Here is a 281,910-nt window from a genome sequence, read left to right as displayed (position 1 = left end):
CTGGTCAGGCGATTTTACTTATTCTTAAAGAAGATCCTTTAACAGTTCTTGTGATACTGGTTTGGTGGTGATGAATTTCTTTAGTGTTTTCTTGTCTAGGAAGCTCTTTATCTGATCTTTTTTTTTTTTTTTCTGAAGCTGGAAACGGGGAGGCAGTCAGACAGACTCCCACATGCACCCGACGAGGATCCACCCGGCACACCCACCAGGGGGCGATGCTCTGCCCATCTGGGGCGTCACTCTGTTGCGACCAGAGCCACTCTAGTGCCTGGGGCAGAGGCCATGGAGCCATCCCCAGCGCCCGGGCCATCTTTTGCTCCAATGGAGCCTTGGCTGCGGGAGGGGAAGAGACAGACAGAGAGGAAGGAGGGGGGGGGTGGAGAAGCAGATGGGCGCTTCTCCTGTGTGCCCTGGCCGGGAATCGAACCCGGGACTTCCGCACGCCAGGCTGACGCTCTACCGCTGAGCCAACTGGCCAGGGTCTTTATCTGATCTTTTGTTTCTATATGATAGCTTTGCTGGTTAGAGTAGTTTTAGCTGTAGGTCCTTCTTTTTATCACTTCGAATATTTCTTGCCACTCCTTTCTGGCCTGAAAAGTTTCTGTTGAGAAATCAGCTGACAGTCTTATGGGACCTCCCTTGTAGGTAACTAACTGCTTTTCTCTTGCAGCTTTTAAGATTCTTTCTTTGTCTTTAGTGTTTAGTATTTTAATTGAATTGTGTGTCTGGGTTCGTCTTGTTTGAGATTCTCTTCAAGGAAGTAAATTTTTTTTTTTTTTGTGGCAGAGACAGAGAGAGTCAGAGAGAGGGACAGACAGACAGGAAGGGAGAGAGATGAGAAACATCAATTCTTCGTTGCGATTCCTTGGTTGTTCATTGATTGATTTCTCATATGTGCTTTGACCGGGGGGCTCCAGCAGACCGAGTGACCCCTTGCTCGAGCCAGCAACCTTGGGCTCAAGCTGGTGAGCCTTGTTCAAACCAGATGAGCCCACGCTCAAGCTGGCTACCTCGGGGTCTCGAACCTGGGTCCTCCACATCCCAGCCCGATGTTCTATCCACTGCACCATTGCCCGATCAGGCAAGGAAGTGATTTTTTTTTAAATTTATTCATTTTAGATAGGAGAGAGAGTGAGAGAGAGAGACAAAGAGAGAGAAGGGGGGAGGAGCAGGAAGCATTAACTCCCATATGTGCCTAGACCAGACAAGTGCAGGGTTTGAACCGGCGACCTCAGTGTTCCAGGTCGATGCTTTATCCACTGCGCCACCACAGATCAGGCAAAGAAGTGATTTTTTGCCTGACCTGTGGTGGTGCAGTGGATAAAGCGTCAACCTGGAAATGCTGAGGTCGCCGGTTTGAAACCCTGGGCTTGCCTGGTCAAGGCACATATGGGAGTTGATGCTTCCAGCTCCTCCTCCCTTCTCTCTCTCTCTCTCTCTCTCCTCTCTAAAATGAATAAATAAATTTAAAAAAAAATTAAAAAAAAAAAAAAAAGAAGTGATTTTTTAAAGTGACTTTTTCTACCTCTAAACACTAAAGTTTGGCTCTAAATATTCTTGATTTTGAGTCTGGAGGAAATCCTAATCAGACTTTTCTGTTTGAGCCAAACTCACCACAGGTCTCCTTCAGCTTAATCAAGGCTGGCCTCCATGATTGCGGCCCTTTGCTAATAGGCCCACGGTCTTGTGGGGATGGGAATGGGGGTTGTGGTGATTCTGGGCCTGGCTCCCAGAAAGGGACAGGGAGCTACCAAGGACATGGTACCTGGTATTAGGGTTAAACAGTACTTGCTGGATCTTGGTCCTGGCAATTTCTGGGCTTGAAGTCATTACTCTCATGGCCCCTCACTGGCAGCCTTGGCCATATGCTACATTTTCCCCTCTAGGGTTGGTCATATCCCTTCTGAAGGACTCCTTTGTCTATCTGGCCTTGTCCTTCACCTATAGCTTTCTCCATTCTCAGCCCCACTGTGCCTAGCCTCCCTGAGACAGAAGACTTTATTCCCCCGTGCAACAAGAGCCTCCAGAGTGCCCATCCTTGGTGGGGTTGCCATGTCTGAAGAGGTCTGGCCTAGTGGGGCGAGGTCATGGGCCCCATGGAAGGTTCAGACAAGGATGTTGATATGAAATAGCCTGTGGCTGTCTCTTCCCAGGCTGCTGCCCAAGCTTGCAGGAAGAAAACAGGCCTCCTCCTGGCCATCATCTTGAGCTCAGATGTTGACTGCAGCCCAACTCAAGTCCCAATTGTTACAGACTGGATTAGAACAGGGTCACAATGAGATAACGTGGAGTACCAGGGCCCAGCCCTGTGCAGTGAGAAGCACGGTCTCCTGTAATGGGATAGGACTGGACACCTACTGGGCCTGGGTCGTGGCACGTGCTCCCTGCAGGGAGGCCTAAATAGGGCTGTATCTGTGTGTGGTCATCACATGGATCAGAGAACCTAAAGGTCAGCTCAGCACAATGCCCGGCAGCGTGTCCCAAATTTGTGTGTGGACCTCAGCCAGGCTGTAGGCCTATATCTGGTCCCCACCCTCCCTCCACCCCATCTCTTTTCTTTCCTTACCCTCTCCCGACCCTCCCCATTTCTCCATCTTCTCCTCCTCCCCTTGGGCACTGTAGTGGGTTGAATGGTATCCTCCAAAATTCATGTCCTAGAAACTCCAAATGTGGTCTTATTTAGACATAGGGTCTCTACAGATGTAATTAGTTAAGATTAGGTCACTGTGGATTAGGATGAGCTCTAAATACAATGACTGGTGTCCTTATAAGAGGAGAAAAGGAAAACATAAGAGACTTCAGGGTGCAACCCCTCCTCCCCCACCAAGGGTGACCCGGAGCCTTGGCCACTGGAGAAGGCACAGCACAGAAGGGTCTTCCCTCAGAGTTCAGGGAGCCAGCCCTGCCCACATCTTGATCTGGTCCTCTGGCCTCCAGACTGGGAGAGACTGGGCTTCTGTTCTGAGGCACCCAGGACCCTCCCAGGAGCTCAGGCCTCAGGAGCAAGGATGTGTCCCTGGCCTCTCTGCCTGACCCAGTAATGAGCAGGCACTGCACACAGAGGCCCTTACTGTCCGCCATCCTGGGGCCTGGACCCAGAAGCCCTCTTAGGTGGCATTTTTTACAAATCATGGTGTTTGCTGTATCACCTCCTAGTCACATCCTGGAGTCAGAGACCCAGTGAGAGAGGGGGACTTGCCCTGGACCTGCCAAGAGCAGGAGTCCTCACTGCCCCTGTCCCCTGCCCATGGGTCAGTTCATTTGGGACACTGAAGCACTTGTACAGCCACTGTGCTCTAAGAAGTGCTTCCCTCATTTAGGTCAGCAGCTTCCTGCATCACCAACTGCCTTCCAGTACACAGACCCCCAGTGCCTTTTGAGGGACCACTCCCTGCTCACAGCCAGTCCCTGCCCTGGGACCCTCCCCTTCCACTGCTCCCAGCAGCTCTAGCACCTGCCCACGCAGACTCAGGGTCAAAGGGCAGGGATTCGTGGAGCTGAGTCAGTGTCCCAGGGGAGGGGCAGAGCCCTGTGCTGACCGCAGGAGGTGAGGGGGTGGGACAGGAAGGACTTGGAGGAAGAAGGCAGTGGAAGAAGGGCAGTGAGGAGAGAGGTAAGTGGGGGAGGGAGGACATTAGGGAGGAAGGGGGTAAAGAAGGGCAGATGGAAAGACCTTGGTTAGTTCTTGGCTCAGATACTCCCCATTCCCGTCAAGGCCCTGATCAGGGTCCTCAGGAGCCTTTGATTCTGGTGACACCCAAGTCTTGACACAAGTTTGCTGGTCAGGAATCTGCACAGCTCCTGACATTGGAGCTTTTCAGTGTTAGTGTTGCAGGGACCAGCGGTCCTCTCCAGGAAGCCTGGGCTCTCTTATCCCAACAGGGGACTGTGGCAGAAGCCCCCTCCCCAGAGCTCAGGCCATACCCCTACCCCAGACAAGCAGGTAGACAGGAGACCTCTGGATTCTTGACATTAAAGACCCATTGGCTCCTTAGACAGGGGTCCAGCCCACATATTTAGGAGCTACCTGACCCACCCTTCTCACAGAAGTTCCCCAGATTGTTGCCTCTCCCTGATTAAGCAGAACCAATATGGATTTGAGGAAAAGTGTCAACTACCTACCAGTCACTAAGGAGACTCTCCAGGTGAGAATCTAGGACGGGGTCCCCAAACTTTTTACACAGGGGGCCAGTTCACTGTCCCTCAGACTGTTGGAGGGCCGGACTATAAAAAAAAACTATGAACAAATCCCTATGCACACTGCACATATCTTATTTTAAAGTAAAAAAACAAAACGGGAACAAATACAATATTTAAATAAAGAACAAGTAAATTTAAATCAACAAATTGACCAGTATTTCAATGGGAACTATGCTCCTCTCACTGACCACCAATGAAAGAGGTGCCCCTTCCGGAAGTGTGGTGGGGGCCGGATAAATGGCCTCAGGGGGCCGCATGCAGCCCATGGGCTGTAGTTTGGGGACCCCTGATCTAGGATATAGACCAAGGGGCAGGCTGTCCTGTGTTAGATTCAGGGAGTACTGATATGCTGGGGCTGCCAAGAGTGTAACTATTGAAGGAACAGGGAGTGCTGATATGGCCCCTGCGAAGCTGAGAACAAAGAAGGTCAATGAACCTTATCAGAAGTTTATGTTTGAAATTCACCATTAAGCTAAAACCGGCCCCTGTTGCTATGCTGCGTGCGACCTCCCTAGCCAATAGCTAAACTGCCACATCTGCTTCTGTATTATGCTTGCTCACTTAGGATATATAAGGACCTGGCTGTAAGCGCCAGGTGCGGCTTCTGTTTGCAGCTCCTTGTGAGTACGGTGTCTCCGGACATCTTGGGAGTTCGCCCCTGTGCAGGTTAAACTGGCCAATAAAGTAACATCTTAACTCCTGAAAGTCTCTGACGTTTGTTCTGGTACCCGGTGGATGCTACATCCTGGTCAGGATGCAGCAGAGGGCCTAGTGCAGACGGGGGTGGGGACAAAGATAGGGTGGGCAATGACCATTGTGGGTCAGGAAGACCACAGGGGGAGGGAGAAGACCATCCCTCTTCAGCTCCTGATGAGCCTTTGGGCTGGGTGTGGGCTGGTCAGTCACCAAGGACAGAATTATCCCAGGCCAGATGACAACACTGCCTTCTTCATGGAGGCCTCCTCTGCATAGCTGGGCTTCAGGGGAACAAAGCTGACACACTGCCTGGGGCCATGGACGGGTACAGCAGGGCACCTTGCTCTTGAGGTGCCCAGGCGTGGAGGATGTTCTAAAGCCACAGTTGCTCACCCTACAGTGGGACAAAATGAACTAGCCATGGTGGCCAAGGTCATAGGGACCATCTGAGCAGCAGGGGCCAGTAGGCAGATCTGGTTCCAGACGCCTCCCCGTACAGGAGGGGAACCAGAGGCACGGGAACAGTGACAGGCTCTGGTCATGCAGGCAGCTGCTTTCTGCCTGTCCCCCTGCCCAATCACTAATCTAGGCTCCACCTCAGGGGGTGCTTACTGCTCACCGACCATGTGAGGGGCAGGCAGTGCAAGAGCCGTAGGCATCCAGAGACCAGGATTCCAACAGCACTGCCAGGTGCCCGGGGTTCTTGTGCCCCACCTGGCTGGTTCTGAGTGTGGTGAGAGGGGCAGATTCCAGCCTCTGTGAAGTGTCCATCTAGGGGCTGTGCTGGGAGGTAGGAGGCTGATGGCCCTGACCTAGGACGCTCACAGGACTGACCCTGTTAACCATAATGTCCTTCCGAGACCCAGTGTGGATGGGGGGTGAGAAGCAGGGGTTCCACTTGCCCTGTCCACCCTGCGAAAGTGGCTTCAGAGGGCAGGGATTCACCCTGCACTAACCTTCGGGGGACACTTCTCTGCGGTGGGCCATCTGTGTGTTTTCGGGCTTGGAGCTGCGTCCCCACCTACTACACACCAGAGGCCAGTAGGGGCTCCCCAATAAGACAACTAAAATGTCTCCAAATCTAGCCTAGTGTTACCTGAGGGACAGAACTCAGCTCCCCCAGGGTGAGAACCGATGGGGCGAGGCAGGGACCCCAGACTGCAGTAAGGAGAAACTGAGCTGAACAAAGCCACTGACATAGCTTATATCTTATATTCTCTTCAACTGGGTTTGTGGGACCAGGTGTCAAACACGGACACTCAGTGGTGTACAGCACAGGCAGTAAATGATGGTGGGTGAGGAGCCGGAGCCAGCCTAGGGGACACGGAAGTGCGCTGTGTCCTACTGGCCAGTCCGTCTTCCCTGGCCACGGGAGGGGACCAGCAGCGAGGTGAGCATGGAAGCGTGGCTTCGGCTGTCCAGGAGCCCCAGGTCCAGGTCAGCACAGTGCATGGAGAAAGCATGAGGGGCAGCCTCTCCGGGCCCAGGGGCAGTGGGGCAGAAGCAGGGAAGGACAGGCACCACACGCAGTGCTTCTTTGCTCCAAAGGCATTAGTGGCCCTTTTGTCCTTCTTTAGGGTGACACATAATGCTTTTATGTTAAAAGTCTGGATAGGTCCCTCATCCCACTAATTTAAAAGCTATGTGAGGGCTTTTTGTTACAAAAACAAACTAAGGATTTCTTGTGATAAATGCTGCGCTCGGCTTTACCACGGAGCCTGGTCCTTACTTCTGCCCCAAGTCCGGGTCTGGGGCGCATCAGTGCTGAGTAGCCACAGGCAGAACCACAGGTCCCATTCTCCTGTGTGCATACCTGGGTTAGCTGGCAACCCTCTTTGCAGAACCTTCTGGAAACATCAAACTCAAAATTCATTCCAGGCAACAACCTGTACCGCTGCCCGTCCCCCATCACCTGGGGGGCCTGTGGGCTCCGAGGAACCCAGCGTTTGAGGGGAGGTCTCCATCAGACCATGCAAGTTTTCAGGGGAGGTCGGGCAAGAGGCCATGGGCGACAGTGTGGGCAGTGACAAGGAGCTGCCCAGCCCCTACTTTGAGGATACGACTGTGTGTGCTGAAAGGCTGCCACACTGCCGGGACTGCCCTCTCCATCCACGTCATGGTTCCACTTTGAAAGACTTTGGTAGTCACATGTCCAAGCCCGTGTCTGTTGGAAACACATGATCTTGAGTCAACCCTCCTGCTGCAGAGCCCAAGTACGTGGGTGCCAGCAGCAACCTTCTTCACATGAAATTCCATTGTGCTTTTATAGGACGGAAACCTAGCTTTCCCCCAGAACAACCGAGGTTGAGTTTTCTTCCCAGTGAGTATCCCAGAGGCAAGCGAGTCTTTCAGTGTTGACTGTTTCCTGCATGTGGGACACATACACCGGCAGTCACTGGAGTCCTATGGGCACCCTCCATCAACCTCCACCCAGCAGAGGCTGTCCTGGAAGAGAGTGGATACCTTCACTTTTCTTCTACACAAACATCTCCTGTCGCTCTCAGAACCCCTCGCCCCACAGTGTGCATCTGGGACAGAGAGGAGCTCTGAGGACTCTGGGGCTGGTGGTAGGAAGGAGCCATCTCGAGGTCCCTTTCTGCTGTGTTTGGCAGCGAAGGTGCAGCACCCGCTCACGTAGGGTCACACAATGTGTCCCAGAGCTGCCGGCCCTTTTGAAAGGGCCTCCCTCAAGGACAGGGCAGTACCCAGCACATTTTCTCTGGGGTCAAGTACATTCTTTCCAGGGGAAGCCCCTGCACGTCCCCTCCAAGGCAAGGGAGGCTATGTGTCCATGAAGCTCCTTGTTAATGGCGCAGGTGGTGCTGATAGTCCCCCTTTGCCACCAGCCTGATGGAGTCAATTCTCAAGCTGCCATCTGACATGCCTCTTGGTGGCATCTTACAGAAGAAGCCTTGTCCATGTCCTAGATGGGGAGTTCTTGTCAAACGTGGTCTTGGAAGGAAAGAGAAGAGAGAGGAATGTGAAATGCTGTGCCTGCTCACTTTCACTTTAGAGGCAAAGAGATTTTCTCAGGACTCAGGAGGATGAAACCAAGGGGTTCTAAACAGCAGCCTGCAAACAGTGTGCTTCCCTGGACTCTAATCGGCAGGCCCCAAGTTTTTAGTAAGCTGTGTTTCAGAGTTCTCTGAAATTGCCTTGCATGGGCCCCAGGACAGCCAACGTGACCAGGCCCACATGGGTGACAGGTGGGCCCACCCTCCCGTAGGAGGAGAAATGGGGCTCAGACAGGAGCAGGTGTTTGCCTAAGGTGTCGAGTGAAGGCTGGCTGACTGCAAAGCTACTCACAGCCCAAGGCACCTGCTGGTGGGAAACTGGAGACTGTCGGTGAATATTTTTCCCAGGTTGGGATGTGAGTTGCATTGACCTTTGCTCCTGGGACTGTGGGGTGCTCAGCTCCCCCACAAAACACCACTGTTCTGTTAGGAAGGGCTCAGTGTCTGAACTCACTCGAGACCCTTGTAGGGATGGGGCAGGAGGGTGGGGCGTGTGCACGGAGGCAGTGAGGTTGGAGAATGGCAGTGTGGTGGAGGTGCCAGGGGTCCTACTTAATCTCCTTGCCCCAAGTACTTTTGGAAAATTTCATAACCCAATGTCAGCAAGTGGCGATGTGGACAGGACTGTGTTCCGAAGGGGGCTAGTGGAAAATGCCTTCACTGGGGGTTTCAGTATCTCTGAAAATGGAAGCACCTATGTCCTAGTCACCAAATATTGCTTCTGCCAAGTGGCAAACTTGAGAAAGCGGCTATCAAGCTGCCTAGGCCCAGGGAACCTGCATGTTTTCTTCCTGAGCCTCCACCCCCTTGGCAAACTCACCAGTGAGCTCCAGCTCTGATCTTGAAGCCTGGGCACCTGTTGGAACAAACCAGAAATGCTCAGCAAAGGATGGGGAGAGGCCAACCTAAAACCCCCAGCAGCCCAAGGGCTTGGGCCAGGACCAGACTCACAGGGCAGGGCTCTGCAGGCCACAGTACTTTCAGGGCAGGTGCTTTGTAAGAGGTAAGTTAGAAAGATGCTTTTTGCCCCAGACTCAGGGAGTCCTCAGTGGCCTGGTCAATGTGCAGCTCAGCTTCCACAGAGATGAATGCCATCCTGACCTCTAGGTTCAGTGTCCATCCGTCCCAACCCACACCTGGGAGATGGTGTCAGGAACGTGGAGTGGAGCCTCAGACCTCGGGCTTCCACAGGCAGAGCTCTGGTGGAGCTATGTATGGTCAAGGTGTTAGTGCCATTAAAACTGCTCTTAAAATGCAACCAATTCCTTGCAGAGCTTCTAAACATCTTGAAAAGGCAAAAACTCTGACTTCCTCCAAATAAATACCAAGCATGTACACATGCACCCCAGCTGGTACCTGCATAGCTCCAGTGGGGACACTGGCCCCTGCACGCCCAGCCCACAGCTATTGCCACAGCCACAATCAGCACAGCGAGCACGGCCACCACGACCCGGTTTCTCAGCGCATACGTGTCACCACCTGGGATATCTGGGTTGCTGCCTTCATCTTCCTTCAGTGCTCCTACAAGAAAAGGTAAAGTAACCCAAGAGTTATAGGGTAAGGACTAGGGTCTTTTCTCATCTTTAAGAAGCATTAATTCCAAAGAACTCCCCTGATATCATGTTGTGATTTTTAAAATACAAAGCTGAGGGAGAGAAGGGCTTTCTCCTGCAGTGTCACTCCTGCCCACCTGCCCAGGTCCAGCGGCCCAGCCCTTTCTAAAGGCCCACACCTGGGGAGGGCATAGGTTCTTCCTGGCTTTTTACATTGAATTTAATCTTTTTCTAGCTTTATTGCTGACATTTAAAAAAAAGTGAAATTTATATAATGTGAAATTAACCATTTTATGTATTTTTAAAAAAGATTTTTATTGCTTTTAGAAAGAGGAGAGAGAAAGCGAAAGGCAGGGGGAGAGGGAAAGGAGCAGGAAGTATCAACTCGTAGTAGTTGCTTCTCATATGTGCCTTGACCAGGCAAGCCTGGGGTTTTGAATGGGCAACCTCAGTGTTCCAGGTTGACACTCTATCCACTGCGCCACCACAGGTCAGACTGAAATGAACCATTTTAAAGTGAACAATTCAGTGGCATTTAATATACATTCACAATGCAGTACAGTCTCAACCATTACCCAAAATGGGACTTTTTCATCACCCAAAAGAAAACCCATACCCATCAGCAGTCACTCCTTACCTCCTACCCAAGGCCCTGACAATCTCTAATTTACTTTCTGCTTCTAAGGATTTGCCCATTCTGCACATTTCATGTGAAAGAAACCATACAATGTGTGGCCTTTTGTGACTGGTTTCTTTCACTGAGCATGTTTTCCTGCTTCACTCATACTGTAGGTCGGGGCCAGCTTCACACTGTGTGACCTGTGCAGGCTCACGGGGCCCAGGCTCAGAAGGGCCTGTGCTTGGTGTGATGCTCTGCTGCCACCATCTTGGATTCTTCTAAGTCTTGAACAGGGAGCACTGTACTCTTTCCCACTGTGCACTGAGCCCCATAGGTCATGGGATGCAGCAGGCATAGCCCACAGATGCACCTCCACCTTCTACCTCTCATCTCAACATTGGTGACATGAATACAGATTGAGAGCCCATGGCCTTTTACTAAGGAGTCACCTATATGTGGCCATTCCATGGGGAGGCCTCAGGCCAGCAGCTGGGTCCAGTTGGACCCCATAGCACCAGGGGGCCAGTCTTCTTAGGGGGCAGGTGCCCAAAGGCAAAGAGCTTTGGTGGGGGCTGTGACGGTATGGGCTTCAATCCTGATACTGTCGCATCCTAGTTCTGAACTTCTGAAATGTTATATAGCCTTTCAGACCCTCAGTTCCTCATCTGTGAAATGGGTCACCAAATTGACCTCATGAATGAAGATTAAGTCAAGCAGTGTGCATTGAGCACCTAGTCCTTGTGCCTGTCCCCACAGATGTGCTGGATCCATCACTGAATACCTGACATTTCCCTCCTCTCCTTTCTAATCACCTTTCTGATGCTGCTACTGGGTCACCTTCTAGGGGAGCTCTGTCTTCTTCCTGAGAGGATCTACCATCCCCCCAGGGCCACAACCTGGGGTTGGGTTGGTGTGCAGACCCTGGGAAGACCTTACCTGTCTGGCTGCTGACAGTCAGGTTCTGGTGCAGAAGCACGTTCTCGATGCAGCAGCCAACATTCACGTTTGGGGTCCACCGGATCCTCAGAACGCTGACGACGTCATACAACCCCCGCGCGTTTAGGGTGGCTGTGCTGTTCTGCAGGGCCTCATCCAGCAGGCTGTTGTCTGTCCTGTTAATCCAGTACACGTTTGGCCTGGGGTAGCCATCCTTAGACATGCATGTGAAGGTGAGCTCTTCATCCTGGGAGGCATTGCTGGGAGCAATGACCACAGGCATGCTGTAGTTTGCTGCAGGGAAACGGAATGGGTGGTGAGGCATGCCAGGTTCTGAAAGTCAGAAGTGGATAGGTACACAGTGCCCATGGCCAGGTTAGAGGATAGGTGGCCCATTGTGCCCCTGACCCTGGTAGAGAGGCACCTGCAGTCAAGGCAGATGGTCCTGGCCTTGTTCTGCCCCAGAGTCGCCCCTCTCCACCCCAATAGGGGAGTTACTGAACCCGAGGGCTGTGACTGGCACCTACTCCCTGTTCCAAAGAGACTGGTGCATCTAGTGACATGAAAAGCTTGCCATCATCTGAAATGAACACAGCCTATATCTGAACTAAACTGTGCCCTAAGCATCTTGTTTTTAATTTTCTTCTTAAATTCTGATCTCAAAACTGCCTTATAGTACTCCTTCCTAATTTTGTTTTAAAACTCTAGTTTGAGATGAGTTGGTGAGTTCAAGGCAAAGACTCCAAGATTAGGAATATTTCTATGAAATAAGGGAGCTTCAGGTTATGAAAAACTTTCTTAAGAGTTGAATGATGTTTCAACCAATGCAGCTTCATGCACAGTAAAGCAGAAGGCTGCTAACTGAGACTGGGATTTTCTTCATGGGAAGAAACAGGTGAATGAGCCAGAAAATGGGTCTCATTAATGCCAACTCCAGGCCATAGGCTGGGATGAAGTCAGCTGTCAGTGTCGATGCTCTTACCTGCCACGTGCAGCATGACCACAACATGCCAAATCTTCGTTAAGTTCCGAAACACCAGGCAGTTAAATTCCTGTTCGTCTTGAGGGGTGATGTTGTATAGATGTAGAGAGAAATCGCCCTGCTTCATGCTGTCTAGTGACATCTGGGCCCGGTCCTTGTACTCGTCATGGCCCACAGAGCTGTTCCCGGACAGGTAGTAAGCTACACTTTTTGGTTCACCATTAATGTCAATTTGCCAATAAACAAAAAGTTCATTTAATTTGAAACTGTTTTCTTCAGGGTAAATGCAGCTGAGGTCAACGGTGCTGCCCACCATTGCTCTGACTTCAATTTTTTTATTATCTGCAATGATTCAAAAAGTCCAACATTTATTTTCTGAGGTTGACTCCTTGCCTGCAAGGGCAGGGGGTATTCAGGAGACCCTTGCAAACACCAATTCTGACTCATTTCAGTAAATAAAGAAATGTACTCATAACATACTGTAAGAATGCAATATTTTAAACATTCAGAATTTGCAGTAAGCTCCTGCGACGCATTGACTAATATCGATTTCCTGTCGGGATGTGAGAGGCTAGCGCTGGGAGAAGGGGGTGGGCACCGAGACCAAACCGCACTCTTTTTGATACTTCCTGAGAGCTTATAATTAATTAAAATTAAAAAGTTTTTGTAAAAATTTAGACATTTAAAAGAATACATCAGTTTCTCAACAACAGCCTTATAATGCTGCTTGAATTATGTCAAGAAAGACCCACGGGACATGTTCAGTCTGGCTTTACCATCTGTACAAACACTTGGGTGACTGCTGGAAAAGTGGCCGTGTCCCCTGCCCTGCCACTCTCTGAGCTGGAAGGCTCAGCAAGGCCTTAGTCTCCGCTGCCCTTCTGGAAGCCTCCCAGGGCTGAGTAGGGTGAAGAGGCCTGGAAGAAAAGGAAGCTTCCGCTCATCTGGAAAACAGAGGACTGAAACTCATGGAAGGAGGTGCATTCCACCTACATCTAACACATGAGAAAACAGACCAGAGGGTCTGGACATGCGTTCCCTTTGTCGCCTTCAATCCCATGCATGACCCAGGCATGAGGCCTAGCTTCCTCACAGGGGCCCCTGGAAAAGCAAGAAGGGTTGTGTCTAGGCCCTGCTGACAGATACACCCCGTGACCTGAAGGGCTGAAGTCTCCGCACTGAAGGGCTTGGTACTGGCTTCAGGAGGGCGCAGGCTGTCAGACTTACCAGCTCGCAGGCCGCTGAGCAGCAGGAGGAGCAGGCCAGCACTGGAAAGCAACCAGAAAGGCAGGTGAGTCCCACTTCTTCCAGAGGGTGGAGGCTGCTTCTCATGAGCAGGAGAGGGTAACACCCATCACAGAAAAGTGAACAAGTCCACTGACAGCTAGCCCACGGGCGAGGACCCTGCGGCGGATTCATCTACCTCCCTGCCCAGCACAGCACAGCAAGTCCCTGCAACCATCCAGATGCCATGTTAACAACTGCCCCCTGCCCCCCCAATAAAAATGAGTGTGATAAAGGGTAGTGAAAGACACTCCTAAGGCCATGGTCTGTGGATCCCTGGTGCCCTAGCCATGCAGGGATGGATTCCAAGAAATTGTATGAAATAAAGGGCGGAAAAAACACTTTCAGAGTATTTCTAGAGAGCTGCATTTAATTTTTGGGAGCCAGAGAAGCTCTAAGATGCCCAAGTGGCCGTTGGTGAGCTCCAGGACACCCTCTGTAGAAGGCACTCATTCTGAAACCCAATTGGGAGGTTCCTCCCACCAGTGGGCAGCTGGCTGCCAGGATGTCAGGGGTAAAAACTTCCAGAAGGCCTTTGAGGCTTCTGGCACCTCCAACTGGGAGCCTTGGCATCCTTTAGTCTAGCTACCCCCTCCTCTGGCCTCCCAGGATGCCATGTGCCCTGAGCTCTGGACAGAGACCCCTGCTCTACCCCTGACAGCTGTCATCTGACTCTGCACAGAGACATATCCCTTGATACCAGGGGCTCCCCCATGCCCTAACAGAGGCCACAGTGTACAGGTGGGCCTGTCTTCTCTCACTGTCCCTGTTGGGGCCACCATTCCTATTTTGGGGGACAGCTGTGATAACCTCAACCTCCAGTCTTGACCCCTCCAGCCATCTTCCCCTGAGCCAAAGCAACCTTCTGAAATATAGAGCTATGAACACTTCTCTGTGGCCATTTCTCTCCCATGCCCACCCAAGGGCACTCACAAAGCCAGCCCTGTCTGTGCTCAGACTCCAGAGTATGTGCATGTGCCTGTTAGAGCCTTTTCAGGGCACCTGGGCATATGCTCTGGGCTCCTACAGGGGATACAGTATGCCCTGTTCCTGGGTGCTGCCACCTGTAGGCCTCTCTGTACCTTCCCCCTGGACAGTCCTCTGACCTTGTGAGTAGTCAAGCCCTACGCACCCTCCCCTCCCAGGCCCACCATTCCTGCCTGCACCCTGTCACCGCCCTGCCTCCTGCCCCAGCAAACATCCCTTGGGTCAGCTAGAAGAAGGCACAGGGTCATGGTTCCCAGGTGAGGGTGGCAGTGGCTGTGACATTCTAGGGCTTTTTTTTTTTTTTTTTTAGGAAACAGTCTAAACCTACCTACATTTTGAGGACCTGAACAGACACTTCTCCCAAGAAGACATACCAATGGTCCACAGATATATGAAAAGATGCTCATCTTGGCTAGCTATTAGGGATACGCAAATCAAAACTGCAATGAGATACCACTTCACACCTGTTAGAATGGCTATTATTAAAAGACAAGTAATAACAGGTGTTGGAGAGGCTGTGGAGAAAAAGGAACCTCATTCACTGCAGGTGTGAATGGAAACTGGTACAGGTATTATGGAAGACAGTATGGAGGTTCCTCAAAAACTTAAGAATAGAGTTACCATATGACCCAGCAATCCTTCTTTTGAGTATCAACTCCCAAAATTTGAAAACATTTATTTGCAAAGATACATGCACTCCTGTGTTCACTGCAGCATATTCATGGTGGCCAACACATGAAAACAACCAATATGTCCTTCAATAGATGACTGGATAAAGAAAATGTGGTACATATATACAATGGAATACTACTCAGCCATAAGAAATGATGAAATATTGCTGTTTGTGACAACATGGATGGACTTTGAGAATATCATGCTAAGCAAAATAAATCAGTCAGAAAAAGTTAAGAATCATATGATTTCACTCATATGTGGGATAGAAAACTGAAAGTAACAAACAAAAACAATAGAAGGGTGATTATCAGAGGGAACGGGATGTAGGATGTCAAGTAGATGGTGATAGAAGATGATTTGACTTTGGTGGTTGGCACACAATGCAATACACAGATCAGGTGTCATAGAAGTGCACACTTGAAACCTATATAATCCTCTTAACCAATGTCACCCCAATAAATTTAATTTTAGCCTGACCAGGCAGTGACGCAGTGGATAGAGCATCAGACCGGGTTGTGGAGGACTCAGGTTTGAGACCCCGAGGTCGCCAGCTTGAGTGCGGGCTCATCTGGTTTGGGCAAGGCTCACCAGCTTGAGCCCAAGGTCGCTGGCTCAAGCAAGGGGTCACTTGGTCTGCTGGAGCCCCCCGGTCAAGGCACATATGAGAAATCAACCAATGAACAACTAAGGAGCCGCAACGAAGAATTGATGTGTCTCATCTCTCTCTCTCCCTTCCTGTCTGTCTGTCCCTATCTGTCCCTCTCTCTGACTCTCCCTGTCTCTGCCAAATAAATAAATAAATAAATAAATAAATTTAATTAAAAAAAATCAAATAAAACTACTTACATTTCTAACTGGGGAGACTAGGCTATGGGACCCAGATATAGGCAAGCTTTGGGGCTGTGTGTGTAAAACCTGAGGACCAGGTGCCTCACCAGTTTATCAAGAAAGTCACAGGCTGTTCACCCTACGTGCCCTGAGGGTCGTTTTTTGGCAAAAAGCTAGGAACAAAGCTGTCCATCCTTAGGTTGGCAGGAGACCAGGAGTGAGGGCTGGACCTAGGTAACTCCACCTTCCCCAGTTTGGCTCTGTTAATGGGAGAGGGGGAAACCCTTGGTGTGTGGGATGGGAGGCATGCCAACAAACGGCGGGCACCAGCTGACTTTGGGAGTATCACATTCTTCAGTCTAGGCAATCCTCTGGGGGGCGGAGGAGGGAAGTGGGATTGAGTCGAGGAGAGGCAGTAAGCGTTTTCCCTTCCCTTCCCAGGGACGCCGCCCCCTAGCACACCCAAGCACTGCCGTTTGTCCCCAGCGCCGCCTCTGGCCGGATGCCACCGGTCAGCAGGTAACCGCACTCGCAGGCTTTGCCCTATGCCACCCCGCTCCCTGCCGCCAGCCCTCCGCGCTAATCGAATCGCAGCGCCACCAGGTGAGCGGGTCTCCGGACGCGGGTCACCAGGGCACACTGGGTCCCTCCTGGGCACCCAGCTCCCTACTGTGGTGCCTCCTCTCCGACTCCCGCAGGGCCTGACCGATGGCTTCTCACCTTATTATCTTCATGGTGGAAGCGGAGACCTCAGGGCACAGGAGCGTTCGGGCCGCAGAAGAACTCGGAGTCCAGGACTGGTTGCGTGGCTGTAGCCTAGCTCTAACTGCGCGCCCTCAGTGCCACCCAGAGTTCTGAGAAAGAGGACAGTCGCCTGCTGGTGGGACCTTGGTCCCGCCCTCGCCTCCCTCGGCCCTCGGCCCGCCCTCGGCCCCACCCCTACCCCCCACCGCCCGACAGGCGGGCGGGGCGCAGCAGAAAGGAAGTTCTGCCACTGGTTCCAGAAACTTAATCCCTTTTTTTTTTTTTTTAATTTTTTTATTTTATTTTATTTATTCATTTTGGAGAGGAGAGAGAGGGTGGGAGAGAGACAGAGAGAGAGAGACAAGGGGGAGGAGCTGGAAGCATCAACTCCTATATGTGCCTTGACCATGCAAGCCCAGGGTTTTGAACCGGCGACCTCAGCATTTCCAGGTTGACGCTTTATCCACTGCGCCACCACAGGTCAGGCAACTTAATCCCTTTTTAGGTGCTAGTTCAGCACCGATGGGCAGGATGCCACAGGCAGGAGTGCTGTAGAAGCCTGGGAAGTTGGGGGAAGCATGGTACCAAGGAGGAGAACGGCCAGGGGCGCTGTGAAAGGGCTTGCCCCGATGGAGGCCTTGGAAGGCTAAGTGCTGCCCCCCAGTGTCGCGCAGAACGTCCGTGTTCCCAAGCTCCCCGCTCTGCCCGTTCGGCCCAAGAGTCCTAGTCCTAGGCTCCCTCCTGCAGTACCTCCAGCTCTGTGGTGAAGTGAGAGCTGTTCAGGAACGAACGAATGAATGGAAGACAGGAGCGAAGGCAGACAGGCATGATCTACAGTTCAGTCCAGCCCTAGGCTTTTCCCCTTGTGCCCCCCAACTTTGCTCTCCGATCCTGTGTGGGTCCTGGGCCATACGCCGCATCATGTTTGCATATTCCCGCCGCGTGGAAACCATCTTTGCTCCTCCAAGTTGACTCTCTTGTTTTCTGGTCTCGGAAGGGCCGCGCAGAGCTGCAGAGCGCGATTAAACGCGGCGTTTGCTCCTTTCCCACACCCCGCCCAGCCCTCTGGGTGTCTTCCCTGCGTGACTCCGCTGAGTCAGTGCTCCCCACTTCCTGTCCGCACCAGCCAGGTAAGTGCCAATGAGGTGAGGGAGGTGGGGCCACTAGGTAATTGGGTGTCCTCCCTTCAGCGGCCGCCGGGAAGGGCCTGGGGTCCTAGGCACCCAGTTCGGGTCTGGAGGCCCTTGTCCCCTGTGGAGCAAGCAGGAGGGGTCTGTTCCGACGCCCAGGCTGATTCAGAGAGAGAGGCCAGCCTTTGGGGAGCAGGACCCTGGGATAGGTGTAAGGTGAGGGGGGGCTCCAAGGCGGGCTCCCCAGACCCAGCCACCTTCCGCAGGCTGTCATTCATTCAACAAAGGTGTAGTGCACTACTGCTGGCCAGATGCTCCGTGGATCCTACAAAAAAAGCTTTCGGAAAGGCAGAATCTCTTCCCAGTGCAAGTTAACATTCCTCTGGGGACAAGACCAAACACGGCGAGGGAGCAAAAGGGATGGACTGGAATATGGGGCACATGCTGCAGAAGAGGTCAGGCCGAGCAGCGAGCTCTGACTTCCAGGAGGGTGGTGAACTTGCTGTCCCAAGCCCGGGGCTCTACTCCTCCGGGTCAGGCTGGGACCTTTGGTGTGGAGGATTTAAAGAGAACTGAGGAGACCACCTTCCCTTTTAGCCGCGGAGAGCAGGGCCCGGGAGGAAAGATAAGAGCAGGGCGGACATAAATCAAAGCGGGGCTGGAGGGTGTCGCAGGACTCAACCATTCCCAGAGCCAGAATACCAATTCTGTCAGTGCCGCACTTAGAACAGACAGAGCCGGCTACACTTTTTTTTTTTTTTTTTTGGGGGGGGGGAGGCACCTTATCAGGCCCAGTGGGGCAGGAGAGGGCATGATTTCGGTGACCTTGGTTCTTCTCCCCTTGGGTTGGCAGCAGCTGGCAGAGCAAAATTGAGTTTGGAGAAGGTCAGCCTCAAGATCACCCGCAGTTGAGGCGGGAATGCGGGGCTGGGTACGCCCCACCTCCCCCACCTGGCGTCCAGCCGGGCCCTCAAATCACGGGATTCTTTCTGACCGGACAAGCTGCACTGATTGGCTGACGCTTTACTCCCTGGCTCTTAAGGGAATCCCTACTCTGCTTTTGGGGTTGCTGAGTGGAGAAAGGTGGGACCCCACACACAGTAGGCGCTGTTGGAGAGGTGGAGAAACCACCTCGCGGAGCTAGGAACGGAAGGTTCCCGGGTACAGCCCCAGGCAGGTGGGAGGGAAGGGAGAGGGCGGAACTGGCAGGAGCTGAGGCCAGTGAAGGAGGGGCCAAGCTCTGCTTCCTGGGCAGTCCCCCTCGCCCCAGACGCAGAGGACCGAATACTGTTGCTGCCAGGTTCACTCAAGAGGGGACTCTGGGAGGAGGAAACATATTGCTCATTGAGCAGTCAGTGAACTGGCAGGGAGAGCAGCTGGGCTGGAAGAGGACATCAAGGCAGACTAGGGCCATGGGCAGAGGCAGATTTAACTGCGGGCGCACCTGGTGCGCGCCCTAGACCCTGACTTCTGAAGGGCCCCGCAAAACCCCAACTTTACACTTTTTTCTAATGACATCAAATTTGGTTTCATATGTGCAATTTTAACATAAATAGTACATAATATTTTTTATTTGTTTAAAAAAGTGGTTAACATGTATTTTTATTTTCCCTCTCTCTTTTTTAAGGGGCCTAATATTTTCTTCTGAGTGTGGGGCCTCAACTGACCTTAATCCACCTCTGGCCATGGGAGTGGGTGCACCACCTTGAGTGGGACCAAGACCAGCCCCAGGAACGTCAGACTGAGAAGGTGTGCTGGCTTCCAACCCCAGCGCTGCACTTCCGGAGCTGTGTGACCTCCAGCAAGGTCCATGACCCCTCTGTGCCTGCATTTTCCCATTTATGATGTGGGAGAGGTAAAGTTCCTCATAGAGCAGCTGAGTTAATGAATAGGTTACAGAGACTCTTAGATGAAAAAGGCAGACCAGAGTGGGGGTGTGGAGAGAGAAACCCTCCTGCAGGACTATCTGAGTCGACCTGGGGACCAAGTAGGGGCTATATTCATGCCAGGGACTTGAAGTAGTGGGTGCAGATGGGAGAGCAGGCTGCACCTTGATGCTGGAGACCCAGGCTCCCCCCAGCTGACGCCACAGCAGTTCCCTTGGGGTCCTCACAACCAGGGGCCTGTGACATCACAGATGTCAGTCAATGCTCGGAGCTTGACGAATCCCTTGTCTCAGGATGCTCATCTTTTCTCTTAAGGTACCTATCTGTGGGTGCTGTGAGTAATGGTCCCAAACTTGGTGGCTTAAAGCAACAGAAAGACATTCTCTCAAAGTTCTGGAGGCTAGAAGTCTGGAATCAGTACTCCTCCATCTCTGCCTCCACGTCATGGCCCCTACTTCTGTTTGAGGTTGCCTCCCTCTGCCCCCGATAAGAACCCTAGTGATCACATTATAGCCACCTGGATAGTCCAGGACAATCTCCCCATCTTGATTCTATCACATCAGCCAAGTTCTTTTTTGTTGGGAACCAAAAAGCCAACAGGGTTTTTGCAGTTTAGATTTTGGGGGGACAGAGGTGCAGGGAACTGGCTGTAAGCTGACAGTCTGCCCATCCCCCCCAACTCACTTGCCTGATTAGGTTGTAAAAGGCTATTAAGCTGTGGTGCTGGATTGTTTACACTACCCCCCATGTTCCCCAGAAAGACTGGAGGCAAGTTTCTGCTATCCTTTGTTTAGTGAGGTTAGGATGTTATGTATGGTGGGGGTTTTCTGCACTTGGTAAAATTCTTGGATTGCCTTGGAAATAAGATTAGAGATCTCATTGATTTGCTAATGGCCCACTTTGCCCTATAAATAAAGCAAGAAGCAGTCGTGGAGTGCACTCTGTTTTTGCCAGCAGCATTGCAGAGCCCTTCTGAACCCATCTTTTTATTCTTTAAGCATATTTTCTTAATTCTGCGCTGTTCCCACTCAGGACCTGGAATTACTAGTCACACTGGTTCATGACACTTTTTTGCCATGTAAAGTGACATTCAGAGGTTCCAGGAATTAGGGCAGGGATATATTTTTTAGGTCATTGTTCTGCCAGCCACAGGGAGTCCCAGAAAGGAGCCCTGTGTGTGGGATTTATATATTTAGTAGGGGCATGTCCAGGTATTTGGGAGAAAACTGAATGTGTAAATCTGTTCTGAGTGGCTCTGGGCCCACTTGGGAGCAGTCTGATGGAAAGTGGACACTAATTAGAATGGGCCCTGCATCGCCAGTAACCTGGAGTGGAAGCAGCCTGGAGTCAGCCTTCCAGTACACAGGCATCACCATGACCTGGTCCCTTAGTTGGTGTCACAAACACATGTCTTTGAAGTCAGCTTGGATCCAGAAGTTGGTTGCTTGTCTCTGCATCCCCTCTGTGCTCTGGGGCTGCCATGGCCCTGGTTTCATTACAGATGAGATCTTGCTAACATAGCCCCTAGATATAGGACATGCAACGTCAGAGGCCAGTACTGTCCTCCCATCCACCACTGAGAGAAGGTTCACATTAACCCTTTGAGTAGTGAGGTTTTTTTCATGCATGCTGACCCCCAGGAGTGAGTCATTTTTTTTCAAAAAATGAAATTAGTTCCAGTTACAGTTTTGTTAACTTAAAATCATGTTTGTTTGATAATTAATTTATGGAAACAAGAAGAACATACATTTGCCTTTTTTTAATGTTGCCTTACACATGTATGATTGTACTTTGTTTTTTTTTTTGTTTTTTTTGTTTTTTTTTTTCATTTTTCTGAAGCTGGAAACAGGGAGAGACAGTCAGACAGACTCCCGCATGCTGCGCCCGACCGGGATCCACCCGGCACACCCACCAGGGGCGGTGCTCTGCCCCCCAGGGGGCGATGCTCTGCCCATCCTGGGCGTCGCCATATTGCGACCAGAGCCACTCTAGCGCCTGAGGCAGAGGCCACAGAGCCATGCCCAGCGCCCGGGCCATCTTTGCTCCAATGGAGCCTTGGCTGCGGGAGGGGAAGAGAGAGACAGAGAGGAAAGCGCGGCGGAGGGGTGGAGAAGCAAATGGGCGCTTCTCCTATGTGCCCTGGCCGGGAATCGAACCCGGGTCCTCCGCACGCTAGGCCGACGCTCTACCGCTGAGCCAACCGGCCAGGGCTGATTGTACTTTGGATGGTTAGGAGCCACGAGGACGTACATGAATGTTTTTGTACTACTCAAAGGGTTAATTCAGTGAAGACATCTGTACCTGTCAGGGCTTTTCAGAGAAACAAAACCAACAGGACTTATATATATAGAAAGAAGATTTATTTCAAGGAAGTGGCTCATGTGGTTATGGAGGCATGATAAACCCCAAATCTGTAGGGTGAGTGGCTGGCCAGAGACCCAAGAAGAGTTGTCATTAGAGGCCACAGGTGGTGTGCTGGGGCGTTGCAGTGCGGAGGTCAGCCTTCACTCAGTCAGGCTTTCCGTGGCTTGTAAGAGGCCCACGGTCTCGGTCCCACCAGGCTGCTCTAACGGGATACCACTCACGGGGTGGCTTATAGACAACAAAATTGTATTTCTCACAGCTCTAGCATCTGGGAGTGGGAGATCAGGGTGCCAGCACAGGCAGGTAGGGGCCCTCTTTTGCTAGCATACTTTTCTTGTGTCCTCGCATGGTGGAAGGGGCAGGAAGCTTGCTGGCTCCTCTTTGATTCAGGCACTAATCTCATTTCGGTGTCATCTCCCAAAGGCCCCACCCCCTAACACTTTCACCTTGAAAGTTAGGATCTCAACATATGAATTTGGGGGTGTGGGGGGGGGACACAGACATTTAGACCACAGCACCCACCCACATTGTGGAGGGCAGTCTACTTAAAAGTCCACTGATTTGAATGTTACTCTCATCCAAAAAACACCTTCACAGAAACATCCTGAATAATGTTTGAACAAATGTCTGCGCACCCTGACCCAGCCAAGTTGACATAGAAAATTGACCATTATACATCTAATCTACTTAACAATATATATATTTTTAATCTTCTAAAGATCCAATTTTAAAACAACCTTTCTTCCACAAATCATCTTATATCCCATAACAGCACTAGCGCTGGTCTGAGGGTCCCTAAGTCCCGGCCATCATGCCCAGGACAAGCTGAGTGTTAATGATCTCAGTCCCTTTGTGTGTGTGTGTGTGTGGGGGGGGGAGGGTTCTGGCTAATCTGGAGTGATGCCTTTGGGATTCACTATATGTGATTTGAATCCAGCTCGAGTCAACACTCTTCAAGGGTTTGCCCTCACAGGAGCCCAGCAGGGACAGGAAGGCTACACATGTCACAGGTGTGTGTGTTTGGCCTCCGCCTCTATGCTGTGCTTGGTCCCTTCTCCCTTTGCTCACCAAGCTGAAAACTGTACAGTTTACAAAGGTTTGGGATGTTCTGTGTGGCCGTCATCAGGGTGAGTGGTTCACATGGCAGCATCACTCCGTCACATGCAGAGCATGTGCAACAGGCACTTATATAATGTGTCCTCTTGGTCTTTCTCACCTACATGTCCCACAGAGCAAAGGCTGTGCTTATCCATCAAAACACCCAAAATGACCAATAACTTGCATAATAAATGTATTTTTAACTTCTCAAACGGCACACAGAAACGTTTTTGGCAGCACACCATGAATTTGGATATCAGGATGTTGTCCCTGGTTAGATGCCAGGTGCTTCACCCCCCTCCCTCCAATAGATGTGATGGGGTGGGGAGGGGGAGCAGGCTGCATGTCCAGATCCAAAGGGCAGATGGGTCTAAGGTGACCATGGAAATTCAAAGTCAAGGAAATAAAATAATTTAAAGAGGAAAAAAGAGAATATCAGGAAAGTTATCTTTGTTCTAAGAAAAGTCTTTTTTTTTTTTCTTTCTTCACGGTATAGTGACTCATTTATAAAGAGGAAGTGAGTTCTGTTGAAAAATACTTGAAATATTCTCTCAGGGGGAGGAAACAATTCTTCACCAGCTTGGCTGGCCCTGGGGTGGGGGGCTTTGCTCTCTGTCTGTCTTGAGCCAGCAGAGATACTTCCTCCTGGGGAACCAGGGCCGAATGCCTGCTGTGGGGGAGAGAGGAGGCTCATCACCAATGGAGCAGCACATGGCCCCCAGGCCAGGGAGGACGGTGAGGGGGAGGAGAAGGCTGGCTGGTTCCAGTCTCTCCAGGTTATTCAGAGGTCTCTCAAATAAACACCCCATCCAGCTTGAATGTCCTAAGTAGAGGATGAGATGGACCCCACGCCTCCCACCTTCCCCAGGGAGGAGCAGGCAGGGTGGTGGAGGGCAGAAAGTCCCCAAAGACTGATATTGGCCAAGCGGGACAGGTCTCCCTTTCAGTGAGAAGAAGCCATCAGGGAGAGGCTTCACAGAGAAGAAGGGGCAGCTTGTGGGGCAAAGGTTAGTCCAACCAAATTGTATGTCATTCCCAAGGAATGCTGATATACCCAAGACAGAGAGGTCTGAACACGTTCCCAGGGGTCCTGTGGCAGCCTGTGCCACAGACCCTGTGTATGAGGAGAACACGGAACCTCAACTTGTAATTTGATGCAACTCATGGGACTTAAGGCTTCCCGGACATGGCACCCAGCACTTCTGTTGCATGCTACCAGGCACCCCCCTGCAGTCAGGGACCTTGCTTTGGTTTACTTTGAAAGGCCAGAAAGGAGGTGCCAGAAATATTCAAGGCCCCTCCTGGCAACCTCCCACCCTGCATACCACCCTGACCAGCAGAGGGTGGCCATCCTCAGCCTTGAGTGTGGGTCTCTCTCCCCACTGTTAAGACGGCAGCAGTCTGAAGGGAAACTGCCCTTCAAAGAAACTGCTTCCAGTTTGTTTCTGGGAAACACGTGGGGGGAGGGAGCAAGTTGGTGGGCAGGGCAGGGCAGGGAAGGGGAAATGGCACATGTAAGCAGCAGCCCACACAATGACCATCCAGGCTTTGGAGGAGAAAACATTCTAGAAAGCTGCCTCACTGTAGCTGCACCTAAAACAAATCCTGGGTATGGGCATGGAGGGGGAGACACTGATCCAGGTTGGGTGGGAAAGGCCCCAGAAACCCTTGTGGGGAGGAGACAGAACCCAGCTGTCCCTGGAACTGCATCAGCATGGTTCACACAGGACTGCGCTGGTGCGGATGTGGGCTGAGGAGCCCACCATCCTCCCTTAAGGGCAGGGGGACAGGGTGTGATGGGACAGAGCCAGGACAGGTGTCTTGTGAGTAGAAAGGCTGCTGAGGAGCAGGGTTGATGGACAGGGGGCTGGGATATGGGTGTGTGTGGGAGGAGGCTGTGAGTGGAGTGAATGTTCACAAGTAGGAGCAGGCAAGAAAATGTCCAGTGACCAAGAAGGGGTGTGCGTAAAGGCCCAAGGCTTGGTGTTCCGGTGACACCAAGTTCTGTACAGCCAGAGTGCATAGTGGGTGTGTGAGTGTGAGAGTATGGGTGTGAGAGTGTGCATGAGCTTGTGAGTATGTGGTTGTGTGTCAGTGTGAGTGACTGTGAATGGGTGTGTGAGGGTATGAGTGTTTGTACGGTAGGCTGTGCTCCAAAAGGCTGGGGTAGGGCACCAGGTTGAGGGCGTAACTGGCCTTGTGGCAGATGGCCAGGGGTTTGGACTTTCTTCTCTGGATGCAGGAAAGCCCTGCAAAGTCCTAAGATGAGAACCTCATAAGCATTAGTGCAACAGGTGGGGGGGAAGTCCCAGAGTGGAAGGGCCGTTCCTGACCTTGAGCATGCCCAGAATTTTGGGGTTGCCTCGAAGGCCCACAAGACACCCCCGACCTGGCTGGGCATGGCTGGGCTCCCCGTCGCCTCGGACTTCTGTTCCCTTGAAAGCCGGTGACCCTCCTTACTTCCAAAGGATCCCGTGCACAGGCAATACCTCCTGACGGCCGGGATGTTGCTCCACACGTGTACGGCATTGCGGATAGCTCTTCCACAGACGTCCTGGATGGTCACAGGTTCTGTCTGAGGGGGGAAACATCAGCTGTGGATCAGGGTGACCTGGACAATAACCTCTGTCCCCTGTGGTGCCCACCAGCCTCGGGCACCGTGAAAACCATGTGTGGCCCTAAGAGTATGGTCAACAGCCTTCTTGGACTGACACTATCACCCGGTCCACACTGCTTCACAACATGTATTTTTTTTTATTTTAATTTTTAAAATAAATCCCTTATGAGAAAAAAGCAAGATATTATTTTAAAACTTTTAACTACTTGATACTTTGTTCTACAGGTCACATGGCGCAACGACTCCCCACCTGCTCAGGCACTGGATGGACTCCCGTGCAGTTAAAGAAGTCTGCTGTCTTTGAGCAGAGGGGTTTTTGTCTCAGGGACATGACTGCTGTGCCGGCAGAGAGGAGGATGTTGTAAAGTACCTTTGCTTCACGGCACTTGTCAGGGGCAGAGTGACCACCTGGTCTTGGGGTCACCGTCTCTCTAAAAGGCAGTGCAAGGGCAAGGGAGGAGACAGTGGAAGGCAGAGCAGACCTTCCACTACTGGGAGGGGAACCTCCAAAGGGAGAGGGCATGGGGGAGAAACTGAGGCAAGAGGCCACCCAGCCCCTGACACACAACAAAAGGTGGCTGCCAGAGAGGCCCCTGCGGACCGTCCCCAAGCACCACTGCCCAGACACACCTCCTTGCCATGTTTAGCTCTTCCCAGCCATTGGCAGGAACTAGGTTCCACAGCAAGATTGAAGCAGTTATAAGAAATATGGGAAGTTCCCTTTTTTCCTATTTCTAATTTGGGACCAATCTGGATCAACCAAATCTATGCAAAAAAAAAAAAAAAAAAAAAAAAAAAAATCAAAATTTTTGCTGTCTTCCAAGTTTGCCAGGAACTGGTGCCCAGGCTGGAAACTGCTCTTTTTGGCTGGACCCACGATTACTTATTAATAGATTTTTTTTGATAAACAAACCTGATCCTGACTGCTGTTACATGGCAACATGCCAGTATTTTTAAAATCTCAGACTTCTTAAGGAGAAGTAAGCTCAGACACAGAAGGATGTACAAGAGCCATGAAGCTACTTTGCTCAACTCTATGAAAATGCTTTTTAAAACTATGATGAAATGGATTATATTCTAGGAAACTTACAAAATTAAGCTCCAAAAAGATAGAAAATCCTTATAGATTTCTGTTTCCACAGAAGAACTAGTTCCCATTTAAAAATAATGACAACAACAACCAATCCAGTCCACCTCATAGGAGAATTCTGTCTTTTTTCAACTATTTTTATGAATCAAGCTTAATGCTGATACCCAAACCCAACAAAAATGGCATAAAACAAAAAACCACGTACTTCCCTCCAGCAAAAAAACCCCAAATTCAGCACTACGTTATGTTAGCAGAATATACACCACGTACCACTAAGTGGGTTTTCCAGGAATGCAAAGATGTTTCATCATTAGGAAATCTATTCATATATTTTATCTTATTGATAGCTGGAAAGAGGAAAATTGTCTTTATTTCCACAGACATTAAAAAGAATATTTGACAGAATCCAAAAGCTATCTTGATAAAATTACTCAAAAACTAGAAATCAATGGAAACTTTTCTTAACATAGTGAAATCTACCAACCTCAGAGCCAGTATCAACTTAGAGAAACACTGGAACTATTTCCATGGAAGTCAAGGACAAGATAGTAATGTCCTGTCATTGCTGTGATTAAGGTTATCCCAGAGATAACAGAGGGAGACAAGAGAAAGCTACCCAAAGTATAAAATTTGAAGGAAAAAAAAACCTGTCTCGAGTTGCAGATGATCTGCTCAAATACCTGGAAAGTCTAACAGAAGCTATTGAAAACTACTGCAAGTTGTAAGTTCATTCAGCGAGGCAGAAGAAACAAAATGCAGGAACAGAAATCAATAGTTTCCTGTATACGATTCAAAATCATCTCTCCTCCCCTACCTAAAATTAATAAAAATTAAAGGAAAAAAAACAGATGATAAGACAGAAGATCCCAATGTCTGTGGGTACTTGGGGACATATGTAACAAGAACTGCACAAGAGAGCTGGTGACACTCTGGGAGAGGCCCAGGAAAGTGGAGCTGGTGGGAAAATGAGCCCGGACGACCCTTATCCCTACTGCGAGCCTCTGGGCACACCTGAGAAAATGGTGAACATTTCCAGACATGTTCCTTCACCGTGGCAGCATTTGGGAGAGCAGAGGATTAGACATCACCCAATTATCCATCAATAAGGAGCAGGTTAATTCATGTATTATGTAATATGAAGTCAAACGGAAGAAAAAAAGCAAACACACAAACAAAAACAAGGGCCAAGCAGGTCCTCTGTAGCAGGCAGATCTGGCTAAGTGGACAACCATCAGATGCAGAAGAGCAGCACAGGCAGATTTGCTGTATTTGCACAAAGAACCCTGGAGGTGACCGAGACACCGAAGACGAGGTGATAGGGACAGATGGGGGCCTGGGAGGCTAGAAAATGGTTGGCTATGAGTTTGAATGTGGGGAAGTGTCCTGTGAGGAGTGGACACCAGGCTCACCAAGGGACTGTCCTGTGTTGTGGGGTGGGGTAGGGGTCGGGGGGTGTTGGAAGGGACTCAGGTCAGCCCTGGACAGAGTTGTCACTGAGTTTCTGGCTGCCCTGAGGGTCCAGATTCAGATACATGGAGAGAAAAAACAGGGTGTTGGTGCACCAGAGGGAGTGTGTGTGTGAGTACATGTGATTACATGCATGTATGTCAGTCATCTGTGCACTGTGAAGAGTGCTGTGTGTAGTGTGTGCATGCATGTGCATGTGCACAGATGGAGAGCCCCGTGGTGGTATATCCTGAGCAGAGTGTAAAGCGGACACCTTCCAAGGCCACCCCACCATGAAGGGTTCATGCCCTAGAGGCACAAAGTGACCCTCACAGTCACTCTGAAAACCGAGGCCTCAGGGGTCAGAATCTAAACTGCCACCCCCCGGCAAAGCCCGAGTATTCCCGGAAGGCCCAGCCTGGCTGGCATCCTGAGCTCGCACCCCGCATGTACCTCCAGGAAGCGTGTGGCTACGGCGCGGTCATCCTTGGTCAGCACCAGGTTGTCCACAAACATCCAGAAGAAGGGCTGCGGGCTGCTGGGCTGGGGCCTTGCGTACTGCAAGATGCGGTGGAACTGGAACAGGAACCACCCTGGGGGGACCACCCAGGTACATCTGGCTCTGCCCGGTGCCAGGACGTAGGTCACGAGGGCAGGGCTGAGGGCTCTGGTCAGGGGGACACTGGAAGAACTAGGCTTCGTCTGGCCAACCTGGGCCTCTGGCACCTGCTAATCCTCCAGCAGCAGCTGAGCCTTAGAACCCAGAGCTCACTGTCCCCTGGCATGCAGACCCCTGCCTCACCCAGTGCCCCAGTGCGAAGGGGCAGAGGCGGTTAAAGGAAAGCTGAGTATGCAGGTGGAAGGGGGCAGTATAGGGTCAGAGGGTGCCAGGGGCTTGGGTGATGGATAAGTTCACTCTCTGGGTTGTGGCAATGGCTTCCCAGGGACGTATGTCAGAACACACCACATTATACTTGCTGAACAAGAACAGTTTATGGTTATCAGTGACCCCTAAATAAAGCTGTTTTATTAAAATGCAGACAATAGGCCATTGTGGGCGGGGGGACAAGAGGACCCAGATATTGGGCAGAGGGTGCTCTCTTACCTGGTGGGCGGTCACAGGCCTGGCCGAGGGGAGGCATGCAGCCGTACACAAGGTCGAACGGGCCCCACTCTTCCACCTGCAGGACACAGGACACTGGAGGACACATGTAGCATGTGGGTGGGCCTGTCCCAGCAGCGGGCTCCTATGTGCCAAGTGGCCACACCTCATGTGTCTAACCACTGATTCAGGACAAGGCCTGAGGGGAAGTGAAGCCATGGGGTCAGACCCACCAATGTCCTCAGTTACCGTCAACCTCGGGAACACTCAGAGCTGGCTTCATTGTTTGAGGAGAGGGTGGCCCTCCGCAGGGTGCTGGGAACCCGAGTGATTCCTTGTGGCAGATGTTGCCCCACAGATCCGCTCCTGGGAAGGTCAGAGCACTGACCCCAGGATTCACATGGTTTTTGTGTGTGGCAGGAAAAGTACAAGATGGTTCCCTGACAGGACAGTCAGTGGCTCCTGGCTGGACAGATGCTAACAGTGAGGCTGTGTCCTTCCCTGTAGAGTCCACACGGCAGCCAGTCAGCTGGCCACCCCATGACCGAATTGGAAGACAACAAGACATGACCAATCCCAGTCACACCTGAGACAAGAAAGGGTGCTCCCCAACCACAGAGGTGGCCAGTGCCCTTCTCCCAGGCGATGGACATGAGTATTCCAGTTAATGACCATTTTAGCCCGTGTCATTCTTCTTAAAAAGAAATTAACAAGATACCCAAATACAATACTGGTTTCCTGCTGTTCTGACAGAACCCCTCCAGAACAGACCCCTGTCCTCCCAGACCCCCTTAAAGCACTGCATAAGAACCTACAGCCTAGGTTAAGCGACCTCTAGCATGTTCTACGTGTACCAGCAGCTTTTCCTGTGGCATCTGAGCACCAGTTCTATCTCAGTCTATTTACTGGAGCAAAGGGATGGTGGAAGGGTCTGGACAGAGAAGAGGAGAAAGGGAGCTTGCCAAGGTCAGTGTGGGCTGGTGGTCCAGGACCAGCACCCCCACAAATCTAATGCAGGTGGCTGCTGCAGTCACTAATACACCCCACCCAGTAAACCTGGGTGCGAAGCAGCTGCCGGAGAGGAAACCAGGGGCTTAGAACACCCAGTTCCCCCTGAGCTGACTGCTTGCCAGGCCAGCACAGGGACTGCTGGAGCTTACTTTAAACTCCTGAAACCCACAGCCAGGTTTGGCCCAGAGATGTGGGGGAGCAGTGTGGGAACCGCCCATCTCATTTCCAGAATGGGGTTGTGGAACAATGAAGCCAATTGCACAGGCCTCATGAAAAAGAAGTGAGGTCGGGGTGCTTGGGAACTGAGTGTTGACTCCACACATCCAAACATTGTCACTTTTCATAACAGAAGGGCTCCATACTGGGGGTGAGGGCAGCCTTAGCTAATGTGCTTGGGGAAGTCCCTCTGAGTCTGGTCGGTTCTTACATGTCCTCATCATGTCCCATCTTAAACGTCCTACCCTGTGGGGGGAGGACTTGGCTCTGGGGGAGCTGGGGATGAGTGTGCAGACAGGGCAGATTCTAGAAATGCTCCATGGTGGGGCATCTAAAGGGGGCAGGGGGTCTTGGGTGAGGCTCATGGTAATGAAGTTCAGGGTATGGGCTTCAGGCTGAGGGCAGAGTGAAGTCTGCCCTCCCCACAAAGAGTCCTGTCCTGGACTCAGGGCAGGAGAGACCATGGTGGGATGACAAAGCGGGGCTTCTCCAGTGCGGTCAGAGAAGACACTGGGCCCTTGGACATGGGCTCCTGGCCAGATGGGCAGCAGAGCTGTGAGGCCCTGGCTGACACCTGGCTGGGCAGAGTGCACCCTCCATGTCTGCCCTTTCCTTGTTCCCCCTACAAGGGCCGGTGCTCCCGGCCCCCAGACGCTCTGCTAAGAGTACACAAGTCTCAACCTCGCAGGACCATGGACTTTAATCCTATCTCCTCACAGGAGAGGCTGTGTCCCAGCATTGGGACAAGCAAGAGACCAGAGTCCTCCTGCCCCGAGCCGATGGGAAAAGGCTTCCTGCCTTCTCTCCATCTGCTGTGAAGAGCTCAAGGCTAAGCTGGGTGCTGATGAGTCATTTTTAAGCACTTCCTCCAAGGCCACTGTCCAGGATGGAAGGAAATAGCCTTCAAGGGAGCAGGACATTTCATCATCAGCGTGTTCAGAAGATGGTCTCAATCAGCCATTGTCTATTTTAGAGAGAGGGGTGGGGGTTGACGCCCTCTCTGAGCAACACCATCATGGGTGGTGGGATTGGCCGCTTGGATTTCAATAAGTTGAACAGAAAGTTTGGCTGATCACTCTGCTCTGGGCTGTGGGCAGTATGGGGGCGATAAAAATGCCCCTCTCGCCTGACCTGTGGTGGCGCGGTGGATAAAGCGTCAACCTGGAAACACTGAGGTGGCCGGTTCAAAACCCTGGGCTTGCCTGGTCAAGGCGCATATGGGAGTTGATGCTTCCTGCTCCTCCCCCCTTCTCTCTCTCTCTCCCCTCTCTATAATGAATAAATAAAATCTAAAAAAAAAAAAAAAAAAAAAAAAAAAATGCCCCTTTCTCTCCCACTGCAGGGTGAATCACCAGCAACTATAGAGCAGGTGCGAATTCCTGCAAGACCCCCCACTTCGGCCCTGGCTAGGGATAGAGCTGTCTAGCATCGGGCTGTCCCTCACCCCCACAGCACCCCCCAGCACCCCCAGGGACCTCCTGCACACTTGCTTCCATCTTGGTGCCTGGACAGACATGCTGTACTTACGTCCTTCCTCACTATGTTGGTAACATCATCCAGATACCTCAGTCTTTCTGAGCCAGAAATGTTTTCCAAAAAGCCCAGACTCATCAGTTCTGAATGGGGGAAAAAATAAGGACACAGAAGGACATGTTGACTTTGAGTCCAACTGCCATCAAAAGGCCAAGAACTGAACCAGAAGACATGTCTGTCACTGAGGAGTAAACTATCTTTTCAATGACATGACAGGGTACTAAAGATGAAGGTATGTGTTGTTACATTATAAGCTAAGCAAGCAAACTCCTCTAAGTAATGACTTGAGAAAGTCAAGCAGTTTGTGCTGAAACTAGCCTTTTCGGGCTGTGATGTTATGCTCTGGTTACGGAAATCCACTGGGTGGTGGAATCCACACTGATGTCACCAGGCCAGGCTGTGTGACACAGTATGTTGGCTGCTAGAGCCCTGTTATGGCTCCTCAGGGTCTGTAGCCTGGGAACAGGAAGACAAGCTCAGAAATGACCTTACAAACAGGACTCAGGGATGCGTCCTTGTCCTCTGGTGGGAGGTGAAGGCAGGGCAGCCTCTGCCTGAATCCTGGGTCCCTTCAGTTGTAAGTTGTGACTGCTTTGTGTGAGACTCAGGCCCTTTGTCTGTGACATGGTCCTTGAGGCCGCTGTGACCCTCGCACAGGGCACAAGACATATGCTGGAAGTGGGACGGGTCCCTGATTCCATTGGGTCCGAGACTAAGGGGTATTTTCATGGATTCTCCTCGTGTCTGCAGGGCCCAGAAGAATCCATGATTTCTAAAGGCACCAGCAGGTGGGAATCAGCTTAGGGTCCAGAGAGACAGGACACTCAGGCAAGGCTGGAGGGCAGCATGTGAGCGCAGCATGTGAGCGGCCAGGGCTCAGGAGGCATAAGGGTACCGGGAGCGCTAAGACGGGTGGGGGTGTGGTGGTATTTGAAGGGGACTTTGGTGTGTAGTGGCCGTGGGTAGAGAGCCTGGCCACACGGCCCTCATTAACGGCATTTACACAGGCCGTCCTGCTTTCTGCACTTTATTTCTAAGGCGTGTCTTCTGAAGGAGTGAGCTCCAGGGCTCCTGCCCCCTCCACCCCCCCCCCCCAAATCACCCTTGGCCCCAGATGCCTGGAGCTGCCTCACGTGCTCAGCAAGTGTGACACTGGGGACATTCTAAACCCCCCACACACCCAGGTTTGGGCAGGCACATCTTTCAGTGTGAGTCCTCTAGACATCTCCACACTCACCTTTCCTGATGTCTCCAAAAAGGGACAGCACCCGGACTGGCTCTCTCTTCCACACAGGCACAGTTTTATACATCTCAAGAGGACACTCCTATTTATTTAAAAAAAAAAAAAAAAGACAATGTTCTGGGATGACTTGGTTACAGAGCCTATGAATGACACAGACTCCTTACTGCCAGTAGAGGCATTTCCCCTGATGAACAGAGGACACCTGGGATATTCCTGCCAAGGCGCTGGCCCTGCCTCCACTACACTGCCCCTCAGACCCGCGGGAAGACCTCGCTCAGCCCTGGGCCAGGTCTCCTGCCCTGAACTTTCCCCAGGCCATCTCGAGCATAGGAAAGGTAGGCGGCAGGGTGGGGTGGGGACACTTTGCCTAAATCTGAAGGGAGACAATTCATTCCTGGGGGTGGGGAATGCTCCCTTTGTATTTCTTGGGGAGAGTCTCACATTTAGAGCATCCTGAATCCATGCAGCAGTGGCTTCATCCCATTCCTTTCCTTCTTTGTGTGGGCTCTGAGTGTGGCCCCCACCACCTAGCAGCCCTGAAAGTTACCAGCAGGAGGCCCTTCCCAGGATGAGGACCAAGAATTACTGTGTGGCGAGCCTGTGCCTGTGCTCAGCCACAAAGAAGCCATGCTGGGGACAACAGAACAGGAAAGAAGCCGTGCTGGGGACAACAGAACAGGAAAGAAGCCGTGCTGGGGACAGAGGAACAGGAAAGAAGCCGTGCTGGGGACAACAGAACAGGAAAGAAGCCGTGCTGGGGACAACAGAACAGGAAAGAAGCCATGCTGGGGACAGAGGAACAGGAAAGAAGCCGTGCTGGAGATGATGCCTGCCTGACCTTCCAAGACACTCAGGGACAGACTGTTGACCCATTGGGAAAACAAGCCCCACAAAGTCCTCTGCATCCAGGCACTTGGGGGAAGCCTGGCCTCCTGCAAACAAGGCATCAAGTGGCCCACTGACAGAGATCAGGCCTGAGCAAGGAGTCTGCCTGTGTGGGAGGCTTGCAGGGGACCCCAAGCCACATGGGGAAGGGTCTGTCTGGGGCTCAAGCAGATGGGACAGCACCAACACAGGCAGTGAGTGAATAAGCAGGTGAGTCTGAGGCAGGGCCGGTGCAGCCCTGGCTGCCCTGAGGAGGTGAAGTAGGAGAGGAGGGCAAGGCCACGCCAGCACGGGCCAGCTCTGATGGACTCTGTGGGGTGCACATCCTTGTCCCTCGCTGCAGGTGCAGGGGCAGAGCTGCTTCCCTCTGTGCCTGGCACTGGGCTAGCGTTAACGATATTTCTGAATATCAACTTCATTTTCTTTCAAAGTGAAACAGGGATATGGACAATTTCTGCCACTAAATGGCTCTGGAAGAAGGTTCTACAAGGAGTGCACGTGCCTGTTCTCCAAACAGCAGCATAAAGACACCTGTAAGGTTGTTGTAAGTGTGTATGTGCTCCCAGCCTCCCAGCTTGCGTCAGCATGTGGTGTGTGAGTCCCCTGAACCAGTTCTGGCCATGAGTCCATGCTGCCCACTGCTTCCTTGTCAAGCATCCTCACCCTTCTGTCTTGGTTTCCCAGGGCAACCACAACAAATGGAAATAAACTATGTGGCCATGAATTTATTCAGAAGGCTGGAAACTTCAAGTTATTAATGTGTCAGCAGTCCTGGATTCCTCTGGGGACTTCGAGGAAGACTCTGTCCCAGGCCTCTCACCAGGTTTTGAAGGTCGCCTTCAGTCCTTGGGTCCTTGTATGATACCAGTTACCACACTTCAGACCCACCAGAATTCAGAAGGGCCACATCTCAAGAACCAGAACTCAGTTACATTTGCAAAGATCTTATTTCCAAAACAGGTCATGTTCACAGGTACCAGGGATCAGACTGGGACATGATTTTTTTTGGGGGGGGACACAGTTCATTCCACTGTGATGAGCCCATAGCTCCTGCCTGGCTCCTGGCCTCACCCGTAAGAGGCTCCGCATCTGTGCTGGCTGCCCAGGCATTTTCTTGCATTTGCTGGGCTGAGAGGCGCACCTCCAAGAGCTCCTCTCCTACTTGCTACATCTGCCTCCATTCCCCAGGCTCCAAACAAACAAAATCGGCCTGCTACAGTAATTAAAAGCCAGCCCACCCAGTGGAACCTGCTGTCAAAGAAAAAAGCACATTTGCTTCAAAGGCTTTAATTTCATTGTGTACAGGAGCAGGTGGGCATTTTGCAACTAGTGACCAGAGAAAACCAGCCAAGTTGGGTCCCACTGGCACTGGTCTCTCCTTTGAGTGGCTCCTTACCGACTGCTGATCATAGAAGGCCTTCAGCTGCCCCCGCCACTTCCTCCTGCGCTGCAGCAACCCACTGCGGGGGAAGGGCAGGCACAGGAAGCACACCCAGTAACTCATGGCCTGAACTTTCCCCGAGGTCCCAGGGCCCACCAGGGTGTCCACGCACTCGAAACAGTAGCACCTCGAGTCAAACAGAAAACCACAGGGACTGAGATGACATTGCTTTGGCCACCAAGTGCAACCACGGGCTGTCTACAGGTAGAAGACTGTCCCTTGCTTTAGAGTGAGCTATCAAAGCCACTCTGGGCTCAAATGAGAAGACAAAATTGACCCTGTTCATCTGCACCCTGCATGGTGGGAAGGTGGGACTGTGGAACAGGGAGGAAGACCAGTTTCTCTTAGGGACCTAGAGAGACAGGAACCAAGTCATCCGCAGACGACAGCCACAGAGTGTTTATGGGCAATGACAAATTTCTAAGAACCCCCTAAGCCAACTGTCTTCCCTGAACTCTGGAGCCTGTGGAAACAGTTAAGGTCACCCAGCACCAGATGGCGGGGGTGTAAATAGGGGAGGGAATGTAAATGCAAAGATGGCCCAGGAGGACTTTAGGGGAGGGGACGTGAGTGGAGCTCACACTGGCATGTAATGAGGAATGAACATGCCCCTGCCTGTCTCCCCCTCCCCTCGGCTGTGACCAGCAGACCCCAGTGCAGGGTTTCCAGCGCTGCTCTACGTAGTGATTGGGGAAGCAGCTACGTCTTGGCGATAACAATAATAAAAATTTTAAAAATTGAGCCTGACCAGGCGGTGGCGCAGTGGATAAGAGCATCGAACTGGGACGCAGAAGACCCAGGTTCGAGACCCCAAGGTCACCGGCTTGAGCGTGGGCTCATCTGGTTTGAGCAAGGCTCACCAGCTTGACCCCAAGGTTGCTGACTTGAGCAAGGGGTGACTCGGTCTGCTGTAGCCCCCTGGTCAGGGCACATATGAGAAAGCAATCAATGAACAACTAAGGTGCCACAACGAAGAATTGATGCTTCTCATCTCTTTCTCTTCCTGTCTGTCTGTCCCTCTCTGTCTCGGTCATAAATAAATAAATAGATAGATTGGAAATAAGTCTTTTGACATCCACCTCCCATAGGTCAAAGCTCTACATCAAACAAAATATACTGCTCACAAAAATTAGAGGATATTTTGTAGCTCCATATTCATTTGGAAATATCCCCTAATTTTTGTGAGCAGTATGTTTGAGGTGGAAATTAAAAGCTTCAGAGAAAATCATCCTTTTGGAAGAAATGCCCCCCACTCTGGGATGTGTGGATGAGAAGAATGGAGATTTCCTAGGCTCCTTGGCCCTCACCCCAGCCCCCCGGGACACCCCTCGCCTCACCGAGTGCAGTCAGGGTTTTCGCAGATGAGCAGCGTCTCTCCTGCGCAGCAGATAGAGCAGTAAGACTGGTACCCGTCATCGTCGTACAGGAAGAGGCAGTCCAGGAACTTGTCCTTGGAGAGAGGCAACCAGGCAGTGCCTCCTCTGCTCCAACAGGGGCCTCCCCGAAGCCACCCCTCACCTTCCTGCTCACCTTGCACGGAGCGCACATCCCCCCCTCAAACAGGGGGTGCTGTGTATGCACCTGGAAACTTCCACAACAGATGCACATGTCTATGGAGGACAGGTAAAGTGCAACATGTATCATGACACCATCGACAGAGCAATAGACTTGGGAATAAATTTAACAAAAGAAGTACAAGACGTGTACACTGAAAACCACTAAACATTGCTGAAAGAAAGATCTAAATAAATAGGAAACCGTCCCAACTTCATGGATCAGAGACTGACTATTGTTAAAACGGTGCACCTTCCCAAACTGGTCCAGATGTTTCTTTCAAAATCCCAGCTGGCACGCATACACACGTGTGTGTGTACAGGAATTGACAAGCCAATCCTAAAATGCATATAGAAATGCAAGGAATCCAGTACAGGAAAACCCATAGAGAAAACAAGTAGATTTGTGGTTGCCTAATGTTAAAAGAGGGAGGGGGTGATAAAGAATGGGACATGAGATGGGAATTTTGGGGGGAGGGTGGTAGAATGTCCTAAAATTAGATAGTGGTGCTGTTTACACAATTCTGTGAATGTCCTAAAAATCCCTGTACACCTTCAGTGAAGCCAGAGAGTCCTGGGGGGTGGCCAGGGCTGGTGGAAGGAGAAGAGCAGCAGGACACCAGCTGCATCTGCTGCCTCCTTCCTGGATGGGCGCCTGTGGGAGGCAGCTCACATGTCTCTTTACCAGAGAGTGGGCAAGTTTGTGACCGCTCACCTTCTATGGCTCGCTGGTTAACCTGGACTTCATATGCAATCAGGTCTGGAAAAGAAAGTTAAGAAGTGAACATTTCCTTCTCTGCCCATCTCTAATTTAAACACAGCCAAGAAATGAGTGTCACAAGTTGATCTTCTGAAGTCACGGGAGCCAGAGGACCCCTGCCATTTCCGGCTCTCCACCTTTATTGGAATGTTCAATATACAAGCTTGGGTATGAGGGGAACCTCTGGATGGGCGGGCCCTCCTGCCTCTGCCCAGGCATCTGAATTATATGACTATTCCAGAAGCCTGAAACTGTTAATGTTGCCCAAGCTGAGGGCTAGCATCTTAAGTGATGAGTCCTGTACCCAGATGAGCCCTCACCTCTGTGGGGCTCTGGAGAAGGAGAGGATGACAGCTCACTGGAGTCTACCAGGATGATGTCCATGCTGCACTCTGCCTCTGGGTCCAGGAGGGGGGGAGCTGCCAGGTGGACACCGCCCAGGAGATAGGACACACACAAGTAGAGGAAGAAAATGGCCATCCAACCTCTGCCATGGTGTCCTTGGCCCCCAGCATAAGGGACAAGCTGACCACCCAGCTCAGCCCCATCTATATTCTACAGTGACACTCACGCCTCCCAACCTGAAAGGAAGCGCCAACCTTGAGGAGCTTGGTGTGGCCCCTTTGTCATGTCCTCACTGAGGCCCCCGCCACAGCATAAGGTAAGGTGGTCTTCTTCCCACAAAGGGGAGGGAAGGGGGTCTCATGAGAGGCCTCCAAGGGATTGAGAGGTCGAGGAGCTGAGGTTCACCACAGCCCTGCCTCTATGTGCATCCACCAGCCCCTATGGGGCCATCAGCCACCCTCATGCTACTCCCTCCCACAGTGTCCCGGACTCCTGCTGGACCCTCAAGGCAAGAGGCCGGGGAGGAGAAAGGGCCTCACGGATTTCACAGGACGGCTGCCACAGCTCCTCTTCCAGCTGCCCAGCTGGTTCAGGGTCAGAGCTGTCTAGGGTCTCCAGGCTTAGGGGCCCAGGGGAGGAGTGGGCCATGGAACCAGGAGAAAGAGCCTTCCAGAAATCAGCAAGAAAAGGGTCCGGTGGGAGAACTGGGGGCCACTGAGTGTGGGCGGCTGAAGAGCACTGGGGGAGGAGGCCGCAGGGTCACACCCCTCCACACATGTGCGGGGGCGGAGTAGCAAATTCCTGTGTGGAGAGGTGTTGAGTGGAAGGGTGAGGAGCTCATGCAGGCAGCTCAACTTTGTAGGAATAAAGTTAAGGGAGACCCTGGCTGGGTAGCTCAGTTGGTTAGAGCAGTGTGTTTCAACCGTTGGTCAGCAGCATTAACTCTCATGCTGACGGGCACAGAATTTCTGGCGGAGGGGCCATACAACATCAGGGACGTTCACTCTTTCATGGAGGGGCACAGAATTTCTGGCGGAGGGGCACTGGCGGTTGACAACCACTGACTTCCAGCGTCTTCCTGACGTGCCTAGGTTGCACATGTAAGAATCAAGTAATGCCAACGTGAATATGTGGACCAACAAGTCAATGTTTCTCTCTCTCTCCCTTCCTCTCTAAAAATGAATTTTTTAAAAAAACATTTTTTTTTTAAAAGTTCAGGAAGGGGTCCTTTCTCTCTATCTCTATTCCCCTCCTGCAGCCAAGGCTCCATTGGGGCAAAGTAGGCCCGGGTGCTGAGGATGGCTCCATGGCGCATGCAGAGTCTGTCTGCCTCCCTGCTTCGAACTTAAGAAAAGAAAAAAGTTCCGGAAGGGGTGAGCGGAGGAAAAGTAGGGTGGGGTTAAGAGCTCAGTAGGAGGGAGGGTGTTGAGAGGCCGGGTAAGGGGGCTCAGTAAAGGAGTGTTGAGTGATGGATGGAGTTGGGGGTGGAGGCTGGGGCAGAAGAAGCTCAGTGGGGAAGGGGAGGTGCACTTGGGGCGGAGCTTAAGGGGCTCAGGACTGTGGGTGTGGCTGGGATAGAGTTCCAGGAGGAGGAGAAGGGAGGGGAGGAGGGGCAGGGTGAAGGAGTTCCTGGGGGTTTAGGGAGCTGAGTCAAGTCCACAGTGTGGGTGGGGTGGAGGGAAAGGTGAGGCAAAAGGAGCAAGGAGGCGTCCACTGTGGTGGGATGCACTAAAGGGCACACCAGTTTGGTGGTGGAGGGAGGGGTTGGGGGACTCAGGGCAGGGGCTGGGAGCAGCAAGCAGAGGACCATTTGGCAGGGGCTATACCACTGGGAGACCCTGGGGGCAATGGTGAGATTCAGCTGGTTTGCATTGGTTCAGCAAAACTGATACCTAATTTATTGTTGAGTTCAGCGAACCAGTTAAAATGGCACTTGTAATCAGAGTTCTCTCTAAGGTGGGCGCCTGGGCAGCCGCCCAATGTGGAAATCACAAATTTACATTTCTTACTCTTTTTTAACATGCATCTGTGCAACAGCATATATCTAAGCGCTGGTAGCAATGTTCATTCTGGTTGTAGGTGAAAAAAATTGCAAGTGAGGACGCCAATCAAGAAGCAATATTGAGCCCTGGCCGGTTGGCTCAGCGATAGAGCTTCGGCCTGGTGTGCGGGGGACCCGGGTTCAATTCCCGGCCAGGGCACATAAGAGAAGCGCCCATTTGCTTCTCCACCTCCCCTTCCTCTCTGTCTCTCTCTTCCCCTCCCGCAGCCAAGGCTCATTGGAGCAAAGATGGCCCGGGCACTGGGGATGGCTCCTTGGCCTCTGCCCCAGGCGCTAGAGTGGCTCTGGTTGTGGCAGAGTGACGCCCCGGAGGGGCAGAGCATCGCCCCTGGTGGGCGTGCCGGGTGGATCCCAGTCGGGCGCATGCGGGAGTCTGTCTGACTGTCTCTCCCCGTTTCCAGCTTCAGAAAAATACAAAAAAAAAAAAAAAAGAAGCAATATAGAAACACCTTAAATAACAGTTTTACTGGGTTTTTGGTCAGGTATTTAATAATTTTTTGTTAATATTTTAAAACTCTTATAATCTAGTTTTGTGTATGTTGGTCAAATAAGTTTGTGAAATGTGATTTTTATGTTTGCTCGCTTACAGTTTGCATTAGGGGCCAGGCAGTGCCTGGTATATGTGGTCTGTGAAATTGCAAATTACCTTCCCTGCTTGGGAAGGGCCATTGTTTTGCTAATGTTTGCTGGAGGAGAGATTCTCGCACCAGAAAGTTTTGAAAAGAGAAGGAGGAGAATTGAGCTGAAGAGGGAAAAAGAAGCCATGTTTGCAGAGTGCGAGCAGAGAGAATGCAGGGTGCTGAGGAAGAAGCCATGTTGGCAGGGAAAGAGAAGGTGTGCAGATGGGGAACCAGAGGTGAGGGGCTTTGCGAGCTCCGCTGAGACTGGTGGGGCCTTTGATTCTAGGAGGAACCAGAGAAGATTCTCCTGGTTGTGGAACCGGAGAATGCATCAATGGCTTTGGGAGCCCTAGTGAAAGGGAAGTGTTTTTCCCTGTGTGTGTTGCTCGTCAGCTGGTGCAAGATTTTAATTAAGGTGACCAATCGTCCTCCTTTAGGGAGGATAGTCCTTCTTTTGTAAGTTCCGTCCTCCCTCAAAAAGTGGCCACTTCCCTGTCTTATTCCTATTCTCTCTCTCTCTCTCTCTCTATCTCTCTCTCTGAAGCCCAACGAATTCATAAACATGGAATCAGTGGTTTCACACAAACCGGGTGTCTTCACTATTGCCTTCCATTAGTCCACTCACTCTCCTATTTATTTTTCTAACTTTAAAACTCTGCCTTTTACAGCCCTGGCCAGTTGGCTCAGCGGTAGAGCGTCGGCCTAGCGTGCGGGGGACCCGGATTCGATTCCCGGCCAGGGCACACAGGAGAAGCGCCCATTTGCTTCTCCACCCCCACCCCCTCCTTCCTCTCTGTCTCTCTCTTCCCCTCCCGCAGCCGAGGCTCCATTGGAGCAAGGATGGCCCGGGCGCTGGGGATGGCTCCTTGGCCTCCGCCTCAGGCGCTAGAGTGGCTCTGGTCGCAGCAGAGCGACGCCCCCGGAGGGGCAGAGTATCGCCCCCTGGTGGGCAGAGCTTCGCCCTGGGTGGGCGTGCCAAGTGGATCCTGGTCAGGCGCATGTGGGAGTCTGTCTGACTGTCTCTCCCCGTTTCCAGCTTCAGAAAAATACAAAAAAAAAACAAAACTCTGCCTTTTACATTTATTCACTAGTTTCTTACAGAACTGCATGCAGACCTTTGCCAATCAGAAAATTGGAAAAATCTACCTAACCTATACACCAACCCTAAAACCTGCGAAACAGAAAAATCTGAAACCCTATATCAGCAAACCTCCTAAATCCTATCTTTCAACCCCTACAGGTCCCCCAACACTAAAGCTCTCCCGTATCCCTGAAGAACTAGGAGAATGAATAGCATTCACCTCTTAATGCTTCTCAGTCTTTTTATCCTTCACATAGTAAGAGGACAAGACCACTGGGTCTTCTTGGCTGAAGAAGAGCCTACAAATGGACATGAAACATTTCTTTTAGCTCAAATTAACTGCTCTTTCCAGGGCTGTCAGGAAAGAATATCTCTAACTTTACCATGGAAGAACTTTCACCCCCGCTATACAACCCTCCTTTTCTCTGCATTCATAATCTACAAATACTTGCCTCTTTTTTTTTTTTTTTTTATCAAATTCCTACAGGCCCGGATGAGAGTAATCTCCAGGATTACCTACAATCAAATGCTTTTGCAACCCCTACTCCAACTGCCCCAGGGAGAGGTCCACGAAGGAGGCCCCAGTAGGGATAACAGCAGGAAGTAGCTCCAGAAGATGGCTGATCCCAGACAAACCTCCTTCCTGGTCCTCATACCCCCTTATTTTTCTTTTTTTTGTTTCTTCCTCTCACCTCTTTTTCTTTTATCATACCACAGAGTTGAGAAATGATGGATACATGAATTTACCAAAAATTCCAAACTGCCCTTTTGCTGTTCCACTTGTCTATCTGACCCCACCCTTACTCACTGGACTATCACCCCTGAAACAGAAAAGTTCTAGGAAGCTGGTCAGCTGCCCCGAGGAGAAGCGTTCCAGGAAGCCGAAATCGTAGGACTTGAGAAGGGAGCATACCAGAATTGCTGACTCAACGTACACTTGCTCAAAGCTCTCCCCACCTTAATAAATGTTTGCCTCAGAGTCTGTTTGGGTGTACTTCTCCTGGAGGAGTGCCCCAGCAGGTCTTTCTCCTCTAATAAAGCCTGCACACCTGGTGTTCGAGTGCCGTCTCATTCTTACACCTACATGTCCTCCTTTTTGATATTGGAAGACTAATCTGTAAATGTCCGTATTCAATCGATGCAGAGTCGATCCATTGTGTGTGATGTGACGTATTTGTATCTAAATAAGTACTGTTTTCTTACAATTATTATTAAAAATTAATAGGCATGTCGCCTGACCAGGTGGTGGCACAGTGGATGGAGCATCGAACTGGGATGTGGAAGACTCAGGTTCGAGATCCTGAGGTCGCCAGCTTGAGCAAAAGCTCACCAGCTTGAGCCCAAGGTTGCTGGCTCAAGCAGGGGGTTACTCAGTCTGCTGAAGGCCCGCAGTCAAAGCACATATGAGAGAGCAATCAATGAACAACTAAGGTGTTGCAGCGTGCAACGAAAAACTAATGATTGATGCTTCTCATCTCTCTGTTCCTGTCTGTCTATCCCTGTCTATCCCTCTCTCTGACTCTCTCTCTCTCTCTGTCTCTGTAAAAAAAAAAAGAAAAAGAAAAAAAATTAATAGGCATTTAAGCATAATTACAATATAAAATATTATAAATGTTTTTATTATGCATTATCATATTATATTATTGATGCAGTGAATAAAATGTTTCTTTTGTTTATGATATTGTTTTCTTCAATTTATTTTTGTCCTCCTTTTCATTGTAAAAAAGTTAGTCACCTTATTTTAATAAAGGAATGGCCCAACAGTTTTTTGCTCCACTGTTTCTTTGCCGTCTGCCCAAATCCAATGAGAACCTGCATGTGAATGGCCACGACTGCCGCAACTACTGGCAATACAGTGTACCTCCCTATTGTTCTTATTTGAGTATTAAATGCATGAAATAATAAACTACCTTTCAGTATACTGTTTTTTAATGTGTAAAACAGTCATTAGGGCAGAGAGAGACCCAGTTGTTAAATTATTTGAATCCCACCACTGCCTGGAGGCATGACTCCCTCTGTCCCCACTTGGGTGTGGGTTGGGCCTGGTGACTTCCCCCATGAAAAATGCAGTGTGAGGTAGGGGAATAACTCTTCAGTGAGACACCTGACTGTTGGGTAAACAAATGTTTTTTAAGTTTGCTTTCTTGTATTGGGGCAGCTCCACATGTGTATAGTCTATGGAAGGCTGCCCAGTGCTTGCACTCATGGTGGCAGATTGCAAATTGCAGATTGCCTTCCTGCTTGGGAGGGGCCATTGTTTACTGGAGAAAGGGTTTCTCTTTCCCACTGGTTTTGGCCAGTGAGTGCAGAGAGATGCAAAGGAGTGCTGAGGGGAGTCCGGAGGGTGAGTCCGGAGGGTGAGTCCAGAGGGTGAGTCCAGGTTGTGGAACCAGAGACCGAGTTGGGGCTTGGGAGCCCTGATTTCTGCCTGACCTGTTTGGCTGGGGACTGCTGAGACTGGTGGGGACCTGAGATGGGAGAAAGGGAGGTGGTCTTCCCTGCCTGTGTGTTCGTCCATTGTTAGGAGACTCTAGTAAACAAAATAGCCCACAATTTTCTGGCCCCACAGTTTTGCCCAAATCTAATGAGAACCTGCATGTACATGAAAGTGGCCACTGGACTTACACTGCCAAGCACCTCCACCAGATGGTCAAGGTCACCATCAGCAGTGACAAACCGGATTGACAGTAGGCACCCTGGATACTTGTTGTAAGGTACCAAAAAGCTGAGAAATTAATATTGATATTCTAGAAGGAAAAGGGCAGGCTTTCCTGTCCTTTCTTTGGAAAATGGAGAAAAAGGAATGTAGAAATCTCCTGACTTACAAGGACGACTAGGGTCATTTGGTTTTAAATTCTCTGAAAGGATTAAGGTTATCTGAAGAACTCCCTTTCCCTTTTAATAAGAGACAAAATTTACATACCACCCTGCACTGATCTTAGCTCTCCCTCCCTTCCTGGAATCTGAGATTAACGTGTACCTCTAGACAAAGGAGGAGAGATAGATATTAAAAGGATTTGTGAATGTTTTGATTGCATTACCTTGAAAGTATTAATGTCCTTTGTAAATCCCCTAGATTAATCTTGTTAATGTAATGTAAATCTTGTTAAATGTTAATCTTGTTAATGATTGTGTCATGCTATCATGCCCCCCCAACCTGTATGTAGTCAAAGGGTATATTATATAACCAGCCTCTGAAATGTACTCGGCTTCATGTAAACCCAATGAAGTGAGATACAGTGTGTAAGGTATTAATATTTTTCCTCACCAAGAAAGAAGGAAGGGGTCGTAGCCACAAAGTATGGAATAGTAAAGGTTTTATTGAGTACCGCGCTGCCCCGACGATGTCCTCTGGTCCCAGGGGTCAGGGGTCAGAGAAGTCGCAAGGGGTGACCTGCATGAGAGATATTTATCCCTAGGGTGGTCGAGCTAATATGACATGGTGAAATCTCACTGGCTGATGGACAGTCGCATTTTTCAAAGGACTCCTGGGAAGTTTCTTTTGGCACACTTGGTTGTGGGTGGTCCTAGCCAAAGATCCCGGACCTGAGTTCCTATGTGACCTTCCCTTATTGCCCACCACCCAACACAGTACCTTTCAGAATCTGGGGTACGGTACTTTATAACATTTGGGGGCTCGTCCGGGATCCGGTGTTTTGTGTCACCAGGTAGAGACAGCCCAAATCGGCTGGTTTCTCTGGAGAGCTGCCTGGCCCTGCTTGAATCTCGTTTAGAGCCATGCCACCTTAGACTTTTCATTTCTCCCAGTCTTCCTCTGGGCTCCAAACTGTTCTTTGGTAGACGCCTCCTGGTTCCCAAATTCAACAGTTTGGACGATTCAGGGCAGAAAAATCAAGGAGGTATACCGGTAAAGCAACTCTTTTGCTTTACTGAATTCTTGATTTGCTTTTGCTTTTCTGTTTGGGACTGGTACTGGTCAAATTTGTTTGGGACTAGGTTGTAAGTAGGGTGATTTGAGGCTTTGCTGATTTGTAACTCTGGAGATGTGGAACTCTGGTGGAGTAGGTAGGGCCTTCAAAACTACTTTGCTGTTTGGAACTAGTCTGTCTGTCTGGATCTGCTGTATGAGGATTAGACGCAATCTTACTCATGCGGCAGTCTCTCCAAGACCGGGATGTCTTTGGAGAGTTTCTAGGTTCTGCCTTGGGTTTTGCTGGGGGACAATTGGTTATACTCTGGAAGGATTGATTCCTGCTTCAGGCTCTTGGGGATATCAGTTTCTCTAAGAGAGGTATTAGTGGGGATTTTATCCTATCCGAAACTTCCAGAGGTGTCTAGTTTTGCTCTCAGTACAATGTCAGGAGTGAGGACAATTGTTTCTAAATCTAGAAAGGCATAGTGGAGATTGGGTCCATCCAGGATTAGTCAGTCTCACATTGCACTGAATCAGTAGAGACTGCACTAACTTGGATTGATTAATCTTGCCCCAGACTTCCAGAGACTTCTCTGTGTTAGTCGAGATCTCAGTCTTTGTTTTTAACGTGTCTCCTTACAAACCCCTCCTTTAAAGGAATCTCTGGTGCTGCAGCCAGCATGAACCTGAGAGGCCATGAGGGGGAGCCCTTTCCTCATCAGTGGGGTACAGTACCTTTAAGAATCTGGGGTGCAGTACTTCCACTGGGGGGAAACCCTTCCTCATCTATCGAATTTTGTCCTTGTTTATCAGAAAAATATCTGGTAGAATTTTATTTGAAAAAGCATGCTCATTACTTGTTTATGTAAATTCTTTGTTTAATGTGTAACTGTATCTGTTTCTAAGGCCTGAATTGAACTTTTTAATGCAAAATTGGAAATTTCTGGGCAAAAATAAAGGAAAATTTGTAAAACAAGCCCCCAAAATATAAAATCTCTTTTCTTGGATCCAAAGACCTCTAGCTGCAGGGCACTCTACCTGACTTCTCCCCTGAATAAATTATTCTCTTCTGTTGGTTCCTACTTCTTGTCTGTGTCCTCTATAATCAAACACTCTTTATTCTGGGTGCTAGTTATTGTATGTCTTTTTTTTATTTTTTATGAATAATTGTTTGAGAGTTTTTTTTTTTTAATTTTATTTATTCATTTTAGAAAGGAGAGAGAGAGAGAGAGAGAGAGAGAGAGGAGAGAGAGAGAGAGAAGGGGGGAGGAGCAGGAAGCATCAACTCCCATATGTGCCTTGACCAGGCAAGCCCAGGGTTTTGAACCGGCGACCTCAGCATTTCCAGGTCGACGCTTTATCCACTGTGCCACCACAGGTCAGGCTAGTTATTGTATGTCTTATCTTTCTTGCTTTTATTAGTGTGCTAATTCCTGGATTTTCCAGGACAAGTTTCATTTTTGTAAATCAGCACCCCAAAACATCAAATATGGGAAGAGAAGGCTGAGGAATATGCTCCAGGAAGTGTTTCTCCAGCCTCTGGGGGCAAAGGGCTGGCAAATAAGCAGTTTAGGTGAGAAAAGAGTGGAAAGCAGGGCTAGGATGTGCTGTGTGCGGAGCAGTGAGGGAAGGGCGCTAGAGTAAATTGGCAGGGACAAGTAAGGGTGAAGTGACTAGAGAAAGAATAGAATAGAAACTAGTTTCAGATATTCACCTGCTGACCAAAAGAAGTTTCACCCATTTGGAAAACACAGGGTAGGAATAGTATTAAAATTGGAACTTTGCTCTAGAAAAAGAAAAAGAACAAGGCCAGGTAAAAGGATTTAGAAATTAACAAACCACGGGTGTGGACCTTGCTGATTATCAGTTCTTTGAAATGAATTGCAATTCCAGAATAAGTGATAGAATCGTAAGTGATAGGATTATAAAAATGGAATTATCGGGACAGTCCAGAATGAGTGATGAGATCATGAAAAATAGGATTATAGGAGAGAGAATTATCAGGACATTCCAGAAGGAGTACTGGGATCATGAATAACAGGATAATAGGAAATGGGATTATCAGAGACAGGCCCTCCAGCTACCTCTACCCTTCCCCTCCCTAGGACATAGGGGTTGGTCGCATGGACCCTCCATGGGATTAATGGCTTATTGCCCTCCACTGGTGTATAGAAAATTATAGAAGGGAAAATAAGTGTAAAATGAACAAAACTAGCACTGGGAGAAGGGTTCCGACTCTCTCCCACAGGGCCGAAGTGGGTGTTGGGTCCCCTTCAAGTTTCTCCTCTCCTTCCCCAGTTTCTTCATGTGGCATGGTGTAAAGCCAGGAGCCACGGCCAGGGCTACCATCGCAGCAGCCACCTGGCCCATGCAGGTTCGCATTGGATTCGGACAGTCAGTAAAGAAACAATGGAGCCAAAAACTGATGGGCCTTCATCTTTAATCCTAGCTTGCCCCCGGCAGGCAAGTAAAAATACACACTGGGCTCCAAAACCCAGTCACATTCAGTGCTCACAAAGCCACTGACTTATCCGAGTTTCCTAGAATCAAAGGTTTCTAGCTCACCAGACTTATTCACCTCTGTTCCCCATCTCCTTCCTTATCCCAGATACAAACTCTACACAAACTGGCATCTCACTCAGCACTCCGCCATCTTGGCTGCTTCTCCAGGCCTCCTCCACGTGGCCTTTCTCTGCTCTCCTCTGCTCTCTCTTCTAATGATAATCTCAGGAACCAAGAGCGGCAAGCCGCCCCATTCTGCCCCTATTTTATAGTGTAGAAATCCAAACCTTTAATCCAATATACAAAATAGGGAAGTCTCTAATACAAAGTCACTTCTCTGAGGCATGATTGGATTGTACCGCCCCACATCAAAAAGGGTGGGAAAGGCTTAATCCCAAAACCAAGCCCCAGGCTACAAGGATTCTCAACACACATTAATATCACCTGGGCGACGGCCTCACGTGGGCAGCGTTAACTTTAACAAAGTGAGCATAATACATTTTATCCGCCCAACACATGGTTATTATCTGATGTGGGAGGCATGGAATTCATGGGGAAGACTCACTGTTTTAGCCATAATAGTAAAAATTATAAAAAGAATCTTCAGGGAATTGAGGGGAAATTAGAAACCTCATATAGGCTAAAGCAACTCACTGTTAGGAAGGTAAATTTGTAAAATTTATATATATATTTTTTAAATTTTTAAAAAATTTATTCATTTTTTAGAGAGGAGAGAGAGAGTGAGCGAGAGAGAGAGAGAGAGAGAGAGAGAGAAAGGGGGGAGGAGCAGGAAGCTTCAACTCCCATATGTGCCTTAGACCAGGCAAGTGCAGGGTATTGAACTGGGGACTTCAGCATTCCAGGTCGATGCTTTATCCACTGCGCCACCACAGGTCAGGCCTGTAAAATTTATATTTTTTAATATGCTGCTTTTGTTGTAAGAAGTACAACTGCTGCTAAACAGCTGCTGGGGGGGGGGGGGTGAAAGTTGGCTTAGTTCTTGAAATGCCAGGTTGTGCAAGAAGGGACAGGCCAGTTTTCCTTAAAACTGCCAAGGTCACCCAAAGCTGGATGCCTCTGCCTCTTCCCCCTTTCCTAAGAACCCTAGTTAACAAACTGCCGCTCACAAACAGTTTGTGGACCACATGGGGCCTTTTTGGGTGTAGCTCCTCAACAAAGTGCCATATATGGGCGCTGCCTTGGTAGGAAGTGTGCCTACCTATATAGTTTAGGTTTAGAATTTGGCTCTCAAAAGAAATTTCAGTTATTGTACTGTTAATAATTGGCTATATTGACTAATAAGTTTTCTGACCACTGGGTTAGGAGTAGTGACTTATTGTCCCCACTGATGTGTAAAAAAAAATTTTTCCATGTTAAAAATGTATATGTTATTTCAAAGGTCTTTTGTTAATTCTTTTTATTTGCTGTTTCATGGCCATATAATATGAAATCTTGGTTTAGATATTAGGAAATATGTAATAATTGTTAATAATGTCTTTTTATGTAATATTTAGTTTATTGTCATTCTGAAACAAAATTGTTCAATGCTAAGTAATATAAGAAAATGAGTCATATCTTGGAACTCCTAATCTATCTTTTTCATGCTCTTTGTTTAAAATTTCTTTTGAATACTAATATACTGAGTTATTCTGCAACAGAGAGATTCTGGAATCCTAAGGAAACACCAAACCTGTTTTTCTTGATTTGATGCAGCTAATAATGCTGTTTTTGTCTTTTTTCCAAGAGAAAAAAGGACCCTCAAGCCCCTCAGCAAGATATTTTGAGCATGGCTTTTAAGGTCTATAATGAACAAGATAGTAACAGAAAAGGCAAATAGAGCCCAAAAAAGATCAGGAAAATACCAGTTCTTGGCATATTACCCGTAAAGGCTCCAGGGCCCCAAAGGGGCTTCATAGGATTCCATCAGGGCCCTGCTTCAAGAGTGGAAAGAAAGGTCATTGAGCTAAAGCCTGCCAGGCTTCTTGGCCCCCATCAGGAGACATGCCTCTGCTGTGGGAAAAAGGGACATGAGAAGGTTAGGTGCCCCCTTGCTCTGTGGAGGGAGGGTTCAGTTTCTTCCAACCCTAATCCAGCTACCTGTGGCCTGACCTTGCCCAGCATGCTGGGACTTGACAATGAAGGATAAAAAGGTGCCCAGGACCATTGGCCCCATCTCACATCACTGTGGATGAGCCTAGGGAATTTCTTCCAAGTAGCAGATAAACTGATCTCATTTCTTGTGAACACAAGGGTCATTTACTATGCCTTGCCTGAATATTTGAGTTTTATTTATCCCTCAAAGATCTCTATGTAGGTATTGACAGTCTTATTTTTGTTGCTTTATTTAATGTATAGTGTCTCTTTTATTCCTCTTGTCTCAATGCCCCCATGACTATTTTAGGCTGGGACCTGCTCCTAATTCCAGTTAGAAACATTAGTCATTAGGACTTGGACTCTAGCTACAGAGTGTGGAATGTAACCACAACTCCAGTGCCTTGTGGACTTTTCCTGAATATGTGTGACTCCTGTTTTTTGGGACATTTCTCAAACTGAATACTTGCAGGGTTGCAGGATACTCAACAAACTCTTCAAAAGACTGCCAGAGAGGTGCTTCCAACATTGCCAGGAGATCCAATACATCACCTAAGGACTGACTTCCACGTAGATGGGTCCACACACCGTGATCCTGACAACTCCCATTGCTGCCAAGGTAGAAGGATAGCATGCCCTACTCCACCCACAAACCAGAAGCTACTTGGTCTACATACAGCTAAAGAATGATGAAACTCACTAAGGACTCCTTTTTAATCAGACTTTGGGGAAAAGGGAAACTAGGGTAAAACAAAAACCAGTTAATTTTATAAAAGTTGCAAAAGGTTTATGCAGTTTATAAGAAATTAATCAATAACATTTGTTTCTTTAGTAAACTGTATTGCTATTAATGCTGTCTGTTAAATACCTGTTGCATGTTATCTTTATTATATGCGGCTTAAGTGTCTGTTTGTCACCGATAGCTTATTGGTTGCTTGCGTAACTGTACTAGCCAATGGGGTGAAGTTGCCACGGCATTCAAATAGTCCCGCCTTCTGGCATGCCACCTCACAAATTGAGGTTAAAGTTTGGAGCAATTATTATGCTGTTAAGAAATCTTAACACCAGAAGGGGTCTTTGCAATGGTACAAGACTAGAGGTTCTCCAATTGAAAAATAATGTCATAATAGCTAAGTCTTTGACTGGCTCCTCTAAAGGTGAAATACATGTCATTCCAAGAATTGATTTGGCTCCATCTCAAACAGGGTTGCTGTTTCAATTGAGACGTAGACAATTTCCTGTAAAACTTGCCTTTGCTGTGACCATCAATAAGTCTCAGGGCCAAACGCTTAAGCGTGTTGGCATTTTTTTTTACCTGAGCCTGCATTTGGACACGGTCAACTTTATGTTGCCTTCAAGAGTTCGTGAAAGAACGGATGTAAAATTAAAAATAATTGATGGTCTTCTGCAAGGCGAGCTTACAAATGATGGAAAGATCTACACAAGAAATGTTGTGTACAAAGAGATCTTTGACATGTGAATTAACATTTTATTATTTAAATCACCTTTATTTATTGAGCTAGCGGTGGCTCTTAAGAAATGTACCGCCAGTGGTTTCCTTCATTGCACTCTACTTTAAGCAATTAAGCAAGTAGAAGGGGGAAACCCCGTGGGGTAGTAAGCAAAGGGGCGTCCTCGCCGCCTGCCCTGGGTAATTCAGTTTGAATTAGCAGACACCTGTGCACAAATCATTTTAATTACAATTTATAATATCTAGAACAGCAGTCATTTCGTATGACTGCTGGGCTTTCTAGTAAGTTAATATCCTTACACAACAGCTCATGTTTTTCAGTAAATTAAGTCAAAGATTTGACTAAGGACATAAAACCAGTGGGGAATGTTGTAAGGTACCAAAAAGCTGAAAAATTAATATTGATATTCTAGAAGGAAAAGGGCAGGCTTTCCTGTCCTTTCTTTGGAAAATGGAGAAAAAGGAATGTAGAAATCTCCTGACTTACAAGGATGACTGGGGTCATTTGTGTTTTTTTTGTTTGTTTTTTTTCTTTTTTTCTTTATTCATTTTTTTAGAGAGGAGAGAGAGAGACAGAGAGAGAGAAGGGGGAGGAGCTGGAAGCATCAACTCCCATATGTGCCTTGACCAGGCAAGCCCAGGGTTTTGAACCAGCGACCTCAGCATTTCCAGGTCGATGAGTTATCCACTGCGCCACCACAGGTCAGGCTGGGGTCATTTGGTTTTAAGTTCTCTGAAAGGATTAAAGTTATCTGAAGAACTCCCTTTCCCTTTCAATAAGAGACAAAATTTTCAAACCACCCTGCACTGATCTTAGTTCTCCCTCCCTTCCTGGAATCTGAGATTAACGTGTACCTCTAGACAAAGGAGGAGAGATAGATATTAAAAGGATTTGTGAATGTCTTTGATTGTATTACCTTGAAAGTATTAACGTTCTTTGTAAATCCCCTAGACAAATGTTAATCTTGTTAATGTAATGTAAATCTTGTTAATGTAATGTTAATCTTGTTAATGATTGTGTCATGCTATCATGCCCCCCCAACCTGTATGTAGTCAAAGGGTATATAACCAGCCTCTGAAATGTACTCGGTGCACACAATTTGGGTCTGCTATGCCCCGTGTCAGCCATAAGTGGCCAGCATATTTAACAAATCTTTTTCAATAAAACTCTTCAAACTTCATCTGGACTTGGTGTCTCTATGTAAACTCGATGAAGAGAGGTACAGTGCCTTTCAGAATCTGGGGTACGGTACTTTATAACATATAACAGAGTGTTTGATGAACAGAGGTGCATTTTACCTCTGTAGTCTTTCTACCTCTACACATGAAAAAGGCACCAGAAAATTCCTGTAGAGCAGTGGTTACCCCGGGGTCGTGACCCACAGGTTGAGAACCGCTGCTATAGAGGGACATCCTGCAAAATACTTGCCAGTATTCCTTAAAACTGCCAAGGTCAGCCCTGGCCGGTTGGCTCAGCGGTCGGCCTAGCGTGCGGAGGACCCGGGTTCGATTCCCGGCCAGGGCACACAGGAGAAGCGCCCATTTGCTTCTCCACCCCTCCGCCGCGCTTTCCTCTCTGTCTCTCTCTTCCCCTCCCGCAGCCAAGGCTCCATTGGAGCAAAGATGGCCCGATGGCCCGGGCGCTGGGGATGGCTCTGTGGCCTCTGCCCCAGGCGCTAGAGTGGCTCTGGTCGCAACATGGCGACGCCCAGGATGGGCAGAGCATCGCCCCCTGGTGGGCAGAGCTTCGCCCCTGGTGGGCGTGCCGGGTGGATCCCGGTCGGGCGCATGCGGGAGTCTGTCTGACTGTCTCTCCCCGTTTCCAGCTTCAGAAAAAAAAAAAACAAAAAAAACTGCCAAGGTCACCCAAAGCGAAGGGAGTCTGACAAACTGTCACAGCCAAGAGAAGTCTAAGGAAACATGACAGCTAATTGTCCAGTGGGGTCCTGGGGCAGGAAAAGGCCCTGTGAGGGCAGTTCTAAAACCTCTAAAGTGTACCCCTGCCTTCCCATGGCCAGCACATCCTTGGGGTACAAACCCCCACCCCCTCAGAGCATCAGTGGGCATGTGATTAAGTCCCACCTATCCTGGTAGTCACCCTCAGATGGCTGGCATGATGGGGTGACCCACAGCTTGATCCTGGCTGGGTTCAGAAGCTGGTAGGAACCCAGCTAGGGCTGGACGTGACCATGTACAGCCAGGGTGGCCTTCCAGGGTTATGCCTGTGTATTTGCAGTGGTGAGAAACACCCCACCTCACCGCAGCCCGCATTCTGTTCTCTGTGTCCTGAGGAGCAGGAGGGTCTCTGGGCCACACACCAGATGTTGGAGAGGATTTTCCAGCCAGTGAAGCAGTGGGGGAGCCTGGCAGCTGATGCTGCAAAGTGCCTCAGCCAGAGCACATGTTAGCCTGGGGGACAATAGGGACCCATGTCCCGAAAAGGCATTTGGGAAATGACAGGGCTAGGTAGGTTGCAGCAACAAGCAACCAGGGCTCAGGGGTCCTGGGGGCCCTGTGGGACAGACTGACTGATGGGACAGTGCCCTCCTTCATCTGGAATGTGAAGCCATGGCAAGGGAAGGGAACATGGTGACCCACTCATATTTCAATGTCCAAACCAAGTCACATGACCACCTAGCAGTAAGGGATGGGGAGTGGTGATGTTTTGTGATGTTCCCTAGATTTGTTGACCCCCAAATAAAGGTAAACTAAGGCAAGCTTAATAAGATAAGTTTACTCAAGAAGAGCAGAGGAGCCTGACCAGGCGGTGGCACAGTGGATAGAGCGTTGGACTGGGATGCCGAGGACCCAGGTTCGAGACACCGAGATCGCCAGCTTGAGCATGGGCTCATCTGGCTTGAGCAAAATAAAAAAATGCTCACCAGCTTAGAGCCAAGGTCACTGGCTCAAGCAAGAGGTTACTCAGTCTGCTGAAGGCCCACGGTCAAGGCACATATGAGAAAGCAATCAATGAACAACTAAGGTGTTGCAACGAAAAACTGATGATTGATGCTTCTCATCTCTCTCCGTTCCTGTCTATCTGTCCCTATCTATCCCTCTCTCTCTTTCTGTCCCTGTAAAGAAAAAAAAAAAAAAACTTAAAAAAAAAAAAAAGAAGAGCAGAGGAAAGACCAAGCTGTAGGTGAGGCTACTGAGGGTTTGAGGTGTGCTGTATTCATGGGCAGAGGATGTAAACAGGGGAGAATTCATTAGAGTTGGTTAAAATAAAAGAAAACAGAGATCAGCCTTGAAAACTTCCCGGCAGACAAAATCAATCCAGTTACTGAAAAAAACTCAACTTAGCCCACTTTCCAAGATCAGCCCAACTCGGGTTATCTCCCACTCTCACCTCTGGCAAAACTTCTCAAGGTTGATGTCAGGCGCCTGTTATCAAGCCCCAGCATCCAAGAAAATTCCAGCACTATGAGTTGTCTATAAATCAGGCATTTATGGCAAGTCAGTCTTTTTAGTCCTTCAGTTTTGCCTTCCCGAGATTCTCTATTTATATCCTCTGGTTCTATTTCAGATTGAAATTCTTTCATAGGTGAATGAATGAATGAACGAACATTCATTCTTCTCCTGTAGACAAAGTTATGGGAGTGAAAGAGAAACTAAAGTCCATGCATTTGGCCTGACCTAGAGAGCACAGAGTGACCCGCTGCTCACTCAGCCCCCCCCCCCCCAGGTCTTTCTGCCTGCAGCCTCTCCCCACCCTACATGTAAAGCCAGTAGCGACCGCCACCATTACAGCTGCCCGGCCCATGCAGGTTCGCATTAGATTCAGACAGTCAGTAAAGAAACAATAGAGCCAAGAACTGATGGGCCATCATCTTTAATCCTAGCTTGCACCCGGTGGGCAAGTAAAAACACACACTGGGCTCCAAAACCCACTCACATTCAGTGCTAACAAAGCTACTGACTTATCTGAGTTTCCTAGAATCAAAGGTTTCTAGCTCACCAGACTTATTCACCTCTGTTCCCCATCTCCTTCCTTCTTCCTGCACAAACTCTGCACTAACTGGCTTTTCCTTCAGCACTCTGCCATCTTGGCTGCTTCTCCAGGCCTCCTCCACGTGGCCTTTCTCTGCTCTCCTCTCTGCTCTCTCCTCTAATGATAATCTCAGGAACCAAAAAAGCAAGCTCCCATTATGCCCCCATTTTATAGTGTAGAAATCAAAACCTTTAATCCAATATACAAAATAGGGAAGTCTCTAATACAAAGTCACTTATCTGAGGCATGATGAGATTGTACCACCCCACATCAAAAAGGGTGGGAAAGGCTTAGTCCTAAAACCAAGCCCCAAGGATCCTGCCTGCCCACAGCCTGCCCCTAACACACATTAATATCACCTGGGCGACAGGCTTCCATATGGGCAGCGCCATCTTTAACAAAGTGAGCATAATATATTTTATCTGCCCAACACCACACCTAGCCTGCATCTCTTTTGTTAATGAAATTGATGCTTTAAACATGAAGAGAGGGGGCGGCCTCTGACATCTGGGGGGGTGTTTGTGCTCCTGGGGAATGGCAGCAACCTTACAGAGCTGGCTTCAATCAAGGCTCCTCTGTGACAACGTGAGTGGAAAACAACAAGACCCTTCCATGACTTGTGAGCATAAACACAAGGGGAGGTGCCACCACAGAAATGACCGGACATCCCCCTCTCCTGGCCAAAACGGGTGCCTGCCACGGCGTCCTTGCTGCTGGAGGAGATTCTTGAAGACACCACCCCAGAACCACACACCCCTTCTCAACAGCCCGCAAGCCAGAGCTAATGCTGGGCAGCCTTGGGGACAGGGCTACTGGTTCGACTGTCCAGACACATGTGTTCAAAATGGCATGTTGGCTTTAAGGTCTGCGAGAACACCGATGACATTTCTGCTTACTGTGTTTAATGTGCAGTCCCCCAAGCTCACTTACACAGATACTTCCTCTATGGAGCGCTTATAAACATTCATTGTGACACTGTGCTTCTGAAAGACCAGTTTTATTATCTGTGCACAGGTTATACATTTTATAGTTCAGTATTCAAAAGTTGCAAAGTCAACAGTGGCATGGTGCTAGGTCCCAGTCCCTGAAACTGTGGGGTTGTTGAGTAGAACTTTTATGAAAATCAAGTCTCTCTTCTCTGTTTCTCTTTAAACTCTTGAGTATTTGTCTTTTTATTATTGATTCAAAAATTCTCTTTATGTAGTAAAGATGGTAACACTTACATACTCTGTCGGGAGCCGATCCACAACTGCTGGCTGACAAGGTCACAGCAGAAGAAGACCCACAACTGCTGGCTGACAAGGTCACAGCAGAAGAAGACCAAAAACTGCTGATTGACAAAGTCACAGCAGAGAAGACCAATGGCTGCGGGGTGACAAAGTCACCACAAAGGATAGGCACAACGATACTCCCCCCTTTGACTTTTTGAATTAATCTGGCCTTGTATCCCCCCTTTTCTGGGTGTGTGCTATTATTTGTGGCACAGGGATAATAGTACCGTGCTTTCCCTGTAGATTCGTAGTGATTTCTTTGGAAATGAGACAGAGGGTGTGAGTTCCACAGAAAAGCCTGTAAGCCCCTTGAACTGGGCTCATAGACATAAGAGGCTGGCTATGATATCCCTCGTAAGGGTTAAGTCTGTAGAAGAATTCCTTCTTAATCATGTTAAAAAGAATAGATTGTGACTTGTGAATGGGTAGGAAGCAGTGGCTGTGCACAGAGCACCCTTAGGCCTTCACTTAACATTTATCTTCCCTAGCCTTTTCATGTGATAAGTAGAGAAACATTCCTTTCTTCTTTGATCTGCAAATAGTGGTATATTCTGAGAAGAATAGAGTCAGAACTTAACTAGTGTTTAAATATAATAAATAAATAATATTTGATTAGACAATAGTATCTTAGGTAAGGTATAGTAGGATGGCCCATTGTGTGGCCTAGGATGAGAGCGTAGTCAGCAAGAAAAGAATGTTTTACTAAGAGAATTGTCTTTTGACTAAAGGCAATTGCTAGGTTTTCTCAATGAAATGTTCTCATGAGATTTAAAAATGTAGGGAAATCCATGGAATGTCTTGTGTTGCTACTGGGCTATCTTGCAAGTCCACTCTGCATATCTTTGGGTGAAAGCTATTCTTAATGTTATGTTAATTTCTTTAGAGGCAAGCCTTTTAGAACTAATACTCTAAAAGCTTTTACTGATGTTGTTATCGCTATTCAAGTTATTTTGTATTTTGAATGATTTGCTACCTGACTTGTGACTAATAGATGTAAATGAACTGTTATCCGGAACCATGAAAACATAGTGAAACAAAAGTAATAATTAACACCATGTGATTGTAACTCGGTGTGCGTGTATAAAAAGGGAGCTATACTAGCATTTGGTAGAGATGCCTGGCAGTAAATGCTAACCGGAGAATAAAGAGAAAGAAAAGAATTCGGCTCTCTCACTCCATTTTCGCCGACGCCGTCTCCTCCTGTGGGACCCCTGGATCTCCCCCGCCGGGGCTGGACCCCGGCAATACTCCTCATGTATATGTCACAATTATGGTCCTCAGCTTGTTATAGCCATTTTAGTGTTTTGTGATATCTTTATATACAAATGTCTTGAATTATTAAGTCAAATCTGTTCATCTTTTCTTTATGGTTTCCATTTTTTTTTTTTTTTTTTTTACAGGGACAGAGAGAGTCAGAGAGAGGGATAGACAGGGACAGACAGACAGGAACGGAGAGAGATGAGAAGCATCAATCATCAGTTTTTCATTGCGACACCTTAGTTCATTGATTGCTTTCTCATATGTGCCTTGACCGTGGGCCTTCAGCAGACCGAGTGACCCCTTGCTCGAGCCAGCGACCTTGGGTCCAAGCTGGTGAGCTTTTTGCTCAAGCCAGATAAGCCCACACTCAAGCTGGCGATCTCGGTGTCTCAAACCTGGGTCCTCGGCATCCCAGTACGACGCTCTATCCACTGCACCACCACCTTGTCAGGCTCCACTTTTTTTTAAGCCATGCTTAAAAAGTTCCTCTCAATCCCAACATGATACAAACATTCATCTTTCTTTTAGCATTTCATTTCATTTTTTCAACAAATACCATTACTGTAGCTGAAATATCTTTTGGTGTTTGGCATGATTTTTGCAAATGATTGGCCAGTTGTCTCAAGGCCATTTACTGACATTCCCAGCCACTTCTTGTGCATTCAAAATGATGCATTTACTACATATAGTCCTCAGGTGTGCCTGGCCTTGCTCTGAGCCTTGTCTTTCCCGTGATCTGAGTCTCTCTATGCCAACTCCCCACCATTCTCACTGTAGCTCTAATACATGTAAATATCTTCAAGTGTCCTTGTTTGGTCACCTTCAAAAGAACATTAGAATCAAGTCCTAAAACCCCTTTAATAATGTGGTTGGAATTATATTAGCTTTATAAATCAATTAAGAAAGAACTGACTTTTCAAAATACAATTAAGAAATTAAATCCAGAAACATGGAATATCTTTTTAGTTCTTTCCTCTTTTTTAAAAAATTAATATTTCTTCTTATCTTTATTCCCAATTCTTTGATATTTGATTGGCATCGTAAATATTTTCCATTATATTTTATTTCCTATTTTAATTTAATAGATATGCCTGTTATTAAGATTCACATTCAAATCATATTTGAGGGAGGGAGCAGACTAACCCAGGAAAACCCCCACTTCACCACCTGCCTGCTGCCCAGACTCACACTTGTTATGTATCCTTGCTGATGGAGAGGTTTCTTTTTCTCTCTCTTTTTTTTTTCCTTCACAATAATTGAACTTTCAGCATATAAGACACACTGTACAGTTCCCTGAACACAGTCTGTCCCTCGGTGGCCCATCTGTCACCCCTGGAAAGGAACATCTGGTCTGTAGCTTGCCTCTGTTGGGGGATATTTGGGGGGTTTCCGTTCCTCCCCCCTCACACATAGTCTGCAGGGATGCCCTTGAACCCTGGAGTGGGTCACATTTCTCCCCCATTCTCTGCACACTGCAGGACAAGAGCAGGTAGGAACATTCTGGAAAGCATGTCCCCAGGGGACCCTGGTCTCAGTACAGGCTTTCAGCCCCCAGAGAGCTAGCAGGGCCAGTGAGTAGCCAGGGTCTGCCTGTTGGCTCAGGGCCATGGGAAGGGGAAAGGGGAGTTTGAGGACCTATTACAGGATTGCCCACAACAAGCCCTTTGACCCGGAAAGTCCCTACATGTTTTCTGCTCTTATACTGTCCAGAGTCCTGTCCTAGTCCCTGTCCTCAAGGATCTCGCTTTCCCCAGAACTAGGCCATCAGTACACCCCAGGTTGGACTCCTTGTCCCTGGCCCAGCAGGAGGCTCATCCTCTCATCCACTTTATGAGCATGTATGTTTTGACCTTGCTCCAGGATGGGCCCTGGGGAAGGCTGGGCAGGGCTACAGCCCACGGCCCAGGTTCTTCAGGGCCTGAGGCTGGGAAGCCCTGGGAGCAGGTGGCCTGCCAGCCAGTGTGGGTGGCACTTTTCCCCGAGCTGCTCCTGCTGGTTCCCTTGACCCCAGTGCAGGTTGTCAAGGCCTTCAACCTCCACAGCTCAGGCACCAATGTCCAGCCCTAGAGTCCACACATCACATCTTCCTGCCCTTCTCCTTCACCGTCCCCTCGCTGAGTCAGGCACTGGTGGGCTCTGTGGGAAGCCCCAGTGGACCCCAGCTGCCCTGTGATTCTGTTCCTTGTTTGGTACCCTGCGTCTCTCCTTCTGGGCTTTTCCAAGGTTCTGATTGTTTGTGGCTCGCTTTTGTTTTTAACCCCCTTGGTAGTGGGAGCTCCTGCTATGATCCTGGTGCTGACTGGGTCACATTTTAGGGGGCAGGTGGCTGTCCTCCTGGTGCCCTGCTGGCCAACCCCTTGGTTCTGGGTGAAGGGCCTGGCCATGGAGAGGCCATGGAGGGCTGAGGCCGACCCGGAGACTCCATGCTGGATGCTGGCTTGGCAAAGGGAGGCTGTGCAGGGGACTCTGCCCTATGAAGTCCATAGAGACCTCCCACAAGCATCTTGGGCTCACTCTGGGGGTGAGCAGAGACAAAGTGGGAAGCCTGTAAGGGTAGCAGTCCTCCAACCTGCCTGCCCCCTTCCCGTGGTATGTTTGGCAGAGGCCCAACCTGACTTTGACCTCAACCTGGGTCCTGGATGCAGGAGGAGGAGTTGCTGTAGGCCAGTGAGGGTGGAGGGGATGGCGGGCTCTGAGTGTGGAGCTATGTGGAGGCCCATGAAGGGCCCAGGTTGGCCCAGGGCACTGGTACAGAAGTCAATTGGGTGATTCCATCTTCCCATGGATGTGCAGAAGCCTGCAGAGAACAACACAGGAGCCCACCCAGAGCCCGACTGAGAAACAGAAAGTCACCATGACAGTGAGATGCAGATGACAGGCCCTCATACCTAAGGACAGCCGGTCTTTGTCAAAGAAGCAAAAGCCATGCAAGGGAGGAAAGACAGTCTTTTTAACAAATGGTCCTGGGACAACTGGGCATCTACACACAACACAATAAACCACAACCCCGACCTGCTTCTCATCACACACAAAAGTCAATTCGAGGCAGATCATAAATCTATGTGTAAAAAGTAAATGATAGCCTGACCAGGCAATGGCACAGTAGATAAGAGTGTCGGACTGGGATGCAGAGGACCCAAGATCGCTGGCTTGAGCACAAGCTCATCTGGTTTGAGCACAGCTCGCCAGCTTGAACCCAAGGTCACTGGCTTGAGCAAGGGGTCACTCAGTCTGCTGTAACTCCCAGTCAAGGCACATATGAGAAAGCAATCAATGAACAACTAAGGTGCTGCACCAAAGAATTGATGTCTGTCTGTCCCTATCTGTCCCTCTCTCTGTCTCTCTCTCTGTCTCCATCACAAAAAAAAAAAAAAAAAAAAAAAAAAAAAAGATAAAGCAACCAGATGTTGTCCTTCTAAAAGGTGGATGGTTAAATAAACCATGGTCAACCCAGACAATGGAATATTATTCAGTGATAGAAAAAATGAGCTATGAAGCCATAAAAAGACATGGAGGATCCTTAAATAAAAATTACTGTGTGAACAAAGCCAATCTAAAAAAGGCTACAAACATTATGATTCATACAATATAGCACACTTGGAAAGGCAAAACTATAGACAGAAAAAGGAATCACAGTTGCCAAGGGTTGAGGGGAGGGCAGGATAAATAGGCAGGATGCAGGAGATTTTTAGGGCAGTGAAACTACTTTGTCTGATACTGTAGTGGACACATGTCAGTATACATCATCCAAACGCTTAGAATATAAAACACAGGGAATGAACCCTTATGTAAACTACAGACTCTGGGCAATAATGATGTCAGTGTAAGCTCATCTGTTGTAACAGATGCACTGCTCTGGTGGGGATGTTGATAGTGGGGGGGGGCTGTGCATATGTGGGGGAGGAGGATGCATGGGAGCTCTCTGTACTTTCTGTTCAGTTTAGCTGCTCTAAGAAATAATCATTTTAAAAAGAATAAACAATAACATCTATTTAAAAAAAATAGTGGTTGGGGGCCAGCCTGGGGCCACCCAAGGTCATGGCTCACAGGCCTCCCTCTCCTCCATCAGGTAAGTTCCCCTTTGGGTTGGGTCCCTCCCAGGAGTACACAAGTGTTGGGATTCCCCTAATGCTGCTCCCCATTTCAGAGCACCCTTTTTCAGGGGTATGCACTTCCTGTCTTCACTGCCGTTCCCCACTCTGCCCAGTCCACCCTTCAGTGACCTCACCAATGACCTCCAGTTGACTCAGTCTGAGAGTCAGCACTCAGTACTCACAGGACACATAGCCGGTGAGATGCAGCTCAGTGTCTTGCCCTCCTGGACATTTTCTGGTTGGCCTCTGCGTGTTTCTCAGGGGCAGAGCAGCCACAGAAAGGCTTCCTTTTCCCACCTCCTCTCTTCTTTCAACTTCAGGGTTCTAAATACATCAACAACCTGTCTACCTCCAAGCTGACATCTTCAGCCAGATTAGGTGGAGTTTATTCCAGGGATGCAAGGCTGGTTCAATATTTGAAAGTCAGGCCCTGGCAGGTTGGCTCAGCGGTAGAGCGTTGGCCTGGTGTGCGGGGGACCAGGGTTCAATTCCTGGCCAGGGCACATAGGAGAAGCGCCCATTTGCTTCTCCACCCCCCCTTCCCTCCTTCCTCTCTGTCTCTCTCTTCCCCTCCCGCAGCCAAGGCTCCATTGGAGCAAAGATGGCCCGGGCACTGGGGATGGCTCCTTGGCCTCTGCCCCAGGCGCTAGAGTGGCTCTGGTCACGGCAGAGCGATGCCCCGGAGGGACAGAGCATCGCCCCCTGGTGGGCAGAGCGTCGCCCCTGGTGGGTGTGCTGGGTGGATCCTGGTCGGTCGGGCGCATGCGGGAGTCTGTCTGACTGTCTCTCCCCGTTTCCAGCTTCAGAAAAAAAAAAAAAAAAAATTTGAAAGTCAAACCATGCAATTGACCATGTTAAGAGAATAAAGAAGAAAAATCATGTGATCATATCAGTTGATACAGAAAGGCATCTGACAAAATGCAACACCCATTCATGATAAAAACTCTCATAAATATAGGAATGGAAAGGGACTTCCTAATCTGGATAAAGAGCATGTACAAACACCCTACAGCTTTCTCCCTAAGATCAGGAACAAGACAAGAATGTCCACTCTCACCACTTGTACCCAACACCTGCTGAACTTCTCACCACTGCAATAAGGCAAGAAAAGGGACTAACAGGCATATAGTTTGGGAAAGAAGAAATGAAACTATTCCTACTGACAGATGGCATGGTTGTCTTTGCACAAAATCCCAAAGATTCTATAAAACTGATGGATAGATGGACACATACAGATTAATGGAACAAAATAAAGTACCCAGAAATAGATCCACAAACATAGGCCCAACTGATTTCTTAAGTTAATTAATTTTTGTTGTGGTAAAATACACATAACATAAATCTGCCATTTTAACCATTTGAACGTTTAGAATTTGGTAGCAATTGGTATATCACAATGTTGTGCAACCATCACCACTGTCTATTTCCAAAACTTTTTCATCACCCCATTGAAACCTCATATTCATTAAGCAACTATCCCCCTGCCCCCTTCATTTCCTGGACACAAATAATCTGCTTTCTGTCTCTGCATTTGCCTAGTTTGGGCATTTCATATACATAAATGGAATCATACAATATGCTACTTTCTATGTCTGATTTACTTCACTTAGCATAATGTTTTCGAGATTCATCCATGTCATAGCATATATTAGAATGTCATTACTTTTATGGCTGAATATATTCTATTGCATGGTTGGACCACATTTTACTTATCCATTCTCCTGTAAGTGAACACTTGGGTTGTCTCTCCCCTCCTTTGGCTATTGTGATAGGGCTACTGTGAACGTAAGTGCACAAGTTTTTCTTTTTTAAAACATGTTTTCAGTTCCTTGGGGCATACATGTGGCAGTGGACTTGCTGAGTCATATGGTGGTTTTATGTTTAACTTACAGGGGAACCACCAGCAGAGGAGCTAATGTGCTCACCCCCTTGCAGGTGAAGACATAGACCTAGAAATGATCTACCAAGCAGCAGGTAGGTCGCTGCACCCTGTGCCTCACGGAGAAACTGAGGCTCACCTCCACGAGGGCAGTGACTCAGCCCTTGGTCCCTTGCCCTTCTGTGGGTCACACAAGCCATCTTCACACATCCCAACAGCTCTGGGTCACCTGTAGTAAGGAGCTGTCATGGAAACCCCCATGTGGTGGAAAGTCCAAAATTCTACCAGAGCCTCTTTTCTAATCTCCAAGCAAGTGGCTGGGTGACACCCACAGCGGTCAGGCTCGGTTCAGTGACACAGGCGTATCTGCAGGGGGTTCATGGCTCTTAAAAAAGTGAACTGAGGACTGATCTTCTTGGAAGATTTTGATCCCCTACTGTCTTATGGCTAACAGTCCCTCAATGACCACTCTGCCAAGTTAGGGAAGGGGTGATATGGATGCCAAGTGATGGTGGAGGATGATGATGCTCCAAGGAGAAGGCCACTGAGCTAAGGGAGGCAATGCCTGCTGGTCACCCCTAAAGCCAAGGTTTCCATGCACCCCTGGGTACCTTCATGTGGGAATTTGGGAGTCGGCTGACCCAGCAGTTGACATTAGATATGACATGAAGTGGCTTTGCTTTACTGAGGCTGAGCCCTCATGAGTGAGGGGACTGGGAACACTGATCAAGAAGCTTCCTTTGCAAAGGAAAGACAAACCGACAGACTGCTGGCAGGTGCAGGGTGGGGGCTGGCAGGTGGACAGCCTTGTGTTTTACTCAGTTACAGAAGTTTCCAGTCCTGCCCCTCGGGACGCTCCCCCGGGCCCTGATTGGCTTTGGGCCAGGCAGCACAGCCTTCGCTCTTTCGGTGAGGAGTCCGGTATAATAGGGACCCAGCATCGGCTGCACTCAGCCCCGCAGAGGTGCCGGCAAGAGTGTCTGGCGGGGCTGGGAGAGCGCGAAGCAGACACGGCACAGACATTCCATAAGCCCGGCGGCACCCCGTGGCCGCGGGACCCCAGGCGGGGAGTGGGGGCTCCCAGACCCGCGCCCCCGGACCCCGCAATGGCAGGCGAGGTCCGCGCCGGCGGGGACGCGCCGCTGCGCCGCTTCTTGAGGCTGCACCGCACCGAGATCGCCGTGGCGGTGGACAGCGCCTTCCCGCTCCTGCACGCGCTGGCCGACCACGACGTGGTGCCAGAGGACAAGTTCCAGGTGGGCCACCAATCCCGACCCCACACATGCCCCGCCCAGGCTCCAGGATTAGCGCAGGGAAGAGTATTACCAGGTGAAACTGCCCCCGCCCCTCCCTACTCTTGGTTTTTAATTCCTCACTCAACGCCCCGCCCACAGCCAGATAGATGGTCTCCAGGACAAGTTAGAGGTTGGCCCATGCCCCCAATGCCCTAGCCCTCTCCAAGCCCCAGCCACCAGTTTATGGGAGAGTTTCCAGGACAAGTTCCAGATGTGCACCCAACGCAGATCCCTAAAGCCCTCTTCCAGCCCTCCCCACGCCTATGTCCAAGCCAGATGCATGCTCCCCTATGATGAGCTCCAAGTGAGCCCCCCTTATCCCAGCACCCCCATGCCATCCTCAAGCCTTCTCCAAGTCAAGGAATGGACATGATGCCCAGGTCTCCAGCAGCCTCCTCTGGGTTGGCATCCACCCTCTAGTCCCACTGTGGAAGCAAGAGGAAGCAGGGTACTGGGGAAGCACAGGCAGGGCCCCCCACTCTCTGCTCTTGCTTCAGGAGACACTGCGTCTGAAGGAGAAGGAGGGCTGCCCGCAGGCTTTTCATGCACTCCTCTCCTGGCTCCTGACCCAGGATGCGGCTGTCATCCTGGACTTCTGGAGGGTTCTCTTCAAGGATTACAACCTAGAGAGATATGCCCGGCTGCAGCCCATCCTAGACAGCTTCCCCAAGGGTGAGAGCTCTGGGCTGAGGCTAGAGGCTGGCGTTCCAGTGGATCAGCCTCCCTCTCTGGAGATTGAGGTTCCTGGGTCATGTTGCTGAGCCCCAGCGGACTGTAACAAGGAAGAGTGGGGAGGTTGGGTTAGGGAGACTTGGGTATCACTAAGGACAACCTTAAGTTCTAAGAGGCAGGGGCTGGAGGCATTGCCCAACTTGCCTGGGGGTCAGTTCTGGGCTTGAGGCCTGGTCTTATTTCTGTGCCTGCCCTGTAGATGTGGATCTCAGCCAGCCCCGGAAGGGGAGGAAGCCCCCTGCTGGCCCCAAGACCACAGGGCCGCTGCCCAGACCCCCAACCAAGAGGAAGGCCCTGGAGGAACCTCGGACTGCCCCACCCGTAGCCCCGTCTCCGAGGGGTACCTCCAGCCCAGGTACATATTTTGAGGAGCAGGTCTGGCTAAAGGTCCCCCTAGGAGCCCTACACCCATCCCCAACCACCACACCTCCTCCCCAACTGTTTCTGAGAACATTTGTCCCACATGATCAGCAGGAGCCAGCTTGGCGGGGGGCAGCAGAGGTCCCCTTTGGGTGCTTAGTGGACACACTGGAGGTTGTCCCAGTGCCCGTGAAATAGGCAGGTGGGTGCCACTTCCTTTTCACTGATGTGGACACCAGAGCCCTGTAAATCAAGGGGACCCACGGGAGTTGGAAGACCACTTCCCACCCTGTGCTTTCCATTCTGCTGGCCAACTGGCCCTGGAGTGGAGAGCAGGACCGGCTCCCCCTACAGGCTCTCAGGCGAAGGCCAAGGCGCCCAAGAAGCAGGAGAACACCACAGAGCCACAGCGCCTCCCACTGGGGAATGGTGAGCAGGCCCCAGGACACCTGCTCCTGGGCCAGGGTCAAAGGGGTCAGGGTCAAGGGGATTCAGGGAGGTGGGGGGGTCTGTCCTCTGAGGGCCTGTCCTGGGACCTGGGACCATGCTGGCATCTCACCCAAAGCCACAATCGGGAAAGAGGGCATGACTTGGATCAACCCTCCTGTGCCCGTCTTTTAAGGCCATCTGAACTCTGCTTCCTCCAGAGAATCCTCCCTGGTGCCTTATCTGGATGCCTTTTCCTGTCCCTTTCCTACCCCAGAACACAGGACCTCAGAGACCCCCTGCGGTCACCTGGTACTGACCTAGGGGCAGGTCCTGGGTTATCTGCCTACTTCCTAGCACAGCCCAGGGTAGTATCTCAGGAGTCCCTGTTCATTCCTACCTTCTGTGTTCAGTTGGTGCGTGCACGTGTGCCTACACACACACAGCTGGTCTCTGCTCTGACACATAGGCTGCCTGTCTGTGTGTGGAGGGGCTGGGCCCCCTCTGAGGCCTGCCCTGAGCAAAAAAAAGAAGGATTCTGGTGCCCAGGTGCCTCTTGCTCCGCAGTGCCAGAATGGAGAAGGAGGGTACCCAGGAACTATCTTCCTGATGGAAGACCCCCATTCCCTTCCCCAGGAATTCAGACTATGTCTGCTTCAGTCCAGAGAGCCATGGCTGTGTCATCTGGGGATGTCCCAGGAGGCTGCGGGGCTGTGGAGGGGATCCTTATCCAGCAGGTGTTTGAGTCAGGTTAGATGGCGCTGGCCCCTGGGCTCTCTGGTAGCCACACCCCCCTTAGCTCTCTCATGGCCCCAGAACAGACATGACCATGGATGAGGCCACAGCATTCCTCTAGTTCTGCTGGATTGGAGGGGCAGGTGGGGCACTAAGGGCTCCCTGTAGGGGAGGGATCCAGTGTGAGCCCATTTAAATTAATTATATCTGCAACAACCATACTTAAATAAAACCCCATACTAACATTCCAGGTAGACATGAATCTGAGAACCCTCCCATGCCTAGGACCCTGGCCTCAGCCCTGACTGGGGCAGGTGGAGGGAAGAGCATCCAGCTGTATGGCTTAGGGTCTCTCTGCCATCTGCTGGCCGTTGGCCTGGGCTTGCAGCGTGGCTGAGCAGGGCCAGCTGGGCAGGCAGCCAGGTCAGTCAATATCTCCTCCCAGGTGGCACCCAGAAGTGCATCAAGGTTGGGGGGGTATACACGCCCAGCAAGTTTGAAGACCCCTGCGGGGGGAAGAACAAAGCCCGCAGCAGCAGTGGCCTGAAGACCCTGGTCCGAGCAAAGGGGACCCAGGTTGCTGCCCCTGTAAGCCCTGCCCGACTGTCCCTGGGGAGGCCCCTCGGCACCCATTCCCAGGACACACAGTGGCAGCAGCATTGCCTCTGGGCCAGGAACGCTGCCTATGGCTGGGAGCTCCCTGCTGGGCTGCCTCCCTTGTTGTTGACCCCATCTTCTTCCCAGCAGGCTGGAGGGGACCCAAGGGTAGGCCAGCAGGGCAAGGTCCCAGCATCTCCTACCCTCTCCAGTGAGCCCCAGCTCCAGCAGGTAACTCCCAGACATGGGCGGAGGGTGCCCCTCATCTCCACAACCCTGAGGGCTTGCCGCCACTTGTCCAGGGCATTGACTCCCATGACTGCAGGACAAGGCCTAAGCTCCTGTTCACATGGTGGACCTCTTTTTGTCAACAGTATCTTTTTTTCTGATAACACAAAATTGTAAACATTCAAATAAGTCTGAGAAAGTGAGTCCTCCCAGGCTTTTAAAACCAAGGCGTTTGGTCCAGGTGCCAGCTGTTTCTTGTCTCACAGTTGGCCCGTGGATGGTAACCTGAGTGCCAAACACATCCTTGGGCTCCCAGCACTGTTTTTTAATGAGGCAGAAACAGACTCCAATTCCTCCACACCAGGCACTATCTGGGCCTGGGCATCCGGGAGCTAGCGGGACCCGTGCCAGCTCCCGGATGGCGGGGTCAGGAGGATTGTTAAAATGAGTGTGCTCATTGCTGTGCAGGGCTGCCCAGCCTGGCAGTTCAGGAGGTTTCTAGGGAAGGTGGCATCAGGAAGGGCATGGTGAGCACTATGCAGGCAAGAGCAGAATAGACTGGAGGCCCCAGGTGGAGGTGACAGTGAGTGCCCGGGGCCAACAGGAACACCACTGGATTTACCCCTCTTTGCCCTGTGAGGAAGGGGCAGCATGAGTGTGGGCATGCAGTCCAGGGACTGCCTGGAGCACAGGTGCCCGTGAGAAACCTGGATTTCTAAAGGTCTGTTCTTCCCAAGAGAGATAAATCTGGGAGGTGGGCAGGGACTAGAGTCTCAGAAATGGAAAGGATCTTGGGTCGGCTGGGAAGCAGGCATCTGCCAGCAGTGGAGCAGGCCAGGGGACCTGGGTAGCCCTGGGGGCCCTGCAGTGGAGCTGGTCTGGGGGTTCTTTGGGAGGCTGGGCTCCACCCCCATCCCCCAGGGCATGTGGTGTCTTTCTGCGTCAGAAGAATGAGGACGAGTGTGCAGTGTGCAGGGATGGTGGGGAGCTCATCTGCTGTGATGGCTGCCCCCGAGCCTTCCATCTGGCCTGCTTGTCCCCACCACTCCAGGAAATCCCCAGGTGAGCGTGGATGTTGGTCACCTCCGCAGCACCCATCCTACCCCCACCTGGCTTCATAGCCATCTGCACCCACTGACCCTGAGTGGGAGGCAGCCTAGAAGTCTCCTTGCTCCACAGGTGGGAAGGGAGGCCCACCTTAGAGGGAGCCTTGGTTCAGGTCACTAGGCAGTGGGGCTGGGGCCTGGGCGACTCCCACTCCTCTTCCCTGAGTGGCCATACTGTCCCCAGCCTGGTCAGCAGGGCCCTCAGGGTAGTGAAGCAGAATGGAGGCTGGAGGCAAAAAGTGGCCGGCCTGCCTCATCTCACTCCCAGGCAAACTCCCATGAGCACCTGACCCCTTACCCCCACAGCAAAGTCAGGGTCATGGAGCCCAGAGGGCACAGAGCTGCACCTTAAGGGCTGGTCTACCTCTTGGTGTCCCCCCTCCCCGGCCCAACTGGAGAGCCCTGCCCTCTACCACCTATGCTCACAGGTCATGGTGTATGCAGGGAGGGCCTGGGCAGAGTTGTAGCCCTGGCTCTGCCCCTGCTCACTGTGTGACCTTGACCAGGTCACATCTTTCTAAGCTTTAGATGCTTCTGCATTAAAACGAGGTGGTTTGGACAGGTCATTTGTTCAGCTCTTCACCGACACTGTCATTCTTCCATTCTCTTCCTTCGTGCCCTTGCCTGGCTCCCTTCTACAGGGCACCATCTCACTCGTGGAGTGTGGTGGGGCCAGGGGTACAAACATCCCAGGCTAGGGAGGCCCCACTTGCAGTTCAGGCCCATGACAGCCAGCCATGACAGCTGTGTGTGTGCGTGTTGGGCACTCTTGGGGCTCATCAGAGAAGCATGCTGCGGGATACTGACCATGTTGGTGAGGGCCACCCCCCCAGTGGTAAATATTGAGCATCCTTGGCTCTTCTGCTGACTGGCTAAGCAGGCCCTTCCTTGTAGCTCTGCCCACTTCCTGCCTGGGCCTTAGTTTTCCCATCTATGAAAGGAAAGGGTGACTTGAAGGAGCTCTCAGGCTAGATTCCCTTTGGGTTTGGGAATCTAGCAAACCTTCTGTCTTGTCCTGCATGCCTCTGGTCGATAACAACAAGAGCAGTGGGACCTGGAGGTGCTCCAGCTGCCTCCAGGGAAGAGCTCAGCGTGACCTGCCCAGGTCTGAGGAGCTGCCTGCAGAGACACCGGTAAGCAAAGGCCCTCTGCGCACCTGGAGTGCTGCCTGCTGGTCACTCCTGTGGGTCAGGCCTGCCCTATAATTGAACCATGCCCCCCGCCCTGGCCTAGCCACATCCATTTGATTTTCTACAATGGGGCCTGAGGGGGTGCCAGCTACCGGGTAGCTGCCCTTACAGTGGCCCTGTTTCTCAGTGCCCAGACATGGGGGGCTCTTTCAGTCCAACACTTTGACCACTAATAATGTCCACCCAAAAATGTTTTAGTGTCTGTTGCAACAAAGACATGAAGGATACGATACATGCCTGGATGTAGATGGAGTGTTTACTCTGACAGTCCCGGAGGCCCCAGGACACCCCATTTTTAGATGGGGAAAGGGTAGGGGGCTGAGGACCACAGAGCTGGGACTGCACCCAGGCCTTTCAACCCAGTGTGTGGTTCCTTCCACAACATCAGCCCCCAGTTCCCAGCAGTCACTAACTCCCTGGGTGGTGCTGGCAAGTCCCCTGCAGACCCTCTGAGCACTGGGCCTCTGGCTCCAGGTCATCCTGGGACTGAGGTCCTCAGGAGAGGAGGTGAAGGGACTGCTCAGGGATCCCCAGGCTGGGATGGACACGGCTGTCACCTACAAGCACCTGCTGACCCCACCTTCGGCAGCATCCCTGCCTGTACTGGACCCGTCAGCCCTACACCCCATGTTATGTGTGGGCCCTGAGGTGCAGCAGGTGAGGGGGCTGGGGTCTGGGCGCCTGCTTTCAGGGAACTCAGGATCTGCAGGGCAGCCTGAAACAGGAGAGACACACAGGGGGAAAGAGGACAGGAGTCTAATGGAGGTGAGGGGTCAGGGCTCAGAGGCGGTCTCTGCCAGGAGCAGCCAGACTGGCCATGGGGAGGACAGGTGGGAAGAAGCTGGAAGGAGGCACAGGGGCTGGGTACTGTGGGAGAGCACCCAGAACAAGGTGGGGGCCTCTGGAGGGGCTGGGGGAGAGGATTTCTGGAGGGATTCCTGCAGTGGTGAGACATTCTCTAATTGTTCCTGAAATCCCCACCCCACCCTTAAAAGAGGCAGGATAATATAAAAAGGGATGGAATGGCATTTTGGGGAGTCCCCAGGTACCCCAGTTCCTCATGCCATTCCAGGGATCACTTGATCATCTTTGAAGGGGGTCCAGACCCACCAAGAGGAGCAAGGGAGGGCACCTGGTTTCTCCGGGCTTCAGCTCAACGATGCAAAGGGTCCCTGCCCCCCGGCACTGGGATCCCCAAACCACCCCTCTCCCCCCCCACCCTCCACCCCGCGTCCCCCGTCCAGCACCGCAGGGTCCCTGGAGTAGGGCAGAGGGCGCAGGGTCTGTAGTACTCCCATCCAGGCCTCAGGTCACGGTGCCATCTGCCCCGCAGGGCCCGGCATCCGGTGCGCGATGCGGAGTGTGCGGGGACGGCACAGACGCGCTGCGGTGCGCGCACTGCGCCGCTGCCTTCCACTGGCGCTGCCACTTTCCCTTCGGCGCTCGGCCCGGGTGAGTGCGGTGGCCAGGGGGCGGGGGACGACCTCTGCAGCGCCGCGAGAGACCATCCCTACACCCCACAATCTTCAGCCAAGCCCAGGCAACTCCCAACCTGCCCTCTGCTCTGCGAAGGGTTGTCTTGCGCTGCAGATCCTGCTCCGGAGACCCCGCCCCGACCCCCGGGGAGGGGGCGTCCGCCCAGAATCCAGCCCGCCAGGCTCCCGGGTCCGCCAAGGTTAGTGCCCGCAGTGGGCAGAGGGGAAGTCCGCGGGGTTGAGATGTGAGGGGAGCGCAGCTCGAGAGGAGTCTCGGGGCATCAGTTTCGCGGATTTGAACCATTTAAATCCATTTTAAAAGAAAACCCACCTAAGTATTGGTGAGTCGAAGTCACAGGTTGGATGCACGTTTGTGCCCTGAGCTCCTCTAATCCTCAGCGCCTCTCCCCGTCTGGGAGTGCCGGGTGAATTGGGGTGAACGGCGAGCGGAAAGGAGGCACCACAGTGGGGTGAGCACAAACTCGCGATGACCGACGGTGACCTACTCGTGTAATCTACCCCTAGCCACAAAGAAAGTTCAAATTTATAGAGAATTTTTATAAAAATGGATATAAGTCGAACAGAGGATACCCGGGAGGCAAGATCTCAACAGACTGAGGAATACATTTTCAGTTTATTTTCTGCGTTTGAAGTTAAAGAGGGATGTAAGGAAGATTACCGGGAGGAGGGAGAAAGCAAGGCAGAGATTACAGGATAGTTAAGATTAAGTGCTCTCTTGAGGGCGACAGGGGCGTTTCAAAGGTGTGTCAGTTTTGGTGCACAGAAGCAATGGATAGGGCTGGTTTAAGGCAAAGAAAAGTCTTTTACAGAAGCAGTTATTTGCTTGTGACTACGCAGCATGACCTGCCCAGTTAGGAATTTATGATCAGATCGCCCTGTGAGGTTACTTTCTGTAGAAACCCATTTCTGTACACACCTTAATCCTCCAGCAAGTCCTGGGTTGGGACCCTTTCTGGCCCCATCCTGCCAGCCAGGAGTCCCTGGGAAGAAGTAACTCTCCATCCTCATTTGTCCAGGAGAAAATGCAGCCAAGGCCCCGGCAGCTGAACAGCAGTCACCCGGGGTCCTTCAGAACCTGGGGGGGGGGGGGTTCGGGGGTCCCTGGTGGAGCCTCCAGAGGGTGGTGCTTCTTCCCTGGTACCCTATGCAGAGACCTTCCTGACCACATCCCTGGCCTGGAGAAATCTTTGGTGCCCCAGGGGTGGTGACAAGTCCTGCCTCCACCCAAGCTCATCCTGTTTTCTAGCCTTAGCCATGCTATCCAACACACTTCATGGGAGATGGTACCAACAGGCACGGCATCAAGGCTCTGCCCAGGAGGGGCCTCATGAGGCCACATGGCAGGGCTTACAGCTGCCTGGGCCCTGTTCCTGCTGGAAGCCTCTCTCATAGTTCCCATCCATCCGCAAAGTGTGACCAAACCAGCTCAAGACCTCCTCCTCCAGGCAGTCTTGAGGGGTTGGTCTCCCAGGAGGGGTGCCTCCCTCCAGAATAAGCTTCCTTTGTTGCGACCTGGGTTCTTTTCTCTTAACAGAAAAGAACTTTTTCAACGTAATGTAAAGTGTGATGCCATTTTGGAGTAAAAAGTTGCAGCTCCCTTTGCCCCTCTCCCCCAGGCACAGTCACATGACTGTGGCCCAGACTCTTTCCTGACAGCTCCTGCACACCTTGGGGCTATGCTCCTCCTTCAAGCACTCAGGGCTGGTGGCATCTGGCAGGGCCTGTGTTTATCACACCTGCCCCGTTTTAAGTGCTGACATTTGGCTGTTTTGAGCTATAAACCCAGAAATTTCACTTGGTTCTACTTAGTGTGGACTTCTTCCCTCTTAACCAGGAGCTTCATTCCCTGCTCTGGCCCCTTGCCAAGGGGCATGGTTGGCCCTGGTCATGCTTGTTGGATGGTTGAATGGCTGGCACTGGAATAGGCACTTTCCTCTCTGGGCTTCAGTTTTCCATCAGCGACAGAGTTCTCTAAGTCACCTCCATTCCCCAGAGGGCCACACGCAGCATGTAGAGGCAGACAGGCCTGGGGGCTCAGGGTTGCCAGCTTCTGCAGGTGTAGGGCCCTGGGCAAGCAGTCCCAAGCTCACTCATACCCTGCCTATGCCCACTGCCCCTGGAAGGAACTGGGTGTTGGAATTCAGTTCTCAGAACCCCCCCAAAGAAGCACTGCAGCACCCCCACTGCCCTGGCACCTGCCACCCACCCCCAGCTCCTGAAGCCTTTGCAAGGAGTCCTGTTTCCATGGGGATGTCCCCAGCAGGGGTGTGGAAGTTGGAGTGACTGCCTTTCCTGGGTTCCAGGTGGGGGATGATTCTACTGGTCACGAGCCCGTTCTGCACAGAGATGACCTGGAGTCTCTCCTGAGCGAGGTAATGCTTCATTTGGCCAGGCCTGCACCTGTCCTCCACCTGTCCTTTACTACTTCCCCCACCCCCAATGCAGCCAGTACCCGAGTCACAGGAGGGGGCTAAGAGACCCAGCTCTCCTAAGAGACCCTGGGCCAAAGTGCTCCAGCATGAGGCACTGACCACTCTATGTAGGCTAGCTGCTCCTTCTAGCCTGCTTGGGGGTCCTGGTGCTTGAATATGGGTGATCGGAGGCTGCAGAGCCCCAGCAACATGACCACCAAAGCCTGATTTGGAGGCCTGACTTTCCCCGGGGTAGGGCAGGGACCCCAGAAGCTCTGCTGTTTCTGAGTCTCTCACTCCCGCTCTCGGCCCAGGCCTCTGCCTGGTTTGCTAGGTTTGCTGGGAAGAAAATGTGGTTTTTAGGGGCCTCATCTTCTTTTCACAGGAAGTCAGCACCTCTAGCCATTCCCCTAGCCAGGTGGCCAGGTATGGGTGGGGTGGGCACACCTGTCTCTGGAGGTTCTGCCCAGGTCCCAGTGCCCTTGTTCTGCTCTGTCCTGCAGCACTCCTTTGATGGCATCTTGCAGTGGGCCATCCAGAGCATGTCCCGTCCGCTGGCCGAGGCGCCCACCTTCCCCTCCTGATCCAGGAGGGCCTATGCCTCACGCATGGTGAGGGGCTGAATGAGAGTGGACCCCCTATCCCTGCATCAGTAGACCTGTGAGTGCCCACTTGTTCATACAATGACTCTGCCCTGAGAGGTACAGAGGGGACGTGCTTCTGCACCCTTGGAGCCATCCAGGTTGGGGCCAGGAGGGACTGAGACATTCCAAGTGCTGTCCGCATCGCTTGTAAATACAAACCATCTTTGTAAACACAAAGTCATCATATGTGCTAAAACTAAAGTCACTTCTGTGTGGTTTTAACATGTTCTCCAGTGGGAGAGTGTGTTTATTTTGGGGGTTTAAAGCCTTGTGTTTCTGGTGCCTGAAGTGTAGGCTGAGCTGGCCCGGGTGGGTGGGGACTTGCCAAAACGGGAGGAGAAATGTCTGCAAGCAGAAATCACATGGAGAAGTGAACAGTGCGCCCCCCTCTGCCTCTGCCGGGAGTGCTCCTGTGCTGCCCTTGGCCCTGGGTTCGAGAAATCCAGGTCCTCACACTTTATCCTGCCCCCCACCTCTGCCTCTGCCCCAACTGTGCTCCTGCCCCACTCTGATCCACAAGGGCCAAGCTCATCCCATCCCAGGGCCTTTGCAGGGCTGCTCCTGCTCCTCAGATTTCCTTCCCTTGGTGCTTTGCAGTCTGTTTTCTCAGTGTTGAGAGCTCAGCCACAGTGCCACCTCATTCATCCATTCAGTCAGTCATTTATTCAAGAAAACTTCCTCCTTGTGGATCTTTTATGTGCTGAGCACTTTTCTGGGCATGGCGTCCTGGAGGAATATTCCAGTGGAGGAATGGATCACATACAAGAGGAATGTGGCCTCGGACAGGGTAGCTGCTCTGACACAGAGGCAGGACAGGAGACAGAGGGCAGGAGCATGCTGGGGGAGGAGCCAGTGTCTATGGGACAGACAGGAGGTCATGTGATTGTGGCACAGAGGCCACAGTAGGGAGTCTTATTTCCCTCTTGGCTACCACCACAGTCAGAAGCCAGCCTCTGGACTGGTCAATTTCTTTTCTGGTTGTATATGTCTCCTTCAGTACTGCAGCTAGCGACCCTGGGACTGTGTCTAGTTCTTGGCCATGTCCCCAGGGCTAGGCACAGCAGCTGGGTCATTGGTGGAATGGGCTGGAAAGGCTGGCATAGCTTCCTTACCTGCAGGAACCCATGGCAGAATGTCCAAATGGGGGTCAGAGATCTGGGAGGAAGGGGAGCAGCCACTGGTCTCCTTGTGAGTGGGCAGCACAGCTAGGACTTGTTCGCTGTCTTGGGACGTGGCTTTTGTTCCCACTGGGAGGCCCAGGCAGGGAGTGACAGTTAGGAATAGGGGACCCAGCTCAGGAGTCATAGGGTCCAGCTGGCTCACTCAGCCTCTCTGGAGACCCTCTGGGCTACTTTGCCTGCACATGGGCTCCTTAAACATCACCTGCAGGGTGAGGTGGGGAAGTGCAGGCACACCTAGAGATAGCTCATTAGGGTCTATTTAGCCCTTGAAGGGACCTGAGTCCCATCAGCTTTGGGTAAGTGTCCCATACTGCTTGGTTGAGCAGGTGTGTATGAGTGAGTGAGCAACTGTTTCAGGCTGGGCCAGGCCAGGCAGGCAGCAATGGGAAAGACAGCAACGCCAGGAGGGAATGAAGGAGCTGTGAATGCACTTGGAGTGTCCCAGCTTAGAGGTTGGGTCCTGGACACAGAAGGACACAGAGAAGGTAAGGACCAGAAAAGACGATTTGGAGGGAACACCCACAGCAGGCACAGGCTTGCTCACCCAGAGAAGGGGAGGAGGAAATGGAGCAGGGAGCCCTCCCCAACTGCAGGACCCTGCCTACCTGAGGTCCCAGCACTCGGAGCCCTGTCCCTCCTCCTCCCAGGTTGAGTCAGGGCTGGATGAAATTTGCAGAAGCCAGTGGGGGGTAGCATGGTGGGGACCATGGCAATGGAGTACATGTTCAGGAACTGACCAGGGTGAACCCAGATGCCAAGGGCATCCTGCCCATCAGTGTCCACACTCCCCCAGGGCAACCTCACTGTGAAATCCTCTACCACTGTGCACACACCTGGGCCTGGCCCTCCCCTCAGCCCAGTGCAGCCCTGGCACAACCCAGTCTCACTTGGTGGGTCCTGGGGAACTGGACACTGCACCTTCATCGGAATCCTTCTAAGACAGGTCCCTGGAGGCTGTCCCCTGGGAACTCAGTGTTCTCATTGGTGGCCCAGTGTCACTTCCTCAAATTTGGGCTTCTCTTTAGGAGACAGACATCAAAATGTGATGTCCTGCTTGACAGGTTGGAGGTTCAGCTGCCACTGTTTTGAAGTTATTAACAATTTATGAACAAGGGGTCTAAATTTCATTTTATGCTGGGCCCCTACCCCACAGTGCCTGGTTCTGTTTGGGGACTGAGAGGGACTGGCTGATATGGGGTCATTACTAAGAATCAGGTGTAGAACCTGATATATATGGATGTGCTCAGTGGGCTCAGAAAAAGACAGTATTTCAAACTCAGACTCAAGGTAGCGAGGCAGGCCTGGCTCTCGGTGTGTTACCTGACCGGACTGAGTGCATGCCTTGCGTGCCGCTCCTGTAACTAGAGCGCTCGGCACCCACCTGACTGTCCACTTGGTGATCTGAGGACAGCTCTGAGAGGCCACACCTCCATTAATTCTCCCAGGACTCTGATAGCCCGCTCTGGAAGGTCGGTGGCAGCTGCTGCAGGCAGGGGTCTCACGGAGCTTCCAGGGACAGGCCACTCCATTCTACCTGCAGCAGCCCACCTGACTCCAAGCTGGTGGATAACCGACTGGTCCCCACAATGCACTTTGTGTGCCCTACTGCAGCTCCCTCTGCCTCTGATAGATAATCCCACAGAGGAACCCCTTCCCTGTGATGACAGCAGCTGCTCCCCACTCTCAGTTAGGCTTTGGCCTTCTGGCCTTACCCCCCTCTCCATACCTTCAGGGCACAGTTCCTTTTGTGACCAGTTTTCACCTTGGAAGTATTTGTTCACTATCCACCTCCCTAATCCTGTCGCCAGGGCCGGGTATGTGTTGTTGACAGTGCTAGAGTCAAGGCCACCAGAGCCAGGCACAGGGGCCACTGGCAAATATGATACTTCCAGAATAAGTAAATAAGACTTGGAAAATGCAGTAATTGTCCAGAATTCAAGGAACATTTTAAGAAATAATGTTATAGCCACAGACTGGGGTATTATTCAGACAATAAGAATGACAAGCACAAGCCTGGTGGGTAAACATATATATTACATTATATTTATTTAAACATATAATATCTATGTATACATACATAGAGTATGTGTGTGTGGGTATTACATACATACATACATGTAGAGAGGTGTAGCTAGTCTATTTACCTATGTATGTATAAAGAAAATGTGTGTGTCTAGATATTTTTATATATATATATATATATATACACACATACATACATATACTGTATAGGGAGACAGGTGTATATAGCCTATCTACTTATTTATAGAGAAAAAGTGTGTGTGTGTGTGTGTGTGTATGTGTGTATTTCGAGAGTCTATATAGGGTAGGTTTATAATTTTGACTATGCAAAAGTTTATGTTTGTATTATTATTTATTAATTATTGTATTATTTTTCATATGAACAACTGTAAACCTACTTTGCTCCACCTTGCAGTAGAGAGAAGGGAGAATATATATAAAAAGAGAATATGTATACATGTATGTGTGTATCTATACATGTGTGTGTATTTGTGAGTATACATATAAACATGAGTGTGTGTATATTTATATACACATAAAGAGAAATACTGCAAGAAAACAATGAACAGTGGGGAGTTGTGTTAGAGTAGGGGGCTCTAGAGGATTTTTCTTTTGTAAATTGTTCTGCCATTCTGATTAATTTCTGAATAACTGTACAAGTGTGACTTCAGAAAGGCAAATCCACTTCATGCTGACAGCTGCCAGCCCATCATGCGCAGGCTGTGAGCTTCCTGGGCTGGGTTTGGGTGGAGTGTCCAGCCCGCCTGTCCCAAGCCCAGTCTCAATAACCCTGTGCTTGAGTGAATGAGTGGGCCAGTGAATGAATGAATGAGCACTGCTTTGTTCTCTCATGTGTTCAAGTGCAGCATGGGGAAGCCAGCTGCCATGATGTGAAGATGCTTAAGCAGTCCTGCAGCAAGGCCACATAGGGAGGGGCTGAGGCCTCCTGCCAAGAACCAAGTGAGGGCACCATCTCAGAACCACCTCCAGCTCCAGTTAAGCCTTCAGATGATGCAGCCCAGCTAGAGTCTTGATTGCAGCCTCATGGGATATCCTGAATCACAACCACCCAGGAGAAGTACTCCCAAATTCACAGCCCTTAGAAACTATGCGATAATAACTGTTTGCTGCTGTTTTAGGTAGCTGAGTTTTGGGGTGCTTTCTTATATAGCAGCAGGAATCCAGTGCTGTCATCTCTGGAAACGGGCCAGACTGCAGCCCAACTAGTCATCTCCTTTGGGAGCTTCCATCCAACAGTGGCTATGGTGGCCTTTCCTTGCTCAGTTGTGGGAGACTGCAAGCTGACAAGGTCCTTGCAGTTCAGATCTGTGGGGGACAGAGGTGTGGGGGACTGGCAGTAAGCTGACAGGGTTCTTGCTGCCCATCCCCCACCTCACTTGCTTGCTTAAGTTGCTAAAGGCTAAGTTCTTCCCCACAACCTCAGATGTTTAAGTTGGTAAAGGCAATTTACATGCCCTGCCCCACAGCTCCATGTTAGCTGTGATGCTGATGGTTTCTACTCCTCCCATCCCCCATGTCCCTTGAAGAGACTGGAGGCAGTTTTCTTTTTACCCTTTGTTTTGTGAAGTTAAGATATTATGTATGGTGGAGGGTTTTTTGGGCTCTGGGGAGAATTCTTGGTTTTCCTCTGAAATGTGACTTTGTATCTGAGCTCTCTTTGATTTGCTAATGACTTTCTTTGCTCTCTGACATATAAATAAAAGGTTTTGGGGGTGGAGACTTACTCTTGCAAGCTATCAGCTTAGCAATGGGTCCTTCCTATCCTCTACTTTTCCCACCCAAGACCTGCAAAATTATGAGTTGTGTTGGTTCGCAACACTCGGTGACATTGCATTTGCCATTTAGCTTTTCACAGTGAAATCATGTATACAAAGGCAGGACCTGGTATGGTGGCCCAGTGGATAATGTGTCAACCTGATGCACCAGAGACCATGGGTTTGATCCCCAGTCAGGGCACATATGAGAAGCAATCAATGAGTGCACAACTGAGTGGAACAGAGTTGATGCTTCTCTCTCTCTCTCCCCCACCTCCATCTTTCTCCCTCTATATCAAATCAATGGAAAAATTAAAAGATTTTTTTTTTTTTAAAAAAAGAATATACACAGGCTTGATAAAACTAGAAGAAAAGCAAGAAAGTAATGCTCAAACACATCAGCACACTGGTCACCCCAGAGGTGACACGTGGTTTCTTATTCATGTTCATTTACCTGGACATTGTGCTTGTTCCTCCTGTGTCCTTATATTTCACAGTTAAATGACAGTGGGCTGTGTTTGTGTTCACTATTTCCTGGGCCCCCCTTCCTCCCCTTGCCAATCCCATTCTTGCACTATTTCCAAATACTTCACAAAATGAAATATTGTTGTTTTTTTCTGGAAAAAATATAATTTTTTTCTCTCAGCTTCTTTCTTTATTATTATTTAGGATGAGAATACTTCACATAAGACTTGCCCTCGCAGCAAGTTTTAAGCGCACATTGCAGAATCACTAATCACAGGCACACTGCTGGTCAGCAGAGCCCTGGGACTCATTCACCTTCTAGAACTGGAACCCTGCCGTCTTTGACCAGTACCTCCCACTTCCCCTGCCCTAGAGTGTAATATTTTTGAGTAAACTTTTTTTTTATTAGAACATAACACATATAAAGACAAATGCACAAATCATAGATGACCAGCTTGCTAAATTTTCATAAGCAAACATCTGTGTCACCATTCAGCTCAAAATGTAAACCCCCGTTCTGGCCGTGACCCTCCTGGTGGCTGTCTGAGCTTTTCTGACACGCAGGCCCTGGGTCATGGTTCCCTGGGATGGACACCTTTCCTTGCAGTCCTTGAATTGGTTCATAAGTGTTAGATGGTAGCAAGGGCCTCAAGGTCCGAGCAGTTCTAAATGTTATTTCTTGATAATGTTAAAATCTAGCACAGTATTCTGCAGATGTAGTAGTAAACAGGATGAGGGGACAGGAACTCAACTGGATATTAGTAGCCAATGGCAAAGAAGAAATCAACATATAATTGACCAAATAGTGTATATAAGCAATAGGTTAGCCTCCCTTTGACGAAGCAGAGTTTTGGATATGAACCCCTTGTCTCTTACTTGCAGCAAGTAAATAAAACTACCTTATAACAACCATGTCTTGTTTTTGTTTTTTTTTTTTTTTTTACAGAGGCAGAGATAGACAGGGACAGACAGACAGGAACGGAGAGAGATGAGATGCATCAATCATCAGTTTCTCGTTGCGCGTTGCGACTTCTTAGTTGTTCATTGATTGCTTTCTCACATGTGCCTTGACCACGGGCCTTCAGCAGATCGAGTAACCCCCCCTGCTGGAGCCAGCGACCTTGGGTCTAAGCTGGTGAACTCTTTGCTCAAGCCAGATGAGCCCGTGCTCAAGCTGGCGACCTCGGGGTCTCGAACCTGGGTCCTTCCGCATCCCAGTCCAACGCTCTATCCACTGTGCCACCACCTGGTCAGGCCATGTCTTGTTGTTTTTTTTTTGTTTGTTTGTTTTTTCTGAAGCTGGAAACAGGAAGAGACAGTCAGACAGACTCCCGCATGCGCCCGACCGGGATCCACCCTGCACGCCCACCAGGGAGCGACGCTCTGCCCACCAGGGGGCAATGCTCTGCCCATCCTGGGCCTCGCTATGCTGCGACCAGAGCCACTCTAGCGCCTGAAGCAGAGGCCACAGAGCCAGCCACAGAGCCATCCCCAGCGCCCGGGCCATCTTTGCTCCAATGGAGCCTTGGCTGCGGGAGGGGAAGAGAGAGACAGAGAGGAAGGAGAGGGGGAGGGGTGGAGAAGCAGATGGGCGCTTCTCCTGTGTGCCCTGGCCGGGAATCGAACCCGGGACTTCTGCACGCCAGGCCGACGCTCCATGTCTTGTTTATTAATAGAGCTCCCCAAGTGGCAAACCCCTTGAGTTTGGTAATGTTGGGACTCGCCTACCAGCTACCAGGCTCCCCAAGGGCAGGGGCAAAGTCTGTGCTGCTGACCACACTGGGTACTTACTGGGCAGGGGTTGGGGGAACACCTGGCTCAGAGCGTCTCCATCACTCACCTTGACTGATCCTCTGACCATCCAAGTCTACCTAGAGGCCACTGTCTTACCCTAGGTCCCCACCTACACATGCTGCCTAGTGTGCAAGAATTATCCAAGGGTCCAGCAAACATTTACAAATAAATAAATGCTGGTTGGTGTTCTTAATTCCATTGGGCATCTTAACCAGCAGCCCTCTCTCACTGGACCCTCAGTTAAAACTGGAAGACCACCATTGCGAGATGATTACTTGTGGCTCCTGCAATGAACTTCTTGAGAAAGTTAAAATAGGCCTGGCCGAGAATGACAACTTCTGCACCTTTCTTTTGCGAAGGGCTGTGTCCGTGCGGCCGGCCTCTCAGGTGTGGCTATGCTAAGGTCAAGCTTTTTGGAACGCCTTGAAAAGCTCCGCTAGGTTGGGTTTAACAGCAGCTGGACAATTACGACATGAACCCTCAATAAATGGACGCCTTCGTTACGTTGTCGAACACGTTTAGAAACTTAAAAACGGCTGGCCACTGTTCGCAAAGGTCCAGATACACACTAGTAGGGTGCTGGTCCCGGGCTGTCGGGGTTCCAGTGCCCCGCGCACACCAGGCAGTCTCGGGACCCTGGGGACAGCTGCGGTCACTTTCCGAGCGGGGGCGCTGGACCCCTCTTCGGGCCGCCCCACTGGCGTGGGCAGCGGTGACCTCACACGAAGGCGGGGCCCGGGCGGGGCGGGGCCGAGGCGGGACCAGACAGAGCGTGTGGCGCGGGCGGAGAGCTGGCCGCCCGTCTAGGCGCCGCCATGGCCACTGTGGACCTGGAGAAACTGCGGATGTGCGGGGCCGGCAAGGCCATCGGCGTGCTGACCAGCGGCGGCGACGCGCAAGGTGGGTGGGGCGCGGGCCCTGTCGCAGGGTGGTGGGCGGGGGCGTCCACCTGTCCCCAAGCCCTCGGCGCGCACCCGCCACCCTGGGGCCAGAACCTGGGGTCAGAATAGGACTCCTGTTCTCGCGGCGCCTCCTGTCACCCTCCTGTCTCCGACCCTCCCCATCCGGCCCCGGGTCCTCCCGAAGCGCCAGGTGGCCCGCGTACGTGCCGCACGCCACGGCTTCCGTGCTCCGCCAGCGCGCCCCCGCAGGAGGTGTGTCTGCACGCCCGCGGTGGCCTTAGGGACACAGTACCGGGGCAGGCGCGGGACTGCTTGTTGTCACCTCTCCTGCCGACCCGGAGGGTCCACGCGCCCCTACCGGTGACAAGTTCCGGAAGACCTGTATCCGGAAGGCGGCGCTGAGCTGGGCAGGTCCTCGCATACCTTGAGAGCGAAGGTCTTCTTACTTTTGAAACGCGGCCTGGTAACACTTTGATTCCCCCAACCACGGCCTCCAGGGTGACTCTGACACCCGCACCCCTCCCCTCCTTCATCCCTCCATCCTGGCTGGCAGGGGTAGGGGTGGCATACTTACCCAGAGCAGCGCCTCAGTCTCTTTCGGAGGCCTAGTGAGGAAGGGGTACCTTGAAGAGGTTTGCTATCCCGAGCTTGGGGAGTTTCCTTTAGCTCAGACCTCTTCTCATCCCTCTGTACAGGGGAAGCCCAAGGTGGTGACATGCCAGGGTCCTGCATTTGGGGTCTGGCAGAGCTGAGCAAGTGCCCTGCTGGAGTGTGGTGGGGTCGGGGGGCTTCTATCCCAGCAGTCTCCCTCCTGGCAGCCTAATCTTGTCCTGACCTGGGGTGCTCAGTTTGGCACCTGTTGTGCTGGGCCATATGGCTACACCCTGACCCCAGAAGAGACCTTAAGTAAACCAGGAAGATGAACTGGAAGGGATGGAGCCAGCACCCCTAAGTTGCACAGCTCGGCTTGGTCTGCCTCCCTCCAGATCAGAGTGCAGACACACACCTTTCCTCCCTGCCTCAGGCCCCTGACTCCCTCAGAAACGGAAAGAGGCTTTCACAAGCCTGAGAAGGCAGAAAGAATTGGCCTCTGTCTGTCCCTGCCTGCAAGGGGCCCTCCTGCAGATTCAGACTGAGCCCTCAGGTCCTGGCCTGGCTGGCAGTCAGCATGCCCTTCTGCAAGTCCACAGCCCCTCACGACCAGTACACTTGCTGCCTGTTCTTCCCTAGAGCATGGCCGGGGAGCCCAGGCTGGGGAGACCAAGCTTGAAGTGTGGCCTTGGGGAAGCATCATCCTATGAGATTAGACTGTGAGAAAGGGAACACCCTAAGAGGGCTGGACCTACATCACCAGACAGGCAGAGAGGCCAGGGAGGCCCCCAACTCCCATGGTGGTGTGGGCAGAGCGGTCTCCACCCTAGGCTCCTGTCTGCATAGTGGAGACAACAGCACCCAAGGGGGGTTGAAAGGATAAATGGCATGCATTTAGTTTGGGGTGCAAAGCCTGTAGTGTGACCCTCAGTGAACCTGCTGACTTACCTCATGCCTTTCTCTGCAAATGTCTCCATTCCCCCAGAGCCCTGGCAGCCTCAACTCCTCTCCTGTGTGCTCCCTCCAACCTGAGACATGGTAGCCATGGTTTTGGGCTGGGGCTGCATCGAGGAGGACTGCACAAACCTCTCCAGTTTAGGGCTTTGTAGATGCGGGAGGAAGGTGCAGGGCCAGGAGGTACAATTGCAGAATGCAGCCTTTCTGTTTTATAAGTTCTGGAAGCAGTCTGTAATTGTGCCCCCAGCCAGCTCCCGTCACTGCTACTGTGATCCAGCTCCAGCCGTGGGTGCTCGGGTTGCCTTCAGGCCCCCCCACCCCATGTCCTTCCAAAAGAAGGCTGACAACATAGGGATCTGCTGGTATCACATGTGCTCTCCTGTGTCTGCCTTTCTGAGTCCCATGTGTGCCCTGCCACGTCTGTCCTTCTTTTGTCCTGTGTGTGCCCTCCCTGGTTGGCGCTGGGCTGACAGCAGCTAGGGTGATTAGGAACCCCGATGTGTACTTGCCCCCTAGGTACTATAGTTTACATTTATTGGAATGTGTGCAAAACAGCCAACCTCACAGAGTGGAAGGCCAGACTTGGGTCCTGGTTGGGTTGGCATTGACCAGCCCTGTAACCTAACCCAGGGACATCCCTTGGGCCTCAGTTTCCCCTCATATAAATAGGGGAGGAGGTAAGACAGGCTACCTGGCAGGTTCCTTCCAGTCAGCCTGGAAGTGGCGTTCTCTGTCAGTTTGGGGGCCTCTCCCTTCCTGTTGACCACAGGAAGTGTCAGTAAGTTGAAGGACAGCTCTTGTTCAAGGATGTCAGAGGAGTTTGTGCAGAAGTAACTAGAGAACTTATAGAATAGCCCGGCCTGCCCACCACACTATCCTACCCCTTGGTCACCCTCTGTGGGAAGCCCCTTCCCAGCCCCTAAAGAATAGTCAGGACCTGGCCCTGGCCGGTTGGCTCAGCGGTAGAGCGTCGGCCTAGCGTGCGGAGGACCCAGGTTCGATTCCCGGCCAGGGCACACAGGAGAAGCGCCCATTTGCTTCTCTACCCCTCCGCCGCGCTTTCCTCTCTGTCTCTCTCTTCCCCTCCCGCAGCCAAGGCTCCATTGGAGCAAAGATGGCCCGGGCGCTGGGGATGGCTCTGTGGCCTCTGCCTCAGGCGCTAGAGTGGCTCTGGTCCCAACATGGCGACGCCCAGGATGGGCAGATTATCGCCCCCTGGTGGGCAGAGCGTGGCCCCATGGTGGGCGTGCCGGGTGGATCCCGGTCGGGCGCATGCGGGAGTCTGTCTGACTGTCTCTCCCTGTTTCCAGCTTCAGAAAAATGAAAAAATAAAAAAAAAAAAAAAAAAAAAAAGAATAGTCAGGACCTGCCCTTTCCTGGTTGATCAGTAGTGCATTGATGTCCTATGTTTGCAGGTGAGGATTTAGCTCCCTGATTCTTCTCCGCATCTCCTGTGCCCCAGCCAGGCTCTCTGTCTACATGTCACCTGGTAATGTAGTGTCTTGTTGAGCCTGGCATTATCTCATGATCACTCTCATACATTTTGTTTTTCTGGGAACTGATTGTGATAAAGTCACAAATGCATCAGTCTCACTCAATTTGGTTGCAGTGTGACTTCCTCCAACAGGAAATCATGGGATGCACCTTCCTGGTCCTCTTGGAGGGACGAGGGGCATGTGCTCCCTCAGCTGGCATACACAGCTGCTCTCCTGCCCCCTCTTCTGACCAGCCCAGGGTTTATTTTTATTTATTTATTTTTTTCCAGGGTTTATTTTGAGGAAGAAAAGCAGATTAAAGGGCCACCAAAAGTGCCTTTTAAAGAAGGCTACTTTTAGTGAGGCGTGTAGGATAACCCATGCCCTCAGGCTGTCGTCTCCATGGCATCCAGTTCTGGGCTAAAATTCAAGAGTTTTCACTTAATGTTCTTGGGTGTTCTCTGAAGGGCTGAAAAAATTACCCTATCCCTGGAGTCCCATGGGTCCACCAGCCTGGCTAGTGAAGTGACCTTGGCAACAGGTTGGCCTGTCCAGCAAGTGGCCAAGTCAGGGTGGGTGACCGGAGAGATGTCTGGGTTGGATGGTGGGCCTGAGTTCCTGGCCACCGCCCCCGTATACCCACCCACTCTCCTCGCCCTGCTCCCAGCTGCTGGCCTCCCTCCCACCTGCCAGAGGTGGGGCTTGGACCTTGAGCCTGCAGTGAGGGTGACTGACTGGGGAAGGCAGATACCCGAGAGTGAACTGGTGAGGTGGGGGTGAGGGCAGGAAGCTTTACTGCTATCTCATCTTCCTCAGTGCCCCCCATCCCACCCACGTAGGCAGAAAGGGTAGGGGAGCCTGCAGCCCTTGGGCTCCACTAATGTGGGGCAGCAACTTTTGAGCTTCTGATCTGGGTTCCTGGGGCAGTCCAGCTGTCTTTCTTGGGTGCTCTCTGGGCTCCTGACCCCCAACTTCAGCCTCCACTACCCTACTTCCATGCATTTGGGGGATATGAGACACTCATGATTTCTTTAGAGGTCATATTCCCTGGCTACAGCCAATGTGGAGGCTGTGAATGTGGCCTCTGTTCTCTGCCAGCCCTGATGTCTGGGTGCCCCATGCCAGGAGCCCTGGGCACTGGATGTTGGGCATCTGGAGCCTTGGCTGTGGGTGGGGAGCAGGCAGCTTGATGTACACGAGGGGGGGTTGGGGTGCCCTCATCTGCTAGGGCTCTGGCAGGTCCTGACCCTCCCTCTGGGACCTGGACCTCTCATCTGTAGATGGGGGTAGTACAAATGCCTGTTTGCTGTTGTGGGAGCCCGGCGCCCTGAGCCTGTAGAGGCCCTGTCTGCTGGGTCTTCCTGAGGTGCTGTGCAGCCCTCTACGTTTGTCTAATTCTGCTCACTTCCCCTGGGCCCTGCCTTCCAGGCTGGAGACCGGGTGAGATGTGTGTAACCAGGGTGGAGGTCAAGAGTCTTCACATTGAAATCACCATGTGGACCACACATGATATGAGGGACCCTGGAGGCCATGGTGCTCCTGCAGGATGCCTGAGCAGATGGGCACTGCCTGCCTTCACGACCTCAGGGACCAGGAAGGCAGGTGTTCCTGGTGGGCCCGGTCACATTGGTGTTTGCATAGGCCTCCCAGGGAAAGGCTTTCAAAAGCTTAGGGACAGACCACAGGATGTGCGCATGTGCTCTGGCTCAGTGCCAGGGACAAAGGCAGGGGGAGCAAGGAGGTCCTGGGGGAGACTGAGCACAGGTCTCCTGTGATCTGACCCTGGACCCAGCATCAGAGGACGAGACTTTGGGTGGTGACTGTGGCCATGATTCTTCCTCTCAGAGGACATGGGCTGCTATGCCTGCCCCTTTTTTACTGAACCATGGGTGTCTTTGTGGAGTGGACTCATGGTAAAGAAGATTTTGGCCAGTGTGGGAACTGGGCCCACTCTGGATGCCCTCACCGGGGCCACTGACCGGGTACCTGACCTGGCATTCTCCTTGCCTGTGGCAGCTGCAACCCTGGCTGTTGGGCCACCTTGAGGCCTGTCCATGTCCCCTGGGAAAGGCCCCAAAGCACCCTCGAAACACAGCAGGGAAACCACCATGCTGGGCCACTGTTGGTGCTCTGTCCCTCTTGAGGGGCTGCCCATGATGGTTGCATTCAGGTTGCATCTTGTGGAGGGGACCTCAAGTGAACACCTTTGCCCTCTGTGGGTCCCGGAACTGGCTGTGAGGGAAGGGAGGAGGCTCCTCTGGGCTTGGGGCATTCCCCATGTGCTGCCCCTCCAGCCCCATAAATGTCCTTCTTTCCAGGAAGCCTATGCTGCAGGGGAGTTGCTAGACACAAGGGCTGGGCTAGGGAACAGGGGTGAGGGTGGCCTGCCCCAGCCCGGCAGCCCCCTGTGTGTGTGCAGGCTGGAGGGCCGGAAAGTGAGCCTGCTCAACCACACTGCCTGAGGCTGTAGACCCCCCCCACACACACCCTGAGGGTTGCTGCCCTCTTCTTGTTTGATGGAGCCTTGGGGGCTTATTGTCCCAGGGCCAGTGGGTACTGCACTCAGGGTGCTCCCTGAGCCTCCCTCAGGGTCGTGGTCTGGGAGCACAGAAGAGGCTGTGGGGGGAGCACGGGGCTGGGTGAAGCCTGAAATGATGGACATTTACACATACCTGGTTGCCACACTCAGGCTGAATCAGGCCTGTTGGCGTTTCCTCATTAAACTCTGAGGAGGCTTATTTCCAAATGCTCAGGTGCTGAAATGACTGGGGTTCACCCTGTGACCTGGGGCCAGACCTCGTACTCCTGGCACAGTGCCCTCTAAAGAGGCAGCCTAGGGTCCCAACATCTGTATGTCTCCGCTAACGGTGTTGCCCTGACCCCCACACAGGTATGAATGCTGCTGTCAGGGCTGTGACGCGAATGGGCATCTATGTGGGAGCCAAGGTCTTCCTCATCTACGAGGTAAGGCTGGGTGGGGTCTGGGCCCGACACTGGTGGGCCATGTGCTCAGTGGAGAGTGGTGCGGGAAGGCAGGGGATACCTGCCCTGTCCCACAGTGGTCACTTGTTGTCGAACTCAAGGCTCAGGCCCAGAGGGAGGGGAGGGTGACAAGGAAGCAGAATGAGAGGGGTCCAGGCCCTGCTCTGGGGTATGAGAGCCTTCCCCCAACCTGGGTCCTTATAGGGTGGACCATGTCCCTGGCAAGAGAGGAGGGCATACTTCTGTCCTCCTCTTCTTAGGCTGGGGACGCCAGCCATCATCCTCCAGCCTGGCCTCTGACCCCTAGCCCTCCTGCTCCCCTTACAAACACAAACTCTGTGTGAATTGCCCTGGTGCAAACATAAAAACAGTACACAACCTTCTTTGGATGAAGTAGCAGAGTATTGTTCTCTTTTGTTTTAGCCAAGCTGGTGGCCCCTTTGCCTCACCCCCACCCCCCAAACCCCTGTGTCCTATTTGGGGCTGATGTGTGTACACATACACCTGAGCACAGGCAGGAATTTCTCCATTGTGGTTTTCTGGAGGCCCTGTGTTATTTTGTTGTTACTTTTTAGGCAAGAAGTAGTGAACCCAGCCTCTCTGCTCTCCTGAGTGCCTCCCCTGCCCCTGGCACCAGGTTGGGCTGGGACCACACCCAGCCCTTGTCTGCATGGACGAATGAGTTGCAGTTTGTGGGCTCCAGCTTTTCCCTCCTTCAGGGCCCTGACCCTTAGACCAGGACTGGGTGGCTGGGACCCTGCAAAGCCCCAGGCTGTCTTTGGGAAGCAGGTTTCCTCAGAGTCTCAGCTGCTGGGCAGGTGGGGTCCATGCCCTGATAATGGTCTAGAATCTTCTGGAGGACAAGGGAGACTCTCCAGGTATTGGCCTAGGTTTGTAGTCTCTAGACAGGGAGAGAAGGGTCCAAGCCCTGCCTGAGACTGTCCACATGTGACAGGTGCATCCCTTCACCTCCTTGACCCTCAGTTTCTTCTTCTATAAGTGGGAATACCAATTCTTCTTTGTGGGAGTGTTAGGGCACAAAAGTTAATGCAGTGCTTGTGTTAAAGCACCTTTCACAGCCAGCACGTAGAAGGGCCCGGTGGATGGGGATGGCTTTTATCCACCCAGGAGCCAGAACTGGAAACTTTGGGCTCAGAGTTGACACGGGGGAGCTGCTAGCAGTGCACTTGGCTTGCAGACAGTTCTGGGGCTGCCTGGGGCCTACCTTGGGGGTGGGGGAAGGAGGAGGGGTGGAGAAGGGAGAGGTGACACAAAGTGGGTGGAGGTGTGCAGCAGAGACATTCTAGAAGCTTCCAAGGCTAGGAGAAGAGGGTTGTGTCTATGAGACTCCTTTTAAAATAATTTATTTTATTTTTCAATTACAATTGACGTACGACATTATATTAGTTTTAGGTATACAACCCAGTGATTAGACATTTATTATATCACTTACGAAGTGATCACCCTGATAAAGCTTGTACCCGTGTGATATTGTACATAGTCGTTATACTGTTATTGCCCACTGAGTCTGCCCCTTGAGTGTGTCACTCTTGGAGGTGGTTGGGTGGGGCTTCTGTGTGGTCTGAAGTTGTTTATTGGGTGTGCTGGCTCTGGGGCCTCCTGGGAAGTGCAGGCCAAGGTCAGCTGCTGCCTGTGTCCTGCCTGGGGACACCCAGCATGAGCTACAAAGTAACCTGCAGATGGCTGCCACCTGTGCTAGGCATGGAGGTACCGGAAGAAGCCAAGCTGTGAACCAAGGCCAGCTGCCGCTAGTGCCAGGCCTGGGGCCACTAACAAAAAGTATGGGGTATGCCGAGGCCAGATGCTCCTTGTCTGAGAGACTTTGGGAGAGTCCAGGGCATGAGCCAAGACAGGCCATTTGTGTGGAAATTATTGTAAATGGCTTAGGTGGGCCCAATAGTTGGGTAGGGTGGGGGGACTCAGGCAGTCACCCTGGGTGGGACAAACAGTGATAACCAGGTTGATGGAGACTCAGATATGGTGCCCACCTTTTGGCTCTGTGGGGTCTGGGGGGCTCAGCAAAGGAAAAATGGCCTCTATTAGCACATCTGTCTGGAAGAAAGCTGCCCCTTCAGCCCTCATCTTGATGCCAGACAGTTCAGCTCCTCCCCGTATGTCCCTGGTTCTTTTCAAATTGCTGTCTCAGTGATGAAGCTCAGAGTAAGTCTGAGTAAGTTCATGCAGGGGCCCTGTAAGAGGAATGCCTGGGGTGCTAACAGCCCTCTGTCTCATTCAGCCACAATTCCCACTGGTTTTCACAACCAGAAGTTATGGGGACTTCTCTTCCCAGGACTGGAACCCTGGCTGGGGGGGGAGCTGGTGTGGTCCTGGGACCCCTCTTTCCTCAGAGGGTTCTCCACAACTGAGATTTTTATCCCTCCCAATTTTTAACTGCCACACACAGGAGTGTAGAGCAAGCCTTTCCTATCAGACGTGATGTGGCTGCTTCTTTATGTCCTTAGTTGTAGGACTTCTGTTCAGCTAGATTTCAGGTGGTTCTGAATGATAGTTGTTCCTGTAGTTTAGCTGTAGTTCTGACGTGGTTGTGCGAGGATGTGTACCACATTTACCTGTGCTGTCATCTTGACTGGCAGCTGTAATCTCTGACCTCTGTGTTGTGAATTCAGCAGAAGTAACATTCTGGACTTACAAGGCTAGAGCAAAAGAAGCCTGAAGCCTTTTCCCAAGTCTTTTAGAATGGATTTTTGTAGGGAGCCAGCTGCCATGTGAGAGGTCCCACTGCTCTGAGGCTGCCATGCTGTGAGGGTAGCCCAAACTAATCGTGCAGAGAGGCCTGCTCAGTTTCCAGTTGTTCAAGTTGTCTTAGCCTAGGCACATGCCGTGGAGGCTGAGAAGTCCCACAATCTGCCGTCTGCAAGTTGCAGAACCAGGAAAGTGGTGGTAAAAGTCCATTCCTAGTCCAATCTCAAAGGCCTGAGAACCAGGAGCACCGATGTCTAAGGGCAGGAGAAGACGGATGTGTCTGCTTCAACAGAGCTGTGTCTGTGAGACTTTGATTTAAGCCAGTGCCCAGTGGGGCAGGGGCCAAGCTGGCACTGTGCTCGGGCTCTGTGCCCAACCCTGGGTTTTGTAGATTGCGAGCTGCCTGTTTTGTAGCTGCTTGCCCCAGGCAGTGCCTGCTGTGAATTTTCAGGTCATTTTCCTGTTTTTCTTTGCAGGGGTGGTGGTGGCGGCAGGGTTGGCGTATATCCTCGTGGCCAAATTCTTGACCAACGGAGTGGGGTAGGGAAGGAGGGAGAGAAGGGAACGACATAGCCTGGCCTAAGCCATTGAAGGTAGCTTGGTAGTCTCCAGACAGGGAGCCTCACTCCTCCTGTGGTCCTGAGAACTTTCTAATTTTGGTTCCTGGCAGGATGGGCACCTATCCCACCAATTCAGGCTGGGCTGTGGGGCTGGTGAGGGAATCTGTTATACCCTAAGTTGAAGAACATTCCCTCCTGCACCCTCTCTCCTGTAGTGCCTCACCTCTATCCCTAGAGGTAGGAGCATTTGCCCCACCAGCCTCGAGGGCTCACTGCCTAGGATCCTATAGGTGTGGGTAACAGAACAACAAGGAGGGAATGGCCCAAAGGCAGGAGGTAGAGCGAGAGTAGATGCCCACATCCAAGCTGGGGTCCAACCCCAAGCAGGAATGGTGGCTCATCCACTACTTTACTGGAATGGCTGGAGGGCTGCCTGGAGGAGGTGGCCCTGCTCATCTTAGCACATAATGATATATCTTTTTGCCATTTACAAAATGCTCTTGTCCTCTATCCGGACTGTATAAAAAACTCCTACTGATAAGAAAGTAGTAGTCACACCATAGAGAAATGGACAGAACACCTGACAGGTTGTCTTCTAACAGAGGCGATCCAGACAACCAGTGGCTTATGTCTTAGAAAAACAGCATGTGGTCACCAGGGAAATTCAGCATATAGCCACCTACAAGGACCTAAATGCAGCCACTGGGATGAAGACTGGCACAGCCCGGTGTTATGGGGGTGGAACACCCAGAAGCCTGGTTGCATGGCTTGTGGGTAAGGAGGTCAACAAATCACAGCTGGTGCCTTGTGAGCTACTGCTGGCTGCTCACTCACCCAGGACTCAGGAACCCTCTTGCAGGAGATGTGTGTGTTCTTAGCAGCAGCCTTATTTCTAATAGTCTCAAGCTGGAGACCTTCCGTGTGTCTGTTATTGGTGAAAGGATCACGACTGTGGGGTGTGCACTGTGGCCTGGGGTACAGCAGCAAGTTCAGACACAGTGTGCAGAGCAACGTGTGGCTTCGCTGATGCGAGCCTGAACGAAAGCCAGACACAAAGAGCAGACACTTGCTGTCATTTCTGCATTAAATCAATGCCCTCAGTATGCAGGACAGCTGGTTCCTCTGGGAGAGAGGGTGCTGGAAGGGCAGATTGCTGCTGGACACTGGGCTTCCATTTCAGATCTGGGCATGGTGACCTGGGTGTGGCTCGAGAACACTCACCAAGTGGGCCACCTATGACATGAGCACGTTGTCCCAAGGATTACACTCTGTAACAATTAGCCTTGCCAGCCCTACAAATGTGTTCCTGAAGGCCCATCTGGGTGCCCTGGCCTCTCTCCCTGACAGCCGGTGACTGTTGGCCAACCCTAATTTCATTATCCAAAGCTCTGGGTTTGGGAGCCTCAGTGGTCAGGACCCATGGGCCGCTCCTGTCGGATGGGGTTTGGCCAGGCTCCCAGTACCCTGCTTGCAGACAATGGTGCTGTCAGACTGTTGTGAGCACCTGACTCATGCCTGCGCTCCTCGGTTTCAGGGCTACGAGGGCCTCGTGGAAGGGGGTGAGAACATCAAGCCGGCCAACTGGCTCAGCGTCTCTAACATCATCCAGCTGGTAAGCCCTGCGGCGAGCCCCTTCTGCCTGTGAGTCGTGTGTGTGCACACACAGATACAGAGATACAGACAGATGGAGACACAGAAACAGATGCACACAGAGACACATGCGCAGAAGCACACCCCATCCCACAGGGGCTTGGCTCCAGGCTGACCATGTCATATGGCTACCATGGGGTTGTGGAGTTGCAGTGGTCCCGGGGCATCTACAAGAGTTCACTTTCAGCTCCAGCTGAGGGTGCAGAGGAGGAGGGGCCCCTTTGGAGAAGACGTGGCACAGCATCTAAGTGGCCTCTCCACACCTCCACTTGGCCTCCCCTTCATCTCCACTCTGACCCTCCCAGTGACCAAGGCCAAAGCTTCCCTCCAGCTTACTGAAGGCCGGAACAGACCCCTTCCTGCACTAAGACTCCTAGAAGCGGTGGTGTTTGAACCACGTCTCTGTGGGGAGACCCTCATCCTCCCACAAAGCTAGGATAGTGCTGTAGGCACTGGTCATCTGTTTATCCCGGGCCGCCAGGTGATGCCTGGCTTAATCGAATGGCCAGTCATCATCACAAGTCACAGATGGGCCGGTGGGGGCAGTGGGTGGACGGGCCTGGGCCCCAGTGCTCAGTGTCCTTGTGCAGGTCTTGTCTAGGCGTGGCCAACCCCGAGGGCACCGCCCACTGCTCCTGACCAGAGCAGCTGTCACTGACGGACCATGCTCTCTTGGCACCCGGGAGACAGAGTGGGTTTGCCACCCTGGTCCTGGTCAGTCCTGCAAGCAAGCACATGGACAAGACAGGCACTGGGAGGCCTGACAGGTGCTGTGAGGCAGAGAAGGGAGAATTTGGGCTCAGCCTTGAGGATGATCCCACTGAACCAGCCCATCTACGCTTGGGACCCAGCCTGGAGTGTCCCAGGAGCGGTGTGATGGGGGGATGGGCACTTTGTTCTGGTAGTCTGTTCAGAGCACAGAGGGGAGGCAGGTGTGTGCTGGGGGCAGGGTCCTGAGGGGAGCCTTGTTGAAGCTGAGCAGGGAGGGGTCACATGAGCCTTGACTAGAGCTGCTGTAGGCATGACCCCGTGGGCCTCAGGGATCTCCCTGTGTTGTTGCCTGGACTATGCGTGTGTTCCCTAAAGTGTAAGTGTTTGTGCATGCCTGTGGGGCCTCTAGAGCCTGCTCACTTTGTTACCTTGTTTGCACTTCCCAAGCCTGACAGGAGGATAGTTTCCTTATTATATATTCAAGGAGAAAGGGCCAGGGAGTGGAGACACCTGCCCAGGCTTCTGGAGGAGGCTCTGGGCTTCACCCTCTAAGGTCTGCAGGGTCCACCAGGCCCCTCCTGCGCAGTACCAGGTCCCTTCAGTGTCCTCGCAGGGCCCTTTGTGGCGCAGTTGGCCAAGGCTCCTGTCTTCTTTGCCCAGGGCGGCACCATCATTGGCAGTGCCCGCTGCAAGGCCTTCACCACACGGGAGGGACGCCTGGCAGCAGCCTACAACCTAGTCCATCGTGGCATCACCAACCTGTGCGTCATCGGTGGGGATGGCAGCCTCACAGGCGCCAACATCTTCCGTAGCGAGTGGGGCAGCTTGCTGGAGGAGCTGGTGAAGGAAGGTTGGTTAGCAGCCAGGGCTGGCTTGGGCTGGGGTAGAGGGGGATGCGGAGCCGCTGCTGGGCAGTGGGAATAGGCAGGATAAGGGAAGGTGGGTGAGACACTGCCTGGCTGCTGGCCCGAGGTCAGGACAACTCTGGGCAGCTTTGGAGGCTATTGGCTGGGTTTGGCTGGTCGTAGGTCAGTGTTGAGCTGGAGCCCTTGGAACCCAGCATCAGGGACCCCCAGGCATGGTAGACAGCAGTCCCAGGCTGATTCACCCATGCTGTGTGGACAAGTCTTGTCTGTAATTGATTCCTAGATGTGGGTGCAGACTTCGCAGAAATATAATACTTAACACTTAGGAACACCCAAGACACATAGTTGCAAGATTGTCCATCAGAAAGTAACCTCTTAGAGTTCAGTCTGTTCCACTCAGGTAGGACCTATAAATGAGGGGCGTGATCACTCTCCAAGGCTGTGTTCGAGTTCTCCTGCTCCTGGTAATGAGTCTACACTCAGTATTAGGGGTTCAGCTGCCCCCTTGCCTCTTGGGAGTCCTGCTGCCTGAGGACCTGGGTAGGGGGAAGCTGAGCCTGGGGACCTTCCCCGGTTGTACTGCCAAATGGACGGGGGTGGAAAGATGGGGTCTTGCCCCTACTGTGGCCAGTAGGGGCTTACCTGGCCCCCACTGCTCCTTCCCAGGCAAGATCTCGGAGAGCACGGCTCAGACCTACTCACACTTGAACATTGCTGGGCTGGTGGGCTCCATTGATAATGATTTCTGTGGCACCGATATGACCATCGGCACGGACTCAGCCCTGCATCGCATCATGGAGGTCATCGATGCCATCACCACCACTGCCCAGAGGTGAGGGAGACTCACAGTCCCGCTGGCCTGGGCAGGCCACCAGGCAAACAAGCTGGGATCCCGTTTTCCTGGCGAGGGGCAGGCTGCCACTCTGCAGGGTCAGCAGAGGCCCTAGGGTGATGGTATACCCTGCAGTGGGGAGGGGTCATTGGCCTGCTGCTGGCCAGTGACGACCCAGCCCAGACATGGTAAATGGCCCTCAGCCTTGGGAGCAGAGGTCAGGGAAAACCAACCTGAAGCCTGGTCAGGAGCCGAAGGCCACATTTTACTCAGACACTTGACTGCCTTGGGCATAAGAAGGGCCATCTGTCTGTTCACTGCTCCTGTGTTCAGTGTCGCCTGGGCACTCCTGAGGCAGAGCTGGGCTGTGAGTAGTGTGGTTTAGCCCCTGTGACTTGAGGGAGGCTGTTTCTGTGGGCCCGTGAGGATGGGCCAAGCAACAGAGCTTGTGGGAGCTCGACACTGACACCTTCTGTCCTATTCCATGTCCACAGCCACCAGAGGACCTTCGTGCTGGAGGTCATGGGGCGGCACTGTGGGTAAGCAGCTGCTCTGGTCAGCTACGGGGTACAGCGGCCACTGGGGAGCAGGAGTGTGGTGCCTTCATGGCACCTGGCACAGGGTGGGTGCCCATTTAACACGGTGGGTATGGGAATCCGTCTCTGGGGCTGGATGGAGGGAGGACAAAGGAGGCAAGGCCCAAGTGATCCAGGTCTGGGGTCCAGGGTACTGGGTCCAGCCCTGAGCAGGTGGCCCCTCCTGCTCCTCTAGTTACCTGGCCCTGGTGTCAGCCCTGGCCTCAGGGGCCGACTGGCTGTTCATCCCTGAGGCGCCCCCTGAGGACGGGTGGGAGAACTTCATGTGCGAGAGGCTTGGTGAGGTGAGTGGGAAGGTCTCACCTGTATCATTTGTTTTGTTTTGGTCTGAGGGCCCCCTTCCTCCTTTGCTGCCCCCCCCCCAAATTCCTAGGTCTTCAGCAAACACCCCTCCCTACTCCCAGGAGGGCCATGAGGTCCCTGTTGGCCCTTCCTCATGTGGGCCCTGTGGTGTGGACACACCAGGGAGGGCGGGTGGGTGTCAGCTGTGCTGGGGCAGGTGTCTGACGGTTCTGAGCCCTGGGGTGTCTCTCACCCAGACTCGAAGCCGAGGGTCCCGGCTGAACATCATCATCATTGCTGAGGGCGCCATTGACCGCAGTGGGAAGCCCATCTCATCCCGCTACGTGAAGGATGTGAGTGGTGGGGGGCCCCAAAGCTGCCCGGGTCACGAGGATGGGATGGTGGGTTGGACCCCTTCACCTTCAGCCCACAAGCATCCTTGCTGGGCTCCTTCCTCATGCACAGGAGGCTCCTGACAGCTTCCTCAGGACAAGCCAGAAGTGGGGTGTGTGCACCCAGGGCTCCCCAAGAAGCCCTGGCCCCATAGGCCAAGGTTTCCCCCCACACCTGTTGGGAGCCCCCCACCCAGTCTTTAGAACATATTCCCTGCAGGGCCAGGCCTGCCTGGGACTCCACATCCACACACTCACATGGAAACACATACACAAACATAACCCGTGTACACAGAAATACGTCCACACGCTCATGTGGAAACACGTCTGCAAACATTTACGTACACAGACACACATCTGCACACTCACATGAAAACACACACTCATGTACATAGAAAACACACATGAAAACATACACATCCCCCCAAAACACACCTACATATGGAAACACATACCCATGTACACAGATACACATCCATACATCGACATGCTGTGGGCATGAACCCTGGGCCAGGTCTGTGGGGGCCCTGGGGCACTGGCACCCTGGAGTCCCTGAGGCCTGTCAGGGGAGAGGTGAGGACCAGGGTTTGGGGTCTGTGGGGTGGTGGGACAGTGGGGGTGGGCAGTGAACCCAAGGACCCTCATATTCTCTCCCAATGGCTAGCTGGTGGTCCAGAGGCTGGGCTTCGACACACGTGTGACTGTGCTGGGTCATGTGCAGAGGGGAGGGACCCCGTCGGCATTCGACCGCATCCTGGTAGGTGGGGCATTGCTCTACTCCGGTCCCCAGTGTGTATGTGGCTGAGTGTGCATGCATATGCAGTATGTGTGCGCATCCCTCACTGTGCTGGTGCTCATGGGTGAGCCCGTGTCTCTGTGGGGGTAGGAAATGAAAACCTGGGGACCTGTGCCTCCTGGCCAGCCTCCATCCCCCCCACAAGTCAGCCACTCCTGACCCTCCAGCAGCAGCTGAGGCAGATTCCAGGAGGAGGAGGGCAGGGTGAGTAAGCAGGGGCAAGGCTTGCAGCTCAGCCTTCCTGAGGTCCGATCCTTGTTGGTTCCAGTCTGGCCCATAGCCCAGGCACCACAGTTTCTATCCTGAGTCAGCCCAATGCTGGGGAGGGGCGTGCTGGATTCTGGCCTGAGTGTGCCATTCTCATCCTGATTACTGCTGGGTCCCACCTCGTCCTCTGTGAAGTGGGAATCATGTTGTAGACAAATGGAGACAGGGTCTGGGGCCAGGGAGGATCCTGTGGGTGCTTGTATGCGAAGGCTGGTCTTCCTGGGGTGGGGGTTGGAGACCACCTGGGCCACTGTGCTGCGTGAGCCTGGATGCTGTGCTTGGACCCTCGGCAAGCTGAACTTGCTGTACTGCACTGAGCCTATTCCAGGAGGGAGTGCGTGGTCTCCACAGTCCCACACAGAGTAGCGGGGACAGTGGCCTCACAGAGGGGCCTTGCTGACCTGGCCAGGCACCTCTGCACCCTAAGTGAGGCCTTGGCTACACTTGGGACAGTCTCATCAGGGGCCTGGGACATCAGGGCCAAGCCTGGGCAGCAAAGATATGCCGGGGTGGGTCTGCAGTCTCCCCGGCTTGCAGGAGAGCAGGCTGGCTTGCTGTTTCATGGATGCTGGCGGAAGACACAGGATGCCTGGGTCAGAGACAAAGGACAGTTTGTTATCACAGCCAGAGTGGCAGCATTTTGTGCTGGTCTGAGCCCTGTTCCCACAGGGTGATTCTTACACACATAGTGTGTTGAGTTACAGGGGAGAAGCCTGAGCTCAGGGAACCCCAGTCTTCCCTGATGAGCCACCAGCACGGTGCCCCTGAGGGAGCAGGAACTTCCTTCTATGGCTGTTACTGAAACAGACCTGAGCAGCTGGTGGCTCACTCCTAAGACACACAGAAAGCCATGGAGACCCAGGGCATTGTCTGCAGGTGCCAGAGGAGGCAGGGGACCTGCCCGCCACATCTCATTAAGAGAACTCAGTGACATGGACCTCGCTTTTTTGTACACCTGTCTATTCCCGTTGGCTGTGCCAGGATCTGCATTTGTGATTTGTCCCCAGAGTGGGCAGTCCCTAACTCTTTTAGCTGGCCCAACCCGCCAGCCCATGCTCATCACGTGCCAGGAAAGCCCTGACATAAAGGAGCCCCAATTGAGAAATTTTGGAGTGGAAAGAACTCTGGAAACCTGGTTCCAGTCCTCACTCTTCCCGTCAGACTGAGTGACCGTGGGCAAGTCACATCACTGCAGCCCTGAGGTCTGGGGCCACACTGTCCTCACAGGGCTGTGCAAGACCTATGAAGTGGTGCCTGAATGAGCTATTGTGAGTGGTGGTCACATTAAGTCACTGCTTCTGTCACCATTTGTTCTAGAAGCTTGGACCAGTATGTGTGTTGGGAGACCTCTGAAAGTTGAGGGTTTGCACATGGTATGGGGCTGGCTTAGTATGGCCCCCAGAGCAGAGAAGAACCAAGTGAGTGCCTGTGTGTACATGTGCGTCCATGGGCCTGTACATGTGTCTGTATGCACACGTGTGTGTGCACATTGAGGGTTGGGCTGCACCTGCCTGAACCCTGCTCCTTTCCCACTCAGAGCAGCAAGATGGGCATAGAGGCGGTCATGGCGCTGCTGGAGGCCACACCGGACACACCGGCCTGTGTGGTCAGCCTGTCAGGGAACCAACCTGTGCGGCTGCCTCTCATGGAGTGTGTGCAGGTGGTGAGTATGTGTCCTAGCCTCCCAAGGGAGGTGCCCTGGGGACCTCTGTGGCCCTCCCCTCCCCCAGAACCACCCGTGGTTCCAGGCCTCTCCAGGCTCCCAGCAGGTTGCCTTGCACAGACTCCCTTCCCCAGCCTCACCTCCTCTGTGTAAGTTACATGTCCTGTGGTCTGGGTGTGTGCTGCCCTCTCGCCCCCAAGCTGGCCTCAGGGTGTCTGGAGAGGGGAATGAGCCCCGAGAGAGGTGGGAGCTCAGCTGAGGTCACAGTTTCCCAGAGCCAGTGGCCATGGCCCTACCCTGCAAACTGGGTGATGGTGGGGGAGGAGGTGCATATGGGGCAAAATGGGAGGGAGGAGGAGGAGTGGGCCGGAGCCACTGGGTACATTCTGGCAGATGGTGTAGGGGACAATCTGTTTGGCCCAGAGCAGGAGCCACTGGAAGGGGGAGTGGGAGGTGAGGATCAGAGAGGCTGAGAGGCTGGACATGGGGATACTGGGCCTGGTTCCACAGGCTTGGTGGGCCTTGCAGTGGGGGGAGGGTGGGTGGATGGGCAGGTGAGGGAGATTGGTCTCCTTGATACGTCTCTTGGGAGAACCTCCAGCCATGACTTCCACCAGCCCTGCTTCTGGGCAGGTTGGGCATTGGGTGTGGGTCTGGGGGCCAGATGGACCTCAGCCTCTGTTCCCAAGGCCTTAGTGTGGCCCCAGGGCCTGCGGAGGAGCAAGGGCGGGCGGAGAGGTCCCATTGGCAGGCCAGGTGGGGCCCGCTTAGCCTTAGCCAACTTCCCTGATTGCTGGCCTTGGCAGTGATGCTGCTGGGCTGGGGCAGATCCACTGAGGCTGGTGGCCTCTGTGGCTGCTCTAGGCCTCCTTCAGCCTGTGCTTTTTGTTTCCTTTAAGACAAAGGAGGTGCAGAAAGCCATGGATGAAAAGAGGTTTGATGAGGCCATCCAGCTCCGTGGCAGGTAAGGGCCTTGTGGGCTTAGGGTCCATGGCAGACTCCTGGCACACAGCCGTGCCCCTAACACATAGGACATGCATAGCTGTAAAGATGGCCTCTGCCCTCTCCTGAGACCCTTTCTTCCACTCGTGTGTGGTCAAGCAGTCTGAAGTTAGGGACAGTGGTCCCAGGGAGGTCAGCTGGTGGGCTGTGGGGTGGGCAGTTTGGGTGCGGGTACTGGCTTAGGAGGGGTGTTGACATTGCATGTTCTGTGGGGGTCTTCCATGACCCAGCAATGGTACCTGGCCTGGGGTTGGGGGCACCAAGAGATAGGAGGTGAGCTGCATCATGTCCAGCTCCTTCGAGGCTGAGCAGTGGGCCAGGCACTGTGCTTACTTGTGTGTCTGGGCTATTGGCTTGGGCTGTGGGCTAAGGCTGTGGGCTGTGGTCATCAGCTGTGGACATGGGCTACATGATGCATGACTGGCTTTCATTCCAGGAGCTTTGAGAACAATTGGAATATTTACAAGATGCTTGCACACCAGAAGGTCTCCAAAGAGAAGGTGAGGTGGTGTGAGCAGCAGAGCCCACAGGGTCAGGGTCTGCCCATGGGGGCTGCCTGCTGCCACCCACCCAGGTAGCAGGGAGCTTTGAGCTGGCCAGGATCCTTCTCCTGTGTGGGGTCTGAGCTGTGAGCCATGGAAGGGTCAGGTTTGGCCTCTGCTGGACCAGCTGTCATCAGCATTATGTTGAATGGTTGCTTATTAGGCAGCTGAAAGAAATTAAATCAGGCCCATAGATTTAGCTCAGAAGACAAAGGATCTGACATTTATGAGCTATTCCAAGACAGCTAAAAACCTGGGGAAATAGCCTGTCTTCAAGAGGAAGATGATAGCAGGACTTGTTTCTGAAGTTCTGGGGAACAAGGCAAGGGTCTAATTAAGACAGTGTTGGATAGTGGGGTCCTAGTTTTGCTGCCCCAGGGTCCACAGCCATAGGGATGGCCAGCAAGGGAATGGAGTCACTTTGTAGCAGAGGCTGCAGGGTAGGTGAATGACTGTGGCTGTTCTCACTGACATTGTCACCATTGGGAGGAGACCCCTGCAGTGTCTGTAGCCTGGGGGTGCTCACCACCTATCTGTGCCACCCTTCCTGTTCCATCTCTCCAGCCCCGCTTCTGTTCCAGCAGCCAGTGAGAGACAGGCAGCAGTCCCCTGCACAGCAGAGGTCTCACGTCCCCTCTCAGAACTGGCTGGGGTGTGACCGCCTCTGGAGCAGCAGGAGGTATTACCAGGACCCACTGGAGCCATGCTGCCTGGTGAAGGCCCTGGACACATGTGGCTACAGAGCATGTGGCATGGAGCTGGGTACTGAGGACACAGTAGGGGAGATGGATATGAAATAAGCTGTTAGTCATTTCTTACACTGATTCCAGGTTAAGGTGATAACATTTTGGTTATATTAGGTTAAATTAACTTGAGTAGTGTCATCTGCTTCTTTGTACTTCACGTGGCTACTAGAAAACTTAGGATAGCTGTGGCTTCCTTTCACTCTCTGTGCTTCCGTACCACTCACCAAGGACGTTGGGGTGCTGGATGCTGACCCTTGAGTGTGGGGTGATTTCTGAGGCTTCTATGCAGTCGTGGTCTCTGGCCTAAACCCACCCTGCTGCCACTGCAGGGGTGCTGCACCCTTAGGGACCCCATCCTCCTAATGCCCATGGCTGGGTCCCTGCAGTTCATGAGTGCGGCCTGCACTGTAGTCCATTTACTTTTCACCAGAAGCTTGTGGCATCCTGAGGACAGACATTTGTCACTCCTAGGGAGAACTTGCCTCTCGTTGACTTCTGTCTGGTCCATGGTCAAGACCATGGTCATGCTCTTGTCTCTGTCCCCTCCTTTGAAGACCCAGTTCTCCCTGGCTATCCTGAACGTGGGGGCCCCGGCGGCTGGCATGAACGCGGCTGTGCGCTCGGCGGTGCGTTCTGGCATTTCCCAGGGCCATATGGTGTACGTGGTGCATGACGGCTTTGAAGGCCTGGCAAAGGGTCAGGTAGGTGTGAGGTGGTGGGCATGCTGGTCACTGGCTGATTTATTGCCCCCTTCCCCAGCTTGCTCACAAATAAACCAGGGGCTCAGGATGTGGAAACGCAGGGAATGGCATGGCCAGTTCAGGTCCAGGAAGAAAATGGATGACAGGCTGAGGGAGAGGGGTTAGTTCCCGGGGTTGGGGGTAGAATGCATCCACGTTAGCCATCCAGCCCAGGCACCTGAGACCCTGCTCTGGCCTGTGGAGTGATGGTCAGGGCTGGCATGGCCTCTGTTCCCCTGGTGGACGTGCCCTCCCTGAGCACAGGTCCATCAACCCGAGGAGGAAACAGCCAGCACCTCTGGCCTGTCCCCCTGAAGCTGTGCCTCCCTCCCGCAGGTGCAGGAAGTGGGCTGGCATGATGTAGCCGGCTGGCTGGGGCGTGGAGGCTCCATGCTGGGAACCAAGAGGTGAGTGTGGGCAGCTGGGAGGTCCAGAGTGCAAGCCCAGCAGTGGGGATGGGAGGCTGTAGGGGAAACCCACTCTGGGCCCCAGGCTAGGGCCCCCTTCTGGCTGGTGGCCTGCCAGAGCAGGCTACAGACCCTCCTGCCTGTGGCTTCCTGGCCAAGGACCCACTTGGGGTCACCTGCATATGGAAAGGCTGCTAGGTGGGCCCTCGCCTGCAGAGAGTGCACATGGGCCACAGGGGAGTGGGGCTCCTCCCTCACCTGGCAAGTGCCTGGAAAGGGCACTGAATGGGTGCCAGGATGCCGCTCCCCCACTGGTGGGTCCCACACACCTCGGACGCTGAGCCTCTGCTTCCGCCTCTCACTGGGACTTGTACTGCCATAGGGCCTGCATTCTCCTGCAGTCAGGTGCAGGTCAGCTGCAGGGCAGGTGCAGCATGTGTGCATCCTTCCGGCCTGGTGGTCTGTGGAGACACTGCCTGTTTATCTCACTGTCTCCCACTGCAGGACGCTGCCTAAGAGCTACATGGAGAAAATCGTGGAAAACATACGCACGTACAATATCCATGCTCTGCTTGTCATTGGAGGCTTTGAGGTGAGCCACCACAGGGGAGGAGACCTGAAAGCATCTCCCTCTGGGGTGCTGAGGTGGCCCTTCCAGAAATCCACGGGCAAGAAGGTTATTGCCAGGGTCCATACCTTCTCTTGAGCCTTCACAGTTCAGATTAAAGCTGGCAGCATGGGTGCTGGTGGTGGGGGAGCAGGAGCAGGGGGAGGAGGGTCCGAGGGGAGGAGCAGGGGGCAGCTCTGGCTGAAGGATGGAGCAGTACGCAGTCTGGTCCCTGAGGTGGGGATGGGACACTCTGGGGTAGGAGGCCTGAGTGACCTCATCTCCTGCCTGCATGGTGCAACACTGGGCTGGTGGCCCTAATGACAAATATTCTTGCTCTTCCCCAGAGGAGACTGAGCCCCTGTAGACTGCAGAGCATGGATCGGGGTCAGGAAAGGACCTGCAGGCTTCCTTCCTGTCTTCCCTGGACCCCACTTGCCCTGACCAAAGGAGCTGCAGAGCTCCTGGGTGGGGCCCACCTCCCCTAATCCCAGCCCAGCCTCTGGTCCTGAGCGCCCTGCCTCCCCGCAGGCCTACGAGGGGGTGCTGCAGCTGGTGGAGGCCCGCGGATGCTACGAGGAGCTGTGCATCGTCATGTGTGTCATCCCAGCTACCATAAGCAACAACGTGCCGGGCACGGACTTCAGCCTGGGCTCCGACACCGCCGTCAACGCTGCCATGGAGGTGGGGCCTCATGGTTCAGAGCCCAGTAACCTACTTACTTTATTTCCCTTTTCTCAATTCTCTACCTAAGGTTATACTTTCCTTCACACTCTGAAGCATTCAGAGATAGGGTTACTATTACGTGTTACACGTGTCACTGAGCCCTTGTTTACAGTGACCTACACTGGCAGCAGGGATCCTCCCCCAGCAGGGACACTCCCCATTTACAGATCAGGGAGATACTCTTGGCGATGTTCCTGGCTTTCACCCTGTTGGTGCCAGTGACACCCCTGTGGTCCCCTTGGAGCAGAATCACCCTGGTTGAGGATGATCCTGTGGCCTATGGAGAGCCTGTGGTGAGGGCTGCAGTGCCCTGGGCATGTGGGCCCCGGGGCTGTCCAGCCTCCTGCTGGCCCTCAGCTTTGGAGAGAGACCTGGTCTCTGCAGCCCATAGCCTACAGCGGCAGACCCGAACCACCCCTGTCCCCTCCACCCCCAGAGCTGTGACCGCATCAAGCAATCGGCCTCAGGGACCAAGCGCCGTGTGTTCATCGTGGAGACTATGGGGGGCTACTGTGGCTACCTGGCCACCGTGACTGGCATCGCTGTGGGGGCTGATGCTGCGTATGTCTTTGAGGACCCTTTTAACATCCAAGACTTAAAGGTGAGCTGAGCCCTCAGCCTTCTCCCACTGTGGGGTTGAGTAGGATCCCTCCTAAAACACACATGGGAGCCAGCCTGGCACAAGGGCTGGGCCCAGCCAAGGAGCCATGGCCCAGCAGGCTGGGGGCTCACTGCCTGTGAGGGGACCTGGCCTGTGACGCCTGTGCCCCTTTCCTCCTGCAGTCCTCCATTCTATGTCCATGTTGTGGCTTCCATGGCATGGCCCAGCTGCTATCTCTCTATATCCTCTTGCCACCTATAGACCCTCAAGTTCCCCCATCACCCTGGGTCACACTGGCTCTACCTGTTGGTCAGTCTGCAATAGTCCTTCTCAGCCTGCCTGCCTCTGGCTGTGGTGGGGGCAGTGTGGCTGTGGCCCTGAACCTGGCTCACTGTGCCCCTCACTCCTGCAGGCCAATGTGGAGCACATGACCGAGAAGATGAAGACGGAGATCCAGAGGGGCCTGGTGCTGCGGTGAGGCTGTGGGCGGGCCTGTGCCTGGGCAAGAGGGTCTGCCCAAGCCATGGTGGTGGCTCCAGACCCTGGGCTGTGGGTCAGAACAAGGTGGAGGGGGCCTTGGAGAGGGGTGAGTGGAGTCAGCGTTCCCGAGAGGCGTGTGGCCTGGCCCAGCAGGCTCAGCATCACAGGAGGCCTGAACTGGCTCCCACTTAACTCAGGTCTCCACTTCCTCTTCCCAGAAATGAGAAGTGCCATGAACATTATACCACGGAGTTCCTGTACAACCTCTACTCCTCTGAGGGGAAGGGCATTTTTGACTGTAGGACCAATGTCCTGGGCCACCTGCAGCAGGTATGGCATGGAGCAGCATGGGTCCCTGGCCCCCTGCCTCCATCTGTACCTGGGCAAGGGGTCCAGGAGGACACAGCAGGATGAGGACCTTCTCTGTGCACGTCTTTGGGGGGCACCTGGGTGGAAGTCATTGGCTGATTCATCCTCACACCCATGAGTAAAGTGACCATCATCCCATCAGTCAGGCGGGGAGACCATGTTCCTGTCTGCTGAGGCCTCACCACTTACTAGGAAGGGGCAGGGCCGGGACCCCTGTGGTCACCTCCACCTGCCATATCCCTTCCTTGTCTCAGCCTCCAAGCGGCCCTTCAAGGAGCTAGAGCTCTAGGGCGTCCCAGCCAATGTGAGGGTTCTGTGTACCCAGAGGGCTCCCCTCACCAAGGGGGTGTTCCTTGCTCACTGATGGAGGGACCTACCTGCTAGACACATAGGCCCAGGAGGGTCACCCCCATCTGGTGACAGCTTACTGTCTAACCTCTGGAAGTAGCTTCTAGGCCACATTTGAGGCAACAGAAGGGCCAGGGGTGCTACAGGCAGAGGGAATGGGGTGTCAGAAACTGCCTGGAGAGCTCACCTTAGATAACAGCAGGGCCAAGCTTTGGGACTTGTGGGCATGGGGCCTGCCTCAGGTGGGCCTCCTCCCCGCAGGCTGGGACTCCTCCCTGCAGGCTGGCCATAGCCTCCCCCACTGTGTCTCCAGGGTGGGGCTCCAACCCCATTTGACCGGAACTACGGGACAAAGCTGGGAGTGAAGGCCTTGCTCTGGATGTCCGAGAAGCTTCGGGCCGTCTACCGCAATGGTACGTGGGGCTGGTGGCCCTGCCTGACCTTGCCCTATGCCATGGCCTGGGGGTGGGGCTGCAGCACATGCCTCTGTCCACAGGGCGGGTGTTCGCCAATGCCCCTGACTCAGCCTGCGTGATTGGCCTTCAGAAGAAGGCGGTGGCCTTCAGCCCTGTCACTGAGCTCAAGAAGGACACTGACTTTGAGTGAGTCACTCCAAAGGTTGGACCGCTGGGCCCAGACCTCCCTTGGCGGGTGTGCTGGGACAAGGCAGGGGTGAGGTGGGCCAGCAGGACTGTCAGGTCTGAGTGCACATGCTGCCCACTGTCCCCAGTGAGTGTGCTGAGCCCACCCTGGTGCAGGCTCTGGACCGACAGGGACCCCAGACACCACCTCCGTGGGCCACTCAAGTTGGGCTGGGCAGGGTCCAGGGTTCAGAGGAGGAGGTGCAGACCCAGGTGGGGGCTGTGGCCCAGGAGGTGCTCTGACCCCGCTCCACCCCCGCCCCAGGCACCGCATGCCCCGGGAGCAGTGGTGGCTAAACCTGCGGCTGATGCTGAAGATGCTGGCACACTACCGCATCAGCATGGCCGACTACGTGTCCGGGGAGCTGGAGCACGTCACCCGCCGAACCCTGAGCATCGACAAGGGCTTCTAAGGCTACCCTGCCACTGTCTTGGCTGCCAGACCCTACCCCACAGGCTGCTGCCTGGAGCCTACGGGCAGGTGGGGGGGGTGGGCAGGCTGCAACCCTCTCAACCCTGTCCTGGGGAGCTCACAGCCTCAGCCTCACTCCCTGCTGTCCACCAGGCTCTCCGCCAGGACAGAGCACCCCAGGCATCCACCTTTCAGCCCAGGGGCATGTGGGTGTCCCTCCAGATATCACTGCCTTGCCTCCTCAGCCCCCTGCATGGCCCTGAGCCTCTTCCCTTACCAGCTCTTGGGATCCAGTACCCAAGTCTTCATGCCAAGGGGAGGGGTATCTCAGGGGCCTTGCTGTGACCCTGATTCTGTGCACTGGACACCATGGCTAAGCAGTTTGTCACCTTTTGTAGGAATAAAACCACCCCAACAGTGGAATGCTATCAGTCTCTGGAAAGCAGGTCCCAGGGAACCTTCTAGGGAGATTGGGTCTGCTGGTGGTTGGCAGAAGGGTTGGCTCTGGGGCCAGGCTGGGTCTCAGAGACATGCACCCTCTGGAGCCACATTCACCTCCCAGGACCAGCAGTCCCCTCTCTGCTGACGGGCTAACCTCAGCCTCCACTGGCTCTGTCCTGAGGGGTGAACTTGAGCACCCTCTGCCCTGTCCTGAGGGGTCACCTAAGTGCCCTCAGCCAAGTCCTGAAGGGTGACAGGTCTGGCCTTCCCAAGCTCAGGATTTCTGAGTCTGGTTCCTGGGTTCCAAGTCTGACTTTGAACCATCCCCAGACTCAGCCTGGGCTGGGGTCTCTAAAGCAGATCCAAGGATCCTGGGGCAGGTGGCTGACCTGAGTGAAGTTGCCGTGAGACCCTGGTGGGGGTGGGCAACAGAAGGGGTAAGCAGCCAGAAACTTCATCACCATAGGCTGTGGGCTGATCCACTAGAAGTTCTGGGACAGCAGAGCCTCAACCCACAGCATGGTGTAGGCACCTGGAAGGTGAGCTGAATGGACTACACCAGCTCGCTTGGGCAGGACCTGTCACTCCTGAGCTCGCTGTGCCACTAGGTCTTTGTCCACCGCAGCTGCCTAGGCACCAGTCCAGGGCTGCTTTGGCCTGCGTGCCTACTCTCAGCATTGCAGAAGCTCGGGACAAGGTTCCGGGACATAAGAGGTTTGTGGGGATGTCCTGGCCTTGAGGACCCTTGGGCCACATGGGGGGGGTCCTAGGCAGGGGGCTTCTCCTGGTTGCACCTGGCTTGGTGGCTCTAGGGACCAGGTTGGGCCCTTCATCCTTGGGCTGCCTTCGTGTCCTGACAGATCTTGGCAGGGAGACTTGGTCACTCTAGGGGGCAGCAGTATGGAGTGGCCCTGTGCCAGGGCACACACCAGCCTCACCATGTTAGGGCCTGATTGTTCCTGGGTGCCCGTTTATGGAGCTCGGCCCTAGGATCTGCTTTGCTTGCTGTGAGTGTGGGCTGTCCCAGGCAGGCTGAGTGATGTGTCCTCCTGGGTCTCAGTCCTGTCCTGTGTAAACTGGAGCTAGCAGGACACACACGTGGTATAGTGCCAGGACCTGCTGTGCTCTCAGGGTTACTTGGGAAGTTCAGAGTGGGGACTGTCAACTGCCACTGTTCGAGACTAGAGGCCATGGGTGAACGTGCTCTCCTTGGTCCAGTACGAAAGTTTCAAAGGCCACCAAATGAGTAGGTGGCTGGGAGAGGGGGCCCAGACCTGACAGAGCCTCTGACCTGTTGGGGGGACCATGGTGGGAGGCTGTGCAGAGCTGAGGGGCTGAGGCAGGCAGATGCAACTCAAGGGTTCCCGAGTGAGGTGTGCCACGTCATGGGGCAGGTGGGAGGGAAGCTGGTGTGAGCCCTCCATGTTCAGTGTGAGACGGAGGGCATTCATAATTCAACCACCTTCATCTTGGTCTAACCAAGACACAGTTTTATTGAGAGAAACCTCCCATAACTATGAGAAGGCACACACACAGGCCCAGCAGCCACCCTTCCCAGATGACCCCACATTGCAAGCCGGCACCATGCATCTACAGAGAGCCATGGTCTAGATGCAATTACTCCACTGGTTTCTTGCCTCGCACGTTGTGATTGTCATCTCTTTGGTTTGTGCAGCTCACAGGGATGCGGACATTCCCACCCCACAGAGAGGAAAGGGGCAGAGGGAGTATCCTATCTCCCTGTCTAGTCCCAGTCATTTCAACAGCAGTAAGAATGGACTGGTCTTTAATGGCTCAGGGGTCAGACTGCACCCCTCCCATCTAGAAGCTTCCTTAGCTTTGGGGTCTCTAGGAGGGCCCCCAGGCCTGCAGCATCACCACTTGGATACTGTGCATCACAGCAAGGCCTGCGACTCTCTAGAGGAAGAAAATGTTTTAGATGCAGTTTCCAGAAGGCCATCCTTCACCACCCAGCTGCTTCCCCTGTGGCTGCGTCTGGATCCCCCAGCAAACACGGCGGGCCTGTCCCTCCCCAGCCTCTCACGCAGGGTCTGCACACACTGCATCACGCACGGCTTTTAAAACATCACGTGCCTTCCTCCCAGGCCACCAGCCAAACAAAACACCCCAAGTGGAAGAAGGCCCAGTGGCCATGGTGCTGTGTGTTGCAGATGTGAATCTGGGGTGGGGTCCCTGCTGGGTCATTCCATGTCCTCCTGCAGTTCCTGCCGGTGTAGGGCCTGCAGCCGGCTGACCACAGTCTGGTGCACGGCCTCCAGCCCCTCAGTGTCCAGGTCCTGCAGCAGCAGCAGGACAGCAGTCAGGATGTTGTTCTGGGGGCAGAGAGTCACTGGCTGAGTGCCACACCCAGCAAGGCTAGGCTGCCTACACCACGATATGCCTTGAGCCCTGGCCAGCAGCGTGCCAGGTCACGGGGGATTAGCCTTCCAGTCAACCAACAGACCACATCGGTAGGGACTCGTGCGTCCTGAGTCCCGCCCAGCTATGGTGTGGCACTCACTGCGTGGGGATTCCCTACATTCCCTCTCCTCTCAGGCTCACAGCCTGGGAGCCCAGGGTGGCTAAGTAACTGGCCCTCAGACACAGAGCTGGTCAGTGGTCCAGCAGGAATCAGAAGCGGCCGAACAGCCCCGGACGACTCGGTAACACATGCTCAAACACACATATCTTGTGTGTGATGGATGTGTGTGTCAGTGTATCTATACTCAGTTTCTACCTGCATTCTAACAGGGACACTTTGCCATTTCGGCTATGAAAATTTGGGAAGGATTTTGCACAGGTGGGGCTACGTGAGCCGATTCGCCCTGTGAAATGCCTGGGATGGCTGTGGGCCCAGAGGACACTGCTGAGACCATGTGCTCACAGGACACAACGGAGCCCTATGGAGTCCCCACCTCCTGATACCTGCGCTTGGGCACTGACCCCTGGCCTCCATAACACTCAAATCTCCCCTCAGATCTTACCAAGTTCCCCATTCCTAAGGTCTCCTTGCCATCTGCGTCCTCACACTCAAGGACCTGTGGGAGGCTCACTGCCCCCCAGAGCACCCCGCATGGCTGGGACCCTCCGAGGCAGGTTGGAGCCACATTTCCATTCACACCAGGGCAGGCCCCCACCCCTTCTCTGCTTCTCAGAAGCAGGCCTGTATGTTTAAGCAGGTTCAACAGAGGGCACCAAGCTGAGCCAGTATTTTCAATCTCTGGTCCAGTCTCCCTGGGCTCTGCAGAGCCCCCAGCATGGGGAGGAGGAAGCTTCAGGCCTTAGCCCCCTGCTGGACAGACCTGCTCGCTCCCCGAAAATCAAAGCTCTGCTCCCATGGCCAGCCATATGTACACTGGAGGTTCTCCTGAGATGTGCACGAACCGCTAAGCTGGCTCCATGGGGCCACCATGGTGAAGAGGAAGGGAAGTCCTGAGGGGACAGTGACTTGGTGGATAAAGTCACATGCCAGAGGCCCAGCACCAGCTGCCTAGACTGGACTTCAATCTGTGGTCACTTTTGTCCAAGGTCTGGGGTGATGCTTTACCTGGAGGATGGGCTGGCACTTTGCAAGGACAGGGCCTCAGTCCACTCACTTCTGCATCCCCCTCTCCCCAAGCTTTGCATAGTGAATGGTCACTGAACAAATGCATGAAGATGATACTGGCGGCACAAGGACCCCTGGAAGGGACCAGGGCTTGGATGGCATTGCCCAGGTGCCCACTTCTTGTTCGGTCATCAACCTGTTATCTTATAGGGAAGGCTCTGGAGCCATGGGGCCTGCTTCCCAGTCACTGTGAGGTGATGGAACCACCCCGGCCAGGATGAGGGGTCACCACATCCAACTGCAGGCAGGAGGCCTCTGCACAGCAGCAAACCTCTGTACTAAAGTGCGGCCACAGCCATTCTTCCAGCCCACAGACATGGAGCTCTCCCTGCAGCCTCAGCCCCCACAGTCCCGCACATGCAGGCAGAGGGCACAGATGTTGTTAGTCCCTCACCCCATTCCCACCAAAATTTTTACACTCTGGACAGGGGCAGCCAATGGCCACCCCCGTCACACTTACCCTGTTCTTGCAACTGCTCACAGTCTCCCTCTGTGAGAAGGAAGGAAACCGGTCCTGGGCTGGGCGCTTCAGGCCAAGCTGTCCCTGGATGCTGTTGATGGAGGGATGACAACAGTGCATGAGGCTGAGGAGCTCAGGCCCCATTTCTGCAGGGTCAACTCCCAGAGCCTTGGAGCACTGCAAGGAAGAGACACCTAACAATGGTAACCCCCTCCCCAGTATGAGGGGAAACCCCCACCAAGTGACATCACTTCTGGAGGGACAAGAGCACCAGACGGGAGAATGGGAAGGTGCTACAGCACCTATTTTTCTCTGATTCCCTGGGGGCTGCCTTGCTGTACCTCACACTCCTGCCCAGGGTCGAGGGTGGGATACTAAACACAAATGATGTGTGAGAATCCAGGAAAACCAAATGGCACTTTGTCTGCTATGTGTACTAAGCCTGAGAACCCTGCTGGAAACAACTATCTCTACAGTGTTTCCCATGTTCAGTTTCTGCTCAAAAACATGCATGACAATCAGATAGTTGTCCTCAGAGGCCACCCTCCCCTCCCCTCCCCTGAAGGCTCCTCCAGCCCACCCTGTGCAGGGCTGGTTCCTCACTTGCACACACACGTTGTGCTTTGAGCATTCTCTTGGCCAGCGAGGGCCAGATGAGAAAGAAGCACCCTGGGCAGCTCGCTCGGCTTGCTCCCCAGAGATGGGAGTCATGGCCAGCTGACTCTTCTCAGGAGAGTGGCCCAATGGTGTACCTTGCCTCCTCCTCGCTGTAGCTCAACGGATCCCCTTGGGTCTCAGCAGTGGCATTCATGGTGCTCAGGGCAAAGGATAGCTCAGACCTGCCATTCCCTGTGCCCTCTCTGCTGGGGGTCGTGACCTCCTCTCCCTCCATCAATGCTCGGGACAGCTCCTCCTCAGTCACAGCTTCAAGGGGAAGAAAAAGGGGCAAAAACAGAGTGGCCTCACCACATGCAGGCCCATGTACCATGGCACTCAGCAGTCTGCCTTACAGAAAAGGTTTCTATCCATCCACCCCAACAGTAATTCCTCAGCCCTGGCACAAGCTAGACACTCAGCAGATGGCCAATGACTGCTTGTGAATCTGGATTTCAGCATTCCCCAAAAGTAAATACTCATCAAAAAACCTCTCAGATTAGCCCTGGCTGAATAGCTCAGTTGGTTAGCACATCTTCCTGAAGCACAGAGGTTACCAGTTTGATCCCCAGTCAGGGCACATGGCACATACAGGAACAGATCGATGTTCCTTCTCCCTCTCCCTACCTCTCTCACTAAAATCAATAAACAATAAAAAACCCAAGAAACCTCAAATTAAAATTTAAAAAGGAACATAATACACAGCTTTTATTCCATTTGATTATCAATAAATTGCCCTGAAGTTTATATTACAATTATTCATCTGGGAGAAAATAACTGTGCACATAAGACAAGGATTAGGAGCCAGCACACAGAGAATGGCGGACAAACCAGGTCAAGGGCCCATGTTCTGAGAACAGGAAGAATCCCGGAGGCAGGAGCACAAAGCCCATGGCGCCCTTGGCATAAGGCAGAGGTTTGCCTATGGGTCACAAAGGAGGTGCAGGTGAAACCCTAGACCCCCGCCTGATAGAAGCCAACACCAGGTAACCCAAAGCTGGGAATGCAGGGGCACCACCACTCTGGGTCCCCATTCAGCCCACCTGGACCTTCTCACATGCTTGCCAGGGCACATGGATGAGTGTTTGGGGCAGAATGGTCTTAACAGGGGAAAAAAAGCAGCAGCCCAGTGTATGTCAACAGTGGGTGGACAAACTATCTATGTGAGGTTCACCTGAGATCCTGCTCTGTGCACAGGGTGCCGCACCTCTGTAACGGAATCACAGGGACACTTCGAAAGAGGCACACAGACCCTGGTCGGGGGGTCCTACTGGGAGACTCTAGAGGAGGAGGCACCTGTGATGATCTGAGGGCTCAGGGGTTTACCAAAAGGGGCAGAGCAGGGAGGGCCTCTGCCGGATGTTTTCAGCACGAACACCTACTCTGGTTGTCCAGCTTCTGCAGGGTCGGAAGGTTGCGCAGGACGGTCATGCGGTAGAGGTGGGGATTGGCGCCGCAGCACGGGTTCTCGGCCAGCCACAGCACCCGCAGGCGTGGCAGGCCCTTCAGGTAAGAGAGCTCAGTCAGGCTGGCGATGTGGTTCCTCCGCAGGTAGAGCTCGCTCAGTTGCTGGCACTGGCTCATGGGCTCCAGGGTTGACACGCTGTTGACGCTGCAGAGACAGCACGGTGAGCACCTGCCTGGTATTACCTTGTGTTACAGAGAGGGAGACCGAGGCATAGAGGTCTGGACTTTGCTCCAGGTGGGAGAGCTAGGACTTAGCTTGGCACAGCTGTGAGCCCATTTGTTCATTTACCCCATGAGAAGGCACCGACCAAAGAGGCTTGGCCAAGGCTATGGTGCCATGAGCTCATGGCGGGTGGCATAGGCATCCACCAGGTAACCAAGGAAGGCACAAAGGATGAGCAGGGGGCTGGTAAGAGAAAAATGGGTGACCGGTTATGTAATGAGGAAGGTAAGTCACAGAGGACTGCGTGGGACCCAGGGCTTATGACCATAATACTTAGGGAGAATTCCAGAACCTTCTGAACTGCCATACATGGAGAGTGTGCCTTCCCTGCAGAGTTCAGAGCCCCGTCAGGGTTTACACGTGGGGACCTGCAGCAAGCACACTTGCATCAGAGCAGCAGGGATCCGGTGTCAGCAGCCACCCTGGGTCCAGAGTGGGCAGGAGGGCATTGGGGGAAGACCCTCCAAGAACCCCAGCTGCTGGGAATCCCAATGAACATTTTGATTCACTCAAGGTTTCCTTAGTCTTTCAAAATGCCAACGACTCAAAAAGAGGTAACTTATCAATGACAGATCACGTGACATGAAGAAACTGGCAGAGTTCCCGCAGTGACAGAATCATGTCAGAAAAGGCTGGGGTGCTGGGAGCATTTGTGGCCACAGTGAAAGTGACTGCTTATCACTGGGGGGCTGCACTTGCTGACCCACAGCGAGGGTGGGCAGGGACACAGCAGGGGGAGGCCCAGGGGAAGTGCCAGAAGAGGGGCAGAACTAGAGGAAAGATGAGGAGCAAGTGGCCCTCCCAGATCTTCCTGGAGAGTTTTCAGGTTATCCAGGTTCCCCTCCTCTTCTAGCCCCAGTGACTTAAAGTGACAGCAGGTATTCAGGTACCTGAGGGTGATCACTTCCAGGCTGGGCATTTCCCGGCATATGGAGATCTAAGGAGGAAAAGAATGCGATTGCAAATACTGCTGGGGACTGGTATCGTGACATCACTTCTATCAGCCCAACAGAGAAGCAGCTTGGAGCCACAGTTAACTCCACCTCTAGGGCTTAAGTACAGTGGCCTCCCTCCCCTCACACTAACTACACCAGAGCAGGCAGGCACTGCATTCCACTCCACTCTGCAGCCCACTGCCTCCCTCAGCCTGGATGAGAAACATGCATTCTCTCCAAAACTTTCCAACACTAAAACACTGCCTGTACAGAGCAGTCCTAATTTTAGAAACCCTCTAAGGACATCAAGTAAGGAAACCTCAGTGTCCCTTATGCTAGACAGAGAACCTTACTTCTTGCTGTTCCTGACATACAAGAAAAGGACTGAAGCCCCTTCTTGCCAACAATGCTGGGCAAAAAGGGAGACAGGGTTGAAAATGGGCTCTCAGATTGTATCAACACTGTTGATTCAGTGGGAAAGAACAGCAAGGGGCTCAGGCAGATCCATCAAGCTTCCTAACCTATCAGGTTGTTGAGTAATGCATCCTCCAAGTATCTAAGTGTCTGCCATTCATGAGGCAGGAAGCCAGATGGTCCCTGACTACAGCAAGCTCACGGTCTGGTCAGGATGCCTCATAGTGCAATGTATTTGTTTTCTGCTACCGTGGTGGTTTGTTTGTTTGCTTGTTTGTGTTTTTCCTGCTAAATATGCAGCTTTTCAGCTATTGCATGAGGTGGAATCAGCTTTTCTGGACAGCCCAGGTGCTCAGCAGTGTTCAAATTTTGTTTTTAAGAAAAAGCACAGTTCAAATAACAAAAGTAGGTAAGAACTGAATTATTGGCACTCAAACTCTGCACAAGTTGGGGGCATTAATTCTAGGAGTGAGAAAGAAAAGAAGAAATCTATACACAGACCCACAGCTCACTCAGCTCTCTGCACTGTCATGCCACACCCTAGGCCCCATCTCCTTCTGCCATTGGGTGGGGCATCAAGTTGGATGTGACCAAGAGGAGGAGCTGAAGTAAGCTCCTCGTCAGTGACACAAAGTTCAGGAACCCACAGAGACCCCCCAGCCAAGTGTACTTCTCTATAAAATAAACCCTACTCTGGGTTCCTCCCCAGGTCAGAGCAGGGCTGCACCTGGATCTGCTCTCTCTTCTGTGAGACCTGCATAGACACAGGAACCTCTCGGTCACATATATAAAGGAACTTCAAAATAAACTTGGGTGCTAGAGAATTGTTTTTTTTATTAGTGGTTCTGCCTTATAACAATTGCTAAGTGAACAAAGTTCCAGAGTAGGGCCTGAATTGAATTGGTGCAGTTCTGTCAATTTAACAATTCTCTGTGGAAGAGGCTACAACTATGGGGACCAAGGATCAGCATAATACTTACATCTGTGAGGCGGCTGCCCCTGGGGAAAGAGAAGACATACATACTTTAATTTTTTTAAAAGTTAATATAAAAAAATTTAAAAATTAGTCCAAAAACTAACAGTGAATGCTTACAAATGTTAAGATCCTATGATTTCAATGACAAAGTAAAACTTTGCCCATAAAACTGACAAGGTATCAAAATTGTTTTATGGTTGATTTTCTAGAAAATAATATATATATAAAGTGACTGAGGGCTACTTCTCAGACTGAAGAGCAGTAGAGGGGCTGGGCCATTTGAAGGACATAAGACCGACTCATTCTCAAGACTGTGGCAGCAGAATCATTTCCCTCATGGATGTAAACAAACACGGGAGTCTTTATAAGTGGCCAAGTTCAAAGGCTAAACATACAACTTATGAAACACTTTAGAACGCCTAAAATAAGGTTATTGTTTCTCTCTGCTTAGGGAAAGTATGACCACCCCATGCAGAACAAGAAATGCATTATTGAAAGTGAATGGCAGGGGATGTTGGGGCCTAAGGACCAGATGTGCCAGAGCAAGAAGAAAAGCTTTTTATGAACAAGCAGAGCTCCTACACTGCAGTCAATCTGCTGACACCAGCGGGAGGAAAGTCTGCTCTAGGCTGAGTTTCCTACTCCTTACCTGAACTGCCTAGTTCAGTCATGTGTGAAGCCTTGCTCTGAGTCCCCGGTGAAAACCTGTACCTCTTTCAGGAGTTCATGAAGCATCCTGGTCCTGCCTTGGCTCACTGAGACCACCCTGCCCTGGAGGCTGCACTGACCCCACAGCACCTATATCCTGCTGTCACCTCCCACCTCCGAGTGAGTCACCAGCTCCTCTCCCATAGGACTCAGTTAGGAAAATAATTACTAAATCACTGCTGAAGAGTCTTCATTCTTTCTTTCCCCTAGAAATGGTTTTAATCACCTTGATCTCCCACCTTGTTAGGAGACTTGACTCCCAATGACCGGCAATGTCAGAAATCAGACCCAGCCACAGAAGAAACCATTTGCTCCACGAAAGCTATCTATCTAGAAGCCCCATAATGAGTCTTCAAGGTAATTCTGTTTCAAGCTAGGATAGCAGTTTTGGAGCCTGTGACTGAAACATCACCACTGGGAAGGGTGGGGTGTATGGGTATGAATATTTTGGAATAAACTTTGCCAATGGTCACCTGAGTTTGTGACAGCACCTCCCAGACACTGTGGACCCTTGGGACCTGGAAGGTCAGCCTGGGCCAGGGGCCAGGAAGGCTGAGCTGGAGGTGCCGTTAGAGGCCGTTCTGAGCCTCGCCTCAGAGCAAAGATATCGGGTTGGGGGTCCCATCCTACAGCGGAGGTGCGGAGCAGGAAGGAGCTCTATCACTCGGAGGGGGTGGCTTTAGGGTAAGGGGTGAGGGCAGCGGGGAGGCACTCGGCTTTTGAACCTCACCAGCAGTTTAGTTTCCTCACGTTGTGCAGCTCCGAGGCCTTGGCCCGGGACAGGACCATCTTGCGCGTCAGCTTCATGGCGATGGGCGGCCGGGCCCCCAGCCACCCACCGGACCCGGGACGCGCCAGCTATCCTGGAGGATTTCTGCTCCAACGCCGCGCATCTCCAGGGGGCGGAGCCCGCGTCGCCCGGGGCGGTTCCTGTGAGCCCATTGGCCTCTCGGTGAGGGGGCGGGGCAGCTCTAGTGCAGTGGGGCTGCCTGGGCTTCCGCTTTCCATGATGGCTCCACCCTCTCCCGTCCCTCTGCGCCTGCGCAGGCACGGCATGGGAAGACGCCGGGATCTGACGTAATTAGGTGGCGACCCGAGATGCTAAATTTAGGTTTTCAGTCCCATCCCCAATCCCTGAGCTCCAACTCGAACCTCCGATGTCCCAGTCCCCACCACAAATTCCGAGCCCCAAGCCCCACCCTTCAGCTCCAGTCCCAGCCCCGGACATTAGAGGTGATGTACTCTTAACTCTCCTGAATTAAAACAATTTAAACTGTTGAAATAAGAAATTGAGAACAGTCCTAGGGCTGTGTTGATGTCCTCTCTCCCTTTCAACATTTGAAGAAATGAGTCAGGTGCCAAAGACATGGAGTCAGCCCTAGCGGAGACCTCACAAGTATCAACTTTTTATAAATTATACGTTATTTGCACATTACATTAAGACAGGCATTTGGGATCTCAGATGAGGTAGGGGTGACAAGACCAAACTTCATATATAGACACCTTTCTCTGAGACCTCTTCCACTAGGCACCTGTCCTGGTTTTGGTCTGCCAGTCAGGGCTCTCAGACACTGGCAGTGTGGCTTCCTGGGGACCTGTTCCAGATGTGGGTAGAGGACGATGGCTCTCGTGTTGGAAATCTGCAGTCACAGAAAGCCAAGGTTTTGGTGGTGGCCTGCAGGGGTATTGAGGGTCCATCACAGGGAGGAAATGGTCCAGGAATATGATGGTCTGGAGGCTGGTGAATGAGAAAGGATGCCATGCTTAAGGTGGCAATGAGTGGTTGTTGGGTCACTGTAAGTTTTAGGAAACTAAGGCATCTCAGAACCATGCGGTCCAGGTTCTTAGCTGGCAAGCAGGCAGAGAACCATCTGACTAACGAGGCCTGAGCTAAGAGAAATACCGACCCTGGGCTCAGCACACATAGAGTGGAGAAAGCTTCCAGCAGGTCCAGACTTGGAGGGTAGACCTCTGCTTATGAGCTTGCAGAAGGTCTCTGGCTGTCCCAACGGGGGAGCCACGTCAAGTAGCAGGGACAAAGCTAGGGCATCCAGGAGCCATGGAGAGCAGGCTGGTCCAAGAGGTGGTGCAGAAACATCCAGACAAACTCTCCAAGGTATAGACAAGGATGCTGCCAGCAAATGGAAGAAAGCAAGCATGTGCAGGAGTTCATTCTGGGGAGATCAAGCAGGCATATGACAGGGTGTTTTACATTGTGACAGATGCCATCGGGCTGGCAGCTGATAGGAAGATAGCTTTAGGGTTGTTGGTCCCAGGCTTGACCCCACCTGGCTGAGATGGCCCTTCCTCCTACATGGACTGTTGTGGCCCAGGTGAAGGGACCAGATTCATAGCAAACCCTTCCAGGGAGGGCTGTGTTTCGGACTCCAGCTCTCTAACCTTGCCAGTCATGAGAAGTGCCTGCCCACTGTCCCTTGACAGTGCCCAAGGAGGGCCTCCCTGTGAGAGGGCTGCACCTGGAGGGTTTTGTAGGTGATGGGGGTGAGGGAGAAAGGCGTGGAGACCCCATAGGTCTGTCCAGAGTAGGTCAAGAACTTGAATTCAGAGTGTGTGATTTCCTGGCACAGAGAAATCACTAGGGAGCAGGTCCCCTTCCCGCTGAGTCTGGGTGGCCTGGGTGTCTGGCAGGAAACATCTGCTTCTCTTCTCGGCTGAAGTTGGGGATAGGCTCTTGTCAGGCTTCCTCACCAAGAGGAGGAAGGGAACACAGACACGCTCACATGGGCACTTCTGCAGTCCTGGCCACTTCTAGAAGGCTGGTCGAGAGGGTGGTTGGGTTTGAATTAGTTAAAGGTCCTGGTGATTCAGGTGACATTTGTAAAGTGAGGACTCTGTACAATAAATACAAGTGTGGTGGTTTGTGTGGTGTTGCTGTGCCTTTCCCAGAACTCCCTCCCTTTCTAGCTCCAGGAGGACTTTTTTCAAAGTGGCCTGCACTTTGGAAGGTGGAAGAGGAGCAGCAGCCGTTGCTCCCCAAAGGTAATCCTGGTCAGATGACAAATGAGATGGATGGTAGGGTCTTCTCTGAGATATGTGCTCTTCTTCCCAACCATGGCCCTGCGTGGGGGCACTGCTCAGTGACCCCCTTCTCCAACTTCTCTTTTTGGATGTCTAAGTCCCTAGCTCCTTTCACAGTTGTGTAAATTTTAATTACTATAATATATTTTGTATTTCATAATTCTCATAGGGATTTTGCTTTCCTAAATGAATCCTGACAGAAAGAAGTGCAACCAAACTCAAACCAAAAATGAAATGGCTCATATGGAGAAGCCAAGGGTACAGCCTCAAGCATGCTGATCCTGGGTCTCAGTCTTCCTTATCAGGCCAACCCTCTGCCCACCCGACCCCTCCAATTGCCACATCTAGGTGTTCCGCATTCTCCACTTGTTGCATCCACCGGGTACGAGAACAAACGTCGGAGACTTTCAGGAGCTTAGATCGTACTTTATTGGCCAAGTTTAATCTGTGCAGGGGCAAACTCCCAAGATGTCCGGAGACACCGTACTCACAAGGAGCTGCAAGCGAGAGTCGCGCCTGGCACTTATAACTAGGTCCTTATATATCCTAAGTGAGCAAGCATTATGGATAACTGCCACAGAAGCAGATGTGGCAGTTAGCTATTCGCTAGGGAGGTCGCACGTAGCATAGCTATAATAGGGGCAGGGTTTAGCTTAGTGGCGAATTTCAAACATAAACTTCTGATAAGGGTTTCTGACCAATAGACTGCAGGATGTTTGTCCTCCTTTGTGCTGATCTTCTTAGTTCTCAGCCTCACAGGGACCCTATCAGCACCTCCCTGTTCCTGCTCCTTCAATAGTTACACTCTGGCAGCCACAGTACACCTCCCTGAATCTAACATTCCCCCATCTCTTTTGGGCATAAATCAAACCCTTGATTCTTCATCAGTGGGGAGAATGGTGTAAGGTTGGGACAGAACCATTAACTTTACTACATCTACCCTCTTCTTTATGAATGCAAGGAGCTTATTAAGGATTATTGGTCCAAAGGTAAGAGCCAATAAGAATAATAGGAGGGGTCCAGCAATTGCGGATATGAGGGTAGTTAACCAAGGAGAAGTCTTGAACATAGAGGCATACTAGCTAGGGCTGTCTTCTTCTAGGTTCCTATTCTTTAATCTGTTTGCAAGTATCTTGATATTCTCTCTAATTACTCCAGAGTGGTTAGCATAAAAACAACATTCTTCTCTTAAAGCAGCACACAGTCCTCCTTGCTCAAGGAGGAGGAGGTCTAGCCATCTCCTATTCTGAAGGGCTACCTCGGCTAGGGAGTCTATTTGCTTCTCGAGATATATTACCTGGTTTTGGAGAAGCACAATATCTTTGCAGAATGTCTTGGATAGCTGTCTGAGGGTAAGTTCCCCTTGAATGAGGGATGCTGTCCCTACTGCTGCTGACCCTACAATTCCTATGGTAGCTATGATAGGGATAAGGAGTGGAGCTCGTTTTGCCTGCCTCGGGGGAGCAACAAGGAATTTGGGGTTCCCCCCATACAGATATACCTGTGGAATAATATAAGCACTTACACAAAGTTCAGGATGAGTGGGGACTATACACTTGAAGATAGCTTGAGTACACACAAACCATAGTCCTTCAGGTGCCTTCGTTACTTTTGGGCCCTCTAGGGTGGCAGGTAGGGTTTCTTGGTTAAGGCAATAGTCACTGTAATTGGAATTACCTAAGGTGAAATTTGTCAGGAGGTAGCAGGTTCCTTTCCCATGGAACTCTGCTAAAGTGAGAGATCCTTCTGAGAAACAATCCTTTATCTGATCCTGGTTCCGGTCCCTCGTAAGGGTTACTTGTAGTGGGAGCCAGTTCCCCTTCTCTCGAGGTGTTGGCCCCTAGCCCTACATAGAAAGGGGGTCTGGGACTAAGGCAAAGCCAACAAGATTCTGTAATTTCAGGCTGTGTCTTGTTAAAGAAGGGGAATACCTTATCTAATAAATCTAGGGCATACATCTCTTGGTGGTGTGGTCTTTCTAGTAACAGGCTGGGAGTGTAAAAAGGCAATTTATGGTCCTGCTCTCCTGGCTCAACTGGGAAAAAGTCTGCAGTAGGAGTTGTGGTAGCTCCGCTCTGGGCCTGTCTTATTGTCCGGGAGTTTTGGTGCTGCTGGAGTGAGGGCTGCCGGGAGGCTGACAGGGGGCCTAAGTGGCTTGAGTGGCAGCCCGTTCCCTACTCCTTGAAGGAGAGGTCTGTTCTTTGTAGGAAGTTTTCTAATGGTGAAAAAGGTACCAGGGTCATTTCCCCATACATATAATCGTAATCCCAGGTTTTTCCTAAATTCCAACTCGGGTCTTGAGGCTTCTTAATGGTAATAATGGTAGGGTTGCAATTATCTTTAGCACAGTTATCATCCCGATCATCATTGGGTCTTTTTCCTCCTAATCTAGTCCCCAATCAAAGAAGACTTATGTCTGGGTCTGGTTTAGGTGGACTCTATTGAAATTCACTGACTAGGGTCTCACAACCCCACTTTTTACAATAATAATCTGTGTGAGACCCGCATATGCGATGCCGTCCGGAAGGGGGTTCGGGGCAAGCATAGTGTGGAGTATACCATAAAGCCCTATTTTTCACATTGGGGTCACACCCATTACCTAAGGTGTATGAGCTAGGCAAATCATCAGCGAGATTTGGCTGAATCAGAATGTCTCCAAGCTGCTGGTGAATCACAGAACTTGTCTTCAAAGAACTTTGATAAGTCAGCTTGGAGAGTTATGGGGTTGCTATTATCCCAGGTGTTATTCTGTGCTATAACTGTGCCATCTGCTGTCCTGATTAAAACCCATTCCTGCAACTCTAGTCCCTTACTGGGTAAACAATAAAAAGTCATCAGTCCTAAGTGGAGGAGAAGGTGAGCTTTAGAGGTTCTCCAGGGGTCTGCTTTGTCGGGAGCCAATCCACTAATGCTGGCTAACTAGGTCACAGCAGAAGAAGATCCACATCTGCTGGTTGACAAAGTCACAGCAAAAGAAGATAGAGTCACCGCAGTAAAGACCAACAGCTGCGGGTTGACAAAGTCACCGCAAGGAAAGGCACGATACTTCCCCCTTTAATCTTTTGAATTAATCTGGCCTTATATCCCCCCTTTTTCTGGGTGTGTGCTATTATTTATGGCACAGGAATAATAGTACCATGCTTTCCCTGTAGATTCGTAGTAATTTCTTTGGAAACGAGACAGAAGGTGTAAGTTCCACAGAAAAGCCTGTAAGCCCCTTGAACTGGGCTCATAAACATAAGAGGCTGGCTATAATATCCCTCGTAAAGGGTTAAGTTTGTAGGAGAATTTCTTCTTAATCATGTTAGAAAGAATAGATTGTGACTTGTGAATGGGTAGAAGGCAGTGGCTGTGCAGAGCACCTTTCGGCCTTCACTTAATTCATCATTTTTCCTCCCTAGCCTTTTCATGTGATAGAGTAGAGAAACTTTTCTTTCTTCTTGCTTATTTGATCTGCAGATAGTGGTATACTCTAAGAAGAATATAGTTAGAACTAAACTAGTGTGTGAATATAGTAAATAAATAAAATTTGACTAGACAATAGAATCTTAGGTAAGGTGTTATGGAATGGCCCGTTGCATGGCTTGGGATGGGAATGCAGTCAGCAAGAAAAGAATGTTTTGCTAAGAAAATTGTTTTATGACTGAAGGCAGTTGCTGGGCTTTCTCAGTGAGACACTCTCATGAGGTTTGTATACCTCCCCCAAAATTTCTTTCTTCAGATAATGAGAGGTATGGGGGGGGCATCCATAGAAGCAATAGCAATTAATGTCTTCTGAAATTATGTTGCTACTAAACTATCTTGCGAGTGCACTCTATATATCTTTAAGTAAAAGTTACTCTTAATGTTATGTCAATTTCTTAATGGGAAAGCCTTTTGTTATCTTGTGAGAAAAGTTAGGACACTGCATAAACTCAAGGCCATTTGCCTGAGCAAGCGATGGTCCTTTGCTAGTCCTTAATGATTTTGTCTGTTAATCTCTCTCTGCCCCTTGACTCACAACAACAGTAAAGTTGAGTTATTAGTTAGTACTAATCCTTTAAAAGCTTTTACCGATGTTATCGTTATTCAAGTTATTTTTTAATTGTACTTTGAATGATTTGCCACCTGATTTGTAGTTTATAGATATAAATTAACTGTTATCTGGAAACATGTAAACATAGTGAAACAGAAGCAATGATTAATACCATGTAATTGTAACTTGGTGTGTGTGTATAAAAAAGGAGCTGTACTAGCATTTGGGAGAGATGCCTGGCAGTAAATGCTAACTAGAGAATAAAGAGAAAGAAAAGAATTCGGCTCTCTCACTCGAATTTCGCCGACGCCGTCTCCTCCTGTGGGGCCCCTGGAACCCCCCCGGGGCTGGACCCCGGCACTGCTTGACTTGCCATCTCCGAGACCCTTCGTCGGGTGGTTGGGCCGGCTTCACGTGGGAGAGGTGGATCCAGTAGGGCTTTTCAGCTACCTTAATAGCTGTGGGTGTACTCAGGATCACCTGGAACGGTCCATTCCACAGGCTCAAGGTTGCCCTGTCTGTGGTTGAGAATCCACACCCACTGTCCAGGTTCCGGTGGCTCCGGTAGTCGGGAGCTGTGTTTTGCATTCGATTGGGCTGATCTCTGGAGGGCCTGCACCTCGCTTCTGATGTGCTGCAGGGCCTGCAAGGACTTGAGGAAATTATGATTAGAAATCTCTAGTTCCCCTCTGGTCAATTGAGGTACAAGGGGTACAGGTTGCCCAAATAAGATTTCATAAGGGGTCCATTTATTGAGATAGGGGGTACATCTAGTTCTAAAAAGGAAAAAAGGGAGGAGCTCAACCCAGTTTTCGCAGGTCTCCCCTCTCAGCTTAATTATAGTTTCCTTCAGAGTCCTGTTCATTCTTTCTATCTGTCCTGAACTTTGGGGCCTATAAATGCAATGCAATTCTAATTAATACCTAACTTAGTGGCTAATTCTTGAGATATCCTGGATATGAATGCAGGTCCATTGTCTGATCCTAGGGCTAGGGGAATGCCATATCTAGGTGTGATTTCCCTTAATAAGACTTTGCAAACTGTGGAAGCAGCCTCTCCTCTCGTGGGGAATGCTTCCACCCATCCTGAAAAGGTGTCTATTAATACTAATAGATACTTATAACCTGACTTCCCAGGGGTCATCTCTGTGAAATCTATTTCCTACAGTTCTCCTGGAGCTTTCCTCTGATACCTCACAAAGGGGGGTAGCTTCTTACTCTGCGCATTTACTCTGGCACAGATGCTGCACCTCGAGACAATGGAGTGGACAATATCCCTGATGTTGGGCCCTACATAATACTTCCTGATAAGTTGTTCTAGCTTGTTTTGTCCTAGATGGGTACTAGTATGAATATCTCCTACTATTTCTCTTACTATTCCCTGGGATAAATAGAGCCGGGAGTCAGGAAGCTCTATCTATCCCTGCTGATTTTTCTTCCCTTTCAACCGCATCCCTTCCTGCTCTTCTTCTGGGGAAAATCTAGGATCCGGAGGTAGCGTTGGCTTAGGCAGCAATGGCAGAAGGCTTTCTTGTGGCCCAGTGGCTGCTTCTCTTGCAGTTGAGTCTGCTAGGTTGTTACCCTTTACAATAGGCGAGTCCCCTCTCTGGTGTCCTTTGCAGTGGATGATGGCAACTTTGGTAGGTAGCCAAATGGCATTTAGGAGGGCAAGAATTTCATTGAGATTTTTAATGTCTTTCCCCCCTGCTGTCAGTAAGCCTCTCTCCTTGTATATGGCTCCATGGATATGGGCAGTGGTGAATACATACCGGCTGTCAGTGTAGATGTTGGCAACTTTTCCCTCTTGGGTTAGTCCTATTAGCTCTGCCCTTTGTGCAGATGTTCCTGCGGGCAGTGCTTTCTGCCACAGGACCTTATTTTCCATGGTCACCACTGCCCCTGCATGTCGCTGTCCATCCTTAATAAAACTGCTCCCATCAGTAAAGAGGGTCAGGTCTGCCTTCCCGTATGCTTGATCCCTTAAGTCCGGGCGGGAGCCAGTCACTGTGTCAAGGATTTGTTTGCAACTGTGGAACAAAGTGGAGTCCGGTATTGGCAACAGGGTCGCTGGGTTCAGGGCAGCAGTTTTGAGGAACTGAACAGATGGAGGGTTCAGCAGCTGAGCCTGATACTGCGTTAGCCGTGCATTAGATAGCCACCTGTCAGGAGGTGCTCGCAGCACTTGCTCTACGTAGTGTTCCCCAATGACTTTGATGTCCTGCCCTAAAGTTAATTTACTAGCCTCCTTGACTAGTATGGAGGTGGCAGCAAGCGCCCTCAGACATGTTGGCCATCCCGAGGCTACAGGATCAAGTTTCTTGGACAGACAGGCGACAGGCCTCTTCTATGGCCCAAGTTCCTGGCTCAGTACCCCTAAAGCTACCCCTCCCTTTTCTGCTATAAATAGCTGAAAGGGTTTGGCCAAATCTGGCAGGGCCAAAGCTGGGGCAGTCACCAGGGCCTCTTTAAGTGCTTGGAACACTTGCTTCTCCTTATCTGTCCATGTGAACTGCTCTTCCTTACCCCTGGTTAGTTCATGCAGGGGTTTAGCTAGTTCTGCAAAGCCTAATATCCACCGTCAGCAGTATCCTACTGCACCCAGGAATTCTCGTACCTGCCTCTTGTTAGTAGGCTCAGGGATCTGCAAGACCGTCTGAATTCACTGGCTGGACAATGTCCTTTGCCCTCCCTGTAAGTTATACCCCAAATAACTTACAGTTTGCATCACAATCTGGGCCTTCTTGGCGGAGACTCGATACCCCATTCGCCCGAGATCTTGTAGCAGGTCCAAGGTGGCTTCCTCACACTCTCCTTCGTCCTTGGCAGCTATGAGGATGTCATCTACATACTGGAGCAGTACGATTGATGGATGGGAGGAGCAGAAAGCCTGCAGATCTTTGCTGAGGGCTTCATTAAAAATGGTGGGGGAATTCTTAAACCCTTGTGGTAGTCTGGTCCAAGTGAACTGCCCCACCAGTCTATTATCTGGGTCATTCCATTCAAAGGCAAAGATCTCTTGGCTCTGAGGTGCCAGGGGAATACAAAAGAAGGCATCCTTCAAATCCAGGACAGAATAATAGGTATGGGTTGGGGCAATGAGCTCAGTAAGGTATACGGGTTGGGCACCGTGGGATGAATAGTCTCTACCTGTGCATTCACCTCCCACAAGTCCTGGACCGGACGATAGTCTTGGCTCCCTGGTTTCTGGACGGGAAGCAGTGGGGTGTTCCAGGCAGATTGGCACCTTCGGAGGATGCCTGCCTTCAGCAGGCATTGCAAGTGCCAGGCGATTTCCTGTCTAGCTCGGGCTGGGACCGGGTACTGCCTGATCCTAACCAGTCTAGCAGTGCTAAACAGTTGCACCAGGACAGGCGGTTGGTGGGCAGCCAAACCTGGGGGGTTGGTTTCTGCTCAAACCTCAGGTACCCGGGCACACAGGGTGTCTGGAACCCCTTCCTTGGCCTCCTTACCTTCTAGGACGGTGGCAAGTAAGTGTTCTTCAGACAGTGGGACAGTTACTTCCATGCTGACCTCTGCCTCTTTGTTCCCCATAGGGCTTTCCTCCCGTCGGAAGGTTATGGTGGCCTGAAGTTTCTGCAATAAGTCCCTTCCAAGCAGTGGGTAAAGGCAGTCTGGAATGACTAGGAAAGAATGGGTTATGGTGCCTCGGCCTAAGTCAGTAATTCTTGCGGTGGCCCATGGGTAGGCTTCTGCTTTGCCCATTGCCCCTATTATCTTAGTAATTGCCTTCTGCCTCTGGCCCTGTGGTTTCTTTTTTTTTTTTTTTTTCGCGTCCTGACTGGCTTTATTTCTCTGCATAAGGAACCCTGCACAGGCAATTCAAATTAAAACAAAATAAATATATGAATATTCATGTAAAACTGTCCTTTCTAATGAACAATTATACACAATGTACAATTTCATGTTCACTGGGTGGGTTTACAAAAATGTACCATTCCCAACTAAAAATGCACCAAAATGGTTCCATGCAAACTTATCAAAAGTGACCAAAAATATGGAGGGAAAAATCTGACTGAAAGCACTTAGTCTTTTTTTTTTTTTTTTGTACAATCACAGAAAAATAAAAACATCTAATTTCTTTGCTACATTTAGAGTAACTAAATGTTGGCCCTGTGGTTTCTTTAGGACTGAATAGATGGCTCCCGTGTCGACTAGGAAGTCTATTGGCTTTCCTTCGACTGTTAAGGTGACCATGGGCTCCTGGGAGCCATCGGGAATGGAGCCCTGGCTCCGTCAGTCTAAGGTTTGGAGCAAGACCTCTGGGGCTTGTTTTGGCCTCTGGCTGTCGGCCCTCAACTTTGGGCACTCTCTCTTCCAGTGTCCTTTCTCCTTGCAATAGGCTCATTGATCCTTGTCTATTCACTGTCCTTGGCCCTTCCTCTGTCCCCCTTTTCCTTTGGGGGGAGGTTTCTGAGCAGCAATCAGGATCTTGGCTACCTCCTTTGCTCTGCCAACCTCCGGATCATCCCTGTTGATATATACTTTCTGGGCTATTTCTAATAGCTTACTCCTATTCTCTCCCTCGAACCCCTCAATCTTCTGAAGCTTTTTTCTTATATCAGAAGCGGCTTGAGTCACAAAGACTATGTTTATTAGCCTCTTGTTTTCTTCTGCTTCTGGGTGTAAGGGGGTGTACACTCTATACGCCTCCATGAGTCTCTCTAAGAAGGCTGCTGGGGATTTCTCCCTTCCCTGGATGACCTCACTTACCTTGCTAAAGTTGGTTGGCTTTCTAGCTGCTGCCTTGAGCCCCCTCAACAGAGCCTGGCGATACTGGAGGAGCGCGTCCCTTCCCTCAGCGGTATTAGGGTCCCAGGTAGGAGGTTGAGACGGGAGAACATCTTCTATTTCCCTTCTTCCCTCCTGAGTTTCCCTTTCTTCTCACAATACCGCCTTAGCAGCTTCTCTCATTATTCTATCTCTTTCTTCAGAAGCGAAGAGGGTTTGTAAAATCTGCTGACAATCGTCCCATGTGGGCTGATGGATCCTAAAAAGGTCTCAAGGAGAGATATTAGTCCCTGAAGTTTCTCGGAAAATGGGGGATTCTGATGTTTCCAATTGTATAAATCACTAGTGGAAAAAGACACATAGATGAGGCGAGGAGGTGCCCGTGGGCCAGCATCTGGTGCTGGCGGCACCTCCCGCCGAAGGAGGCAAAATGGCTGCGCCTCCCGCCCCATAGACCGCCCTTCCTCGGGTGTGGGGCAGGCTCGAGAGCCCGCTCATGTCCTGCCGTGAGGAATCTGGTTCCTCCTGCCGCTGATAGGGTGGAGGGGAATTCACCGGGTCTAGGTGGTCCTCTGGTTGTCCAGGCAAAACAGGGTAAAGTCTGGACAGTTCACCAGGCTGTGTCTGGGAATGGGCTTCTCCCTTTTCCTTTTCTTTGACCCTCCCAACTTTCCCATTCCCCGTAGCAAGACAAACTGCTCGCCTGCCTCGCTGGCTGTCCTTCAGACACTTTCTGATGTACCCAGGCTGCTCAGTGGCTATATCTACCTACACATCTATATACAGGTATTGGTCTGGGTGGGGTGCCCTATAGACCGTGGCTCTGACAGCAAATAAAGTTGGGAGGTCAAAGGTGCCCTCTGTGGGCCATCCCACATTAAATGTAGGCCATTCCAGCTGGCTGAAGGTCTGGAGGAAACTTGGACTCGGCGGCGGACCTCCATACCCCTGAGCTCTCTTCTGGAAATCAGAAAAATTCTTCAACAGGCACTTGAGCGGGGATCCCGGCACAGACTCTTATTGTCCCATCCTGGATGGCTCAGGAATAATGAGAAAGGGTAGGATACAGGCAACACACACTATTAACACAAGGAACACACTTGTCTCTCTCACACTCAACTCAGTCATTCAAGCTCAGACAAAATGCAGCGCAGTGCAAAAAGGATTCCTAATGTGACCGGTCACTCCTAAAGTGAACAAATCCAAACATCCAAATTTCAGAGAGCTGCGTCCCGCTTCTGAAAGCCCTGGGTAGGTTACCGGTGGCGTCCCACCTACTACCTCAGGATTGTGTACTCCGGAGCCCAAAAGCTGAACCAAATGAGGATCCTCAGTGAATACTTACTCAGCTCGAGCTGTCCCTCCGGTCTCCGACCCAAAACTCCGCCGAGGGAGAATCCCGGATGAGCCCCCCAAAATGTTGCATCCACCGGGTACGAGAACAAACGTCGGAGACTTTCAGGAGCTTAGATCGTACTTTATTGGCCAAGTTTAAACTGCGCAGGGTTGAACTCCCAAGATATCCGGAGACACCGTACTCACAAGGAGCTGCAAACGAGAGTCACACCTGGTGCTTATTTATAATTAGGTTCTTATATATCCTAAGTGAGCAAGCATTATACAGAAGCAGATGTGGCAGTTAGCTATTCGCTAGGGAGGTCACACGTAGCATAGCAACAGGAGCAGGGTTTAGCTTAGTGGCAAATTTTAAACATAAACTTCTGATAAGGGTTTCTGACCAATAGACTGCAGGATGTTTGTCCTCCTTTGTGCTGATCTTCTTAGTTCCCAGCCTCACAGGGGCCCTATCAGTACCTCCCTGTTCCTGCTCCTTCAATAGTTATACTCTGGCAGCCACAGCACACCTCCCCGAATCTAACACACTCCAGGCCACACCTAACAGCATCAAGTCCAGCGGAAAGAATGCTTTTTTCTGAGTCAGGTACAAGATTAGGGATTGACCTGGTATAGGTCCCATGCCACCTAGAACCCGTGGCTATGGCTGGCTGCACAATAGCTGACTGCTGGCCTGAGAATGGAGGAGACCCAGAGGAATATCTGAGAAGGAGAGGAAAACACAGCTGCTTCTGGGCCTTAGTGGCCATGAGAAAGGTGACCACTATGCCCTTTCCTTGTGTCCCCTGCTCAAACTGATATTCCAGTAGAGACTTCCTTTTCCCAGTGGAAATGCTGGGAATCCACAGAATTCCCATGCAGACAACACCTTGGGGTTGTCACTGTGGTTCTGAGGGTCTCTGTGCTCTCTTTCTCTCTCTCAATATTTCTTTCTTTTTTTAAAATTAATTAGTGTTGGCCTGACCTGTGGTGGCGCAGTGGATAAAGCGTTGACCTGGAAATGCTGAGGTCGCCGGTTCGAAATCCTGGGCTTGCCTGGTCAAGGCACATATGGGAGTTGATGCTTCCAGCTCCTCCCCCCTTCTCTCTCTCTGTCTCTCCCTCTCCTCTGTAAAAAAAAAAAAAAAAAAAAAAAAAAAAAAAAATTAATTAGTGTTTCTGAAGACTTTGCTGTCTGAATCCAATTCTAATCCAGCTGAGTCATGAGCTCCTTTCTGTCAACACCAGGTGCCCAGACCTGCGTGGCTCCCCCAAAACTCCTAAGCAGTATTTCCTATACATGTATTTACTGTGGCTCCTCCTTACTGGCTCTTTGAAGCCCTTGGGACTACAAGGAGATGGGTAACACTTCCAGTTGCCAGATGGCCTGCACGGTTCTGGGGTCCCTGTGCAGTTTGGGATGGCACTTCTCTGACAGGGATGACATGGACCCAGGGAAGAGGTCTGCCTGCTCTTCCTCCTGCCCAAGGGCATGGCCCTCTGCCAATAAGTGGTGGTATGGGCACAAAGGCAGGCCCCTGTGGCTCAAGGTGCACAGCTCCATGGGCCACCTGCCTTCAGAGAGTGTCTGCTTGGTAGGAACATGGCCTGGACCTGCTGGCCTGAACTCTGCTCTATGCAGTTGGGTAGGTTCAACACTCCCAGGGTTTAAAGTGGTGGGAAGGGGGTCCTGGCTGGGTTGCTCAGTGGATAGAGTTTTGTCTTGGTGCACCAAGGTCACGAGTTTGTTCTCCAGTCAGAGAACATATGAGAAACAACCAATGAGTGCACAACTAAGTGGAATAATGAGTTGATGCCTCTCTCTCTCTCAAACTCTTTCTCTCTCATTCTCCCCCCCTCTTTCAAAACAATGGAAAAAATCTAAAAATAAAATTAAAGTGGTGAGAAGGGGGTTTCCAGCAGTCATGACCAGGAGAGGGACTCCACTCTGGCCCAGCTGGCAAAGGTGCTCTGACCACACAATGCCTATCCACCATGACCCAGGCCCTGCCCTGAGTCTCCCCTTTGCTCCATCTACCCCATTCCCTACCCCAGGTGACCTTGTTCAGACCACAGCATCTCATCTTTCCAACTGTACAGTTGGGTTAGGTTATCGATGGCTGTGTCACAGACTTAGCAGCTCAGGACAACGGACATTTATCATCTCAGTTTCTGAAAGTCTGGAGTCTGGGAGCAGCTGGGCTGGGTGGCCTGGCTGGGGGCCTCTTACGAAGTCAAGCTGTAGCCTGGGCTGCGTTTCTGATGCCTTGAGTGGGGTCTTCCAAGCCCAGTCAGGCAACTGTGGGCAGGAGTTTTATTCTCACCACCAGCCTCCCAGAGGTAGGGAGGGGGAGGGAGAGAGAAAGAAGGTGTGTCTCCATGGGGGGTCCTCGGGCAAGTTTCTTAGTTTCCCTGAGCCACAGTTTTCTCACAATTGGGGAATGTCAGGTTTTCTGCCACATGGGGTTTTGACTGCAGACATGGGGAGCTCAGCATGGTGCCTGGCAAGGAGGGTGTGTGTGGTGACCTCCTTCAAAGAACCTTGAGGCTGGTGCAGAGAGGTCAGGAAGGACAGACACATACATGCTTCAGATCTGGACCATACTTGTAGAAGAGAAGAGTGACCCACATTTACTGATTTTAATCAGTGTCCTGAGAGAGTATGCAGGTGAGGGGTCATTTTTAGCTCTGTTCTCATCACCGTCACTGTGGAAACTGCCCCCTTTAGAGCTTCCTGAGCAGCCACGCAGTCAGGGGACTGTCTGCATCCGCCACTCCACTAGCTGCAGTCTACACTCCTGTGCAGCACCTTCGCTCCCATTTGCGTTTAGATTTCTTGAGAAGTCTTGTGATAAGATGGTTCTAGAATGCCATGACCTGTTGCCTTAAGTGATTAAGAAGAACAATGGTGTCCTCCCGCACAAAACCCACTTCTCTATGTTTTCTCTCGACCAGGAGTTAGCAAACCAGTCCACAGGCCAGCCCCAGCCATTCCCTATGTTTGTAAATAAAGTGTTACTGGATCACAGTCACACCCACCCATGTTTTGCTAATGGATCCTTTCTGGCAGCAGCAGCAGTTGAGGACAGAGACCATGGGCCTACAAAGCCTGAAATATTTATCAAAAGCCTGCAGCCCCAGTTCCAGCTCTGGTGTGCTGGCTCCCACCCCTTGGCCTTCCCGCCTTCTGCTCCTGTGTATTATTCATAGCCGGAGCATGTCTATGCAATGTGGTCAGATTGCCATCTTATTCACTGATTGCGGTTTTCCTCCAGCTGCCAGAGCGAGGGGCTTTTTATCTTGGGCAAGATGTCCCCACTGTGAAAAAGTCCTCTGCTTTGCTCTGCCTTTATCTGAACTGAAACAACCCTCAATCAAGACCAGTACATGCTGTATTCCTGCTTTATGGTCAAATGCCTTTTTATTTTTATGGGACAGACGTTTCATAATTGCTCTTACAGTGGTGTCCTGGCAGATGGAACAGGGCCTTCTTGTGCAATGTGTGTTTCTCTAGAAAGGAAGGGGCCACTCGGGGGCAACATAGGCACAAATGTTTTCTCAGAAGCATTTCCTGAATTACTTCACCTCAGATAAGGCTCCCATGGGGGCCTGGGATAGTTGGAAACAGAAGCTGGCCGGTGTGGCTGTCCATCACACAGCTCTGCCGTTATCACCATCTCATGAAATATTAACAGCCCCCAGCATGCTTTCAGTCAATGAGATGGCCCCCCAGGGAAGGTGAATTGAATGAGGGTCTGGACACAGCTGCTAACACACACAAGCGGCTGACACGGGCAGGTCTCAGACCCTCTCCAGGTTGTGGCAGTGCTTGCAAGCTTTCTTCTGCAGCGGGCAACTAACTACCTGGTGCTAACTAGTGACTGAGCTCTGAGAATGCAGCAGTGATGGGCCAAGGGCTGTGCCGCTGCAATGTGTGGTCCAGCAGGGGAGTGCCATTGCATCCACAGGCACACTTGCTGCTGCCTGTTCTTCTGTTTTGGGATGGTAACTGCTTTGCAGGAGAGGCTCCAGCTGCCTTTGTGCCTCTCAAAGCATCTCAATAAAGGACCAAATGCTGCCCTGTACAACGGGCTCTGGTGGGTTCTGGAACCTTCCCACAGCTGCTGGAGATACCCTGATGGTGGGATAATGAGACAGGGGACATCTGCCAGCCTGTGGACCTGTGGTACTGCCAGCTGGCTCCTTTGTAGGGAGACAAGGGCAGGCGGAGGATAGGGACCTTCCAGAGGACTCTGGTCACTAGGTCAGTGAAGCCAGGGGAGGAAATGAGGGGGTAGCTGGTCAGCCAGGAGTCAGCTGGCAGCCCTACAGGTCCTGATTGGAGAAGCTGCAGACACTATTCACTTCCCCTAGTGGGGCATTTCGAGCTGACAGCCCGAAGGAGAGGGCAGAGGGCCTTTGTGAGGTGAGAGCATTACGGTTTGGACCTTTAGGGAAAGCTGGGTCAGCTTTTCAGGAGTCAGACTCAGTCCCTGCCAATTCTTCTGAGAGGGGGCAGTGCTACTGGGGGCAGCACCTGCCATAGTGGGATAACAGCAGCCACAGAGTTTGCAGAGGGGTCAGGGTGGGAGTGGCTCACCCAGCCCCAGGCCCACTGAGGTCTCATGCCCCTCCCGCTGGTGCCCCCTCCCCTTTTCTGTCTGCCCTTTTCGTGGGTTTAGGGCTTGAGGAGAATCTCGTGTAACTGAGAAACTTGCTGCTAGCCTCTCAGCAGGCACACACCCGCACTGTGCTGGTCCAGGGGCCTCCGAGGAGGCCAGACTCCGCAGGTCAGGTGTCTGGGGTAGGCCTGGCTCACACCGATTGTCCTTGGCTCTCCCGCGGGTGCGGGACTTGGCAGGCTGCGCTCTCCAGCCGAGTGACGCAGAGCGTGCTGCGGCCCACGCGGAAGGTGCGGGGACGGCGTGGAGCGCACGCTCGGCTCGGGATGCAGGTGGCCCTGCAGGGCCAGGGCGACGATCCTGCGTAGCGGCGCCCATAACGCGGGCACCGGGCTCTCCCGGCAGGTACGCGCTCTGGCTGGATCGACACCACCAGGGTGCGGCGGCGAGGTAGCGGGACCGGCGCTGGGCGGAGGCGCGGGTGGGGCGTGTATATATGTCTGCGCCGGGATCGGAGACGCGGGACTGGGTAAAGTGCGCCGGGGTCCACAGGCTCTGGTCCGAGGAGGGTGAGTCGGGGCCCGGGGGCGCGGGGTAGGATGCGTGTGCCACCGGATGCGGAGACCTTGGCTCTGGCCAGCAAGGGCCCAAGCTGGGGCGCGGCTGGGACACAGGGAAGAGTGCAGGCTCACAGGTCTGGGTGCAGGCTGGGCGCGGGGTGAGGCTGGAGCGGCGCAGGCACCTACTGGGTTGTGCCTCCGAGGCCCCGCGCTCGGGTTTCCAGGCACGTGACAGGGCCCAGGGAACGGTCTGCCAGGATGGGTGCGCGGTGCCTTGACCTGGGGAGATAAGACTTAGCCAGTCTTGGGCTCTTGTTCAGGGTCCCTGGACAAGACCACAGGATTCACTTCCCTAGCGTGTAGCTATTTGTAATCGCGAAATGCTTTCATAGCCAGAAGTTCAGAAGACGCCGGAAAAAGAATAGCAGAAGCAGCTACCCGGTGTAGAGAGAGAAGTGGGGGGCGGGGGGGGGGGCACTGCCAGTCACTGGCCAGTGTGCCCAGGCCAGCACTACATTTAAACTTCATTGCTCTGTTTCCTGGTGAGTCTTTTGGGCTGAGATGGGTGGGGTATAAAGGAGCCCATCTCTGTGAATTCCCATGGTCCTGGGCCCACGTGGCAACTATAAAAGTTTTTTTCTTCCTTTGGCGTTGTTGTCTGTTCCCCAGGGTGGGGGGTGTTTTACACCAGGGGTGGGATCTTTCATTCCACCGCATATGGGGTGCAGGAACCACAGGCTGGGAAATAGATGGGTATGGACTGCCTGTGCTCTGTTCCTGTGGGTCCCGTCTGCACGTCTGTCCTCCTGGGGATTGCTCAGTGCAGAGCTCAGATTCAGATACATGGGCCTTGGCCCTGTTCAGACTGTTCCCTCTGCGAGAACAGCTCCACATTCTTGTTAGGTGTCCTGAGCCAGGTGCCATTTATAGGGATGCATTTTGTATACCACATTCTTCCTGTGTAAGTCTGTCTGTCTGTCCATCCATCCATCCATCCTCTTGGAAGTCATTAGTTTCAGAGTGCATTTGGCACTGTGCTGAGATAGGCTACTGTCTGAGAAATGTGAACGTAAACTAGAGCCCTTCTGAGTTTCTTAAGACAAGATCCTTCCTGGCACATACATATGTCTGCTGCTCAGCCCATTTCCTTTCTACCATCCTGTCATCCTTGTCCTGTGCAAGGCCCAGTCCTGGAGAGGGGAGCAGGAGCCCTGGAGAGCAGCTGTCTGCCTGTGAGATTTCAGGTGTCTAATTTTCCTATCTGTCAACTAGAACCCTTTCTAGCTCATCTGTGCCCCTGTGAGGCCAGGGGAGCTGCTGCACAGTACAGCAGACCATCCTTGTAGGACCATCCTACAGGGGCCATCCAGGGGTAAGGTCCACATGAGTGCTGAGCTAGGTCCCCAGAGGGACTACTGAGCCACCGCTGGTTCATGTTGTTCTGGCCATTTGGCTGCTGTAATGGAACCCCACAGACTGCGTGGCTTATAAACAACAGAAGTTTGTTTCGTACAGTCCTGGAGGCTGGAAGTTCGAGGTCAGGGTGCTGGCAAGGTTGATGAGAACTCCCTTCTGCGGACATCTCCTTGTGACCTCATATGAATATGGTGGCAGGGAGGTCTTTGGAGTCTCCTTTATAAGGGCACTAATCCATTTATAGGGACTCCACCCTCATGACCTACTCACCTCCCAAAGGCCCCACCTCCAAATACCATCACCTTGGGGGTTAGGGCTTCAACACAGAACTGTTAGGGAAACACGTTCAGACTATTGCATTCCACTCCTGTTCCCCTCAAATCCATCTTCTTCTCACATGCAAAATACATTCACTCCATTCCAGCAGTCCCCAATGTCTTAATGAATTCAAACATCAACTCAAAAGTCCCAATTCTCACCTAAACCTTAACTAAATTCGATGTGGGTGAGACTAGAGGCAGATTCCTCCTGAGGCAGGTTCCTCTCCAGCTGTAAACCTGTGAAATCAGACAAGTCAGGTGCTTCCAAAATACAGTGGTGGGACAAGCAAAGGGCAGACACTGGGCAGGGTCCTGCCCAGGCTGGAATCACATGCTGGGGCTCTGCAGGTCTGGGTTGCCTGCCCCTATTGCTCTGCTGGGTATTGGCCTTGCAGTGGCCCTTTGCCTGCATCATGTTTCTAAAGCTTTGGGTGTCCCCATCCTTCAAAACCTGGGTGAAAGGAGCCACACCCCCAGGCTTATGTACTCTTCACATAACAGTGTAAGCTTTTCCCAGTGCCACCTCCAAACTCTCCCAGCCTCTGCCGATGATCCAGTTTCAAAGCCACATCCATATTCATACAGTTTGTCACAGCAGCACCTACTCCTGGTACCAATGTTTCGTATTGTCATAGTGTTTTCACGGGCAGGAAGTGTACTTCGTCTGGGCAAGTCTGGGGTCTGGGAATGAGCCTGGCCAAGGGGGAGGGAGTAAGTGAAGATGCAGGGGTGAGGGGAAGTCTGGGCCTATGTGTCACTCAGAGCATTTTCCCAAGGTCAGCAACCAGCATTGAGCTGAGCCAGGTAAGGGCTGGGTGGGCACCTCACTCCCTGACAGGTCCCTCACACCCCCCCCCCCCCCCAGAGCACAGTGACTGCATCCTGGAGCTGGATGAATGGGCAGGGAAAGGCCTGTCTGTGAGTGACTGTTATGTGTGGTGGAAAGTGACGTGGCCAGAAAGGGCTTCTGGGTGGGAGAGGGAGGTAAGACCTTGTGATTCTCCTTCACACCTTTGGAGCCACTGGATGCAGGGGTGTAACTCCACGGACAGGGTAATGTGAATAACATCATGGGATGACACTGTGGGGTAATGTGAACAATGTTGTGAGATGACTTGGGTATGGCAGTGTAGGAAGTGATCATGGGCATCATGGCTCTGTTCCATTGCTCAGTGCAGCTTTACTGATGGACACGGGTGGCATCAGCGCTGGGGGCAAACGGTTCGAGAAAAGGATACTTAATTTTTTAGGGACTTTCCTTGTGGGTGGAGGACTGTGCTAAAAGCTGAAACCACTTTGTGCTTAGTAGGGTCTTTTTTCTTTTTGGAAAGTGAAAGTAGAGAATGGATGTTAGGAAACACAGAGGCAGGATGTTGTGTGTACACTGCACATGATCAGAGTTCCTTCCTGGTTTCTGGCTCCTAGGAGTTGCTGGACCCACTTTAAGTGGCAGAGGTGGGGGTGGAGCACTCTCGCTGGCCTTTCACAGCACCTGAGCCAGTCACCATTATGAATGAACACCTGGGGCCTGGGATGTGCCTGCACTTTCTGGTGACCTGGGAACCCTAGCTGAGGGACATAGTTTGGGCAGACAGACAAATGGCCAGGCTCCATACCAGGAACCTGATGAGCCCTCTCAGGACACTTGTCTCTTCCCTTCTGACCCATTTCAGCTCCCCCATTCCTGGTGTGTTTCCAGAACCCTCAGGCTAGCCAATCTAAGCGAAGCCTGTCCTCACAGAGGTCGGGGACTGTGGAGGCTGGACCAGGGGTGTCAGAATGGAGCCCTCAGCCCTGATGAAAGCTGGCTCCAAGCAGGAGGAGAGCTTTGGGGTGCAGTCCAGGACAGTGGCAGACCTGGGCCTGGTCCCCAATCTCCGGCGAAGCAACAGCAGCCTCTGCAAGAGCAGAAGATCACAGTACCTCTTCAACAGCTCTGAGAAGGTAGGCTTTTAGTGGTCAGGGGTTCACCAGAGCCCTCTTGGGGCACAGTGTGTGGGGAGGGGGGCGTCTGCTGTTCAGAGACTTCTGCCCTGGGGGGCTGTAGCCTAGAAAGACCCTGGAGGAGAGAGAACTATGGAAAATGGGAGGTGCCAGGTCTGTCCCCCCATCCCACCCCTGAGTGGGGGCTCAGTCACTTTCTGCTCTTGGCCCAATTTGGAAGCGCAGGGCAAACACTGCTGTCTTGGCTAGACTCATGGAAATTACCTTATTGTGCAATGACTTCCTATTCTCTATCTGACTGGGAAGCCCTGAGCGCAGCCCGGGTCCGGGGCTAGCTTCACAGAGGCCCTGGACAAGACCATGCAGTCGAGCACTCTTGAATGTCACTGTCCCTTTCAGGTGGGGATGAGGGCGTCTCAATCTGCCCTCCCACCAGGACCAAGGCAGGTGTCTAGATTCTCATCTACCACCTTTCCACCATATTGAGGTGTTCCCAGGAAGGCAGTGTTGACATATAAACTGTAAAGTGCTATAAAATTTCAAATTGGGCCCAAGAGGAAGTGCTTCCACAGGTCCTCTCCTCCATCCTGAAAGCACACCTGAGCACCCTCGTCAAGGGGGTGCTCTACCCTGAGTGTGGGAGGGCTCGGGTGTCCCTCTCCTGAAAAGAGCCCTTTGAAGCTTGTTGGAAGCCAGGGAGGTGCAGGATGTGCAGGTGTGGGTTCTGTTGATTTGATGCCTGGCCAGAGGTAGATTAAGGTCATTTGAGGCCCCAGGCAAAGAAGAAAATATTGGGCCCCTTAAAAAAAAGAGAGAGAGAGATAGGGAAAATAAAAATACATATTAACCATATTTTTAAATAAATAAAAAATATTATGTACAATTAATGTTAAAATTGCACATATAAAACCAAACTTGGTGTCATTAGAAAAAAGTGTAAAGTTGGTGTTTTGCAGGGGCCCTTCAGAAGTCGGGGCTCAGGGCACATGCCCGGTGTGACTGCCATTAAATCCACCTTTGTGCCTGGGGATCTCAAAGTGCCATTTCTACCCTCAGCAGGAAAATCTCAGCTCATGGATTCCTGAAAATATCAAGAAGAAAGAATGCATGTACTTCGTGGAAAGCTCTAAGCTGTCTGATGCTGGGTAAGGGACTCTTTCTCTGTTCCCATGTGGAGAGACTGGTGAGATCAAGACTGAGCAGAGCTTCAGCCGGGGCAGTCTGCACAGGCCCAGGGTGCTTGGAGCCTTCCAGTTACCCCACAGATTTGCTGTGGGGAAGGGTCTTGCCCCACCCTGCTTTGCTGTTGAGGTGTAGAGACTTTAGGTGACTTGTGCAGGGTTATAACGTCGTGACTGCTCTGTAACAGTGCTTAGACCTATCCAGTGGTTCGGGCTCATCATTGCATACCTCGAGAGCAGCTCATGCTCCTCTGGAATAGTGTTATGGGGCTCAGGGACTGGAAAGGGCCCTGGGGAAAGTCCACAACTCAGACTCCTCACTGAGGAAGAGGCCAAGTCCAGACAGGCCCACCCTGTCTGAGGGTGAGGTGGGAGGCAGGGCCACTTTGCCTCCAAGCTGCTGGATGTTGCTCTCCTGGACCATGGGCTCCCCCTGACTCGTGTAAACCTGAGGGCATCTGTGGAGGGATGTCACACGGTCCTGTTCCTGGGATAGAGAGCTTCGGGGTGGTGTTTCTTGTTTTATTACATTTATTGGGGTAAAAGTGGTTAACATTGTATAAATTTGAGGTTTACAGCTTTATAATTCCACATTCATGTACTCCATTGTGTGCTTACCATCTGAAATCTACTCTCCTCCCGTCACTGTGTATTTGACCCCTTCATCCTCTCATCCTCCCCTCTGTAACCACCATACTGTTGTCTGTGTTTTGTTTGTTTGTTTTTTGCTTTCTGCTTTATGTCTCACATGTGAGCGACATTTTCTATTTCTTGTCTTCTTTCACCTGATTTCTTTTGTGTGGCACAATACTCTCAAGATTCATCCATGTCACAAATGACAGTATTTTATCTTTTTTTGCAGCTGAGTAGTATTCCATTGTATAGATGAAACATAAACATAAGCTTATTTAGGGACCTTGGTTCTCAGAGGGGTTTTTGTGAACTTGACCCCCAAAGGCAAGGGAAGTAAAAGAAAAAATAAACAGATTACATAAATTTAAAAATCAAAAGAAACCATCAACAAACAAAAAGGAGACCAACTGAATTGGAGAAGATATTGCCAACAATACCTCTGATAAGGAGCTAATTGCCGAGACCAGCTTGACAATGAGTGTGCATGAAAGGAAGGTGCTGCAGGACTTAAGAAAAAACACACACAAGATCGATCCAACAGAGAGAAAAGATGGGTACAGGGGACTCCCAGCCTCTAGGACTGAGAGGCTAGATCTCTGCAGCCACATCGTATTTATTCATGTTTATGCTCATCAAGCAAATCAGCAGAGCCTATGTCAAATTAGCCTAGAATGGATTCAGGTGCAGAGAAGGATGATTAACTAATAGCTTTCAGGTATGCAGGAAAAGGCTATAGGGATCAGCTGCTTCCTTTAAACAATCTTATCTGTGCTTGCTACGGTAGCCTTCTGCCTTCCAGGGACCGAAGTCCCCCAAAGACTTGTCTCAGGACAACAGTCTAATTCCTGGCCATTTTCTTATAGCTAATAGCCAAAATATATAAAGAACTCATATAACAAAGCAATATAAAAGAAACAGTCCTAGTAAAAAATGAGCAGAGCTCTGAACAGACACTTTTCCAAGGAAGACTTACAGATGGCCAACAGATATATGAAAAGGTGCTCAACATCACCAATGATCAGGGAAATGCAAATCAAAACACCTGTTAGGATGGCTGTTATCAATAAGAGAAATAAGTGTTGGTGAGAACATGGAGAAACAGAACTCTCATACACTGCAGGTGGGAATGTAAAGTGGTACAACCACTCTGGAAAACAGTATGAAGGTTTCTCAAAAAATTAAGACTAGAGCTACCATATGACCCAGAACTCCCTCTTTGTTGATACTCCTTGAGGACGAAAAGTGTATAGATTCTAGGTTATGTTTCCTTTCCAGCCACACTGTAGTCTGTGCTGTGTCACAAATAGGCCACACTCTTCCTTGCTTCTTGTTACCTGTATAACTCGTTTATCCTTCAAGGCCTGAAGCAAATGCTGCTTCTGCTGTGGAGCCCTCCTGGGCCACTCTCCAGGGAGTATAACTGCTCCCTCTCACCATACTCTGTGTAGTTCTCTTTTCTGAGTTCTGACCTCTGACCAAGGCAGAGTCAGTTTTTACTTCCCACACTGGACAAGTAGCAGCCAGCTGCTTACATTTGCTGAATAACAGTGGGGGAGGAGCATCCTGTGTGGAGACGATAGGAGAGGATTATGACATGGAATCAGATGTGAATGAGCACTGTTGTTTCTGGGATGCTGTGATATGCTCAGGGTGTTGTCACTAAAAGTGTCCTGTAGATGTGTGGGGGTTTACACCCTGGCTTGGCTCCTCTTCAGATAAGAGTCTTCATTTCTCAAGGGTAGTCCCGGGCCAGACCTTGACTTAAAGAAAGTTGTCCCCGTGTTTTAGGGGACAGCTTTGTGGCTGGTGACCTCGAGTGTGCTTGGTGCAGGATCAGAGTTTCAGGTTTTACATGCATGTATTCTGACAATAGCCTGAGTACTTTGCATTGAGTTCTCCAGTCTTAGTTATTTTAAAATAGGTTTATAAAAGTAGTCTTATAGGGAACTTGTGATACACAAGCTTCCTTTATAGGAACTGCTGGTTTCAAACACATTTTGAAGACCGCAATCTGGTTCCTAGTTGTCGGGTCCAGGGCCACCCTCGATTGAAGCCCAGACCCTTCTTTCCTCTGAACCCTGAACCCGTGGAGAAGTGTTGATGGGTTGATGAGGGCTGGGGAGACAGGTTGGATTTGAGGCAGAAATGGGACTTTCTGCTCCTTTCATGCTTCTGTCTGCTTTGACAACATTGCTCTCAGTATGCGTTTAGTTCTGAAAACTTCCAGAAACACCTTTATTAGTATGAGGTTTCCTGCAAGGAGCTGCTGCTCCAGGGTGATAACAGAGGGAATGGCCTGTTTGTTCAGATGTTACCTGAGTGGGAGCAATTCTTTGCATAATTCCTGGGTCAGCAGTTTCAGTGTGGTTCCTGCGCTGTGTCAGGCTTGGAAACACCACATGGACTTAAGCTCTGATCTCATCAGGGGGCAGTGGTTCAGAGAGGAGGGAAAGGAGGCAGCTTGTGACAGCTTGTTAGAAATGTAAGAAAATTTGGGTTAGCCTTGGGCCAGGATATGAGAGCTCAGGTGACTTTCTTTCCTGTCGTGGCCCATAAATTGAGGAGGCCACCCAGGGTATTCTCTAAGATCCCTGCAAGTCTAGAAGTGCCTTGCATCTGCTGGAGGGGTCTGAAGCAGGGTCAGACGGGCCTGTGCTCTCAGCCCCGGTGGCCCCACACAAGCAGCAGAAACACGGGTAGCAAGGGACCGGGTTTGTGAGCAGTGAAAGGACAGCCCAAAGGGGGACCAGGAGCACTTGGGTTTGGGGCACACTGTGGTTCCCTTAACCAAGCCCTGGTTCTCAGCATGCTCAGTTAATTTGCATTGATAAAATAACTTTATAAATTATTACAGCCTCATTTGACCTTCATGAATTTGTCAGGGTTGAGGTCAGGGAATGTATTATTTTTCCCATTTAATGATTGAGAAACTGAAATTCAAAGTACCTAAGATCCCACACTTAGCAAGTGGCAAGAGACCTGTTTTTTCTTTCCTCCTGGTCCAGTAGTCTGTCCCCTGTATCAGCTGGCTCAGGTTTTAGACTTTCTTTTTTATTTGGTCTCATCTGTATTTAGTCTTTTAGGTCATTTGTTAACCATCACAACATAGGACTCTAAAAAATTTATAGATTTCCAGTTAAACAAGGTGTAATTGGCTGGGTGGGGCAGAGGTGCTTCTTTGCTGCCCCGATGTGGCCACACTGACACATAACGGTGGCTGGGGGCCATGTTCCTGCTGGGTGGGGGCGAGAGTCCTGACTCTCCATGGGGCCTCCCCCAGCGGGGAGCAGGAGGGACACCCTGGCACTGTGCTGACTGGGCGGTCTTTGCAGGAAGGTGGTGTGTGAGTGCGGCTACACGCGCGAGCAGCACTTGGAGGAGGCCATCAGGTCCCAGGCCTTCCAGGGCAAGGAATGGGACCCAAAAAAGCACGTCCAGGAGATGCCAACAGATGCCTTTGGTGACATTGTCTTCACAGGCCTGAGCCAGAAGGTGGGAAAGGTTGGTTTCCATCACCCTGTCCCCAGAGCCCACCAGTGGTGATGCACAGTGGCCAGACTTCCAAGGTGGGAGTAGGAGGCTGGCTAAAACCCTGGGCCTGGGGTACAGCACCCTCTCAGCATCCAGGATGGGGCAAGTGGGGGCTTCCCATGGCTAACAGGACACGCGCACGCAAGCATGGTGCTTTCAGCATCCTTGGTTACTGCAGAGCAGGTCAAAGCTGCAGCCAGGTGTGTGGTGTGAGTCAATTGTGTCTGGGAGGCCCTGGATGTTTTTTCAGGCCCGGGAGGGAGCAGGGAAACACACTGGACACAGGCACCAGTGCTGGAGGAGTAGCAGTGAGGAGGTGGGGAGGATCTCAGGGATAGGATGGCACAGCAGAGGCTGGTAGGAAAGGTGAGAGCTTCACCAGGTGGTTGAGCAGGGTAAGGCAGGATCCCGGCAGAACTTCAGATTTCGGGGTGATCCCTGGACTGGCAGCATCACTGAGCAAGTTCTCAGCCCTATCCCAGTCCTGCAGAATTGGGGGTCCCACTCACTTGCATTTTAACCAGCCTTCCCACAGCCTTCTCTTCCAGCTACTGAGCACCACAGTCCTATGGGGTCTGGTGGAGCCACTTAGTTCTGTGCTGGGTTTCTGGAATCCCTAACTCTTATACTAGAGGAGTGAGACATTGCCACTCAATTCTTCTGAGTCATGAAGATCCTGCTCATGTGGCTAAGGATATGGAACAAGGAAGGTCCTGGGGATGATGTCACACCAGTCCTAGACTTCCTGGGGGTCATCTGCCCCAGAGCCACCCTGCATCAGTACTGTCAAGTATTGGGTGCCCTCTAAGCCCCTGTCCCTTTGAGCTGCTGTAAGGGTGATTCCAGGCTGGCTGGGTCTCTAACCCGATAGGAGGAGTCCCTGAGAAGGGAAGGGACAGGGTGTCTCCTGCAACCAGAGGCTCAGAATAAGAGCAGCCTCTGAGCAAGGTCTGAACTAGAGTCGAGGACAGCTGACTTCATGTGATGACGGCCAGGCGACCTAGAGCAGGTGCTGGCCAAGAGGGAGGTGGCACTGGGTAAAGAGAAGTAGAGACACTCTGGTGTCACACCAGAGGAGTCGATGGCAGGCAGGACTGTGACACATGACTGGAACTGGCACAAGGGGCTTCAGCCTTCACAGAACAGGGGACATGGAGAAGGTGCTGTGGTTCTGAGCTGTGGGAGAATGACAGGCTGGCTCCTTGGGCCTCATCTCCCCCTTTTCTGTCTATCTGTGTGCTGCCTGGGCATGGCCACTTGTATTTGTAGGACCTAGACCAGGCCATGAGTCATCCACTTGCTGGGCTGGGGCTCTCAGGCATGGCCGGGTGTAGGGTTTCTGGGGACTTGAGTGGGTGCCCACTGACTGGGGGCTCCTCTGCTGTCTCCTGATTCCCTGCAGTACGTCCGCCTCTCTCAGGACACTCCCTCCAGTGTGACCTACCAACTCATGACCCAGCACTGGGGCCTCGAGGTCCCCAACCTCCTCATCTCGGTCACAGGCGGGGCCAAGGACTTCAACATGAAGCCCCGGCTGAAGAGCGTCTTCCGCAGAGGCCTGGTCAAGGTGGCCCAGACCACAGGTAGGCCCCGGAGTGCTGAGGGGGCTGAGGAGATGGAGCCAGGCAAGTGGGTCCCTGCAAGGCAGAGTCAAGACTTTGGGACTGGTTAGCCCTCAGGAGTCACCAAGGTCACACCTGGCCGGATGGTGAAGGGTCTGGTCAGACTCACTCACCTCGCCCACCCACAGCTCCATCCTCCACACACTGCTGCTGCCCCTGGGCTGTTCAGTGGGGCAGATGTGGCTTCACTCAGCTGCCCAGTGGTGATGCCCTCTGGGCCTGGAGAAGGGGCCGGGAAGCCCTGAGCCTCCACTGCCGGTAGGGAGGGGGCCGGAGGAGGCTGTGTTATCCATGGGGTGTCAGTGAGAGGTTCTCTGTTAACTAATGTTTTTGAGACTTACACCTGAACATGGGTTTGAAAGCCCCGCAGTTAGGGGGCAGGAGAGTCAGAAGTGCACAGGGCTCTGGGTGTCAGGTGTATGCATGGCAGGGTGCACACCAGGACTCATGTGCCTGCCCACCTTCCCCAGGGGCCTGGATTATCACTGGGGGGTCCCACACCGGTGTGATGAAGCAGGTGGGTGAGGCCGTGCGTGACTTCAGCCTGAGCAGCAGCTACAACGAAGGAGAAGTCGTCACCATTGGGATTGCCACGTGGGGCACTGTGCACAACAGAGAGGGCCTGATCCACCCCACGGTGAGCTGTGCGGCCCGCCTCGGGGTGGGGGGACTCTGAGGAGGTGCTGTCAGGATCTTATGGGTACGGCAGTGGACAGACCATCATCTGGGCACCAGAGTACATGCACAATAGAGGGAAAAAGCTGGACAGGATTAAAGGAGACCTGGGCTCACAACCCCCATAGTGTGGTCTATTAGACCCTGGTGACTTGGGACAAGTAGCTAACTTGGCTAGACTCTTGTTTGCTCTCTGAAGATGACAGGATAGGTTCACATAAAAGTCCCTAACTTGCCACCACTGGTCACCTTAACAGTCTCAAATGTGAGCAGGACTTGGTAGAAGGAGGTAACATGGCCAAGACCACACAGTGATGAGCACCTAGGTTGGATGGAACCCTGTCATTCTTGGAGGACAGCAATTGGTCCAGCAGCCACCTCTCCTGGATTCATGCCCGGGGCTGCTATAATTAATGATTGCTAACCTGACGGCTTCAAGCAACAGAAATGTCCTTTCCCATAGTCCTGGAGGCTAGCACTCTGAGATCAGCATTACTTGGCCAAAATCAAGACACTGGCAGGGTCTTGCTTCCTCCAAAGGCTGTACAGAGAAGCCATTTCTGCCTCTTTTAGCTCCTGGTGGCTGCTGGCTTTCCTTGGCTTGGGGCCACATCATTCCAGTCTCTGCCTCTGTGGTCACATGGCCACTCCTTTTCACATGTGCCTCTGTAGTCACATCCCCCTCTGTCTCTCTTATAAGGACACATATGGTGGCATTTAGGAACCACCTGGATAAATCAGGGTAATTGTCCTATGTTAAGATCCTTAATTTAGTCATAACTACAAAGACTTCTTCTGAATAAGGTCACATTTACAGGTTCCAGGGATTAGGACCTGATGTCTCTGGGGGTCACTGTCCAGCCCACAAGGCCCCTATTTCCAGCAGGTGTGATACAGAACTTCCCATCCATGTGTTTGACTCCTCCCTGGCCTCCCCCAGGGTGGCTTCCCTGCCGAGTACATCATGGATGAGGAAGGCCAGGGTCACCTGACCTGTCTGGACAGCAACCACTCCCACTTCATTCTGGTGGATGACGGGACCCATGGCCACTATGGGGTTGAGATTCCCCTGAGGACCAAGCTGGAGAAGTTCATTTCAGAGCAGACAAAGGAAAGAGGAGGTGAGGGAGCATGCTTTTATGGGTGCTCAGTTGGAGAGGGGAGCAGGCTGGTCATGGTGACGGGGACACAGCTGGCCGTGAATAGGATGTGCTGTAGGCAGCGTACTTGGGGCACATTCAGGACACACGTGGATTTCTTTACACTTGTTTAGGGAATCTCATGCTCTGTGTAACCAGGGGAGGGAAGGCAAGGCAGGCCCTGGCTTTTCTGCTCACTCCCAGGTCAGAGCCCATCCTGTGGTCACTTTACAAACTCAGTCCCTCGTGGTGGGAGAGGGTGGATTCCAGGACAGTGGGGGTCAGATACACAGGGTTTTGCACATACTGTGAGGAGGGACCCGACTTAACAGAGGCTCTAGCTCTGGACCTGGGTTGGTTCGGCAGCTAGAGAGCAGAGATGTTCAAGCTTTGTGGCACACCAGAGATCCCTGGACAGCTCAGCAGCCCAGCCCCTGCAAACCAGGACTACCCTTGGTCTCTGACTTGGGTCTGGGTAGACAGGAACTTGCATTTCTAAGTTCCCGGAGGACACTGACTTGCTGGTCGGGCATCACACTTTGAGGACCCTGCTTGATTAAGAGACCTGGGGTGGGAGTGTTTGGGGTATGTCAGTGTGCGGAGACATTGAGACATGTTGGAATTTAGAAAGCAAGTTGCCTAGAGAAAGATATTTCTAAATTCTTCACAAGACCTCTGGCTTCAGGCTGGATGAAAGGCTCAGGGTGGAACCAAATGTCCATACAGAGGACTGAGGTTCCGTTGCCACGGTTCCAACGCTGTGCTTCTGGGCCACACGGTGCATTATGCCCACCTGCCTGGGGTGTTCTAGGGTGTGCCCAGACTTGAGGCATCATGAATGGGCTGCAGAAACAAGGAGGTTGTTGGCAACTGCTGAGCAGAGAAGACTGGCTGGGGGACCCCAGCTGTCACTATGCTGTCACTCTGCTGTTCACAGTCCTTGCCTTCCCTTCCCATCCAGAAAGAGTGCGGGGGTGGCACGTGTAAGGAGAGGATTCATCACGGGCTCTCAAATTTTCTCACCTGCACAGAATAGCAGATGATGTGTGACTCCAAAGTATCAGGCTTTAAAAGCTGCTTAATATCTGTGACACATCTCCCAACTGACACCTCCATGATTAGGCGGGAGCTGGCAGTGGGTAGGGAGGCATGCCAGGTGGAGGTTCTGAGTCCCACATTCCGTAACTGGGACTCTGTGCTTCCTCCTAGGCGTGGCCATCAAGATCCCCATCGTCTGTGTGGTGTTGGAGGGAGGGCCTGGCACACTGCATGTAAGTACCAGCCACGTGGGTGGGGACCCCTGGGCCAAGTCCTGCTGCACATGGGACAACTGACCCAAAGCACTGTTAGCAGCATTCCATTTGGTCATTGGAAGGAGAGGGCAAGGAGCTTGTTCTCCATGACATGGAGAAAGTGCAGTCCACTGTGTGGCAGAGTCCTCTCCAGGCGAGGGGGAAAGGGGCACTGGCTTTGGCCCTGGGTGATTGACCAGTAAGAGGGGCCCCGGGGGGGGACTGCAGCCAGGATGGAGCTGATGGCCCCCTGCTTCCAGGACCCCTGGGCACCCGTGGGGGGTTTCTACAACTCTGCATCCATACTCAGCCCTGCGGGACCAGCAGCTGAACATCACACAGGTTCCTCAGTGGATTTAACATGCTGCCCACGGACCTTTATTCAGAAACCACTGTATGGTGTGTGGTTCACCTTGTTCGTGGTAGCTCTGCTGTAGGAATGTATGGGACATTACAGCATGCCAATTTGGGGCAGGAACATAGAAAATGTCATTTATGTTTAGTAATCTCAGGAGGTGAAAATGAAACTCTGGGGTTTCCTGGGGAGACAGGGTGCATCTGATCCCCACCCACTTCATTCTTGGATTCCTCCTTACGGTTCTTCTGCCCAGGCCACATCCTCCTGTCCAGAGCACAGTCTTACCCTGGGCCTTAATAGGGAGTAAGTCTCTGGCTCAGTCAATGCCCTCTCTTTCTGGAAATGCCTTTGTGTCCTCTCATGCTGGTGTTGCTAAGTGATGGGCCTGGAGGGGCTGGTGTGTCAGGTGCCCACCCCATAGCATGTCAGGACTGGTGCCTCTCCCCCCTGAGCAGGGGACGGTGATGCAGTAATCAGTATTTTCAGGGAATTTGGCAATATAGCCTGTTAGCCCTGATGTCAAGTGTTGTCAGAGACTTCTCCAGTTCAGGAAGTGTGACAGCGGGGTGAGGGTTTACATCCCGGCTCACGGGTGGTCTGTGTCTTGCAGACCATCTACAATGCCATCACCCATGGCACCCCATGTGTGGTGGTGGAAGGCTCAGGCCGTGTGGCCGACGTCATCGCCCAGGTGGCCAGTCTGCCCATCTCCGAGATCACCATCTCCCTGATTCAGCAGAAGCTGGCTGTGTTCTTCCAGGAGATGTTCGAGACCTTCACTGAGGGCAGGATTGTGGAGTGGACCAAGAAGGTAAGGCAGGCAGGCATGTTGGTCACCAGGTGCGGCTGACTCCCAGGTGCCGGTAGCCTGGTAAACAGGAGCAGGACACACAGGGACCAGACACAGAGGCCCTAGGGGCCTGAAGTGGGCACGTGAATGGGGCTGCGAGCCAAGCAGGCCAAGGGTCCAGGGTGGGCAGGCTGCCTGCCTGCAGGTGAGGCAGCACGCTGTCCTGCCAGGAGAGGGCGTGTCTTGAACCTGAGGCCCGCAGAACTTCAGGCCTGGGCTGGGACACGACAGGTTTGAGAGCTTAGCTGTTCTGGGAAGAGGAGCTGCTGGATTGAAGGCTGAGATGCTGGTGCTATGGTCGGGAGAGGTCAGAGGGGTGGAGAGATGAGATCTGGGCAGCCTGTGCACTGCTTGGTGATGGCAGCAGCAGGTGGCAGGGTTCTGCCCAGCATCCAAGCCTGGAGATTCAAGGTCTCCCGGAAAAATTAACGGAGGCATTCTGGGGTTGGCCAGGCAGAGCATGGCTTCCACTACCATGTAATGATCTGGGAGGTACTTCCATGCCCTCTCAGAGGCATCAGTGGGTGTGGGCCTCCTGGGGATCTTCAGGTTTAGTGAGCATTCGGGGGACCCCCCTGGTCACCAGGGCATGTGGGAGACTTCAAGGCCTGGGAGGGAGCTAGTCATTCCCTGGGCAGGATGTGCTGAGTGAAAACAGAGGGGATTTTGATACAGGAACCTATAGGTGACAGGTCCAAAGGTGCCACAGACGGGCATAGCCCTCTGCTGCAGGGGTCAGCTTCATTTCCTATGCCTGCTTTCTCTCTTGTGCTTTGTGCTTCAGAATAATTTTAGATTTGTAGGATACTTGCAAAGGTAGAGGGTCTCTCCACTCTTCACCCAACCTCTCCTGATGTTAAAATCCTACATGCCTCAGTGCATTTTCAGAACTGAGAAGTAAATGTTGGTACGTCGCTGTTAAATAACTCAGACTGTTTGGATTTTGCATTGACCCACAAACGTCCTCTTTCTGCCCCAGGATCCAAACCAAGACACCAGATTCCAGTTAGCCTGCTCTCTTTCATTATCTTTTTCTTTTCCTTTTTAAGTGTGACATTAGCTAGCCCTCCTGATTTTAAGGACTTTCTGGAACATTATCTTATGAACTAGATGACAGAGGGCTGCTCTGGGAGGGGAGGCTTTCTGCCAGTCTTCTTCATTCCTGAGCTGTGAGCCCCATGGGCACCCCACCCCTAAGATCCTAGGTTTGGACCCTCCCCCTGGACTCCCCAGCCCCACCACATTTCCTGTGAGGATTGAGGACCACAGCCACCCTGAAGCTCAGTCTTTTCACTTTCAAATGCATTAAAGGTTATTTTGTTTTGTTATCCCTACCGTGGAAGATAAATTGTTGCAGATGGGTGGAGAAGTTGCAAGGGTGTGGTATTCACTCTAGATTGTAGGGAAGGACTCCTCCAATACTGTACAGCTCAGTTGGGAACCCTGGGTCACTTGAAATGGACCTCAGAAACAGTTGTTTACCCAATCCAGATTGCAGGGGGCCCCCATGTGCTCACAGCCATGACCCCAGCCTCCAAAAGTGTGAGGGAGTATGTCTGGGCCAGTCCTCAGCATTGCGTGAAGTCCGTGGCCAGCTGGATAAGCTTAGGGGAGAGTCCTCTCACCCTGGTTCTTCTGGTCATGCCAACTGCTGTCTCAGCCACATTCTGGGGGTTGGGGGCCAGCTGTCTGGAGCTCACCTGACTTCTCTTTCTTGGCAGGATTCTCAGTGAGGGCACTCAGTACCTTTCTGATTCTCGTTTCCTCAATAACAAGTTGGGGCTGCAAAGTCGTAGGGTCAGTATCTTTTATCCAGCTCTGTGAATGATGGGCCAGGGTGTAAAAGTCCTGGAAATTCAGTTTTAAGTGCCTGACATGCTTTCCAGAGCAGGTCTGTGGAGCAGCTTAGCCCCGGCTGTGTGTAACTTCAGGGCACATGGGCAGGGCACAGGGACACATCATAGGCGGCCAAGTGTGGGGAGGATGCTTTCTTTGGGAGCTGTGGTGTGGGCGGGCTGCTGAGGGTTTGGTCCCTGGTGGGGCGGAGGGCAGAAGGCAGTGAGCTCACTGTGGATGGGTGTCTGTAGTGGCACAGAGACTTGTTCTTGTCGGTGCTTCTTGTGGTCTGAGGGTGACCTCGTTAGACTGGATGTTCGATCAGACTGTCTTTGCTGTGTAGTCAGGTCAGTTTGTGAAGACACCGAGGTCTGGCCATGCACGTCAGCTCAGCTCCCCATGGAGCCATTGGGAATTGGTGGGCAAAGCCAGAGGCCTTTCCTCAGTTAGTTTATAAATTATGCAGATAATTCTCAGAACTGAATCTAACCCACCATTGTCAAAAGGTGGCTGTTGTAGTCCACTCTCTGCTGCCGAGTCAAGGCCATGAAAATGGTACTCATATAGTGCAGTCTTGGGCCATGCCGAGGGGAGGACCCTTCACTCTCACTCTTGTTCGAAGGGAGGGGATCTCCAGCTGGTCCCGAGCAGTGACCCGTTTGGTGAAGTCCAGAGTGTGGGTCAGTACTGCACTGGGCGGCAGCGTGAGCTGGACGGCCTCTTCCCTTGGGGCTGCTGGTGATGCACGTGAACCCCAGCCTTAGGGGTCTCCTCGCGGGGCTCACAGCCAGCACTGAGTAGCTGTGGGTCAGGAGGATGCACTTGCCCTCTCTCAGCACTGCTCTTCTTGTCTGTCAAATAGGGACAATGACACTTAACCTCAGAGGATGGGACTAGAGCACTTACGCAATATGCTTAGTTTTGCATTTCAAAGATATAGCTATCATGTGAACCAAAGGCTGGGTTAAGTTCAGAAGACATTTTGGCTGGAGGATGGGTGGGGCCAGGGAGACCAGGAGTTATTTTGGAGTTGATGTGAAAGCTGGACCTCAGGGACGGGGAAGATTGGGATCTTAGGGGCAGAAGTGGGGTGTGAGAGGCGCTTTGTAGGTGAGGAGCAATCATCTGGAACATGAGCAGCAGACTGGGAGAGGAAGGGAAGGCAGGGGAGGCCGGGTGTGACCAGTCTGGGGGTCTGGGGGAGGCATCTGAAAGCTTTGAGAGCCATGAGGGACCTGTGGAACATGTAACCCTGGCCCCAGGATGAAGGGATTATGGGGAACAGCAACTGGTAGCAGCAGGGATCAATGTAATAGACAGGCAGACAGACAGATAGACAGGTGGTAGGTAGATGGTAGGTAGATAGAGACATAGATACATAGGTACAAAGATAGGTTGGGTGTGTGTGGGTATATATATATAATATGTATATATATATATATATATATATATATATATATATATATATATATACCCACACACACATGTAGGTAGATAGGTAGGCAGGATATATAAGTAGGTAGATAAGTAGAGTGGGCAGATAGATATGTGGATTCATGAGTAGATAGGTAGGTAGATGGATGATTGGATGGATGGATAGATGGATGGATGCATGGATGCATGGATGCATGGATGGGTGGATGGGTATGTAGGCAGATAGGTGGGTAGGCAGGTGAGGTGAGGAATGGCAAGGCCTTGGCGAGAGGACCAGGGGCAGAAGTCTTAAGTTAAAGCTATGCTGGCTCTTCAGCAGATACCACCTCATGGGCAAGGTGAGCATTCTTTTTTTTTTTTTTTTTGTATTTTTCTGAAGCTGGAAACGGGGAGAGACAGTCAGACAGACTCCGCATGCGCCCGACCGGGATCCACCCGGCACGCCCACCAGGGGCGATGCTCTGCCCACCAGGGGGCGATGCTCTGCCCCGCCGGGGCGTCGCTCTGCCGCGACCAGAGCCACTCTAGCGCCTGGGGCAGAGGCCAAGGAGCCATCCCCAGCGCTCGGGCCATCTTTGCTCCAATGGAGCCTTGGCTGCGGGAGGGGAAGAGAGAGACAGAGAGGAAGGGGGGGGGGTGGAGAAGCAAATGGGCGCTTCTCCTATGTGCCCTGGCCGGGAATCGAACCCGGGTCCCCCGCACGCTAGGCCGATGCTCTACCGCTGAGCCAACCGGCCAGGGCTGAGGTGAGCATTCTTTACACTTGGGTTGTGTTTTCTACTCAATAGACCATTTGCAAACATCACATATTTGGTACTTAAGCATCTTCATCTTCACTGTCCAGCACATGGGGAGTCGAAGAGGTGACCCTAACCATGAAGGTGGGCAGGACTCATGCCCAGGGCTCTGGCTCCATGTTCAGGCCTTGATTGTCTGGGTGCCCCTGGAGGAGGCCGGAGGCCCACTTGTTGCTGAGACCTCACTTGGGGAATGTTTTTGCAGATCCAGGACATTGTCCGGAAGCGGCAGCTGCTGACTATCTTCCGGGAGGGTAAGGACGGCCAGCAGGACGTGGATGTGGCCATCCTGCAGGCCTTGCTGAAAGGTGAGGATCAGCCAAAGTGGGGACCAAGGGGAAAAGCCAGAACAGGGATGCTCAGGACCCTGAGTCCTAGTTGGTCAGATGCAGTGGTCAGAGGGCAGCTGGCAGGTGGGTGCTGACTGCTGTGTCGGGGTACAGGCATCTTTCTCAACTTTCCATTTTAAATGAAATCTGAGTGTAGTTCACACTGATTTATCACTTTGTGGTCATCATAGTTTCTTATAAAATTTCAGGGTAGAAAGACAAAACCTTAGAAGTCCCACTCCTGACCCTGCACACTTGATCCCGTGATTGAACTCCCTGCCTCCTCTGCAGTAGAGGTTCCTTCTGAACGATCAAGCTCTGGGCAGTCTCCTTGGTCTCTCCTCTGCCCCTTGGCTGCTCTTTCCAGGCCAACACTTTCCTCTTCCCCCTTCTTCCACTTCTAGGGGAGGCAAGTGCTTTCCTGTAATTCCCACGGGCCCCCAGGCTAAGACTCTGACACTGAATGGGAAGCTTGTGTGGTGGAGTATCAAATGTGACCTTTATTTCTGTTCACCTATTCCATGCCCCTCTCACTGACAGAAGGACTGGAGATTGCCCATAAAACCTCAACTGACTGATGAGATTGTTAAAACTTAGAGACTTTGCCTGACCAGGCGGTGGGGCAGTGCATAGAGCATCAGACTGGGATGCCGAGGACCCAGGTTTGAGACCCCGAGGTCGCCAGCTTGAGCACGGGCTCATCTGGTTTGAGCAAAGCTCACTAGCTTGAACCCAAGGTCACTGGCTCGAGCAAGGGGTTACTCGGTCTGTTGAAGGCCCACGGTCAAGGCTCATATGAGAAAGCAATCAATGAACAACTAAGGTGTCGCAACGAAAAACTGATGATTGATGCTTCTCATCTCTCTCCATTCCTATCTGTCTGTCCCTGTCTATCCCTCTCTCTGACTCTCTCTCTGTCTCTGTAAAAAAAACAAAAAATAAACAAAAACACACACTACAACAACAACAAAACTTAGAGACTTCCATTGAAAGGAAGATTCTTGCTGGAACAGAGAAGAATCAGGAAGAGCTGGTTTAACAGAATCCGAGCCACTCCCTCCCGGTACCAACAGAGGAAAGCATGGGGTAGGACAGGGAGCTGTGATTCACCAAGTGCATATCTGGTGCAGACAGGGGTCCCAGGGTGTTCCCGTCACAGACGGACCATGGAAGCATCTGATTCTCTCTGCTGTCTTCTTTGACATGGCCAAAGGACTAAGAAGAGAGATGCCAGGCAGCTCGCGTCTGGGGAAACCCAAGGCTGCTGTGGCCCTCAAAGGCCATGACAAAGGGCCCTTGGAGACATTGAGTCTGACCATTAGTACACAGCTCTAGGAGAGGGGAGGGCCCCTACTCATGGCCCAGGAAGGACCCCATAGACATGGGGCACCAAGTCCTGGTGGCCTCTGCTCTCAGTCTGCTGTGTCGATGTTCAGCCAGCAAAGCTAATGTCATGGTAGTAGTCCCTTCTGTGTGCTGAGCCAGAGGGGTACGAGTGAGCCTCTGGGTGTTGGAATGTTTCAATCTTGATCTTGGTGGTGGTTATGCAGGTGCAGACGGCAGTAAAAAGCCATTGAACTATACATTTAAGATTTGTACACTGTAGAGTTCTGTTAACTTCAGTGAAAAGATTTATCAAGATGATTTTGGCATAGCTCTGTGTTGCACAGAACAAAGTGGGTGGTACCTCCATCTGTACAGGGTGAGAAAGAGAGAGATTAGGAGAGCCATTGAGAGTCTGAAAGAGAGACTGTTTATTTCTGGAAGTAAGCACAGTGTAATTGGTTATAACTGGTTGCTTAGAGGAAGGGGTGGTCCTCTGGAGTGGTTATAGGAAAATATATATACACACACACACACACACACACACACACACACACACACATATGACTTTTCCATGGCAACCCTTTGTAGATATCAACTTTATTGAGGTACAGTTTATACATAGTAACCCTCATTCTAAGTTTACTGCTGGATGAATTCTAACAGGTGTGTACATCCCACATTCCCACCACAGCCCAGATACAGGAGAGTTTCCTTGCCCCAGAAAGTTTCCTCCAGCTCCTTTGTCATCAAACTTCCCTCTACTCCACCCGGGTGGCTGTTTATCTGCTTTTTATCACTGCAGGTCAGTGACCTGTTCTAGAATGTCATGTGAGTGGAACCAGATATTATCTGTTCTTCCATGTCCTGCCTCTTTGGCTCTGTGCTGTGGTTTTGAGATTCTTCTCTGTTGTTACATGTATCAGAGCTCTGTTCCTTTTAGCTGCTGAGAGCTATTCTGTCATGAGTGGCAGTCTATTCTCTATTCATCTGCTGGTGGACATTGCAGGTTGCTCCTAGTTTGAGGCTATTATGAATATGGCTATTTGTTTTTATTTCTCTTGCGTCCACCTCTAGGAGTGGACTGTTTGGTGCTTTAGGGCAAGTGTATGTTTAACTTCATAAGAAAATGCCAAACTATTTTCCAAAAAATCGTACAGTTTTACCTCTCTGTGGTATCATCAGTCTTAGGCTGCAGCCATCCTAGTGGGTAGGAGGTGACATCTCTGTGTGGTCTCTCTGATGACTGATGATGTGAGCATCTTTTCCTGGGCTTCTTGGCCATTTGTATACCATCTTGGTGGAGTGTCTTTTGTGTCATCTGTCTATGCTTACTTGGTTTTCTGTCATTTTATCTTTGAATTGTAAGACTTCTGATATATTCTGATACAAATCCTTCGTCATATAGATGTACTGGGATATTTTCTTTTGGCTCATGGTCTGGCTTTTATATTTCTTTCAGTGTATCTTTGAAGAGCAGAAGATTTAAATTTGAATGCATTTTAATTTACCAATTTCTTCCTTTATGGTTTGTGTTCTTTGCACCCTGAGACATCTTTGCCCATCCCACAGTTCCAGTATTTCCTTCTGTTCAGTGTAGCAGCTCTACAGTCATAGCTCTTATGCTTAAGTCTATGATCCACCTCAGTTAACCTTGTGTGTGGTGTGAGGTAAGAGTCAAAGTTTTATTTTTTCCCCTTCCCTGAACAACAACCCATGTTTTAAAGTGTTAAACCAGAAAGAGAGAACATAAACTAGTCAGGCAAAATACAGTGTGTCCGTAAAGTCATGGTGCACTTTTGACCGGTCACAGGAAAGCAACAAAAGACGATAGAAATGTGAAATCTGCACCAAATAAAAGGAAAACTCTCCCAGTTTCATACCTATTCAGTGCAGTTCAAAGTGGGCTCACGCACAGATTTTTTAGGGCTCCTTAGGTAGCTATCCCGTATAGCCTCTACAGACTCGTCACTGACTGATGGCCTACCAGAACGGGGTTTCTCTACCAAACGGCCGGTTTCCTTCAACTGCTTATCCCACCGAGTAATGTTATTCCTATGTGGTGGCGCTTCGTTATTAACGTGCCGATATTCACGTTGCACTTTGGTCACGGATTCGAATTTAGCGAGCCACAGAACACACTGAACTTTCCTCTGTACCATCCACATCTCAACTGGCATGGCCATGGGCTGCTCCGCTGTATACACGGTGTTACGTCATCATCTGTGCATGCGCACATGCTGCCACATCATTCTACAGAAACTGGGAGGGTTTTCCTTTTATTTGGTGCAGATTTAACATTTCTGTCGTCTTTTGTTGCTTTCCTGTGACCGGTCAAAAGTGCACCATGACTTTATGGACACACTGTACTTGTACTGGCAACCTGGGTTAGGTGGTGTTTTTTTTTTTTTTTTTAATTGAATTTGTTAGGATGGTGAGGTGGTGGTTTTGCAATCAAGACAGAGAAGGAATGTTACAGCTCTGTGGTGGTGACTTTTGAATGTTAATTATGAAAGTTCTCACCTTTCAGAAACCAGACTAGAGACTGTGTTCTTTAAACTTAGGGCTTGACCAGGAGATGGGGCTAGGCAGAGGAGCTGGGGGGGGGGGGGACATAGTGACCAAAACCCAAGATTTCCCAATTCTAACATTGAAAGGAAAAGCTTTTATAAAGACATGTGGGTAGGGAGGACTTTGCAATTGAGCACTGAATTTAATTACTGAATTAAAATTAAGAGGCTGAGGCTGGTGACAGGTCCTGCTGCTCCAGCTTTGTTGGACGGCAGAGGAGCTGACAGGCAGTGGCTTTGAGACGCAGATTGAAGGGTCGTGTTTCCTACCTCCAGCCTCTAGGAGCCATGACCACTTTGGCCACGAGAACTGGGATCACCAGCTGAAGCTGGCAGTGGCGTGGAACCGCGTGGACATTGCCCGGAGTGAGATCTTCACAGATGAGCGGCAGTGGAAGGTATGGCCTCTTGGTTGGGGGGTGGGGGCACTGTGCCCACACAAGTCATGCCATGGGAGCGGGACGGGCCCTGCGGGATGGCCTCCATCTAGATCCAGCCTTTCTTTTGATGGAGGGTGGCCCGAACAAGTTTCCTCCTCACTAAGTTGGAGACAATAGTCATCCCCATCCAAAGCGTTGAGGTCAGGATTACAGGAGGCTGTGGCCAGACACAGCCCCTCTTCCAATGGTGCTCTCCCTCAGCCTTCAGAGCTGCACCCCATGATGACGGCCGCCCTCATCGCCAACAAGCCCGAGTTTGTGAAGCTCTTCCTGGAGAATGGGCTGCGGCTGAAGGAGTTTGTCACATGGGACACCCTGCTCTACCTGTACAAGAACCTGGACCCCTCATGCCTGTTCCACTGCAAGCTGCAGAAGGTGCTGGCGGAGGAGCCTGAGCGTGTGGTCTGCGCGCCCGCCGTGCCTGCCGTGCAGATGCACCACGTGGCTCAGGTGCTGCGGGAGCTTCTGGGTGACTTCACACAGCCGTTATACCCCCGGCCCCGCTCCAGCGATCGGCCGCGGCTCTTGCTGCCCGTGCCCCACATCAAGCTCAATGTGCGTGCTGGTAACGTGGCCCCTGCTTAGTGTGGCCTGCGTGCTGGGCCACTGCTGTGTACTTAGAGTTTTCTCTAAAAAAAAATGAGCTTATATGTTTATTAGAAAGGAAATATACTCCCTGCGTTAGCCTACTCAGCCACCATAACAAAGTACAACAGACAGAGGGCTTACATTTATTTTCTCACTGCTCTTGAGGCTGGAAGCCAGAGACCACGGAGCCAGGGGGGGTGGTTTAAGTAAGGCATTCCTTCCTGGCTTGCAGATGGCCTTTCTTCTGCTTGTACCCACATAGGGAGAGATCACTCTGTGTTGCTTCCTCTTCTTTTTAAGGACTCTAATCCTATCAGGTCAGGGTCCCATCCACATGACCTCATTTAACTGTAACCATCTCCTTAGAGACCCTGTCTCCAAATCAGTCACACTTGGGGTTGGGGCTTCAATGTATGAATTTGAGGAGGGACATAATTCAGCCCATAACTCTTTAAGAATTTTGAACGAGATGAGAGGTCATGCAAGGAGGATGATCTCCATTGTGCCCTGTACCCCTGGTTTTGCTCACCAGGTGTAACTGTTTTTTCATGTAGCCAGGTTGGAATATTCCACCCATGCCTGTGTGAGCTGCCCAGCAAGTGTGTTGCAACAATAGGAGAGGGTGTTTCTAGTTTCATCCCTATTTTATGGGAAGCCTGCAGTGTCTGTGTTAATTATGATGCTGGTGTATTGTATGCATCAGAGCAGTGGTAGTCAACCTGGTCCCTACCGCCCATTAGTGGAAGTTCCAGCTCTCATGGTGGGTGGTAGCAGAGCAACCAAAGTATAAATAAAAAGATAGATTTAACTATAGTAAGTTGTTTTATAAAGATTTATTCTGCCAAACTTAGTGAAAATCCGACATAAAGTACTTAGTAAGTAATTATTATTATATGCTTTAACTTGCTGTAACTCTGCTTTATAAATTTTATAAAGTAAAGTTACTTCCCTACTTTATAAATCACCATTACTGTGGAACCAGTGGGTGGTTAGAAAATTTTACTACTAACAGAGATACAAAAGTGGGTGGTAGGTATAAAAAGGTTGACTACCCCTGCATTAGAGAGTGTTCATCGCCTGATTCATTAAGGTTTTACAAGTGAAACCTTGGTGCTGAGTTTTATCAGTTGCGCTTTGCGAAGTTGAATTGCCCTTTGACTTTGAAGAATTCTTTAAATTGATTTCCTGATAGTGAAAGGTCTTTATTGCTGTTTTGACTCTCACTTTGATTGCAGTGTAAGATATGTTTAATATGATACCAGATTTGGTTGACAGTATTTTTAGTTTTTTTTGCATCAGAATGTTTAAGGCTTTGATTGTAGTTTTATTTGCGGTGGGGAGGGGGCTTTCTTTGTCAGGTTCTGGTACCAATTTTACGTTAGTTTTATAAAATCCATTGGGAAGCCTTCCTTCTTTCTCTGCTCTGGAACAGTTTATGTGGCTGGAATTCACTGCTTCTTATAAGCTCAGCAGACTCTCCTGTGAGTGCATTGGGGCCTGGTGCCTCTTTGGGTAGTTGCTATAACTTCCTCATTTTCTTTCCTGATGATTTCTTTGTTTAGGTTTTCTGTCTGTTCTAAGATTAGATTTGGGTTTTTATTTTTCCTCCTGCTAGAAAATAACTCACTTCTTTCAGGTTTTCAAATCTGTTAACGGTCCCAAACTATGCCTGACCCCTGAGAAAGACGTGGTTGTGGCTCAGTTTTACACGTTCACAGTTCTGTTCTTCTTCATATCCAGTTGGAAAGTACATAAGACATTCCAAAGTAGAAGCTCTCACTCAACCATGTCTATAATTTAAGAAGATAAACTGATATTTTTTATTAAGATGAGCCTTCAGGAAATTCCCAAAACCATGTAAAGAAAGTGCAGTGTTATGTGTGAACTGGGAAATGTGTTCTCTACCTCTGGGATTTGTCTCCAGACCTTTTGCATACATGTTTCCTTACTGATAGGCCAGGAAGCCTGGGTTCTTATGTCACTCTGCAGGTTGAGTGTGTCTGCAGCTCAGGTGCCTTCCTGTTCACACGGAACCTCAGTGTCTGTTCAGTAATGCCTTTCTGCTCTTTTTCTCTTTTACAAGACATGGTGTAGGTCCCTGAGAAGCTCACAGCCATGAATCTGTTAACAGACTCTTTGTTAGAATGTTTCTTTATTTAAAAAAAAGAAGGCTGTGATGCCATCAGGGAAGACTGAGGAACCTTGAGATGCCTGGAGTGTAACAGGGTCTACAAGTGGTGTAGGAGTTGGTTGGTATCCCACTTTCTGGATATTTCTACATGTGTGCAGAGTTACGGCTTTAGAATCCCAGTGTTTGTGAAAACTGTCTAGGATGTTGTTGAAAATGTAGGTTGCAGGTCTTGCCCTCCAGGGACAGAGGATCTGAGAAGATGTGGGCGTGCTCGGGACCTTCACCCCACCAGGCCCCCTAGGGATTCTAATTGTACTGGGGACTTAGTGGGGGAGGAGACTCTGACTATCTGCTGCTCACCAGGTGCAGGGAGTGAGTCTCCGGTCCCTATACAAACGTTCATCAGGCCATGTAACCTTCACCATGGACCCGGTCCGCGATCTTCTCATTTGGGCCATTGTCCAGAATCGCCGGGAGCTGGCAGAAATCATTTGGGCTCAGGTAACCAGATATATGGCTGTGGGTGGACCAGTGACAGGGCTGCAGCAGGGAGCCTGGCCAGCAAGCCCAGCGCTGATAGCAGGTCAGATGGTGCACGGCTGTGGAGGGAGGGCAGTGTGTGTCACAACACCTGAAGGGACTCATGATGCTCTGTGTTGAGAACAGAGGGCTTGGTTCTAGGCAAGAAAAGAATTTTTTGAAAGGCAAACCACACAGACTCTTGGAACTCTGTGAGGGAGGAGGCTGGTTAGGAAGAGCCATCCTTCATGGCTCACATGGCTCCTGGGGGTCAGTACACAGCTGTGGGCATTCTGTTCAATAGAGACTGCAGAACAAGTTCTATCCCTGCAGGGGCCACATCTCTCTCCATTGGCCATTGGGGATCTCAATGGAGATAATCTGTTACTTAGGCCCCAATGCCCCTGTCCTGAGCCTGGTTCAGGCTGACTGTCCTTTTAAAGGGAAAGTAAATTCATATATTTTTTTTTTTCTCAGAGATGCCCCTGTTTTTAGTGCTGGAATTTCCAAATTGCTCTCCAGGAGTTAGCTCCCTTCCCAGAGTCACTAGCAGCACAGCATTGGTGGTGGTTCTGGGAGGTTCGTCCTCTCCCAGGGGGCATGGTGGGTCAGCAGCTGGGCCAGGCCTGACTGTGACCTTGGTGTGCTCTGTGGGGCTCAGGGGATAGAGAGGCCAAATACAGCCTTCCGGGCTCTGACACCAGTCCCTCATGCTGGGCTGGTGCTGCTCTTCGACTCAGTGTCTCTGGGCTGTGCCTTGAGAGCCTTCCTTGAGATTTTCTTAGTCCCCGTCTGGTGCCTGGGCCTGGTGGTGCCCCTGAGGCAGAGATCTTTGAACTTGGACAGAGACTTGCATGGGTCTGTTTCTCTCTGTTGGGTGTTCCCTGACCTTCAGTCCCACACCTAGGGTTGACCAGATGCCCCAGGAGCTCCAGGCCTTGTGCCGGCAGGACTATGTCAGCACCCTGTGTGCAGTCCGTGTTCTGGGTGGGCAAGTAGGCCTCCTGGCAAGCAGACCACTCCCACTGGCCAGTGTAGGAGAGTGCACCCCAGAAAGTGCTTATGTGTTGATTTGAGTGACCCAAATTGTTTATATAGACAGGCACCACAACAAGTAACACCCAGTGGCCTGTGTTATCCCAGGGTCTCTGCTCTCATCAGCTCTGGGTAGTGTGTCTGGGGTCCCCTTGGCTGGACAATGCAGGCCCTCACAGTGGCTCCCCTCGTCCCCAGAGCCAGGACTGCATTGCCGCGGCTTTGGCCTGCAGCAAGATCCTCAAGGAGCTCTCCAAGGAGGAGGAAGACACGGACAGCTCTGAGGAGATGCTGGCGCTCGCTGACCAGTATGAGCACAGAGCCATTGGTGAGCTCCACAGGGCCGTGCCCTCTGGCCACTCAGCTCCGTGCATTACCCTGGGGTTCTCATCCCAGGTCTCAGACCCTCAATGTCTTTCTTTGTTTCCCTGGGGTCCTCATCCTAATTTCAGCCCCACTCCTGTTCAGACTTTGCCATCTGGAGGGGCTGCTCTGTCACACTGTCCCCATTGTCAGTGATGGGGACCCTGCTGCTATGACACAGATATTCCCCCTCCATCAGGGGTCTTCACTGAGTGCTACCGGAAGGATGAAGAGAGAGCACAGAAACTACTCATCCGTGTGTCAGAGGCCTGGGGGAAGACCACCTGCCTGCAGCTGGCCCTAGAGGCCAAGGACATGAAGTTTGTTTCCCACGGGGGCATCCAGGTGACCTTCTGAGAGCCTGCTTCCAGAAACAGCCACCTGTGGTGCTATTAGGGGTTGCACCCTCTGCTCGTGTACAGGGCACACATATTCACAAGTGTCGGGTCCCTCAAGGACACAGGGACGGTGCCTCGCCCTTGACCACGTGCTGCAGACCCTCCAGGACCCTCTTTCCTCCCTGTATACAGAGGAGGAGATGATGCTAAGTAAGAGTGGCTGGGGGTCTTGAAGGCCACCATTCACCTCCACAATGGGGGGCTCCCACCTGGGAGCCCTAGTGGTCACCCAGGAGGCCCAAGGAGTCAGGTGTCAGTCTCCTCTCCCGGGGCCTCAGGAGGGGCACATGGGGGAGGGCAGAGTGCCATGAGCAGGGAGCTCCTCCTCCTGCATCAGAGGCAGGCATTTGGTGAGTGCCTTCAGAAGACTGCTGTTTCCTTGAGCCTGGCTTTGTGCTGTCACTGTGTACATGGCGTAGTATCGTGTGGGCTGGGGTCTGGGGATACCGTGGGGAGGACATTTGTTTCCCCCACTCCACACATACCATGCTCAAAGGGGCCCGGTGGTGAGAGCCAGGGAGGGTGGGCCCTGGAGCCAGAAGCCCAGGTATGCCCCCCTCACTTCTGGGAGAGCCTGGCCTGGTTCACCTGGGGCCTCTCCTCAGCTGGCACATGGCAGGGCCTGCCTTGTGCCACCCACCAAATTGCGCAGTTGTGGGGCCCAGAGAACGCTGCATTTAAATGTGTGGACTTTCTCACTCTCGGGAGTAGGGCGCAGGGAGCCTGAGGTCAGGTGGGGTGAGGGACCCAGAGAACACTCTTCTTGAGTATGTGGACCCACTCACCCTCGGGGGTAGGGTGCAGGGAGCCTGAGGTCAGGTGGGGTGAGGGCCCCTGTCCTGAAGCTGTACCCCTCTGTCCGCAGGCCTTCCTGACCAAGGTGTGGTGGGGCCAGCTCTGCGTGGACAATGGGCTCTGGCGGGTGATCCTGTGCATGCTGGTCTTCCCGCTGCTCGCCACTGGCCTCATCTCCTTCAGGTGCCACCTGACTGGGGTGCTTTGGGGCTATAAGGCTGTGAGAGGTGCCCAGGGGCACGGGACCATCTACCCCATATGCCTTTGCTGGGGGTTAGTTGCAGGAATCCTCAGGGTTGTGACTGGATCCTAGAATGGTGGGGCTATGTTGAGCTAAGAGGCACAGGGAGGGGCCACACCTGTGCGAAGTCCCCATTCTGCCCCAGCACCTACTGTCCCCAAGCATTCACTTGCTGTGAGCACCCACCTGCCCTGAGCACTCAAGTGGCCCGAGGACTTGGGACAGCTCTAACGGAACCAGGCTGCAGGCTCTTTTGGGGTCCTTGCTCTGTGGGCATCTGATGGGGCCCTCTGTTATAGCTGTGTGCACAAGACAATGGGACACATCCTCCCTTCCCTGCCACTTGGTGTGAGCACATGCAGGACCCCCCTGAGCACCTGGGCCCAGGTGCAAGGTGGCTGAGGTCCTTGAGCTGTCAGGTTCCTTACGGCCTCACTGTCGCCGCAGGAACAGGAGGGTGCAGGCGGTGCGGGGCCTGGCCCGGGTCCGCGCCTTCTTCAACGCACCTGTGGTTATCTTCCACCTGAACATTCTGTCCTACTTCTCCTTCCTCTGCCTGTTTGCCTACGTGCTCATGGTGGACTTCCAGCCTTCGCCCTCCTGGTGCGAGCACCTCATCTACCTCTGGCTCTTCTCCCTGGTCTGTGAGGAGTTGCGGCAGGTACATCCTACCCTTTCCTTACAGTTCTCTGGGGTCCCCTGTCCACTGGTCCTCTCCCACCTGATGCTTGCTTGGTCACTGTCTCACATGGCCCTTGGCCCACTTCACTCACATGATGTAACTGCTACCGCCTGTAGGGACCTGGAGCAGTGGGAGGAGGTGTGGGCCAGGTGGCTCTGTTGCCCTGTCTGTTGGCCTCTCCTCTGCCCTTCTCTCCCCGTGGCCTCCTGCAGCCAGACCGTCTCTATGACGGCCGGAAGTTCCAGCCTCACAGGGCAGCCCCAGAACTGGGGGCATGCCCTTCTCCCTGATTCAGTCTGATGGTCCCATGAAGGGATAAGGTTGTCCCCACCCTGCAGCTGCCTGGGTCTAGGGTCTGATACCCAGAGGAGGGCATGGGGACTCCTGCTAGGCTCCCACAGTCACTCCAGGGACCTCCCTCTCCTCTAGGAGCTGCTGCAGGAAGCAGGATGGGGCGGGCTCCTGACAGTGGGGCGGGGCTTCCCCAATGCACTCATTTACATATTGGGCAGGGCAGGGCTGGGATCCTGGCAGCTGGAGGAGTTAGGTGACACCTCCTGGCCAGGCATCTCCCTGTTGTTCCTGACCCAGGGGTGGTGGAACTCCGTTCACTCCCTAGCTAGCCTTGCTCTCCAGGAAGGAGCGAGCATTTCACTGCGGGTAAAATAAAAGTGACAGCAGGCCGGGCCTCCCCTAACGTGTCCTCTCACAGCTCCTCTATGACCCTGACGAGTGTGGGCTGATGAAGATGGCGCTCCTGTACTTCAGCGACTTCTGGAATAAACTGGACATTGCTGCCATCCTGCTCTTCATAGCTGGGCTGACCTGCAGGTGAGTGGCCCTGTCTCCTCAGGGCACCTGCAGGGGTGGTCCCCGGACTAGGGTCAGAGCCGGCCACCCTCATGGGCTCAGCTACATCTGAATGAGTCTGCTGTCTGTCTGGTGGGCAGCCTTGCCCACCCTGGGCACTGTTGGGGGAGCAGAGGATGGCCACCCTCATGCACAGGTGCTGGCTCCCTCCTGCTGTCGTCCTGGCCTCTCCATTGACCATCAAGGCCGTGCCTGTCTAACACCATGCCGTGGCCCCCTTTCTCCATGACTCTCAAGGCACCCCATACAGCCTTCTGTCCTAGGATGCTTGCAGTCTAGCTACTGACTGAGACTGGGCTTCCAGACCTTTCTGGAGAACGCCCCCCAGCCTCCTATGGGAGACTTTGCCCCCTGAGCTCACACCCAATTTTTAGTACTTCAAGGCCCAAGAGTTGCCAGAGCCCTTGTCCTCCAGGGCCATACATGGGCTTGGACAGATGCGCAGGTGGCTGGGGACAGGTCCTGGGAGCAGCAAGCTGAGGCCCCTGTCTCTGTCCGGGCCAGGCTGATACCGGCACTACTGTACCCCGGGCGCATCATCCTCTCCCTGGATTTCATCATGTTCTGCCTTCGGCTGATGCACATATTTACCATCAGTAAGACACTAGGGCCCAAGATTATCATCGTGAAGCGGATGGTAAGGAGATGAGGGGCCCTGATGCCAGTTTTAAGTGAAGTGCCAGAGCTTAAGCATGCCCCTAGGTTCTCACGTCCCTGCTTTGCCCCTGGGCTCTTACCTCCTGGCATGCCAGTCTCAGGTCTTTTCCTATGTGCCATCTCTTCCAGGCAAGCTTCCCTGATCAACACAGTGCATTCTAGATCCCTGTTACAGCTCCCATTGCTCCCCTCTGTGGGTCACAAAAACATCCAACCCCTGCTGTACATTGTGGGGTGCTCAGGATCCCATTAGGTCATGTGGGAAGCTCTAGGACTGTGTGCCCAGAGCTTTTGGTTCTGAGCACTGCATCAGGGGTGTTGACCACTTCTCCCTGCACTGCAGGATGCACATGTGGGGCATGGAGGGTGGACCCCACCTGTAGTTAGGGAGAGCAAGATGTGTGTGCAGCTGCAGCTAGTGCTGCCTTGTCTCTGCAGATGAAGGATGTCTTCTTCTTCCTCTTCCTGTTGGCTGTGTGGGTTGTGTCCTTCGGGGTAGCCAAGCAGGCCATCCTCATCCACAATGAGAGCCGAGTGGACTGGATCTTCCGGGGGGTCATGTACCAGTCATACCTCACCATCTTCGGGCAGATGCCATCTTACATCGATGGTAGGACATGGTCCTGACAGCTGTGGGAAAGGAGGCCACACTACAGCAGGGGTCCTGTGAGCCTATGGGACAAGGAAGGGAGGGTGGGCATTTCCCACTTGGTCAGTGCTGCCCATGGGGTGGGAGGTCCAGGGTTTCCCTGGGGAAAGAAAGAGGCAGGTGTACATACTGTCCACTTGAGGCGAAAGGCATCAGCCAGGGTGGGGTCAGGTGCTGAGCTGTATCTCAAAGCTTCGGCTGAGGTCCAGGTGGGCCGAGGGTGTGGCCTGGGGCACTGGGGCATCAGTGACATGCCCTCCCCAATGTTAGTGCCACCCTATTCCTTCTCTCCCACCCCAGTCAGAAATAACTTCCTCTTTCCCTAAATGGAGAAAACACTGTTTGTATACTGAGTTTTTTCTTTAATTACTAATTTTAGAATAAAAAATTTAGAATTTCATTTTAGAACATTTGTATCACCCCCAAAAAGACATTCCATATGAATTAACAGTCACTCCCTAGTCCTTCTCTGTTCAGCGATAGTCAACCTCTACTCTACTTTTTGTCTCTATAAAATATCTTTTGTGGACCTTGCATATAAGTTGGATAATGTAGTGTGTAGTGTTTTGTGTTTTGCTTTTGCTGAGCATGATATTTTCAAAATTCATCGATATTGGAGCCTGTCTCGGTATTTCACTCCTTTTTTGTGGCTAAATAATATTCCATTGTGTGGATAGACCACATTCTTGTTTCTTTCTAAGTGGGTGAATGTTTGAGTTGTTTTGACTTTTTGGCTACTATGAACAATGCATCTATTAGCAGTTATTTATAAGTTTTTGTGTGGACATATGTTTTTATTTCTTCTGGTTGTATATTTATAGTGAAACTGCTGGGTTATAGGTAACTCTATGTTTAACTTTTTGCAAAACTACCAAACTGCAACATTTCTATCCCACCAGCAGTGCAAGAGGGTTCCAATTTCTCCACTTCTTTGGCAACACTTGTTACTGGCTGGCTTCTTTGATTCTGGCCATCCCAGTGGGTATGAAGTGTATCTCGTTGTGGTTTGGGTTTGCATTTCCCTGATATGGCTTATAATGTTGAGCACTTCTTTGTGTAGATATAAAGATCTCTTTGTGTAGATCCATTTCTGTATCTTCTTTGGAGAAACGTCTATTCCTATCCTTTACCCATTTTTCAAGTGTGTTGTCTTTTTATTGAGTTGTAAGAGTTCTTTACATATGGATACCCGTCCCTTATCATATCTGTGATTTGTAAATAATACCCCATTCTCTGGGGTGCCTTTTCACTTTATGTTGTCCTTTGAACTACAAAAGCTTTTAATTTTGATGAAGTTCAGTTTATCAGTCTCGATTATTATTTGTGCTTTTGGTAGCATATCTAAGAATTCATTGCCTAATCCAAGGTTTATGCCTTGGTTGTTATTCTCAAAGTTTTATAGCTTTAGCTCTTACTTTGGGCCTTTGATCTAGTTAAATTAATTTTTGTATATAGTATTATTTGACATGCAGATATCTGGTTATTTCTGGATATTTGTTGAAAAGACTGTTCTTTCCCTATTGAATTGTTGGCACCTTTGTCAAAAAACAATTGAGCCTGACCAGACGGTGGTGCAGTGGATAGAATGTTGGACTGGGACACGGAGGACCCAGGTTCGAAACCCTGAGGTCACTGGCTTGAGTGCAGGCTCACCAGCTTGAGCGCAGGGTCGCTGGCTTGAGCATGGGATCATAGACATGAGCCCATGATTGCTGGCTTAAGCCCAAAGATCATTGGCTTGAAACTCACTTGCTCTGCTGCAGCCCCTCCCCCCCCAGTCAAGGCACATATGAGAAAGCAGTCAATAAACAACTAAGGAGACTAAGAAGCCACAACAAAGAATTGATGCTTAACATCTCTCTCCCTTCTTGTCTGTCTGTCCCTATCTGTCCCTCTCTCTGTCTTTCTGTCTCTGTCACACACACACACAAAAAAGAATCAATTGATCATTAATGAAAAGGTTCCTGTCTAGGCTCTCAGTTCTGTTTCATTGATCTATATGTTTTTCCATATGCCAGAACCACACTGTCTTGATTACTGTAGCTTTGTAGTAAGTTTTAAAATCAGGAAGTCTGAGTCTGTTTTTTCAAGATTATTTGGCCTCTGGGTCCCTTGGATCCATGTGAAGTTTTGCCTCAGCTGATCAATTTCCTAAAAAAAAAAAAAAAAAAAATAGAATGAAGGCATCTAGAATTTTGATAGTAAACATGGAATGTCTCCCCTTATTTAGGTAATTTCTTTCAGTAACGTCTTGTAATTTTCAATGTTTAAGTTGTACTACTTTTATTAAATTTATTCCTAAGTTTTTTATTCATTTTCATGCTGTTGTAAATAGAATTCTTTTATTAATTTTGTTTTGGATTGTTTACTGCTAGTGTATAGAAATACATTATATTTTGTATATTGATTGTGTATCCTGAAACCTTGCTGAACTTCTTTATTAGCTCTAATAGATTTTGAGTGGATTTTTGGGGATTTGTTCTATAGAAGATCATATCACCTATAAAAAGGGATCATTTTTACTTGTTCTTTTCCAATCTGGATGCTTTTTATTTATTTGTTGTTGCCTGATTATCCTGCTAGAATCTCTGGTTCAATGATGAATAGAAGTATTGAGAACAAATTTCTTTATTTTGTTCTAGATCTTTGGGGTGGAAAGCTTTGAATATTTCACTATTAAGTACAATATTAGCAGTGGGTTTTTATAAATGTCCTTTTTCTAGTTGAAGAAGTTCCCTTTTGTTTCTGATTTCTTGAGTGTTTTTATTATGAAGGCTGTTAGATTTTGTCACATGCTTTTCCCACATCTATTAAAATGTTTATATAGCTTCTGTCCTTTATCCTATTAATATGGCGTATTACATTAATTAATTTTCACATGTGAAACCAACTCTGCATTCTTGGGCTATATCTCACTTCGTCATGGTGTATGAGTCTCTTTCTATGTTGCTGGACTCGGTTTTCTAGCATGTTGTTGAGTATTTGCATCTATATTCACAAAACGTCTTGGTCTGAAGTTGTCTTGTAATGTTTTGTCTCCTTTTGGTATTAGGGTGGTGCTGGCCTCAGAAGAGTGACTTAGGAAGTATTCCCTCCCCTTTTATATTTTGGAAAAGTTTGTGAAGGATTGGTTTTAATTCTTCTTTAAACATTTGGTAGATTTTTTTCCCCCCTTTTTTTTTTTCATTTTTCCGAAGCTGGAAATGGGGAGGCAGTCAGACAGACTCCCGCATGCGCCCGACCAGGATCCACCTGGCATGCCCACCAGGGGGCGATGCTCTGCCCCTCTGGGGCGTTGCTCTGTTGCATCCAGAGCCATTCTAGCGCCTGAGGCAGTGGCCACAGAGCCATCCTCAGCACCCGGGCCATCTTTGCTCCAATGGAGCCTTGGCTGTGGGAGGGGAAGAGAGAGACAGAGAGGAAGGAGAGGGGGAGGGGTGGAGAAGCAGATGGGCGCTTCTCCTGTGTGTCCTGGACAGGAATCGAACCCGGGACTCCTGCACGCCAGGCTGACGCTCTACTGCTGAGCCAACCGGCCAGGGCCCATTTGGTAGATTTTACCAGTAAAGCCACCTGGGCCTGAACTTTTCTTTGTGTGAAGTTTTAAAATTAGTAATTGAATCTCTTTACTTGTTATAGGTCTATTTGTGTTTTCTAGTTCTTCTTCAGTCACTTTTGATAGTTTATAGCTTTCTAGGAGTTTGTCCATTTTTCCTAAGTTATCTAATTTGTTAGCATACAGTTTTTTGCAGTATTTCTTTTTTTTTTAAAGAATTTTTAACAATTATTTTTATTTTTTTATTATTCATTTCAGAGAGGAGAGACAGAGAGAGGGGGGAGGGAGGGAGGGAGGGGGAGAGAGAGAGAGAGAGAGAGAGAGAGAGAGAGAGAGAGAGAGAGAGAAGGTAGGGAGGAGCAGGAAGCATCAACTTCCATATGTGCCTTGACCAGGCAAGCCCAGGGTTTAAAACCGGAGACCTCAGCATAACAGGTCAAGGCTTTTTTTATTCACTGCGCCGCCACAGGTCAGGCTGCAGTATTTCTTTATAGTTCTTTTTATTTTTGTAAGGTTGGTAGTAACTTCCTCTCTTTCATTTTTTTATTTTAGTGATTTGAGCCTTTATTCTTTTGTTCCTTGATCAGTGGAGCTACAGGGTTGTAATTTTGTTGAGTGTTCTCAAGAACCAAATTTTGTTTTTGTTTTAAAAATATTTTTAACTTTAGTTATTTGAATTCTGGTCTTGATTACTTTCTTCCTTCTGCTTGCTTTGGATTTAGTTTGCTTTTCTCTTTTTAGTTTACTAAAGTGGAAGGTTATGTTATTAATTTGAGCTCTTTTTTAATATAGGTATTTATAGCTATTATAGTGAGTTCCTATCTCAGAAAATTAGTAACACTTTCAAAAAAATATGATTTTTTTGATTACAAAACAGTACCTATTAATTGTTGAAAAAAAATTAAATTCAACGTAAAGAAAGATGTGGTCCCTAACCCCACTACCAGAGTTAACCACTATTAACACCCCTGTGTGTTTTCTTAAGGATGCTTTCAAGCACAGGCTCACTATATATTCGTGGTTTATTCTGCATCCTCTGCCTCTCCACCCATGCGGGGCTGTGTCTGGTTCATAATCACCTGCTCAAGTCAGTGTGTCACCTCGGCAGCACTTGGTTTTCTCATCTGTCTTCTTTCCGATAGGTGTTTTCTCTTTTTATGTTCTCCCTCACCATATGGGGCTCTCCAGATTGAGACCTGTGTGTTAGTGACGACCATAACCCTCCTGGAGCTGGCCCTACCTGGGACCCAGGAAATGACTGGTGGGGATGGCTGGGTCCTGGACAAGGGCATGGGCCAGCCTGAAGAGGAAGTCTGGCACCTGGGACTTTTCTTGTGGCCCCTCTTTCTGCCCTCAGAGGATGCCTGGGTGTAGACGGACGCCTCTCTTTGGGCTTTCTTTGGGGCTGAGCTGACAGCTGAGGTCACCCAAACGTGCAGGTGTCCAGGCCTGTGACTGCATGGTTTTCTTTGTTCCCTGCCCCACCCCCATGCTAGGTGTGAACTTCAACCTGGACCAGTGTAGCCCCAATGGCACTGACCCCTACAAACCCAAGTGCCCTGAGAGTGACCCCACCCGGCACCAGCCCATCTTCCCTGAGTGGCTGACGGTCATTCTGCTCTGCCTGTACCTGCTCTTCACAAACATCCTGCTGCTTAACCTGCTCATCGCCATGTTCAAGTGAGTTCTGTGGTGGGGGACACCCTAGGCCACACAGCCCTGTCCTCCTGCCATCACCACCAATGGTGTGGTTGGAGCTTGAGCCTGGGACCTAAGATCCAGCTGCTCTGAGACACCCTGTTCAATACAGGCTGGAACGTGCTGGCCACTCTCCCTGTAGCTGTCCAGGGCACCTGCTGCTGGGGGACCAGCGGCACTGGTCCCTCCAGCCCCTGCTATGGGAGGCTGGGAGTGGCTGCAGGCATCTGGGGGCAGGCAGAGTCTCACTCCTCCTGCTCCTGGGGTCAGTGGGGCCCTTCAGGGGAACTCCAGGTTTATGGTCAAGGAATGTCTGGGTACCTCACAGAGAAATCAGCCTTCCTGGAGGGCCCAGGACATAGCCATGTGCAGGGGGGCAGCAGGATTCATACTCAGGGCTCTTTGAAACACATTTAGTTTTGCTCAGCCTCTGTCCTCTTGGTTGCTTATATACTTGAAATTAAGATTCCAAGGGTAAAAGCTTCTTGTGCAGGCCTCCTGGTTTGCTGATGAGGGAACCAGGCTGGACAGGGCAGTGGCCTGCCTGAGGCCATCTCTGCTGCGGACCAGCGCAGCTCTAAATAACGGTGCGGAATTGAGGAAACACACTTGTCAGAACAAAACCGATGGGACTGGGAGGACTCCTCAAACTGCCTGGCAGCATCTGAGTGCCTCACAGCCCCAGTTCGCTTTATTATATAGACCTATGCAAATCAAGGACCCTGATACAAAGTTGCACATCAAAGGCTAAGACAGGAACTCTCCCAAGGCAAAAACAGGATTCATTAGTGAAATTTACAAACATCTGAAACAAAGAGTAGAGGAAGGGCATGTATATTGCTTCCTGCAACCCAAGGAAGGAAGTAGAGTGGGTGCAAATACTCAGCATCAAAGCCAAATATGGAGATGGAGGGGGGAGAACTTAGCCTTTTGCTAAGCATCAAATCTACAATGGCCCCTTGCCATTAACAGTCTACAACACATCTCTATGATGAAGCATGTGTTAACACTGAGTAAAAATGCTGCTCTTCTTGGGATCATAGACATGACCGCGTGGTCATTGACTAGAACCCAAAGGTTGCTGGCTTCAGCCCAAGTTCGCTGGCTTGAGCAAAGGGTCACTGGCTCAGCTGGAGCCCCCCAGTCAAGGCACATATGAGAAGCAGTCAATGAACAACTAAAAATGATGCAACTATGAGTTGATGCTTCTCATCTCTCTCCCTCCTCCCACCTTTTCTCTCTCACTTAAAAAAAAAAGGCTGCCGGCCCTGGCCGGTTGGCTCAGCGGTAGAGCATCGGTCTGGCGTGTGGGGGACCCGGGTTCGATTCCCGGCCAGGGCACATAGGAGAAGTGCCCATTTGCTTCTCCACCCCCCTCCTTCCTCTCTGTCTCTCTCTTCCCCTCCCGCAGCCAAGGCTCCATTGGAGCAAAGATGGCCCGGCCGCTGGGGATGGCTCCTTGGCCTCTGCCCCAGGTGCTAGAGTGGCTCTGGTCGCGGCAGAGCGACACCCCAGAGGGGCAGAGCATCGCCCCCTGGTGGGCAGAGCGTCGCCCCTGGTGGGCGTGCCAGGTGGATCCCGGTCGGGCGCATGCGGGAGTCTGTCTGACTGTCTCTCCCCGTTTCCAGCTTCAGAAAAAAAAAAAAAAAAAAAAAAAAGGCTGCCCATGGGAACTGTGACCCTTGTGAAGATCTGTAAGTTCCTGTTTTGGGCATGCACCCTTTCTGCTCCCCTTTTATCAGCTAAGTTGCTGAGGTTGTCACTTTTGATTTAATGTGACAGACCCTGAACGTGTTCTGGAACTCTAATATGGAGGCCAAAGGGGCCAGAAGACAGGCACTCTCCCCGTAGCTAGTAAAAAAAAGCACATTTCAGCCCAGCCTGCCTCCCCTAGAGGCCCCTCTCCATCTTGGATTCAGCTCTGCCAGGAGCCCTGTGCAAGATGGCAAACATGCAGAGAATAAACTTGTCCTCCTGTTGAAGACACTGTCCCTTCTGTTTGTCACATTCAAGCAATACACTCCTTTCAGAGTTCAGAGCCAGGCCACTGTCTCACTCCCCACAGATGTCTGCTTTGTCTCATCGCTAACGAGGTTTATAAACTCTGAGAGCTGAGTGATCTTTCTTTCTTCTCCCCTTGGCTCTGAGGAAGCCCAGGCTTCTCAGTCTGGATAGTCAGCTGTCTCTGTCTGCCTCTAGAATCACTGTACTAGGAGATGTGCCTGCATTTTATGGGTCATCACTTAGACCCCCGGGCAGTGAAATGGGTGTGTAACAATCTTGCCTCATCCCTTTTTGGTGAGTCTTGTCATTCTCATGTAACTGGTGTGCTCCCTGCCTCCCCGCCAGCTACACATTCCAGCAGGTTCAGGAGCACACAGACCAGATCTGGAAGTTCCAGCGCCATGACCTGATTGAGGAGTACCAGGGCCGGCCCCCGGCCCCTCCTCCCTTCATCCTGCTCAGCCACCTGCACCTCTTCATCAAGAGGGTCATCCTGAAGATACCTGCCAAGCGACACAAGCAGCTCAGTAAGCTGGACCCTCTGCTGTCCACAGAGTGTGCTTGTTCTCAGCAGTCTTAGGGACCATATGTGGGCTAGTGTTGGGTGTGGTGGCTCCTTCTAGAATCCTGGAAGCTTGGAAAGAATGTAGATAACTTGTGCCCCTGACCTCCCACTAGGCCTCTCGGGGGTGGGCATGGGGCAGGCTCCTCCTGGTGCTCAGGGTGCAGAACCCTTCGGCAGGGCTCTCAAGCGGGCTGGGGCCTCCTCACGCAGAGCTCAGGCTCCCCTGCCTGCTCCTCACACAGAGAACAAGCTGGAGAAGAATGAGGAGGCAGCACTCCTGTCCTGGGAGATCTACCTGAAGGAGAACTACCTACAGAACCAGCAGTACCAGCAGAAGCAGAGGCCAGAGCAGAAGATCCAAGACATTAGCAACAGGTCCGGGAGGCCAGGGCGGCCCTCTTGGGTGGGACGCCACAGCCCCCTTCAGTTGTAAGACATAAGAGGGACATAGCCCACCTGGGGGAGGCCCAGGTGATCACCTGGGATGGCAACCGCAGTGCTACACCCCCTGGCACTGGGGGTGTGTCCTCTAGCTGACCCAGTGCCATGCTACTGGCACTGGGCTTGTGTCCTCTAGCTGACCCAGTGCCCTCCTCTGGGTCTTAGGAAGGCCATCTGTGGGCAAGGCTGACCCTGAAACACAGGGGTGGAGTGGGCTGGAGGAGGGACAGGTGGGCCCCAGGAGGCTGTGTGGAGGCCTGGAAGGGTAGGCAGCTAGCGTACTGGCTCAGGCCTTGCTGCAGCTCCCTTTGGGCCTCAGGAGCCCACCCGACACTCAGGCCCACTCAGGACCACTCAGGACCGTCCTTAGTTCCTGCTCTCAGTTCTTCCTCCCCCACTTCCATCCAGGGAGTGGGGTCAGTGTTGAGGGAGAGATCTCTCTGCTCCCTTCTCTCCACCTACCCCTCAAGCCTGTGGGCACCAGGCTTGGCTGCATTGCACACGTATGTGGAAAAGTTTGGTCCTGCTGTTTGTGTGTGTCTCACTGTTTGCCAGGAGGAGGGCGGGGACGTGGTGCCATGTAGTCATGGCAGCTCCTGCCCTGGCACGGAGGTTCCCACAGGCCGTGGAGAGAGCATCCTGGTAAAAAAAAGCACATTTCAGCCCAGCCTGCCTCCCCTAGAGGCCCCTCTCCATCTTGGATTCAGCTCTGCCAGGAGCCCTGTGCAAGATGGCAAACATGCAGAGAATAAACTTGTCCTCCTGTTGAAGACACTGTCCCTTCTGTTTGTCACATTCAAGCAATACACTCCTTTCAGAGTTCAGAGCCAGGCCACTGTCTCACTCCCCACAGATGTCTGCTTTGTCTCATCGCTAACGAGGTTTATAAACTCTGAGAGCTGAGTGATCTTTCTTTCTTCTCCCCTTGGCTCTGAGGAAGCCCAGGCTTCTCAGTCTGGATAGTCAGCTGTCTCTGTCTGCCTCTAGAATCACTGTACTAGGAGATGTGCCTGCATTTTATGGGTCATCACTTAGACCCCCGGGCAGTGAAATGGGTGTGTAACAATCTTGCCTCATCCCTTTTTGGTGAGTCTTGGGAGTGGCCAAGCGTGTGGGCTCCTTACCTTTCCTTAGAGACGGTCACCTGCCTTTCTGCTCCTCTGTCAGCTCGTCTGTGAAATGGTGACTGTGACAGTAGCCATCGCCTGGAGTAGCTTCCAGAACATGGGGAGCATGTGTGAAGCATGAGCACTTGCTGAGTTGGAGACACGCCTGGCCCTCCATCAGCACTGCTTAGCAGTCTGTGGCTTTATGTCAGGTTGCACACGTGTGAGGACAGTGGTTCCCCCCGCCTGGACACCTTCTCCCCCGTGGTCAGGTGAGGGATCCCAGGCCCAGAGGCAGCGTGGCTCCGGGGCCAAGCCGACCCCACTGCACCCACCCCACAGGGCTGGAGTGTGTTGAGGATGGGGTGGGGTCTCAGATAAGCTCCATCTGCAAATGGAGACAGTTCCTGCTTGTCATAGTGACTGAGTCCTAGCGGGCCAAACACACTCTGTCACCTTCTCTCCAGTAGCCAGGCAGCACATTCACAGGGCTGGCTAGGAACAGGGCACCGAGCAGGCATGTGGCTTTTGGGAAATTAAGCAATACATAGTGAGTGCAAGAGTTAACTCCCAGGCCCTCAGTGAAGTGCTTTTCTTCCCTTTGCCTACATAACCCTTCAGAATGGGTTGCAGCCCAGCTTGGCATTCAGAGGTTACTAAAATGATTGCCCACATCATTACAGAAGAACAGTCTTATGGTTAGCGTTGTTGGAAACAGAAAATAAAGACACCTGGCCATAAACAGATGAGAGAGTCTGGGTGGATACTGGGCCATGGAATTATTTTACCCATGCACACAGCCAGCTGAAGTCACGTGACATTTCCACATTGTAGCAAAACAAGACAAAATTGAAGCAATCATTCCCAAAGCGATGGCACTGCCTCTCCTCCCTGCAAACCCCAGCAGTGTCCAGCGGTAGCTTTGTTGTTTGTGACTTGGGTTTCAGAGCTTGTGGCAAGTGCAGGTGAGGGGCTCAGGTGTGTGTGCCCCTCACACCTGCATCTCTCCCAGGATATTCTAAGGCTGTCAGCATGGCAGTGGGAGCCTGTGGCATCCACTGGCTAAGATATCTCCCTTCTTGGGCACTGGACAGTAGTTAGTCTATACAGAAACGTGTATGATAAACACTTTCGAATTCAAAGAATGATGCCTGAAATTAAGGCTGACAGAGCCTGGGCTGTTGACTATGATACCCGCAAGCTGGCCCCATGTTTCTTCACCACCCAGGTCTGAGGCTGGCTGGCTGGGCTCAGCTTTGCGCTCTTTCAGGGTGGACACGATGGTGGATCTGCTGGAAATGGACCATCTGAAGGGTTCAGGCTCCATGGAGCAGAGATTGGCCTCCCTGGAGGAGCAGGTGGGTTTCGGGTCAGGGCCTACATTTCTGAGGCACAGATCTAATGGGCTTGGCCGGTCCCTCTGTGGAGCAGTGGCTCGAGATGCAACACACTGGGACACAATCAAGAGAAGGAGGTGGGAAATGTCAGAGCACCTGTTCCCAATGGGAAGAGGTGCCTTGTTTGTCCTCTGGAAAATTCTACCAAAGAGTTCCCTGGCTGAACTCCAGCTCGTTGCACTGTGAGGCAGCCACATATGGGCTGATCTGAGGAATAAACTCTCGTCCATGCCTCTGTCTTCTGTGTCAGCTGCTATAGCAGGACCCCATGCCAGACAGAGCCTGGAATGGGGCTGTGGGAATCCGGGGGGCCCTGGCTGCCCTCAACCCCACCAGCTCCCTGCAGAGTCCTGTTGGTTTCCACAGCCACCTGGGGAGTATGCAGCGGAGGGGTAGGCCTGCTGTGTGGGAAGCATTGACCAAATCCTACTTGGCACGTTACTTCCAGGTGGCCCAGACAACCAGAGCCCTGCACTGGATTGTGAAGACCCTGAGAGATAGCGGCTTTGGATCAGAGGAGGGCGCCCCTAGTCTAGGTGAGTGGGTAGCTGTGTTCTTTCAAGTCTAGGCTCTGTGGGGAGGAGAGACACCAGACAGGGGCTCTCGCTGGGCCTGGAGGAAAGCTGCCACATGAATGCCAAATGTGGCCAAGTTCCCTTTGGACTTGACCAGGTTGGGGACTTCCCAAGGCGAGGCTGGCACAGAGCCCCCGTCTTCCGCTTGTGCATCATGCTGCAAAGGGGGGGCAACCAGGGGTTGCCCGAGACCCAGCCACATGGACTGGGTGACAGAAAGCAAAGTCTCTGTTCTTGAATTTGTAACCAGCCAGGAACCGGGCATGAGGAGCCCTCCTGGGGGCCACTGGCCTTAAAGGAACAGAGGTGCCTCCTTCATTGGACGGGTTTCCTGAGGGCCTTGAGTCCAGCTAGTGACTAAGACCCTTGCTAGTAGCTGCACAGGGAGGCAAGTACTGGTGGGGAGACACTGCCTGACATCAGCTCTCTGTCTTACCAGGGCGACAGTGCTGGGGGGCTCTGGGAGGATGCCCCTGCAGGGCTGGTGTTCGACCTAGGCTGTGGGAGAGGGAGGCAGCCCAGTCTGGGGAACGGACCAGAGAGGATGCCCTATCCTGTGGGCCAGATGCCTGAGCCTGGCCCACTTTGCCGATGCTTGTGTGGATGTCCCCAGCATCTCAAAAGGTCTCGGAGGGGCAGGACCCCGAGTTGGATGGCAGGCAGAAGGCAGAGGACCTTGGTGACGCACACCACACAAATGCCCGGCACCTCCTCTACCCCAACTCCCCCATCGTGCGCTTCCCCGTGCCCAATGAGAAGGTGCCCTGGGAGGTGAGTGCCTGTCCTGGCTACATCCCCAATGGATTGGGGTGCCCAGTGTTCTGGGTAGGAGCTGTCCTGCCTTGAACGCTTGGTCATAGCTGGGCACCAGGGCTATGACCTCTTAGGGACATACTGGACGAATGAGGACACCTCAGCCTCTTAGGGACATACTGGACGAATGAGGACACCAAGTACACAGGTCCACCCAGCTGGAGGTGGTAGAGCTCAGACTCTAGCCCAGGGTGCCTGGTGGGCCTCTGCACAGAGAGCCAGCTGCCCATCACCTCTAGTCGTCCCACTTGTCCTCGGTTCCATGGTCCCCAGTGCATGGTCAGTTCCCCCTTTTCAGAGTGCCAGGTAAGCGCAAGCATTGGAGAGAGAGAGCAGAGCGAGGGAGACAGAGATAATGGCATCCACCCCAACCTCGGACTAGCTTTGTCTCTGGGGCAGACTTTATCTCTGGCCTTTCCAGAACATTCTGGGCTGTTGCTTCCATTGCCTTGTCCTTATTCCCTGCCAGTGAAATCCTCACCTCTCAAGTTCAGCTGAGACCCCCTGCCCGACCTGGGGAGACTCCCCTAGACCACCAAATCTATTGCCAGCCCCTGGGCTTCGGTCTCTGTGTGGCCAGACCCTCAGGTCTGCCCCAGCGCCAAGTGGCTGAGTGCACCTTGGGGCTGGCTGCGCGGTCCTAGCATGAGAGCTGGGAGGACAAGCAGCGCCCGCAGCTTGGAGCCTGGGCCTGAGCTCTGGGCAGGGCTGACGATCTGAGGAGAGACCACCATTTGTACAGACAGAGTTTCTCATCTATGACCCGCCCTTTTACTCGGCTGAGAGGAAGGACAAGGACTTGGTGGACCCCATGGGAAAGTGAGTGTGCACTATCTCGGGCCTCCTGTCCCTTTCTCACCTCCAGGGAGGGAGGGCGAGGGACCATCCAGGTACTCCAGAGTGACCGCTGGGATCCTGCTCAGGGCGAGCGGCTGCTTCCTCCTTGGACGGGTTGCTCTGCCCTCCCTAAGGGCTGCGGACATGCTGGGAGGGGACATGTGGCTAGGGACACCCACTGCCCTGTGAGGGACCCTTCTGTACTCTGACCAATGCCTCTCTGAGGCGTGGTCACCACAGCACTCTGTCCCTGCCTTCTCTGACTAGGGACATAACTGCTCATTTTCTCCCAGCACTCTGGACTCTCTGTCCAGGGTCACCTACAATGCTGTGGATGGGCCCGTGGACCGCCGGAGCTTCCACGGCAGCTACGTGGTTCAGGATGGGCTCCCTCTGTGAGTATGGCCCGTCCCCACCCACCTAGCTCAACCCTCCTGGGGGCATTTGGGATTTCACTTCTGGGGTTCAGGTTTCCTCTCTTGGCAAACTAGGCAGCAGGCCCTTGTTCAGGTCAACCACATGCCCCCTGGGGCTCATGACATAAAGGAACTTCCTGTACGGGGCCTGAGGAGGAGGAAGGGGCTGGCTGGGGTCTTCAGAATCGAGGAGGATGACAGATGGCTGGGGATGTGGAGGCCCCCAAGGAACAAGAGGAGCAAGGAGCCTGAAGAAGGAGGCTGTGGTGAGCCTCCGTGGAATGTTCTGGAAAAGCTGTGTTAGAATCTAGAGGACAGGCTAGACTTGAGGGCTGGGAATGGCAGGTCAGACATGGATGATGAATTTCTTCCTCTTGTTTCAATGGTGAATTCACTGAACCCACCCCAGTGTCCAGAATTTGTCTTTTCTGACAGAGCCTGGTAGAGTGGAGATGGTGCTGCCTGGCAGGGAAACCGCGGCCTCAGTGTTCGTGTCCTGGGCTGGGGGAGTGTAGGCAAGCTGTGTGCTGGGGCCTGTTCTCCCCGGCGGGTCCGACTCCTTCCTGGTCTTCCACAGCCATCGGATGTCTCTGGGCGCTTGGCCCTGACTCCTAGGTGCAGTGTGGCACAGTGGGTCAGCCCTGCTATCTCTGGGGGACAGGAAGGCTGCTTTAATACCTTATGTGTCTGCTGTGGGGCCAGACTTTGGCTCTCAAGGACACTCTTTTCTTTTCCAACTGACCCCATGGTAACCTGAAGCCCCTGCCTCACCCTTTGAGGTCCCCAAGGACTGGTTCTCCCAGTGGCAGGTGGCAGACAGTAGACTCCCCCCCCCCACCCTTAGGAACCCCATGGGCCGCACAGGGCTGCGAGGGCGCGGGGGCCTCAGCTGCTTCGGACCCAACCACACGCTGCAGCCCGTGGTCACTCGGTGAGTGATGAGGACACGCAGTCACCCACTCACCCTATGAGGGGTTTAGTTCTGGGCCCCTCTGCAAGCACCCAGAGAGCCCAGAGGACAGCTCTCATTTGGTACATGGTGGCAGCCTCATGGCAGGGCCTGGGTAAACATGACACCCCCCAAAAACAAGGCAGGAATGGCTGTGCCCCGAGAATAGCCCAGGTCCATTCCCCATCTCCATAGAGGACCCTCACCTCCCTGTGGGTCCCCCTCCCTTAGAGCCCTGTGGGAGGACAGCCCTGATGGGTCTGGACTGCAGCAGGTCCTCAGGGAGTGAGGCAGGGCTGGGTCCCAGGAGGCAGGGGTGGGCCTGTGGTCAGGGGGGCATTTGACCCAGAGCCTGGGGAGGGGAGGTGTGAGCCGTGTCCCTTTGTAGGTGGAGGAGGAACCAGGATGGAGCCATTTGCCGGAGAAGTATAAAGAAGGTGCTGGAAGTGCTGGTGATGAAGCATGCCCTCTCAGAGCACTGGGCCTTGCCAGGGGTAAGCCGCTAAGTCATCTGTCTGTCCCTTCGTCATTATTCCCTCATCCCTTCTGCCCACAGACTGAACAGCACCCACCTGCAGTCTCTGCCCTGGGCGGTTCTGGACTCTGTCCATGGTTCTCAACAATAGAGCCAGAGACTTGGCAGTACGGAAGGTCTTCAGGCCCCAACATGGATTCCAGGGCGCTGGGCAGCTCTGGCCCCTGCAGGAGGGAGTGCAGCTCTGAGCACTGCGCACTGAGTGCTGTCTGCTGAGCCTGCTCAGGTCCCGGCCACTGCAGTTAGTGGGGGACAGGGTGTCCCAAAGGCCGAGGCAGAATGGACATGGACTATGAGGACTTTGAATAACAAGCAGGGTCTCCTAGGTGGCTGAGGGGTGGGGAGGGGCCATACCCTTATGGGCAGGTGGCCTCAGAAGTGGCTGGGACCCCAGTGTGAGGAGCAGAGGTGACAGATGGGATCTGAGGAATGCAAATGAACAATAAAAGCACAGTCCTCCCAAAGGTGGCCAGGGTCTGGAGGGCAGGGTGCTGCTACTTTACAGGGACTGGGAGGCAATGGTGCCCAGCGTGCGCCCCTCCAAGGTAGTGACCTTGGCCCTGCACCCTGCTGTGGGCTGACATGGACAGTGGCTCTGGGCAATGTCACTCTGGCCCTGAGACACTCGGGCTGCCAGATGCAAGTCGGCCTGTGACTCTGGCTGGCTGCCCATGTCGGGCAGGTGGCCAGTGGAGATGGGTCCCTGAGTGGCCTTGCCAACCTGCCTCCATCTCCCTCTGTTCAGGGATCCCGGGATCCAGGAGAGACACTGCCCCGGAAGCTGAAGCAGGTCCTCCAGAGAGAGTTCTGGCCTTCCTTTGAGAACCTGCTAATGCATGGCACAGAGGTAGGTGTCTCTCTGTGTGTCCTGAGCCCCTGCAATGCGCTCAGGGTGCAAGAGTTGCAGGACAGCAGGGGACACGGGACACTGAGGCTCACATCCCGGAGTTCCTGGAGGAAGGAGCTGGGACTAGGGAACATGGCCATGGCTTGGGGTCTCCTTGCCTTCCCTCTCTGTCCTGATTGTCTTCCCTCTAAATCAAGTGAGCAGGCCTGGTGTCTGGCCTCTCCGTCCCACACTCACCCTTGCCCTGAGCACAGCTGTCTTACAGGGGGACCCTCAGCATCTCTGCCTCCCAGGGCAAAGGGGTTTTGGGATGTCAGTCCTGGGCTCACCAAGTCCTGCTGGGGACATGAAGCTGGGTCCTCACACATTTGTCGAGCCTATTTGCTATTTGCTTTATTGAAGCCTTTCTTTTTTCTTTTTCTTTTCTTCTTTCTTTTTCTTTCTTTCTTTCTCCCTCCCTCTCTGTCTCTCTCTCTTTCTTTCTTTTAAATTTTTCCACTGATTTGAGAGAGCAAGAAAGAGGTCAACGGAGAGAGAGAGGAAGAGAGAGAGAAGCATCAACTCGTTGTTTCACTTAGTTGTTCCATTGAGTTGTGCACTCCTTGATTGCTTGTCGTATATGCCCTGAGTGGGGGGGGGGGGGGTTGAACCTGCGACCACCTGGCTAGGGCTGATTCCATTCTTAATTACAAAAGCAACATGTGTTTGCTAGAATATCCAAAATGCAGCCGGATAAAGGGTGAACAGTGAAGCCACCTCTACACTCACATGCCCAAGTGCTGCCAGGTGCAGACACCTGTGTACTTCTTCATGCACCTGTGTGGGCTCCACCTCCAGCTCTCCGTCCACCCTCGAGCACGCACGCACTCCTGCAAAAAGAATGCAGCATGGCCTCTTTTCTCTGTGCTTTGCTTTTTCATGTAATTGGTGATGGTCATATTTTTAGGTCCATATTTACAAATTTCCCTCACTCTTTTTCATGACCACATAATGTTTTGCAGACTATATATATTTTGTGTCAAGTTGTCACCTGTCCTGTTTCTGCCGCATGTCAAGATGAAAGAGGCGATTGCTAGTACTTATGGTTTTGACCTGTAAATCCAGCAGGTTCATATGGTTTGTCCCATGTCCCATGGTTTGTGCCTCTGGGACACTGCCATCTCCCTTTTCCTTACTCTGTGAAAATAATTACTTTTTCAAGATGATATCCAAACTGCTTGAAAGCAAATAGTTCAGTGGCATTTAGTAATTAACAGTGTGTGACCATCACCTCTATCTAGTTCCAAAACATTTCCATCAACCCAGAAGGAGACCCCGCACCCCATCAGTAGTCACTTCCATCCCCTTGTCCAGCCCCTGGCCACCACTAACCTGTGTTCTGTTGCTGAATTTGCCTGTTCTGGACACTCATGTTAAGTGGATCACATGGCATGAGGCTTTTGGTGTCTAATGTCTTTTGTTTACTATAATGTTTTCAAGGTCCGCCATCATTTTTAATTCTTTTAAGGATAGTCCAGGCAGGTCTGGGTGCCAGGACAGAGGTCAGGAGAGAGATAAGAGGTCCTAGACTCCATAATGTGTTGGTCAAGGCTGGGGCTGTGCTGGGGAGCACCTGGACAGGCAGGGAGAGCCAGGTCAGGCTTGGGTACCATGGGCAGCTATGTTCAGAGCACCCCAGGGCCAGAGCGTGGGGACAGTGAGGAACCTTGCTCTGGAGGGAAACCGGCAGGGCTCAGTGTCTGGTGGGTGGACCGGCTCACCCTGCATTGCCTCCCAGGTGTACAAAGGCTACGCGGACGACCCTCGGAACACAGACAATGCCTGGATTGAGACGGTGGCTGTCAGTGTCCACTTTCCAGACCAGAGTGACATGGAGCTAAAGAGGCTGAACTCTGTATGGAGCTTGGGTTGCATGCTCTGAGGAGGGGGAAGATGTGGGGCCTGCAGTGACAGGTCTGCTGGGCTCCTGGGCCAGGGCCAGAGCTGGCAGGGACCCTGTGATGGATCCTGAGGACCCCCAGGCTTGTGTCCGGGGAGGCCAGTTTATACACCTTTATGGGGATACTTTCCCCTGTACTTAGCACAAACCTACATGTCCCTAACCCAGAAGTGGGACCAAGAGGTTGCAAGGAACAATCCCAGGGTGTGATTTACAGGATAGAAGACCTCAGAATAAGGTGCCTGCTCTTTCTCACTCGAGGATTTCCAGGGCTCTGCAGGCATCTTCTGAATTGGGCCTGAAGTCAGTGTTTTTATTCCCCTGTGATAAAAGTCCAGGCACAACCCACAGCAAGACCTACAGACGGGAGTTGTAGTAATATCCTGGGGTGTCTGGCTGGAGGCCACAGCTCAGGTCAGGTTGTGCCTTTGTCCTTGCAGCACCTGCACGCCTGCGACCCAGGGATGTCCATCCGATGGCAGGTCGTGGATAAGCGCATCCCACTGTATGCTGACCACAAGGCCATCCTCCAGAAGGTGGCTATTCTGTTTGGGGCTTACTACTGACCCGAGGACTCAGGTGAGGCTGGTTCGTCCCCAGCCCCCTCGGAGGCTTAGGCTGCGTAGGATGCAGCTGTGGACCTCGGGCATTCAAGGAACACAGCATGATGTGGTTTGGGGATCTGCTACTTCTCATGGCCAACTGAGTCGCCCACCAGATGAGTTCATGAACCAGAAGGCGCAGTAAGGTGACCTGAGAGGGGAGCCAAGACAGAAGATGGACTGGTTCCAGTCACACGGCATTTCCTCAGGGTTGCAGTGGCCACCACGACCCCACCAGCCTTCACTGCCTCTCTCGGGTCAGCTGGCGGCCAGCGGAGGGGCTGGAGACTCCTGGCAGCCTCTGCCTTTGGCCTGAGTCAAGTCACTCCTGGTAACTGTCATGAGCAGTACATCCCCCACCAGAAGTGGCTTGGCTCAAGGCCTGTGTCCTTTGTGGCCTCCTCAGGCCTTGCCTCCAAGATGGCCTCTATCGTGACCTGACTTGGACCCTTAGTTGGCCTGGGGCAGGCACCGTAGGAACCCTGGTTCACAGCCGGGTCACCATTGAGGCTGAGCCCCTCGGAAGCCGGTGAGCACAGTCCTTCTCCAGAGATGGAAAGGGTCCCTGCCTGTGCACAGCCTCGGGGACCCAGGCAGGGCCCTCCTGCACATAGTACTTTGTCCACTCCCTGTGAACCCAGGGAGGAGCGGGTGGTGGGTGTGTATGGGGGCACCCCATATAGTGTCAGTGAGTCACAAACTATCAGCATAAGCCATCAGGAGAACCAGGACCAGGAATGTTGCCAAACCCGACATTCAATCGCTGTCCCATACCAGCCTGGCCAGCTCTTCTGTGCATCCTGCAAATAAAGTTACAGATGTACAGCGGTCAGGGGCTGTGTCTGGGCCACTGAAACCTCTACCAACCCACAGCCAAACTTGCTGTGCCCAAGGGCATCTCTTGTGGCTATCTCCTCGTGGACATCCTGCAGGCCCCTCAGGTCCAAATTCATGATTTCCCCTTCTTCACTCTCTGCTTCATTAGTCCAGGCCCCAGCATTGTCCTTGAAGCCCCCAAACTGCGACTCAGTGTCCCTGTGCTCTTGTCGTGGATCCTTCCACCCTGCAGGTAGGTGCTCAGGCACCGTGGGGCCTTCACTTTTATCTAGAATCTTATACTCAAACTATAATTCAAGTGGCAGCACCTAATAAAGACATTTTAGACTTGTAAACGTGTAACTTACATGTCCTTTCTGAAAGAACTTCTCAAAGGTGAATTGTGGAGACTGAAACACACAGACTGAGCTCAGGGTGCTGTCACACAGTACAGCTGATGGGACGGCTCAAACCATGGGCGTTGATTCTCTCACAGTCTTGGAGGCTGGACATCCAGGTCAGGGCTGGTTTCCGGTGAGGCCTCTGTCCCTCTGTCCTCACTGGGCAGGTCCTCAGTGTGCTCTCCTCTCATACGGACACTGCCCCTGTTGCCTTGGGGCTCCTCTCATGACCTCATTTACCTGAGTTACTTCCTTAGAGGCCCTACCTCAAATACACCACACTGGGAGTCAGGGCTTCAACAGACGGATATTTGGGAGGGACACAAGCAATCAGCCCACCGCACATGCACACACACGCACAGACTGAGCTCACTGGTCAGCAAAGGGTGTCTCAACAACTTCCTATGGGCGGCTTGTCACCCAGGCCATGCTGTGGCCACAGCATTAGAACTGTAGCATTAGAACAGGGACATCCACCAGAGGAGTACCTGAAATGTATCTAGTGGTGTGTCCTCTTGGTGCACTTGCAACAGAGAGTGACCAGTTCCCTAAACAGATCAGAGGGAGAGGTAGGGCACTGCTGGGTGATGCAGCCCTCTGCCCTCTGCCCTCTCTGATGGCGCCTGCTCACATTGGAGCTGCCCGTTTTCCAACAGGAACACCAGTGGGGAGCTGCAGCGCCTCTATCAGGACAAGTGATGCTGGTCTGCGAGTGGTCCCAGGGTCACTCCCAGCTGTTTGGGACAGCAAGCGGGGACTGTGAGCTGGGATCGTCTAGAGAAAAGCAATGGGATACCATGCCCTGTGAGGACCATTCCACACCCCCTCCCATGTGCACCTTTAGTGTGGAGCAAACCGAAAGCCAGACAGTGAGCAGGTCCTGTGGACTTGCTGGGGGTCTCAGGAGGAACATTTCTAACTTTAAATACTTTCCTTAAAATTAAAGGCGGAAAGTAAATTGTCTAAGGTTATGATTCCAGAAGCTCAAAAACCAGTACAACATAAATCCAGGAGCTAAGGTAGAATTTAATAAAACAGGAAAATAATTGGCATTTTAAAAACTCCAAGAAACAGTTCTTGAGAAGGAGCAACAAAATCAACAAAACATAGACAACCTGGATCAAGAGTAAGAGTGAGCACTTGTGTGTGTGTGTGTGTGTGTGTGTGTGTGTGTGTGTGCGCGCGCGTGCCTGTGTGCAGGTGCAGGGAGAGCCCACAGAGGGGCCAGGCCTGGACATCCCAAAGAAAATACTACAGGAAGCAAAGGCAGCCATCTGCTCTCCACAGGGAAACTCGGCAGCCGGGTGAGTGGGGCAGTTTGGTTCTGAAGAGACCAGGGGGAGGGACTGGGGTGGGGGGCTGGGTGCAGGCAGAAAGCCAGCCGCTGCTCAGGCCCCTGTGCTCTTGGGAAGCTGGGAAGGGAAACAATTGCAGGCCTTGTTTTTGGTTTTCCAATCTGGGTTTTCAAGAGCAGGCGGAGAGAACCAGGAATTCTGGGACATCCAGGAATTCAGAGAGATCTAGGAACTCTCTAAATGCAGGGGAAGGCTCAGAGTGGCCAGAGCTGCTGGAGACAATTTTGCCAAAGGCAATCCGTCCATGAAGGTTCTGCTTTAGATGCCCAGCCTTTTTGGTTCCCATTCAGTGAGTGGGCTCCCGGCCAGCTGCCCTTGTCCTGTCCCTTTGCGCCGGCTGCTTCAGCCCTGCCTGTGAGCTGGCTTCCCTCGACAGTGCCCAGCAGGGCTGGGGTTCTATCTAAGGATCCCCATGTGCACATGGGGCCAGTGTGGCAGCCAGGGCAGGCTCAATGGAAGGGCAGGATAGAAGAGCAAGCAGCTAGCACACACCTAGACAGCTAGCTATGGCCAGAAGAAGGGCCCACTCTGGCCACTGTTCCGTCTCTGTGTGGGGAGGACAACGTCTGGGCCTCACCAGGATGTTTTGTTTGTCTGCCTAATTTAATCTGGCCCTGGTGATGCTATAGGCTCGGCTCCTCCTTGCTCCTCCCCAGAGAGAAGCACTCAGACCTCACCCAGCAAAACAGCCTCCCTGATGGGGAAGCAATTAACCAGTTTCAGCACTGCATTCAATCACTGGGGCCATGAAACCTGATTTCCAGGTGGATAAAAAGGCAAGATAATCATCCCAGAGTCCAATTATAGTCAGAAGGGCAGCCCAGTGGGCAGACCATGTGGCCAGGATGACATTAGAAGGTTTCTGGTGTGTTTGGGAACACTGCCTCATGATCAGGAGAGGACAGTGAGCCAGGCTCTCACAGGGCTCTGCAGCCTGGGCCTGGCTGCCAGCCAGAAACTCCCGCGGACACTCTGACATCATCGCCAGTGAGGCAGGCCACAGAACCAGGGACCAGAAGGGCAGCTCAACACACAGCTTTACATGAGCACCTGAAATTGATTGATCCATCCATCCATCAGTGGATACATCATTAACATATAGAATCCCTGGTGACCAGTAAACCTACTTGGCATGTTAGGGACACAGAAGCACACATTAATCACTGCACAATTTTATTTTATTTTTTTAGTGCATGCGTGCACACACGTGTGAGAGACAGGAAGAGAGAGAAATGAAAAGCATCAACTTGTAGTTGCAGCTTTTTTACTTGTTCATTGATTGCTTCTCATATGCCCCTTGACTGGGCAACTCCAGCCAAGCCAGTGATCCCTTGCTTAAGCTAGAGACCTTGGGCTTCAACCCAGTGACCTTTGGGCTCAAGCCAGAGACCCAGCCAGCGCTAAAGCTGGTGAGCCTCTGCTCAAGCTGGCAACCTCAGGGTTTCGAACCAAGTACCTCAGTGTTCTAGGCCGATGCTGTGTTCACTGTGCCACCACCATTCAGGCAGGCACTGCACAAATTTTGAATGTGAGCAGCTGATGGATATTTTTTACTTATGTTAACAAGCTGCACCCAGACAAGATATGGAACACCTGGCCCCAGGAGCCCCCTTCCCATCTTGCACTCCACCATCCACGAGTGTTGCCTGCTCTTCAACTTCCCATAAACAGAAATGCACAGTATGAGAGCTCTAAGTGTCTGTCCCTCCCACTCACCTGCATCCACACTGTAGTTTTCTTAGTGGTCACTACATAATTTGTTTGATTTAAATATTCAACATATTCCACAATTTGGGGGCTCCCTTTGGCATCTCTTCAATTGCCCAAACAATCACCTATCAACAGCTTCACGGCTCACAGTATTTTGATCTCTGTAAAAGGTGGCTGGCTGTTTAAGGCAGAAATAATGAAGTGTTGTGGGGTTCCTACATATGTGGACATAAACTGCATAACAACAGCCCAGCCCTGATGGCTGCAGGGCCTTCACACTGGCGGAGTGGTCGAGGGTGACCTGGCTAAGGACTGCAATGAGAAGTGGCAACCTGATGCTACCCTCTAAAGCAGCCACTGAAATGACACAGTGACAGTTAAAGACAGGAGACAACTAAGAACAGAGAATGGACTAAAAAATATTCAACCCAGCAGAAGTTAGGAAAAGAGGATGAGGAACAAATGGGGAAGAACTAGAGGCAGACAGACTGAAGCCTAACCACACCAGTTACCCCTTCAGATGTGAGTTATTGAAGCAGGACATCACCAACTAAGCTATGGGCATTATTCAGTGTCACTAATTTTCCACTAATGTCCTTGTGTATTCTAGGGTCACACACTGCAGTTGCCATACTTATTTCTCCTTAGTGTTTTCCAATCCATAACAGTGATTCTGTCTTTAATGACCTCTTCATTTTTTTTTTTTTTTTAACCTCTTCATTTTTGAAGTGTACTGATTAGTAACTTTATAAAGGTCTTTCAATTTGAGTGTGTCTGGAGTGTTCTCATAATTGCAGATTGTGCATTTTGGGCAAGAACACCACACAGTGGTGTTGTGTCTTTCTCAGTCCCTTGAATCAAGGGCTACATGATGTCTATCTGTCTTATTTCTGATGATATTAACCTTGGTCACAAAGTAAGGTCGTTTCTCCACTATAAAGTTATTATTTTCAGGCCCTGGCTGGTTTGCTCAGTGGATAAAGCATTGGCCTGGCAGGCAGAAGTCCCGGGTTCGATCCCTGTCAGGGAACACATGAGAAGCAACCATCTGCTTCTCTTCTCCTCACTTTACCCCTTCTCTCCCACTTCTCCTCTTGCAGCCAGTGGACTGATTGGTTTGAGCATCAGCCCTGGGTGCTGAGGATAGCTCAGTTGATTTAAGGATCAGCCCCAGACAGGGGTTGCTGGTTAGGGTGTATGCAGGAGTCTATCTCCGTATCTCTCCTCCTCTCACTTAAAAAAATAAAAAAAAAATAAGGTTATTTTTATCCCCTTTGTAGTTGATAATTATATTAAGGAAGCTATTTGGATGCTGTTGTGAGTCGGGGGCGCAGAGAGAGAGATCAGCAGACGGAATCATCAAGGACTAGCAAAGGACCACCGCTCGCTCAGGCAAATGGCCCCGAGTTCATGCAGTGTCCTAATTTTATTCACAAGACTTCAAAAAGCTTGTTTACTGAGAAATTGGCATAACATCAAGAGTAACTTTTGCTTAAAGATACATGGAGTGCACCTGCAAGATAGCTTACTAACAATATAATATCAGAAGGCATTAATTGCTATTGCTTCTATGGATCCCACAACATTCCTCTCCTTATCTGAAGGGATAACCTTGGAAGGTACTGAAATCTTATGAGAATGTTTTACTGAGAAAAGCCCAGCAACTGCCTTCAGTCACATAGACCTGTTTCAGTGACCCGCCTTCAAGTCACAAAACAACTTTCTTGGCAAAACATTCATTTTTTGTTGGCTGTGTTCCCATCCAAGACCATGCAATGGGTTATTCCACTACAGGACACTATGAAAATCCCGAAGGAAACTAAGTATAAGATGCTCAAGGTTAAAAGTAAAAGGATGGAAGAAAGTAGCCCATGCTAATTTAATAAAAACAGCTGGAGTATCTGTTAGTGTCAGACAGACAGAGTTCAAGACAAAGAATCTGGGGATAAGAAGGGTCATTTCACAATGATAAAGTGGTCAGTTAGGCCCTGGCCGGTTGGCTCAGTGGTAGAGCGTCGGCCTGGCGTGCAGAAGTCCCGGGTTCGATTCCCGGCCAGGGCACACAGGAGAAGAGCCCATCTGCTTCTCCACCCCTCCCCCTCTCCTTCCTCTCTGTCTCTCTCTTCCCCTCCCACAGCCGAGGCTCCATTGGAGCAAAGATGGCCCGGGCACTGGGGATGGCTCCTTGGCCTCTGCCCCAGGCGCTAGAGTGGCTCTGGTCGCGACAAAATGACGCCCCGGAGGGGCAGAGCATCGCCCCCTGGTGGGCAGAGTGTCGCCCCCTGGTGGGCTTGCCAGGTGGATCCCGGTCGGGCACATGCGGGAGTCTGTTTGACTGTCTCTCCCCGTTTCCAGCTTCAGAAAAATACACACACACACACACACACAAAAAAAAAGTAGTCAGTTAATCAAGAGGACATAATCTGACCATAAGGTTTCAAAATGCACAAAACAAAAACAAAACTACAAGGAGAAACAAATCTATAAGCATAGTCAGAGACTTCAACACTCCTTTCTTGCTAATTAACAGAGAAAATGGTCAGAAAGTCAGTTATAATAGAGAATACACGATTTATACCTCCATACTTGATCTCATCAACATTCCACTGAGCAAAAACAGAACTCACGTTTAAGTGCCCACATAACAATTATTAACACAGGCCATTTTCTAGGCCATGAAATCAGTCTCAACAAAATTAAAAGTGTAAAACATAGAGAGTATCTTCTCTGACAACAATGGATTTAAATTAATAATCAAAAACAGACAGATCTCTGGAAAATACCCATATATCTGAAAACAAAAATAACATATTTCTAAATCCATGGATCAAAAAAGAAATTAAAAGACAAATTAGAAAATATTTTTCACTTGATAAATATGAAAATACAACATATCAGAATTTTTGGGATACATCTAAAGCAGGACTTAGAGGGAAATTTATAGGCTATACTAATGAAGAAGACCTCAAATTAGTGACCTAGCTTCCACTTTAAGAAACCAGAAAAAGAAGAGAAAATTAAACCCAATGTAAAAAAAAAAAAAGAATACAGATTACAGTTGAAGTCAGTAAAAAAGAGAAAACAATAGAGAAATCAATTAAACCAAAAACTGCTTCTTGAATAATTCAACAACATATAAAATGATAATATATCATGTGACTTTGAGTTAGGCAAAGTGTGATTTATCCCAAGGATACAAGGTTAATTTTTTAATTAATTAATTAATTTTTACAGGGACAGAGAGAGAGTCAGATAGAGGGATAGATAGGGACAAACAGACAGGAAGGGAGAGAGATGAGAAGCATCAATCATCAGTTTTTCATTGCAACATCTTAGTTGTTCATTGATTGCTTTCTCATATGTGCCATGACCGCGGGCCTTCAGCAGACTTCAGAAGTCCCAGTGACCTTGGGTCCAAACTGGTGGGCTTTTTGCTCAAGCCAGATGAGCCCGCGCTCAAGCTGGCAACCTTGGGGTCTCAAACCTGGGTCCTTCCGCATCCCAGTCCGATGCTCAATCCACTGCGCCACTGCCTGATCAGGCAATACAAGGTTAATTTAATACTTGAAAATCAATCAGTATAATCCATCATATTAATAGATTTCAAAAAATGATTTTTAATAGATGCAGAAAACATTTAATTAACTCCAACATTTATTCATGATAGAAACTCTCAGCAAACTAGTAATAGAAGGACACTTCCTCACACTGACAAGAACAGATACAAAAAATCTACAGTCCACATTGTTCTTAAAGATGAAAGACTAAATAATTTCCCCCGATATCAGGAACAAGGATATCAGCTCTCACTTCTGGTCTCATTTCTGGTTCAATTATTAAACTAGAGTCTCTAGCCAGTGCAAATGAGCATGAAAATGAATTTAAAATACATCCAGATAGGAGAGAGAGAAGTTATAATCTTTTTATTTACAGAAAATATGACTATATATGTAGAAAATCTTAAGGTTTCTATTAAAAGTTTACTAGAACTAATAAGTGAGTTTAGGAAAGTTAGGATCAGAATACAAAAATCAATTTTGTTTCTATACATTAGCAATTAAAAACCAGAAATTGAAACGAAAAAGCCATTTACAATAAATAAAATATCAGAGATAATCCTGACAAAAGATGTACAAGATCCATAAACCAGAAAATACAAAATAAGAATGAAAGAAATAAAAGAAATTCTAAATAAATGAAAAGATATACCATGTTCATGGATTGAAGACTCAATATTGTTAAAATGTTAATTTTCTCAAACTGACCTATAGATTCAATGTGATCCCAAACAAAATCCCACTAGGCTTTTTAAGTAAGCATTAGCAAGCTGATTCTAAACTTCATGAGGAGTCTGACCAGGTGGTGGTACAGTGGATAAAGTGTAGGACTGGGATGCAGAGGACCCAAGTTCAAAACCCTGAGGTTGCTGGCTTGAGCATGGGCTCATCTGGTTTGAGCACAGCTCACCAGCTTGAACCCAAGATTGCTGGCTTGAGCAAGGGGTCACTCAGCCTGCTGTAGCCCCTGGTCAAGGCACCTATGAGAAAGCAATCAATGAACAACTAAGGTGCTTCAATGAAGAATTGATGTCTGTCTGTTCCTATCTGTCCCTCTCTCTGTCTCTGTCACAAAAAATAAATAAATAAAATTCATAAGAAAATGCAAAGAATCTTGGATGACCAAAAAACCTAATAAAGAACAAAATTGGAAAACTTATACCTCCTGACTTCAAAAATTATTAAAGCTTGAGCAATGAAGACAGCTTGAGACATTTGCATAGAAATAGGTAAACAGACCAACTGAACACAGAGAATACAGAAATAGACTCATACATATATGGATCACTGATTTTCAACAAAGGTGCAAAGGTAATTCAGTAGAGAAAGAATAATTGTTTCAACAAACAGACCTGGAAAACACTAGCTATCCATATGCACACACAAAAAACCTTAGAATTATATTTCATGCCATATACCAAAACTAATTTAAGTTGAATAATAAACCTAAATGCAAAACCTAAACTATTAAAATCCTTGTGACTTTGAGATAGGCAAAGATTTCTTCATATAACACAAATAGCATGATCCACATAAAAAAAATTGATAAACTGGATTTTATCAAAATAAAAAACTTCTCTTTGGAAAGCTTTTAAGAGAATGAAAAGACAATTCACAGATTCACAGAAAATATTTACAAATCATGTATCTGATAAAGAACTTGTATCCAGAATATATAAAGAACTCTCAAAACTCAACAATAAGAAAACAACTCAATTAAAGGTGGGTGAAAGATCTGAACAGAGTACTTCTTTAAAGAAAATAGATGGCAAATAAGCAGATGAAAAGATACTCACCATCATTTTTCACTAGGGAAGTACAAATTAACCACAGTGAGACACCACTATACATCTATTAGAATATCTAAAATTAAAAAGGCTAACCATTTCAAGTGCTGGTGAGGGTGTGAGCATACACTATTGGTAGGGATGTAAAGTCGTATAATCATTCTGTCAGTTTCTTTCAAATTAAACATACAACTTCATGTCATCCAGCCATTCCACTCCTAGATATTTAGGAACCCTCAGAGAAATACGAGTGTTTATCCAAATAAAAAATATACAATGTATGGTTTTAGTTGTAATAGGCAACAACTGGAAACAACCCAAATGTCCATGATCAGGTAAATGGATATATAAACTGTGGAACATTCATAGGATAGATGACTAGTCAACGCTAAAAGGAATAACTTGATAAACACATTAGCACGAGTGAACTCAAAGTAATTACGGTATGCTGAGTGAAAGAAGCTAGACAAAAGAGTACATATCTGTGATCTCATTTACATAAATTGTAAGAAATGCGAACTGATCTACAGTGACAGATACATTAGTGCTTGCCTGGCAATGGCGGTACGGAGGGGAGAGGAGGGCACAGCAAGTGGGGCGGGGGATAGGGGTATGTACTCCGTCAATTGTGGTGATGTTTTCACGAGTATATACAAATGTTAAAACGTATCAAATTTAAATATGGTTTTCTTGTATATCAATTACACCATAATAAAGCTGCTTTTAAAAGGTCTAGGATGGCTCAGGCCTAGCTTAAATGTCTCTGTCTCCACATTCCCCACCCTCCTCGAGGCCCACATGCAAGGACCCTAAGCCACAGAGGGAAGGGGGTCGAGTAAGGGTCCCGGGACAGGAGAAGAGTCAGGTGAACAGAGACCTAAACCCACTAACCGGCCTTGGGGGCCGCTAGCATCAGGCCTTCGAGGGACGCACAGCAAGAGAGACGCACCACCACAAGGGCTTCGCGATGATAAGAGGGTCGCCAGGTCCCATGCATCCGGGTGCCAGCGCCAGGAGGAGGTTCGCTATCTGCACGGAGCAGCAGTATGGACCCGAGCGGACCTGGGCTGGGCGGGACTCTTCCTCCTCACGGCCCCGCTCAGGCCCTGCCCATGGTCCCGCCCACGTCCGGGGACACACCCATCCAAAAGATCCACCCCCCAGCTCCGCCCCACGCCTTTGCACAGACTACGCCCCAGGTCCCGCTCCCCTTGTCTCTCAGGTTTCCGCGTCGCCCTGGCCCCGCCCCGGCCCGGCCCCGCCCCTAGGCCCCGCCCGCCCAGTTTAGGCCGAGCAACGTGTGTTAGAACCGTGGTGGTCGTGGGCGCGGGCCTTCGGGTCTCCGCCGCGCCCGGGTGTTGCGCCGGGTCGGGCTCTGAGCCGCGGAGAGACTCGCGCAGAGCAGCCTCCGGATGCGGCCGCGCAGGTAAAGCCCCCGCCCTTCCTGGGAGTGTGGACACCGCGCCCCTGTCTGTTACCCACCCGCGGGTCCCCGAGTCCTGGGGTCTGAGTTCCACCAGCTCAGGCCCCGCGCGGCCCCGCCACTCCACGCCCCAGCGCAGTGAGCGCCCAGGGTTTGGCTTTTCTCTTTTCTCATTTTCCTTCCCTTTCAAGCATAATTAAAATAAAAGGCGCCGACCCCGGTGTAAGTGCCCGGTGGCTATTTCTATTTGAGCTGACGGAGAAGAGCTTTATTTATTATTATAATTTTTAAGGGTTGTCAAAATTAGCAAAGTGCTAAGCTTCTTACAGCAGCCTGGCCCGGAGTGATGAGCGCCCTGCTGGTTCCCAGTGGTTGCAGATTAGGTAGGGCTGCATTCAGTCCTCCTTATTCCCAGCCGGGAGAGACTCGGAGGGGGTGGATCCCAGTCTGCCATCACTCAGTGCTGTCCAGGTCTCTGGGCTCTAGGTTGTGTCCAGGGCAGGCAGCAGGGTTCTTGCACCATTTTGATGGTTGCTCCCCCCCCCCCCCCCAGTGGTCAACAGGACCTGCCCTTGCTCTTCTGGTGGCATTGAGAATTCCTAGAAATAGAAATAAGTTACAGAGATCCCCCCTCACACACACACACACCCACTAGTCAGAGGCTTCAATTTGCCTGTGATATCCCCCAAAAGTCAAAGTGTGCCCCAGGTCCCAGCTGAACCACCGTGGACTATGCCGATTGCTCCTGTTTTAGAACTGAAAGCGAACACTTTTTCCTGGCAGGTGAAGAACAAGAGTTTATGTCTGTGTCAGATGGTCACCTGTACAGCAGTGGCCAGGGGAGTGAGGAAGAGCATAGATCCACAGCAGTGAGCCAGAGGAGTGTGCGGTCTGTTCCCAGGTGCAGTCAGGATGGGCCCCATGGGCAAACAGAGCCTCTCTTCTATGCCAGCCCCCATGGGAGGGTCTTGCCTTCTTCTCCTCTTCTGCCTGCGCTTGGGCACCTCCTGCCCACAGAGCTGCCAGTGCCCTGACCACGATGGGGCCGTGGCTGTCCACTGCAGTGCAAGTGGCCTGCAGGAGATCCCCAAGGACATCCCTGCCAATACTGTGCTCCTGAAGCTCGATGCCAACAAAATTGCCCGTGTCCCCAATGGAGCCTTCCAGCACCTGAGCCAGCTGAGAGAGCTGGACTTGTCTCAGAACGACATCGAGACCATCGGCTCCACTGCCTTTTCTGGCCTGGCCGGTGGCCTGCGGCTGCTGGACCTGTCTCACAATCGCATCCGCAGGATTCCAAAGGATGCCCTGGGCAAGCTCAGTGCCAAGATCCGCCTGTCCCACAACCCCCTGCACTGCGAGTGTGCCCTGCAGGAGGCACTGTGGGAGCTGAAGCTGGACCCTGACTCGGTGGATGAGATTGCCTGCCACACCTCAGTGCAGGAGGAGTACGTGGGGAAGCCGCTGATCCAGGCTCTCGATGCTGGTGTCAGCTTTTGCAGCACCCACCACAAGACCACTGATGTGGCCATGCTGGTCACCATGTTTGGCTGGTTCACCATGGTGATTACCTACATCGTGTACTATGTGCGCCAGAACCAGGAAGATGCCAGGAGGCACCTGGAGTATCTGAAGTCCCTGCCCAGCACCCCTCTGTCCAAGGACCCCCTCAGCCCTGCACCCTAGTGCTTGCTAAATCCTATCACTTTGTGGCAGGTGGTGACTGACTCATGCTTTTGGTATTCCCCAGCCAGATGGGAGTCACAGCTACTTCTGTGCAGTGCACACTCTGACAAAACACTTCCCTGAATTGCACTGAGTCACTGCAATACCCTTCAGGTCAGGTAATGTTACCATTAGACTCATTGATGGAGGAAGAAGCTGAAGCTTGGAGAAATGGACTGACTTGCCCTTGATGACACAGGAAATGATCCAGTTGGGACTTAAAACCAGGCTGTCTATTACAATGCCCCTTCCACTCTGCAAGCCTCTCCCACGTGGTGCCCCTGAGAGTGAATGCATTCAGAGAAGGAAGGGCTCATGTCCATGAGTGTGAATGTCCCCCATGGAGGTTTGGGGTGCAGATTCATCTGGCACAGGTGATCCCTTACTGTGGAACTGATTCACCTCTATCTCTGTAGTATCTCCTAGACACGTTTGACCACAGGAATATTTCCAGATCAAAGTAGTAGAGACCAGGTTTTTCTAGAAAGGGAAGTAAGTGAAAGGTGCTGCTCAAACTAAGCTTTGAACAACTGTGTTTATTCTCAGAATGTTTGTAAGAGTAACACTTGTACCCAAATTTCAATCCAGTGAGAGGGGAAAAAATAAGGGGGACGGACCCAAAACCTAAAATCAGACCCCATGGAGAGAAACCTGAGAACAAGTTCGACCTGCCCGATTCCCACTGCTTTATCTGTGCCTGGTTTGTGGGAAGGCTTGTCATCTCTGGTAGCCGCTGTGCCTTGCTTTTCTACTCATGGACACCTAAAGCATCTCCTTTCAAAGTGCAGGACTGATGTTTGATGTTTCAAGGCCAATTAAAGGGACTCCTTTTCTCCAGCAACAGGCTCTTTCCCCCACCCCCGTTTCTCTCTCTCTTTCTCCACCTTTGCTGCCAGAACTCTGAGAACTAATTGAGGGCTCTATTTTCTTACCCATATAACTTCACGTTCAGGGTAGAGTTGACCTCCACCTATATAACTGATTCATCTTTTAAGTTTTATTTGTTACTGTCTTTTGTATGAATGTCTATATTTTACACTACTTCAACTATTTTGGGGGGTGGGGAAGCAAATACAGATAAATTGCTGTGAACTGAAAGTATTAAGGACAGAAGCCTCATCAAGGCGAAGCTCAGAAATGATTAGCAGTGGAGGGTGGTTTGTACTTGGAAAGGACTGAGTGAACTTGAAGTGGGAAATGAATGTGGGGTCACATTTACGTGTTGATCTGGAGACTCCAGCAGCTGCACAGAGACCTGAAAGACTCATCCAAACACGGCTGTAATTTCTCAGTCACGGTGTATTAAAAAGAAACCACCAACAGCTCCCAAATACCCTCTCGCACCCAAAGTCCCTGCGACTGTGTTCACTGGATGGGGGAAGGGTACACAGCACACGCAGTGTGAACAAACGGGCGCATCTCTGCCCACTGCTCAGAACAGGAGCACGGGCATGGGAGGCAGTGCTCAGGCTCGGCCATTGATGCCCACTTGCTGCTCCACAGGCCGCCAGTCCACAGGAAACTGACAGTCTTGCCCACCTTTCCAGTGACGACCAGAACCAAGGAGTCTGTCCACTCATGGTACAATGATGTGAGGAGCAGGAAGGCTCTGCTGCTGGTTGACCAGCAGGACACAGGCTCCATGGGTGATTTGAGTCCTCTTCCCCATCCATCCCACATGCACACTGTGGGGACAGGGCTCCTATCACACTAGGAGCTCACCACCCTGTGGGTCTCCCTGATGGATATGATGCTAGGTCAGGGGAAGAAAGTGGAACAGGCCTAGTGTATAGGGGGAAAGTTGGTCCTGCCACGGCCTCTTGTGTCCTGTGGGTGCCAGTGGCTTCAGCACTTTAAGGGGCCCTCTACTTGCTGCCAAAGACTCCATTTGGTCTTACAGTAAAATCAGCCCAGATCTTGTATGCCACCCACACGTGGCTCTTCAAGGGATTCATGAAGAGTAGGTGGGGCTTCTTCCCTCCCTGCCCCTTTGCTGGCCCCTAGCCCAAGGCCACTTTCCGCTTGATGTAAACCCTGTGGGGGAGGGGAGGGGAGCAAGGACCTGGAGCACTAGAGGGCCCTCTCCCCTCCACCCACTGCCCACCCTCCAGGCTTCTCATCCCTTACAGAGTCTCACAGGGGTGGACACCTCCCTCCAGGGAAGACCACCAGCACCTCAACTCTAAGACCCCCAGCTCCTTCCTGCTCATGGGAGCTCCCGACCCTGGCACCTGAGAACCCTTTCAGGGTACAACGCTCTCCTCTCTTTTCTCCTCTAACTTTTCCTCCCTCTTTCAAACTTTTTCTCCCTTCCCTTCCCCGTTTTTCTCCTCCCCCTTCCCCCTTCATTCCCCTTAAGGGACCCATGAAGATGACACCTGGCCTGTACTTGCCACATTCTTTGTTGCCGTATATGATCATGGACTCCTGGATGCCCCATGGGCCCTTGGGTTTGACTTGGCCTTCCCCCACCCCGCACTGCACCACTGGGCCAGCATCTGACCCCATCCTAAATCTGCAGAGGCCGGGGTCAAGCAGGCTCTATTGAGCAATGCCAATAGTGGTGACATGCCAATAGTGGTGACATGACAAAAGAGATGCCCTCAGTTGGCCCATTCCTCAGTCTGAGGGTAGTGCGGTCATAGGTCATAGGTGGTCCCTGGCTGTCTTTGCCATCCGGGTAACAGGCCCTTCACAGGGTCTGGGGGTCCAGAAGGGACAACTTTGGGGTTCCTTGTGGGGCAGAATGGAAAGAGCAGATAGGCCCTAGCAGCTGCCCTGGCTCTGGTGGAGCTGGGCATCTCTCCTTCCCACAGGATTGGGGCCTCTTGCTTTGAGGGAGGCTTCAGGCCCCGAGGGAAGGAGTTCCTGGGACCTCACCTCAGGAGCCCGGTCTCCCTGCCTGGCCACTCGTGACTCCTGTTCCTTTGGTCCTTGGCCTCACCGACCTCACCATGGGTGCTCTTCATGGAACCCAGAGCACCACCCCTGACCTTGACCCTAGACCCTAGGAGGGCCTGCCCCATGCTCACGGCCTCCTGACACCCCAGTTTTTCTTCCTTCTAGGGTTGTTAGACCCCCATACGGCCACCAAGTCTCTCTCTTATGTGGTTCAGGGATGGGGGATGAGCCAAAGTACTGCTGGGCCCCCAGCAAAGCCATCCTGACACACAGAGCTATCTCTGGTGGGGAGGGCTCTGGGGACAGGAGGTCCCTGCACAAGAGGTTCCCAGCTCGGCTCCAGAAGCCCTTCCCAGGCCCCTGGAGAAGCTGGTGGCAGGCCGTGGGAGGGCAGGGCACACACTACAGGGGCAACTGCGTGGCTGGGGCTGGCAGACTCGGATGCCTGAAATGGCTCCTCTCCTGGAAGGGCCTTTGTTCTAGGGAGAGCCTCCTGCCCCGGCGCGCCAAGCCCTGAAGTGAAGGTGGATGACAGTTTTATTTATTTATTTATTTTCTATTTTACTTTTTTAAGTGAGAGGAGGGAAGATAGAGACTCCCTCATGTGCCCCAACCAAGATCCACTCGGCAGTACAGGAGCCTGGGAGCTCCCGTGCAGCAGACCTTTGGCAGAAGTGTTTGCAGCAAACTTTGATCCTGGACTGAGTTTCCTGGAGAGGAGGCAGGTCTGCTGGCACAGACTGTGGTGAGGTGGAATGTTCTGGACTTGAGGCAATCCCCAGCCATGGCAGCAGCCTGGGGTGGCTCCTGGAGTCATCCTCCTGGAAGTTCCATCTAAAGTCTGATTCCACCATCCTCTCCCATGTCTGTGAGCCCTCAATAAACCTCCTTGTGCTTAAGTCAGCTGGAGCAGATTCTCTTGTCTACACCTCTGTGCCCCTCCTCCCCTGACCCAGAGCTCTTCCTGCAGACCTCCCTTCACTGCAGCTCCAGCCATGCTGTGGAGGCAGACTTGTGAGCCCGTGGCACAGAGGAGCTGGGTCAGGGAGTGAGACCCAACCGCACAGCCTGTGGGACACGGCGTGGAAGTCAGCAGCTGCTGTCAGGCCTTGGGGTGGCCCAGGCAGGCCACGCATTGGAAAGGGAGCTACAGCTATGAAGTCACTGGACAGCACATATAGGGCTGGGCTTGCTCATAAGAGGCCTCAGCTAATTCTTGTAGTAGCCTGGCAGATAGAGAATATTTCATTTTTCAAATGAGAAACACAGGATTGTGAGGCCTGGAGGGGGAAATGACAAACTTGGGAGTTGGCTTGTTTGGAACAGAACTGGGTCAGAAGCCAGCTTTCTGACACCCAAACCTGGAAGTTCTCACTCTGGGAGACATGAGCCCTGGAGCGTTGTCAACACAGAGAGGTGAGTCCTAGGTTTAGCCCCAGACTGAAGAGGGGCCAGTGCATGAGGCAGAGCAGCCCAGGTTCGCAGTCCAGTCTGGGATGCTGGAGCGGGAGCTGAGCACTTAAGCTGCTGCATCTGTAACTATGGCAACAACACTGTCAGGAAAGGGAGTGGACATGGGGTTGGCTATCAGGTCTGGCTACTGAGCACAACTGGTGATGTTGGCCTGCCGTTCTGTGCAGAGAGGTGGAGAGGCAGCATCCAAGAGTGACAAGACTACCAGGCTGGCCTTTCCTGTGAGCTCAGCTGCTTCTGGACAGGAGGGAGCATCAGAGAAAGTGCCACAGAAGAAGTAGACGGAGAAACTGCCAGGGAGCAGGTGGATAGAGGCCTCCAGTAAGAAGCTGATTCCAGAGGCAGTGTTAGCAGCCAGCTCTTACGGATGGGGAAACCGAGGCACTGAGAGATTAAATGACTTGCCCAAGGTCACAGGAGTACTGAGCTGAGGTGTGACCAGGTGGCTGGGCAGCAGTGAACCGCAGACAGACGTCTGGTGGCCATCCACAAAGCTTTAGCAGCCAGACAGGAAGTCGGAGCAATTAAGATGCAGAGAAAACCCCAAAGGGAACCCATTGCATTTATTTTAAGACATTGTGACTGTTCTTTCACCCAGTTTGTAATTGTGGCAAGCGAATCCCCAGAAGAGTCAGGAGACGGAGTTGTCACCTGCTGAAAGTCTCTTATCACATTCTCATTCCTACACTGGCCTCCTGGTCAGGTCCTGATGAGAACCTTGCTGTGGTCCTGCCACCCTCCTCCCTTCACCCCTGACCCCACCACACGCACACTCAGGCTTCCAGAAAGTCAATGATAAGGACCTGTCAGATCTGAGCAGCAGTTACGTCTGCACTGGACTTCCCTGAGGGGGCCATGTGCAGGGTGGGCACATAGGGTCACGTCCTCCGGCCCAGCTCTTAGGTCCTGCCCTGCTAGCTCCCACCAGCACCTTTCCCATCCACACTAATGAGCTGGAGGTGGCCCCCTTAGACATGCACCAGCTCCCAAGAACCCCCAGCACTCCCCACTGTCTCTTACTTAGTTACCACCCCCTCTGTGCCCATTTCTGGATGCCAGGGCTGGGTCCTGCTGTCTCTCTGCAGGGAGATGCTCAGGGCTAGTGGTGTTGATCAGTGGGTCACCCTGCATGAGCGGTCAATGGGGTCTTGCACCACGCCAAGCTCCCTGGTGCCTTGTAGTCTCTCTGTATCCACCACAAAGTCATTGGAGCAAAGGCCCAGAATATACCAAACTTCCTGTCTTGCCCTGTGCCAAGAAGTGGTCTTCAAATCAGAGCCTATCAGTCTGGATGTCACAACAATGAAGCCCCCAAGACTGAGTTTTTCCAAGTGTGCATTCTCATCTGGCCCAGTTTTAACCATTTAGCAGCCCACGAGAAGGACCTGGCCAGGCCCTGGTTACCACAGCTGCTGGCCCCAGGGTTGCCTGCTGTTGTGACATTCACTCGTGACTTGTGGGTGTAACTCCCCAGAATTTGTCTGTTCTTATCATTGGAATTTCCTCTGTTGTGAATGTTTGCTCATGACCTTTGCCCCCGGGCCTGTGTAGGGCACCGTGTTTCCATTAATTTGTTAGAGCTCCCCAGACCTTGAGTACTGACGTTTGAATGACTCTAGTCCTGCATATGCCAATAGCATCATCAGTCTGTGCTGAGATGTCACCTTTACTTATATCTCAATATAACATTATATATTTGACAGACATATAAGGATCTATCTATCATTTATATCTTCCCTTTATATACTTTTCCCTTTCCATTTCCTTCCATGGTTTTTACCTTTAGAAGGATTTTCTCCAAACAGGAAAAAAAAATCTTTTCTAGAATCATTTGCTTTCCAATATACATAATTTAATTTTTTCCAAATTATGCCAATACCAAGTTGAATTAATTCTATTATAGTATAATTTAATACCTGAAAGCCAAGCTTTCCCTCATATTTTTTGAAGTATTTTTGCCTGTAAATTCTTTGAGATGCTTTCATCTTTATTAATTAAATTTAACTTTTTAATTAAAAGGGAAAGCTTTGGGATTTTGACTGGCCTGTATGTATGTGTGTGCATGTGGAATGTGTGTGCATGTGTGTGTGCATATTTCTCCAGAAAAATGACCTTGAAGAAGCTACCCAAAGAAAAGAGCAATGTGTACAAAGACGAAAGACGTTTTTACAGCATTATTTATCATAGTGAAGAGTATTGAAAAGAATCCCTGTGGGGTAACAAAGGCGACCAGATCAGCAGAGTTGGGACCATGACCACAAGGAATGACAACACACTTGTCAAAAGAACAAGAATGTGGCACATCAAATGGCATGCAAACTCACACGAAATCGTATGCCACATCAGCAGGACAAAAACCAGAAGGCCTTACTTTAACAGATGTAAATATTTTCATGTTCTCTGCATTTCCCCCCCTCCTGTTTGCATTCATAATTTAAACAAGTCTTGATTTATGGTTTTGTTTCCACCCAGTAGAACCAAGACTGGCTAGCATGCCAAGGATGAGGTGGCATCATCTGATTGCTGAGGAAGCCCTGGGCAGGCCATGGTGGCTCCACGGGTGTGCGCGGTGCAGGCAGCGCTGGTGTCTGCCTCCTTCCTCCCTGGCCCCAGTCCTCCTCTTCCCCACGGCAAGACAGACCCAGTAGTGACACCCTCAGGGCAGAGAGAAAACTGGACGTCTGGGTTACCCAATGAGAGAGAAGCTGTGAAGGGTGGGTGCTTGGGGGTCAGGGCCAGGTTGCCCCTCCCCCTAGGGTAAACTGAGGCTCGGGGATTGGGAAGTGGCAGGTGAGACTAAACTTGTGATGCTCGAGTGCCTTACCCGTGGCCTGTTTGAACCTTGTGCCCTCCAGGAAGTGGCACCAGCAGCAAGAAAGCAGAGACATGAGGAATTGGGGCAGGCGATGGTGGGGACTGCTGGGCCCCAACTCTGTGGTGGCTGGCGGGGTGGGGCATCTGGGGGAGCTGATGGTGCCGCTCCAGTCTGAGGGCGTCTGCTGGAGAAGCCCTCTGGCTCTGGAAGCCAGTCTTTTGTTCTGGTCAAGTGAGGCCTCCACATTGCAGACAGAGGGCCATCTGCTTTTCCAGGTCTACTGACTTCAGTGTCTACCACATCCAAAGCCACCCCCAAAATCTCATAAAGGAATCGTCCAGGCATGAAGGCTGGGGTCTCAGAGGCCCCCACGGTACTCCTGGCCTAGGTGGGCACCCTGCTTTTGGGAGTGCTTCTGTGGAATAAGCCCCACAATGATGGGCCACTATTCCCCACTGACCCTGCAGGCCCACTTGGGCTGTGATCATCATTTTGTCCCCTTCTCATGGGCTGCTCAGGCCCTGCCTCAAATCCAACTTAAAATCAGCTCCCCCCAGCAGACCCTAAGAAGTGTGGCTTATCCCCCTCCCCCTCTCAAGGAAAGTAGGCCTAATGAGCCAATCAAAGCAAAGAACCCCGGCTTGGATTTGAATTTCAGATAAACAATAAGCACTCCTTTAGGGAACCCTCTATCCGGTGGTCGACAAACTCATTAGTCAACAGAGCCAAATATCAACAGTACAACGATTGAAATTTCTTTTGAGAGCTAAATTTTTTAAACTTAAACTATATAGGTAGGTACATTCCTTATCGAGGTAGCGCCTGCATGTGGTATTTTTGGAAGAGCCACACTCAAGGGGCCAAAGAGCTACATGTGGCTTGTGAGCCGCAGTTTGCTGACCAGGGCTCTATGCAACAGTTGGAATATATAAAAAAGCATCACTGTTTCTCTGCGATGCAAGTTTACCTGTTATCCTGCACTTTCTCTGCACCCTTGGCCCACTCTCCCTGGACCGGTGGATCTAGGTCCATCACCACAACCTCCCTCCCGGACCCCAACACTGTGGGGCCTCTGGCTGCCCAGGGCAGGGACACGGCCAGGTTCACAGATGGTGAAAGCATGGGGGCTCTTGGAGTAAGGGGCAGATCTTCTTTCTCCAAAATACTGAGTGTCTATGTGGGAGGTGGAAAGATGTCCACACCAGGACTTCTCTTTCACAAATTCCCTGGCCTGGCCCCAGTCCTTCCTCTTTGCCCCCCACCCCCACCCTTTGCCGTTCTTCCTTGGGAGGGGACATCCTTATCTAAGGTCAACCCCAAGGCATGGGGAGCACAAACGGGCATGAAGGAGGTTCTAGAAAAATCTCTCAGCCTTTGGAAATCAAGAGGGTCTTGCTTAGAGTCGGGAAATCCCCAATCTGACTGGACTGAGGAGTGGCATCCTTGGTGTAGGACTCCTGGGCAGTGGGGCCTGCCCTGTCCTCCTGTGGAACTGACCCCGGGAGCCAAGACTCCGGCTGGTGGGGCTGCACTGTGCCCCTGGCCGTGTGGTCTTGGGGAAAAAAATCACTAAGAGGTTTAAGCAGAAACAGCAGAGTGTTCAGCTAAGCGGGCGGCCTTCTTGCCGCTGAGCTCTGACTCCCACCTCCTTCCACAGGGCAGTCAGTCTCCCAGAGCAGGCCGACGTAAGCAACGAAATAGACCTAGCTTTGCCAGTGCTGGTGGTCCCCTGGCTCTATGAAGACCCCACAGGCCTTGCCAGCAAAGCCTCTGGCACAGAGCATTTCCTTCCCACCCCAGAGGGTGGCGCTGGCACCTACCCTCCTCCCCCTCCAGGTTTTCAGAGCAGTGTCCTGTTCACCCCAGCAGCCATCCCAGGGAAGCAGGAGGGCCCCACCTGGTGTTGGGTCTGGGACATTAGACGGGGAGCTGAGCAGGCGCTGGCCCCCAGGAGGCAGTCCAACTCCATTCTGCATACCAACCAGCCGCACTACCCTCCTGCTGTCATAGATAAACTGAGGCCAGAGGAAGAAGCTCCCTGCATAGAAGACGTGTCCTCCATCTGCACTGGTGACTAGGGACCTGAGGGCATGTCCCGCTTTGGTGGCAAAGCAAGGCCCTGGGACAGGCTCACCAAGAGTCGAGGCCTTGCCAGAAACATGCAGACGCAGCCGTGCTCATTGTAAAGAGTGTCATAAATATATTTCCGTGTAGACAAAATATAATAAATAGCTGGTATGAATATATAGAACAGCATTAAGCCTGTTCCCCATCTGGGTTCGCCAACAGGGGTCGAGCGGCTAGGCCAGCTGCAAGTCGATGCCGAGGGCTGGTAACCAGGCTTCTGCTCATGAGGTAAAAAATTGTATGAACTTTTCCTTTAAAGAGAACTCCTTGCAGGGCACCCAGACATTCAGGGAAGCATTGGTTTCCACCTGAACCCCCAACAAGCCACTGCGATCTGGCTATGACAGCTACCAGGCCAGAAAGGTGACAGACTGATTAGAGGAGAGCCAGGAACAGTGAGATGGCAGCTCTGGAAGTGACGCTGCCCGGGATCATCCCCTAGAGGTTCCGGGGCTTCCTGGGTGGGATTCTGGGGTGCAACGAGCTGGATCCTGTTCCTGGGGGTCTGGAGTCCATCACCCCATCCTAAGCTTCAGCACCCGGGAGAGGGGTTCCTTGGCACTGGAGTAGACGAGGTAAGAGCCGGCCGTGGTGCGGAAGGCCTCCCAGTCCCTGCAGCCAAAGGTCGGGAGGCTGTGCACAGCCACGAAGCCTTCATACCCCTGCCACCTGTGGGAGAGATGCGTCAGCCTTGGGGATGGGCAGTCTGTGCCAGGTTGCCTGCAGGGAGGGGAGAAGCCGCTCACTCCCCCGGGGCTCCCACCCTACCCAGTTTGTATCCTGGACGCCTGTGCTCTCTCCAGGCCTCCGCCTGTCTCTCCCATGTACACAGCATGGAGGGGCCACGTGTCCCCAGGCTGCACAGCTGCCTGGTTAGAAATCTCAGAGCTGGATTAGGAGCCTGCAAAGGGGGAAACTGAGGTCTGGAAGAAGGAACCTGCCCTGTCCACAATTTTGCAGCTCCTCCTATCTGCCCAGGAACCTATCCCTAGCCCAGAGTGCCCATAGGACAGCCCCAAAGCCGGGGGGGGGGGGGAGGGGGTTGGGGGAATGGAGATGAGGGAAATGGCAGGGAGGGTCCTGGCAGCTGCAATGGGTTAACTGTAGGGAGCTGACACCTCCCACTCCTGGGCTCACAGTTGACATTGAGGCACATACCCTCAAACATAGACCTACCACTTCATGGGTATGGCACCCCTACCCCTCAGTGACGGAAGCCCTCCCAGCACACTGCTCTGCCCTGTGCTCCACCTCCAAGTTCAGATCCCAAACCTGGCCCATGGCCCACTGCTCACACAGTCAGCGGTTTCTAGGTTTTGCCTTTAAAAAGGATTTATCGACAGGTGATTCTATTTTTGTAAGGTGGCGTTCTCACAGCAGGGCGCCTGGATCAAAGGCATGAGTAGTTTTAATTTAATATTTTCCCAGATGACTTTCCAGAAAGCCTGGGGCAATTCTTATCCTGATGGGAAAAGGCTAGCTAGCATCACCTCCCCCTTCCACACACCACTTTCAAAAGGATGAAGGAAAAAACATGTGTCATCTTTGTGCTTTGAGGAAAAACACTTTCTACTATATTTATTTACATCTTTCTTTTTTTCCTCTGAAAATTCTTGATCATATATATTTGTCTATTTTTCTGAATTAAAAATAATCTTTTTTTTAAAGTAGGGTCTCCTTTTCTGTCATATGTGTGGTAAATGGTTTGTCTTTTGATTTTGAATAGGACTGCTTTTTCTGTTTAGAACTTTTAAATTTAGGTAGTCAGCCTGGTGACCTGTTTCTAGCCTTCTTTAAGGAAATCTCCATGTCTTTTTGTATAATTTTGAGGTTATAAAAAAATGATCCTAGCTTTTTTTCTAATATTTCTGTTGCTTAATTTTTTTACATTTAGATGCTTAATTCTCATAAAACTTATTTTTCTATATAACATGAAGCAGGAATATAGTTTTGTTTTCTTCTAGATGGACAGAAAATTATATAAAAATTATTTTATTAAGTAATCCATCATTTTCTCATTGAAAATGGAAATGGAAAATGTTGAAATACAACATTTATCACATCAAATGGCCATACATTATCGGCTTTCTTCCGAACTGTATTCTATCCCACTGACAGATTTGTCTACTTCTGCAAAAACTACACTGTTTTACTTATATGTTGTCAGAGACTCCTTCACTTTTCTTATTTTTTCAAGTTCTTCTTGGCCATCTTTGAAAATTTATTCTTCTATATGAATTTTAAAATCACTGTTGTCATGTTAAAAATTCTGCAGCAATAAATTAGAAAGCCAAAAAATTTGATTTTTCTAGTCAAACATAGATGACCAAAATTGTCTCAAGAAGAGATGGAAGACCTGATTATACCAACAATGACCAACGGAGAAACTGGACAGGTTGCTCAAGAGTCGGTACAAAGGGACTCAGCCCAGATGGCTTTAGAACTATATTTAACCAAGTCGTAAAGGAAGTAGATAAATCCAACTACTAAAACTACCCCAGCCCAGAGGTGTGGGTGGGAACTCTGTGGTGCATACCTATGAAGTTAGGCTCTACTTCAAACTGGGTCAAGGTCAGGCCCCCAAAGAAAACCACAGAGCAATTTCATTTCCTATTAAAAATGCAAAACTCTTAAATCACAGCTAAACAATTGGTAGCCAGTGGCATGTTAAGTAATTACATATTCTCAGGTGGCATTCCTCCAAGGAATTCGAGGAAACCTCTCCTAAGTCACTGCACCATCAGAGTAAGGGAGGCAGGCCACAGGGACTGCTTGGACTCAACATGATAACCCTGTGACACTGAGCCTGCTCTCATCAACCGGCGGGACGGCATGGCTGGCAACAGGCAAAACGGTTCAAAATAGTTCTGGAAGTCCTAGCTAACTGAGAAAACTAGAGAAATGGTAAAAACATGAGAAGTAAAGAGGGAATGTTGCTTTTATTCACAGAGGCAGTTGTGTTCTTAGAACTGCTGCAAGACTCTGCCCCAGAAAATGGTCAGAATTGATTAGTAGGTTGGTGGCTAGACACAGAAATGCTCATGAAAAGCAGCTGGTGATGGAAATGAAGAACCCCAGGTGTTGTGCTTACGTATGGGAACACCATCCAGAAGTGAACGGAGCAAAGATGCCACAGTGCCCAGTGAAGCATAACTGTTACTGGGGTCAGGTGATAAGCAGAGTGACCGACCCCTCAGAGTTCTGGGTGAGAAAATTTAATAGAATAAAATACCAATAACTCTCAAATTACTGTGTCTGCATACTACATCCAACCAGACTCCAAAGTCATGAGCATCAGCATGACTACAGGTTACCTGGCTCACCCCAGGGGCATGACCCTGACTTGGCTGGCACTTGGGTGCGCCCAGTGCCACGCGACCCAGGGAGCTCAAGGCTGTCATTCACTCTGAGTCTGGTTACAGGCAGGGAAGGGGAGTCTACCTCAGGAGAACCAGGTAGGGAGAATGGTGGGGCTTTCAGCAGGTCTTTACCTGTAAATAATACTGTTTACTGAGAAGGTATTTCCGTCGAAGGAGTTGGCAACCACTAAAAAGTAATCTTCTCCCACTGAGAAGAACTCCCAATCCAGAGCACTGCAGGAGCAAGGGACAGACATTAGGGGGCCAATGTTAGGGGCAGACGTAAGGACATGGAGACCAAGGTATGGTCAGAGCTCGGTGCTGGTTTCCAGCCTGTTCTCCTAAGCCTAGGACTCAGGGCCCAGGCCACCCCAAATCCAGAGTGGAGGGGTGGGCATGAGGGGGAATTTTCTCAGCCACACGGAAGTTTAGTCATTCACTTCAATTTAAGAATTTTTTTAAATTGTGGTAAAATACATATAACATAAAATTTACTATCCTAACCATGTTTAAGTGCACAGCTCAGTGGCATTAGTTGCATTCACACTGTTGTGCAGCCATCACCACCATCCATCTCCAGAACTTTTCCTCTTCCCCAACTGAAAGCTCATCCCTTAAATGCTAACTCCCCACCCCCGGGCCCGGCCCTTGGCACCACCGTCCATGTTCTGTCCTATGGATGTGACTCCTGAGTGGAATCACAGTACTTGTCCTTTTGGGTCTGGCTTATTTCACTCAGCATGTTGTCCTCCAGGTTTCTTCATGTAGAGCATGGATCAGAATTTCACTCCTTTTAAGGCTGAACACTGTTCTATCGTGTGGACAGACTACATTTGTTTATCCCTCTATCTGTCGATGGACACTTGGGTTGTAAGTGTGAAAGGTGCTGCTATGAAATGGGTATAAAGTCTTTCACTTTGAAGAGATTGAAATAATCAGGAAAGTACCAAACTCAGGGTCGTTTCCCAAGGGCATGCAGCACCAGTAGAAACTTGAGGACATGGACCATGAGGTCACCCATTTGCCATTGCCCCCACCCCTGACACCAGTCAGGGGCCCACATAGAAATGGTTTCCTAAACTTAGAACCCATGTTTCCTGTTGCAAACCAACATGCTGCATTCTGTCTTAGCTGAGAATATCCTGATTCTGTTACAGGTGAGTCTGTGCGCAGACATGGTCAGTTCTGAGGGATCTGACAAGTAGCTTCCTGGAAGAACTCCCCAGAATACTATTCCTTGAGGAGCCCCCCCTCCAGTCCATCAGCCTGGGGTCCACCATCACCTCTCTGATGATCACAGGTCCTGTGCCCAGTTTACAGATGAAGCAACGGAGGCTGCAGCCACACAGCTAAGGCCATCAGGGACCCTGGGGCTGCTCAATCCTTCCTTCTTCCACTGGCCAGGATCACCTCTTGGCCACTTCTAACCATGGCTACTTATGATTTGACCTCAGAGTGGTAGCCATAGCTATGCTGAGGAGCGGCCTGTGCCACAAAACCCTGGTCAGGGACAGCTGTGTCATTCCATGTACATTGTTCCTATCACAACTGGGTTCTGCAACCAAGACCCAGGGAAAAGATGCACACAGCAAAGACTACCATTGCCTAGACTGTGCACAGCAGAAGCCGGTGTGGTATAACCAGGGCGTGCAGCATGGCTTCCTGTCTCCTCCAAAGCCGCATAACGGTAGTTACCCTATCATTTGAAGTTTATTTTTATTCTTTAAAACCATAGCACTTGGTCAAAAGATGGATATGCTCACATGTCCATCAATGGACGATTGGGTGAGAGAAACGTGGTCTGTCCATATGATGCATACCATGTGGCCATACAAGGAATGAGGCATGACACATGTTCTTTCATATGACTGTCCACCATAGGGGATCCACAGGGACAGGAAGCCACATGGTGGTGCCAGGGGCTGGGGGTGTGGGGAGGGGTGACAGTTAAAGGTAGGGGGTTTATTTTCTAGGTGATGAACTGTTCTAAAATTACTTGTGGTAATGGTGAATTTAATAAAAACCACTAAACAAACCATACTGTTTCTAAGGAATTAGAGCAAAGATTATAAACATGAGCCACAAAACCACTCAACTGGCCCTGGAGAAGGTTTGCAACATATAGGAGTGAGGCCACATCACACCTGCAAGGGATGCAGGCAGTCTTTCGTGTTGGCAGCCACTGCGTATGGCTTTGGGGACCACTCATGAGGCTCTGGCGTACTGCCTTCTCAGGGTGGGCTCCGTGGGGAGCGCAGTGGGAAAGCCTATAGCGAGCAGGTCTGACGCTGTTCCCAACCCTCCTTGCTCACCCTTCCAGTCCGTTACCAGCTCAGCTGTACCTGCAGGTCGGGATCTCCTGGAACTTGATGAATGTCTGTGCAGTGACATTCAGCTCATAGATGACTGAGTTGATGACATAGGAGTCATTCTGCACTTGCATTTCCACATCATAGCTGTGACTGTTGGCGACAGCGAGAAAGATCCTGTCTCCAATACGGAAAACTTCCCAGTCTGCAGCACCAAATGTCTGAGAGAGAATGAGACGAGGGTAGAGCGCTCTCACGAACAGAGACTGAGATAACAGCCAAGTGCCACCATGAGGCAACATCTCTCTCTCTCTCTCTCTCTCTCTCTCTCTCTCTCTCTCTCTCTCACACACACACACACACACACACACACACACACACACACACACACCCAAGCATGTCTGGCAGGGTCCCTGCTCCCTAAGCCTGGCTTTGCTTAATTTCCCAGGCTCATTATTTCTCCTTCCTTTCATGAACATGAACGTCAATTGCAACTGTACCTGAACTGCTCCATCCGAGGTGACTGCATCTGTGTTGCCCACTCCCCCAAGTCCCAGTGCTGCCTTTGCTTCAAGGTCCAACTGCTACAACACCTCTTTCAGGGAGCCCTCCCTAATTCCTCTAATATGGCCCTGAACTCTGAAGCAACCTCTAGGTACCTGTTGTGTTTCTTACAATGAGTTGTCCCTGCCTGAGATTCTCCTGCTGTGTAGCCTTTGCCCCAGGTCTTGAGCTGTATGAGCTGATTTGCTTGTGTGGTCCAAGAAGAGGAAGCTTGTGTCTAGTTTATGGCCAGCATCTTGGGGTAATGGTGGTTTCAGTGCATGAGGAAGAGAGGACCAGAGGAATCCAGACCCAGACCCTGGCCTGAGCCCGAAAGAGAGATGGCAGGGGCAGAAATGAGGGAGATATTCTCCTGGGGAACAAAGGGCAGGCACAGGGAGAGGTCCGGTGGGTGACCACATAGCATAACAGGCCAGAGCGAGGCCATGGCAGCACCCTGTGACAGGGGCCTGTGGCTGGTGCAAGAGTATATAAATGCTCACTGGGGGCCCAAAGCACAGCATATGGAGGCTGCTAGGGTCTCAGCTCCCATGTGAGCAGGAAGGGATTGAGTTGACCTCACTATCCCCTACACTGGTAAGGGTAGCAGAAGTATGGGTGATAGACTTGGCATAGAAATGGTCCTTAAATGTTTTGCCTCCTGACTCCCAGCTTTTGACACATATAGAGAGGCTTACCTTAGACTGACTATGTTCTGGTGGTGGTACTTAAAACTCAAAACTGTTTGAAGGAGAAGGGCCAAGGACAGGCAGAACCTGGAGGGATGTGACCTCTGAACATCTCCCCTGAGGACATTCCTGGTCCCGGAGCACATAGGCATGGCATTTGAGTGGACATGGCAGGCTGGTTGGACAGAGGAGTTGAGGCAAGAGTTTGGGGTTTGCAGATTGTCTGGAAACAGAAGGGACTGTCCGAGGAAGGGGAGAGCCACATAAGGGCCTCCTATCTCCATATGAACTTCTCTCAAGTCCTTGCCTGGCTTCTGAGTTGTACACATGGAGCAAAGGTCCAGGGACCCTGAGACAGACTGCAGTTGAGAGGCTAAAAGGACCGGCCAGAGGATTAAGCAGCAGACCTGTTATCGGGAGAAGGGATGGCAAATAGAAACAGGCTAACACAGTGCTCACATGGGAGTTAGCAGAGACTATAATGATAACCAGGACCCACAGGGAAGTCTGAATGTAGTGAGCAGTGAGAGGAGAACTTGGAGAGCTATGAAAACTCTAAAAGGAGCCAAATAGAAACCCTATAATTGAAAGCATAGTCTCTATACCCACTAATGTATTGCATGGGTCTGAGAGCCACAGTCCAGAACAAAGCATCAGTGAGCCAGAAGACAGACCAACAGAGAGTTTCCTAGCTGAAGCACACAAAGGTAAAAATAGATGATAATAAAAGCAAACGCATCTCAGTGACCTGTGGGGGAATGGAATGAAGCGTCACCTCCATGTCACTGGAGTCATAGAGGAAAGGAAAAAGGAATGAGGCAGAAAAAAACCCATTCAAATAAATAAGGCTAAAATTTTTCCAAATTTGATTAAAAACACCAAGACACGAGGATCAGAGAACCCAAAGCAGAACAAATCTAAAAAGCCACACCCAGACACCTCATCTTCAAGCAGCTAAAAATGAAGATCAAGAGATCTTAAGAGCAGCTGGAGAGCACACCGCCAAACCCAGGGGGATGAGCAACTCTGACTTCTCACTGGAAACGTCGAACTCAGCCTCAGCAGAAAAGTCTTCAAAATAGTCGACAGCAGAGTTCAACAACCAGTGAACATAATCCTTCAAAAATGAAGGTAAAATAAACTCGTTTTCAGATAAAAGTGACAGGATGAGTTTCCAGCAGAAACAGGGTGGGGGCAGGTGATCTCTGGGCTGAACCAGGTCGTCCTGATGGGTCTTGGCTGGGACTCGCCCCCCTCATCCCTCCTTGCCCAGCCAGGTGGGAAGCAGCTCTGTTTCTCTTTACATTGACTTCCCTCCCTGGCTGTGTCAGTTACCTCCTGGGAGGTCACTTCTCTGCTTGTAAATTCAGGACAGACTGCTGGGCCTGTCTCCTGGTCCCTGCCTGTCTGGTGCCTGGCTGGCCAAATCTGGCCGGCACCTTGTAAATGCAAAGAACAAACTCTGGGCCGATGGGCCGTGTTTTCTCCATGCCCAGCAGAGGGCGACGTTGCCTGCTTCCGCCCAGCTTTCAAGTCTGGTCTCTCAGAACATTCTTGGGGGCCCCTAAGCTGGGTTCAGAGCCAAGACCTCTAGAAACAGGTCTGGATTGGTCCTGAGGAGTGGAATCAGGTAAGTCTAAGCCAAAAGGATGACTCACTAGGACAAGGACAGGGACTAGGATACCTGGTGGTCACTGATTCCTTATTGGGGCCAGGAGCTTGGCTAAGGCCTTTCTAGATTAGTGCGTCCTCTCCTTAACTCGGCTCTGTGGGGTGGCACCATTCTTTCCCAGGGACTGACCCACGATTTCTGAGCAGGCTTGGACACTGGGGGCCCGCAGGGGCCTTCAGCATTATCTGCCCTGTAGCTGCTTCACAGACAACTATTGTTAAAGACTCACATGGGGAGGAGAGTCATACACAAGCCAGCTGTGACTTTGCAGAAACCAAACAGGAGATGCCAAACCTTAGATCTTGAGCTCCTTTGACCCATGTTGGGGAAACCATGTCAATGGAAAACTGCACACGTATGCTCACATAAAAATGCACATGCTTGCATGCACACAAATGCACACACACCTGTATACACACTCTCCTGCATTCACATGTGCACATGGGCAATGCCACACAGTACAGGGTCCAGAAGCTGTATAAGTGGATGTCCCCCGGATCGCCGGGATTTCCTTGAGCTCTCAGTCCCTCGACGCTCAGACCGCTCGCTTGTCCTGACCCCTGGCACTGAGAGCATACAGAGGGGTCTCCGGAGGGTGCCGGGGCTTTGGCAGCATGGGGAGAAGAGATCCCAAGGTGAAGAGAATAATGTGGCTGGCGGCAGGGAAGCAGGGAGGAATGTCCAGGTGAGCACGGCTCAGAGAGGCTGCCATTGGTCTCTGCTCTGTGCATTCAGCTGGGTTGGAGCCAGACTCAACAAATAGGAGGCACCTCATTCCATGTGGATTTCAGAGAAACAATGATTTTTCAGTCTATGTTTATCCATGCAATACTCAGGACATGCTTTTACTAAAAATTATTCATTGTTTCTCTGGAATTCAAACTGAACAGACACTCTGTATTTTATCTGGCCACAAACTGGCAGAGACCCACATACAGCCTGGATGAGTCAATCACTGGCTGTCAGTGACCCCTCATCCCTACACTGTGGCTGCCAGAAGCCCCCACAGAGCAGGGCCAACACCTGTACCCTCGGCCAGAGGTTGGGCTCCCCTCACTGGGAGGTGAGTCTGTGTCTGCTGGGGGTTCCACCAGCCTAAGTAGGGAGCATAGAAGCTGAGGGCTCGCTGTCTGGCACTCCTGGGTTCTAAGCACATTAGGATTCACTGCAGAGAGAAGAAATCCCCACATCAAATGGCCCTGCCAAACCCTGCCTGGCACCAGAGTCCAGGTGGTCAGGCACCTGCTGGGCTGGGCGGGCCCTCCATTCAGAATGAATGGGCCTTCCTTCTGAATGGAATTCCCCTGGAGCCCTGCCCTGCCACCCGTGGCATGGTGCCCAGGGGCTCTAGTGTACTTCTTGGGGATGATGGTGCAACCAGGGGAAGCTGGAGCCCAAAACAGCCTCCCTCAAGGGTGGGTGGGCTCTTGGTGACCAATGGACCTGTGTGGTCAGGGAGGCCCTCACGTTCTGGTTCTTATGAAGCAAAGTATCAAGATCTGGCAGTGCCCGGGGAGAGGGCAGAGGAGATGGGAGCACTGCCAGGGGAAGACAGGTGGCCCTCAAAGGACCCTGGAGGGAATGCTGCCATCCTCACTGCAGGCAGTTGGCTAAGGTGGGCAAGGGTTCCTTCCCGGGAGACTGCAGAAGGCAACACACTTTCCAGCCAACTTCTGGGTGCCTCTCCGAGCTCCCACCCACAACCCGGCCCAGCAGGCTCTCCAAATCATGCTGCCTGGGCCACTGCCACCTCCTGCCTCACAGGGCAAAAGGAAGTCACAACAGGGATTCCTCTCCTGAGCAATGGGCGGGGCAGTCATCAAGCCCAGCCCCTCCCAGGTCATGCCTGGTAGTGCTGACCACGAGAGGGGGACTCTCTCACACCACCCTCCTTACAGAGTTGGATCTTAACCTAATTTTCTTGCCTCTTTCTTTTCACTTGTTTCTGGACATTGACATCATTGGTGAAGATTGTTTCTGACAAGCCCGCAGCTTCCCTGAAACCCGCACAGCCACTGGCCACTCTGTGCAGCACCTCCGTGGGTTCTATCCACCTGCCCAGCACATAGCTCCCTCCTTCACTGACCTTCCCCCCAAGGCCCTGCCTCTCTCCCCACTCTGGGTCCTCTCTCCTGCCAGTGGCATGTCTATCAGCCCCACCTCTCAGGTTGTGAACCCTGAAATCTTGGTCAGCTGTGCCCCCCTCCCCTCCTGTACCATCTCCCCTTCTCACCCCTACACTCTCCATCTGGGTTCATATTTGATAACGTGACCACAGCCCCAAAGCCTCCTAGGCTCAGGGACTCAGGGAGCAGAAACCCTAGCAGTTGGAGGCCGGGTTTCCATGCACAGAGCCATGCCCTCCTAGATACGCTTGGGCCTCTTTAGGTCCAACATGGTGAAGACAACTGGTTGGAGCCTGGGTCTCTGCCACCTGGAGGAAAGTCTTAGAATTCCTGGTGGGAGGGTGGGCAGGCAGGTGGCCAGGATTCTTTGGGAGTAGAAGTTCCATGCCACCCAGACATGCCCAGTGCTCGGGGCCAGCAAGGTCAGTGTGCACAGCTTTGCAAACATCCTCCACACCCCATGCCTCTTGAGCCCTTGGGAAGGGCTCCCTGTGATGTCAGCACCTCCTCCCACACACGTTCTCCAAGCACCCAGCCTCTCCGGCTTCAAAGCTCACGGTCATGAAAGACGTTACAAAACTCCAAACCAAACAGTAAACACATTGAGGCATCTGCAAGGCCTGAAAGGACTTAAACACAGTATGAAAAATGCTGGCAAAACATGAAAGTGGAATTTTGTGGGTTTTGAGAAATTATCGAGGTGTGAACAGATGCGGCTTTATAAGCGAAGGCAGCCTTCAGGCACGGGGGCCTCCTGCAGAGGCCTGCAGAGCTCTCAAGCAGACCCAGAGTCCTGGCTCTTGGGACAATTCTGCCTTCAGGGCTGGAGACCGGTTATGGCCTCTGTGGTTCTGCTCCCAGATGCCCTGCTCTTGGATGTTTCTGTCATGCTCTTTGGCCCTCTCTCCTTAGGGTTTCATGCAGGGATGAGCCTTCACCTCGGTTTAACTGTCCCATTTCTGCCCCTCTGCCTCTGGCTGCCCTTCTGAGGATGCCCCATGTCCAGGGCTGGGCACAGACTGGAGCTGGCTCTCAGATGTCACCTGAAAATGCAGAGTGACCACCTCCTTTCCAGGCCAGTTTGTCTACCATGATTGATGTCACCTGACCAAGACAAAGCCCTGTAACCACCTTCTGGGACTTTCTCCTAACTGCCTTTCAGAGCAGTTGATGGCCCAGCTGAGTGTGCTTAGCAAGACTCAGCATCTTGTCCTGACTGCTCCTGATGAAGAGCTGGTAGGACGAGGGTTACACGTGGTGAAGAAAAGAGACAGCTTGATGCATAGACTATGTGCCAGGCTTCACCGCACAGTGCAGGCCTGCAGGAGGAAGCTTGTGTGGACGCAAGGACACTTGTGGACAACTGGCTCTTCCACTTACCACTGTATGTCCCCAGCTAGGTCTCCTCATTTCCCAGACTTAGTTTTCTCATCTGTGAAATGGGTCTGAGATGAAATCATGAGCCAGCTGAGCATGTGCAGCCACACTCCCTCTAAAAATCTCTGTAAATGGCAGACAGAACTACAGGGGGTCTTTGGGTTACGACACAGTTCAATTCCTACAATAGTGACATAAACCAAATTTTGGTGTAAGTCAAAACACATCCTAGCCTAAGTCACTCACCTATCCTAACACAGTTGTAAAATCATAATCTAAAACATAAAAACAGGACCTGAAGATGGCAGCGGAGTAGGCAGACGCACAGACTCCCAGCTCACACCACTGAACTGGATTATAAACTAATTTATGAACAATCAGCATGAAAAACCAAATATGGACTACAAGAACAGCTTTCAAAAATCAAGGAGCAAAGAAGAAGCCACAACAAACCTGGTAGGGAGTGCCTGAATCTCCCCTGCTTACAGGAACGGGGGGCGGGGGTGAGGCTGGGCTCTCACTCCAAGGAAAGAGCAGTAAATACTGCTCACAGCCACTTGCCTGGTGACCAGGGAACGAGGTGTGTTGAAAGGGCCCATTTGTCTTCCAAAAAGAAAGGAGAAAGAGAGAGACAGATGGTGAGGGGGAGAGGAATATAGGTGATGACATAAAAAGCTGACTCATTCAATGCTGGAGGCGGCCATAACTGGGGGAGGGGCTAATCCTTCCACAAAGCAAAATACAAAAGTACTTCCAGGTCACAGAGATACAGACATCTCTCCAGCTCCAATCAGCACAACAAGACACAGCTGAAAACCAGAAGTGCAGAGGAGGGGCAGTAACTCAGTTCTCCATGGAGATCTGAGATACACCTCCCCTTACTGAAGCTGAGAAAGCAACCCACCCCCAGAGAGATTAACGGGCAGAAGAGGACTTCAGAACCTCAGGTCACACCCACCGCATTCCTGGATACAGTTTCAAATAAGCCCCCTGCTGAGATCAGCAAACAAGACAATCACCTGTTAAGAAAACAAACAAATCAAGACTTCAAAGTGGCCGGAATCCTAAAGTGGATTACAAATAATAGCTGATGCCAACCCAAGAAGACTTAGAAACAACACAAGTAAAAACTAGAGGCAGACAACACCAAGCCTAGACTCAACCAGCTCTACAAAGAAAACACCCAGACACCCAGGCACAATGAGAAGACAAAGAAGTGCAATCCAAATGAAACCACAAGAGAGACCTTCAGGAGATGAACTGAGTGATATGGAAATAATCAAACTTCCGGATGCGGAATTTAAAATAATGATTGTAAGGATGCTTAGGGATCTTAGAACAACAATGGATGGTCATCACAAACACCTAAATAAAGAAATAGCAAGTATAAAAAAGGATATTGAAATATTAAAAAAGAATCAGTCGGAGATGACAAATACAATATCAGAAATGAAGACCACAATGGAAGGAATTAAAAACAGGATGGATGGAGCTGAGGATTGAATCAGCGAGTTGGAGGACAACTGGAATGAAGGCATGAAAGCAGAGAAGAAAAAAGAAAAGAGACTCAAAAAGTCTGAGGAAACTCTTAGAGAGCTCTGTGACAACATAAAGAGAAATAACATCCGCATCATAGGAGTTCCTGAAGAAGAAGAGAAAGAACAAGGGATAGAGACTTTGTTCAATCATATCATAGCTGAAAACTTCCCTAAATTAATGCAGGAGAAACTCTCACAAATTCAAGAAGCACAAAGAACTCCACTAAAAAGAAACCCAAAGAAACCTACACCAAGACACATCATAATTAAAATACCAAAGCTAAGTGATAAAGAGAAAATATTAAAAGCTGTTAGAGAAAAAAAGGCTATCACTTACAAAGGAGCCTCCATAAGGATGATGTCAGACTTCTCAACAGAAACACTTGAAGCCAGAAGGGAATGGCAAGAAATATTCAAAGTAATGCAGAACAAGAACCTACAACCAAGACTACTTTATCCAGCAAGGCTATCATTTAAAATTGAAGGAGAAATAAAAAGTTTCCCAGACAAAAAACAACTCAAGGAATTCATTACAACCAAACCAATGCTGCAGGAAATGTTAAGGGGCATGGTGTAAACAGATCAAAGTGGGAAAAGAATATAGCAAAAGAGGAATACAGCTTTAAAGAATAAAATGGCAATAACAACTACATGTCAATAATAACCTTAAATGTAAATGGATTAAATGATCCAATCAAAAGACATAGGGTAGCTGCATGGATAAGAAAACAGGACCCGTACATATGCTGTCTACAAGAGACACACCTTAAAACAAAAGATGCACATAGGTTGAAGGTAAAAGGATGGAAAAAAACATTTCATGCAAATGGAAATGAAAAAAAAGCTGGGGTAGCAATACTTATATCAGACAAAATGGACTTTAAAACAAAGAATATAGTAAGAGATAAAGAAGGCCACTACATAATGATAAAGGGAGCAATCCAACAGGAAGATATAACTATTATAAATATTTATGCACCTAATGTAGGAGCACCTAAATATATAAAGCAGACTTTGATGGATATAAAGAGTGAGGTCAACAGCAACACTATAATAATAGGGAATTTTAATACCCCACTAACATCACTAGATAGATCCTCAAGAAAAAAATTAACAAAGAAACAGCAGACTTAAAGGACACACTAGATCAACTCGATTTAATAGATATCTACAGAACCTTTCACCCTAAAGCAGCAGAATATACATTCTTCTCAAGTGCTCATGGTACATTCTCTAGGATAGACCACATGTTAGGACACAAAAGCAGTCTCAACAAATTTAAGAAGATTGAAATCATATCAAACACTTTCTCTGATCACAATGGCATGAAACTAGAAATCAACCACAACAAAAAAGCTCAAAAATTCTCAAACACATGGAAACTAAATAGCAGGTTGTTAAATAACAAATGGATCAAGAATGAGATCAAAGAAGAAATAAAAAAATTCCTAGAAACGAATGATAATGAGCATACAACAACTCAAAATTTATGGGACACAGCAAAAGCAGTACTGAGAGGGAAATTCATAGTACTATAGGCACACTTTAAGAAGCTAGAAAAAGCTCAAATAAACAACTTAACCCTGCATCTAAAAGAACTAGAAAAAGAACAGCAAGTAAAGCCTAAATGTAGTAGAAGGAAGGAAATAATAAAGATCAGAGCAGAAATAAATGACATAGAGGCTAAAGAAACAATACAGAGGATCAATGAAACTAGGAGCTGGTTTTTCGAAAAGGTAAACAGGATTGATGAACTTTTAACTAGACTCACCAAGAAAAAGAGAGAGAAGACTCAAATAAATAAAATTAGAAATGAGAGGGGAGAAATAACAACTGACACAACAGAAATACAAAGGATTGTAAGAAAATACTATGAAGAACTGTATGCCAAAAAACTAGACAACCTAGATGAAATGGACAAATTCCTTGAAACATACAATCTTCCAAAAATCAGTCTGGAAGAATCAAAAAACCTAAAGACCGATTACACCAAATGAGATCAAAACAGTTATCAAAAAACTCCCATCAAAGAAAAGTCCTGGGCCAGATGGCTTCACAAGTGAATTCTTCCAACTATTCAAAGAAGAACTAACTCCTATCCTTCTCAAGCTATTTCAAAAAATTCAAGAGGAAGGAAGACTTCCAAGCTCCTTTTATGAAGCGAGCATAATTCTGATTCCAAAACCAGGCAAAGACAACACAAAGAAAGAAAATTATAGGCCAATATCCCTGATGAATATAGATGCTAAAATCCTTAACAAAATATTAGCAAACTGGATCCAGCAATATATGGAAAAAATCATACACCATGATCAAGTGGAATTTATTCTTGGGAGGCAAGGCTGGTACAATATTTGCAAATCTATCAATGTTATTCATCACATAAACAAAAGGAAGGAGAAAAACCACATGATAATTTCAATAGATGCAGAAAAAGCATTTGATAAAATCCAGCACCCATTCATGATCAAAACTCTCAGCAAAGTGGGAATACAGGGAACATACCTCAACATGATAAAAGCCATCTATGACAAACCCACAGCCAACATCATACTCAATGGGCAAAAATTAAAAGCAATCCCCTTAAGATCAGGAACAAGGCAGGGGTGCCCCCTTTCACCACTCTTATTCAACATAGTTCTGGAAGTCCTAGCCACAGCAATCAGACAAGAAGAAGAAATAAAAGGCATTCAAGTTGGAAAAGAAGAAGTAAAGCTATCATTATTTGCAGATGATATGATATTGTATATAGAAAATCCTAAAGTCTAAGTCAAAAAACTACTGGACCTGATAAATGAATTCAGCAAGGTGGCAGGATATAAAATTAATACTCAGAAATCAGAGGCATTTTTATACACCAACAATGAACAGTCAGAAAGAGAAATTAAGGAAAAAATCCCCTTCACTATTACAACCAAAAAAATAAAGTACCTAGGAGTACAGTTAACCAAGGAGACTAAAGACTTATACTCAGAAAATTATAAAACATTGATAAAAGAAATCAAGGAAGATACAAACAAGTGGAAGCATATACCATGCTCATGGTTAGGAAGAATAAACATCATTAAAATGTCTATATTACCCAAAGTAATTTATAAATTCAATGCAATACCAATTAAAATACCAATGACATACTTTAAAGATATAGATCACATATTCCAAAAATTTATATGGAACCAAAAGAGAACACGAATAGCCTCAGCAATCTTAAAAAAGAAGAATAAAGTGGGAGATCTCACACTTCCTGATATCAAGTTATACTACAAGGCCATTGTACTCAAAACAGCCTGGTACTGGCATAAGAACAGGCACATAGATCAATGGAACAGAACGGAGAACCCAGAAATAAACCCAGAGCTCTATGGACAACTGATAGTTGACAAAGGAGGTAAGGAAATACAATGGAGTAAAGACAGCCTCTTTAACAAATGGTGTTGGGAAAACTGGACAGCAACCTGCAAAAAAATGAAACTAGACCACCAACTTACACCATTCACAAAAATAAACTCAAAATGGATAAAAGACTTAAATGTAAGGCGTGAAACCATAAGCATCTTAGAAGAAAACATAGGCAGTAAGCTCTCCGACATCTCTCGCAGCGATATATTTGCTGATTTATCTCCACGGACAAGGGAAATAAAAGACAGGATAAACAAATGGGACTTTATCAAACTAAAAAGCTTTTGCACAGCCAAAGACAATAAGGACAGAATAAAAAGACAAACTACACAATGGGAGAACATATTTGACACTATGTCTGATAAGGGGTTAATAACCAAAATTTATAAAGAACTTGTAAATCTCAACACCAGAAAGACAAACAATCCAATCAAAAAATGGGCAAAAGAAATGAATAGACACTTCTCCAAAGAGGATATACAGATGGCCAATAGGCATATGAAAAAATGCTCAACATCACTAATCATTAGAGAAATGCAAATTAAAACCACAATGAGATATCACCTCACACCGGTTAGAATGGCGCTCATCAACAAAACAACACAGAATTAGTGCTGGCGAGGATGTGGAGAAAAGGGAACCCTCCTGCATTGCTGGTGGGAATGCAGACTGGTGCAGCCACTGTGGAAAACAGTATAGAGATTCCTCGAAAAATTGAAAATTGAACTGCCTTTTGACCCAGCCATCCCACTTTTAGGAATATACCCCAAGGACACCATAGAATGGTTCCAGACGGAGAAATGCAACCCCATGTTTATAGCAGCATTGTTCACAATAGCAAAGATCTGGAAACAGCCCAAGTGTCCGTCAGAGGACAAGTGGATTAAAAAGCTTTGGTACATATATACTATGGAATACTACTCAGCCATAAGAAATGATGACATCGGATCATTTACAATAACATGGATGGACCTTGATAACATTATACGGAGTGAAATAAGTAAATCAGAAAAAAACTAAGAACTATATGAACCCATACATAGATGGGACATAAAAATGAGACTCAGAGACATGGACAAGAATATGATGGTAACAGGGAGTGGGGTGGAGGGGTGGGGAGGGGGCGAGGAAGAAGAGAGAGGGAGTGGGGGGAGGGTAGGGGCCCAAAGAAAACCAGATAGAAGGTGACGGAGGACGATTTGACTTTGAGTGAGGGCTATGCAGCATAATCAAAGGTCAAAATAATCTGGAGATATTTTCTCAGAACATATGTACCCTGATTTATCAATGTCACTGCATTAAAATTAATAAAAATAAGATTAAAAAGAAGAAAAAAATTAAAACATAAAAACACAACTAAGCCAAAATTGGCATAGGTAAGCATACCGGGGATGCCAACTCCCTCACTCATGTGCTGTGTTATTGCATATTTTTCTGCCATGTGCAAACAAACTAGTTCACCCAGGTAGTCCATAAGTACAATGCTAATGGCGTAAGCTAAAACACTCACATCTCAATTTTTTAAAGCTTTTATGGGAGTGAGCATCGTAAACTCAAAACGTCATATGTCAAAACTGTCGTAACCCAAAGACTCCTGTACTCCTGCCTAGGGACTGAGGTACCATCCCCCTCAGGGGGTCCTAAAGACTCATTCTGATTCCTGGTGGGCGGTGTTGGCATCCTCTTTTTATGCCTTGCCGTAACATCCAGGACAAAGACATGGGGGTCCGACTCTCCTTCCACCTCCCCGTGCCTGGCTCTTTTGAAGCTGCCTGGGTTGACCCTCTACATATACAATTAATGTGAGACCCTATACCAATCCCCAGGCTTCGTCCACTAATGATTCTAAAATTGAGGTGACACTGCTGGTATTTACAGAGCCAAGGGTGCAGTTGTGATCACTTCGATGGAGGATGACCTCTAGTGACAGTGGCACCCCAGAGTGTCCACCTCTGGGGACAGTTGCCACATGTGGGTCAAACAAACTCTCCTTTGTGTTACAATCACACCACATGGGGTTTGCTTCATATGTGGACCATGCATGCTGCATGTAGTTGCTTTTCAAAAACTTCCTTATTGCTTTTTCTTAAATCCCTCCCTTCCTCCTTCCCTCTTCTTTCCCTTTTTGAGGGAAAAGTATCACTGTTTTTGCACATGATCATGTCTGCAGCCTCCTCATTGGTCCTTCCTCTCCCTGGGAGCCAGTTCTCTCCTGTTCCATGAAGCCAGTGCCCCTAGGCACATCGCATCTCTGATGCTCTCCTGCGGTTTCCACCCACGTTTTTCCGTTTGCAGTCTGTGCTGCCATCATGTCTTCCAGTTGTGCAGCCCATGTTGTCCACGGGGTCCTCCTCTCTTCCCACAGTCCTCCCTCCTGGAGCCTCCCACTGTGTCATCTGGTCTGACACTCATTAGAATGGACACCAGTTCTCATTCCGGAATTACCAACATCACTGGTTTGAGCCACCACCTCTGATTGTGATTTCCTTTGTCGAGTTGACTTCCATGTTAATGGGTGCACAAGGACACTAACTTCTGGGTGCTCCTCCACGTTTCTCAGCACCTCATGAAGCTAGGCTGGGTCATGTGATCAGTTCCAGCCAATGGTGTTGAGCAGAAGGGAGCACCGGCTGTGGAGTGAGAACAGACCTTCCCTTGTTATCAACATCCACAGGTTTCTTCACAGTGAGTTTTGTGTGGCTCTCACGCCCTCAGTCTCAGCACCCTCTCAGAATGAAGGGACACATTCCCAGGTCTGAGAGATACTCTTAGAGCTTTTCTTTGATAATTCCTTTCCTGCTTCATTCTTTCTAGAACTCCGGTTAGCTGGCTTTCAAGTTCCTGATTGATTCTATCTTTTTTTATTTTTTATTCTACATTCTGGAAGATTTCCTTACCTTTATTATCCAATCACATTGATGAGTGTCTTCTTGTCATGCCAACAACTATATTTTTATATATCCAAGAATTCTATCTTATTAATGGCATTCCATATTCACTTCCAAAATGGAATAGCTTCAGAAGCACTTCTTTTTTTAAGTGAGAGGAGGGGAGGTGATAGTGAGACTACTGTATGTGCCCCAACTGGGATCCACCCAGTAACCTCAATCTGGCACCTATGTTCAAATCAACCAAGCTATTTTTAGCACCTGAGGCTGACGCTCCAATGAGCTATGCTCAGTGCTCAGGGCCAATGCTCAAATCAATTGAGCCACTGGGGGAGAAGATGGGTGAGAGAAGCAGATGGCCACCTCTCCTGTGTGCTCTGACCAAGAATCGAACCTTGGATGTCCATATGCCAAGCCAACACTCTATCCACAAAGCCAACTGGCCAAGGCTTCTCAAACACTTCTGAAGACAATTATAATTTTAAAAAATCCTCTTCTGTTTTTTAGAGCTAGCTCAGTCTCCCCCAGTGTGGGCATACATGTGCATTTTAGCTTCCATGTTTCAGGTTTCCTGTCTAACATCTGGAGACTGTTGGTTGTCTGAGTCTATTTAGTGGTGAGGATGGCAGTGGCTGGATTTGTCACTGGTCGGTTGTGCTCTGGGGACTTGAGGCTTCCAGTTGTGGCCCTTGGTAAAGTGCTATAATGCAGACTTTCCTAAACTGGACTTTTGTTGTATTGTACCTTCTTGTTCAAATGTAGGTGATGTAGGATCACAGCAGTAGCGTGATAATCTCCAAAACGTACTCCCCGACCCCTTGCAGGTACTCTCCTCACATCACATGCATGATCTGATGGCCCTGCCAAGGACCTGGCTTGGTGGACCAGAAGCCATGTGCTGTACCTTCTGTGCCAGGCTTCTGGACCCCTCTGCTCCCTGCCCCGGCTCATCCGTGGGAGACTTGGAAACAATCACCTGAGTCTTTTTTCAGTACAAGGTCTTCAGTTCCAATGATCATCCTTTCTTCGGTATGATTCAAATCCCTTCTAGATTCTGGCTTATCTCCCTGAAGCTCTAGGTGTTCCGAGTTGCACGAGCACCCTAAACTCCTCCTCAGGCTGGGCATGCTCACTGTGGGGCAGCCCACCATTCCGCTGGCTTTCCAGGCACCCATGTGGCCATGGTAACACATGCAATTGATCTAGAGCCCACAGAGTTTCCACACGCACTCCTTCAGCCTGTCTGCCCGACTCCTGCCCAGGCCTCCACATGGCCCCTTCCTTGCTGCTCAAGGCCACATTCTCTTTCCACCCCTGCTATAGTCCATGTGTCCTTGGGAACCTGTTTCACACCCCAGATCCAGATGCTTTTGCATCTCCAACCTCACAGTCTTGGGCTCTGATTCCAAGTCAGAGACCCATCATCCCATGGGCAGACCTCATGCCAGCCCACTGCTGAATACCTTCAGCTCAGTGCGCACACACCCAAGCTCATCGTTCTCTAACCCCGGATGTCCATGCTGTTTCTGCAGTCCTTGCATCCGTTAGGTACCACAGCAATGACAGACAACATGTAAGGAGCTTGTGTTCGAGAAAGACCCTGTCCAGTGACGTCTAATCAATGGTACCACACTGCCTGGGTCTCAGTACCAGCTCTGTCAGGAGCAAGTCCTATAACCTCTGTGCCTCAGTTTCCCATGTGTGAAAGGGGATTAGTGGCAGAAGTTAGCTCACAGGGCAGTTGTGAGGATGGAGTGGGAAGTAGGTTAACCTCTCGACATGGAGCTTACTGCCCACCGGGGGTGGGGGAGGTATATCAGGACTTCTGACTCCTTGCCTTCATCTTCTCCTTTTGTTGGAAAACAAGCATGCCACCTCTACCTATGTGCTGCCTCCAAGCTCATCTATGTGAGATGGTGCAGGTGGAATGTCCTAGATTGCTCTCAATTACTCTAGCCACCAGCCTTTCTGAGCGACATCTTTCTAAATGCTGGGATGCTTAGCAAATGGGCTTCCATTCTCATTCCCTGGAGACCCCACAAGAAGGTGACGCGGCATTCCCAGCACTGCCCCCTCCTCTGCTCCATGACGGCTGGCCTCCAGGCATTGCCCAGTGTCAGGCCTCCCTGGGACAAGGCACATCAGGCAGTCACATGTATCCTCAAAGCATTTCTGCTGGTAAATGACGGGACAGATAAGTGAGCAAAGGGATGTTCTGGAAGGATCCAAGGAGGAGGGAGTACCCTGTTGGCAGTTCTGGCACATCACAGATGCAATTGTGATGCAGTCCATCACAATTTCAATACACAGAGAAGAAATCCCCATAGCTCCATTAGGAGAATGGACGGCAGCCAGCCCCTGTCCAGAGCCCACAATGAGCACACGCACATCCCTCCCAGCAGCTGCGCTCCTGCCATGGTCCTCATCACAGTAACCTGGGACACGCCGCTCACGAGGGTGTCCAGTGCCTTCCCACCCTAATAAATACTTCTGCAGCCTTGACTCAGAGGTCCTACCAGCCAGCCCATGGCAACTGGAACCAGCTGAGGGACACTCAAGGTCTGAAAGTGGAGAATACTGTCCCCACCCTCCAAATGTGGCCAGGTCAGAGGTCAGCTGCTTGGCTGTCCCAGGGCAGGAGCCTGACACCCACACAGAGGTGGGTCAGACAGCAGGGGCTGCCCAGGGGCCAGGAGGCCAGCCTGAACACTGGGCACAGCCCAGGACAACTCCGTGGCAGAGCCAGCACCCCCCTTGCCTCCCCTCTCATGTCAGGGCTCCCCAGGCTCTTTGGGGGAGTAACGAAGGCTACTGTGTGCCTGAGTCTTATATGGGGCTTGAGGCTCAAGGGTGAAGGTCCAGACCTGGACACTGGTTCCGACTGGGGTCCCCTGATTCTGAATCAAGAGGCACTGGTGTGGGATCCAGGTGCAGTGGGGGACACGGGGCACACGTGTGGTTCCTTACCAGGAAAGACTGGAAGAGCTGGAAGGAGCCGACTAGCCAGACGTACAGGTGGGAGTGCACCTTTGTGGATGTCCCATTGAAGGCGTTGGCTACCACCAAGAACGAGTAGGGCCCCACAGTGAAGAACTCCCAGTCGTAGGCACCAGAGGTGGCAATGGTCTGGTTAGCTTCGAACAGGCGTGTCCTTGGGTTCCACTTGTAAATGACGCTGTCAATATTGTGGTTGTCACCTAGAAGCCAAACTGCTGCATTGAGGGAGGGGAGACATAATTCTGTGGCCTCACAGAAGCCTTGGCAGAACCCTGGACCACTATGGACCCTAGCCCAGGGCCCCTGCAGCTTGTTCAGTCCAGCCAGGCCTGGGGCCACTCTGGACATGGCCCTCTTCACCCCACACCCTCCTGCACCCTCTCACTACCCAGTGATGATGCCCTTCACATGACCACACCTCCTGCCTCTGCCCAGGTGAAAACACTAGTGGGCTCCTTCTTTGGATGGTTCCTGACCCTCACCGTGGCTTTCCTGTGTCTTGGAGATGGACCCCCCAGTTCTTCTCCCCAGCCTCACTTGTCACACTGTGTTCCCTTGGCTCCTGCTCTCTTCCATGGGTCAGGCGTTGTGCTCCCCGGAGCCCCTCCAGGCAGCCTCTCCTGGAGCACTCACTTCCACGGAGAACTCTGCCCATCAGCAGGTGGTGGGGGATTCTCTTCAGGCTCTCCACAGAGCTTCCCAGCAGGTGTTATGCTCAGGTAGACACAGAGCCAGGGAGCTCACTGAAGCCTGAGTTAGGACCACCCTATAGGGCCAGCTGCCATCTTTGATTCAGTCCTTTCCTTGAGTCACAGGATAGGGAAGGGCTCCCCAAGGTCACTCAGGGCAGTCAGTGCCCAGAAACAAGGTTTGTCTCCCCACCACACCCACATATCACAGATTCTGAGTGCAGATGGATGACTTGTTCTTGGAAACAAGGTCCACATTCTTTCAGTGACACCTCAGCCTGTCCATGCCAACATACCCCTGCCTGACCCTGGGCCGGCTGGTCAGAGAACTCCCCTTCTACCAACGTCAGCCAGATCCTCCTAAGGAGAGGTGAGTTGGTTGGTGAGTTAGTTACTTGTTAGTTAGTTTCAAATGAGGCAGTCTGCACAGGCAGGTGGCTCCCATTTCTGTGGTGACTCTCCTGAGGGCAAGTACAGACCACCTGTCTCCCTTCCTGGACAGGTGTGAAGGTGCTTAGGTGTGTTCACCCTTTGAGGCCACCATCAGATGGCCGAGCCCAGGAATCAGGCTGGTGTGATCGGTTATCATTTTTATGATATGAAATGAAAATTAGCCTTGCAGATGAGTCAGGCCTGCCCCCCGATGGTTCCCTCCCAGGTTGAAGGTCATAGTTCCTACCTTCCCTGTGGTTGGCCACAGCCAGGAAGTGCTCCCCAGCCACCTCGAAGGCCTCCCAGTCCCGGGCACTGTGGGTGGCCACCCTCTGGTAGGGCGTGAATCGCAGCTTCCTCTGGCTCCATTTATAAATGATGGAGAACTCCTGGCCCTTTTCGTTTGGGTCGAAGTTGGCCACAGCCAGGAAGATCTGCGAAAGAGGATCCAGGATGCTCGGTTCTCATATCACAGCTAGAGTCTGGTGAGAAAGTGTTCTGTATACCAGCATCTCTCTCCAGACTATGCTGAGACAGAGGCTGTGCCCACCCCTCTGTTACTGATGGCTTCTGTAGCCTGGGAGCCTGGACCATCTCCAAGTTTGTTCATTACATTTAAAACCATTACACATGTCCATGTTTGCCAGTCCCCTACTGCCATTTCCATCTCCCAAACCCAGGCAAAACTTCGTGCACAAAAATGGTCTTTGAGTAAGAAAAGGCTTAATGCCCTACTCTCTCCCAAAGTAAGCATGTGTCTGCCACTCAGCCGAGTAAGGCTCAGAAACCTCCTATGTGTGATGTGACCAGCGGGCACAGTTGCTCTCATGTGTGGTTATAACAGGAGCCAGTAGCTCAGTGTGTCGGACATGTGCCCCAGGACCGGAAGCAAGAACGTGATCCTAGTAAATCCTGCATCTGCTTAGGCAACTGGACAGGAAATTTCCCCCTTGTTTTTCTGAATGTCCCAAATTTTCTTCGCTGTAAAGCTATTGTTTTTTTGTTTGCTTGTTTGTTTGTTTGGTTGTTTTTTAAATAATGAAAACATAAGCCCCTGTGAAACATCATCAACCACATAACACAGGTCATTCATTCACTATGTTGGACCTGGCACAGGAACTCTGGCGGGCGGCCAGTGACAGGAGGGCAGGGTTTGTCTGTGTGCTCACTTGCTCACTGTTCTGCCCCCAGTGGGTGGGTTGAGGTGTGGGCAGGGCTGTACCATGCACATGTGTGTAGGTGAGTGAATGATTTGAGGACAAAAATGGGAAGGTGTCCCCAAAATACTGCGGTTTTGAAGTGAGGACATAGAAGGAGCTGGGGGGTGGGGAATCTCATCATGATGAGGGAGGGACGGCCCTCTTGGGCCACCACTCGCAGGCCCTCTGCTTAGTGCAGCCCTGGCTGGAAAGAGGGGCTCCCTGCGAGGGTCTCAGACTCCAGGACTCCTGGAGCCTGCTCTTCTCCGTTTCTCCGTTTGAACATCATGTGTCCTTAGAATTTGTGGAGAAAAGGCAGGATAGGGCAGGTAGATCTGCTGCTGTTCTGAAATGATTTCTGCATTGTTGATGGTCTAAGTCAGATGACCTCAACAAGCGTTTAAATCAGTAGTGATGGGTCTGCGTAGACCTGGTTGGCATCTTAGAAATGACCTTTCCTCCATTTGTGTCAGAAGCCGAACAGACTTTTTCAAGGTCACAGATGTAGCTAAGTGTCTGTGAAAGCCTTTAAAATCTGACAAAGGCTTCAGAACCACAAGAAACATGCTTTCTTTTTTTTTACAGTTATGTAATTTATTTCATGTCTTGAATATATTGTTATGTTTATTTTTTATTTTCTTTGCAATTGAATTTGGTGTATAGAAACAAAATTGTCAATATACATATTCATTTTGTATATAGCAACTTTGTTAAATTTTCTTAACTTGAATAATCTGCATGTCCCCTTGAGGGACATAGATTATCAGAACATTCGTGAATAAGGATCATTTTGCTTATTCTTTTCCAATCTTTATGACTTCTATTTCTTTTTCTTGTATTTCTCAACTGGTTAGGACTAGAGTATAATGTTGAATACAAATAGTGACAGCAAGTATCCTTGACTTATTTCAAATTTTAAAGAGAACTTTAAAAATTTTAAACTATTCAGTATGTTGTTTGTTATATCAGGAAACATGCTTTCTTGTAGAAACTATGTAAGGAGCCCCACTTTTGGACTCTGTGAGTTTTTCCCCACTTAAAAAGGACTGAGAAATCCCACTTGATCATGGTGTATGATTTTTTCCATATATTGTTGGATCCAGTTTGCTAATATTTTGTTGAGGATTTTAGCATCTATATTTAGCAGAGATATTGGCCTATAATTTTCTTTCTTTGTGTTGTCTTTGCCTGGTTTTGAAAGCAGAATTATGCTCGCCTCATAAAAGGAGCTTGGAAGTCTTCCTTCCTCTTGAATTTTTTGAAATAGCAAAAAAATGAAACTAGACCACCAACTTACACCATTCACAAAAATAAACTCAAAATGGATAAAAGACTTAAATGTAAGGCGTGAAACCATAAGCATCTTAGAAGTTAAAACATAGGCAGTACGTTCTCCAACATCTCTCGCAGCAATAAATTTGCTGATTTATCTCCATGGGCAAGTGAAATAAAAGACAGGATAAATAAATGGGACTATATCAAACTAAAAAGCTTTTGCACAGCTAAAGAGAATAAGAACAGAATAAAAAGACAAACTACACAATGGGAAAACATATTGGATAATATGTCTGATAAGGGGTTAATAACCAAAATTTATAAAGAACTTGTAAATCTCAACACCAGGAAGACAAACAATCTAATCAAAAAATGGGCAAAAGAAATGACTAGACACTTCTCCAAAGAGGACATACAGATGGCCAATAGGCATATGAAAAAATGCTCAACATCACTAATCATTAGAGAAATGCAAATTAAAACCACAATGAGATATCATCTAACACCAGTCAGAATGGTGCTCATCAACAAAACAACACAGAATAAGTGCTGGCGAGGATGTGGAGAAAAAGGAACCCTCCTGCACTGCTGGTGGGAATGCAGACTGGTGCAGCCACTGTGGAAAACAGTATGGAGATTCCTCAAGAAATTAAAAATTGAACTGCCTGTTGACCCAGCTATACCACTTTTAGGAATATACCTTAAGAACACCATAGAACTGTTTCAAAAGGAGAAATACACCCCCATGTTTATGGCAGCATTGTTCACAATAGCGAAGATCTGGAAACAGCCCAAGTGTCCGTCAGAGGACGAGTGGATTAAAAAGCTTTGGTACGTATATACTATGGAATACTACTCAGCCACAAGAAATGATGACATCGGATCATTTACAATAACATGGATGGACCTTAATAACATTATACAGGGTATAAGTAAATCAGAAAAAACTAAGAACTATATGAATCCATACATAGATGGGACATAAAAATGAGACTCAGAAACATGGACAAGAATGTGCTGGTAATGGGGGGGGGGGATGGGGAGGGGGCGAGGAAGAAGAGAGAGGGGGTGGGGGGAGGGGAGGGGCACAAAGAAAACCAGATAGAAGGTGACAGAAGACAATTTAACTTTGGGTGAGGGGTATGCAACATAATCAAATATCAAAATAATCTGGAGATATTTTCTCTAAACATATGTACCCTGATTTATCAATGTCACTGCATTAAAATTAATAAAAAATATATATAAAAAAAAAGGACTGAGGAAGTCACAAATGCAGACTTGCCTTTTTCCCGATGGTGAAATGTCTCCAGGACTGTGCTTGGTGCGTGCGAATGTTTTGGTACGAGGCAAATTTCCCGTCAGTCCATTTGTAGATGGCGGATGTGGCCTTCCGATTGGCAGTTGCTATGAAGAGCCCGGCCTCGGGGATGACAAAGACCTCAATGCCCAGTGTCTCTGAGTTCGTGAACAGGCTCTGGTGCTCCTCCACGTAGTCTAGTTTCTCTTTGGCTTGTAAGAGAGACATCAAGACCTGGTTAGCGCTTCCCAGAATGGAAGCCAGAGTCACCGTCTTGAGAGCACAACCCTGCACCCTGAGCTGTGACCCTAGGGCATTAGCATGGGCCAAGGGCAATTAGCTTGGAGTGTCTGTTCACCCAGAGCCCTGTCAAGCAGCCTGCTCAGCCTGCATGTGTTTCAGGGTCTATTGAGACCCCAGTGGTACTCATCAGGTAGAATCAATGTGTTGGATCCTTATGAGACATTTCCCACACTCACTGCTGCTACAAAAGGCTGTGCAGTAACGTGAACTAAAGGGTGAGTCAGGATCGCGAGTAGCCCAGCTAGAGCTGGTTTCCTTTTGCTGCAGACACCCAGGGCTACCTCACTCACCCTTCTCCTGATGGGAATAGGCAGCCACAGCGCTTGCAGCAATAATGCCCTCGGGTCCCTGGCATCATTGAATCTATGATCCAAGGGTAGACAGGGTGTGAGGAGAATGGGCAGGGCCCCCACAAGGGAGGCCGACCCCCCCAGAGAGAGCCCTATGCTCTTCCCTTGACAGGGACAAGGGGAGACAAGTCCTGCCAGCCCATGTGTGGTGCCCAGGAAGGTGTGTGGTTCCAGATTACATACGGGAGGCTGCTGCTCTGAGTGGAGGTGCTTCCTGTCTTAGGTAACGCTGCCTCTGAGCAGAGCCTCTAAGTCCCCAGAGCCCCTAGAGCCTCAGCCTCCCTAGCCACCTCACCTGCTAGCACAGAGACCCACTCGCTGCCCACGCACAGGTACAGCCCCTTCTTCCCAGCGTCAAACCAGAACTGGGCATCTTCCACCTTGGTGCACGGAGGCCGGGATCCCAGTGTCACCTTCATGTCGGTTTCTGGGGGAGACAGGGAGGATGAGTGTTCAGAGGAAATGTGTTCCCTAGAAGAAGCGGTCCTACCTTTGTGTTTGAAGATGGTCTTTGAGGACCCACTCAGGGGTCTTCAACAAATCTCAGGAGGCAGAGGAGAGCCCACAGCAGCCCATATCACCTGAGGAAGATGCCCCAGAGGCCTCTTGCTCAGGAACTTGAATACACAGTTCCAGGACTGGATGTCACCCTGCTCAATGTCAGGGGGCATTCTCCTGACTTGTGAGGCTGGGGAGAGAGTTGGGCTTTCTCTTCACCTCACCAAGTGATGGAGGATAAGATGGGAGAGAGGGTGCTGTATTCTCCTTGGTAGGGGCTATGTTTAAGTAACAGTGAACATTGTACTTTTACAGTGGGAAAGTACAAAATCAAACTAAAAAAGCAAAGCTGAGGAGCCCCTGAGTAGGGTGGCTAGGTTAAATTATAAGAAATGTACCTTGCAAAGATGGGGTCCCCACTGGGTCAGGTGCTTCAGTTTGGATGTCTAATGGGGAGGTGTGGGCAGAAAAGGCCTCAAACGCTGCTCTGGGGCAAAACAGGCAGCAGGTAGAAGTTGGAGGCTCGAGGGGAAGACCTCACACATGGGAACAGATTGCTTTGGTTTACTAACCATAGGGATATTTTAGCACCTCATTATCTTCTGGCTTCCCTGTGAGACCTTGCAGGATAGAGGGGATGGACAACACAATCTCAGCGTTCCTGCAGGGACACAGACTTGGAGTGGCATCTGAGCCGGGCAGCAGGACCAGCTGCCTTACCAGGCCCTGCAGAGAGAGGGACAGTGTGTTCAGAATGCGGGGGATGGGTGGAAATGCAGTGGGGGCCTCACCATCTCTAGAGCTAAGAGAGAAGAATCTGCATATTGGGTATGGGGGGGGAGTTTGGGAGCATCCTTGGAGAACTGTACACCCTCTTAAGGTCACTAAACCACTAAGGGATATTTTTCCCTGTGTACTAACCTAGAGTGACTGGCCAACATTGCTTATCATCCATCCATCCATCCATCCATCCATCCATCCATCCATCCATCCAAGCATGCCATCAGTAAATAGTCACAGAGCACCTGCTATGCATCAGGCATGGTTCTAGACATCAGACACACAGGGAACAAAAGCCTCAGCCCTCATGAAAAAAGGTGCCCACTACCACTCTAAGGGAGAGACAATGAGCAAACACACACAGCTGGTCTATGGGTGGTTAGGGCTACAATGAAGAGTCAACCAGGGGAGGGGTCAGGAAGGGTTGGGTGCAGGGTCATCTCTGAGTGGTGGGAAAGGCCTCCATGGTAAGAGGACATGGGGCAGGGCCCTGAGGGAGTAGGGTGTGATCCATGGCAGTAATGGGGACATGTGTGCCAGGAGAAAGGAACAGTGAGTGCAGAGGCCCTATGGTGGATGTGCCTGACGTAGGTGGGACTTCTCTAGCCTTGTGTTACTTATTCCCATCTGACACACATCTGACACACAATCTGTCAAGCCAGAGCATTGGGACAGTAGACCTATGGTGACAGCCCCTTTGTGAACACGGTGTGGGAAAGGCAGGAAGGAAGTCCCTCTATACTTACTGTGAACAGGCCTTTGGTCCTCCTCCGGCTGCCGACGAAGAACCGGGCTCCCTGCACTGATAGGGTGGCTGGGAAGGACACATCAGCTGTTCTGAAAACAGTGGGTGAGGGTTTCAGGGCCATGGGAGAGCAGCAGTATAAGCCATTTGTGTAGAAAAGGACAGGGCAGTGCCACATGTGGACATGTCAGTGTCCAGGGGCAGCTGTGACATAGTACCACAGGCTGGGTGGCTTAGACCACAGACATTCATTCCCTCATGGTTCTGGGGGCCAGAAGTGCAAAACAGAGGTGTTGACAAGACCATACTCCTGCTGAAGGCTCTAGGGGAGGCTCCCTGCCTCTTTCTGCTCCTTGGGCTCCTAAGGGCTTCTGGGGGCTCCTGGCACTCCCTGGCTTGTGGCTGCATCACTCCATTCTCTACCCCCATCATCACATGGCTTCTCCTCTGAGCCTCTTCTTAGAAGGACACTGTTCACTGGGTCAGGGTCTAGCCTCTCCAGTGTGACCTCAACTTAACTGGGTCATACCTGCAAAGGTACTGTTTCTAAACAAGTTCCCCTTCCCAGGTCCTAGGGTACTTGAATTTGAGGGGCATCCTTTGCCCCAAGGGTCTTCTGCAAAAGCATGTGCTACCAAGGTGTTCAGTTGCTCCTCACCGTTTCATGGGAATCTCTAGTAGCTTCTACCAGCATGGAGCACCCAGCCCACTCACCATCCACTTTGCCCCAGAAAGATAGGTGGTCTTGGGGAAGAAGGAGGTTCCCTCCCTGGTGACTTGAGGTTGTTGGAAAATGTGGCTGGAGCTGAGTCTTGATGTGCATGTGGGGTCAAACTCCGGGGAGAGGTGAGAAGGGGGGCACCCTGTTGGAGAGGATGGGGTGGCTGGAGCTGCTGGGGCAGAAAAGCTAGGCACTTGCTTTCTGTTCACAGCTCAGTGTCTCCTGGGCCACAAGGCCACATCCTCTTGCAAAAGCAGCTTCTCCTTTCAGTCTTTGCCATCTGGCTGCAGTTGGCCATGGCAAGATCAGCTCCTGGCCACTGTCTCAGAACGCCCAATGTCTGTAGTTCCCAGGTCTCTTGAGTTCTGCCATGTGCCTGCCATGTTGCCTGCAGGGCCTGGGAAACCCAGGGCCTGAATTCAATCTTGGCCACTGTTGCTCCGGCGCCGGTTCTCCTGCTCCTGGCTTGGCCTTCTACACCCTCCCCTCACAGACCTGTCCCACTGCTGGCTCTTAGCACCTGAGCAGTCATTGCCCAGTGTCAGGGACTGAAAAGCCAACAAGATTTTTGGTCTTTAGGTTTTTGGGGACAGAGGTGTGGGGAACTGACTGTAAGCTAACAGTCTGCCCAACCCCCTACTTCTCTTGCCTGATTAAGTTGCAAAAGGCTAAGCCTTTCCCCACACCTCCATGTTAGCTGTGATGCTCATAATCGTCCTGTCCCCATGTTCCCCGGAAAGACTGGAGACAAGTTTCTTCCTTGTGTAAAGTTAGGATGTTAATGTATGGTGGGGGTTTTCTGCACTTGGTAAAATTCTTGGGTTGCCCTGGAAACATAATCATTGATTTGCTAATGTCCCACTTAGCCCTATAAATAAAGGAAGAAGCGGCTTGCGAGGCCTCTCTGTTTCAGCCATCAGCTTTGCAGAGCCCTCCGGAACCCATTCTTTTTAATTCTTTAAGTCTATTTTCTTGATTTCACATCATTCCCACTCAGGACCTGGAAATACTAGTTGTGCTGGTTCGTGACAGCCCAGTAAAGACCCTAATGGATTTGAGGGTGTGGTGGGAGAGGGATGGTAAGTAAGACATGTTTAAACAAAATCTATAAACATTATGGATTCCTTTTACTATGGAATAAGTTTCATAATAACAAAGTAGAGTAAGATTCTACCTTTGGAAGTAATATTTGGCATAATGATAGATTTAAAATAAACTGGACCACTTATGATTTTAAAATCTCCTGCCCCACTCAGCAAGGATGGACGCTGAGGGCCCAGGTGGATCATCAGCTGGCCAGGCCGCAGGGACTCACTGTTCCCCGGTCCAGCTTGCTGACTGACAGACTAGAAACCAGGCTGTGGCAAGGAGGAAAAAGGAACTCAGGCTTCCAAGTGCCCAGGGTTGTGTCAAAGTGACTAAGGATTACTCTGCATGTTTATCTGGAGTTTTAGTGAATATTTTATTCCTTCATAACAGATGAGGAAACTGAGTCAGAGAAGTTAGATGACATGTTGAGAGTCACACAGCAGGACCTGAGCCTCGCTGAACCATAGCTTCTGTTTGGCACCTGAGTCCTTTAGGATCTTCCTCTGTGGCCTTTCGCCATGATCACAGCGCTCTGCAGGGCCCATTCCCCTGCTCAAACCCAGCCTGGGCTCACACTTCAGACGGAATCCTGGGCCAGGCTGCCCTCTGTTCTCAGACTAGTCCCAGCCCCTGTCCCAGCCCCACCATGTGACCTGGGCACTCCTGCCACAGTGCAGTTTCCTAATGATACTTTTCCACAAGCCTATCCCTGCCAGGCCCGCACTCCACAACTCCAGCTGCCCCTAGATATCCACACCGGACTCGGGCTGTCGGGGCAGCCACAGCACCATGCGACCCTCCCCAACATCCCAGTACCTACATGTCCACGGGGACACCGCAGTCTGTGGTGAGGGAAAAAGAGTCTTCAGACACAGCCAAGATCAGCGTGTGCCACTGGCTGTCCATCAGGGCTGGGCTGCGGAAGGACACTCGGGTCTGCCAGGCGCCGGCCGCGTCCTCACTGAGGAACAGGAAGTGCAGCCGGGTGGGCGAATACCGCAGGCCCAGCAGCAGCGCGTCCGGCCCCTCCGCCACCACTGTGAACAGGTACTCATTCTTCTGCAAGAAAGGGCAGGCGAGTGAGTGCAGCCCGATGCAGGGAGGCTGGCAAGGGCGGGACTGGTGAGAGTGGGCGGGTGAAGGTGGGCAGGTAAGGGCAGGGCTCCCAGCGCAGGGCTCCCAGCGCAGGGCCTGCGGCCGGAACCTGTCAGTGTTAAAACCAAGAGCACTGCTCACACCTGTGACAATGGCTGACATCAGGAGACGGAAACTACTAACAAGTGTTGATGAGCCTGTGGAGAAATATGAACTCTCATGCACTGTTGGTGGGAATGTAAAATGGTAAAGCCCCTATAAAAACAGTATGGCGTTTCCTCAAAAAAATTAAAAATAGAACTACCACAGGAGCCAGCAATTCCATCATTTGCTATACACCCAAATGGATTGACAGCCGGGTCTCAAAGAGATATCTGCACTCCCATGTTCACGGCAGCGTTATTCACAAGGCTTAAACATGGAAGCAACCCAGCTGTCCATCGATGGATAACGGGATAAGCATAAATAATGTGGTCCATCCACACAATGGAATATTTTCAGCCTTAAAAATGAAGTTCTGACATCAACCTGGATGCACCTTGAGGGCATTATGCTGAGTGAAATAAGCCAGTCACACACACACACACACACACACACACACACACACACACACACACACACACACTACTGCATGATTTCACTAACATGAGTCCCTAGAGCACTCCCAGTCATAGAAACAGAGCATAGAATGGTGGGCATCAGGGGCTGGGTGCAGGGAGGGGTAGGGAGTTAACGTTTAATGGGGGAAGAGTTTCATTCTGGGAAGATGAAAAAAGTTCTGGAGATGGACAGTGGTGACAGCTGCACAACAATGCAAATGTGCTCACTGCCACTGAGCTGTGCACTTCAACATGGTTAAAATGGCAGCCTTCGCACTATGAGTGTTTTTCCACAATTTAAAAACCACATACCTCCCACCACAGTGTGACCTCAAAATGACAGCCACCACAACCACATTAACTATAGAGAAATAATGTATACTTGATTCTAGGTAATTATTCTTAATTCCCAGCCTAACACTATGAAAAGAGTATAAAATTGAAAGTGAAGAATCCTGAGTGCTAAAGCAGATCTGTGACAAAATTAGAGTATGTTTTTCAGCAAGTCTTTGCCCATGTAACCTGGTGACCCAAATTCCATGCAACTATTATTCTAATGAAGTTAAAAGACTCCATGTTCCTCATATTTAATTTAACACCTAATTCAGCAAAATCCACTTGGCTCAGAATGGGTAACATAGTCTATGGCCACTACTTCACTGACCTTCCTGGGAGGAGGGCCCCTCCCAGGGACTTAGGCCACCTCCCTTTCCGATGTCTCAGACACTTTCTTAGAAATACTCATGGCTGAAGGAGACCATGTCTGGTGAAAACCCCGCATTCCCTCCCCGCTGGCATGGCTGCCATGAAATTAGACTAAAGAAGCAATCCGGGGATAGAGTGAGTTTATTGGGGTGCCCAAGGAGATGCTGACAGGTTGAGAGTGGAGGTCAAGTGACTTGACAGAGAAATTAGGAAGGAAGGACAAGTGACCTAGAGGCAAGCGGAGGTGCCTCTTGGGAAGCAAGAGCTCCGGGGAGCAGTGAGGTTCAGAATTCCTGGAAGCAGAGGTCAGGTGAGGACAGTAGGGACCTGGGGACCTGTTCTGGATGGAAACAGCTACCTAACCCAGGTCAGGACCAGACTGAGGGGTGGCTGGGAGAACGGCAGTCACAGGGTGAGATCCAAGCCTGGCTGGCCCTGGGGAGGTGTGCTCAGTCAGCAGCAGGAAGTCTGAGCTGAGGTAGAGACACAGCAGGCAGGGCGGGGGCACACAGGGCGGCAGATTAGAGACATGCAGCAGGCTGGGCGGCAGCAGCTGGGCTGGCAGGAAGAGGGGACACAGCAAGAGGAGATGGGCACACAGCAGGCAGGCCTGTACACAGGGCGGCAGATGAGAGACACGCAGGAGGAAGGTCTGCAGCAGGATGAGGGGCAGGGTGTGGGCTGGCAGCATGAAGAGGCTAGGCAAGGGGAGGTCCCAGAGCAGCTGGGCACACAGCACACTGGCTTGCAGCAGATGGGGGTGCAACAGATGGGCACACAGCAGGACTGCTGGCAAGAGGTGGAGGTGCAGCAGGAGGGCTGGCAGCAGCTGGGGACACAGCAGGAGGGCTGGCAGCAGCTGGGGGCACAGCAGGAGGGCTCACAGCAGCTCTCTGGACAGTTGTCCACCTGCCAGGAGGACTCGGTGCAAGAGCCACAGGAACCAGGCTGGCAGACACGGCTGCCATAGCTCAGGTCGCTGGAGCCGACGGACAGGGTGGACATGGCCATGGTATAGAGGTGGGGCTGGAGGAGGGTGTGAGTGTGTGTGTGAGTGAGTGTGAGTGTGTGAGGTGCCCAGAGCTGTTGGCTTTTATACCCCTCCTGGATGTTTGTTGTCCAAGCAGTAGGCTCCCCACACCCTCCTTTCCTTGTTGATATTTTGAGCCCTTATTATTTCTGGTTTATTTATAGGAAAGAGTATGCTGCTTGTAAATGCCTGTCATGGTGAAGGCTAGGCTGACCCCCTTGGCCTGTGCTTGGTTTCCTAAGCAAACACCACTGGAAAAATCTGGAGTCACGGAACCCTGGTAGCCTGTACCTGCCCTGCTGTGCTCTGTGTCATTGCAGGTGAGGGTTTGAATCCCAGACTTAGGAACCAGGCAGCAGATGCCTGAAATTGAGACACTACTGCTCATCCACTGTAGGACATCTCCACAAAGATGAAGGCTGAAGAGTTGAGATCATCCAAGGAGAGAAGTAGTAAATGAGAAGACAGATGAAGAAAGGTTTCAAACACAACACAGAATGACAAATAGTTTGGCTATTTTAGCTCTTTTGCCTTTCCAAATAATTTTAGAATCAGCTTGTAGATAAAAAAAAAAAATCAACTGGGATTGCCTTGAATATATAGATCATTTTGGAGATAACTTTATTATAATAACTCAACTTACCATGATCTAATTTTCTATTTATTTGTGTCTTCTATGATTTATCTCATCAGTGTTTTTATAGTTCTCATTATGTACATATTCAGTTGGATTTATACTGGTTTTCATTTTTTATTTTGTTATGTCATACTTTTAAACAAAAATTTTGAAATCTAGTTGTTTATTGCTATTATACAAGGGTGGGCATAAGTAGGTAAAATTATCAGCCATCATTATGTAAAATATAAATAATAAGTAATGATACAAAATGATAACAGTAATAATAATAGTGATAAGACAAATAATACAGGGTATGCAACATAATTGAATGACAAGATAACCTGGACATGTTTTCTTTGAATATATGTACCCTGATTTATTGATGTCACCCCATTAAAATTAATAAAAATGTTAAAAAAGACAAATAATACAAATAAATAATAAAATAAATAATGATACAAAAATAAATTCTGCTTCACACACTCACAACTGTAAATCTACTTTTGCCAACCTCTGTATAGAACTATAATTTTTATTATTTTAAGTTTGCATTCATCACCCTTGCTAAACTCTCTTACATTTTAGGAATATTTTTGTAGAGTCTTGAAGTTTTTCTATGCGGACAATCATATTCCCTGTAAATAGAGACAATTTTATTTCTTCATTTCCAATGTGTATGCTTTTTATTTCTTTTCCTTTTTATTTCTTTTCCTTGCTGGGTAAGACCCTCAGTATGATGTTGACGAGGCATGGTGGGAGAGGACATCTGTGTCTTGTTCCTGGTCTTAGGGAAAGTGTTGTCTTTTACAATTAAATATGGTGTTGGCTGTGAGTTGTTCCTAGATGCCTTATATCTGGTTAAGAAATTTTTATTATTCCTAGGTCACTACACATGAAAATTGATCAATGGGCCTGACCTGTGGTGGCACAGTGGATAAAGCGTTGACCTGGAAACGCTGAGGTTGCCGGTTTAAAACCCTGGGCTTGCCTGGTCAAGGCACATATGGGAGTTGATGCTTCCTGCTCCTCCCCCCCCCCCCCCCGTCACTCTCTCTCCTCTCAAAAAAATTAATAATAAAAAACCCATCTCTTATTAGAAAATTGATCAATGTATTATGTCACATTAATAGAATGAAGGAAAACAATTTATGATCATCTCAATCGATGCAAAAAAAAAGTATTTGACAAATTCAACACCTTTTCATGATAAAAGCACTAAACAAACTAGGAATAGAAGGAAATAACATATATATATATAAATATATATGAAAACCACACAGTGGCCAAGACATGGAAACAACCAAAGTGTCCCTTGATAGAGGACTGGATAAAGAAGATGTGGTACATATACACTATGGAGTACTACTCAGCCATAAGAAATGATGACATATTGCCATTTACAACAACATGAATGGACCTTGAGAACATTATACTAAGTGAAATAAGTAAATCAGAAAAAGCTAAGAACTGTATGATTTCACAAATAGGTGGGATAAAAAACTGAGACTCATGGACATAGTGGTTGAGTGAAGTGGTTACCAGGGAGAGGGAACTGGGGGAGGGGTGAGGGGAAGGGTGTAAAAAGGAACAAATATAAGGTGACAGAAAATGATTTGACTTTGGGAGATGGGTATATAACATAATCAAAAGTTCAAATGTATAGAAATGTTTACCTGAAACCTATGTACTCTTATGAAGCAATGTCACCCTGTTAAATTTCATTTTCTAAATAAAATTTTTAAAAAAGAAAAAAACTTAGAAAGAAAAAGAAGCCCTGGCCGGTTGGCTCAGCGGTAGAGCGTCGGCCTAGCGTGCAGAGGACCCGGGTTCGATTCCTGGCCAGGGCACACGGGAGAAGCGCCCATTTGCTTCTCCACCCCTCCGCCACGCTTTCCTCTCAGTCTCTCTCTTCCCCTCCCGCAGCCAAGGCTCCATTGGAGCAAAGATGGCCCGGGGGCTGGGGATGGCTCTGTGGCCGCTGCCTCAGGCGCTAGAGTGGCTCTGGTCGCAACATGGCGACGCCCAGGATGGGCAGAGCATCGCCCCCTGGTGGGCAGAGCGTCGCCCCATGGTGGGCGTGCCGGGTGGATCCCGGTCGGGCGCATGCGGGAGTCTGTCTGACTGTCTCTCCCTGTTTCCAGCTTCAGAAAAATGAAAAAAAAGAAAAGAAAAGAAAAAAAAAGAAAAAGAAAACCTACAGCAAACATCATACTCAATTTTAAAAGACTGAAAGTTTTTCCTCTAAGATCAGGAAGAAGGCGAGGGTGCTCACTTCTGCCACTTCTATTCTTCATACCACTGGAAACTCTAGGAGAGCAGGTAGACCATGAGAGAAATAAAAGGCATCTAAACTGGAAAGAAGTAACATCATTTCTGTTCACAGATTCTCTGATAGTAAACAAAAAAAATCCTAAAGTGTCCACACACAAAAAAACTATTAGAACTAATAAATGAAGTTGGCAAAATAGCTGGATACAAAGTCAATGCACAAAACTCAGTTGAATTTTTGCAAACTAATAATGGCCCCCAAAGAAATTATGAAAATAACTCTCCATTTGCAATAGTATCAACAAGAATAAAATACTTAGGAATTAACTTAAACAAAGAGATAAAAGACCTGTACAATGTAAATTACAAAACATTGCTGAAAGATAAGAGACAGAAACGAATGGAATGGCAGCCATGTTTGTGTCCTGAAAGACTTAATATTATTAAGATTTAATACCACTCAAAGTAATCTACAGATTTAATGTAATCACTATTAAATTCTCAAATTTTTTTGCAGAAATATAAAAATCCATGCTAATATTTATATGGAATCTTAAGGGGCCTTGAATAGCCAAAGCGATCCTTAAAAATAACAAAGCATAAGGGCTCACACTTCCTGATTTCAAAACTTACTGCAAAATTACAGCAATCCAAAGGGGGTGGTATTAGCATAAAGACACATAGATCAATGGAATAGATTATAGAGTCCAGGGGAAAAAACCTTGAACAATAGGTCAAATCATTTTTGACAATAGTATCAAGTCTATTCAATAGAGAAGAGACAGTCTTTTCAACAAATGGTGTTGGTTAAACTGGGTGTCTACATATAAAAGAATAAAGGTAACCCATAATTAACACCATGTACAAGAATTAAGTAAAAATTAATCTATGACCTAAATGCAAGACCTAAAGCTATAAAACTCTTAAGAGAAGAAAACAGAACAAAGCTTCACAGCTTTGACGTTGGCAGTGATTTCCTGGATATGACATCAAAGGCAGGAACAACATAAGTGTACAAATTTGATTTTGTAAAAATTTTAAAATATTTTTGCATCAAAAGACAATACCAACAGTGAAAAAAGGTAACCCAAGGAAGTGAGAAAAAACACTTGAAAATCATATACCTGATAAGGGATTAATATATAGAATGTATTAAGAACTTCTAAAAATGAATAACAACAACAAAAAAAAATCAAACAATCCAATCCAAAAATAAGCAAAGGACTTGAGTAGATATTTTTCCAAAGAAGATATACAAATGGCCAATAAGCTCATGAAAAGATGCTTTCTAATTATTAGAGAAAATGCAAATGAAACCTACAAGACACCACCACCTTACATCCTTTAGGATAAAAACTATATATAAAAACCAAACACACAGAAAATAACAAGTCTTGGTGAGAAGGGGGAGAAATTGGAGCCCCTGTGCACTGTTGGTGTGAGCATGAAGTGGTACAGCTACTCTTGGAATAAGCATGATGGGTGCCCCCCAAAATTAAAAGTAGAATTATCGTAAGATCCAGTGATTCTTTTGGATATGTGCTCAAAAGAATTAAAAGTAGGATCTCGAAGAGATATTTGTTAACCCATGTTCATAGAAGCATTATTGACAATAGCTCAAGTGTGAAAGCAACCCAGTGTCCATTGATGGGTGAATGGATAAGCAAAATGTACATACACACAGTGGAATATTATTCACTCTTAAAAAAAAAAGTGAACCAGGAAGACATATGGTAAGCAAAATAAGCCAGTCAAAAAAGACAAATACTATGAGATTCCATTTATATGAGATACTTTATTTTTTTTTAATTTTTTTATTTATTCATTTTAAAGAGGAGAGGGAGAGACAGAGAGAGAGAGAGAGAGAGAGAGAAGGGGGGAGGAGCTGGAAGCATCAACTCCCTTATGTGCCTTGACCAGGCAAGCCCAGGGTTTTGAACCGGCGACCTCAGCATTTCCAGGTTGACGCTTTATCCACTGCGCCACCACAGGTCAGGCTATGAGATACTTTAGTTACAGCAAGTAGAATGGTGTTTCCCAGGGGCTGGAGGGAGGAGAGAATTGGGAAATTGTTGTTTAATGTGTAAAGAGTTTCCATTTTTTCAAAATGAAAAGAGTTCTGGATGGCAGTTGTACAACATTATGAATATACTTAATACTGCCAAACTGTACACTTAAAAAGTGTTAAGGTCCTGGCTGGTTGGCTCAGTGGTAGAGCGTCGGCCCAGCATATGGATGTTCTGGGTTCGATTTCTGGTCATGGCACACAGGAGAAGCGACCATCTGCTTCTTTACCCCTCCCCCTTCCCCTTCTCTTTCTTTCTCTCTTTTCTCCTCCCACAGCCATGGCTCAATTGGTTTGAATGCATTGGCCTCAGGCACTGAGGATGGCTTGGTAGAGCCTTTGCCTCAGATGCTAAAAAATAGCTTGGTTATGAGCATGGCCCCAGTTGGGCAAAGCATCAGCCCCCAGACAAGGGTTGCCGGGTGGATTCCAGTGGGGCGCATGTGGGAGTCTGTCTCTCTATCTTCACTCTTCCCACTTGGAAAAGAAAAGAAAAGTGTTAAGCTAGTAAATGTTATGTTATTTAAATTAGAAAAAAAAATGAGCCATCAAGCCATGAAAAGACATGGAGAAACCTTAAATGCACATTACTAAATGAAGGAACCAATCTGAAAGTCTTCAGACTGTATGCTTCCAAGTATATGACATTCTGGAAAAGGTGAAACTATGGAGACAGTAAAAAGATCAGTGGTCCCAGGGGTTAGCAGAGAAGAAGGGATGAACAGGTGGAGCAGAGAGGATTTGGGGGGCAGGGGAACTATTCTGTATGAATTATAATGGTCTCTCTATCAAACCCTATAGAATGTACATCAAGAGTAAATTCTAATGGAAACTATTCACTTTGAGTGATATTGATATGTCAGTATAAGTTTATTGATTATAACCAATGAACCATGTTTGTAACAAATGCATCAACATTGCAAGATGTTCATTTTTGCTAATTTCTTGGGTTAGGTCTGGTGGGAAGGTCATCCAGCCCTTGACTCCATCAGGATGGGAGCACTCCTCCCTCCCTCGTGCCATCAGGTCTCTGCTAACAGTGTAGACCTGCAGGTGGAGGATATGGGTGGCCCCAGATCCACAGAGGCAGTGCTGCAGGGAGCCCCTGGGCATTTCCTGATGGGCAAATCGGGGCGGCATGAATTTGTCCAGATGGGACAGTGGGTGGAAATGGCCCATGGGGCCTGTGCAGTCCTTAGACCATGACATTTCTGCAGGCAACTGGCCTCAAGGAAGTCAGGCACAGACCCAGCAGACATTGACTTTCCAGGCCAGGGCAAGAGTTCCACCTGGTGCCCTACCAAGAGGAGTCAGGCCACTGCCCTTTGGGACTTCTCAGTCACTCATTTTTAGAAATACTTGTGGCTGGAAGAGACCAGTGTCTGATAAAAACCCTGTGTTCCCCACCCCCACCTCCATAAAATCAGATGAAGGAAGCCATCAAGTAATAAAATGAGTTTATTGGGTTGCCCAAAGAGGTGCTGACAGGTTGAGAGTTGAGATCAAGTGACTCAACAGAGAAACTAGGAAAGAAGGACAGGTGACCAAGAGGCAAGTGGAGGTACCTCGTGGGGGGCAAAAACCCCAGGGAAGCAGCAGATTCAGGGCTCCTGGGAACAGAGGTCAGTCAGGTCAGGACAGTGGAGACATTCTGAATGAGGACAGCCACCTAACACAGCTCAGGCCCTGGCCGGTTGGCTCAGCGGTAGAGCGTCGGCCTAGCGTGCGGAGGACCCGGGTTCGATTCCCGGCCAGGGCACATAGGAGAAGCGCCCATTTGCTTCTCCACCCCTCCGCCGCGCTTTCCTCTCTGTCTCTCTCTTCCCCTCCCGCAGCCAAGGCTCCATTGGAGCAAAGATGGCCCGGGCGCTGGGCATGGCTCTGTGGCCTCTGCCTCAGGCGCTAGAGTGGCTCTGGTCGCAATATGGCGACGCCCAGGATGGGCAGAGCATCGCCCCCTGGGGGGCAGAGCACCGCCCCTGGTGGGCGTGCCGGGTGGATCCCGGTCGGGCGCATGCGGGAGTCTGTCTGACTGTCACTCCCTGTTTCCAGCTTCAGAAAAATGAAAAAGAAAAAAAAAAAAAAAAAAAAAAAAAACACAGCTCAGGACCAGACTGAGGGGTGACTGAGAGGACCACAGTCACAGAATGAAACCTGAGCTAGGCTGGCCCTTGTAGGACATGTTTGATCAGCAGCAGGAAGTCTGGGCTGAGGTGGGGAGGCAGCAGGCAGGGCGGGAGCACACAGGGCGACAGAGCAGGGACATGCAGCAGGCTGGGCGGCAGCAGCTGGGCTGGCAGGAGAAGGGGGCACAGCAGGAGGAGATGGGCACACAGCAGGCAGGTCTGCACACAGGGTGGCAGATGAGGAACACGCAGGAGGAGGGTCTGCAGCAGGATGAGGGGCAGGGGTTAGGTTGGCAGCATGAGAGGACTGGGCAGGGGGCGGTCCCAGAGCAGCTGGGCACACAGCACATTGGCTTGCAGCAGATGGGCTTGCAGCAGACAGGCACACAGCAGGTGGTCTGGCAGCAGCTGAGGGCACAGCAGGAGGGCTTACAGCAGCTCTCTAGACAGTCATTCACCTGGCAGGAGGAGTCTGTGCAAGAGTCAGAGGAACCGGGCAGGCAGATGTGATTGCCATAGCTCAGGTCGCTGGAGCAGATGGACAGAGTGGATGTGGCCATGGTGGGAGGTGAGCTGGGAGGAGTGTGTGGTTGTGTGTGTGAGTGTGTGTAAGAAGTTCTGAGATTCCAGGGCTTTTATATCTGGCCCCCGGTCTGCGTTGTCCTCGCAGAAGGATCGCATGTCCCCTTCCTTGTTGCTGTCAGTGCAAGACCCAGAAGCCTCATTAGATGAGTCAATTGCCTTTGAGGACCTTGGTGACCGCCTGACAGGAGTTTGGCTCTTGTGGAAGCTGCTGTTACAGCCACGCTGCAGTCACTCTTCCTTCTGCGAGTCCTGATAGGTCAGGGAAATGTGTGGCCAAGATTCTCTCAGGCAGATGGTTGTGGTGGTCGCTGATAGGGCTGCTTGTGGCTGTATGGGGTCCCATGGATTATGATAGAGAAAGGTGCAGACTTGCTCCTGGTGCCCTTGGAAAGGAGCGTGGGTGTTGGCCTGTCTCCTTGGTGGGGAACATGCGAGGCAGGAGCAGAGGGCCTGGGTTTTGAGACCCTCAAGGCTCTGTACTCTGACTGAGCCAGGATTCTGCTTGATTTATTCCTCTTTCACACCCACAGGTAGGCGAGGCGTAGGATGGGGTGGATGTTGGGCTGCTGTGGTTCCAGGGCATAGATGGGCAGTCCTGGAGTTAGAGAGGCAGCCAGGACAGCATCATTCTCATCCATGCCTTCACATCTGCCCAGTGTCCCCACGAGGAGACGGGCCTTATCCTTACCCCTACTTAGGTTCCCTCTGTGACAGCATCTTGCATAACCTGAGTACAAATCGCAACCAGGAGATGGAAGGTCCACCGTTCTTATTCACATTTCATTAGATTTACAAGCGCTCGTGTGTGTGTGTGTGTGTGTGTGTGTCTTTGTGTGTTTCTATGCCACTATCACCACCAGACACAGAGTTGCACCATAACCACAAGGCTCTTTCGTCTACCCCTTTATGCCACACCCACTCACACTCACACCCCTGGTCCCTGACAACCACGTGTCTCTTGTCCATCTCTATTCTTGTTACATAGAGCACATATATAAATGGAATCATACACTGTATCACTTTTTCAGAGGGACTTTTTCACACAGCACAATTCCCTTGCAATTCATTCAAGCTGCTGTCATGTAGCTAATTTGGTTCTTCCTATTGGGGATGATATTCTGTGGTGTGGACCTTCCAGTTTGCTTAAACATTCACCTGTCAAAGAACAGCTGGATTGTGGGAAGGTTTTTCACTACACATTTAATTTCCTCAATAGACAGAGAGCTACTTAGGTTATATATTTCTTCTTGAGTGAGTTCTGGTAGTTTGTTTCTGTCAAATAATTTGTCTATTTCATTTAGGTTGTCAAGTTTATGGACATAAAGTTGTCCATGTTCCCTTATTATACTTTCAACATCTATAGGGTCCTAATGATGTCACATGCTATTGGGGATTACTGTCTTCTTCACTTTGCTGGTGTCAATATGGCTAAAGATTTATTGATTTTATTAATCTTCTTAAGAAAAGAGCTTTGTGGGTTTTTTTATTCTATTTTTTTTTATGTTTTCCATTTTATTGTTTTCCACTCTGATCTTTGGTATTGTCTTTCTTTTTGGAGCTTTACTTGCCTCCTAGTTTCTTAAAGTGGAAGCTAAGGCCATTTATTTGAGAACATCCTTGTTTTCTAAAGAGGGTATTCGGTGCTATAAATTTGCTCCTCAGTATTGCTTTAGCAGTGTTTCACAAATTTTGACATGTGCTTCATTTATATACAGTTCAAAATATTTTTTAATTTCCTCTTTTGTTCTCCTTTGATCCATATGGTCTTTACACATCTGTTTCATTCCTAAATATTAGGGGGCTTTATAGAATCTTTTTAATACTGATTTTCTAATTTGACTACATTATGATCAGAGAACATGCCATGTATGATTTAAAGACTTTTATGCTTGTTGAGACATGCTTTATAATCCACAATATGATCTATCTCAGTAAATGTGGTCTATCTTGGTACATGTTTCTCATGCACTTCAAAAGAATGGTTATTCTATTCTCAACAACATATTAACAAACAAGATACAATAACACATTAATATAAATATATACCATGACCAAGTGGGATTCATCCCCAGAATGCAAGAATGGTTCAATGTGCATAAATCAATTACTGCAATACATCACATTAACAAAATAAAGGTTAAAAAATCATATGACTAGCTCAAAAGATGCAGAGAAAGCATTTGACAAAATTCAACACTCTTTTATGATAAAAACTCTCAATAGAGTGGATATAAAAGGAACATACCACAACATAATAAAGGCCATATATGTCAAACCTACAGCTTTTATCATACTCAATGGTGAGAAGCTGAAAGCCTTTCCTCTAAGATCAGGAACAAGACAAAGATGCCCACTATGGCCATTTCTGTTCAACATAGTACTGGAGGATCTAGCTACAGCAATCAGACAATACAGAAATAAAAGGCATTCAAATTGGAAAGGATGAAGTAAAACTTTTATTATTTTCAGATGACATGATACTATATATAGAAAACCCTAAAAAATCAACAAAAAACTTATTAGAATAGATGATGTCAGTAAAGTTGCAGGATACAGAATCAATGTACATAAATCTATTGTGTCTTTAAATACCAACAACAAACAATCAGAAGAAGAAATTAAAAAAACAATTCCATGTACAATTGCATCAAAAAGTATAAGATGAGGAGAGACAAGATGGCACTGGAGTAGGCGGACGTACCAGCATCTACCTCCCAGAACCAAAGTGGATTACAAACGAATTTTATGAACTATCATCTGGAAAAACCAACTTTGGACTAAACTAAAAGGACTCTTTAACCAAGGAACACTGAAGAAGCCACACAGAGACTGGTAGGAAAAGCGGAAACGCGGAGAGGGCTGCCCAGCTCCTTGGAACGAACGGCAGCAGGGAGAGACTCGCGTGGCAGGAAGTGAGTTTAGCAGAGGGGAAAGGGTCCTGAGCCCCAGGAACAAAGCCCCAGCCTGCAGCCCCAGAGCCCAGAAGAGGCGTAAGGACAGTATTTAGCTGGAAACAAGTCAGGATACTGTTTGTGAGAGAGTCTGATTTCTCAGACCCAGGATCCTTCTTAAAGGGACCGCGCAGAACATCTCTCTCAAAAACAATCACCTGGGGCTCCTGGGGATGGGGGGAGAGGGGGAAAAACCACAGTAACAGGAAGAGAGTGCAATCTAGGAGGCATAGGGAGAAACATTTTGGGAGATAGCCACCCTAACCCCTGGGACGAGTCACTCCCCAAAGCTGAAGTGAATATTTTCCCCGGAAACAGCAATACCAGCAAAGGGAAGCAGGAAAGCAGCCAAACAAGCTCCTCCACAGCATTCAGAGCAGAGTCGCATAGAAGGAGGGAGCTTTCGGGTCTACAGTAGTGAGTCTTAGGGTCCGAGTTGCAACGCCCCCACCCACACGGCTGAGGGTGCACCGGAGAGCGGGCGGCAGCGGGAGACAAAGGCGCGGTTCTGCTGGCAGGGGCAGAAGCCGGCTGGCCACCACTGGGCTCAGGTGTGAGCTCAATCTTGCCCAGCTGGGGAGAAGGGGGCGTGCAAAAGCTGTCAAGCTTGGCCACCGGCAGCCTGTAATCCAGCCTCCGGGAGAAGGGCGGGAACCCGGAAAGGGTAGAAACCAGCCCCGGAGCAAGGGCAGAGGAGCACAGCCCTGCCCCGCCTGTGCAACCCAGGCTTGCTGTCTGACTTGGTAGCCAGCTCCTCCCGCGGGGGTGGAGCCAAAAGCCCAGAAGAGGCGGAGTTCCGCTACGGAGCTGAGCTTGGGCACGCAGCCCTGCCCTGCAGTAGAGCCAAGGCTAGCAGCTGTTCCTTGAGTGGGATCATCCTGCAAAGGCAGGGCGAAAGCTCAGAAACAGGCGGAGACCTGCAGCTGAGCAAAGGTGCTCGCTAGTGCCCTCAGGACCGATCATAACGTCACACACAGGGGCGGGGCAAAGGCCAAAGCCACCAACCCTTGTGCACCTGAGCACGTGATCACAGCCACTCCTGTGAAGAGAAAATGTGGAGGCAGAGAAATACAACACAAATAAACCAAGAGAAATCCCCAGAAAAGGACCTAAGTGAATCAGATATAACCAAATTACCAGATGAAAAGTTTAAAATAACGATTGTTAGGATGCTCAAAGATATTAGAACAACCATAGATGGCCATTACGAAAACCTAAATAAAGAGATAACATATATAAAAAAGGACATTGAAATAATAAAAAAGAATCAGACAGAAATGACAAATACAATATCTGAAATAAAGAATACAATGGAAGGAATTAAAAGCAGGATGGATGAAGCAGAGAATCGAATCAGTGAGTTAGAGGACACAATAAGTAAAGGCACGGAAGCAGAGCAGAAAAAAGAAAAGAGACTCAAAAAGTCTGAGGAAACTCTAAGAGAGCTCTGTGACAACATGAAGAGAAATAACATCCGTATCATAGGGGTTCCTGAAGAAGAAGAGAAAGAACAAGGGGTAGAGACTTTGTTCAAACATATTATAGCAGAAAACTTCCCCCAATTAAGGCAGGAAAACATTTCACATGTTCAGGAAGCACAGAGAACTCCATTAAGGAGAAACCCAAAGAAACCAACACCAAGACACATCATAATTAAATTACCAAAGCTAAATGATAAAGAGAAAATATTAAAAGCTGCTAGAGAAAAAAAGACTATCACCTACAAAGGAGCCCCCATAAGGATGACTTCTGACTTCTCAACAGAAACACTTGAGGCCAGAAGGGAATGGCAAGAAATATTCAAAGTAATGCAGAACAAGAACCTACAACCAAGACTACTTTATCCAGCAAGGCTATCATTTAAAATTGAAGGAGAAATAAAAAGCTTTACAGACAAAAAAAAAACTCAAGGATTTCACTGCAACCAAACCAAGGCTGCAAGAAATGCTAAGGGACCTGTTGTAAACAGATCAAAGGAAAAAAAGAATATAGCAAAAGAGAACAACAGTTTTAAAGAAAAAAAATGGCAATAAACAATTACATATCAGTAATAACCTTAAATGTTAATGGCTTAAATGATCTGATCAAGAGACATAGGGTAGCTGCGTGGATAAGAAAACAGGACCCATACATATGCTGTCTACAAGAGACACACCTTAAATCAAAAGATGCACACAGACTGAAGATAAAGGGATGGAAAAAAATATTTCATGCAAATGGAAATGAAAAAAAAGCTGGGGTCACAATACTTATATCAGACAAAATGGACTTTAAAACAAAGACCATACTTAGAGATAAAGAAGGTCACTACATAATGATAAAGGGAGCAATCCAAAAGGAAGATATAACCATTATAAATATCTACGCACCTAATATAGGAGCACCTAAATATATAAAGCAGACTTTGATAGACTTAAAGGGCGAGATCAACAGCAATACTATAATAGTAGGGGATTTCAGTACCCCATTAACATCATTAGATAGATCCTCAAGAAAGAAAATTAACAAAGAAACAGCAGACTTAAAGGACATATTAGATCAACTCGATTTAATAGATATCTTCAGAACTTTTCACCCTAAAACAGCAGAATATACATTCTTTTCAAGCGCTCATGGTACATTCTCTAGAATAGACCACATGTTAGGGCACAAAAGCGGGCTCAACAAATTTAAGAAGATTGAAATCATATTGAACACTTTCTCTGATCACAATGGCATTAAACTAGAAATCAACCACAATAGAAAAATTGAAAAACATTCAAACACTTGGAAACTAAATAGCACGTTATTAAACAATGAATGGGTTAACACTGAGATTAAAGAAGAAATTTAAAAATTCCTAGAAACAAATGATAATGAGCATACATCAACTCAAAATTTATGGGACACAGCAAAAGCAGTCCTGAGAGGGAAGTTTATAGCATTACAGGCATACCTCAAGAAGCTGGAAATAGCTCAAATAAACAACCTGACCCTACATCTAAAATAACTAGAAAAAGAACAGCAAGTAAAGCCTAAATGTAGTAGAAGGAAGGAAATAATAAAGATCAGAGCAGAAATAAATGACATAGAGGCTAAAGAAACAATACAGAAGATCAATGAAACCAGGAACTGGTTCTTTGAAAAGGTAAACAAGATCGATGAACCTTTAACCAGACTCACCAAGAAAAAAAGAGAGAGGACTCAAATAAATAAAATTAGAAACTAAAGTGGAGAAATAACAACTGACACAACAGAAATACAAAATATTGTAAGAAAATACTATGAAGAACTGTATGCCAAAAAACTAGACAACCTAGATGAAATGGACAAATTCCTTGAAACATATAATCTTCCAAAAATCAATCTAGAAGAATCAGAAAACCTAAACAGACCAATTACAACAAATGAGATTGAAACAGCTATCAAAAAACCCCCAAAAAAGAAAAGTCCTGGGCCTGATGGCTTCACAAGTGAATTCTACCAAATATTCAAAGAAGAACTAACTCCTATCCTTCTCAAGCTATTTCAAAAAATTCAAGAGGAAGAAAGACTTCCAAACTCCTTTTATGAGGCGAGCATAACTCTGATTCCAAAACCAGGCAAAGACAACACACACACAAAAAATTATAGGCCAATATCCCTGATGAATTTAGATGCAAAAATCCTCAACAAAATATTAGCAAACCAGATCCAGCAATATATGGAAAAAATCATACAACCATGATCAAATAGGATTTATTCTTGGGAGGCAAGGCTGGTACAATATTCGCAAATCAATCAATGTGATTCATCACATAAACAAAAGAAAGGAGAAAAACAACATGATAATTTCAATAGATGCAGAAAAAGCATTTGATAAAGTCCAGCACCCATTCATGATCAAAACTCTCAGCAAAGTGGGAATACAGGGAACATACCTCAACATGATAAAGGCCATCTATGACAAACCCACAGCCAACATCATACTCAATGGGCAAAAATTAAAAGCAATCCCCTTAAGATCAGGAACAAGGCAGGGTGCCCCCTTTCACCACTCTTATTTAACATAGTTCTGGAAGTCCTAGCCACAGCAATCAGACAAGAAAAAGAAATAAAAGGCATCCAAATTGGAAAAGAAGAAGTAAAACTATCATTATATACAGATGACATGATATTGTATATAGAAAACCCTAACGTCTCAGTCAAAAAACTACTAGACCTGGTAAGTGAATTTGGCAAGGTGGCAGGATATAAAATCAATACTCAGAAATCAGAGGCATTTTTATATACTAATAATGAACTGCCAGAAAGAGAAATCAGGGAATCAATCCCCTTTACCATTGCAACCAAAAAAATAAAGTACCTGGGAATAAATCTAACCAAGGAGATTAAGACATGTACTCGGAAAATTATAAAACATTGATAAAAGAAATCAGGGAAGATACGAATAAGTGGAGGCATATACCATGCTCATGGTTAGGAAGAATAAACATCATTATAATGTCTATATTACCCAAAGCAATTTATAAATTCAATGCAATACTGATTAAAATACCAATGACTTACTTCAAAGACATAGAACACATATTCCAAAAATTTATATGGAACCAAAAAAGAACACGAATAGCCTCAGCAATCCTGAAAAGAAAGAAAAAAGCGGGAGGTATCACACTTCCAGATATCAAGTTATATTATAAGGCCATTGTACTCAAAACAGCATGGTACTGGCATAAGAACAGGCACATAGATCAATGGAACAGAACAGAGAACTCAGAAATAAACCCACAGCTCTATGGACAACTGATATTTGACAAAAGAGGTAAGACAATACAATGGAGTAAAGACAGCCTCTTCAACAAATGGTGTTGGGAAAACTGGACAGCTACCTGCAAAAAAATGAAACTAGACCACCAACTTACACCACTCACAAAAATAAACTCAAAATGGATAAAAGACTTGAATGTAAGCTGTGAAACCATAAGCATCTTAGAAGAAAACATAGGCAGTAAGCTCTCTGACATCTCTCGCAGCAATATATTTGCTGATTTGTCTCCACAGGCAAGTGAAATAAAAGACAGGATCAACAAATGGGACTTTATCAAACTAAAAAGCTTCTGCACAGCTAAAGACAATAAGAACAGAATAAAAAGACAAACTACACATTGGGAAAACATATTGGATAATATGTCTGATAAGGGGTTAATAACCAAAATTTATAAAGAACTTGTAAAACTTAATACCAGGAAGACAAACAACCCAATCCAAAAATGGGCAAAAGAAATGAATAGACACTTCTCCAAAGAGGACACACAGATGGCCAACAGGCATATGAAAAAATGTTCAACATCACTAATGATTAGAGAAATGCAAATTAAAACCACAATGAGATATCATCTCACACCAGTCAGAATGGCGCTCATCAATAAAACAACACAGAATAAGTGCTGACGAGGATGTGGAGAAAAGGGAACCCTCCTGCACTGCTGGTGGGAATGCAGACTGGTGCAGCCACTGTGGAAAACAGTATGGAGATTCCTCAAGAAATTAAAAATCAAACTGCCTTTTGACCCAGCTATACCACTGTTAGGAATATACCCCAAGAACACCATAGCACTGTTTGAAAAGAAGAAATGCACCCCCATGTTTATGGCAGCATTGTTCACGATAGCAAAGATTTGGAAACAGCCCAAGTGTCCATCAGAGGACCAGTGGATTAAAAAGATTTGGTATATATATACTATGGAATACTACTCAGCCATAAGAAATGATGACATAGGATCTTTTACAACAACATGGATGGGCCTTGATAACATTATACTGAGTGAAAGAAGTAAATCAGAAAAAACTAAGAACTATATGTTTCCATACATAGGTGGGACATAAAGATGAGACTCAGAGACATGAACAACAGTGTTGGGGTTACAGGGTGGGGGGAGGAGAGGGAGGGGGTTGGGGGAGGGGAGGGGCACAAAGATCATGGCTTTTCAGCATTGGCCATATTCCCCCCTTAATCTATAGACAGACAGCAAATATTTACGTATGGTGTTCCCACTATAAAGACTGCTGTCTTAGGGACAAATGCTGATAAACTATTTCAGCAGTTCCTCCTTCTTCAAAGTCTTATATGTCAACATAGAGCTCCATGTTTCATAGGACATACTCAAGCTCACTCCATGCTCCCTGGAGCTTTAGCACAAGGGAATGCCCCCCCCCCCTTTTTTTTAGTATTTTTTCTTTTATTTATTTATTTTTTGTATTTTTCTGAGGATGGGGATGGGGAGGCAGTCAGACTCCTGCATGTGCCTGACTGGGATCCACCTGGCATGCTTACTAGGGGGGAATGCTCTGCCCATCTGGAGTGTTGCTCTGTTGCAACCGGAGCCATTCTAATGACTGGGGCGGAGGCCATGGGGCCATCCTTAGTGCCCAGGGTGGCTTTGCTCTGGTGGAGCCTTGGTTGCGGGCGGGAGGAGAGAGACGAAGAGGAAGGAGAGGGGGAGGGGTGGAGAGGTAGATGGGCGCTTCTCCTGTGTGCTCTGGCCAGGAATCGAACCCAGGAAGCCTGCACACCAGGCCAATGACTCCGACGGGTCTACCATATCATGCTTTTTACTTAAAAAAAAAAAAATTTATTTTACATTTCTTTTGAAAGAAGATTTTACATGCTGATGAACAGGAGACACCAAATCTTTTTTGCCTGCAAACTACTACCTTCTTTATTAGATCTAGTTAATAACACTGTTCTGTCTTTTTTCCAAATAGCTCCAGATATATGGAAAAGATTTATATAGGTGGATGGGGATCCTCAAACCCCTCAGTGAGATCTTCTGAGAATGCCTTTTAAGATACCTAGAGGCAGAAAAAGCCCAATAGAGATCAGGGGAACTACCAGCTTTTAGGATACACCCTTAAAGGCTCCAACGCCCCAAAGGGGTCTCATAGGATGCCATCTGGGTCCTGCTTCAATAGTGGAAAGGAAGGTCATTGAGCTAAAGCCTGCCCGGCTTACACGCCTCTGCTGTGAGGAAACAGGGACACTGGAAGGTGGGCTTCCCCCTCGCTCCTCTAAGGGAGGGTTCAGTCTCTTCCAGCCCTGTTCCAGCCACCGATGACCTAACTTTGCCCAGAAAGCTGGGGTTTGCCACTGAAGGCTAAAGGTGCCCAGGGCCGTCGGCCCCATCTACGACACTGTGGACGAGCCTAGGGTATTTCTTCCAAGAAGCAGGTAAACTGATCTCATTTGCACAAGGGCCACTTAACTATGTTTTGCCTGAATAGTCAGGTTTTTTATTCTTCCCTCAAAGATCTCTGTTGTGGGTGTTGATAGTCCTATTTTCTGCTGCTTTGCTTAATATATAGTGTTTCCTTTATCCCTCCTACCTCAATGCCCCACTCATATTTCAGGCTGGGACCTACTCCTAATTTAGAGCTCTCTTTCCTCCTTTTGCCAACTTGTATTATGAATTTACCTTTGCCACCCAGCTTAGTGTATCCCAAAGTTCTCTTTACCAGGTCACAGTCACAGAGCTCCAGGGAAAAGCAACCTGGTCTCAACTCTCCAGGCAGAGGAGAACAGAAGCTCCATATCCACGCATGCTGCAAATGGCTTTTTCCAGTCTACCTGAATCATTACCAGCTGGAAGCAGCGGTCATTGGGACTTGGACATGAGCTGCAAAGTATAGAATGGTGACAACAATTCCAGTGCCATGCGGACTTTTCCTGTGGGGAACTTTCCTGGACTCCTGCTCCCTGTGACAGCTCCTAACAGACTGAACTGTGGTTGGGTTGCATTTTTCAGGGATTTGGCATGGTGATGGGGCCAACTTGGACTTGGTGAACATGTTAAGGACACTACTCTTTTAGGGATTCTTGCTGTATTGGCCAAGAGTTTGCTTAAAGGCTTTTAATCACTGTAAAAAAAAATAGAGGACTGGATAAAGAAGATGGGGCACATATACACCATGGTATACTATTCAGCTAGGAGAAATGATGACATCGGATCACTTGCAGCGGAATGGTGGAGTCTTGGTAGCATTGTGTGGGGTGAAATGGGCGAATCAGAAAAAAACAGGAACTGCAGGATTCCATACATTGGTGGGACATAGAAGCGAGACTAAGAGGCATGGACGGGAGTGTGGTGGTTACGGGGGCTGGGGGGAGGGAAGGAGGGAGAGGGGGAGGGGGAGGGGTACAGAGAGAACTGGATGGAGGGTGGCGGAGGACGATCTCTCTTCGGGTGATGGGTATGCAACAGAACTAAATGACAAGATAACCTGGAAATGTTTTCTTTGAATGTATGTACCCTGATTTATTGATGTCACCCCATTAAAATAAAAATTTATTTAAAAAAAAGTATAAGATACTTGGCATTGAGTTTTAAAAGTTCTTTATAGATTTTTGTTACTAACCACTTATCAGATGTATTGAAGAATATGTTCTCTCATTCAGTGGGGTGTCTTTTCATTTTGTTGATGGTTTCCTTTGCTGTGCAAAAGCTTTTTAGTTTGATGTAATCACATATATAAATTTTTTAAATTTTTAAAAAGTGTAAGATACTTAGGGTTAAATTTAACCAAAGAGATGAAGGACCTGTGCTCTGAAAATTGCATGATATTGAAGAAAGAAACTGAACAAGATAGAAAAAATGGAAGCTATATTTTGCTCATGGATTGGAAGGATTAATATTGTTAAATTATCCTACTACTTAAAGTAATAGACAGATTTAATGCAATACTTATCAAAATCCAATAACATTTTTCTCAGAATGAGAAAAACTGATTCTAAAATTCATATGGAATCACAAAAGATCCCAAATAGCCAAAGAAATCTCAAGGAAAAACATAGTGGCAGGTATCATGCTCCCTAATATAAAACCATGCTACAAAGTTACAATAATCCAAACAGTATGGGGTGCTGACATAAATATAGATAGATAGATAAATAGAATAGAACAGAGGCCAGAAATAAATCCTCACTTATATGTTAAATTAACCTATGACAAAAAGACAAGGATATACAATGGGGAAAAAACAGTCTCTTCAATAAGTAGTGTCAGCAAAACTGGACAGATACATCCCCAAAAGTAAAACTGGACCACTTTCCTACTCCATATATAAAAATAAACTCAAAATGGATCGATTAAAGACATACATGTTAGACCTGAAACCATAAAACTCCTAGAAGGAAATATAGGCAGTAAACTCTTTGACATTACATTTAGCAATTTTTTTTTTGGATATGCCTCTTGGGCAAGAGCAACAAAAGAAAAATAAACAAATGGGACTACATCAAACTAAAAAGATTTTCACAGTGAAGGAAACCATCAACAAAACAAAAGACAACCTACTGAACGAGAGAGGATATTTGCAAGTGATACATCAATAAAGGATTAATATTTAAAATATATAAGGAATTCATACAACTTGACATCCCCTCCCCCCCAAAAACCAACAATTCAATTAAAAAAATGGGTAGAAGACCTGAATAGACATTTCTCCCAAGAGAACATACAGATGGCCAACAGACATTGTGAAAAGATGTTCAATATCACTAATCATCAGGGAAATGCAAATCAAAACCACAATGTGATATCACCTCACATCTGTCAGAATGGCTATCATGAATAAATCAATAAACAGAAAATGTTGGCCAAGATATAGAGAAAAGGGAACCTTTGTTACAATCCCTTGTTGCTGGAATTGTAAATTGGTTCAATCACTATGGAAAACAGTATGGAGATTCCTAAAAAATTAAAAATAGATATGCTATATGATCCAGCAATTCCACTTCTGGGTATTTATTTAAAGAAAACAAAAATATTAATTTAAAAAGATATATGTACCCATATATTCATTATAGAATTACTAGCAATAGCCAAGAGATGGAAGCAACTTATTTGTACATCAATAGATAAATGGACAAAAAGATGTGCTATATACATACACACAGTGGAATATTGCTTAGAAATTAAATAGAATGAAATATTGTCATTTGAAACAACATAGATGGACCTAGTAGGTATTATGCTCAGTGAAATAAGTCAGACAGAGAAAGATAAATACTGTATGATCTCACTGATATGTGGAATCTAAAACAAAACAAAATAAATGAATGAACAAATGAAACAGAAATAAACATAGAGAACAAGCTGATGGTTGCCAAAGAAGAAAGAGTGGGAGATGAGAATTAAAAAAAATAATGTTTTGAGGTATGGTGTTATCTAAAGGTTGAATAATTCAAATGAGTTAATAGTATTGTTTAAATAATTTATATCCTTCCTGATTACCTATTTGTTCTATCACTTATTTAGAGATGATTCTTGAACTATCAGAGTATATATATAAATTTATCTATTTTTTGATGAAGTTCAATCAGTTTTTGCTTCATTCTATGTCATGTGGTATTCTGAGCACTTTTCATCTGTTCATACAATTTTTACATCAATTCGATGTGAACAGATGAGAAGTCTGGGCACAGAGAGGTTAAGCAACTTGCTTAAGGTCATGCAGCCCAAGGTTGGCAGGACAGGGACTGGTAGTCAGCACCTGTAGATAAGATTTGCACTCTTAACCAGGCCTCCCCCTTTCCTTTCAAGCAAGTGTCCAAGGAAAGTTAACAGCCAGTTGCTGGATTAAAAATTCATGGAAACAAAAAGGAACAAAATTACCACCACAGAGAAGCCATTCAGTGGTTTTAAGGACAAACACTTGAGATCTTGAGGGGAGCACTGAATGAGCCCTGCCATTTCCAAATACTCTTCCCTCTGGGCTATTGGTCCCTGTGATGTGTTGACTTGGCCAGGCCAGGTGCCCATCAGTTGTGTGGTCAAACACATCTGGATGTTGCTGAGAAAGTATTTCTTAGACAAGATTAATGTTAAATCAGTGGACTTAGAGTAAAGCAGATTGCTCTCCATAGTGTGGGTGGGGCCCACATAATCAGTTGCAGACCTTATGAAAAAAGATTGAGTTTCCAGAATAGGAAGGAATTCTACCTCCAGATCATATTTGGGGTCAAGTTACACCAACTCTTCTATGCATTTCCAGCCTGCCTTAAGATATTTGGACTTCCCAGGCCCCACAATCATGTAAGTCAAAATAAATTTCTCTGTATACACACACAGCCTATAGGTTGTTTCTCTGGAGAATCCTGACTAACACAGTCTCCATCATCACCCCATGTGGTTTCATCTTCCTAGCATCTTCATACAGAGGGAAGCACCAACCCTGTGCCTGGGATCACTGAAGAGTGCCTAGAACCAACCCACTCAAAGCTGAGTCTGGATGGGTTTCATGCCTTCAGATAAATGACTAATGAAATGGGATCTCCTTCATTCCTAGCAAAATCTTGAGGTCCTGATGTGCAAGGTCCAGGGCCTGAGCAAGTAGACTTTCTGTCCCTCACTGGTAGAGGTGTCTGGGAGGCACTCAGGAGTCTTCTAGGTGAGCAAGATCCCTTACACTGGAGGCTTCAGGGAAATCAGTTCCATAAGAAACCCTGACAGAGGGCCAGCCCTGCCCATTGATGCTGCCACCCAGATGCAGCTCCAGGCCAGTTCTCAAGTGGCCCAGCCCACATGCCACACCAAGCTCTTCAGGCTCTTCCCCATCATCTTACATATATGCACTCATGTCTCAAAGAAGGACTCATAATGACTTTATTTGTTAATAGGCAAATCACTCACATAAGGCTGGACAAAGTAACATCAACCAAGTCACAGAGGAGGACACTGCATAAAATACAGGGGATGAAGGAAACTCAGAGCCAGACTAGGCAGTGAGGGTGGAGCCAGCCTGATGGGTGGGTGGATCAAGGGCAGAAGGAGAACCCAGGTTGGAATCAAGGCTCCAAAGATTTCAAGTAGAAGTTAGAGTTGGTTCTAAGAACAGCAGGAATTCTGGGCTGGAGCAGGGACACAGCAAGTGAGGCAGGAGCACATGGGGTCACAGAGCAGGAACACACAAGAAGCTAGGCTTCAGCAGCAGGGTTGGCAGGAGGAGGGGGGCACAGCAGGAAGAGACAGGAAAGCAGCAGGCGGGTCTGCACACAGGGTGACAGATGAGGGACACAGAGGAGGAGGGTCTGCAGCAGGATGAGGAGTAGGGTTTACCTCCAGAGCAGACGGACACAGAGCACACAGGCTTGCTACAGACAGGTGTGCAACAGATGGTTGTGCAGCCAGACTGCTGGCAGGGGGAGAAGATGCAGCAGGAGAGGTACATGTACTCACACATGCCTGAACTTGGAAGCACATTCAGTCTTTCCCTTATGGATCATGTTAGCTGCAGTGTTTTCTGGTTTAGCTTTCTCAAGCGAAAAGCTCCTTGTTACTGTTGAGAGACTCTATCAAGAACAGATGCTGGATTTCATGAAATGCATTTTGTGCATCATATCTTATCTTTTTAAAAGTCCATTAATATAGTAAATTACATTAATTGATTATTTTTTAAACTTTTATTTTGCAATAGTTATTGATTTATGAGAAATTGTGAAGATCAACAAGGACACAGGGGACTTGAGCAACAGGACAAACCAACAGGACCTAACAGACACCTACCAAACACCCCACCCAACAACGGCAGAGTCAGGATTATTCAGAACTGCACACGAACATTCTCTAGGACAGAATATATACTAGGACATAAAACAAAACTAAGTAAGTTTTTAAAAGTAGAAATAACACAAAGTACTTTCCCTGAACACAATGGAATGAAATTAGAAATTAATAGCAGAAAGAATTAGGAAACTCATAAATATGTGGAAATGAAACAACGTGCCTAACTAACCAAAGGATCAGAGAAGAAATCAAAAGGGAAACTAAACTACGTTGAGATGAATAAAAATGAAGACCAAAGAAGCAGAGCATATGGGCTCCGGCTAATATATTCCTAAGAGAGACGTTTATAGCTCTAAGTACCTACAGGTCTCAAATCGATAAGCCTGAAGCAAGCAGAATTAACAAAATAATAAATATTAGAAGAGAAAGAAATGAAATAGAGAGTAGAAAAATGATAGAGAAAGATCAATAAAACCAAAAGCTGGTTCTTTGGGGGGAAAAATCAACAAAATTGACGTTAGGTACGTTAATTATGAAGGAGAGAAGGCTCATATTACTAGAGTCAGAAACAAAAGGGGGGACATTGCTAACAACTTATGGAAATAAATATAATTATAAAGAATTATTATAAATAATGATGTACTAATAAATTATATAAATTAGATAAAATAAACAAGTATGTAGGAACAAAAGAACTGCAAAACTAATATTCTGAGAACTGCAAAACATCATTTTTATGTTAAGGAAAGATCAGACAGAATCACAGTCCACAGACAAAACCCACAAGGAGGATCACAGTTATGGGAGAGCAAGGATCAGACTTGTAAATAGAAATGGTTTGTTGCACACCGAGGAAGTGTGTTGTCTTGGAACCCACAGGGAACAGCATTGGACATCATTCATCCAATCCTGACACCTCCCCTCTGAAGCTCCCAGTCCTGAGTCTGGGCTGGATGGGATGGCAAGGCACAGGTAATCAGATCCCAAAAAGTTAAGTTTTGTTAGTTTACTGTTTACCTTTCCTGCTAAAAGATATTAAACTAAAAACTCTAAGCAGTATTCTTAGTGTCTGACATGTTAGCACACTAGAAAAATTATAATTGCAAGAATTGCCAGTACAAACCCCAAGCAAATGGCCACACAGTCTCTGCCTTTGCACTCGCAGTGATGGGGACCTCACTACCAATCAAGGCCAGTACTTCTGACTCTAAAGGTATAAGAGACCTTGATTGTTGCCTCTCTGCAACCTGAGTTAGTCATGCCCTATGCACGCTCTGGCCCTGAGGACATTGGGTTGTTCTAGCACAGAGATAAGAAGTGTCACTGACCTTTGGGGGAAGATTGGGAACTTTCAAGGTTACAACGATCGAAAACTCTTCGGGAAAGAGGTCACATCTGATGAAAATCTTCGATGCAGGAAAGCTCATGGCGTGGGGGGCGGTGGCCGAGAGCTGGAGTCCCAGTGCTCCTTGAACCCGCATGACGCTGATTCCACTCTCAGCGCCATTTGGAGGGATGGCTTCTGCCAGGATGTCCAGGGGGCGCAGATCTGTGTCAAGAAAACCACAGGTGGGTTATGCCAGGATGTTTACAGGGCACCCCATGCAGCAGGCCAGCTCTCAGCATGGTACAGAATCCTTGCAAGAGCCCCAAGGGCTGGTGTCTGGAGGAATTTGTGTTTCTGGAGCCTGACCTTGACCCAAGTCTGGGGCTGACTGGGGTATGAAGTTTTGATTCCAGGACCTGCGGAGTTGTGCCTGGTTAGGGACTCATGAAAACTTGGAGCTCTGGACAAACACTGTGCACCCTAAATTCACCTCCCCCCCAAAACTTTGAGAGACACTGGTTATATGGGTCCCTCCTGGCTGTGGGTTTGCCTTTCTCAGTTTTAGCTGTGGCCCCACCAGTGTCCAGCCCCTCATTAAGGGAACATGGGTCCTTCTCCAAGCAGGCTGCCTGGCTTCCAGAGCATGCAGCAGTCTGGCTAAGCTCCAGGCATAAGTAATTAGAGCTCATTAACAGTGAGGGGGACCCTGAAGTCAGTTAATTCCAGTGTGAGCCTCTCCCTGCATTGTTTAATTAAAACAGTCTCTTCCTATTTCCTCTGCACCCCTATCCATGCCAACACTCAGTCTTCTCACTGACAGATACTCAGTCCACACGCACTCGTGTCTGTCTCTGCCTTGTCTACATATGCATGGGAAGGTTTTCAAGGCTTAAGAGACGCTGAGCATTGTATCTTCCTGGAAAAGTTCCCACTGGATACAGGAACCAGTGAGGGACTGTGCTTATGAAAGTCAAGGCTGTCTCAGGACGGTCAGACACGTGCAGGGGATGAAGTTCTGCAAGAGCTAATTCTAGTCAATTTATACATTCATTAGCACCTCTCGTGTTCATGTTGATGTACAACAGACGATGGCTGAGCTATACACGCAGGGCAAGAGAACTGACCCGCAGCCTCTGCAGCTATCAGCCCAGAACGTCCAGGATGGGAGTGACCAGTGAACACCAGATCCCCTGATTTTTGTCCTCATTTCCAACTCGGGATCAACCAGAAGAGCCAGGTCACTCCCATGAACAATCGGTCACATAGGAGCTCCAATCCCGGCGCTGCCTCCAGCCTCCCCATATCTTAGCCTTCCTCAGGCACATGGAGTGTCCCTTTTCACTGTAAACTCTCCCCTACCCCTGCCTGTCTTGAGCTTCCACCAACCCCAAATAGTGGAGACCGGCATCTGCTACAAACAGTTATGGGTAAACAGTCTTGGCTTGTTTTGATTTGGGCGATCGTTTTGAAAAGGTGGTTTCAAAAATAAATTGTCATTGCTCTCAAGTACCTACAATTCAGCACAGGATGTGGTGGCCACGGACACACTGACTCAAAGCTGGCTACACTTAAGGCCCTAAACTTCAAGGTCTTACAATCCACAACTCAGGAAGCTCTCTGAGCCTCAGATTCCTCACCTTTAAAATGGACAGGTGGTGAGTGCCCCCATCAGAGCCCAACGGAGGTGGAGGAAGAGCGGAGTTGCCAGGGGTCGGAGGAAAGGGAAGGAACAGTAACATTTATAATCACCTGCTGCGGTAGTACACGCAAGAGGCTGAACCAGGGGAGGCACTGGCCCCCCCATCACCCCCACAGAAGGACATGTGAAGGAACCCCAGGACAAAAGCCTCCTGCAGGCAGGAAAGGGAGGAAGGGCTAGAAATGGAAGGTGTAGGACATCGAGTCAGAGTCAGAAAAGTACCTGCAAGACCCCACACAAGGAGGCCTCCAAATGCAGGCACCAGGCAAGAGATGCAGATGCTACTGGCGGAGAGGGGGCATGCCCTGCCTGTGCCCCAAGCCTGCCATGTGGTAGGGTGAAGCCTCTGTGACTGCCAGTGGCCAGGCCTGACAGATCAAGCCTAAGTTTCTGGCCAGGAACCAAGTTCCCCATGCCCTGATTTGTTCTTTGGGGAGGCTTTCTATACTGGAGCCCCTGAAGACCAAGGTTTTCAGGAGGGGCCTGCTGCCTTTGCTGGAAGTGCAGGAGTGAGGCCATGAGCCAGGTAAACACATGGCAGCACTTTAGACAATCTCTAGGCAGGGGTTCCTCCATTAGGCACAGGAAGGGAGAGAGAACTAAATGGCTGATAAAATCTTCACTCTGTGGATTTCGTTGATTTAAATGGGGTGTCCAGGGACCAGGAAAAGTTTCTTTCCAAAAGCTTAAGTTAGGGTATAGAACGGTTAACTATGGGACAGTAAGACCAACTACAGAGCCAGAACAACAAAATAGTCCAGTTTGGGGCTAAGAAGAAATAGGGAGCACTGACGAGAGGAGCTCTGAGAGCTCAGAGGGACCCACAGGTAGGCAATGCAGGTACCACACTGGCCAACCGGAGGGATGGTGGGTGGTGATAGGAAAGCAGGACTCTGTGGGGAAGAAGTCAGGCTCAATTCCACCCTGAACAGGAATTACCATTGTCAACTCCAGGAAGGGTGAAAGATAAAACTCCCCAATCAGAGAGAGGAACAGAGCTGTTCCTGTGATCTCAGGTTATGGAAGTCCCAGACAAACTCAATTAAATACAAACCTTCAGGAAGAAGTTGATACATCTGCCCACATCAAAATCTCTGCTCAGGACGGACCGCACGGGCAGTACCCATGGCTATGGGCAGATGGGAAAGGTGCTTGCCACTCCTAGAACTGAAAGGGTACAAAAGGAATGGGGATCCCTGAGAATCCACAGGAAAACATAAGAACAATCCTCAAAAAAGAAAAAAAAAAAAAAAAGAAAGAAAAGCAGGCAACTTACAAAAGAAGGAACCCAAAAGGCTCACACCCATGTGACAGAAGGCTCCAGTCATACAGGTCAGAGAGATGCAAACAAAGCAGTAAAAAGATATCATTCTTTTCCTATTCTCCCAGTTGGAAAAGGAAAGAGGGAGCCCATATAAAGCTGGAGCACAAAGGGGAAAGTGACTGATGTCCCTTCTGGGGGCTCAAACCTGCTTTCCTTAACTTGTTTGAAAGGAGGTCAGGGCGTGAAATAGGCTGGCCCTGGGCTCTTAATGAGGCCATCGGGCTCTCTGGGGCTGGGGCCCCGAAATAGCGAGGAGACCAACAATAATCCAGCAAACATGGCACAGAGCACCCCCTGGACCAGCATGAGCTAAGTCCTGTACATGCATCAATAATTTTAAATTCAAAACACCTCCTCCTTCTGTCATGCTCCAAGGTCTGCCTCAGCGCCTTGGCATCAAGGGCTCCAGAATGCATGCCTTTTCCACAGGATCAGGCACGGCAAAGGCAGTGGCATGAGCACCCAGTTCTCCTGGGCCCTGCTGTGTCCTCTAATTGACCTCTCAGAGGCTCGGTCTCCTCAACAGCCACAGAAGGTGGTGTCCCTCTTTTGTGCAAGACTGGGAGGGATTGGAAGTCTCATCTGGCTGGCAAGAGCTGCTCCCCAAATACAGATTGCCTCATCAAGACTAGATCAGAAAGAGATTTCGCATCCCTCACGAAGCAGTCAACCTGTGTCAGGCTACTTTATAGGAAATGTTTAACTTCCCACCCAAGTTTGCAGAAGGACCTGTGTGTGCCTGCAGGAAGGCAGGCTGCAAGGCTGGCTAACAGGTCTCTGGAGTAAGATCCATGTTGCTCATAAGGAGCTGACATTAAGTTCATGTTACACAAACAGGCAACAGGGCATCGGGGTGCCTTGGTCAGCTGGCATGGGAAAATCCGTATGCAGAGCCCAGGAACAAGGCCATCTGCTGGCTCCACATTTGCCAGCTCAGAACTGGAACCCTCTTTTCCGCCCCTTTCAAATGCTGTCCTTTAGGAACAGTGACTACCTGGCCTCAGGGACACATGGACTTCAGGAGACAGAAGACAGAGTGACAGCATGCAGGCTGCAGGGCAGGGGGTTGATAGGTGCTCTTCCAGGACAGGGTGCTCTGTGGCCCTCAGGGTCTAACCCACAGAACATTTCTCCATTGATCCAAAATGCCTCTTCCTGGACTCACCTCTGCCAGGAGCTGAGAAGTGGGAGAGGCGAAGATAAAGGGGCAGTCCCTGCCCCCAGAGACCTTTGCAACAAAAACCCTGCTCTCTCTTGCCAGGCATGAGTACTTTCCCATCCAGCCAGCTCCCCTTGTTTCCCTATCTGCCATCCTCCTGGCAAGTGAGAACACGAAGAGCAGTTAGATCCTGCTGCAAGGGCCTTGGGCTGCAGGCTGTCAAAGTCCACAGGCTCAGTGCCTAGCGCTTTACCTGCCTCCAATTACACTGCATGTGAACTCCCAGTTCATCATTGTTACCCTTAAAATGAAGATGTAAACCCAGGAATTATGGAGTCAGAGCCAGGAGGTGCTGGGAGATCAGCTCATGCAAAGAACCAGGTTCAGACCAGGACCGTTGGCACAGGAGGACTTAAGGACATGCTAAAGGAGAGGGTGATTTACAATAGTAAGAGCTCTGTCAGAAAAGGAACGTATCAAATCAACCATCTAATTTTGAAGAAACTTAAAAACCCCGAGCAAGTAAAGGAAGGACAAGGGGAGAAATTAAGGTCACTGAAAACAAAAGTCAATGAAATCAAAGCTGGTTCTTCAGGAAGATTGATAACATTGATCAACTACTTCTAGCCGAACTGACCAGAGAAAAACGAGAAGAATCAAGATATCAATATCAAGGGGAAAAAAACCCCAGGGGATATAACTAAACATTTTCAGAAAGCAAAAGGATAATGGGGTAACCCTACACACAACATTAGGCTTATTAGTCAAAGCCTCAGAGGAAGTGAACCCACTCCTCAACTGGCACAAACTACCAAAATACATTTAAATAAGAAGCAGGTACCAGGGATGTCTGCTATCTAGGGAAGAAAACTCCAGTTTCTTAGAAAATTCTACCAAACATTTAAAGAAGACAAAATGACCTGTGGCCAAGTAGCTCAGTTGGTTAGAGCATCAGCCCAATACACCAAGGTTGTGGGTTCCATCCCCGGTCAGGACACACAAAAGAATCAACCAATGATGCATAAACAAGTGGAACAGCAGAATAATTTTCTTTCTTTCTTAGGAACTCAAGACTACTTCCATATTTAGAAATCAATGAATGGGGGTATGCGGCACATCTCTGTTTTAGCTTCACAATTTCTCATAAATCAATAACTATTGCAAAATAAAAAGTTTTTAAAAATAATCAATTAATGTAATTCACTATATTAATGGACTTTAAAAAAGATAAGATATGATGCACAAAATGCATTTCATGAAATCCAGCATCTGTTCTTTATAGAGTCTCTCAGCGGTAACAAGGAGCTTTTCGCTTGAGAAAGCTAAACCAGAAAACACTGCAGCTAACATGATCCATAAGGGAAAGACTGAATGTGCTTCCAAGTTCAGGCATGTGTCAGTACATGTACCTCTGATGGTCGAAGTTGAAACAGTTTGAACAACAAGAATAGAAAATGACAATGTTGTCATACAACTCAATGATATAAATACTCTTTAGTCCATATTGAAATAAATAACAGAACAAATAAACAAATGGAGGAGAAGAGACAACTCTTCCTTACAGAAGAATTTTAACCAGTAAATGGCATTGGGCTGAGGAGGGGGGAAGTCACCATGAGAATGCTGCAGGGACTGTGGCTGCAGACATAGTCTCCAGACAGGTGCTGAAGCCACTGAGAAGAGGTTTCAGTAGAAACAGAATGATTTCAATGTCTTTAAAAAAATATTTTCCAAATATGTATTAATTACAAAAGGGAAAATGGTCATATTCTTAAGAGATAAGGCATACGGACACCCTGTACCCCTGCTTCACTGGACACATGACTTCTGTGAGGTTCTTCCCCCAAATAAAGCAGCTGCAGACTGATTATGATAAAACATCAGACAAACCCAAAGTGAGGGACGTTCTATAAAACACCCAACCAGTGCTCCTCAGAAGTGTCAAGGTCATACAGCATGGGGAACCTGAGTAATTGTCCCAGACAGGTAAAGAAGGAGGTCTGACAAATGCCATGTGGGGTTAGGAAACACAGGGACACATTCATGGGGAACTGGTAACTCAAATGCAGTGTGTCTTTCAGTGAATAATAAGGTACAAATATGGTTTCTAAAATTTGATAATTGACCTATGGTTGTGTAAGATGGCGACATTAGAGGAAGGTGGGTGAGGGGCATATGAAAATTCTCTGTACTCCTTTTATGATCATTTGATAAAATGAACTTTTAAAAATCACCCCATGAGCTGTGCCCTGGAATAAGCAGAAGTCACATGGATGCTGCCAAACCCATCAAGCCATGTGCTGCCTGTACCCCATCTCTCACCTGCTGTAGACCCAAAGCCCCGAGAAAAGAACCTGCTCAGCCTCTCCTTCCATCCCTGACCCTAGTGAGTGTCTGATTCAGAGCAGGTGCTTGTGATGGGCTGAACTGTGTCTCTAAAGTGTTGCTTGGCCCTCAGCCCCAGGGTCTATGAATGTGACTTTATTTGAAAATAGGGTCTTTATAGATGCAATCAAGTTAAAATGAGGTTATTAGGGTGAGTCCTAATCCAATTTGACTGATGGCCTTATGAGAAGGGGAAATTTGGACACCGAGGGGTACATAAGGAGAAGGCCTTGTGAACATGGAGGCAGAGAGCAGGATGGTGCTTCTACAAGCCAAGGAGCTCAAAGATGGCACGCAAACACCGAAAGCTGGGGGAGAATTTTGGGGCAGATTCTCCCTCACAGCCTTAGAACCAGCCCTGCCGACACCTTGATCTTGTGGCCTCCAGACTGCAAAGAAAATGCATTTCTGCTGTGTGAGCCCAACTGCCTGTGGAGTTTTGGCAGCTCAAGGACACTGATACAGTATTGCATACACCTTATGACTCATACTGTCTTTATTTAGAAACCAAATAAACCGCCAACTACAATGCACATGACCTGGTTCCACCAGCAGGGCAATCCACCACAGGATTCCCAGATCAGGGACCAAGATCTCACACCCCATATAGCCGGTGCTGCCTTGGCCTCCATAATCCCACTAAGACAAGAAGATAGCCTACACTCCACCTTAAGTTTTCTTTCTAAGACTAAAAACAGGTGAACACTCCCCAAGCCAATTTTAAGAGCTATGGCAACCGTGTCTGCTAGCCTGGTTCTTGTGACTCTTGCACTGAGTCCGCTTGGCAGGTGGACGACTGTCCAGAGAGCTGCTATGAGCCCTCCTGCTATGTCCCCAGCTGCTGCCAGCCCACCTGCTCTGTCCCCTGCTGCTACCAGCCCACCTGCTGTGCCCCCAGCTACTGTGCTCCAACCCCCTGCCAGACCCTTATCTGCACCCCAGTGAGATATGTGTCCAGCCCCTGCTACCAAATGACTTGTGGACCCAGCCCCTGCCAATCAGCCTGCACCAGCTCCTTCATGCTCTCATGCTACAAGCAGTCTAGCTGCCAACCCTCCTGTTGCACCTCCTCTCCCAGCCAGCAGGCCTTCTGTGTGCCCTTCTGCTGCAAGCCCATCTGCTGCACACCCGTCTGCTGAAAGCCTGCGAGCTGCGTGCCCATCTGCTCTGGGGCCACACCTTGTCCAGCTTCCTCGTGCTACTGCAAACCATCCTCCTGCATGTCCCTCATCTGCCGCCCTGTGTGTAGACCTGCCTGCTGTGTGCCTGTCTCTTCCTGCTGTGCCCCAGCCTCTTCTTGCTAGCCCAGCTGCTGCTGCTCAGCATCCTGCATGTCCCTGCTCTGCCATCCTGCCCGCTCCTGCCCAGCCTGCTAAGTTCCCACTTCATTCCAGAAGCCCTGCTGCTGACTGAGCACATCTCCCCAAGGCCAGCTGGGCTCAGGTCCCACCCCATGACTGTGGTTCACCCAGACACGCCTCAGTCCAGTCCTCACCTATGTCGTGAGGCTGTCCTCTTTCAGGTCAGGGTCAGGTCACCTGTGGAATCTGACTGCCTTGTTCTGAAATGTGCTAGGAGTTAGACCATTTCCTAGTGTCTGCTGGTCCAGCCTGCTTCTGAGCTGGACGATGTGGAAGAATGAAGTGACCGTACTCAAAGTTGTGGCTCTTGAGGGGCTACTAGGAAGCCCTCGTGGCAGGGCCCCGTCCATATCTCTTACCCCTCATGAGGACCAGCTCAGCCTCCATCAGTCTTTGACCCTGAGCCTTGTCTGGATACACTTGCGCAAACTGACCAATAAATGCCCCTGAACTGAGCACTGCACTAACGTCTATGTGTCTTCCTTGTCCTTTCTCAGTTGCACTGCCCTGTTTTCCCTTTGTACATGACCCTCTGATGTCTGGAAGGGCCCTGCATGGTTTTCTGTGGCTCTCAGACTTCCTGACTGGGTGGTGGAGGGTATGGCAGGCTGCATAGCCCTTTGGCCATTTGGGGCCATCTAGGGTTCATCCTTCACCTTTCTGTACTTACTCACTGAACAGTAATTTTTCTTGATGTGACTTTGAAACTTATCCACAGACATATTTGCCATGGGTCTGTGCAAACAAGACACCACTGGTAGAATGGGAGTTGGTAACATTTGTCATGGAGCCCAGAGCCCCCAATAAGTTAGGTCAAGGTTTCTCATGTCTCCCCAGCACCCCCTGTTAGAATCTCCAGGGTCCATTCCTCTGAATGTTGGCTGCATGGCCCAGTCCTTGGGGGTGTAGATGTGTCTCAAGTTGAGCTTGAATTTGGATGAAGAGTTTCCCAGAGTGGAAGCAGGAGACTTAACTTCAGAGCCAAGAAAGGACTTTAGGAATAAGAAGAAACAAGGGACTGGACTGGGAGAGAAACAGGGTTCTTGAAAACAAGGAGTTACACTTGACATTGGATGTTGATGGACCTGATTCTTCCCCCATCCTAAGTTATTAGAAAATGGGACAAAAGATATAAACAGCCAGGTTTCAGACACTAGACAACGGACAGCATAGACTCAGGTCCTTGAGAGAAGGGACACAAAGGGGGCAAGTCTTGTCATTTAATTTCCTAATATTGGACAACTTTCCAGAAATCTTTCTATTAATGATTTCTGATTCTGTTGTGGTCAAACAACACTCTTTTTATGATTTCAGACCTCTTAAGTTTATTGAGACTTGTTTAACTGCCCTGGCTCGCTGGCTGAGAGCATCTCCAGATGGCAGCTCATGGAGCGCTCACAAGCAGCAGAGTGGCTTTGCTGAACTGAAGAGGTAGGAGTCAGAGTTCACAGAGAGTGAGACAGCTGAAATCTCTGGGGAAGACACAGGAGAAGGGAGAGGTATACAGAGAAAGCTCCACAAGGTTCCCTTAAGGATTCTATTGCTGAATCCTATGCTGTTCATTCAGAGCTTGGAATCCCTGAGGCTGGACAAAAACAACTGCAGAGTGGCAAGGGGGACAGTTACCTGAGCATGCACACAACTGAGAGATATTAGAGTTCCAAACAACCAGAATGGAGAGACCTCGCCGATCACCAGAGTCATTCAGTACCAATCCCAAAAGAGTCACATCTTAATAGCGGCACTCAACCTGCCCAAGAGTAAAGGCTTCCCCTAATCTGTCCTAACAAAACTGGAAAACAAGTATGAAAGACCAAAAGCACTGAGCTGATCTATAATCAGTGACTGCCACACAGAACCAAGTTCAACACACTATAAAAAAGGAAACAAACTCCAAATTCAATGGAATTACAGTTTTATTTTATCAAAGTCCAGCATTCAATGAAATATTAGTAGACACATGAAGAACAGGAAAATGTCACCCATAACCAAGAGATAAAATAGTTTATTGTTTCAATAGTTCATTGTTTCAATGTGGGTCTGTTTCAGACCCACAACAGAGTTGACGTAATTAGCAAACAAGGTACTTAAAATAATCACTATAAATTTGTTTAGGAATTTAAAGAAAAATGTGAACATACTGAAGAGAGAAATAGGAGATACAAAAGAAAGCTCCATGGAACTCCAAAAGCTGAAAAATATAATATAAGCAATAAAAAAATGAGCAGAAAACAGAATTGATGGACTTACATTGCTTGATTTCAAGACTCAATTTAAAGCTACATTGATCAAGACCATGTGTAATTGGTGTAATAATAAATGTAGAAGAATAGAATAGGTAAGAAAATGCAGAAATAGAGCTCCATGCATACAGTCAATAGACTTCAGCAAGGCAATTCAGTGGGGAGGGATAATCTTCTAACAAATGATGCTGGGACACCTCATAGTATATTCAAAAAATAACTGGAAATGGGGCATAAAACTAAGCATAAAAGTTAAAACCATCAACTATTGAGAAGTGAGCACAGGACAAAATCTGTGTGACTTTGGGTTTAGACAAAGATTTCTTAGATAGAACCATTGAAGAGAAATACACCTATTAGAACAGTGGTCCCCAACCCCCGGGCCGCGGACCGGTACCAGTCTGTGGGCCATTTGGTACCGGTCCGCAGAGAAAGAATAAATAACTTACATTATTTCCGTTTTATTTATATTTAAGTCTAAACGATGTTTTATTTTAAAAAAATGACCAGATTCCCTCTGTTACATCCATCTAAGACTCACTCTTGACGCTTGTCTCGGTCACGTGATACATTTATCCGTCCCACCCTAAAGGCCGATCTGTGAAAGTATTTTCTGACATTAAACTGGTCTGTGGCCCCAAAAAAGTTGGGAACCACTGTATTAGAGTTAATCAAAATTAAAGATGCCAGCTTTTCGAAAAGCGCTGTTAAGAAAAGATGAAAAGGCTAGACACCAATGGAGAGACTCCCAGCTTACATGTATGACAAATGACTGGTATCCAGACTACATAAAGACTATTTACAATGCAATAATAAAAAATACAATCTGATTTTGTAAAAATGAGCAGGAGTCTGGCACAGACACGGCACTGAAGAAGACATACAAATGGCAAACAAGCACATGTAATCACCATCATTAGCCATCAGGGAAATAAGAATATCACTACACACCCTACACCCACCATGTGATCAGCAATGCAACCCTGGGGTATTTACCCAGAAGAAATGAAAACATGCTGAGAGAGGTGTTTAAAGTGGCTCAGAATCACCACCACCTGGAGAGAACCCAAATATATTTCAACAGGTGGATGGATAAATGGTGGTATATCCATTCAATAAAACATGACTCAGCCATCACAAGGGAATTAACACCTGACATAGACACCACCAGAGACAAGTAATTGGAGCTAGACACTGAGGGCATGCACTGTGCGATTCCCTGTGTGTGACCTGTTTTTAGTGGGGTGGCCAGGTTCCAGGCGGAGGGTGGTGATTGGAAAGGGATGCCAAGAACCTTGGGCGTGAAGGAAGTGTTCTACATCTTGACATTGGTGGAATTGACAGGATGGCGACCTTTTAAAAAACTCATCAAACTGTATGAATAAATTGAATACATTTGATTACATGGCTATTGTATCGCACCAACACTAAAGAGTGGGTGAAAAATTAGCGATTATGACTGAACGCCTCTAAGTCAGAATCCCGCCCAGGCGGAAGGATATGGCAGCGCCGTAGGACTTCTGTTGGCCTCGGATAGCCGGTCCCTCGCTGGCCTGGCGCGCGCGCGCACCCCTGCGTGGTGCGGCGTGCTCTGCCGGGTGTCGGGACCCTCCGGTGCGGAGA

At 50.0% G+C, this 281,910-nt stretch overlaps 10 protein-coding genes, 1 non-coding gene and 1 pseudogene across 24 annotated transcripts; 6 read left to right on the top strand and 6 right to left on the bottom strand.

Annotated features, from left to right (window-relative positions):
* Window positions 1–4,707: 4,707 nt before the first annotated feature.
* ICOSLG (inducible T cell costimulator ligand) lies at window positions 4,708–16,684 on the bottom strand. 5 transcript variants are annotated; one of them, XM_066370051.1, is made up of 8 exons: window positions 16,495–16,684; window positions 13,228–13,268; window positions 12,777–12,917; window positions 12,001–12,342; window positions 11,019–11,312; window positions 9,267–9,431; window positions 8,731–8,769; window positions 4,708–7,341 (listed from the first exon to the last, which is right to left on the bottom strand). In XM_066370051.1, exons 4-8 carry the CDS (start codon window positions 12,314–12,316, stop codon window positions 7,316–7,318), a joined length of 840 nt encoding a protein of 279 aa, XP_066226148.1. In that variant the 5' UTR covers window positions 12,317–12,342; window positions 12,777–12,917; window positions 13,228–13,268; window positions 16,495–16,684; the 3' UTR covers window positions 4,708–7,315. The 5 variants fall into 5 exon arrangements, with proteins under 5 accessions (XP_066226148.1, XP_066226144.1, XP_066226145.1 ...); XM_066370047.1 differs by lacking the exon at window positions 12,777–12,917 and having other exon boundaries at window positions 4,709–7,341; XM_066370048.1 differs by lacking the exon at window positions 12,777–12,917 and having other exon boundaries at window positions 4,709–7,341; window positions 8,731–8,766.
* Window positions 16,685–23,500: 6,816 nt separating this feature from the next.
* On the bottom strand, window positions 23,501–38,373 carry DNMT3L (DNA methyltransferase 3 like). Its single transcript, XM_066363656.1, has 11 exons — window positions 38,214–38,373; window positions 37,849–37,893; window positions 37,111–37,190; window positions 36,918–37,030; window positions 35,536–35,707; window positions 33,249–33,336; window positions 32,006–32,094; window positions 29,255–29,330; window positions 28,603–28,742; window positions 25,486–25,571; window positions 23,501–23,666 (listed from the first exon to the last, which is right to left on the bottom strand). Exons 1-11 carry the CDS (start codon window positions 38,371–38,373, stop codon window positions 23,501–23,503), a joined length of 1,215 nt encoding a protein of 404 aa, XP_066219753.1.
* Window positions 38,374–65,540: 27,167 nt separating this feature from the next.
* Window positions 65,541–75,594, top strand: AIRE (autoimmune regulator). Its single transcript, XM_066363655.1, has 14 exons — window positions 65,541–65,690; window positions 66,227–66,401; window positions 66,661–66,816; window positions 67,176–67,250; window positions 67,884–67,997; window positions 68,428–68,570; window positions 68,730–68,810; window positions 69,754–69,869; window positions 70,962–71,046; window positions 71,578–71,760; window positions 72,437–72,555; window positions 72,676–72,778; window positions 74,903–74,971; window positions 75,514–75,594. The coding sequence occupies exons 1-14, from the start codon at window positions 65,541–65,543 to the stop codon at window positions 75,592–75,594; spliced, it is 1,650 nt and encodes a 549-aa protein (XP_066219752.1).
* An 8,047-nt stretch (window positions 75,595–83,641) lies between these two features.
* PFKL (phosphofructokinase, liver type) lies at window positions 83,642–109,186 on the top strand. Its single transcript, XM_066370046.1, has 22 exons — window positions 83,642–83,791; window positions 89,707–89,780; window positions 94,617–94,694; window positions 96,104–96,293; window positions 96,976–97,141; window positions 97,636–97,680; window positions 97,913–98,021; window positions 98,277–98,372; window positions 99,076–99,168; window positions 101,012–101,137; window positions 102,037–102,101; window positions 102,576–102,639; window positions 103,982–104,128; window positions 104,504–104,574; window positions 105,079–105,166; window positions 105,713–105,865; window positions 106,344–106,508; window positions 106,921–106,982; window positions 107,207–107,318; window positions 108,019–108,118; window positions 108,202–108,307; window positions 108,612–109,186. Exons 1-22 carry the CDS (start codon window positions 83,707–83,709, stop codon window positions 108,757–108,759), a joined length of 2,343 nt encoding a protein of 780 aa, XP_066226143.1. The 5' UTR covers window positions 83,642–83,706; the 3' UTR covers window positions 108,760–109,186.
* A 1,482-nt stretch (window positions 109,187–110,668) lies between these two features.
* Window positions 110,669–119,553, bottom strand: CFAP410 (cilia and flagella associated protein 410). Of its 2 annotated transcripts, XM_066370044.1 has the most exons (7): window positions 119,374–119,553; window positions 117,940–117,958; window positions 116,501–116,547; window positions 115,303–115,532; window positions 114,019–114,190; window positions 113,267–113,357; window positions 110,669–111,532 (listed from the first exon to the last, which is right to left on the bottom strand). In XM_066370044.1, exons 1-7 carry the CDS (start codon window positions 119,448–119,450, stop codon window positions 111,401–111,403), a joined length of 768 nt encoding a protein of 255 aa, XP_066226141.1. In that variant the 5' UTR covers window positions 119,451–119,553; the 3' UTR covers window positions 110,669–111,400. The 2 variants fall into 2 exon arrangements, with proteins under 2 accessions (XP_066226141.1, XP_066226142.1); XM_066370045.1 differs by lacking the exon at window positions 117,940–117,958.
* Window positions 119,554–136,153: 16,600 nt separating this feature from the next.
* TRPM2 (transient receptor potential cation channel subfamily M member 2) lies at window positions 136,154–189,010 on the top strand. Of its 9 annotated transcripts, XM_066370036.1 has the most exons (34): window positions 136,154–136,206; window positions 140,372–140,642; window positions 141,699–141,787; window positions 145,789–145,957; window positions 147,390–147,570; window positions 148,080–148,246; window positions 149,225–149,405; window positions 150,633–150,694; window positions 151,684–151,884; window positions 156,196–156,298; window positions 160,489–160,610; window positions 160,854–161,207; window positions 163,735–163,872; window positions 165,124–165,253; window positions 165,488–165,633; window positions 166,552–166,664; window positions 167,170–167,383; window positions 168,117–168,235; window positions 168,779–168,911; window positions 169,370–169,541; window positions 174,633–174,816; window positions 177,184–177,365; window positions 177,646–177,778; window positions 180,179–180,308; window positions 180,796–180,883; window positions 181,536–181,693; window positions 182,478–182,554; window positions 182,866–182,967; window positions 183,833–183,919; window positions 184,326–184,431; window positions 185,218–185,319; window positions 187,097–187,213; window positions 187,699–187,837; window positions 187,977–189,010. In XM_066370036.1, the coding sequence occupies exons 2-33, from the start codon at window positions 140,478–140,480 to the stop codon at window positions 187,822–187,824; spliced, it is 4,551 nt and encodes a 1,516-aa protein (XP_066226133.1). In that variant the 5' UTR covers window positions 136,154–136,206; window positions 140,372–140,477; the 3' UTR covers window positions 187,825–187,837; window positions 187,977–189,010. The 9 variants fall into 9 exon arrangements, with proteins under 9 accessions (XP_066226133.1, XP_066226134.1, XP_066226139.1 ...); XM_066370037.1 differs by having other exon boundaries at window positions 140,398–140,642; window positions 187,699–189,010; XM_066370042.1 differs by having other exon boundaries at window positions 141,702–141,787; window positions 180,221–180,308; window positions 187,699–189,010.
* Window positions 184,385–184,438, top strand: LOC136396045 (Z6 small nucleolar RNA). The gene has a single exon (XR_010749475.1). It is a non-coding gene; the product is annotated as a Z6 small nucleolar RNA (small nucleolar RNA).
* A 9,751-nt stretch (window positions 189,011–198,761) lies between the features above and the next one.
* On the top strand, window positions 198,762–204,565 carry LRRC3 (leucine rich repeat containing 3). The gene is made up of 2 exons (XM_066370032.1): window positions 198,762–198,912; window positions 199,693–204,565. Exon 2 carries the CDS (start codon window positions 199,822–199,824, stop codon window positions 200,593–200,595), a length of 774 nt encoding a protein of 257 aa, XP_066226129.1. The 5' UTR covers window positions 198,762–198,912; window positions 199,693–199,821; the 3' UTR covers window positions 200,596–204,565.
* Window positions 204,566–210,174: 5,609 nt separating this feature from the next.
* On the bottom strand, window positions 210,175–270,231 carry TSPEAR (thrombospondin type laminin G domain and EAR repeats). Its single transcript, XM_066365904.1, has 11 exons — window positions 270,118–270,231; window positions 243,049–243,287; window positions 240,420–240,510; window positions 239,466–239,619; window positions 238,691–238,822; window positions 237,728–237,954; window positions 234,216–234,402; window positions 232,818–233,047; window positions 215,652–215,839; window positions 213,442–213,543; window positions 210,175–210,619 (listed from the first exon to the last, which is right to left on the bottom strand). Exons 1-11 carry the CDS (start codon window positions 270,214–270,216, stop codon window positions 210,466–210,468), a joined length of 1,803 nt encoding a protein of 600 aa, XP_066222001.1. The 5' UTR covers window positions 270,217–270,231; the 3' UTR covers window positions 210,175–210,465.
* Window positions 245,081–245,638, bottom strand: LOC136395376 (keratin-associated protein 10-8-like). Its single transcript, XM_066370030.1, has one exon. The coding sequence runs from the start codon at window positions 245,636–245,638 to the stop codon at window positions 245,081–245,083; it is 558 nt and encodes a 185-aa protein (XP_066226127.1).
* LOC136395377 (keratin-associated protein 10-3-like) lies at window positions 252,798–253,295 on the bottom strand. Its single transcript, XM_066370031.1, has one exon. It carries the CDS (start codon window positions 253,293–253,295, stop codon window positions 252,798–252,800), a length of 498 nt encoding a protein of 165 aa, XP_066226128.1.
* Window positions 270,232–270,413: 182 nt separating the features above from the next.
* Window positions 270,414–278,059, top strand: LOC136391811 (keratin-associated protein 10-3-like; annotated as a pseudogene).
* Window positions 278,060–281,910: the final 3,851 nt, after the last annotated feature.

This window comes from Saccopteryx leptura, chromosome 2, assembly GCF_036850995.1.
Source record: "Saccopteryx leptura isolate mSacLep1 chromosome 2, mSacLep1_pri_phased_curated, whole genome shotgun sequence".
In the NCBI taxonomy this organism is placed as follows: domain Eukaryota; kingdom Metazoa; phylum Chordata; class Mammalia; order Chiroptera; family Emballonuridae; genus Saccopteryx; species Saccopteryx leptura.
Note: the sequence above shows the minus strand (reverse complement) of the source record. Positions and strands in the feature narration are given on the sequence as shown.

What these genes read in the sequence shown, in the direction of transcription:
- AIRE (XM_066363655.1), top strand. Translation starts at nt 65,541, where the DNA reads ATGGCAGGCGAGGTCCGCGCCGGCGGGGACGCGCCGCTGCGCCGCTTC. An exon ending in GAGGGGTACCTCCAGCCCAG is followed by an intron (nt 66,817 to 67,175) that starts GTACATATTTTG and finishes CTCCCCCTACAG; the next exon opens with GCTCTCAGGCGAAGGCCAAG. An exon ending in CCCTTCGGCGCTCGGCCCGG is followed by an intron (nt 72,556 to 72,675) that starts GTGAGTGCGGTG and finishes TGCTCTGCGAAG; the next exon opens with GGTTGTCTTGCGCTGCAGAT.
- ICOSLG (XM_066370047.1), bottom strand. An exon ending in GCTCAGCGGCCTGCGAGCTG is followed by an intron (nt 12,343 to 13,227) that starts GTAAGTCTGACA and finishes GAATCATTGCAG; the next exon opens with ATAATAAAAAAATTGAAGTC. An exon ending in TCCCCACTGGAGCTATGCAG is followed by an intron (nt 8,770 to 9,266) that starts GTACCAGCTGGG and finishes GGTTTGTTCCAA; the next exon opens with CAGGTGCCCAGGCTTCAAGA.
- LOC136395376 (XM_066370030.1), bottom strand. Translation starts at nt 245,638, where the DNA reads ATGGCCATGTCCACCCTGTCCGTCGGCTCCAGCGACCTGAGCTATGGC.
- LRRC3 (XM_066370032.1), top strand. Translation starts at nt 199,822, where the DNA reads ATGGGCCCCATGGGCAAACAGAGCCTCTCTTCTATGCCAGCCCCCATG.
- PFKL (XM_066370046.1), top strand. Translation starts at nt 83,707, where the DNA reads ATGGCCACTGTGGACCTGGAGAAACTGCGGATGTGCGGGGCCGGCAAG. An exon ending in TCCATGCTGGGAACCAAGAG is followed by an intron (nt 104,575 to 105,078) that starts GTGAGTGTGGGC and finishes CTCCCACTGCAG; the next exon opens with GACGCTGCCTAAGAGCTACA. An exon ending in AAGAAGGACACTGACTTTGA is followed by an intron (nt 108,308 to 108,611) that starts GTGAGTCACTCC and finishes CCCCCGCCCCAG; the next exon opens with GCACCGCATGCCCCGGGAGC.
- DNMT3L (XM_066363656.1), bottom strand. Translation starts at nt 38,373, where the DNA reads ATGGCCATTTTCTTCCTCTACTTGTGTGTGTCCTATCTCCTGGGCGGT. An exon ending in TTTTGGAGACATCAGGAAAG is followed by an intron (nt 32,095 to 33,248) that starts GTGAGTGTGGAG and finishes TCCCCCATTCAG; the next exon opens with AACTGATGAGTCTGGGCTTT. An exon ending in TAGCCACACGCTTCCTGGAG is followed by an intron (nt 25,572 to 28,602) that starts GTACATGCGGGG and finishes TTCCCCCCTCAG; the next exon opens with ACAGAACCTGTGACCATCCA.
- LOC136395377 (XM_066370031.1), bottom strand. Translation starts at nt 253,295, where the DNA reads ATGGCCACATCCACTCTGTCCATCTGCTCCAGCGACCTGAGCTATGGC.
- TRPM2 (XM_066370037.1), top strand. Translation starts at nt 140,478, where the DNA reads ATGGAGCCCTCAGCCCTGATGAAAGCTGGCTCCAAGCAGGAGGAGAGC. An exon ending in TTGTGGAGTGGACCAAGAAG is followed by an intron (nt 151,885 to 156,195) that starts GTAAGGCAGGCA and finishes ATGTTTTTGCAG; the next exon opens with ATCCAGGACATTGTCCGGAA. An exon ending in GTATGAGCACAGAGCCATTG is followed by an intron (nt 165,254 to 165,487) that starts GTGAGCTCCACA and finishes CCCCTCCATCAG; the next exon opens with GGGTCTTCACTGAGTGCTAC.
- TSPEAR (XM_066365904.1), bottom strand. Translation starts at nt 270,216, where the DNA reads ATGAGCTTTCCTGCATCGAAGATTTTCATCAGATGTGACCTCTTTCCC. An exon ending in CAGGAGATCCCGACCTGCAG is followed by an intron (nt 213,544 to 215,651) that starts GTACAGCTGAGC and finishes TTGCTCCTGCAG; the next exon opens with TGCTCTGGATTGGGAGTTCT. An exon ending in GTAAACAGTATTATTTACAG is followed by an intron (nt 210,620 to 213,441) that starts GTAAAGACCTGC and finishes TCTCTCCCACAG; the next exon opens with GTGGCAGGGGTATGAAGGCT.
- CFAP410 (XM_066370044.1), bottom strand. Translation starts at nt 119,450, where the DNA reads ATGAAGCTGACGCGCAAGATGGTCCTGTCCCGGGCCAAGGCCTCGGAG. An exon ending in GCAGAAGCTGGACAACCAGA is followed by an intron (nt 114,191 to 115,302) that starts GTAGGTGTTCGT and finishes TTCCCCTTGAAG; the next exon opens with CTGTGACTGAGGAGGAGCTG. An exon ending in TACAGCGAGGAGGAGGCAAG is followed by an intron (nt 113,358 to 114,018) that starts GTACACCATTGG and finishes CTCCATCAACAG; the next exon opens with CATCCAGGGACAGCTTGGCC.